Source organism: Microtus oregoni, unplaced genomic scaffold (genome assembly GCF_018167655.1).
Source record: "Microtus oregoni isolate MIOR12 unplaced genomic scaffold, Mior012 000021F_ref0000039, whole genome shotgun sequence".
Taxonomy (NCBI): domain Eukaryota; kingdom Metazoa; phylum Chordata; class Mammalia; order Rodentia; family Cricetidae; genus Microtus; species Microtus oregoni.
In genome coordinates, this window is record NW_024543080.1 from 7551659 (window position 1) to 7840016 (window position 288358).

The window sequence follows — 288358 nt, forward strand, 5'->3', positions numbered from 1 at the left end:
TAGTCTGTTTTTCTTGTAGCCAGTCACACTTCTTCTCCCCGCTGAGTGGTAAAGAACAGGATATAAATTAATTTTTCCAATCTCCTCCTTGGGAGCCTGTTTGAGAACTCAGTCTGTTTCTCTGTGTTTTGTTCTTTTAACTCCCTCCACTGGCCCCTGCTGCAGTAACTCTCCCTATGGAGCAATGTGAAAGGAGGGGACTCATGTGCTCTCGGGGTCTTAGGGGAACTGGGAGGACAACACCAGGGCTTACTTCCAGAAGTTCACTGCTCCTGAGTTTCAGCTGGTGAAGAGCCATGGTTGATAGTTTGTCATCTGTTCCCAGTTCTCCTGGAGAAGGATGATTGGGAGTACAAATGTCTCTGCCCATCCAAATGACGCCACCCATTCTGCTCCATGCTAGAGCAAGACCTCTTCATAGAGTAGTTAACACCCCCACACCTATGAGCTGTGTGCCAACACACCCCTGTACATAAACACACACACCAATGCCCCCTCATCCTCAACTCTTTTCCCTAAATGAACACTCACCAGATGGTATCAAAAGTTCTAGGTCAGCAGATGGATAAGCTTTTTTGATAAACCATTTTGTTTGATTTGAATGATTACCAAATTTGCATGTTTCTGAGGTAACATTAAAATATGTTCTTGTGAGCCATGCTTCCAACTGCCCTGTCACTCACTTCTCCCCTCCAAGACTTCAGCCTAGATGAGGAGGTCAGGACTGAGAGCAACTGCCCTCTTGCTCTCCCCTTCAGCTTCTTGGGGATACACTATGCAGATTCAGTCTTTCTTCTTTCTTCAAGTCCAGCCAACTTATCGTTGAGAACAGCTGGTGCCATGGTCTAGCCACAAAGCTGTAAAATTTCAGAGTTAGGAGGAAACTCATTAGTCTAAGTTTAACAGACTGCTTCTTGATACAATTAAGGGAGGTACATAATTCAGAAAATATTGTTGTTGTTGTTGTTTGTTGCTTATCTATGAAACCTAGATTTCAAGATTTTGATAACAAATTTCTTGGTGGTACCACTATCTTTTTTATTGAAGGATTTTCAAATTTACACATCAGGAGAGCAAGAAATAAAGTGTATGTATCAGCCGGGCAGTGGTGGCGCACGCCTTTAATCCCAGCACTAGGGAGGCAGAGGCAGGTGGATCTCTGTGAGTTCGAGGCCAGCCTGGTCTACAAGAGCTAGTTTCAGGACAGGAACCAAAAGTTACAGAGAAACCCTGTCTCGAAAATTCAAAAAAAAAAGTGTATGTATCAAATTCAAAAATTTTCAACTTTTGCTGTGTTGCTTCATCTATAGACTTTCTCCTTCTGCTTAACTCTCAAAATCACTTTCAGCAATAAGATTGTAGCTCGGTTATTACTAGCCTAGCATGCACAGAGCCCTGAGAAGAGATCCCAGCATCACGTAAACAGAGCCCTGTAATGCAGGTCCGTCCCCCAGCACACGAGAAGTAGAGGCAAGAGCATCAGCATTTGAGGGTCATCTGCAGCTACATGGGGACTCTGGAGTCAGTCTAGGAGATATGCAACCATGTCAAAAATAAATGAATAGATAAATTTTGAATGTTGATTTTCCTCTCTTTATATATTTCTGCCTGAATCCTACATAGAAACCCCTCCCTCTGCCAAAAAAAAAAAAAAAAACAAAAACCTAAATAGTAGTTAGGAGCCTTAAACTAAGTAGAAAAAACCCCAAGGACAAAAATACATTTAAAAAAACTTTCCTGGCAGACTGGTGAAAAGTAAAATTAAAAAATCCACAATAAATTCTATTGCATGTTTGTCACTTTAATTTGACAATTTACACTCTAAAGTGTTTTGTATTTAAAACTTTGCCATTCTTTCTGTGATTAAGATTTATTATTGACTCATAATAAAACAATATTTGAAATTTAGCTGTTCCGTTTGATGTCACTTTAAAGTCTAACGCCCATTTTCTTATTATGGTAAATAAAAGAAAGCCAGAATGGAAATTATATATTCACTGTGAATATAATCATGTTTCTAAAACATGACTTTGGGAGGAGAAACATAAACCATAGGCATACATTTGTAGAAGTTTCCCCCATCAAAATTTCCAGGTATTTTTACTCATTCATTTTTATGGAAGAAAATTATATTTTAAACACAGAAAAACTACAAATTCTTAGGAATTTCTTGATGAAATTTTCTGATCTCTGGGTTTTTCTGGATTTTTTGGTTTTGGCTATTTTTTTTAAATCCAGTGTTCTTGTGAAACTGCAAATTATTTCCACTCTTTATCCAGTTACACAATATATATACTGAGGCTTCCAGATGGCTTCCTATAACAAAGTTAGAGCAATCTTGAGTCTATTAAACACACTCCATGAAAAATTCCCAAAGATAAATGATGCAAATACATTATGGCAGGGAGACCAAACACTTCAGAATGCAGAAAGGTCTTTTTTAACACTGGGATACATAGAGACTCTCTGTGATGCTATTTAAATGCTGAGGACGCTGCTGAGTTTACACAGGCGTTGAACACAGGGGAAAATGAGCTTGAATTCTAATTTCTCTTTTGCTCTAATGTGCTCTACTATTTGATAACTCTAATCATTTGAGCTTGTTGTCATGTGCAAAACATAAAGAGAATATCATTCTCTCTCTCTCTCTCTCTCTCTCTCTCTCTCTCTCTCTCTCTCTGTGTGTGTGTGTGTGTGTGTGTTTATGTATGAGTCATAGACAATGCAGGTAAGCATAGTTAGAGAGATCATTAAGGTTATTTTAACATTACTGGTTTCAAATCTGTATCTAATGATCCAAAGAGAACTAAACAGTGATTATAGAAAGTGTCTTATTAGTGACAATATTAAAAAGCCTAATTGAATTTCATAAGCTTAATGGAAACCAGAGTTCAGAGAAAAGCAGTATGTTCAGAAACAAAGCAATAAAAAGAGGACTGCAGGTTGAAAAAAATACCAAAGACTATGCAAAAAAAATGATGCTGTGTTTCAGAAACCTTCACTTTAATAAATCAAAAAAGTTCATAAATTATATCAGTAAATTGTAATAAAATATTTCCTGGATAAACAACCAATGATTTACAATTTCACTTGCTAAATTCATGTATTCAAGGAGCTTACCTTTTATAAAATTGTAATAATAATGCTTCATTTTTTCTTAGAATATCAGACTATCAGTGAAAATTAAAATGTGTTGCATTTATAAGCAGATGAGCAATAAGGCATGTGCATTATGTCATAATTATTTTAATGATCTGTCAACCCTAACAGCTATTTAAATAGATGTGCTGTGTTATCTTTTGAAGTAATACATGAATGGACAATCTCTTTTGTTTATGAATACCACTCTGTTAGACTCCAGGTGCTCAGATCATGTTTGTGGAACTGAATTGAACTAATTAGACAGATTTTTTGCCTGCCATTGAGCATTACAGGCATCTTCAAAGAAAGCTGTTCAAGTCTGGTAGGGGCCAAGAGCCCCAGAAAACTGCCTGTGCTTCTTGCAGATAGCAATTTAAATATCCAGGGCACTTTCACTGGTCCATAAGGTAGGAGGAAAGAAATGCCCCAGTAAGCATAGTTATATGAAAGGAAAATCAGCTCACTCTGGAAAAGTCTGTTCCTTTCTCTTCCAGAAATCAGCAATATATAGTGAGTAGCATGTACATATATTTTATTATATATATGTATATATATATTATATATAATATATATACATACATATATATAATAAAAGTGTCTAGTTTCTCAATTCAGAGAGGCCTCAGGAGAACTTGGGGATGAAGACCTACGCGTATAATCATCATTACCTTTGTGCACCATTTAGCAATTCAAATTATTCTTGTCAAGCCGCCAGCATTTCAGTTAACTCTGGCTTTTGGGGTGTTCATCCAAACGTTTGTTTTTTCCTGTCATGTTCAATCCACGGCCATGGCCATTTTTAAACTTTAAGTTCTTCTACCTTTGGACTTCAGACCAATGATAGGTGATACATCTTGATGATGTTATAGTTAAATGAGGAAAAATTCGGGGGATGCAGAACATTAGAAGACACTCATTGAACACTTACCAAATGCCAAGCAGAGGGTTTTACAGGGTTTTCTTTCTCCAGGACAACTCTCGCAGGAAATGGGAAATTGATTTTCAGAGAGGTTATGTAATGTATTCAAGTCCAGAGAGCAAGTTAGAAAATAAGCCACAATTTCAACCCAAATCGGACTTAACCACTTAGTATTGATTATGTTGTTAATAGAAAAGCAAATCATTAAACTTTACAGCACATTCAGTCTCCCAGGAACACAAGCCAGGGCACAGTGGCCATGCCTATAATCCCAGCACAATAGAGCCTGAGGCAGGAGAATTGCCATGAGTAAGAGGCCAGCCTTGGCTAAATACTGAAATCCTGTCCCAAAAACAAGGAGAGAGAATGAAATCTTATCAGTTTTTCTATGTGTGCAACCATTAATTTTTTCTGTCCCTGAAGCCTAATTTAAGATGGAAAAGTGTCAAAAGAATCTTTTAAATTATGAGTAAGTTTTGGACTCCTAATGATATTCTCCTTAAATCAAAGATCAGTGTCTTTTTCAGCCATCATCAGAGAAGCTTCCTTCTGCAGCAGCTGGGAGCACATAGAGATTCACAGCCACACATTACACAGAGAGAGACCTTGGAACACTCAGCCCTAAGTAGGATGTCTCTATAAAACTCCTCCAGTATGAGCTCAGGGAACTCTGAGGAAGAGGAGGTAGGAAGAGAGTATGAAGGACATCAAAAACAAAACTCATGAGCAAACTCCACATGAAATCAGAGAGAGCAGCAGGCACAGGACCCGTGCGGTCTGCACCAGGACCTCTGTGCATATATTTCGTCTTCCAGTTTCGGGTTTCTCTGGCACTCCTGAGTGTGTGAATGAGTGGGTCTCTGATTCTTGTATCTTCTCTTGGGCTCGTGTCCTTCTTTTGGTTTGTCTTGTCCAATTTTGATGTGATCGATATTGTTTTATCTTACATTTTATTTTGTTATATTTTATTATTATCTCTTAAAAGCCTGTTCTTTTCTAATGAAAACAGAAGGGGAGTGGATCAAGATGGGAGCAGAGGTGGGAAGGAGTAAATGGTGGAGAAACCGTGGTCAGGATATGTTATGTCAGAAAAGCATATTTTCAATAAAAGGGGAAAACATTTCAGCATTCTAGATAAAGTATGCATTTCACATATACACAAAAATATTAGCACTCTTTAAGCTCTTGGTATAATTGTTCTTGAGAAGGAAAGCACAAGAACATATTGAAAGACTGTGTGATACAATTACAATGGAGTTGGTTGAAACTAGCAGGTGTTTCTGCGCTCAGGGATGGACGGCAGTGTAACCTAACTGCCCAACCAACACCTCTCATGTCCATGGAAAAGGCAAATTACAAAGGAAAGACAGGGGTTTCCAGAGGATATGATTCACAAACTTCTTAAACATACAAAAATAGGATGATGTAACAAATTGGAAAGGGAACCAGGGCTTGCACACTTTTGATTCAAAAGGAGAATTTGGAGACATGTCTCAGAGGGCCATGATGGGCCTCCATTCAGCTGAGCACACTACTGTGTCCTGTGCAGTCTCTGTTTCCTTTCCTCCTGACATGACATAAAGAAGCTGACCCTTACTGTCCCTCGCCCACAGTCAGCCTGATTTGTCTGGAAGAGCTCTTGTCTCTGATCTGGGCTCTTGAACAAAAGCTATCCTATTTATTGAGAGGCACAATGAAGATGTCACCAAAAAGAATGAGGAAATTTTGTCTTAATCTTTTACAGGAATCTTAAAAGGGACAAAATTGGGTTTGGGCTCTACTCAGAAAAGCCACGAAGCCAGAAGCAGATGTTATGAGTCTATACACACAAGATGAGTTCAATATTTTTCTTGTATGGGGACATTGTTTTCAATGCCTTGATATTTTCAGCAACTAGTTTCAGGTCCAGCCAACACATCTTATGCACACATATATTGTTCTGAGACAAGGACACGAATGGGTAATACAGGAAATATAGGGCACGTGGTACTTGCAGGGACTTAAAGCATAGTAAAATTAATAACATTGTTTTTCTTAAACATATTTGAGTACACAGTATGTAAACAGAGAGAGTATATAAATCATCTCAAAGCACATTATTAGTAACTTGGTTATAGGTTGGGTGAAAGTTTGATTTGTAAAATTAAACTTTAAATAGAATTTCTCAGAAAATTCCTTAGCTCACCACCCTGTCCTCTTGAGTACACAAGTAACCATTTCTATACAGAATATCTTTATCCCAGGTCCTAGTTAGTACATTTCTAGCAACCAAAAAAAGTACAATAAGAATTTTAACAATGACGTTGGAAATACGGAAAAGAAAATTCAGAGCCATATAATCTACAATAGATATCTGAAAGGTTAAATACAAGATTAGCAATTTTGAGAATAAAGAAAGAATTTATAAACTTCAACAGGACTATGCTCCAGAAGGCCTGTGCTCAACACCCCTGAAGACGGGCTGGAGAGGTGGCTCAGAGGTTAAGAGCACTGGGTGCTCTTTCAGAAGACATAAATTCAATTCCCAGCAACCACATGGCAGCTCACAAGTACCTCTTATTCCAATTCCAGGGAATCTGTTGCCCCCTTCTGGCCTTCCTTGACACTGCACTTTACATGGTGCACAGATATACAACAAAAGAGGCAAGGTTTTCATACCAAGCAGCATTATTTGTAATAGCCAGAACCTGGAAATAACCTAGATGCCCCTCAACCGAAGAATGGATAAAGAAAATGTGGCACACTTACACATTAAAGTACCACTCTGCTGAAAAAAAATGACATCTTGAATTTTGCATGCAAATGGATGGAATTAGAAAACACTATCCTGAGTGAGATAACCCAGACCCCAAAAGATGAATATTGTATGTACTCACTCATAAGTGGATACTAGCTATAAACAAAGGACATTGAGCCTATAGATCATGATCCTAGAGAAGCTATGTAATAAGGTGAACCCTAAGAAAAACATATATAGATCCACCTGGAAAGTGGAAACAGATAAGATCTCCTGACAAAATTGGGAGCGTTGGGGTCGGGGAGAAGGGAGGGTGGAAGGGGAATAAGCAGGGTGAAGGGGAGGGGTGAGGAGAACTTAAGGGAATGGGATAGTCGAAAAGAAGAAAGGGCAGAGATGAGAGCAAGGAAAGACATATCTTGATAGAAGGAGCCATTATAGGGTTAACAAGAAACCTGGCTCCAGAGAAATTCCCAGCAATCCACAAGGATACCAACTAAGACCCTAAGCAATAGAGGAGAGGGTTTTGATTTTAACTTGCCCTGTAGTCAGACTGATGAATATCTTAAATATAACCATAGAACCTTCATCCAGCAACTAATGGAAACAGAGGCAGAGACTAGCATCGGAGCACTGGACTGAGCTCCTAAAGTCCAGTTGAATAGTGGGAGGAATGAGGATATGAGAAAAAAGGTCAAGACTATGATGTGTTCACCCACTGAAACAGTCTACTTGAGCTAATGGGAGCTCACCAACTCCAACAGACTGGGAAGAAACAAGCATAGGACTAAACTAGTCCCTCTGAATGTGGGTGACAGTTGCAAGGCTGGGACAGACTGGGGGGCCACTGGCAGTGACACCAGGACTTATCCACATTGCATGTACTGGTTTTTTGGGAACCTATTCTCTTTGACTGATACCTTGCTCAGCCTAGATATACTAGGGAGGGCCTTGGATCTTCCCCAAAGTAATGTGCCTTACCCTCTCTGAGAATTGGATGGGGGTAGGGTGGGAGGGTGTGTAGTGGGAATGGGAAGAGGGGAGGGAGTGGGATTTAGATTGTTATGTATAATGAAAAAAGATTGTTTTCATTTTTAAAAAAATTAATAAAAAAGGGGAAAAAGAAAGAAAATAAGGAGTCCTTAAAAAAAAAGAAAAGAAACATACCAATGATCAAAGTCCAGGATCCATAGATCCAATCACAAATACACATTCATGAATAGCCAAGACAATACATCCTTACCAAAATCAGTACTCCCATGTGACTGTCCACCAAGAGAAGTGTTTTAGATGATATACAGAGCAATGATTTCAAATTAGTAATGATGAACAATGACCAAAGAACTCAGTATCTGGGTAAATGTTGGAATAAAATTCAAGAAAACACAAATAACAGTTAAATGAAATAATAAAACAATTCAAGATACTAAAGTGAAATTTAAGAAGGAAAATCTCTAAAGAAAAAATTAAATCTTGAAATGAAAAGTTCAAGAATTTAAACAGGTTCTGGCTATTACAAACAATGCTGCTATGAACATAGTTGAGCATATACAACCTAGATGCCCTTCAATGGAAGAATGGATGAAGAAAGTATGGAATATATACATATTAGAGTACTACTCAGCAGTAAAAAACAATGACTTCATGAATTTTGCATGCAAAAGGACAGAAATAGAAAACACTATCCTGAGTGAGGTAAGCCAGACCCCAAAAGAGGAACATGGGATGTACTCACTCATATTTGGTTTCTAGCCATAAATAAAGGACATTGAGCCTATAATTAGTGATCCTAGAGAAGCTAAATAAGAAGGTGAACCCAAAGAAAAACATATAGGCATCCTCCTGAATATTAACCTTCATCAGGCAATGAAAGGGGACAGAGACAGAGACCCACATTGGAGCACCGGACTGAAATCTCAAGGTCCAAATCAGGAGCAGAAGGAGAGAGAGCACGAGCAAGGAATTCAGGACCAAGAGGGGTGCACCCACACACTGAGACAATGGGGATGTTCTATCGGGAACTCACCAAGGCCAGCTGGCCTGGGTCTGAAAAAGCATGGGATAAAACCGGACTCGCTGAACATAGCAGACAATGAGGACTACTGAGAACTCAAGAACAATGGCAATGGGTTTTTGATCCTATTGCACGTACTGGCTTTGGGGGAGCCTAAGCAGTTTGGATGCTCACCTTACTAGACCTGGATGGAGGTGGGTGGTCCTTGGACTTCCCACAGGGCAGGGAACCCTGATTGCTCTTCAAGCTGATGAGGGAGGGGGACTTGATTGGGGGACGGGGAGGGAAATGGGAGGCGGTGGCAGAGAGGAGGCAGAAATCTTTAATTAATAAATAAATAAATAAATAAATAAATAAATAAATAAATAAATAAAACACAGATAGGCTACCAAATGTCCCAAGTATTTCCAGAAGTCTATTCGCATGTGAAATCTCTCCATGTCAAATGACTATTCAGTCAGCTTTTAAATAAAATATTGTATGCCCCGGTGGGGGAAAAAAAAGAATTTAAACAAAAAATTCAAGGTATTGGCATAAAAACAAACAGGTAGACCAATAGAATCGAAGACCCTGATTGATTCACACACCAATGAACACCTGGCTTTTGACAAAGAAGCTAAAATTATACAATGGAAAAAAGAAAGCATCTTCAACAAATTGTTTCTTTCCTCCTTCAATGGCACTGAGGTAGTTTCTATTGTTATCGTAATCTCAGCTGGCCTTGTGCTCTTCCAAGGTTTACAGAACATTGGTTCAGGGGTTTCTGGCTTTCATCATCTCCACTGAGAAAGTTGCTCTTATTCTCATGGGCCTGCCTTTGAATTCAGCTTCATTGTTCTCTCTTTCAGTGTCTCTTCTTTGTACATTTAGTGTTTTGACTACTATAGGATGCAGGGAGTTTCTTTTCTGGTCCTGTGTATTTTATAACCTATATGACTCTTGAGTTTCATAGGTGCCTCTCTCCTTAGGTTAGAAAAGTTTTCCACGATTTTATTGAAAGTATTTAATATTCCTTTGACCGATGTCTCTTCTCCTATACCTATTAATTTTAGTTATGGTCTTTCTTATAGTGTCCCAGAGTTACTCTATGTTCCGTTATCGGGATTTTTTTTTTCAATTTGGTATGTTTTTGAGTCACTCAGTTCCCCTACATTGTCTTCTTGACCTTACATCCTCCCTCCACTTGATCCAATACCTTGGTGAGTCTTTCCTTTTTCCTCTGTATTCTTTGTTTGAATTCTTGAGTTTTCCTTTTTCTTCTTTTTTACTAAGATTTTTAATACAATCTTTTTTTTATTTTACATAGCTATCCCCATTCCGACTCTCTCCCCTCCTCCCGCTTCACCCTTCCCTGCACGCCCCCATCCTCTCCTCAGAAAAGGTAAGGCTTAACATGGGGAGTCAACAAAGTCTGCTACTTCACTTCACTTCGAGGCAAAACCAAGGCCCTCCCCCCATATCTAGGTAGAGCAAGGTATCCATCCAAAAAGAATGTGCTTCTAGACACCAGTTAAAGCACTAGGGATAAGTCCTGGTCCCACTGCCAGTGCTCCCACAGACTGCTCCAGCCTCACAACTGTCCCCAACATTCAGTTGGCCTAGTTTGGTCCTATGCAGGTTCCATCGCTATCAGTCCAGAGTCAGTGAGCTCTCAGTTCACGTCAGCTGTTTCTGTGGGTATCACCGCCCTGGTCTTGACTCTTTTGCTCATATTATCGCTCCTCACTCTTTTGGGCTGGTCTAGAGTAGCTCAGCCCAGTGCTTTGCTGTAGATCATAAGCTATCATTGGTGTTTTTGATCTTAGCCATTCTGACCTGTATAAGGTGGTATCTCAGTGTTATTTTGATTTGCATTTCCCTAATGGCTAAAGATGTTGAGCAATTCCCTCATGACTGCTTTGGGCTGCAACATCAGTGTCGTCTTACTTTTGGACTCAAGCTGAAATGAAAAAATCCCAAGTGTTAAGCTCATGGCCTTCAGCCTGGAGTGACACACTCAGCTCTTCTGCATGTTCAGCTTGCCAGGTTCAATCATGAGTCTTGTCAGCCTCCATAATGGCATGAACCAATTACTTATGATCTTTTTGTGTCTAAATACATTCTAATGGTTCTGTTTTTCTAGGTGCCCTTGACTTTTACAGGCATCGCCTAGCATTTGGGGTGTGGCTTTTCAGTGTCAGGCATGGGCTCAGCGTCACCACACATCGCTCAGGTCATCTAACAGTTCCTAGAGGTTGGTCCTATTGTTATATCTCATTAGTGGAGGAAATCAAAGCTCAGAGAAGCAGGGATCTTGCCCAAGGCCACATGGCTGAAAAGACATCACTGAGATTTATAGGTTTTCTGTTGAACCAAACAATCAGGTTCACATTGGACAAAGCTGGAAAAGCACCTCTCTCTCTCTCTCTCTCTCTCTCTCTCTCTCTCTCAACTGGAAACCTAAGACACCACCCAGCTTAGGGTAGCCTCACAATTGTTCCTCCCCATTTGAAAAGCTGAGTGATTTACCAAGACATTTCTTTCATTTCTTTGGCAGAGCCAGAGGATATTTTCAGTGTTCCCAGTCACATACAATCAATTAATTTTTAACTTCACATGAGACTCTTCTCTTGTCTCCACAACCTTCTCTCTCTCTCTCTCTCTCTCTCTCTCTGTGTGTGTGTGTGTGTGTGTGTGTGTGTGTGTGTGTGTGTCTGTTTTGGTCTTATACTCCCCCACTTTATTTCCACTCACGAAGACAGTTTTAACTTTGTGAAACTAATTAGCTTTCTGTATCCATGTTCCTTTATTGGGCTGATGATAGATCAGTCCTGTAGACTGAAATGGAACCAGGCCAGGAGGAAAACGAGCTGGGACTTTCTTACAGTTGTGGGGTTAGGTGCATCTGGGAGGTGACTGACAGACTTAGACTATCTAAAGTCTGGTGCCATGAGACTTAACAAGTGCCTCCAGGCTGACTCTATGAGACATACACAAATAAATGCAAGATTGGAATGCTTATAGACTAAGATTACCTGACTTACATGGAAACAATAGATACCATTTGTGAGGTGTCCATAGAGGGTACTTTAATGTGTTCATTTCAAGCCAGACATACCTGTTTCTGGAAGCCGTCAATAGAGGCTTTGAGGTGATATCTTGTTGATCCAGAAAGAATGAGCGGGAATCATCTACGAATATAAAAGGCGAGTTAAGGTACCATGTATCCATCTGCACAATTACAGAGGCAAGAGAAAGGATGCAATTCAAGAACTGTATTCACTTCAGGGCTGAATAGAAGGCTAAAAGGTTTCTGAAGACAAAATCAGTATCTTATTGGGAAGACCAAAGGGCACACCATTTGAACGTAGAATTACCACCATATAATATTGTCTGAGCAGAACCGCCGTGTAAAGGTGACTGTGAGTTACAAAATAAGGGCGACTGATGGTGTACAGCAAATCACAGTTCAGACACTGGTTCTTGCTGCACCTCACTGCTGTGTCGTCCTAAGAAAGGTCCCCTATGTCTCTGTGTCCATCCATCAAGGGAGCCTCAGGCATGTTCGTGGACTATGTCTTTTAAACTTACAGGTCCTGTCTTTAATGCTGTACCAATCTCTACAGTGCTCCCTGTGACAAGACTGCCACCTCGTGTTGTATCACCCGCAGCTCCCAATCCTAGCCTGCTTCCTCTGCACTCCTGTTTAAATCCCTTTAAAGCTCTTTCCCACAAGTGACTTGAAAGAGAACGTTTTTGGCAAGGCTTTTCCCAGCTGTAACAGAAAGGAATCTTGACCTCCTGTCAGTGAAATATTTGTAGTAATTTCTGGGATTAGCAGACTGGCTGTGGTGTGCTAGAACATCTCCTGCTATTGCTGAGAGAGAGAGAGAGAGAGAGAGAGAGAGAGATCATTACAACTGGAATTACAATCTAAGAGCTGACGTGAAGCATAAACTTCCCCTGACTTTGTTGATGAATAGCGAGTTCTTAGAAAGGCTTCCAGCTTTTTTAAAAAGTACATTCTTTGATGTCTGCAAAAACGGCTGCAAGCCTTTGCAGGCAGACCAACTATTTAAACTATTTTTGAAGAATAATAGAGAAAGCTATTTCTGTAAATTCCTAGAGAGGACTATGCTTGGATTCTTCCTACCTCCAGCTTCCCCATAACTCTGCAGCTGTTTTTTTTTTTTCTTTGTTGTTGTTGTTGTTTTTGTTTCTTTTCACCTTCTTCTGCCTTTATTTTCCACAACACATATGTTCGGGGGAGCACAAACTATTTCTACAAACATGACTGTTTTCATCAAAATAGAAGCCAATCTTCTGTCACACTACACATTTAACACTGCCCCTGGCTGCCCACGATGAGTTTATAATGCAAATTGATCTGTGGCCCCCTCCCCAAATAAGGCATGGTTAAACTTGTAAAAAGTTTGTGCTAGGTAAAGCTACCAACCACGAAGACCACGTGCATGATTCCACTTGTAATGTTTAGGAATGGGAGCATGGGGACTTTGGGGGAAGGCTGAAGCGGGGAGGGGAAAGGCAGGGAGGGGAGCAGAGATAAATGTAGAGCTCCATAGAAATCAATAAAAAGAATGGTAACAAGAGAGAAAATAATTTTACTTAGGGCATGATGGCTAAGGGATGGACATGAGGTTTCTTTATGGATAATAAAATGTTCTGAAATTATAGTGACGAAAGTATATGAATATATCAAAAGCTCTTGAGTTGGATGTTTAAATGGTGATTTACGTGTGAACTCTATCTCTATTAGACTATTTGAAATCTTAGTTATATATAACAAGCACTCAGGAATATTTTTGCTTTGTACAGAGCAGCCAACAGTCAGAAAGTGATACATTGCAGGATATTTGATCACACCGTGAACCCCGAGATTGCATTATTTACTGGAAACCCTATTTCTAGTCGTGCTGTGGCTCAGCACACATCTTCAGTTCAACAGCTTTCTGCTTGAATATTACAAACAGGATTAAATAAAGAGCCCCTTGAGATCAGAAATCACTTTCATTCTGTAGAAATCCTATTTTTGAAGTAATCATTGTAAATCAGAAATTGATGAGAAGCTCCTGGGCGATGGTGGCTCACGCCTTTAATCCCAGCACTTGGGAGGCAGAGGCAGGTGAATCTCTGTGAGTTCGAGGCCAGCCTGGTCTAAATAGTGAGTTACAGAACAGGCTCCAAAGCTACACACACACACACACACACACACACACACACACACAGAGAGAGAGAGAGAGAGAGAGAGAGAGAGATACACACACACACACACACCAAAAAAAAAAAAACCCACCTGTCTTAAAAACCAAAATGGGGGGGGGGGGGGAGAGAGAGAGAGAGAGAGAGAGAGAGAGAGGATAAGAAAAGAAAAGAAAAACTGGTGAGAAATGTTGTCACTTAGGATTTACCTGTGGTTTTTTAACAATGAAAACTTGGGATGGTAGACTAGAGCCTGCCTGTGTGATGGTTGACCAAGAGTCAGGATAGGAAAAAAAAATAGACTATTGCCAAGAAAGAAACAGTGAAAGAGCTTCAGAACGAGCTTCAAAACCCTGATAATGAAGTGAACACACACACACACAGAGAGAGAGAGAGAGAGAGCAGAAGAGGGCCATCCAGAGATGCAAACCTAAAGCAGGCCTCAGCTGTGCAGCTCCCTGACTGAGGAAGGAGAGAAAAACTGCTTCCAGAAGGAAAAACAACCACAGGCAGTCCTACCCTTGGGAGAAGCCTCCACCCTCACAGTCTCAAATTCAGCTGCTGATCTTGGTGAGTCTGTGAATCTTACAGGAGGAGGGAAACCCCATTTTGGCAGACTGTGTGATATGATTAGATAGTAATGCCTTAACGCCACCTTGAAGGAGAATTCATTGTTAAAAACTCCGGAGGTCTGAACTAGAAGACACACAGGTTGGGGAACCACAAATTTGCTTTTACTGTTACAGCTGAGGGAAGGCCCGGAGCTGCAGCTGTGGAGAGGACTGCTGGACTTTAGCTGAAGCAGCCTATCTGTCATTTACTGCTCCTGAGGGCATGAAGGTGTGTGTTCCAAGAGCATCCCTGATCGAGTGATTAGGATTTGGGGGGCTGCGATAGGATGAAGGCCTGTACTGGTCTCAGTGCTGTGATTGCTTCTCACATACCCAACAGACTGGGAGACAGGCCAGTTAAAAACATTAGCCACCCCAAGGGGTATGATTTAGAGCAACAGGTTTTCAACTAGTGGGTCCCGACCCCATTCACAGGGTTCACCTAAGACTACTGGAAAACACAATATTTACATTACAATTCCTAATGGTAGCAAACTTACAGTTACAAAGTAGCAAAGAAAATGATTTTATGGCTAGTGGAGGGGAGAGGGAGTCAGCACATGAGGAACTGTATTAAAGGGTTGCGGCATTAGGAAGGTTGAGACCACTGACGTCGAAAGTATTGGGACAGTAAAGAGAAGCTGCCCAGTCCACAGAATGCAAAGGTAAATGCGTCCGCCAGAGGCCCCCTGCTATACAAAGAAAGAAAACTGCTGCTAATGTTTCAGACCTTCCTGGTAAACTCCGATAGGTCTCCTAGCAACAGCAAAGACAGACAAGAGTGCACCAGTCCAGCGGACACCTATCCCAAGCATGTAACTGAAGGTTTTCAGGTTTTGCCGACCCCAGAAGAACGTTAGAGCGTTTATGTGTCCTGGGGATTCCTTTTTCTTTCCTGCACATTGGCAGCACGTTTACTTCACTGTAATGTATTTATTCTTTTGTTATTTCTTCCTCTCCTTCACAGCCTCCTGATTTTTTTCTATGCATTCTTTTCCCATCTGGGGACAATATTTTGTCTTTCTTTTTTAACAGCTGTGTACCCCTCCTCATATTTAGTGACTGTCACTTTGCCTTATTGGTTCTTTTTCTTTAATGTTGCTACTTGTTAAATTATTATTATCCTTCTTACATTCTGAATTTCTGTACTTTGTATTAGCTTTTTCTAATTTTTATTTTTTCTAATCTTTTGTTCTTTTCTCTTCCCCTCCATAACCATAGTTCTTTATTCTCCTTCTTTCCTTTATTTAACCCTATTGCTCCTGTTCCCCTGTACCCTCCATCTCACTCATTTCCTCTTCCTATGCTCGCCTTAAATAATTTCTAGCTCCACAGTACATTCCGCAGTAGCTTTGCCCCTTTCCACATTACCGGCACTAGCAATGTATTAATAGACTGTAATTCAAATGCAGTTCTGTATCTTGGATAATGTGTTTATTGCTGATACAGCAGCCTTTCTTCTTATGGAGCAGTAGTGTGTATTGAGGCTTCAAGAGTAAGCTGCCTGAGGCTGGGCAGTGGCGGAGCACGCCCTCAATCCCAGCACTTAGGAAGCAGAGACAAGCAGATCTCGGAGTTTGAGGTCACCCTGTTCTACAGAATGAATTCCAGGACAGCCAGGTGGTGCGGGAGAATTGTCTGTATTCTGTCAATCATGTTATAAATAAACGCTGATTGGCCAGGCAGGAAATATAGGTGGGAAAACCAGACAGGAAGTAAAAATGATGTAATGAGAACAGGAGAATTCTGGGAAGGAGGAAGTTGATTCCTCCCATTCCTGCCCAGGCCACCGAAGCAGTAGGATGTGGGCTGCCCCACTGAAAAAAAGGTATTGAGCCCACATGGCTAACATAGATCAGAAAAATGGGTTAATCAAGATGTGAGAGTTACACTCGGGAGGCAGAGGCAGGCAGATCTCTGTGAGTTCGAGACCAGCCTGGTCTACAGAGCTAGTTCCAGGACAGGCTCCAAAGCCACAGGGAAACCCTGTCTCGAAAAACAAAAAACAAAAAAACAAAACAAAACAAAAAAGATGTGAGAGTTAGCTAGTGAGAGTCTAGAGCTAATGGGCCAATCAGCTTATAATTTATGGAGACCAATGTGTGATTTTCTTTGGGGCTAAACATTTGCGGGGGACCTGGTGGGAGGACAGAAAACCCCAACAACAAGCAGGCCTGGCCCCCTCCATGTTACAGCCAGGGCTACACAGAGAAACCCAATCTTGAAAAATAAAAAAGGAAGGAAGGAGGGAGGGGGGGAGTGTGTTGTTGTTGCTTTTCTTGCTGTTGTTATTTTTAATCAAAATGTTATAAGAAAAAAACCTCAAGCAACAACAACAAAAACACCACACATTACACTGAAAAACATCACCAATACTTAACCAAGCAGAAGAAATAGCAGTTAAGATTCCACCAGAAAATTCTTAGGTCCAATAAATATTTTCATAAAAGTAAAATGAATTAATGAAATGGAGACTGAAAAGAAATACATATAATCAATTAGAGGTAGTGTCTTGAAAAAAATAACCAAAATTGAAAAACCCTGAGTCAGCACAACCAAAAGAGAGAAGACCTAATGAAATAAAACTAAACATGAAGAAAGAATGGTGTCTGTGTGTATGTGTGTGTATATGTATTCATAGGTCACAAAACTAGAAAGAGAATTGCAATATGAACAGAGAAGATCTTATGTGAGATGGAAAATAGAATAATGAGATACACATAGGAGGAAGGCAGCAGAAAATACAGAGGGCACAGAGGAGAGTCAGCTGAGGGGAAGGATAAGGAAGAATTGGAACAAATGGAAAGTAGGTAGAATGACATTCATCTGAAGAGACCATGCTGAGATCCACTGCTCTGCATTGTAGCCTAAAAATGTAATGAGGTCTAAAAGGATGAAAATATTTTTGAAAAATATTTATCTTTACTTAAAGATAGAAATTGCCAAGTCATATTTTAATGTAAATTCCATACCTATATTTTATTCCTAAGGTTGCTTAAGCCAAATAAACCCTTTATTCTCCAACTTGCTTTCTGATCATGGTGCTTCCTCATGGCAATAGAAACTAAGATACTGTGTAACATATAAGTAATAAAGCAACCTTGAGAAGGAAGTCAGGACAGGAACTCAAAATAGGCCAAGTGGAGACAAGAGCTGATGCAGAGACCATAGAGGATTGCTGCTACCGGCTTGCTCAGCCTGCCTGTGGAGCCCAGGACCACCAGCTCAGGAATGACACCACACGCAATAACTGGGCCCTCCCCCATCAATCACTAATTAAGAAAATGTCCGACATCTAGATCTTATAGAGGTATTTTCTCAATTAAGAAGGCCTTGCAGACACACTTTGTGTGTCAAGTTAACATAAGACTAGCCAAAACATGGGGAAAATAGTTAAGCAGTTAAAAGCAGTGGCTGTTCTTTCAGATGGACCCAGGTTCAATTCCTAGCACCTACACGGCAGTTCACAACTGCCTGTAATTCCAGTCCCAGAGGATCCAACACCCTCACACAGACATACATGCAAGCAAAACACCAATGCATATTAAATAAATAAATAAAATTTAAAAAGACATTAAATATGTTTTCTTTAGAATGCTAGATAGAACCTATAGGTTATTCATACTTATATTTTATACCAAAAAAGGTCTTTTTCCCCCTTTGAGACACAGTCTCTATGTAGTAGGCTTGCTTCAAATTCATCACTCTCCTACACCAAGTTTATGCTGTTTGAACTGTAAGTTGTTGCTTTAAATATAAATTGATATTCAAGTGTTGATTATATATAATATTTCTGATAGCTTATGATACTGTAACAAAAGCCTTTTCTCTCAGGGAATTGTAACAACAAGCATGTTAGTTTTGGGGAGGTTATATCTGCACCCCACTTTCTCTTTCCTTTATGATGCAGAAAGCAGTATCTTTGGGGAACTCTGCCACTGCTGCAGCATGGTAAAGACACAGATTTCAGTGCTTCCAACAGTAATCACACACTTCACTTCTGCTGCTTTGGGCCTATGGCAGCACAGAATAAAGCAAGGTGGGAACTCCAAGCAGAGACAGAGGAGAAAAGAAGGTGAAGTCAGGGAGATGCTATGTAGCTACCAAAGGAGTAACACTCAGGCACCAGTAAGCCACAGCCCAGTGGTGATACATAGATTAAGAGAAATTGGTTGATTCAAGATATAAGAGCTAGCTAGAAATACACTAGAGTTATTAGCCAAGTAGTATTGTAATGAATATAGTTTCTGTGTGATAATTTTGGGTCTGGGCAGCCAGGAAGCGAACAAGCAGCCTCCACCTACAAAACAGAGTAAGCCAAATTTCTTATGCATCTGCACAAAATCAAACATGAACCAAGAGTCATCATTTCCAGTCAGCAAATTCAATTTCATGCTACTAATGGACAAACATGCATATCTGACAAAGTGCTTAAATGGAAAAAGAAGGAAACTGGCTTATATTTATTTAGAGAAACCCTGAAAATCAACATTTGACTTCTTTTAGTGATTGGGTTGGGAGAATTGTGGATGAAATGTCAGTAATTTCAGATCCATCTTAAAAGTGTGCTGTGTAGTATCATGTCACATCACAGGCAGGACAACAAATACAGAAATGTTCTTCTAGATTCTGAAAATTACTGTGTGGTTGAGAAGTCAAACACATGGTTGCAAATGAGTGATGCTCCGATGTTAATCTTTGTACTTGAACTTTCATCTCAGTGGCTAATGTCAAGGAATATGTCAACTAGAATTTAGTATGAACAGACTCCTGTCCTGCTGCTGCAATCACAGGGGATCTACATTTTTAAGAATGAGAAAGAGAGAGAAGAAAGAGAGAAAGAGAATTCTTTAACAAGCAATTGATTATATGGAATTCACAAAAGTTCTGTATTGTTTGTTATTTTAAGTTATTCAGTATGCATCCTTTATTGTATGAGCATTATAATGAACTTATCTCTATATAAGTCCATGATTTGGGGAAGAGCTAGTTGTTAAGCATTTACTAGCAAGTACTAAGACTAGCCAAAGCATCTGATATTCATCAAATACTATATTATGTGTATACAGTTAAATGACTGGAAAGTGTACTGATCTGTTTCCAGTTATGCTAAACACAAAGATGAAGACTTCTTGAAAATTGAAAAATACAACACAGGAAATAATTGGCAAATCAGTATGAGCTGCCAAAAAGAAGAATTAGTATGAAATGTAGTATGAAGCAACATTTGGGTCAGAAGTGTCAAATCTACAATTCAAATGTTTACGTATAGCCCTATATATCAGAAAGATTCCACTACAAACTGAGGATTAGAGTGTTTGTCACAGTGCTTTGTGCATGGTAAATGTTCAGTGTGTATCTCTTGAATTGTATACTGTCTATTGCTATGAAGAGACACCATGACCATGGAGACTCTTATAAAGGGAAACATTTAATTGAGGCTGGCTTACAGTTCAGAGGTTTAGTCTATTATCATCACGGCAGGAAACATGGCAACATTTAGACAGACATGGTGCTGGAGAAGGACCAGAGCTTTCTGCATCTGAATTGGCAAGCAGCAGGAAGAAAGAGTGCCACTGGGCTTGACTTGGACTTCTGAAATGCTAAAGCCCACCCCCAGTGACATATTTCCTCCAACAATGCCACCCCTACTCCAATAAGGCCACATCTCCGAATAGTGCCCCCCCTATGAGCCTATGGGCATTTTCTTTCAAACCATAATATATACTAAAGGTAAATCTGAAAAAAAAAAGGTAAGTAGTCAGGGACAGAAAGTATTCTAATGGTACATTTGGTATAACATTCTCATAATATACCAGAGTTAGGACAGGGAAGGGTCCCCAGTCACATGCAGCGCCCTCAGAAGTACTGGGAACTAGGCTGTAGCTTGAATAGTATCTTTAAAGAAAAAAAGGGAAAAATCAATTTATCACAGTCTCCTACTTTGGGTTACCATTGAAAGTAAAGACTTGGTCTCTTTTCCAGGGCTATCATGATTACATACTTCAGGAGAGTTCACAGGTTTCACCAACTACCCTGTTTCTGTAATTTTATTTCTTGTATGAGCTTAAATATGAATGAGTGGTTGAAATTAAAATTAGCAAAATGTTAATCCAGATACCCTCTATTAGGTGCTCATCAACAAATGGGGGGAAAAGAAAATAAGATATATATTTCACACTTTATATATGTATATTATTCAGCCATAAAAATGAATAAAGTCCCATCAGTCACAACTTATATAAAATATAATAGTAGATCATCATGTTAAACCAAACACAGAAAGACAGGCAGCATATACATTTATTCACTTGCTGAAACTAATAAGATAATCTCATAGAAGCATAGAACGAGATAGTGGTCCCTACAGGCTAGGAAGATAAGGTCAACGGGGCAACCAAAACACAGAGATGACAAAATAACATGGAGTAAACTTCAAAATAACTTCAAGGGCTAAGGATGCAAGTCATTGGGTGAAGATGCTTGCCACTAAGCCTGAGAACCTGAGTTCAATCTCTAAGACCTACATGGTAGAAGGAGAAATCTATCTCCCACAGTTGTTTTCTGACTTCCACACATGTGCATGCATACACACACACACACACACACACACTAATAAACAATTTTTATTTTTCCAATACATACTAATCATCAGTGGTCACAGCTGGATCCACTGAGTGCCCTGATTTGGTTATCCATAGTGTATATGGGTTGAATTGCTATAATATATTCATAATGATGTGCAGATACTGCTGCAATTTACAAATTAAATTCAAACTGGCTTTGTATTAAATTTAATTAAATAGCAACTAATTAGAAATGGATTTTCAGATTTTTCAAGCATGTCTGAATAAAGAGAAGAAAGCAAGAAGAAACGGAAGAGATGGGCCAGAGAGAGGGATCTTGGGCAAAGACAAATCCCACAGCCTTGGCATCTCTGACCCAGAAACCAAGGGGGACTGAGCTACTCTGTGACATAACTGTAGTGATCACTCAGGTTTGTAAAGTCTCTGCTGCTTTGCCTCTTTTTCTAAAGCTGCAGATGTTTTCTAGAAATTTCATCATGATGCCAAACTGACTACATAGATTTTTAACTTTCAATTTCCAAATGAGAATAAGGTGCCTACAACTTTATTTCATAGTGTGGTACACAGAAATAAGGTACCACAATATCTAGAGTTTGTTATCTTAAAAAAATAACTTACATAAATAATAAAAATTTTAACTATAAAAATAAAAGCAATAAAAGTGATCCTGCTTGTTGCAACTATAATAAAAAGTAAAGCATTATATGTGAAAAACCATGTTGGGAACTCAGAAGCAATCAGCAGGGAAATTAAAAGTTATCACTGTGTTTAAGGGGCATTTGAGGAGCAAAGAAAAAATAAAATCTGTCAAGTCTACAAATTAAAAAAAGGGGACCGAAATCCCAGCAAAGGTACTAGGAAGCTGCATCCAGAAAAAGAAGAAATAGCAATAAAATGACAGCAAATCTGAAAACTGATTACTAGAAAGAGTTCATAAATTAATCAGGAAGAGCCAGGCAGTGGTGGTGCACACTTTTAATCCCAGCGTTCAGGACGCAGAGGCAGTCAGATCTGTTGACAGAGGTTTCTGTCCCACCCAGTCCTGCAGCTGTTCAGTCCCAAAGAAACACACAGAGGTCTACATTAATTATAAACTGGTTGGCCTAGTAGCTCAGGCTTTCTTATTAACTACCTCTTACATCTGACATTAACCCATAATTTGTGTCTGTGTTAGCCATGTGGCTTAGTACCTTTTATCAGCGAGGCATTCTCATCTTGCTTCCTCTGTGTCTGGGTGACAACTGCAGACTAAGCCTCTCCTCTTTCCAGAATTCTCCTGTTCTGGTTGCACAACCTATACTTCCTGCCTGGCTATCCACCAATCAGCATTTTATTAAACCAGTACAAGTGACAAATCTTTACAGAGTACAAGACCATTATCCCACAGAACAGATCTCTATGAGTTCGCGGCCAGCCTAGTCTACAGAAGCTAGTTTCCAGGACAGCTAGGGCTGTTACACAGAAAAACCCAGTCTCGAAATACAAACAAACAAATAAAATAATCAAGAAGGAAAAAGAAAACAATATGTCATAAAGATGAGCAATGTTGCTGTGGAATCTAGTTCTAAACGTGTGTGTACAGTGTAATGTGGTGTGTGTGTGTGGTGTGTGTATAGTGTGGTGTGGTGTATGTGTATGTGTGTGGTGTTTAGTGTGTGTGTGTGTATGTGCGGTGTTTGTGGAGTGTGTATGTAGTGTGGTGTGTTTGTGTATAAGTGTGTGAGTGTGTATGTGGTGTTTAATGTGTGTGGTATTTAGCGTGTGTGTGTATGTGTGTGTGTAGATGAATATGCACAGATATATGGATGACATGGACAGAGCAAGAACGTATAGAGAAGGAAGTGTTCTGACAGGAGGGGAGGAAGAAAAAGTGGGGTAGTAAAGGGTAGGTATCATGAAAGTAGGAGGTGGGGACGGTGACCAGAAGAGAACAAGAGAGGAATCAAGGGGATAGTGTGGGGGGTGAATAATATCAAATTATGATGATTTATTTTGAAAATAGCATAATAAAATCTATTTATGTGTATGCTAACTAAAAATTTAATTAAAACTAGTAATAAAGGGGCACATGTTTAATCCCAGAACTAGGAAAGTAGGTGCAGAAAAATTTCTGTGAGTTCAAGGTCAGTCAGGACTACATGGTGAGATTCTGTCTCAAAACAACAACAATAATAAATATGTATATTAAAAATATACTAGCAGTATTAAAACTGAAGAGTGGAAACTAAGTATGAATAAGAAGAAAATTATTTCTTGTTATTGATGTGGTTTTTTGGGTTTTGTTTTGTTTTTTCAGAGAGGAGGTTTCCCTGTGTAGCTCTGGTTGTCCTGAAACTCTCTCTGTAGACCAGGCTGGCCTCAAACTGAAGGATCTGCCTGCCTCTGCCTCCCAACTGCTTGGATTAAAGGGTGTATCACCACATTTAGCAGAAACTCTTAAAATGATAAAATAATAGTTTAAGTTTTGACCACACTCATGTTTTTACCTATTACATTAAAAATTTTTTAATACATAGCACATATTTGTGGTTCTAAATTCAAAATCCTTCAAATGTATACTGGAAAAAGTGTCTGTCCCACCAGGTCCCCCACTGCCCACCGTCTCTCCAGCCTTGTCATTTACCTGTGATTATTTCCACAAACATATTTTCAAGCTAATACAAATATGACTTTTCTTATACCTTTTCTCACACATAAGAGAAAATTAACTGGTACATTTAAAGAACTGTCCTAGAAAATAATGACAAGCATGCTTTGCAAATCCTTTAAGAAGCATAATCCTCTTTTACACATGCTTTGGATACTAGAAAATGAGGAATCATTGTCCTAGCTACCAAAGAGGACTGGGCTGCATGGCATTTGTCCCATTCTGTATCATAGACAGTCATCTGCAGGCAGATCTCTGTGAGCTCGAGACCATCCTGGTCTACAGAGTGAGCTCCAGGACATAACAGTTCCAAAGCTACAGAGAAACTCTCTCTAAAAATAATAATAATAAAAAAACCTTGAATCTCTTGCCCCAACACCAGATGTCACCTGGGCTATGTTGTTCAACTTCACTCCTGAAACTTTGATTTGGAAATGAATCACAGGAAGGGCTGAGCCCCATTCTGCTGCAGTTAACTGTGACAGACTCCTTAAGATCGTGAGCCAGGAGCCCAGAACAGTGTCCTGACTGTGGCAAGCTACCTGCTGAGCAGATTATAGGTTATAAATTCTGACCCTGCCTATCATTCAGGGCTGCTAGGTTTGATTGGCAGATAATGTGTCGGCTGGGTGGCTTCCTGGTTGCGGTAGAACGACCAGTGCCATTATTTTCAGATGTTCTCCTGTAGCCCCCACTGTGTCATCTCTGATGGCCCTGTTTTGAAATAAGGATTTGATCAGAGTTCCTGGAACTCAAGTGGAAATGCTCTTTTTCAGACCTTGAATTCTAAGTAAGCCATTTACCAACTGTCATAGGAGTAGCTTCTTGAGGGGCCCATGCTTAGCATGTGTGAGTCCCTGGGCTCTTGCTCCAACACCATGTGGGCATAAAAGAGATCCTCATGGAAACAGGGCAGGATAGTGCATGCTGTAAACCCAGTCCTTAGAATATGGAGGCAGAAAAAGCAGAAATTTGGGATTATCTAGGCTGTATAGCATGCGTATAAACAATCTGAGCTATATATGCTGACTCCATAAAAAAAAAGTTGACAAATGGTTCAGTGGGCAAGATGGTAAGGTTGACAAGCTGAGTTCAGTTCATGGGAATCACGTGAAGGTGAAAGGAGAGAAAAGAAAAGAAAGATAGCCCTACAGAGTTCTCTGACCTCTTCATGTATGCCATGGCTCAAACTTAGAGACACAACATACTTTTTAAAAAAGGGTAGGCAAGATGGTTCAACAGATAGAGACACTTGCTGCCAAGCTTGAGAACCTGAGTTCAACTTCCAGGACACTAGAAAGCTGACTCCCCTATCAATTGTCCTCCAACCTCTGTAAGTGCCACACAGACATTGTGGCATATGAGCCCCCATCACACTTAAATAAATAAATAGATGAAAAAATAAATGAAATAAAAAATAAAATAGAGACAGGGCTGAGGAGAGGGCTCAGCTAGTAAGGGCACCTCCTTCCTGAGGATCTGGGTTCTATTCCCAGCACCTATACAGCGGTTTACAACTATCTAACTCGAGTTACAGGTGATCTAATGCCCTCTTCTGACCTTCATGGGCACTGTACACAGACACACACACAAGTACACACACACACACACACACACACAATGTTACAGGGAGTGGCCCACTTGTTCATCCCAGCTGCCTGGCTGGCTTAGCCCCGAAATAACCACACAGAAATTGTATTAACTGAATCACTGCTTAGCCCATTAGCTCTAGCTTCTTATTGGCTAACTCTCACATCTTGATTTATCCCATTTCTATTAATCTGTATATTGCCACATGGCAGTGGCTTACCAGGAGAGATTTAGCATGTATGTCTCTGGCGGCTGATGGAGTTCCTCTCCTACTCCACCTTTCTTCCTCCCAGCATTCAGTTCTGTTTTCTCCGCCTACCTAAGTTCTGCCCTATCAACTAGGCCAAAGCAGTTTCTTTATTCGTTAACCAATGAAAGTAACATGCAAAAAGAAGGAACTCCTACACCACACACACATACACATGGGGGCACACGCGCACATGTGTATGTGTATGTTTGTGTGTATATAATACTTGCTGTGAGACAATGGTCTTGAACTCTGTAAAGATTTGTCACTTATACTGGTTTAATAAAATGCTGATTGGCCAGTGTTGCATAAATGTACATAGGCTTGGGAGAGAGAAGAAAAAGAGTATAGAGAGTTGAAAAAGAAGTAAATGGTTTAATATATATATATATATATATATATATATATATATAAACAGAGTACAGACAGTCATAGCTTAAAGGAGGAAAGATAATAAAATAAATATTAAAACAAGTAAGCCATGTAAAGATGGAGAATACAGAGTCTGGATTATGTATATTATTGTGTTTTATTTGAATTTTTTGACTGTAGAGAGACATTTGATTCTAGGGATTGCTAAGCTAAACAAACATATATATTTTAAAAGTATCTTGAATTCAAAATACGGGTCTAAGGATATGTTGCTTTGAAAAAGAGCTCCTTCTTTTGTTTCCTCAGAGAATGAGAACCTGTGGATTCATTCCAGGCTATTGTGGTTTGGTGGAAATGAAACAATAAAATGTTGCTGTGAACACCCCCCCCAAACAAAATACTTTGACCAATAAACAGCAGGAAGCAGTTTGGAGAAGCTACACCCATATTCCCAAATATTGTTTATAAATGTTCTTTTACACTTAAAGGGGGATATGCTATAAAGATTTGCATTGGTATGGATCTGGGTCTTTTTATACAAACTTTTTTTTTTTTTTTTTTGGTTTTTCGAGACAGGGTTTCTCTGTGGTTTTGGAACCTGTCCTGGAACTAGCTCTTGTAGACCAGGCTGATCTCGAACTCACAGAGAACTGCCTGCCTCTGCCTCCCGAGTGCTGGGATTAAAGGCGTGCACCAACACCGCCCGGCCTTTTTATACAAACTTAAGGTCGATTTTGTTTTATGTATATTTCTGCTCTTGATTAAGATATTATGTTTGTGCAGCTCATTTAAAAATGTAATGTATAATTTAAAAATATAGGAAAAGAAAAACAGAGAAACTACAAAGTCAAACTGGTTGATGAGCATCCAGAATGAATGGCAGTTGCCATCCATGTTTAAAATTCACAATTACTATCTTTAAAATCTCTAAAGAAATCATCACATAGGCACAAGACAGATGCAAGGGCCTTTTAAAAGATTGAGTGATGGCAGATTCATGCAAAGAAGTCAAATACCTTTGGTCAAGGGTCAGATAAACAGGTAGATAACATAATTCTCCACCGGGCATTGAGAAGTTGGTTTTCAGACACAATGTTAAAAACTGTAGACTGTGTCTAGAAAGGGCTGAGGAGAAGGTTATATTTCAAAAGACTGCTTTGAAAAGGCCCCAAAAGAGCAAACTTATATTAGATATGTTTGTCACTAGGCGTGTGTAATACAGCAAAGGCTCAAAGGGACTGTGTATGTAGTGTTAAGATGGGGCGTTAAGATTTTCACTGCCTAGATTATCAGGAGAGGTGCCAAAGAGAAAAAAGATGTATATAGAAGTTAGGACTCTCAAGATGCACTGGAGATCACACTAGGATGAAGTGGTGAATTCCAGGCAGTACGAATTTTATTTGTAATTCCTAAAGCTTGTCATGATACAAATATTTCTGAAAAGAGCTGTTAAAGTGTTTGCCAAGCTGGATATTAAATAAACAATGAGCGCTTTGTAGCAGAACTTTGGCATGTGGGAAAATCTCCAGGAAGAAACTGCAGGTTTCATAGAAACTCGTCCTCAACCTCGACCAACAGAAGCAAATCGAAGAAGCACCAACCACACCAGGCTTGGTCCCACTTAAAAAATCTCAGCAGTGCTGAAAAAAATTACCTATAAATAAAGCAATGTTAATTTAGCCATTGAAAGATAAGTAAATCACTCATAGAAAACCAATCAAGAGTAAAATGTGTACCTTAATTTTTAAAATGTTGCCATCTTGTGGCTTCTCATTTAAAAAAAAACTAATTAGTGACTCATTCAAAAATGCCTTAGGAAAACGTTCCTTTGGCAGCTCTCAACTATATAAATATTACATACACATCTGTTTTGAGAGACAGCGTCTAGATTCGGACTACAGGGTATTGAAGGTTTGCTTCATCCTGTATTGGCTGCTTGGCCAACAGAAAGGTGTTACTGTCTTTAATTCACATGCTCACTTCTCAAAGTCAATAGGAAGTACTAAGAACAACCATATGAGGTTGTTTAGAAAAGCCTGGAGTCAATAGTACATATGTGAAGATGACAAGCAGTACATTACTTAACAAGGAAAGAACTGGAGAATAACTTGGGCTCTCAGTGGCATTCAAGTTTGAGCGAGCCGTCCTTTGACAGGATAGCAAGTTTACTGGCAGTTCCAGTTTGAATGCTGTGTTTTTAGGAATTTGTAGAAAGACCACAGAGGTACGTGGGTGCTATTGAGATGATGGTCGGAATGAATAGCACTTTCTATCTTTGAGAGATTCTTGTATCAAACTGACTGTGGTTTACCATGGCAATATTTATAAAGTCCAATTCAGACCTGGTTTGGTCTCTTCTTTTTTTCTGCAAGAACTTATCAATCATCCCATGAGAACTTAAATGCAGTGGGTGGGGGACTGCAATGCAATGCAGTCAGCCCTGAAATACCTGTCATGAAGATAGGGGGCTCTCCCTCTCCATCTGGAACATCATTGAACATGTCATGTGGCCTTGTCACATTTCACTCTTCAAGACTGTCCTTGGGACTTAGTTGAAATTTATTTCACCTACCTGATGAAACAAAGTGAGATGATCTTTAAAAAAATGTTTGACAGGTGTCTCCTACGATCTGTGAGAATACGATGATAAAATGCTATCTGATACTATGATGGGGGACTTACAGCGAGGCAAGTAGCTATGGTCACAGGGTTAGTCAGTAGACTGGAGTCATTGGGGGGAGGGAGCATGCTACAAGATGGTCATAAACACCTTTCTTCTTGAAATTTTGGGATGGAGCAATGTTGTAGGCATCATTTAAGACGGCTCCAGGTACTCCTGGAGTAGTGACTGACTCCTGACCTTCATATCTCTACAGCCTCCTCCCTTGTTTGTGACTTGGAACTGAGAACCCACTCTTAATCACTACAAGGCAGCAGAAGTGAAGGGTCACTTGTGAAACTGGGTTACAAAAAAATAACCCGGTGGCTTCCAGCCTACACATTCCTTCTTGCTAAATTGCTACAAGAGAAGAATGCAATCGCCAAGCTGTGAACTATCCTGTGGGACAAGGGACAGGAGGCTAGTCCAAATCACACAGCCATTGAAAACCTAATGCCCTCAGTGCAACAGTCCATAAAGAATCAAATGCCACCAAGTCCCGCCTGAGACCCTCTGAAGCACATCCTCCACCAAGCGGATCCTCGAAGGCTTCGATCTCAAGGAAGATAAGCCACGGAAAGCAAGCCCTGAATTTTTGACTCAAAGTGACGCCGAGGCGGCCAGTTTCCTGTCGAAGTGACAGAGAGGAGGAATAGCATTGTGCCGCAGTAGCACCGTTGACGAGATGGTGACGCTGCCAGCTGTGGGCCCTGTCTGTTGCAAGGCGTTAAGATTTGCTTCCACCATCACAAGAGTTTCTTTTTTAGATAAACTTTCATCATTCACTCTTTGAGACTTACACATGCATATGTATATTTTAATCGTCTTAACTCCTGCTCTCCCTCCAACTCCCCCTTGCTACCTCCTCTCTCGACTTCATATGCAAGAGGTTTTTTTCTTAAGATTTACTTTATTTATGTATATGAGTGCTCTATGTGCATGTATTCCTGCATGACAGAAGAGGGCATCAGACTCAGTTATAGACGGTTGTGAGCCAGCATGTGGGTTCTGGAAACTGAACTCAGGACCTCTGGAAGGGCAGCCAGTGCTCTTAACTGCTGAGCCATCTTTCCAGCCCAGGAATTTCTTTTAATGAAAGAAACAATGAAAGTATATATTTATTCCTTTATATTGACTTTACATGTATTCTCAAATGGGGATGGAGACAAAAAGGCAACTAGGAATATAAATACGTCTGAGTATGAAGATGTGACGTAGTAGTGTATTTAAACAGTGTGCCCTGTGCAGCTTCTTTCATCTCCTGAAGGTAGGCTCATCTATCTGTGCATGTGATATTATGCACATTTGTATATCTATGCTGTATATATAGGATATATGTCTACAAATGTGTTCCAGATCTTTGAGATAAAAATCATTGCAAAATAAAAATCTAACTGAAAATAAACAAAAAGGACTGGGGAGATGGCTCTGTCAGTTAAGTGCTTGTCACACAAGCATGAAGCCCAGGACTCATGTGGTACATGCCAGTAGTCCCAGTGCTAAGAAGGCTGAGACAGCAGGTAATCTAGGGCTTGCTGCCAAGCTTGGCTGGCCACACCATTGAACTCCAGGCTCATTTTGACCGTGTGTCAAAAAAGTAATGAGGGGAGTGACTGAAGAATATGTATCTGGCATTGACTTTTGGCTTCCATGTGCATACACATACATAATCACCTATGCACACATACACCACTACACACACACACACATGCCTACACACACATATACACACACATGCATGCATACACACACATACACACAGAACAGATACTTATGACTACCTCTAACTTTGCATTTTCTCATGAATGAGGCTTGCAGAGACTACTCAAAGACATTACACTTCATTTGGATTTAATGTGTTTTGAGGCCTGACTTCACAGGACCATGTACCTGCAAAAAAATGAACCCTGTTCATTCCTTAACAATCCAAACCCCTCTCTCCTCATTTTCCCCAGAGATACTTCAACTTGTTAGAACTTTATGACCATGATTCCATATTGTTGCTTCAGTCTCTGAGAAATTGGTTGGGTTTTTTTTGTTTGTTTGTTTTTTTGGATTTTTTCGAGACAGGGTTTCTCCGTGGCTTTTTGGTTCCTGTCCTGGAACTAGACCAGGCTGGCCTCGAACTCACAGAGATCCGCCTGCCTCTGCCTCCCGAGTGCTGGGATTAAAGGTGTGTGCCACCACCGCCCGGCTTGAGAAATTGTTCTAAATGTGGCAACCAGTGACTGATAATTCACGCCAGCCGGGAGGAGGACAAACAAGGCAACTCAAAGTCTTTGGTGACAAACCGACAAATTTCCCTTGTGAAGACTAGTGCTGCTTCAGAATGAGTGGCAAGTGATGATGTCTATGTGCTACAGGGAGATGGAGACTTTCATCGAGCTGATTTAGCGTGGGGAAAGGCAACCGACTTGGAACCCGTGAGGACCCTTCCATTTAATACTTAAAACTCTGAAGAATATTAAATACTTTTCTATTTTTTTGAGATAAAGTCTCACTATATATTCTAGACTGGTTTTGAACTTGCCATGTAGCCTAAGCAGATCTCAAACTGTGATTCTGCCTCAGCCTCCCAAATGCTGGATTTCGTAATGTCACTATACCTTACTGATATTAAATACTTAAGGTTAAAATCTCAGTCATCCTTCATCACGTCACCCTCAGGATACTGAAGTCTATGGACTTCCAGGTTCCCTAAATGAAGTGGTATGGTTCGTGCATGGAGCCTACGGACATCATCCTGTGGACTTTACACCTTCTCCCAGATATTTATAATAGCCACTGCAATATGAGTATTGCATAATTGATTTTTGTTCTACAATTTGTTATGCAAACCGAACAGTAGTGGCTTTCAAAGATGAACTCCACTGTATGTTAGTTATACATCACAATCCTCTCTAAAAGCCTCCAACTGATGAAGACATACATCAAACTCACCATTGTGTTCATTATGAGTGTCTGCATAAAAAGACAGTTTCTAGCAAAGTTGAGTCTCAGACTCTGGTGATTTTAACAACTAAGTGAAGATGAAGAGAAAAGCACCACACCTGTAGATTAATCTGGTTATTAGAAAGGGAAATCCAAAACTACATAGCTAGCTTTTATATGTATGTATTGCAAACTAATTTATCAGATTTTTTTGAGTCAGTGTTTCTCTGCATAGACCTAGCTGTCCTGGAATTTGCACTATAGGCAAGACTGACATCAAACTCAGAGATCCATCTGCCTCTGCCTCCCAAGTGCTTGGATTAAATGCATGAGCCACCACCACTGGCAATTTATCAGATCTTAGTTGAGGCAGCATCATAGTTAGAAGACAACTTTGAGTGCTTGGTTTGTTTCCACTTGTCCAAAAATTGGAAAGCTTCATGTCTGAAAAGCATTCATTGGGGCATGAGGTGTGTAGGTATGTGGCTGTTGCACTTTTTTATTGCTGTTTTGTTTGATTTGGTTTTTAAGACAGGATCTTATAACACTGGCTGACCTGAAACTCACAATATGAACAGAATGGCCTTGAATTTGAGATAATCCTCCGGTCTCAGCCTCCTGAGCACTAGAATTATAGGTGTGCAACACCAAGCCCAGCTTGCATTTTCATTTTGGATGTGAGTTTTTTTTTTTTTTGGTTGCAATGTGTAGATCAGATTGCTGGACCAATTAGAGATAAAAAATTTTCAAACACTATTGTTTATTATATTTTAACATCTAATACCTACACCACCATTTAGCCTCCAGAGGGGAAAGACACAGAGCTGCCTGCTGGAACCTTGCCCATAGGCCACAAGCCTCGTGGTAAAATATAAAATAATGGAAATTGGTTATAAGAACTAGCTAGCAACACACTTAAGTGATTGTCCACACAGGGATTTAAATAATAGAGTTTCTGTGTGATTATTTAGGGAGTGTGAGTGGCCAGAAAATGAACAAGCAGCCCCCTACAACACACACTCTCTCTCTTCCCTACTGATTTCCATAGTGGCTGAACAAGTTGACATTGCCATCAGCAAAAAAACTAAGGATTCTTTGTCACCACATCCTTGCCAGGATTTGCTGTCATTTATTTTCTAAACGATAGACATTCTGATTGGGATGACATAGAATCTTAAAGCTGTTCTAATTTGCATTTTTTTGCTGGTGGCAAAGGATGTTGACTATTTTGTCAAGTATTTATTATCCATTTGTGTTTCTTCTTTTAAAAACTCCAGTTTATTAGCATAATTATTGATTGAATGATACAAGAGGGTAATACTTGATTTCTATAGTTATTTTATATATCCTTGATCTTAATCCCATGTTGACAAAGACTGTTCTCCTGCTCTGTAAACTGTCTCTTCACTTGGCTGTTTTTTTTGTCTGTGCAGAAGCTTCTTTATTTAATGCAATCCCACGTGTCAGGGCTTGAAATTATTCCCGTGCCATCGGATCCCTTTTGAGATGCTCCTTACTTAAATCTCCATCTTCAAACGTTCTACCTTTGCTTTCCTCTAGGTGTGCACACATTGCAGAACTTACATTTGAGTCTTTAATCCACTGAGCTAACTCTGAGCAGAATGAGAGACAGAATTAGTGTCATTTTTCTGCCCGTGGAGACCTGGCTTTCCCAGCACTGTTGTTTGTTCAAGAGGATGTCTTTTCTCCAATGCATGGTGTTTTTCAGTCTCATCAAAAAACAGGTGGCTTTAACTGTGTGGGTTTATTTTGTTTTGTTTGTTATTTTGTTTTTTGAAGAAGGTCATTGAGATTTTTATGGGAATTTTATTTCCCTGTAGACTGCATTTAGTGACATCACTATTTTCATAATATTAATTCTGTCTATCCATGAACATAGGAAGCTTTCTTATTTTCCAGTATCTTCCTTAATTTCTCCTTTCAGCATCTTAAGAAAGAAAATTTTCATGGATACATAGTTATATAAATATATAAATATTTTTATATAAGTAAATATAAAAAAGATATAAATCATGTGGCTTAATTACCAATTGTATAGAGAAGTTAACTGTATTATGACATTTTTCCTTCCTTCCTTCCTTTCTTTCTTTCTTTCTTTCTTTCTTTCTCTTTTCATCTATTTATTTTATATCCAAGCCCCACAGCCTTCCCCCTTTCTTCCCCGTCCAGTTCCTAACCCCCATCACCCCTTCCAACTCCTAATCTACACCTCTCCCATCTCCATCCGGGGAAAGGCAGGTCTCTTGAGTATTAATAACATTTGGCACATCAAGTTGCAGGCTGCAGTAAGACTGAGTTCCTCCCCATGTATTAAGGCTGGGCAAGGTGAACCAATATGAGAAGTAGAGTCCCACAGCCAGTAAAAGAGTCAGAGATAGCTCGTGTTCCCACTGTTAGGAGTCCCATAAGAGGACCAAGCTACGCAACTGTAAGGTGTATGCAGCATGCCTAGTACAGTCTGATGCAGGCTCCCTGGTTGTCAGTTCAGTCTCTGTGAGCCCCTAGGAGCCCAGGTGAGTTGATTGTATGAGACTTTCTGTGGTGTCCTTGACCCCTCTGGCTTTTACACTCCTTTCTCCTACTCCTCCTTGGCAACTTTCCCGAATTCTGCCTAATGTTTGGCTGTGGGTCCCTGCATCTGCCTCCTTGCTAGATGATGCTTCTCTGATGACAATTGGGCCAGGCACCAATCTGGTCACAGAAAATGGTCAGTTCAGGCTGAAAAGTGTCTGCACCACTACCCGATAAGCCTCTGCACCGATGCAATAATCCAAATCAGACCGAATTAGAAAAAGCCCAGGTTTAATAGATACAAACGCTCCGAGATAACTTTCCAACCCCCGAGAGAGAGGAGATAAGAAAGGAAGACTAGAAAACCACTTTTGTTCTCTGGGGTAGGAGGCAGTTTAAATACCCTGTGGGAGCGGTCCTGAGCATCTCTGAAGAGGGGTCATAGTTTGGCAGTCTTTCTTGGGGGCGAAGTCTGGTCTGAGGCACCTCCCAGGGGCGGGGGCTTAGAGTGAAACTTCCACCCAAACATTCCAGACTCTGGATGTATGGATGTCAGGGGCTTGGGTGAAGCATTCATCAGAACACAGGCTACTTATCCACAATTGCTAGGAGTCTAAGCTGGGGTTCTCGCCATAGACCCCTGGGAGATTCCCCTGTGCCAGGCTTCCCTCCCCAGCCGGAAATACCCCCCAGCAGTCCCCCTCAGAACTCTCTCACTCTGTGCTCCCGCAACCTGATCACTCACATTCCCATTTCGACCTGCCCTCAGTTCCCTCACACAATCTCTTCTATTCCCCCTTCCCAGGGAGAATGGGATGGGTGTCCCCCATCCCATGAACTCTCATTATCTTTTTTTTCAGAAAATATAGATGTCATTCCCATTGGTTTCCTCACACACAGCACAACACTATCTTTGCTATAAGTCAAATCCTGGCGGAGAGCCAAAATAACCCAAAGTAGATATGGGCATCTCCCAATGCAAAGCTTCTGCGGTTTTCATAGCTGCCACCATCTGGTACCACACAAGTCTCCGGTCTCTCCATGCAGCAAATGTAAACCTACTATATGAGTAGCTGGTTTTATATCTAGCCACAGGTCTTCTCATCACCTCCCACTAGCTGCTTTCCTAAAAAAATAAAAATAAAAATAAGAATAAATAAAAAAAAATCTGTGCTTTTCACCTATGCTGCCTTTTATGACAAATTGCATGCCTCCCAGCCCTCCTTCCTGCAAGTCAATAGACCTCTCCTCTGTCTTCAAATTTTAGGAAAGAGCTCGGAATGGCAGTCAGGTCTTTTGCAGGCATTTCTTGCACACCTTTAGAATCTTGTCTGGGCTTGTCCTCTACTCGGACTGGAACCACTCTCTCCCTTGAAGACACAACCTCCCTGCAGCCCCTTTTACATGCACGTGAGTCAGCAGGTAAGAAGGAAGTTGTTCTGGGACAACTCATTTTCTTAGAAAAGTTTGAGAGAAGATGATTTTTTTTAAACCAATGGGCTAGTTAGAACATCCATAATTTGAACAGAGGTGTATTTTATTTATAACCCATCTGCAAAGCTTATATACTAAACTTTAACATTTGACTTGAATTCCGCCACTTGTAGTGACCTCTCCTGCTTATACAATGGTCTAAGACAGCATAGTATCCTTCTTGGATCTGGAAAATCAGGTTCTGGCTGATCGTTGCATGTCCTTTGGGCCACTTCCACATAGACAACTAATATGACCTTCCAAAGCACAAATCATAGTACACTCTGTAATAGACTTTGTTACCAATCTATCTTTCTTTGAATTAAGATAGAAATTCTTACAGTAACCCTTTATGACTGTCTTTGTAAAATTTATTTTAGTGTTTGTGTGTATGTATGTATGTATGTGTGTGTTTGTGTGTGTGTGTGCATTGTGCAAGCATGGGAGCCAGACGAGGATATTGGATGCCTTGAGTAGTAGAGGGTTGAAAGCCACATGACATAGGTCCTGGGATCTGAACTGTGGTCCTCTGGCAGAGCAGTAAGTGCCCTTGACAGATGAGCCATTCCTCCAGACCCTACAATTAGCTTTTGTTTGCTGTTTAGACTCATCTGGCAACATCTTTCCTTAACACTTGAGATGGTAACAACTCTTTCATGTCTTTGAAATTCGCATGATTTAAGCTCAGTAATATCAGAGTCTGTGCTTGAGTTAGTCACTGTTGTATTACGTTCTAGTCCCATACTCAGTACATACATGACAGGTTCTCAATAAATATGTTAAATAAACCAAAGTTTAGTGCGCTGATCTTGAACATGAGGGAGATGATGCAGAGTAGACTCCGTGACTCCACTCACAATAGCCACCTACAGAGCACTCAGTACTGGCTCTTAATCCAGACAGTGACAAGCTTCTTGATCCATAAGACAGAAGCCTTTCATATTGAGGCTTATCATCTATATACCCAGTTTCTTTGTAACAGATCTTTGTAACTGTGGCTCCAGGTCTGCACTGAGAACCAAGTGCCTTTGCACTACTCCCATTGCTGGAGAGAAAAAGCCAAAATACACAGCAGATGGGGACCTGGACTTTGCCATTGTAGCTAGCATTTCATCTGCAAGGATGATATGAGGAAAACTATAGAAATAGCCACCGATGTGAATCTGTCATGTAAGGTCCACTGATTTTGAGTGAGTCGGTGGCTCCCGACCAGGAGTGAGGTGCTTTGAAGTGAGAGTGACCATTAGTACATTTTTGAGCAAGCCAAGAGTCAGAAATAGAAAAACAAACACAGCAAAGTCTAGTACAAAGGACAAGAGCATAGCTCCAAATCGGGACTGGAGCCAGAGTCAGGATCCAGATGAACTGTGGGTTCAACGGGTGCAAAGGTGGAGCCAAGGAGGCACATGCCTAGGAATCTTGAGAAGATCCTGACAGGCAGTGCCTGGGGACATGCCAATTTAGGCTAATTTAGGGCACACACATTCCTGTTTCTGATTTCTTTTCTCTTATTTATTTTCTGAATATGAGAAAACTTGTAAAATTTCATTATTTTTATTTTTGGTTCCCCATGATACACTCCTTCTCTCTTTAAACCACTTCCTCCCCCCTTTCTTTTTTTAATATTTAAAACTATGTTATTAATTCTTTATGGATTTCACGTCATGCATCCCAGTCCTTTCATCTCCCTTTATTTCATTTCCTCTGCCCTCAAAGCAACGTCCCCCTCGACTTCCTCTTCTCTTCAGCTTCCCTTACATTCATAGGTCTTCAGGCCTAGACTCTGATTAGTAGGAGAAAAGTAGGATGTGTCTTTCTAGGCGTAGCTTCTTTTGCTTAGCATGATGCTCCCAAGTTCTATTCATTTTCCTAGAAAAGACATGATTTAATCTTTATTTAGAGCTGAATAAATTTTTGTTGCATATATATGCCTCATTTTCTTTATCCATTCATCTGTTGAAAGACATTTAGGCTTATTTCATACCTTAGCTATTGTGACTAGTGCAAAAATAAATGCATGTAGAGCATGAGAGAGCCAAGGATGTGTGTTATATGTATATATATATATACATATATCTATACATGCATGATCATACACATATATGTATATACTATATGTACATATGTATGTGTATGTACACATATGTGCACATATATGCATATATAATTATATAAATATAATGCATATATATTATGATGGAAATTTCTCTAACCAATCCCCATAATTTGACCTCCCTCACAGCCATCACATGATTTGTGTGTAATGATGGAGACCTTCAGGCAGTCTAGCCCCCCTCACTTCTAGAGCACTAAGGGCGCTAGATTGATTGTTGTCTTGCCCCTTGTCATCACTGCAACCTTGTATTGACTCAACACATGACTGCCAATTGTCTACTGGCCTTTTCTCCAACAGTCACTCCTTGCATCTCTTAATTTCAATCACTTAACTTCTGTACTTTTTCTGCAGTCAATCATCTGTACCTAATTTCTGCTTCCTTTCCCTTGTAGCTGTTGTAGATAATCAGTTAACCTACCCTATTAATTACCTCTGGGGCCAGTGTCCTTCGTTGTCTGATACTCACCCTAACTTGTCCCAAACCTTCCCCTAGTAGGAACTATAGAACACACAACTTGAAAGACCCTCAAAAATTATTCAATATATTACAGCAACTCAATATTAGCATTGATTTCAAAGTTTAGGGACAGTCATAAAACCATCATGCTATGCTTTGGATAGTGTTTGTCTGGAAAAAATTCATGCCTTGAGACCCTGACCCTAATATAGCAATATTGGGAGGTTTGATTTGAAGAGATAAGACCAAGGAAGAGATGCTTGGGTGAGTTCAAAGTCTTTGACAAAGGTCATGAAACCCCAGCTCCGCTATGGCTTCCAGTTCTGAGATATGATGTCTTGTTCCCACATATGTTCCTCCTATGATTCAATCAGCTATGATGTGTTATAGCCGAGAGGGATCTCACCAAAGATTAAACTGCCTGGATGATGGGGTGGTCTGGTCTTCCAAAACTATAAGCAATAAGCTCCTTTCCTTTGAAAACTTTGCCTTCATCAAGCATTTCATCATAATGAAATCCAATTCCTATATACAACTTACTGGGGGAAGCTGGGGATAATTTCCCTGAAAAATGATACTCAGGCAAACGCTGAAGAATACAGATAAGTAACTAAGTAAAAGGTAGAGTAGTGGCTGAAGAGGTACCTGTTGAGTCTGAACAAATGAGAGGTGGCTGGTTTGACTGACATAAAGAAAATGTGGCTTGTGATAAGCAAGAACTCATGAGTTTTGATGACTTTCCTAAGAAATATGGGCTTTATCCTAAGAACAGTGAGAAATGTATTATGAGAAACATAGTATGGGCTAGAGAGATGGCTCAGCTGTTAAAGATTAGGCTCACAACTGCAAATATCATAATGTAAGAAGGTGTGTTACGTGTGTCCACTTTAAAAACTCAATTTGGACTTTGCTTCTGGTCAAAATGAGTAAAAGAGAACTAGATTTGTCGTTCTTTGTAAAGCAACTAGAGGAAGACAGACAAAATTACAGAGCAATGACTTCAGGACAGGGATATCAGATGATCAAGGACAGTGATGCCATCAGAAAAAAACAAAACAAACGAGACAAGCCACACCATAATGCTAACAAAGTATCTAGAAATTTTTCTCTAGAATGTAGAGAAAAGAAATTGGGAATCTAATGCCAGGAAGACCAGAGTTGTTGGGGAAGCACTCCAGAAAAGGAAACTGCAGGGAAGGGCCTCCAAGATCTCCAGAGAATGGGGCCCTCAAATGTCCGAGTGAATACCAGTCATGCATGTAAGGACAGTACCCACATGCGTGAGGGACGACTCATGAGAACTAGAGTAAACAGCATTTGTAGGATTCCTGAGGACTGGCTGAACGCCTGCTCTCAGCAGTCAGAGGGGAAAGCCTCAGCTTAGATCCTAAACTTTGGAAGGTGATAGTGGTAAGCTTTACCCCCAGAACAAATATTGGTTTATTCCTGTGTAATATTGGTTAACAGAAAAATCTCGTTGAAATAGTAGTAAAAAGAAAATTATATGCCTCTCAAAGGAAAAGAGGTGTTCGATGTAAAGAACAAAGATGAAAATCAGCTTCTTATCAGAAACAATTCAAGGGCAAGGACAATAATAATATACTAAAGGTACTAAAAATAACACCCCATCAATCTCAAGTACTTTATTCATTAAAATAGCCTTCAAAAGCAAAATATGAAATGAAGATGTTATTTCAGACATTGTTTGAAAGATGAAAGAATTCATCTTTCATGAAATCACCAGCAGGAGCACACTAAAAGAAATGGTGGAGGAAGTCTTTTAGCAAAATTGGCAAAAATTAAAAATGATAATGCTAAATTAAATCCAAACTTGATAAAAAAGAAATAAAGAGTAGCAGAAATGGCCATCACGTGGATAGTATAAAGATGTCTTTATCCAAATTCCTTTAAAAGATAATGAAGATAATTAACTTTTTTTGAGGCAGTCTTTTGAGGAGGAAAGTGAATACCTCTCTCTCTCTCTCTCTCTCTCTCTCTCTCTCTCTCTCTCTCCTGTGTGTGTGTGTGTGTGTATGTGTGTGTGTGTATGTGTGTGTGTGTGTACTTGCCAGTAGGTAAATAAATCACTTGCTGCCAAGCCTGACAACCTGAGCCTAATCCCCAAGACTCACATAGTAGACAGGAGAACTGACTCCTGCAAGTTGTCCTGTGATCTTTACACCCAAGCCATGGCATGCATGAACACAAAATAAATAAACAAATTCAATTTTCAAATGTAATAAGATCATTATTCCAAATTAAAAGAAAAAAGGGTGGAAATAAGTGAAAAAAGAATAATATTGCAGTATTAAGCCAAATTATTAATTGATAATTACATTAAACAGAAATGGTTAATCTCTGTCAAGTGAAATCCTCAAAATAAAACATCCAATATAAAAATCCCAAAATGGGAGAGATGGCTCGCTTGTTAAATATATGTACTGGTCTTCCAGAAGATCTGAGTTCGACTTCTAGCACCCATGTCAAGTGGCTCACAACTGCCTGTAACTCCTGCTTCAGATCTGATGCCTTTGTCCTCTGAGGGCACCCATGCTCATGCATACATACCCACACACAGATGTAAACCGTAGACCCATAATAAAGAGTTAATTAATGTGGTGATTTGAAAGAAAATGGCCCTCAGAGGGGGTGGCACTATTAGTAGGTGTGGCTTTGTTGGAGAAGTGTGTCACTATGGGGATGATTTTTGAGGTCTCATTTATGCTCAAAGCACACCCAATTCTCAGACCACTTCCTGTTGCCCGTTAGTCAAGATGTAAGAACTCTCAGTTGCTTCTCCAGCGCCATGTCTGCCGGCATGCCATCATGTTGGACCACGTCAATAATGGGCTAAATCTCTGAAATTGTAAGCCGTCCAGTTAAATGTTTTTCGGTTCAAAGAGTTGCCATGGTCATGGTGTCTCTTCACAACAATAGAAACCCTAATTAAGACAATAGATATGGGGGGCTGGAGAGATGGCTCAGAGGTTAAGAGCATTGCCTGCTTTTCCAAAGGTCCTGAGTTCAATTCCCAGCAACCACATGGATTCCCAGCAATCCCAACCATCTGTAATGGGGTCTGGTGCCCTCTTCTGGCCTGCAGGCATACACACAGACAGAATACTGTATACATAATAAATAAATAAGTATTTTTTTAAAAAAAGACAATAGATATGGTAAATCTTTTTTTTTTTTTTTTTTGGTTTTTTGAGACAGGGTTTCTCTGTAGCTTTGGTGCCTGTCCTGGAACTAGCTCTTGTAGACCAGGCTGGCCTCGAACTCACAGAGATCCGCCTGCCTCTGCCTCCCGAGTGCTGGGATTAAAGGCGTGCGCCACCACCGCCCGGCGATATGGTAAATCTTAAAGAAAACAGAGTAGTAGTAGTAATGAAAAGAAAGTTGTTATATCATGTTAAAATAAAATCATACATATTTCAAAGCAAATGGTAGCATCAAAGATGAAGGACTCACACTGAACTCCTTGAAAGACAACAATGACTTAAGCTTACTATAAAGAGTAACATAAACAATTCCTTAGTTATTAAAGAATTTGAATTTAAAATAAAAATTTCCCACGAAGAAAGACCTATAAAACACTTAGTAAGAATGACTAGACAGATAAAATAATAGTCAAACGTTTATGATGGGAAATAAAGAAAATGGTCAATGATGCTGGTGGGAAAAGACTTTTGTCTGCTTCCGTTGATGTTGCTCTCAATGAAAGAACCACGATTCATGATTCATTCCTGGTCTTTTTCTACATGTGCGGAGGCAAGTGAGTAGCATAATTACTAAATCTGTGAAGAATGTGTGATTTAAGCTGTTTTCTAATCACATAATAAGGCTGTCCAGGGATCAAATTCTCTTTTAACCCTTCATGGTGTTTTCGTCAAACATTGCTGGGAACTGTAGATATAAATTTTCTTATTCTGGAAGGCAACCTGCTTGATGTATGTATGTGTGTGTGTGTGTGTGTGTGTGTATGCATACATACACACATATATGTGATTTGAATGTTTTATTTTTAATTGTGTGTGTATTAGAAATGTTTGTTAATTGTAAATATAGGTGGCTATGAGCCACTAACATGGGCACTTCAAATCACATGCAAGAGGGGCATGTGCTTGCACTTTTTTTTTTTTTTTTTTTTTTTTTTGCTTTTTGAGACAGGGTTTCTCTGTATCTTTAGAGCCTGCCCTAGAATTAACTCTTGTAGACCAGGCTGGCCTTGAACTCACAGAGATGCGCCTGTCTCTGCCTCCAGAATGCTGGGATTAAAGGCATGTGTTACCAGTATGCACTCTTAATTACCTCTTCAGTTCTGTTTCCTTATTTCTATTAGTGATGAATGAGCAACACCCGGCAACTTGGCAACTATCACTAATAAGGTAATAGTTTGGCTTATGTTTGCATTCCTTTTTTCCCCCTTCCCTAAACCTTTTGGAAATTCTTACCTTGGGACTATCCTTAGAAACTTTAATAATAGATGGCTACTATCCTAAGCATCAGGTAAAGCTGGGGCTCAAAATTACCATCTCAAGCTGTGTGTGGCGGTGCATGACTGTAATCCCCGCACATGGGAAGCTGAAGCTGAAGCAGGAGGATCTGTGTAAGCATTGTAGCTCCAGTGGGAAGGTATCCTGGCAGCTGGGAGCCAAGGAATACCACAAAGGCACTGTAAAAGTAGGGACTTAGAGCCCGGAACCAAGGAAATGTATCCCCCGTGCAAGTGTAACAACTCTGCCCCAGCAGGGGCCAATTTCCCCAGCGGAATTGTATCAGCTCTGCTCAGGTCCCTCAGAATGTAACAACTCTGCTTCACTAGGGGAAAGTTTCCCAGGCCAAAGTGTACTACAGTGCTGCTCCGCTCCACTCTGCTCCAGCAAAAGTTGTTACAACTGGGCTCCATTTCCTGCAAAAAAGGTCACACCACACACCAAAACTCACTCAAGAGATTTACTGGAAAGGAAGAATTCAGAAGGGTGACTGCCTCTGGTGAGAAACAGCAGCAAACTGAGCAGGGTACAGACTTTATATAAGATTTCTTGAGGGAGGGAAGGGTGGAGTTTTACAGGGTGGTTTAAGATTGGTGGATTTTTGTGGTCTGATTCTGGAACAAGTTCAGGGATTGGTGGGATTTTGTGCTCAGGAACCTTGGGGATCCGTGGGCTCCAAGACCCTGTCTCATAAAACACAAACAACCAACCCCACCATTTTCCTTGATAAAGTTCAGTACAGTTTCTCAAAGGAAGATGACTAAGTATTTCATGGTGGGATACTGTAGTTTGGATGTGGGCTGAGTATCTTGAGTATCATGTTTTAGTGACATTTGAATGAGTGGGCCCTAATAGGAGGTATATAAATTAGCCAGGGTTCTACCTTTGAAGGGACTAAGAATGTATTCATATGAGCAAGAGTAAACTGTATCAAATCCTGTTATTGGTTTTTTACTCTTTGGCTCTTTGGGGGCCCACCACCCAGCTTCCAAATAAATACACAGAAACCTACTATTACTTATAAATGCCTGGTATTAGGTTGGCTTATTTCTAGCCAGCTTTTCTTAAATTATCTCAATCTACCTTTTGCCTCTGCGCTTTTTCCTTTATTACATCTGTAATCTGACTTTCACTCTTACTCCATGGCTGGCTGGGTGGCTGGGTGGCTGGGCGCCTGGGTGGCTGGGTGGCTGGCCCCTTTTCTCACTCATTTTTCCCCCTTGTTCCCAGATTTCTCCTTTCATTTATTATCTCTGCTTGCCAGCCCTGCCTATCCTTTCTTGCCAAGCTATTGGCCGTTCATCTATTTATCAGACCCTTCAGGTGTTTTAAACAGGCACAGTAACACAGCTTCACAGAGTTAAACAAATGCAACATAAAAGAACGCAACACATCTTTGTACCATTAAACAAATGTTTCACAACATAAACAAGTGGAATACATCTTAAACTAATGTTCTACAACAAACTCCCTGAAAGTTCTTTTGTTTGAAGAAATAATGTCTTGTTCTTGTGCTTACTCCAAGATGGTGCTGTTATTCCCCAGAGGCCCACCCAGTAAGAATATCCAGTCTTGAACTTCCAGCCTCCAAATTGTAAGCGAAATAAACAACTTCTAAAAAATAAAGGTGGCCCGCCTTCAGCATTTTTTTTTTGTAATGAAAAAATGCACTAAGCTAGAGAAGGGTGATTCTTGTTAACTGTGGTAGTTTGGATTAATTGCCCCCCATAATATCATAGAGAGTGGCACTATTAGAAAGTGTGGCTTTGTTGGAGGAAGTGTGTCACTCTGGGGGTGGCCTTTTAGGTTTCTTATGCTCAAAATACTGCCCAGTGTCCCAGTCAACTCGCTGCTGTCTGCATGATGTAGGTATCTCAGCTACTGTGGACTAAACCTCTGAAACTGTAAGAGCCACTCCAATTAAGTATTTTATTCTGTAAGCGTTGCTGTGGTCATGGTGTCTCTTTACAGCCATAGAAATCCTAAGACATTAACATTCTCTAAAATGAATCTACGCCATTCAGAAAACTCTATGAACCAAGGTTATTACCAATGAAGAATTTATTTAAAGTAGTTTAGGTGAGGATGGCATAACAGTTGGGAAGAGAGGCAGACTTAGTGCTCATTTAACTAAGGGCATATCTAGACTCTGACTCCATTACTCTCACCTGTCCCTAAGATTTTCACTACTGAATCAAAGGAGGCCAGTAGCAAAAGTGACCTTAGCAAACATTTTGTTGTTGACTTCCAAACCACGGTGTGGCTCCTATACCCATGTCTCTGTGGGAGGGAGACAAAAGAATCATGTAATTGACAGCCTTTCATGTAGACAAAAGGCATCTCCTGAAAAGATGGGTTTTAAAAAAACAAATGAAAAGCCAAGACCAACTGTTCACTAAATCCTATTCTTTGGATGCTCTTTTTACATTTCAAAAATTCCACAGTCCAAGACAAGAGAATTATCCCACAGACGACTGACCAAAGTTTCATTCAATTGCTGCATCTTTCTTAAACACTGCGGGTTGCATGGTTTGGGTTTTCTTGGTGAACCCTAAGTTTGGCATGAGGGCACATAGAACCAGCAGGTCAGGTTCACAGTTCTTATGTTAGTGGTCTTGCTTTCTCTCTGAGAAGCAGTTTGTTCACAAAGTATGTTAGAACTAAACAATCACAGGACTTTGGAAGACTTGGTGCTTCAGTTAGCACAATCCTGATGAAATTTTAGTTGGCAGCTGATCATTTGAGTTTTTGTGAATGTGGTTTAGAAGCCAAAAGCAGAGATAATTTATTAATCTGATGTCTTGTGTGTCCTACATGTATTGCATGTAGCCAGTAGCACACCTGGCTAAGTTAATAAGCTATAACCCTGGGTTGGAAATGGACATCATCTCTTGTATCTGGAAATGAAAGGGTGGAGAGTTGGAAACAGGGAAAAAAAAATCACTGAAACCCTGGAAGAGCCTGGCCCTGATCATTTCCTGCCTCTCTCGATGAAGATGCACATGGCGCTGATAACGTGGGACAAGTAAGCTCTAGCATGGAACTCCCCACTGACATATCAGGATGAGGAGACAGCTCCGCTGCACTACCTCTAAGTTTAGCTTGAAAGTTTTGGAGGCAAAGGTCAGAGCAGAAACAGTTCTAAGTTTGGTGGATGAAGAGTGGACACGGCACTGTAACACACTGCTAACTTGTCACCAACCAACCTGATACCTATGTGACATAGTATTTTCTTAGCAGTATTCACCTCCTGATACAGATTTTCTGCATTGTGCTGTTTAGCTCCTATTACATAAAAATTCTCAAACCTCAATTTTCTTTCCCGTAAGAAGTACAAAAAAGGGTGTTTCTTGCTGGGGTGGCCTTCTGTTAACAATAGTGCTTGAGCTACTCAAACTCTCTCTTCAGATTCTAAGCTCAGCAACATATGGTTTCAAGGTTACATGCTCACTGGTATCAAGATAGTGGAACATAAAAGCTCAGTAGGCTCCTTTAAGCCTGGAAAGGAGCATATTGTTGCCGTTCATACTTTTTCTAGAACTCAAGTCACTTGGATAAAAGCACATGAGAAAACATGAGATTTGGTTTATTCTGTGTGCCCAAGGAGAAATTAATAATGGTAGTCAGTATTGCCTACAAAGCCAACAAAGGGAGAAAATATAAAAAAAAAATATTAAGTACAAAAACTATTTAAAAAGATAAGCCATGCGAAGGGATTTGATTGTTCTAATAGTTTGCCTTATCTGACAAGTCCCAACAAGGTCATCATCTCGTTCCTAAACCATAAAGTAATTTTTTTTTTCCAGATAATGAAATCACATTAGAGAGCGTTTTGATAGCAGGACAGATATAGAAGACCATCAGGAGTTGATGAGCAAATTTTGATAGCAAAAGACACCAGAACTAATTATCTTTTTTTTTTTTTAAAAAAAAATGACTGTGAAAGAATGAAACTGAGTAAAAGTTACAAAAACAAGCTAGTTTGTGAAGGACTGAAATCAGAAAAACATAAAACAAACAAACAAAATCCCCAGACCAAAGAGAGAGACTGGAACTAGACTATAGTTGGAGAGTTGATCTCACATAAGGGCGAGGAGTTTTGCTATTCTCTCAATACTGACAAAAGATCATCATGTTTCTAGCATTTGGAAAATTGAAGGAATTCGTAGTCAGTGGCCTTAGTCTCTTGTGAAATGTGAAGTCACTCATACAATGAAACGGGGCTGTGATTTAAAGACTGCAAAGGGTACTCAAGCGGAAAGTGAGACAAAGGTGCTGAAGAGATTATAAAATGCAGAAGATTCCGCTGAAATCTAAGGCTGTAAGATACATAATAGTTTTTTCCTTTTCTTCTCCACCAGAATGCAACAAACACAGGGGAAAGTAACAGGCAAATGGTTAGCATGTTGCCTGTATGGCTACATAGCACACACAATACAAGCGCAGCCCCTGGAGACACAGACTTTGATTTCATAGATTACGCACATAGTAGGCACATGTAGAGTTTTTGCTTGAATGAATTGATTTAGTCATCACCAATTCTTCTGTGGTACTCTGCAGAGTACTGGCAACTGCCCACATTTCATATGGTATGCCAGTGCTAAAAAGAAGAAAATGGAAAAAAAAATCAGGCATTCAGCTAAACTTAGCAATCTTAAAATGGCAACTCTGACAGTTGAGGCAGTTTTTATCTCGTGCCAGTACACGTCTTTGATGTTTGCTTCCTTTCCTTATGCCACTCCTCGTACTAGACCAGAAATGGCTAATTCTGAGTTCAATAAGCTGCATAAACACGACATGGTGGGTGTGCAGACCTATACAATCTCAGCAGCTGGGAGGCGGAGTGAGGAAGATCGCCAGTTCAAGGCTAGCCTGGGGTACACTGGAGGTTTTGTTTCAAGAGGAAAGGTACATTTCAAACGGTCTCCAAGTTTTCCAGGTACTTAAAATGAACTCAGAATTCAGACCGAGATGCATGGAATGACACAGCTCCGAAGCTCCCATATCCACCACTTCCGAACTGCATGGTCTTAGACTCCACTAAATTCATATTACAAACGTGTAAAAGTCAGGTTCAGGAAGTCTATGACCCGAGACTAAACTCTGGCGAGGTATTAAAGTGAGGACATGACCGCTGCAAGGTATGGCTGAGGGGAAGCTGAATTTGTTTAGGGCCCAACAGGAGTCTCTCTCCTCACACGAAGTTATCTCTGCTGATCCAAAGCCCTCTGGATCTGGCGGTGGAGAAAATGGCCAGGCAGGAAAGTCTGTCCAGAAGGTCCGGGGCGAGGCCCCACCTCCCGGATCAGGAAGCCGGGCCTCGCACTAGCACAGCTGCGCCGAGCTTCCGCGCTCGCCTTTCACTACACCCGTGCCCACTGCTCTCCATGCCGCTACCTCGGCTTCCCTGAACCCCGCACGCTCGTCTTGGGGGGGGCGGGGAGGGGGTCCCCGGCTGCACGCCCGTCCTACCCGCACTTTGGACGGACGGGCAGGCGGCGGGCGGGCGCGCGCGGACCGCCGGGACGCGGGCTGATGGCGTCACTCGCGCTTCCGCCTGCGGCTGCGTTCTAATCAAAAGCCAGGAAGGAAGGAGGGAGGGCTGCAAGGCTGTGTGTGGGGGAAGTAGCGAGAAGACGAGCCATCCCGGCGCTCGCTCGTCCGCCTGTGGCCCCCTGCCTGCCGTCCCCGCTCCAGGCCCCGTCTCCCCGGCGGAAGCCACACCAGGCGCCCTTCCCCGGCGGCGGCTCCTCCAAGACGCCCGCTCGGCTTTCCCGGGCACGGCGTTCGCGCTCCGCCTCGCATCGCCCCCCCCCTCGCCCTCCCGCTCGCTACTTCCCTCCCTCCTTCCCTCCCTCCCATCGCCAAGCTCCCCGCCCTTAGTATCGCGAGACGAGGTGAGAGCTGGCGGAGCGGCGGCGGCGGCGGCAGTAGAGGTGACCGAGGCGGTGGCGGCGGCGGCCCGGAACGCTGTGTCGGCCCCGGCGCGGCCGAAGTCGCGGTAGAGCGGAGCCCCCACGCCCCTCCCCCGTCCGCGCCCCCCCCTCTTCCCGCGGGGATGGAGAAGGCGACGGTTCCGGCGGCGGCTGAGGGAGAAGGGAGCCCCCCGGCGGCGGCGGCAGTGGCGGCCCCCCCCGCGGCGGCGGCGGCAGCAGCAGCAGCAGCAGCGGCGGCGGCGGAGGTCGGCGGCGGTGGCGGCGGCGGGGCTCGCTCGGCCTCGTCTCCTCGTGGGATGGTGCGCGTCTGCGACCTGCTCCTGAAGAAGAAGCCACCGCAGCAGCAGCACCACAAGGCCAAGCGGACCCGGACTTGCCGACCCCCCAGCAGCAGCGAGAGCAGCAGCGACAGCGACAACAGCGGCGGCGGCGGCGGAGGAGGCGGCGGCGGCACCAGCAGCAACAACAGCGAGGAAGAGGAGGACGACGACGACGAGGAAGAGGAGGTTTCTGAGGCAAGGGCCTGGTTTCACCTCGAGGAGGGAGGAAGGGGCCCTGGAGGGCCGAGGGTGGGAGGGGACTGGCGGTGGGACCGAGTCCTCCGGGTGGAAGATCTGTCTTGGGGACCGGGCTGTCGACTGCCCCCTTTCTTTGCTCGGCCTGAGTCGTGAGGTGTGGGAATGTGGGGGAGGGTAGCTGACACGTGGGGGTGGGAGGACCACAGAGTGCAACGAGTTGGGGAAGAGCTTGTGATCCTAGGATGCTTCTCACGGTCGAGGGTGGGAGGAGGGATTGGTTCGATTCCCGGGTTGCACGTTGGAGCAGGAGGGTGGTCTCTCCGGGGCCAGTAAGGCCACCTCATTCCCGGGGCGGGGGCGGAGCCAAAGCGGGAGGGGTAAGATAATAGGTAGGAGAGTCTCTTGGGGGAGGCCTGCGAGGTTGGTAGTTTTCTGTCAGCGTAAGGTGGAGGAGTAGTTCTGGAGGGGTGCTGGTAAGGTTGTAATGGACTCGGCCCTAAGTATTTGTGTCTGGGAGAGACACGTGAGAAGCTGTACTTTTCCATACTGTTTTGCTGCAGGGCTTTTTTTTTTTTTAACTGTTGCGGCTGCTGAAGTAATCATACTCGATTTATGAAAGGTTTTGGTTGAACCGATCTTATATCCGTATGCATTTACAAATGGCTTAGTACATAAAAAAATTCTGTCGATGCACTGCGTGCATACGTAATACATCATCAGGTTCTCCCTTAGTAGGAAATAATCAAACAAGTTCCCACTTTTTTTTTTTCTTTTCAAATACACGAGGAAGAAGCGACTGCTTTGCACCTAGGCTTGGTTGTAGTGGTTGGGATAGGAAGGCCCTGGGATTTGTCCTAGTGATCTGGTTTCATAACTGTTTGTAGTTGTTCCTGGGCCTACAGACAGGCGGCGTTGTGGGATCTTGTTCCTCAAAGAAGGCCTTTTAACCCAAAAGCTTAGTGAACCATACTGATAGCCAACTAAGACTTCCCAGTTATTAACTCCGAAAGTAACCCTCTTGTCAGTGCTCTTAAATGGAAGCTTTGAACATCTTAATGTGGAGGAAGGAGGAACTTAAGGCAGCAGAGGAAAGCAGCTGTAAAAGTTGATTAAAATTAAGTACTAAGAGAAGACTAATGTAATTAACCAGAAAGAACTTCAGCCTGCTGCTTGTTTCCTTCCCCAGACATAGAGCCTGGCAAGAGCCTGTCTTGAGGCTATTTTTCCTCCTTTCCCCATCCAGGTTCTATTTAAATAGAAAAACATCTTAGAAAGGGAATGGGATTCACCTGTTAGCAATAAGGCCAAACATATTTTTTCCTTAGCTTAGACTTTTAAGAGTAGGAGTACCTATGTCCAGGCTTCTCCCCTGTGTCATTTCTGTTTGGCCTATTGTGTTTGTTTGTTTAATTGGATGTTTTCCCACAGTATGTTGCCCAGGCTTCATTAGAAGTACTGGAGACAAGCAACAACACAAGAAGAAACAAAACTTTACTATTGAAAGAATGAGGAGACAGATGTGATGGAACCCTTTTCCGTTTTGATGCTTAGAAGTAACCAGTTTTATAAACCTCCTACTTGGGAAGCATTTTCTCATACTTCAGTTCAGCCTTTTTATTTAAAAAACAAGGAGAGCGGGGCTGGAGAGATGGCTCAGAGGTTAAGAGTATTGCCTGCTCTTCCAAAGGTCCTGAGTTCAATTCCCAGCAACCACATGGTGGCTCACAACCATCTGTAATGAGGTCTGGTGCCCTCTCCTGGCCTGCAGACATACACACAGACAGAATATTGTATACATAATAAATAAATAAATATTAAAAAAAAACAAGGAGAGCAAGTCAAAAAGGAAACTGGTTGTGTCTGGTAGTTGCAAAAGTAGGAATCAACATTTTTACAGACGTAGAACAGTACTTTGAAAGTGATTTATTTCCTTGTGTTTCCCTTCTGATCTGTTTCAAAATCTGGTGCTGAATTTCAGGTTTAGCAGCTGTGAGCAAAATACCAGTATGAAGATTTTAAGTTTTCTAACTTAACTGGTTTGGAACAAGGTCATATGCTTAATGTAATACTTTACGGGAATTTTCTGCTGCAAATTCTACATACCTACACGCAGTATTTTGTCTACTGCAACATGACCTAATCACTCCTTGAGTTTTAAATGTAGGTTGGGTTTTTTTTCATCAGAAAATAAGTATTATTTATATTAACTTTGACCAACTAAGATAGTGTTCTTAATGTGTTTTGCAATGCCATCTGCATAAGCAATAGGTTTGTCATTTGTTAAGTGAAGTATGTGTAAGAAAAGTTGAGCCATTAAGAAATGTATACAGCACATGGTGACTAGGCAAGACAGAAAGGAGCAGTTTTTCTCTCTGCACTTTCCTCGTTCTTTGATCAGCATGAGGAGGCAAGCCTTAGGGCGCTGTACACCATAAGTCAGATGGGTGACTTGTGCAATGCTTGCTTTCCACTTTCATTGTCCCGGCATGTCATCAGAAGTTTAATTTGCAGGACTTTGGAAATATATGTTTTTCTTTTTCTTTTCTCCAAATTCATTGTTTTAGCCTACACAGTTTAAAAATGCAGACAACATGGTTCTTGAACTAATTCATCAGTAAAAAAGAAAATCAGAATAGAAGGGACTATGAAAACTTATACTTTTGCATGTTTAACTTGAAAACATGATGAATGTGAGCGATGATTTAACATGACAACAATACATTGGTGGTTTTGAAGAAGTGTTAGCTGGATGTTGTACGCCAGTTGAAAGGAAAAAAATGGAAGAAAAGGAAAATGGATTTAAATAACAGCTTTAAGTACCTGGTTGAGTAGGTCCCACCAAAGTGTTTTAGAACAGGATGGCATAGCCTCAGCTGGACCTGGAAAGAACGTACAAGATTGAGAACTTTCTCTTTTTCTTCCCTTCTGTTTGACACAAGGCCTTAGTTCTAAGTTGAAAAATGTCTTTTCTAAGCTTTCAATGGCCTCCTGACTAGTAAAGAACAAAATACATTTCTTAACATAAAAACCACATTGTGCTTCTTTGGAAATTAGAGGACTAAATTAAATATTACAAGAAAAAGATGAAATTGCAAGACTATGCTTCATTTCAGAAATAACATTGCATTCTATTGAACATACTTTGGGATACGAGTGAAAGAGAGCTTTTTCTAAAGCAGAATTGAAAAGGAGGAAATATTAAAGACAGGACTTTTAAGTGGAAGAGCAGTGTTTTTGTTGAAGAGGTGGTATAAAATAGAAGATAGTAGAAGTTGATCAGAATTTCACCTATATGTGTAGGAAAGGTTTGTTTTTTACATTAAGACATGACTTAATGACAGTGGGGCCAAGTGAATAAGTACTGACAGTATTGAAAGGATTTGCAAGGCTAATAGACTTTCAGCTGGGGGAAAAGGTAGAGTTGAGGAGGAAGAAGGGAAAAATATTCAAGTTAGACTCTTGAAACTATTTTTTTTTTATTTGAAAATGTTAGGGTCCTCTCTTGTAAATGCATGAAGTTTCAGATTAGCTAAAAGAAACTTGCCTGTACTGTTTCCTAGTTCTGTTTCAACTGATGCAGCATTATTTATTATTTGTAAAATAATCTTTGAAATATTATTGTCTTACCTTCTGTTTAAAGAGGACTTGATTAAGAACAGAAAAAAGGAACAACATACGGAAATGTTCAGTTAATTAGTACCAGTTCTAGGGAGAATCCAGAGTTCATTTAAGAAACCATGAGTTCCTTCCTTTCTTGTAACCACAGCCTGTGAATAGCTGATGTTTGGATTTTAACATCTTTCATTTTCTCTCTTTTTCTCCCCCCTCCTCCCCCTCCTCTTTCTTTTTAAAAGACAATGGTCCCACTAAATAACTCTGGCTACCTTAGAACTCACCCTGTGAACCAAGCTGGCCTTGAACTCACCAAGATCCACCTTCCTCTGTCTCTCAAGTGCTGGAATTAAAGGCTTATGCCATTATGCCCAGCAACATCTCTCAATTTCTTTTTTTTTTGTACAGAAACTAAGTTTATTATGTTTTCTTTAAAAAAAAAACCAAACCCACCCCACCTCATTGAAGAAAAGCCCCTCCCCCTTTTCCCTAAGGGTTTGAGGCTGTGAAAGACTTCTTAATTACTCTTTTGACTTATGAAACTTGCCTGGGTGTTACATAGAGAACAACTTAAACTAATTGTCATTGGCTGTTGAATGTCTGATGGATGCTTTAAACCTCCTGCTTACATTTATATTCTAACAGCATAGTAAAAATTAGTTCTCGAGTGCCCACTGTGTGTGAAGACTTAGCTAATGAGTATGAGCATGGACTGTGTGTAGTCAGTTCTTTGATCTGTCACGTACTGGTTCTGTGGTCTTGGTCCAGTTATTTAACCTCTCTAGCTCATTTTCCTATTATGTAAATGGTGATAATAGACCCTACTTTATAGCATTGTTAATAAAGTAAAAGGAGTTAATAAAGTTTTCATGTTTTCTCATTTTTGCATTCACCATGACTATGAAGTAGGTATCACCATATTTATTTCATTATTCAGAAAATGCGTTCTTACTGTATGCTCAATATTGAGCATTGAATAAGCTGTGGTAAACAAAACTGTTTTAAGACGTGTAAATTAAAAATATATCAAGGAGTAAACAGGTAAAATGTAAGTGACATTAAATTTTATATATAATATATGGTTAATTATATATTTTGTTTAAGTAATGCTAGTTTCAGAAGTATGAAAATGTTGTGGTAGGGCCAGTGAGATGGCTCAGAGGGTAAAGATGTTTGCTCTCAAGCCTGACTTGAGTTTGATCCCAGAAGCTCACATGGTGGAAGGAGAAAACTGACTCCCTCAAGTAGTTCTTTGACCTTTTATGATGATATTAGCTTCCCCCAATGTTTTTTGAATGTTGGGACTTTCATTTTGCAGGCAGAGATACTAGTTTAAAATAGATTTAAGTGACTTTTTGAGGGATATATTTCTATTAAGTGTCAGAGCAGGATTTAACCTGGATTTGTCTGATTTAAAATAGGTTCATTTGTTTATCACTCATTTATTCTAAAAGCAGTAGATTTTCTTTAAAATAGGGGTTGTTGACTTAGAGTCTGGATAGAGTAAGTAGCCTGAAATTACAAAGTTTATTTTATTTATTTTAGTTGTTTTTTCTTTAACCCCAGTTTTTCTTTATTTTCTTCCATAGCCCATCATAGCTCTGTCCATCTTTTTTGGATCTGACTTTCACAAACTGTCTCTGAGAAGGAAGCGATGTCAGAGAAGTGGTGGGGTAGTTTAGAGTGTAGGACTGTCAGGTCTGAAGGCAAAAGCCTGGCTTTGTTCTTTATGTCTTGTACTGTAAGGTAGTGTGTATTGTGTAAATTTTAGTCTTACATGTTAGATTTTCAGGTAGCCAAATTTTAAGTATGAATATTACATAAATCCTTTTTGTCTACTTTGGAAAATGTTTGGAACTTCGTATCTTAAAATAATTTATTTGTAGCTTTTTATATTGGACCCATACAAGATATTTTAGTTGGATTATAATTCTTAGTTTAATTGCCCCAAGCCTTATTGTTATCAGAACTGTATGAGAATACACCAGATGTGATTTTCTTTATATGCTTTAATAATTTATTAAAAAATATAAAAATTTATTTTTGTAATTGTCAACATTGACTAAAGTTTTGTTTTTGTTTGGATTGCTTTTGAGAATTTTTTTCATCTCTTACATATTGTACTTCTTTTTTTCTTAATAATTTGTGTGTGCTATTTATATTTGTGGGTATTCTTTATATTGTTTCACATAATTTCTTTATATTTTCACAATATGAGAAAGTATTTTGCTTAGTAAATTGTATTATTATTTTATCACTCATAAGACACTCCACACAAGAGACCTTCCTTGACCCCATACGTAAACAATTCTTAGAATTTTTCTTTTGATACTATGTATTTTGCTTTTTAGAGGGAACTGGATACTCCTTTTGGATGTAGGGTTTAATTAATTGTGTTAATTTCTTTCCTACTCTTTACATAGCAGTTGATCAGTCCTACTTCTTAAAAGAGCGCTAGCCTTTCTTTGTTTCTTTTTGTCCTGTTCCTGTGATAACTAGCTGTCTTTAGTTGATCTTCTTGCTTCTCCCATTCACATCAGTGCACATCCTTTGATTATTTACTATTTTTTTTATTGTTTTGAGTCTGAGCTTTAGGTGATTTTTGTATTATCTATATGCCAGTCACTATAAAGTTTACATCTCCAGGCTAAACTTCTGTTCTTGACAATTGAGCTCAGACTTCTGGCCATCCACTATTTGTACACACCCTTCTTCCCACACCTAGTCTTTCCTTTAAGTAAACCAAGTCAAAATCCCACTCAGCTACTCTATACAGCTCCAAATAGACGTTACTAGTTCAGTACTCTGCAGGCAAAAAGAGAAGTCTCTGTTGCCTAACCAATTGTCCAGTGAGAATAGGAATGGGGTAACTGTGATCAAAGTTCCTTTAGAGAGGAAGAGAAAGGAAGCAAACAGTAGTCATTGGCTAGATTAATAATGAATTCCTTCTGGGGCAGCAGTTGTGAGAGCTGTAAGCTGGCAACTGCAAATTTTTTAGTTTGCCTCATTTTTCCCCTTGGGAGGAATGTTTTTTGACTGTTGTTTATGTCCTCGACTGTAGTGAGGAGGCAAGTGCTCCTCATGGCCTGCTTTTTGTCCCGCCCGGTTCCCACATGGGTATCTTAGCCCCGGATATAACAACACACAAATTGTATTCTTTTAAACACTGCCTGACCCATTAGCTCTAGCCTCTTACTGGCTAACTCTCACATGTTGATTAACCCATTTCTAATAATCTGTGTAGCACCATGAGTTGGTGGCTTACCGGGAAAGATTCAGCATGTCTGACCTGGCGGCTGGCTCCATGGCATCTGACCAACTGTGCTTTCTTTATTCCAGCATTCTGTTCTGTCTACTCCACCTATCTAAATCCTACCCTATCAAAAAGCCAAGGCAGTTTCTTTATTAACCAATGAGAGTAACACATAGACAGATGACCCTCCTCCATCATTTGACTTTGTTTTTTGGGTGGCTTTTTATTGGCCATGTCTGAAATGTAGTAGGCATTGGAGAGTATGACAACCCTAGGGACATCATTGCTATGTAGCCCTGTGTGTCGTGTAGTTCAAGTTTATGATATATAGGGTAGTGTACTTGTGGGGGTCAAAGGACAACTTTCTTTGTACTACATGGGTCCTGGGGATGAAAGTCACATTGTCAGTCTTGGCAGCCAAGCTGAGCTGGGCTCCTGGGCCCTGATCACAACTTTTTATAACTGATATAGTTTGGGGATAAAATTTGTGTCAGAAATGTGAGAGATTTCTATTTTTAAATGAGAGCTATATGACGTACATATTATAGCAAAAGATCTCCTGTAATGCTCATTTTTTTGAACTGTGCTGATTCCTTGCTAGCTTCTGTGCTGTCTGACCTGCTCCCTTATGCTCTGGGCTACTTGAGGAAATTGGAAAGAATTGTCCTGAGTGATTATCAGTTGGGTATTAATAGAGAAGCAGAACAGGTAGATTTGTATATGGTCGATAGCTAGCTAGTTAGCTAGATAGCATTCAGAGATTTCTTAAAGGGAATAAATTGTCTTACAAGATGGTTAGAACTGGCTAAGCAAGCTGATCTGAGAGGCAGTTAGGAGGCGAAGTTTGCTGTCAAGTGGAAACTCATGGCCAAGAGCTGGGGCTGTTCTCTCTAAGCGCTCAGGAAAGGAATATCCCGTGAAGGGAGAACAGCTTTTGTTCAGAGTTCCGTCTTTGATAGCAAGAACAAGATTTCTTTTAAGAGCTCATTTGAGTTGGTCATGCTCACTAAGAAAAATTACCCTCATTTCCAGTTAATTGATTAGGAATTTCTATCTTCCAAATCTTGAGGCATCATAGGTAGGAAAGCCTTTCCTACTGTTTGGCAGCCTTTTCTAGCCTCAGAAGTAGCAGACCATTGGGACTCTTGTAGTCTGGGACTCTTTCCTTCATACTTCTTTAGCATTGCTTTCATAAGGCTGTGTTTGCTTGCCCACTGTTTGTGGCTAAATTTAGGGTTTTGTTGTTGATGTTTAGCCAGCACCTGCCAATATGTTGGGGTTTTCACCTTTTTTTTTCAGAGCTGTGTATTTCATAGATATGTATTGTGCTCTTTCTGAATATTATAGGCCTTTGCTTAGCATCTTGACATATGTTTCCAAGTTTGGAGAGATTTTAGAAGTTTAGGATAATGCCTTCTGATTTCTGTATTGAGGAATCAGATGAGAGATTTGTGTGAAAAGACTCAGACATGTGCTTCCCACAGGGTAGAAGTGGGTTTTTTTGTTTTGTGTTTTTGTGTTCTCCTTTTCTCTGCTGCTCAGGCATAGTCCTTGTAAGCATGCACAGGTCTGAGTTGTAGCTGTCTGACTTCTGCATCACCCCTTAAGTTGTGCTGCCTAGTCCTGTAGACTCTGGCTACTGTGGCATGAAAGTCTGAATTTATAGTCCTGTTTAATTTTTAAACTAACTTTAAGTGGTCATGTATGGCCATTGGCTACTATATCAAACAGTACAGATAGAGAAGATTCCCGTCAGCCCAGAATATTTTGATAGCTCTACCTTGCAGTGTTGACTTGATCTAAAAAAGTCTGTTGTAATGTAGCTTACCAACCCAAATGACTATGTCCCAGATGACCAGGATTGAACTGTATATCTCAGGCTATGTCTGTGTTTAATGATAAAGTCTTTAAAAGCGTAATTAAGGTTAAATCAGGTCCTATGGGTAGGTCCTACTCTAGTCTGACTGGTTTCTCTGTGAAAGGAAGTTTAACTACAGATACCAGATATGCACACAGGAAAAAAAAAGCCAAGTGAAGATGAAAGAAGGTGATCATCTGTAAGCAAGGCAAGGGGTCTAATGAGAACGCAGTTCTGCTGGTCGCTGTTTTTAGATTTCTAACCTTCGTAACTGTGAGAAAAAGTGAATGCTGTTTGAGCCACCCAGTCTATGGTTTTTGTACTAGCTTTGGTGAATTAATACCCTGTGAGAAATAGGGAATCAGACGATGGCCATGGATAGCCTCCTTTAAGGATGGACCAAGGAATTGTAAATATTTCTTCTCGTTTATATCCTATTGGTCAGAACTTGATTTCATAATTGAGTATTTAGTTCTTGCTATGTGGCCATGTGTCCAGATAAAACTTTTGGGAGAACTGGCTTTTTATTACAAGAAGGGCTGTGTGAACTTGGGGGATAATTAATATTGTAGAAAATTCTGGGATCATGTTATCTTTTTAGCTAGCAATACAAGAGAAAATGTCTACTGGTTTCCTGAAATAATTTTGTTGGCCTAGCTTGGGTCTTGGTTTTATCTTTGAAAAGATGCTTTATTCAGGACCTGCAATGTTTGCCATGTAGGAGGTGACGTAGGGGGGTTTATTCTCACCCGACTCTGATGGAATGGTTTCCATTGCTAAAATGACAGGGTGAGAAAATTGTTGTGCGTTTGTTTCTGCCATCCCATTAGGCTGTTACGAGATTTCACAGTACCCTCCTAATTTGTTCTACCTGGCCAGCTTGCTTCCTTCTTTTTCTCTTTTCTATCTTTTCTCCCCCTATATCCCATTCAGTTCTCATGTAACAAGTGGGTTCTCTTTCTGAAATGTAGGCCATTACTTGAATACTGTTCTTGCCATAATATTTTTAGCTCATCCTTTGTCATTCTGAGCTAGAATGTACTGTATTGGGGTCTTTGACTTAGGATGTTCTTCTCTTGGCTCTTGACTTTTCTTTCTTTCTTTCTTTTTTTTTTTTGACTTTTCTTTTTATTTAAAAAATTTTATTTTATTATTTTATGCACATGGATTTTTGCCTGTATGTGTGACTATGCACTGCTTGCATGCTTGTGACTTGTGAAAGTCAGAAGAGGGCATCGGATCCCCTGGAACTGGAGCTGCAGGGATTCATGAGCTGCCATGTGGGTGCTGATAACGGAACCCAGATCCTCTGGATGAGCAACAGTGCTCGTAACCCTGAGCATCTCTCCAGTCCTTCTTGATTTTTCTTGATTCTACCCTCAGGATTCAAAGTAGATTCTTCAGCTCTAGAGATTTTTGAGGGAGACTTGCCCTTCTGTATCTCCTTTTCTAACTTTTCATTTCGGCCTCTAAATTGATGAGGACGAGAAACAGATGTCCTGTATTGGTCCTTCCACTAAGCTTTAGCAGTAAATATGTGAGTGGATTTTGAAACCTGTTTGTCAACACTTTTAAAAGGGATGTGTTTACTTGTTTACTGTGCACAAATATCAAATAGCCTTTTATTCCCGTGTCCACATCAGCATTAATCATTAGTCGAAGCTTGATTTTGTGTGTGTCTGTATGTCTGTGCCAGTGACGTGGACATACGTTTGTGTAGGTTCAGGATATATTTCTTGATTGCTCTCCCCACTGCACTAAAGTAGGATCTCTTCTTACTTTGACCCAGGACTTATTAATTTAGCTAGTATAGCTAGCTAGCTTCTTCCAGGGATCAATCAGCTGCCTGTTTCTGCTTCCCATATGTTGGGATTACCAGATGGGCTGCCATGCCCGCTCAACTTTAACATGGGTGATGGGGACCCAACTCTGTTCCTCCTGCTTGCAGAGCAAGTGTTTTCCCCACTTGAGCCTTTTCCTCATCCTCTAGAAATTACTGAATGTAAGTAAAAAGTCTTAAGTGTCTGTTTTCATGTGACATTAGGCTGCTTTAATGTCTTAGGAGTTAGCTGTCGGTCACTGATCCTGTTTGTCTGGAATTTGGATTCTAACCTGCCTGGTAGACTTTAGAATTATCTTTTGCAAATTGCCACACATTTTTATGTCTGTTTTGATAGGATATGCATTATGCCATGATGTGAAACACTGAATAGTCTAACCCATAAACACCGTGCTTCTATTTTTCAGACTCTTCATCTTTCTTTACTAAAGTTAAGCAGTTTTGTAACATTGTGTGGATTTGTTTTGTTTTTTAAATACAGTTTTGTGTGCATGGGTGTTTTGCCTTCAGGTAAGGGTGTTGAATACTTGGTATTTACTATGAACACATTTTTGGATTTGATTTCAGAAACATTCTAACTTAATGTTTTGTTCATTGTCCATTTCACTTTAGATTTATGACTGCTAGGAAAAACTACTTTCTTCCTTATATCTTTTATAAAAATTTACATATTACAGATTCCTTTTATATTTATGTTTTCTTTAAAAAAACATTTTTTATATGTATGACAGTTTCTTTGTACCCACGGAGGCCAGAAGAGGCCTTGAATTCTCTGGAATTGGGATTATGGATGGTGGTGAGCCACCATGTAGGTTCTGGGAATTGACATTCAGAGTGCTCAAAATGAGTCTGATTACGTTGCCTAGTAATTATTGAATCTAATTCATACCTCTTATAATAACTAACTTTTTCTTAAATTTTAAGCAATAAAATCTTACTGGTTTTACAGTGTCAGTTCAGTTCAGTAGTGTCAGGAAATTTTACATTGTTCTGCAACAAATCTCCAGAACTTTGCTGTCTTTCAAAGTTAAAAGTGTACTGTCCATCCATTGACGAACTCTGCATCGTCTCTGCTAACCTTTTGTGTCTTAGGTGTTTTCTGCTTATGTAGCTCAAATAAGTGCAATCTTATAGTGACTATCTAATTTCAGTTAAAAAAATGTCAGGTTTTTTTTTTTTGTGTGTGTGTGTTTTCTAGAATGTGACAAGGTTTCCTTCTTAAGATAGAATAATATCCTGTTGTATTTATGTATCACATTTTGTTTATCAGCTGTGGGCATTTGTGTTGGTTTTATCTCTTGGATGTTTTGTCTTTTTTACATTTAATTTCACATTTATGTAGGCTCATGGAGGGAGACTCAATTTTATATTTCCAAATAGTTAATGAATTGAGTTAGGTATTACACATGCTAACCCTTTCCATTGTTTGAAGTGTTATCTTTCATGTTTGCACAGTAGAATAAAGCATCAAGTTGTATTTCCTCAGTGTTTTCATCCTTATATATGCCCCATTTGTATATGCCAAAGACCCCACAAACAAAATATTTAGGGATCGTAAAAAACTGAGTGTGATGTGCCTATAATCCCAATGCCGAGGATGTGTAGACTGGAGGGAGGGTCCCAAGGTAGCTGAGCTCCAAGGAACATAAGAGAGCTTGCGTCAAAAAATAAGGAGAAGCAATTGAGAGATACGGGTCAAGTTTACCTCTGTCCTGCATATTAATGCACACACAGGCCAATGTGCACATGTACACATGAACATGCCTATACACAGGAAAGTTAGTTACTTAGACTAATCAGTTTCACATGTTGTTTTTTGATAAGTAGGTAACATCTGTGAACAGCTTATAGTTGACAAACTAATTTTATGTTTTTTTCATGTAATTCAGGTGTTTGTTTGCTAGGTTTGTTGGTTCACTCTAAAGGGAATTGAACTCAGGACCTAGTGCATGTTCAGTACTCTTCCACTGGGTTAAATACTCATGTGTTCGTTGTTGTTGTTTTGGTTTGTTTGTTGGGACAGTGTGATATTAGCCCAGACTGGCTTCATTGTCACAATTCTGCCTCAACTTCCAGGATTGATTACAGGCAAGTACTACCATGTCTGGCTCATGGAGTGATCTTTTGTTGCAATTTTTCTTCTTCCTGTGCAGGCCTGACTTCTTTCCTCCTTCTCGATAGATAGATAGATAGATAGATAGATAGATAAATAGATAGATAGAGCGAGCTTTTATTAAGAAGAGTGGCAGCCACTTGTAGTGTGTTTTTTTTAACATGGTCATTTAGATCAGTAGTTCTCAACCTTCCAAATGCTGCAGTCTTTTAATATAGTTTATCATGTTGTTGTAACCCAACCATAATATTATTTCATTGCTATTTCATAACTGTAATTTTGCTCTCATCATGAATATGCTCACACCCGCAGGTGGAGACCCTGCTGTACTCAACCTTCTCTATTCCATACGCTAGTTCACAATGGACAGGTTGGATATTTTAGTATGTTCAGCTCTCATACTGGTCTCTTCTAGTTTGTTTTGTAGTCTTTATTTTAAAGTATTTCAGATTTTTTTCTACTCAACTTAGATATCGAGTCTAAAGCCAGTGTGCATGTGCAAGCACTCTTAGCACTGAACTATGATATGTTTTGTTCACTTGAGGGAATAAGACAATATCCTTCACAGAAAATCTGTCAGAAGTTTCTACCAATAACTACCATGAAATTGCTGGCACTATTCAGTTTTATGTTGTAACTTTAAAGGGACATTATGTTAAATTTTTGCTAAATTACATAGTAAATGTTGACTAAAAGTTTTAACAGTAGAGCAAGATAATGATCAAATCTTTTTTTTTAAATATTTTATTTATTTATTATGTATACAATATTCTGTCTGTGTATATGCCTGCAGGCCAGAAGAGGGCACCAGACTTCATCATAGATGGTTGTGAGCCACCATGTGGTTGCTGGGAATTGAACTCAGGACCTTTGGAAGAGCAGGCAATGCTCTTAACCACTGAGCCATCTCTCCAGCCCCCAAGATAATGATCAAATCTTATATCTCAAGTGTGTTTTTAAGTTTAATTTTTTGCTTTTTTCTGTATATTTTCATACAGATGTATAAATGCATATTTATGGAGTCAAAGTTTGGTTTGCATAAATGAGAATGTTTTAAAAAAAATTTCTGAAACTTTCTTTTTAATTACTATCATAGAGTCTCCATGTGAAAAACTGTGTGTGTGTATGTATATATGTATATGAGAACTCCTTTTATTAGATGTGAAGTATTCCCGTGTGTGTGTGTGTGTGTGTGTGTGTGAACTCCTTTGCGGAGTATTCCCTTGTTTTCCAGTTTGGAAATTTTGTCCTTTTATGTTTTGCCCTTTGGATCATTTCTGTGATTGTATATGTGTTATAGTGTTATGGTACAATCTAATGTTAGTGGTGAAAATGCTACACCAGGCACATGGGTCTTTTATTAAAACAGTGTGTGTGTGTGTGTGTGTGTGTGTGTAAGTGTAAAGAGGCCAGGACTTTTTGGTGGGATCTGTTTTTTCTATCTTTATGTGGGTTCCCAGTATCAAACTTAGCGCATCAGACTTGCATGGATAGCCCCTTTTCCTCTGCTGAGCATCTGTTGGCCTGTTGGGTCTATTGTTTTTAATTGTTGTTTTATTATTCATGTCAACCCAGAATTTTGAAGCGGTGCTATCTCTTTGTTAGATGTTGATCTGCTAGACTGAAAACCAGAATACAAGCCCTGTTCTAGTCATATATATTAATCTAGCCATCTATATGAATTCGGGGAAAATTCATCAACTGTTTCATCCACAAGTATCATGTCTCTGCATATTTAGTAATTAAAAGTAACCCAAATTATATTTTAGTTAGTGCTTAGTAAGTGCTTGACACAGTTTCAATTGCTTTATGTATATTCCATAATGGTAGGTCTTATCACTCCATTTTATAGTTGAAAAAAGTCAAGACGTGCAAGTCACTTTCTTAAAGTTCAAGTAAAAGGTGGAACCAGACTATTTTTTAAAGTCTGCTTCCCCTTAACTCCTTTGCTCTACCACCTCCTTCCTATCCTTTTATGGCCTTTCTACTAATTGCCCCCAAAAATGGATTTTTGAATAAGTTGTATAGTCTAGCAAATTATTTCGTTTCCCATTTAAGTCTTCTTTCAGATCTATAAGAATGATTTTTTTTTAAGTCTACTTTAGGTGTAAGAGCTACTCCTTACCTTCAAAAGTCTTTGAGTGTCTTGTTAATTTTGTTCTGTTCTATTTCATCCTGTTAGTTCCCTAACCTCCATCTTAAGAATATTCATGTGATTGATCTTGAGGTTGAATTTCTAGATTGTGGAGGTGATCAGTAAATTAGATACTGTCTCTTCACTATTGCTAAATGTCATATAAAAATACATACCCTGTGGCTAACTTGGCATTATAAGTTATCAGATGTGGATTGGGAAAAAAGTCCATGCTGCCTGATAAGTATGGCATGTAAACTGAGGCTTTCAGAGCCTTAAACAAAAGGAGCATTATTAAACTTTATTTTTGTAGGGGCTATGTGTCAGATTGTATATGAAATGTTTGTGAACTATTGTTAGATTCTTAGAGAACTTTGTGAAAATGTAATTATTATTAAGATATTTGATATTTAAAAACTTTTTTATTACATTTATTTGTGTGTTTGTCATGGCATATAGGTGGAGGTTAGGGACAGTTTGGAGGCGCCGCTGCCCTCCTTTCAATTTGTGGGTTCTGGGGATTGAACTCAGGTCATCAGGCTTAGTATTTTAGCCACTGAGCCACATTGATTGCCAGCCTTTGACTTAATTTATTATTATTTTTTTAAGTTAGGAGCAACTCTTATTCCTCTTTCCAATTTTGTTTAGTGTCATTTTACTGAATTTATTGTGTTCTCGATAAAATGTATGTGCATTATTTTAAGTGGAATACCACAGGCTAAGAACTTAAATGGGCTCTATAATAAGGAGTCAACAAAACATTGGTTATTTGGTTTAGACAGGATTATATTCTTGATTTACTAGATCTTTAGAATTTAAGTGGAGTATATTTTTAACTTCTTTTAGAACTTTATAATAATTCATCATACTTTAATTTTCTGTGGTTAATAAATTAACAAACTATAGTCTTAAAAGTTCTTTGCTATAGGCTTAGCAAGAAAGGCTAGGGTTTTGGATAAAATAGCCAAATATCAAAACAAAGATATGAACCTGATACTTTTATTTAAAATTGCATTTATGTATGTATGTATTTTGTATGCCTAGCTGACTCAAGTTGTTAGGGTTGGTATTAAGTAAGCCATCTTGCTGGCCTTGCTCGTGCTGTTTTCTTAACCTCAGACCCTTTAACACATAGTCCTCTCTTATTTGTGGCCTCTTTTACTTTAGTCTGCCTCCACATAACTGCTTTACAGTTCAGGACCTCCTTACCACTCTGCATAGCTTTCTGTCTCTATAGTAATATACCGTAAGTTGTGAGTGTGCCTTGCTGTCTAGAAGTTAACCTTAGACTGGCTCTAAGGTTTTATACCAAGATCTAAATGCAGACTTGGTGTTGCAGTGCTTTTGTCTTACACATGAGAACCCTAGTTTTTATTCCACGGAGCCCAGAAGAACAGTCTTACTTAAGAAAACTAGCAATGTTAAGGTTTGTCTTAATGAAATGAAGGTCTCCCTGACCTCAATATCATAACAGAAGTTTTTTAAAAATATTTTTATTTTATATGTATATGACTGTTTTGTTTGTGTGTATGTATATATATATATATATATATATATATATATATATATATATGGCTATATACCACTTTTGTGCCTGGTACCTGTATAGGCCAGGAAAGAACATCAGATCCTTTAGAACTGGACTTACAGAAGACCATGTGGGTATAGGGAATTGAGCCAAGATCCTCTGGAAGAAGCCAGAGCACTTACCTACTGAGCCCCCCACAGAAATTTTTATGACGACTTTAATCAAAGGACAGTAAGAAAAGCAGTCATATTCTATTATCTTTAAAACCCAGACATGTTAGTAGTTTACAAATGCCATGCTTAACTTGAAGTTTCATTTAATTTTGAAATAACCTGTTTTTGCATTTCTTTTCCTAGCATTATTTCTCCTGGAAAGGATATTATGTGAAATGTTATTTTAGAAGCCTTCTTTAGTATATCCTGACTGGGACAAGTTTCTTAGTCTCAGTTTTTTCATATTTGGTCTAGTGAACTTTTTAGCAAAGTTTCTCTAAATCGGGGTTTTTAACTTTTCAGCTCAAGACCTGTTTTCCCTTGAAGAGTTTTCACATCATGTGTGTGTATAAAATAGGTATACAAATAAAACATTTACTGATTCCTTTGTTATACATAATTTTATCATTTATTAAAGATGAATGCTATTATTCAATAATAAATAAGCATATCCACCTTACTAGTATGTAAGTAATAATATAGTATTATAAGTAATAATAATAACATTAGTAGTAAGTTGGATATTTTTACAAACGAGATTGAATCTTGGCGGAATATTTGATATTGCAGCACATCATTTTATAGAATTCACTGCTGTATTGATTTTTATAGTCATCAGAGCTGGGAAAACTGCTTTGCATAAATGAAGAGCACAGAATGGCAAAAACATGTCTAGGGCCACCTCAGAAATCTTTGAACGTTCTGCTCTAATTCAGAGTCGGAATATTTAATTTTTTAAATGACATCTGTGGGCAAATCATACAACAATTTTAAAGATCAAATATTAAAATGCAATATTACCTAAAAGACACTAATTCAATACATGCTAAAGAATGATGTTAGGAAAGTATTATGTCTTTGTTGTCCATATTTAGGTATGTTTTTATGAGTTCAGAAAACTTTGTAAGTATCGTAAAAACACTTTAATTCAAAACATACAATAGTCCTTAGGCATCATTGTTGGTAGTAGTTTTGTGTTGTATTCAGAACCAAGGGCTGCAGTGAGGTTGTCAGGAAACATGGTTGAAAGCTGCCTTTATAATATAATGAATTCATCTGTATTTGTTTTTAAATCTTTGTTGTTGTGCATTTAGAACTTTGTTCTATTTTTTTTTTTTTTTGGTTTTTCAAGACAGGGTTTCCCTGTAGCTTTGGAGCCTGTCCTGGAACTAGCTCTTGTAGACCAGGCTGGCCTCAGAGATCCGCCTGCCTCTGCCTCCCGAGTGCTGGGATTAAAGGTGTGTGCCACCACCGCCCGGCTTTAGAATTTTGTTCTTTTGAGACAGCTTATCCTATAACACCGGCTGACTTGGAATTGGCTTCTGTACCCCTGGCTGGCCTCAAACTTAACAAAGCTTTACTGAACTTTAACATAACCTCCCAAGAGGTTATGTTAAAGCATTCTAGCATTAGGCCTATTTTTTTCTTTTCTTTTTTTTTTTTTAAGTCAATTCAATTACATGACCTGTAGAATTATGACCCATAGATAAAGCCCATAAAGAAGCTGGGCTTTATGAAGAAAGAAAATATGTAGTTGATTTAGTACGTGGTTTTACATGTTACTCGCTAACTCATTTTCACCTTAATCCATAAATGAATTTCTGGAATGAAGTTGGAATTGTTCTTTTTCAGTTAGAAACAATTTTCTTCAACTTTTAGGTTGTGGTCAACTATCAGGAATTATCAGTTAACTACAGAAATTTCCATTTGGGGGGCTAAACCTTTGAGAATCTATAGTTGATTGGAATGCTTTATTTGTGTGTGTAAATGTGTGTATGATACATGAGTGCACACCGGTCACGGTATGGGTGTTAATGTCAGAGGACAACTTTGAGAAGTTGATTCTCCTCTGTTACATGAGTTTCAGGGATAGAACCCCAGTCATGAGACTTGCCCAGCAAGCCATCTTATCAGAGCCAACGAGTAAATTCTGTTTTACTTTTATTTAATGTTTTAAGACTTATAGTTGTTTGTGTGCATGTATATGTATCTGCAGTTGCCCATGGAGACCAGAAGAAGGATATCAGATCCCCTGGAGCTATAGTTAACAGGCATTTGTCACCTACTCAATGTGGGTGTTGAGATCTGAGTTCGTTATCATCAACATTCCTTTGTTTTTTTCTCATCAGTCAGGAGAAAAAAAAACTTGTAAGAATTAGTTTTTATATATGCTTTTTTGTCTTTTGGAAGAGTTACATGGAAAACGGAGTTATGAATAAAGTGGACAGCTATTACTACTCCATATGCTTAGCCCCCTGTGAAGCTTTAACTCCATTTTATTGATATTGATGGAAATTTTCTTTGAAATGAATGGACTTACATAGATGTTCTGCCATATTCTTTTAACTTTCTTTCTCACAAGGCGGGTGGATCTTGTGAGTTCAAGACCAGCCTGGTCTACAGGAGCTAGTTCCAGGACAGGCTCCAAAGCTACAGAAAAACCCTGTCTCGAAAAAAAACCAAAAAAAAAAAAAATCATTCTCTTAAAAATATAGGCCAGGTGTTCAGTAGTACTGCGAAGTTACACATTAATGGAGATGTAGAACACTAAAGCAATTTTTTCTTTATGTGACAACTCTGTAGTGATCCTCTGTCTAGTGTCACAATTTGACTACTAGAAGAAAAGGGGGATAGTGTTCCATTTTGTAGTTTGTAGCCTAGCCCTAGAGACAATTTAATGTAATATACTTCTTAATACATTAAATTATGAGTATTGAAAGGATACTCTTGGTAATTGAAATAATTACTTGCAGGTCAACCATTCAAAGTTTGTTAGAGTAGATTAAACTAGAATTAGCATAATGGAAACATATCTTGACACCAAACTAATTGAACATTGAGAGAACCCAGGCCATCCAGGAATCAGAAAAAGAGAGCAAGTGACAGCAGTTGGATTCCTTGAACATCTGGGTAGTCTTTACATCCCAGTATATCACACTTCTGGCTATAAGATTTCTTCTTGTGATATAAGTGTCTATTCCCAGGTCACCTCCACCTTATCTATTTGTGTGTGTGTATCTGATTTCTTTTTGTCAGTTCTTGCTTTGTAGCAGGAGATTCTTATTATGATGCTAACCATAATACAATTAATACTATCACTAGATTTAGTTTATTTAAAAATAAAACTAAAGCCTGGAGGGATAGTTCAGCCGTTAAAGGCTAGGCTCACAACCAAATATTTTAAAAAGCTAAATAAGTAATTTTTGTTGTGCTTCTTGTTTTTTTAAGTCTTATACAGTACTCATAAATATGAAAGGTGGGTGTGACTTAAAAATAATACTTTGTCAGTTTTATATACATAGATCCTGTTGCGTAAATACTAGAAAAATAATTCATAGTGTGACCAACTTACCGTGGGGAGAGGTAACAAATAAGTGTCAGCAGTCATAGCTATTACTTCAGATGTGCTGGCAGGCACCAACTGCCTCTTCACTTGGCTTAGATAAGGATGCTTAAATCACATTTTGTATACAGCACACATCTAATTTGAAATATTTTCTTTTTAAATTTAGTGATTTTTTTTTGTGTTCTGAGTTGAATTTTATCTTTTATTTATTAATTGAATTTGAGAAGAATAGAAAGGGACTATAGTGAGAAAAAAATGGTGAAGATTTTAGACAGATGGTAAACTTGGCCAGATATCTTTATAGAGTTCACGTAGACTTTGAATTTGTAAAGTAGACTTTTTTTTTTTTTAAACCATTCTGTATCCAGGGTGTAGTATAGACCCTCCCACCTGGTCAGTCCTCAGTAAATGTATAATGAGTGACAGACTGTTAGTGGTGAGCTTTAAAAAGAAAGTTACAAGGTTTAAAGCCAGCCAGGCTACATTTATCCTTTGAAAATAGATAATTTAACTGGATATGGTATGGATCTTATACTGAAGAATGTTAATTATAGTGTTGCAAACTGTTACGTGCAGTATAAATGCCTATCAGTAGTGGACTGATGAAATATTATAGTACTGTTTTTTATTGGAAATTAGAACAATTGTCAAAAATTAGATTTTGCATGTGCTAGTTGGAGTATATGTTGTAGAGCAGTTCATTTAAACAGTGAGGGTGCTCAGCATTCAGTTTCCACACACAGTCCAGTGCCCTTTCTGTAGGCATTTAACCCCTGAGAAGCTTCCTGTATATATTTTGTAAGGTTACAAACAGCTTCATTAGGAAAATGAAAGTGACTTTATGCTAACCTGAACGTAAAGTTTCAGAACAACTGAAATGTGGATTCTGTTGATGTTCTGCAAGATTTGAACTCCATTATATGTATCTTTTTCTTAACCCAGAACTAGAAAAAAATAAAACAGCTGTGATTCAGCAAGTGATGATTCTTGTCTTTCCCTGTACAAAAGTGATGTTTCTCAGACAGTTCCTTTTGGATCAAACTTTTCTCTTTGTCCCCACCTCCTGCCTACTTATTTACTCTAGATTACTTAGACATAATACAGTGTATGTGTATGTGTATGCTATGTAAGTAGTTGTACAGGTCCCATTTTTGTTTTCACTTTTTGCAGTGGCTAGAATGCATCAGTACAGAGCCCATGGAAACAGGACAACTGCATTGATGCTTCCATATGTGTAAAATAGTGTCTTCTACTAAGGTATGGATGGATGGAAAATGTAGGCTGTTACACTCATTGGTGCTCCTTTTCAGGATGACAAGAGGTTTGCTTTTCTCTGTTTTTAATTACATCTATTTTTTTGTGGTGCTGATGATAAAACTCAGGATATTCCATATGTATGGTCAGTGCTCTATCACTGAGCTGCATCCGCAGTCCTGTGTGTGTATTGTTTCCCATGCATATGTCTTCCTTTTTAGGTAAAGGATGTAGTTAGTAAACAGAGAAAATAAACTTAATGGTAAAGAAAAGAATATTACTGTGATAAACTAGAAATACATTTAGAATCTTCAGTCATTTTATGGCATAACTAGGTTAGGAGAGATTTGAGGTAAAACATAGATATTTGGTGGTGTTTTATAGTGAGCTTTTAAAGTTCTTGCTGTATTTTAGAAAGTCTTTAAGATCTTTCATTTATGCTTGGCTAGGCTATTGTGCAATTGAGGGTCTTTTTTTGGTTTTCGTTTGTTTGCTTTTTTTCTTCTAAACTACCTTATACTATAGGGGAAGACCCATAAATAAATACATTTTGAAAAGTGAGTGTTTTCTTAGTATGTTTTCCTTTGGGTGGCATCTTTACATTGTTCTTTTGTTTGAAAAATGTGATTTTTGAATTTTCACCAGGTTTGATTTCCACCACCAAACAAGATTTAGGGACATGTCAATGCAAAATAGTGTTCTAGCTTGGTTTTATAGTTTTTGTCTTAGATGCCTTTTTCTTGTTTAGGAGAATAGTTCTGGCCCTTGATGCTTAGTAAACTTCTGGCTGTTTTTTCCTTTTTAATGTAAAACTTAACTGGACATCGAGTCTTCCTTCAGTAAATATTTTAATAAATTGTTTGTCCTGTAAATTATTTTTCTGTATTAGTTTATATGTGTATCTTAGCATGTTAATTACTTATACTTTAATATCATTGCCTTCAGAAAAAATGATCTCTTCTCATTTAAATCAGTTTTGGACAGCTGACAAAGGATTTTTTTTCTCTATAAAATAAAGTTGAGTTGATGGTGATTCACTTTTAAAAACGATGAAATCTTAAGACAGATACATACATATATCTATATATATATGTATGTATCTCTTTTCATAGTATTTTGCTTGCTTTAACATCAAGCCATTGTATTAGCAAGATGACTTAGAAAGGAAAGTTAATGGGAAAATCACTATTTTGACGTATAACAAAATATTACAGAACAGCTAAAATGTGTATTCTATTTATACTGACAGTTTTGTGTAGTTGATTCTCTTCTTCCCTCTTTATGTGGGTTCCAGGGTTAGGCTTGTGCCCCAAGCCCTTTACCTACTGAGCTATCTTGCTAGCCCCAAAGTCAGTACTTGGTTTGAGTTTTGGGGACCTATTTTTTTCTGATAAATTTGAGAAGCCTTTTCTTGACTCATGAGAAGAAAGAGTGAATGCCCTAACTTGTGAGTTCTTGAAGTCATACCCGTCTTTGCTTATTTATCTTGAAGTTCTGAGGGAAAGTTTGTTCTCTCAGCCTAGACGCGAAGTATATTTGAAGCTTAAAGCTGGTTGACCTTGAAGGTGGGAGATAAAATTGAGTTTGCTGGTTCACTTTGTGTCAGGTGTCATTGAGGAGATTATTTGGAGATGCTGCCAAGTCGACATTACCATGCCTAAATGCAGACACTAAGTGTGGGCTAAAGGCAGTAGCATTTATGATATTACTTGGTTGCAATTAACTTCATTGAGTCCCACAGTTCGAGATTGAACGTGGCTTTGGCTTTGTTACGTAACTCTGCCCGGTCAGAGACATTATTTCTTTGTTCATGAAATGTAAATAATATTGCCTGGAGAAAGACTGTAATAGATGATTCTGACAATAAAATCCAGAGCAAGCTGTCTAGATTCACCAGTTTTAGTTTCTCAGCAAAATTAATTAGCTGGGAATAACTGGACAAGCAGCTTTATACTACTCTGATTTCTACAACTTTAAAGTAGATATCATATAGCATCCTTTTTAAGATTGAAAATTAAGTAATTAATTAATGATACACAAAATCATTTCAATGACATATAGTAAACTCACTAAACTTATTAGTGCTATTTAAGTTGCTGTCACATAGCTGGGTTATTATGAGGGCTAAAGAACATTTTTTTTTAAAACATAAAACAAAACCATACGTTGCCTGCCACAGTAAAGATATTTCTAACTATTTTTTTTAAAGATTTATTTATTTATTGTGTTCTGTCTGTCTGTATGCTTGCTGGCCAGAAGAGGGCACTAGATGGCTGTGAGCCACCATGTGGTTGCTGGGAATTGAACTCGACCTGGAAGAACAGTCAGTGCTCTTAACCTCTGAGCCATCTCTCCAGCCCCCAGTATATACTTCTTCTCACTTCATCTCATGAGCTTGTTAGGAAGAAACCTTATCTTGGCTACTCGTAAAATATGTTCTGATATGCAAATGTCTTACGACGTTCGTTTTAATGGAAAAACTACACTAATTGTAGTTAATTGATGAAGTTAAAGTTATTACCAGGGAATGAATGTACTGTGGTATATATAATAGATGTTCATTTGGTACTTAGAAGGGGTTTTACAAACAATTGAGTTTATAGGAAAGCAGTTTACCATATTAACAGTCTGCATTAAGATAATTCTTACACTCTTAGGCCGGCTACAGTAGTTAGGTATATTATATAATCCATTTGCTTGGTGTTCCAAATTTCTAACTTGATGTATCATGCCTCCTCCTCTGCATCTCTAACACAGCAATTAATCTCACTGTAAGACTTTACTTACTTAAATTGCTGTGTAACCCATTTGAATCTCTTGTTCAGTCAGAAAACTAACATGTCAAATAGCTTTAAAAAATACATACACAGATAATGTATTCTTTTAGGAAAAATTGGAATTTTGTAGTTTTAAAATTTGTAATGATAAAATAAGATTTTACCTATGGAAATTACTTGGCAGAAGTTTGCTTTGAAATAGAGCCTCTGTGTCTTTAAAGAGTGTGCAGTGAGTCACCCCTGCTCTTTTGGTAGATGCCTGGCTGGTGAGCAGCTAAGCTGCTTTAGGCTTGTAATAGAACATTCCATTTCCTGTTCCCTTGCTGACACAGAGGAGTGTTCCTGCTGGCAATGATCTAATCATAGTGCAGTAAGAAACATGGCAGTTTGATAAAACATGGTGGAGACAGCGGCTGAAATGGAAGCATATGTGCTAGAAGACATTCTTGAGGTAGGGTTAGGTCTGTAAATGAAAGTTGCAATTTGAACAAAGAAATCTTACCTGCTAGAATTATTTTACAGATGAATAGATTAGAGGGGAGAGCAGAGAGGCAGAGCATAAAAGCAAGACACAGACAGACCTTATTTCCTGTGAGAATGTGTTAGTCCGGTTCACATGATTGTTAACTCTAGCATTATTTTGTTTAAACCTTATGTGTTATAAATTGTAGATATATTTGATAGGAAAAAAGGGAGATAGGTTTCGGACCTGATTAAAAGCCTTGAGCTGCTGGTGACTTTTAGATTAACTCATTAGAAGGTGGGGTCTGCAAAGCAGCTTGAAGTAGGTTTAGTATCATCTGTCGGAGAATTCATTTACATATCTAAGCCCAGAGCTGTGCTTGCCATTAATTGTAAAAACTGCTGCTTATTTTAGCGTGAGAATCTAATTGCTTAATTTAGTGGTACACTCTGATCCTGGATTTTTTTCATATGACTTTATTGTAAAATAAATTAGTAATTTAATTAAAAAAACCCCAAAATTTGAGTTCTGATGCTAAAACGCTATTGATAAAAATCTCCCATGATTTAAATCATGAGCATTTTCAATTTCACTTTTTTTCTGATTGTATCAGTTTTAAATGACACTATTTGAATAGAAAGGATTTCAAGAAAATAGGTGTCAAAGTGAAATTGATTAATTATGGCCTTGGTTGTAGCATGATACCAAAAATTTGTATTTACTTAAATCTCATTTCTTTCTCTGTGAGGATGCAGGGCTTTTTATTGTGGTGGTTACTGTTTTGTTTCTCTTTTCGTCTTTAAGAAAAGGACTAAAAAGCCTGGCTATTCAGGTATAGAGGCTTTATGGTAGGGTGAGGATAATTGTTACCATTTCACTGTCTTCAAGAGACATTTTATTGTGGGGAGAGGGCTTGGGAGCTGCTGCAAAGGGAAGCTAGGCGGGGCCAAAGAGGGGGGAAAAGCCTATGCGCATTATAAAGTGCTGCATGATCAATGAGCGTTTTCTGGAGTCTTTCAGCCTGTGCCTGGAGCTGACATTGCAGCAAGTCTCAGGGTTCTGCAGAATGAAAACTGATTCCATCGTATTATCTGCCTCCTTGCAGACACCTGCTCAACATGCCCCCCTTCCTAGACGTTATTGTGTTAAGTTGAATTGTGTGCTTAATTTCCATTCTTTTCTTTTCCCACCCCCCCAGCTTTGACACTTAGTGAGTTTTTTTTTTTAAATGCTGTGGAATTATTTACTTGGAAACAGTGATATATACATTCATTAAGAGACTTCTATAATGACAAGCTGTCACATGACTTTGTTGGCAGTACAGTTTAAATAGACCTAATTAGATTCTAAAGCTGTGGTAGTGCTTTTTAATTTGTTCTTTAAAACATTTGCTTGGATTACATACAAGTGTGAATCATGGAGTTTTAAACCTATTTTACAGTTTTCTTAGGACATTTAAATTTAAGATTATAAAAGGTTTTAGATGTCTTCATTTTCTGATGATAAAACCTCTTTGAGCATGGTTTTATATTCTAAGTGCCGATTCTTTATATCTGTCTTAACAGTTACTTATCCTTATTTTCATTAAAATCACCAGATTTAGATGGTGTATTGTCTGATTTATTCATCATTATCAGGTATTAGTTACTGCAATTTTGTCCTGATTTTCCACTTATTTTGATTTGCCTTTTTATACCTGTTGCACTAAACTTGATTGAGAGCAGTTTTCTGTTTAAAATAATACAGTTAATTAAGTTGGCAGAATAGATGTGAAAAATTTGCAAGTAGAGTATTACTTTCCAAAAGTGAAAGCAATTGGAATGGTCCGGTGCCAGAGTAAAGGTGCAAAGAATCTATTTTCTGACTTTGAAATGCACATTTTCAAAAGTGCCTCGTATTGTAAGTAGACATATCTTATATAACAAACTTTCCAGAAAACTATTCTTTAGTTTGTTAAGTGCTTACTATTAGAAACGCTGATGGCAGATAATGAAGGGCATCTGTTCACAGTGTCCATCCTAAGAAAGGGACTTTATGCTGGCTGAGGCGTGCTGTTAAACATCTACTCCTTTTTGTCTGATTTGTAATTTGACCCTTTGAATCATACACCTTTTAAAGGTTCTCTTATTATTTCTTAATAAAAAAATAATCATTTAAAACAAGGAAATATAGACTTACAGTGATTTATTTTTTATTTTAATTTTTAAAATTTCCTGTGGTTTACTATTAAACCACACTTTAACAGCTTAAGCACTTTAACTAGAATCACAAGTATATGTATTTATACACACATTCATAAAGTATAGTTGAAGCTTTAAGCCTTTAAAATGTCAGATGAAATAAACCTCTCATATTTAAATCAAAACTAGGTCAATTATAATTTTTTATTTTTTTAAAGATTTCTTTATTAATTATGTATACACACACCAGAAGAAGTCACCAGATTCCATTATAGATGGTTGTGAGCCACCGTGTGGTTGCTGGGAATTGAACTCAGGGCCTCTGGAAGAACAGTCTTAGCCTCTTAGCCATCTCTCCAGCCCTAATTATAATTTTTATTATTGTTTTTCAACTGTCCAGTTTATTGAGTGGCAATTTTGTTAACTCATCACTATTTTCCTTACAAACTAAAGTAGCCAAATGCTTCTCTTCCTCTGCTACACTTGTGTAAAAGGAATTAATAATACTCAGAAATTAGAAAATCACACTTGATAGGGCCTTCATCCCATGTATAAATATTTTTTTAATGTAATATTTGTTGTTTCATATAGACATGGTTTTAATTTTAGAATGTTAAGGGTTTTCCTGCCAGTCATAAATAGTAGCCAGTCTCAGTAGTTGTCAGGGGACCCAGAGAAAGAAAAGCCTTCTCAGTTTTGTGGGAGGCATGGAGCAGCCTGAATTTGAGTGATTAAGAGCAGTGTGAGTAGAAAGCTGAGGTATATATAGAGGTTTTGGATACGATAACATGAAATACAGGAAATTATTTATCTTTTAATTTTAATTAAATTTCCAAATCCTTTGTAAATTTTTTCTTTTGAAAACAAATTTATGAAAATAGGAATGCCGTAGTAATGAACATAATTCTTATGCTCATTCTTTTATTTCTTTGTCAACTAAAACTAGGAGTATAGATTTATGCTTGATATTGCAGGTCATAATATCTCTATAAGGTATAAAGGCAAATATCCATGATTGAACATTTGACTGCACTCTAAAGTTGAAATTGAAATAATAAATAATGATATTAAAGGTAAGCAGATTTATAATATAACCCCTTCTTGCTGTGTAATCTTACTTAGACATCCTGTGGTTTTGTTTGTTTTAAAACTAAGATTGAAAAACCCATAGAGCAGTTACTGTGTCTCGTTTGTCAAGAGATGGCAAATGGTAAACCATTCCACTTATGGTTCACATAGAGAAAGCCTGCTTGTTACTCACCATTGTTTTTGATAGTAGTTCTGAATCTCCCACACAAGCAGCCTCTTTTTACAGGTACTGGCTCTTTATCTTTTTATATTATAAAACATACTATCAAATGTAACACATTATTTATGTACTATACCAGTAAATTTCATGGTGTATAGTTAAATTTTGTGTGACCATAGTGGAAGTTTCTACTGGGAAGGACTGGACCAAATAACTCTTAGGCAACAAGTGTAAGTTGTTCTTCTGTAAATAAGTTTAATGAATTATGTAAATTATTTCAGTTGATAACTAAATTCAGTAGAAGGTTTTAGAGTTAAGATGAGACATGTTGCATGAGTAATATCATCTGTTTACTTACTTCTGGTTTTTTTGTTTTAAGTACAAGCAGTGTGAGTGATGGATACTTGAAATTTAGTAGTTAGCCCAGCTTATTTTATTTCAGGAGGTTAAATTTTAAGAGTACAGAGGAAGAAATATTTGCCATTTATACTTTAAACAGTTTAAAATTGAGAACCTATATGGATTCCAATTTGTTTACTAAGATTTTTCTTCATTGTTTCTGCCTAAACAAGTTGAGGTTTATTTTCAGAAGTACTTTTAGATGTTTAATATATTCTTAATTCTTTTTATTAATCTGGGTCTTCTTGGTAGGAGACATGGTTTCCACTTGTAATCATTCTGGATGGCTTTGAACTTGAGTTCTCCTGGGCTACTACTGTATCTGTGCATCCTCAATGTACCACCACCATTCTTGTTTAAATTGTCATTTTTAATTTTTATTGTCTGGATTTTTTTATAATGTTTTTATAGGTTGCCTTTTTATGTTTGTGTGTGCATGTATGTTTTTGAGTGTGGTACTGTCAAAATAGCCTATACTGCTTTTATTTATTCCTTTATTTTAAACCATGTTTTTGCATATATATAATACACACATACATGTTACACATATTACACACACATGCTCTTTTGGCTATTTTTGTAGTGGAGGTCATTGTTTTAATCTAGTTTGTCTTAGAATGGTGGCAGAACTTGTAGCATACTCTACCAACTTTGGGAGAACAATAAATCTCTAAGGGATAAGTTTATAGTAGAAATCTTTTTAATGTTTTAGAGACACTTCAAGTGAGACTCTACAGTGAGTTTCTAATCGCACATTGATCCATTGTAATCCAGTGGTCAGTACATTGTGTGGAGCATGACTTAGAACAGTCTGCATGATGCAGTATCTACGTGCATGCAACAACTTTGAAATCTTCCTCATTCTGAATTGTCAGGAGATTCATTGAGAAGCTCATTCTGATATGAAATAAACTTGATTATTGCTAAGTTGATGAGCATCAGAGTTGTGCTTTATTATTGGTTTCAGTGTGAAAGCCTGTGAGATGATGACTTTTGGTTTTATGAGTGATTGGATTAGTATTGACTATTAATAATTGGCTTTTGGGTGAAGCTAGCCTTTCAGTAATTGTGTGGGGGTTGTAAGTAGTTTATCTACATAAGTTTTATAATGAACCATATTAGCTATTATTTATTGAATGTTTAGATTATCAGTATGCCAAGTACTTCATAAGATGTTTATTCCTTTTATTCCTCTAGTGAATCTAAATGATTCTGTGAGGAAGTAGGGACCTACTTCATAATAGGAATAATGAAGTAGCCTATATAAACATTGATCATAGTAGTTAGTACATAGTTGACTGTTTTGGTTTTTTGAGACATGGTTTCGCTGTAGCTTTGGAGCCTGTCCTGGAACTAGCTCTTGCAGACCAGGCTGGCCTCGAACTCACAGAGATCCACCTGCCTCTGCCTCCAGAGTGCTGAGATTAAAAGTCATGCACCACCATCGCCTGACTATAGTTGACTCTTAATTGCTAGATTTTTTTTTAAAGTGGCGACTATGGACCATGTTTATGCTGTCATCCTTTGTTTGACAGATGGAAAGTTGAATCTGAGAGATTATTCAAGTAATCTTTATAGTCTTAGCATTCAAACTTCATAAAAACTAAGGGCTTGAAAGAGTTTTTGATTATGAGAGTTAGTATCTATCAGTATTTGTATTAAAGATTATCAATGTTTGTATTATTAGAAAATAAAACTTAGAAAACTTTAACATTTTTATACTCATGTAAATACTACCTATTACTTCTTAACATACATATATTTCAAAATCAACTATGTTTTTAAAAAAAGTACAGAGGGGGTTGGAGAGATGGCTCAGTGGTCAAGAACACTGGCTGCTCTTCCAGAGGACCCCAGTTCAAGTCCCAGCACCGACATGGCAGCTCAAAACTGTCTGTAGCTCCAGTTCCAGGGGATTGAATACCCTTACACAAACATATATGCAGGCAAAATACCAACATACATAAGATAAAAATAAATAATTAAAAAAAAGAAGTACAGAGAAAAGTGCTGGAACTTTATATTTCTGTGGAGAACTTTGCAGTCTTTCTTAATAGAAAATAATTAAACTGTTATCTGCTTGTATAGTCACTGTTGAATATATTGTTTAGGTGAAGTCTCAGAAGAAATTCAATTGCACAGTGATACAGTTTGGGAAGCATGCTAATAGCTGATCATTGTGGGTATTCTTTTTTTTTTCTTTTTGTTTGTTTGTTTGTTTGTTTTTTGAGGCAGAGTTTCTCTGTGTAAAAGTCCTAGCTGTCCTGGAACTAGACCAGGCTGGCCTTGAACCCATGGAGAGCTGCTTGCCTCTGCTTCTCCTAGTGCTGGGCTTAAAGGTATGTGCCATCACCTTGTAGCAGTGGGTATTCTTTTTAATAAATTTGTTTTATATTTACTGTGTATGTGACGTGTTTGTGTTTGCATGTATGTGTTTGGTCCCTCGAATCTGTGAGTGGAGACCAATAGGACAACTTACACGAGTCTGTTCTCCCCACTGTTTGGGTTCTAGGGATCAAAGTCAGGATGTTAGGCACCGATAACTGTTGTGCCATCTCACCAGCCCGCAAATAGTAGTTTCTTTGACATGGAATTTGAGAAATTATATTTTGTGAGGTATCTTATACTGGTGTACTTTGAATATGTTTGAAGCACTCATTATTTTATAACATACTAGTTCATGTACTAGGGGGTTTTGTTGGTGGTGTTTGTTTAAATTCTACAATTAAAAACAGTCAGGTCCCAGCCTATAAACGGAAATGGCTACCAAACCTTTCGATCTGAATTTGATCCTTGGAACCTGTGTGATGGACAGAAGGAAAGAATCGACTTCCACCAGTTGTCTTCTGATCTTTTCACATGTATGCTCTGCACATATGTATGTGTGCACATACTTACCGGATATATAAACTAACATATAAATGTAATTTAAATATAAAGAATCATATTGTATAGTTATCACTGTTCTCTAAAAATTGTTATGTTACAGTATCTTTTCAGAATATAAATTTGTCTTAAAGTCTTTCTTGAAATGAATTTTTATTTGATTCATTTTGAGAGCATGTCTAATAACTAATTCTGAATAAAAAAGTTTAAAAAATGTCATTCCATATTTAAAACAATGACTTTTGTTCTGTTCACATCTTCAGGTTTTTCTTTTGATAACTATCATATACATTCAGCAGACATGCTTTCAAATTTGTAATATAAAAATTTTTAAAAGAGTAATATACTCATGATTCTGGGTCCATATTGGGTCTCATGGTCTTGAGTTGATGAGGATGAATGACCAGGTCTCTTCCTCTTCTACTCACGTATCCAGAGGACCTAACTGGTCGTTTCCAGTCTCACATCAAGCAGGCAGCTAGGCAGCAAAAAGGAAGACTGTGTACCTAGGGTATGACAATAACACAAGCATCGAGGGCTGCCCAGAATACGAACAGTTGGAGAGCCGCCATAAACAGGCTTCCCATGCGTGCTGAAGCATTGTCGGGGCATAAATGATGAATATATTCATGGCTTAAAAGTTTAAAAATTGCTGGGTCACAGTGATACCACACCTGCAGTCCTTGCTGAGGTAGGGGTACTGTGAACTCCAGGATTGGATAATATACCGGGAGAGGTCTGCTCAGCCTGGGCTTCCAAGAGAAACCTGGATTAAATAAATAGATGGGGGGAAAAGAAGTAATTGCTTTTGCAAAAGTAACTGTCTTTGTTTCTTTGCCATCTTGCCTGTGTGCTTAGAGTAGAAAATATGCCAATTGCTAGCTGCTATAGATTTGTGGAATAGTTTTCATTTCTAGTATCCAACAAATTTATAGACCATTACTTTTGTATTAGTATATGATCTGCATGATGAAATAGGCAGACAACTACCTTAATATGTCAAAGGTAGTTTCATGTGTATGTCTGTCCGGAATTACATGCCAGGTTTTGTATAGTTCTTGGAATCTGCCACAGTCCTTTGTGTACACTGTGTAAGAAGGCTGCTGAGTCCATCTTCTAACAGCAATTTTGGTCTCATAATACATTTAGAACGTCCAGATCAGAGGTTGCAAACCGGTGCTTTTGTTGTGTGTTTGGCCCTTACCATGGACACAGTATTCCCACTTACTGCATTTTCTTGAGCTTCCCTTGACACTCATGTGCAGTCTTCATTTTTAACACTTGCAAATAGTTTCTTGAAATTGTTAAATAGTTAAATAAATAAAAGAATCTTATGTATATAATGTTGTGGATTCTAATTCTTTAGAACATGTTTACATTTGAATGTTTATTTTATGTGTACATATGTGTTGTGTGTTAGCTCAGATGTAGCACTGTGCACATGTAGTGGCCAAAGAACAATGTGCAGGGGTTGGTTTCGTTCTTCATTGTGTAGTGACTCAGATCTTCAGGTTTGGAGGCAGGTGTCATCTGCTAAGCCATTCCACTAGCTGAATGATGATTATTTTCTCATTGTTTGTTGCTTCTTTGTGTATAAGAACACAGTAGGTATATTTTTTTTTTAACTCGGTCTTTTCTTTTTTTTTTTTAATGTTTTTCTATGTTTCTTTTAGGTAATGACTTGTCTGTTGGGTTGTTTGTTTGAATTCGTTTTATGTAATTACAATAGTTTGTAAAATACCATCTTGTTTCCTGTTTGGTCCATTTGTCATTTTATACCTTTTACTGTATTGCTTTATGTATTAAATTTTAATTGACGCTGAGTTGTGCACACGCCTCTAATCCCCCAGCACTTGGGAAGCAGAGATCTCTTGAATTTGAGGTCAGCCAGGGCTGTTACACAAAGAAACCCTGTCTTGAACCCCACATCCCCCAAAATTAATGGACAAAGTGTATATTTATATTTTAGAGCATAAAGCTTTAAAGTATCAATTTAAAATTAAAGTAATGGATACATGCATTGCTTCACACACCGCTGTGGTTAGAACATTTAACTCTACTCTCAGCACTTTCCAGGCATACAGCATCTGTATTAGCCGTGACCTGTGTTGAAAACTCAATTGCTATCTGACTGAAATGTTGCTTTTTCTCAAATTTTCTGTTATCTTCATACAAGAACTTGACTGTAAATTCTACATATAAGATCATATAGTGATTGTTTTTCTGTGCTTATTTCGCTTAATACTTTCCTGTTCTTTTCTTGTTTTCTCATGATACATGTCTGTGTCGTCCCCCCTCCCCCCTTTTTTTGGATTTTCGAGACAGGGTTTCTCCATAGCTTTTGGTTCCTGTCCTGGAACTAGGTCTTGTAGACCAGGCTGGCCTCAAACTCACAGAGATCCGCCTGCCTCTGCCTCCCTAGTGCTGGGATTAAAGGCATGCACCACCACCGCCCGGCCTTGTGTTTTTAAACACGAGAGAGAGTATATACTACATTTTCTTTATCCATTCTTCCACCTATGGATGCTTAGTTTGCAGAGGAGTACAATCTCTTTCAAATACAGAAAATACAGATTTAGTTCTCTCGAGTGGAATTGGTAAATCATGGTAATTCTGTTTTTAGTATTTTGATGAACTTCAGTCCTATGGGACAATCGTCTCTACCCTGTCAGTTGTATTTTAATAAAATGCTGGTTGGCCTAGTAGCTCAGTCTTCTTATTATTTAATTCTTACATCTTACATTAATCCATTGTTCTTGTCTGTGTGTTAGCCACGTGGCTTGGTACCTTTTTTTGTGAGGCAGTCACATCTTGCTTCCTCTGCTTTTGGGTAATGACTGCAGACTGAGTCTTCTCCTCTTTTCAGAATTCCTCTGTTCTCATTGCCCCACCTCTACTTCCTTCCTGGTTGTCCTGCCTGGCTATTGGCCAATCAGCATTTTATTAAAATACAATTGACAGGGTTCAGACCATTGTCCACAGCACTTCAGTACTGTTGATAATAATGGCTTTAATTAACATTTCTAGTAGCATCACATCAGTACTCCATATCCTATACTTGCTCACAAACTGTTGACATTGATCTTAACTTTTGTTTTGTGTTAGAGGGAGTGCCTGGCTATCTTAGCCCCAAAATAACCACACAGAAACTGTATTAGTTAAATCACTGCTTGGCCTATTAGCTCTAGCTTCTTATTGGCTAAGTCTTACATCTTAACACATTTCTATTAATCTGTGTATCACCACGTCGCAGTGGCTTACTGGGTAAAATTCCCAGCATCTGTCTCCAGCAGATCCATGGAGCCTCTCTGACTCTGCTTTCTTCCTCTTAGAATTCAGTTGTGTCTTCCCCATCTACCTAAGTTCTGCCCTATCAACAGGTCAATGCAGTTTCTTTATTCATTAATGCTAATCACAGCACACAGGGGGGACTCCCACATCAGTTTTGATATACCATTTTACTTATATAGTCCTTACTGGATGTAGATTCACAGTGTTTCTGCCTCCCAGGTTCTCAAATCATTCATTATTTTGCCTTAGTTGTTTGAATAATTGTTATAGTAACAGGTATAAGGCATATCTCATGATGGTTTTAAGTTACACTTCTTACAGGTGGGATATGGGACTTTCTACCTGTGTATCTTGGTGGACATTTGTTTTCTTTAAAAAAAAAAAAGTCCATGACAATGTTTAAATGTTTTTCATTCAGGATACTATTTTAATGTTCATATAATGAACTTCATAGTTTAATATTGCCCTTTATTTGTCCATTGAATTTTAATCTTGACCTTACATCACTATCACTATTCTCCTTGTGTTCAAGTCATGTCCCAGAATGATTAATTTGAATCTCTTGAGTGTATGATGGTCCAGATAGTAGCAATTAAAAAAGAAGAGAAAGAAGAAAGCCAATTCCAGCGTTGCTCACCTTTGGTTTTGTGAGACTTACTGACAAAGATGATTTCAAGCTATTTTTCCCCGAACCCCAGAAAAAGAATTAAAATGCTCCTTTTAAAAATTTTTAGGAATAGAAATTAAAAGTAGAAAAGGGTGTGCCTTGGAAAATAATTTCAGAAATAATATTCTGTGGTCTGTCACAGTAAGCATTTTCAGTATTAAGAGAATTTAGGCAAGGTTTTTCTTATTTTGTTTTGTAATTGGTATACAATTTTTCCCTAACCAGTGCAGATAGAGATTAAACGTCTTTGGTATTTCCTTTTCAAACATCCCTATAAAAACAATTCTCTTGTTTGTTTTCCTAATAATAATACAAACAAGTCACTGCTAACATGAGCAGTTGATATTTACTATTTTCTAGTTTTATTGAAGGAAATATATTTTTCCAACAATAGAACACTATACGAAGAAGCTGTGCATCTGTTCTTAGAAACTTTAATGGGGTTAAAAAAAATATATGGTAGACCAGGAATGTGTTAGAATCTCCAACTAAAGGCTTTGTCAAAGTTGTGTCTTCAGTGAGGTTATGCATATTCAACAAAGTGCTTTTTAGGTTTCCTGTATTGTTTTTTGCTTGAACAGCAAACAGCAAGAAGTCAGACGAAATCCTGTTTTCATGAAATTTCTCTTTTATTTGGCAAGATTGACAATATACAGGTAGATAGTGAATACCAACTAATATATTGATAGTATCAGTATAATTTACTGTTCAGGGAATTACTGCTGTAGACCTACTGCTTGAGCGAACTGAACAAAGGAGAGGAGTTGTTCATAGGGACTTAGCAGCAGATTAAATTGATACTTGAATGTTGAGATGATCATGGTGAATTCCAGGAACAGGAAACTGCAATTATAAAGAGTCTGGGGAAAGTCCCTAAAATTGATATTTTGAAAGGAGGGTACACTGAGTGCTGGGTGATTTCTATAATGTAATCAACAAATTGGACAGTTTTCAGTTATATACAAAACTACAGTGTGGTTTGTGAAGAGATAAGGATTGCCTTTCTGGAATCCTCTGCTCCCCCATTCTGTCTGTCAGTTTCTGTACATGCAGTATATATACACACACACACACACACGGGGGTGGGGCAAGTTAGCCAGTTCGTCTGTGTTGTTTTGGGAACAGCTGGAGTCTCTGACCAATAATGTGCAGGGAGGTATCTCATGCTTGACTCTAAGATTGTTGTTTGATAACCCTTGTCTTCTGGGGGTAGCATTGTTCACCTATGCAAGATAACTGTTCAAACTCCCTTTTTGTTGTTTTTTTAAAATGCATTTTGTAATTAACTTACAAACAGTTGTGTTTCTGTAAGACTTTGTACATCTGTGTTTTATTCAGCTCACGTTTCCTGTCTCTATACCCAAATCTTAGTGTCTTGATTTCTGTAATGTAAACAGTATTCAAGCTTGTGATTAGGAATATAAACTGTGCTCTGATAACATAATAAGTTGCTTTTCTATTTTCTACCACAGGACGTCAAGTAGCTGAGAGCTATGCCCACCTAAGATGTCTAATTTTTTTCAGAGTTAGTTTAGTGTAGTTGGCAGGAAATTGTTTAAAGGGTAGAACTTAGGATGTATTTGTTTTTTGAATAGCTATAGACAAACAGCACATTGGGTAAATGAAAAATGCTGTAAATCTCTTTAAATTGAATGTATTTATGTTTTCATGTATTTTACATGTAAGAAATAAATTGTGGTACTTAAAGTTACTTTGCATTTTATGTGTGATGCTGATATGTGAGTTACTCTGGTAGAAATAGAAATCAGCACGATAATAAGCTGCCCCAACAATCGGAAGTATTTCTTTGTTAATACCCATGTTCATATTAAGCTGAACATTATGTCACCTTAGAGGAGTCTTTTGATAATGCAAGTGATCATTATTAATCTTTGTATTTGCGCTATTCTGATGTTACATTTGCTTAGGACAATTGAAAAAACTAGGCCTCTTTTTAGGATGAAGGCAGAGCTGTGATGTAAACACTCAGGGACTCAGTCTTTGTACCTGCTGCTATTTGTTTGTCAGCGTCCATAGTAAATCAGCTTCACTGAAGAAACTACAGCACCACAACTTGGAGATATGAATTTTTTAAGTATGAATTTTCATGATTTTAATAAGGAAAAATATTTTAAATTAAGAATTACTGTATATAATAAATACTGTAGTAATGAGGTGGGCAGGCCTGCTTTTCGTCCCAACTGGCTCCCACATGGTTAGCTTTACACCCGAAATAACAACACGGAAACTGTATTCTTTTAAACACTGCCTGGCCCATTATATCTAGCCTCTTCTTGGCTAACCCTCATAACTTACTTAACCCATTTCTAATAATCTGTGTAGCACCACGAGGTGGTGGCTTACTGGGAAGGATTCTAGCCTAGGTCCATCTTGGGCTGGAGCTTCATCACGTCTGTCCTTGGAGAGGAGAGCTATGGCATCTGGCTCACCTCCCTTCTTCCCAGCATTCTGTTCTTCTACTCTGCCTGCCTAATTTTCTGTCCTATCAAAAGGGCCAAGGCAGTTTATTAACCAATGAAAGTAACAGATAGATAAAAACCTTCCTGCATCATTTCCCCTTTCTCTGTTCAAACAAAAAGGAAGGCTTTCCCTTTAACATAGCAAAATTACATATAACAAAACAGTTATCAAATAAGAATTACAGTTACAATATTTATATCTATTTTATCTTTTATCATAACTAAGCAAAACTGTAACTGTCTATCTATTCTTTAACTCCATCAAAGACTCCAGAAGGATCTAATATTACCTAAGTAAACAATAAATAAGAAACTTCCAAAACTCTAGAAGTGACAGAGACATCTCGCTGCCTGGATAGTCACCCAAAGTTCTTTTGTATGGCTGGGGCATCCATCTTAGGCCTACAGGCCCATTGTTTCCAGAGATACTTTCATAGAGCAGGAAATTTCAAAGGCAGTTCAGTCACTATCTGCTGTGTCCTGCAGAATGTCTTACAGAATCTTTCATGAATCGGGAACCCCGAAAGATCATCTCACCTTTAGGCAAGTTTAACAGTCCTCTCTCTGCGGGTTCTCTGTGTCCAGTTTATGCAACAGTCCGGGCAAGAGCAGTTTCTTGCCCAAATGGCTATCAAAGTCCATAAGGAACTTCTTTGATGCCCATCTTCCTATTGAAGTTGCTGGTGCTGCCAGGAGCAGACGTGTCTCATTGTCATGAAAAGCCCTAAATTATTAAAACATTAAATGTCATATTCTGTAGTCTTTGAAAGATATGAAGAATATATATCTATGCACATCTAGAAAATCTAACATGACTACAAGCTTGATTATTATTAATGATTATCCATTAACAACCTATATACATTACATTTTTACATGAACTACACAATCACAATACCTTAGTCAAGGTCAGAAATACATATACATATAACAAGATTGACCTTAAATTTATATCAATAAAGTCAAATCCATACCAATGCAAATTATTTATATCTATATCATATCCCCCTTTAAATGTAAAAGAACATTTATAAACAATATTTGGGACTATGGGCGCAGTTATTTCTCTCCAAACTGCTTCATGCTGAATGGGGGCACTGTTATTTAGGTCTCATGGTATAACCTGTGTGCTAAGTTCATCTCAGTCAGCAGTTGAGTGAAGTAGTTTTTTGAGGGTGTTCACAGCAACCTTTCAGGAGGGCGTGGCCTATCATACCATATTGGGATAGAAGCAGTCCACAGGGTCTCATTCTCTATGATAACAAAAGAAGAAACTCTTTTCCAAAGCATAATATCCTTAGATCCAAATTCTGAAGTCAAGGTATTTTCAAAATATCTATCTTGGATTAATTCAGCAGCATTTATAAACAAATACCTTTTAGCAGTTGTTGCTCCTTCCTCAGCATTCAAACAATTCAAAGAGAACATAATAGCATACAGTATCAAGATTCTTTGTGTATTTTCCGTTTTTATGTGGCTTTATTTTAACCTCTATTTTGTTTATTTTTGCTTTTATTTTTTGAGACAGGTTCTCTGTATATCTTTGTCCTGGAATAACTCCGAAGACCAGGCTGTCCTTGAACTCACAGAGATCCTTCTGCCTCTGCCTCCCCAGGGCTGGGATTAAAGATGTATGCTACCACACCTTGAACTCACAGAGATCTGTTGTCTCTGCCTCCCGGTCATTGGGATTAAAGGTGTGTCCTGCCACACCTTGAAGTCACAAAGGTCAATTTACCTCTGCCTCCCAAGTGTTGGATTAAAGGTGTGTACTTCCACGCCTAACTACTCCCTTTTTTTCTTTTTTACTTTTAAGAACTTTAACCTTTAGCCTGCATATATTTTTAACACACTCTAAACCATTTAGAGGTTTTCTTTTCTTTGAATCTCTCTTTACTGTGTATCTCTCTTTTTCTGACCGTATGAGCCTTTAAATTACTGTGCACTTTGGATGGGTAGGATTAAAGCCGTGGCTTTGCTGGCTGAATCGAGCCCATTCCTTAGCTTTCTGCAATTCCAGCCTTGTGGCTGAGGTACTGGCCAGAGCTGTGTTCATTGCCACAACTCTACAGTGTTTCAAGGTCCCTGCCAGCAAGCAAGCTGCAACATTCTGCTCACAGACCAATGCAGTCAGACTGCCTGCCTGAAAGAGTCAGAGTTTGCCCTGGCAGGAAGGCCCAGAAAGCTGGCTTTTTAAAACGGCACAGCTTTTCTTCTGTGACGGCTGAAAACCGAAAAGCATGCGTTCAGGTTTTCCTCAACACCATTTAAGTGTTTCGTGGCAGGACCTCTCAAAAGAGCTGCAGGGTTTTGCAGCTAAAGCTGAGTCAGTAAGTTTCTCTTAGATGAGAGCGCTCGCTTGCCTCTAGCAAGCAGAGCAGACCCAAGAAATTGCTGCTACCAATAAAAATGCTTTATTCTATTCTTTCACTCTATTCTTTCCCAAGCTTTCTCAGGTTTTCTGTGGATTCAGTTACTCACTTTGGGCAGCCATTTGTAGTGATGACGCGAGCAGGCCTGCTTTTCGTCCTGCCCAGCTCCCGCATGGTTAGCTTTACACCCGAAATAACAACACGGAAACTGTATTCTTTTAAACACTGCCTGGCCCATTATATCTAGCCTCTTCTTGGCTAACCCTCATAACTTACGTAACCCATTTCTAATAATCTGTGTAGCACCACGAGGTGGTGGCTTACTGGGAAGGATTCTAGCCTAGGTCCATCTTGGGCTGGAGCTTCATCACGTCTGTCCTGGAGAGGAGAGCTATGGCATCTGGCTCACTTCCCTTTTTCCCAGCATTCTGTTCTGTCTACTCCGCCTACCTAATTTTCTGTCCTATCAAAAGGGCCAAGGCAGTTTCTTTATTAACCCATGAAAGTAACAGATAGATAAAGACCTAGTTGCTTTAGCAGGAAAAGACACTCAGCTTGGAGACATGAGTTTGATATCTGGAACTGAAAAAGGTGGAAGGAAGGAACCAACGCTATAAATGTAGTTTTCATTTAAACTACATATGTGCTATGTATAGCCAGCTTTCATATACACACACTTTTTCAAAGTAAATAAAAACAAACTTGAGTTGCTGATACTTTGCAAAGTATATAGTACACTTCCCAAAGCCAAACATGGTGGCTCATACCTAAAATCTCAGCACTTGGAAGCAGTGAAAGGCAGAAGCTAGTTTGGTATCTACATAGGGAGAGTGTTCCAGGCCAGCCGAAGCTGCATAGGGAGATCTTATGTTATAGCACACTTCAGCCTCTTTTCCCCCAGTTACAATTTTCAGGGTTTATGTTACTAATCTAAAAGCCTTTCATTAAGTTATGCCCCCCAAAAATGGCCAATGAATATCAAAAACCATTTAGTTACAGAAAGCTATTAATAGTTTAGTCATATGAAGTAGTTCTTGAGGAAAGTACTGAACATTAAAGCCCCCATATTCATTATTTAAAATATGCATTTTAGAACCCAAAAGAACTACGTAAATGCCTGTTTTATAAAGATGTTAAGAATTAGTGTCAGGTTTTATGCAACAATCTCATCCAAAATCTCCTTTTGTTACTGCTTTTAATATTTGTTGCTTCTTTTGATTTATTTTTATTTAATGTGTGTGATATTTTGCCTCCTGTGTGTAAGTGTAGTGTTCACAGAGACCAAAAGAGGGCATCGAATCTCCAGGAACTGGGGTTTCAGACTGCTGTGAGGTGCTGTGTGGGTTCTGGAGACTGAACATGTGTTGACTGAGGTTACTCTCCTGTCTGCTTCCCACAGTTGTATCTCAGGCTTTTGATTAAATCTTATAACTTAAATTAGCCAATAATTTCTGTCTGTGTTAGCCACATGGCTTGGTACCTTTTTCAGGGAGGCAGTCACATCTTGCTTCCTCTGAGGCTGGATCTTGACTGCAGACTATTCCCAGAATTCCCCTGTTCTTGTAGCCCTCCCTCTACTTCCTACTTGGCTACTGGGTAATCAGTGTTTTATTAAAACACTATTTTTTTTAAATATTTATTTATTATGTATACAATATTCTGTCTGTGTGTATGTCTGCAGGCCAGGAGAGGGCACCAGACCTCATTACAGATGGTTGTGAGCCACCATGTGGTTGCCGGGAATTGAACTCAGGACCTTTGGAAGAGCAGGCAATGCTCTTAACCATTGAGCCATCTCTCCAGCCCCTTAAAACACTATTGACAGGGTTACAAACCATTGTCACACATCACTTCCCCCTCCGTCCCTTTTTTTACACAAGAACTCTGAATCTAATATCCTTTGCTTAGCTCTTTTCCTGATCATTATCCATAACAACTTTAACCAACATTCTAAACAAAGGAAAATATCCATAGTCCTTTTTTTGGGGGGGGGGGAATGTGGGTGTAGTTTTCCAGGCTGATTGAGGGCACTGATAATCTTTTGGGGACCTAAAGAAAATTTAGAATTATAATCAAGTTGTGATTGGAGTATCCTGTGAGGCTTGATCATCTCACACAGCAGTCTTGAATCTGTTCTGGATGTTAAACTCAGATACCTGGGCTATATGCTGCTATCAGAGATTTCTCAGGGGGTCTTCCTTGGTCAAACCTGATTTTTCTTAACCCAGAATAAATCCATAGCCTCTCATTTCCTGTGGACACAAAAGCAAAACCTCTTCTCCAAAGTAACATATCTTTTTATTTCAATTTTGCAGTCAAGACATTTACAAAATATTTGTTTTATTAATCAACAGCATTTCTATTCTAATGTCTTTTAGCACCTGTTGCTCCTTCCTCAGCTCTCAAGCAATTCAACAACATTATAGAGTATCTAGACTCTCTGTATTTTCCATCTTTACATGCTTTTATTTTAAATTCTATTTCTTTTATTTTTACTTTGAATTTTTGGCCTTTTGAGCCAATTTCCTTGTGTATCTTTAGCTATCCTGGATTTAGCTATGTTGACCAGGTTGTCCTTGAACCCACAGGGATCTGCCTGCTTCTGCTACCCAAGTGCTGGTATTTAAGGTGTGTACCACCACACCTTGAACTCACAGAAATCCTTTTGCCTGTCTCCCAAATGTTGGGATTAAAGATGTGTACAGCCACCACACCCAACTACTCTTTCTTTTTTAAGGACTTTTATATTTTTTTTTTCTCACAAGCGTACATTTTAAGCACACTTTAAACCTTTTAGAGGTTGTCTTTGAATCTGTCTTTACTGTATATCTCTCTTTTTCTGACCATGTGAGTCTTTAGTTTCCTAAGACATATGGCTAGGATTATTAGGATTAGCCATGTTTATTGCTACAGCTCTATGGCATTTCAAGGTCCCTGCCACCACCAAAAAGCTTGCAATCAGCTTTTCATCAGCACCATTTAAGTGTTTTGTGGCAGGACCTCTTTAAAAAGCTGCAAAGTTTTGTAGCTAAAGCATAGTTAGGAAGTCTCTCTTATATGAGAATGCTTGCCTCTAGCAAGCAATGACCACTCAAGAAAGTGCTGCTATTAATAAGCCATTCTTAGCTCTTATTTTATTTCTAGAATTACTTCCCAAGCTCTCTCAGATTTTATGTTGTCCACATGTTAGGCATCATTTCCTGAGTTTTTCTGTCCAGCCTGGTCTCCACAGTCCTTAAGTCCCAAAGAATCACACAGAAGTCTACATTAATTATAAATTGATTGTCCTAGTGTCTCAGGCTTCTTACTAACTCGTGTAACTTATATTAGCCCATAATTTCTGTCAGTGTTAGCTACATGGCTTGGTACCTTTTTTACCAAGGCAGTTACATCTTGCTTCCTCTGAGCCTGGGTCTTGACTGCAGACTGAGCTTTCCTATTACCAGAATTCCCCTGTTCTTGTCGCCCTGCCTCTACTTCCTGCCTGGTTGTCAGGGCCAATCAGGGTTTTATTAAAGTACGAGCACAAACCATTGTCCCACAGCAAACATGAGCTATGGCAGTGCAGCAAGTGCTTGTAATGCTGTGTCTCTCCACCTTTGAATTACTCACCTGACAGTTTCCAAGACTTCTAGCTACAGTGAAATAAGTATAATGCTGCATATCCAGCCACAAATCATATTTTTATAACTGTAAGATATTTGGGGCTTTCCATTTTCCTCTCTTTCTTTGACCGCTATAGTGAAGTCACTGTATAACTTAAAATTTAATATTTAAAAGGTTTACAGTGATAGTAATAGGTTGATGATCACTATATTTTCAGAAATTATTTTTGTTGTTGTTGCTGCTGTTGTTTTTTGAGACAGGGTCTCATTGTATAGCCCTGGCTGACCTGAAACTCCCAGTGTAGTCCAGGCTGACCATGAATTTAACAGATCTTCCCGCCTCTGCAGGCTAGAATTAGTGGCAGGTGATACCATACCTATCTTAGAAATAAATTTTTTACTAAATTTGTTCAATTTAGTTCCTTAATTTTTTTCTGATTTTTTGACCTTTTCATAAACCATGTGTATTATTTTTGGACAAGGGTATCTTCTCTAAACAAAGCAAACATGGTTAGTTGTCACTCTTCTGGTGATGAGGAACACTGCTTCCTGTTTCGGTGCTTTTGATACTTGTATCTGTGTGCACATAGTTTTCAAAACTAATCTGGATAAAAAAGTGCAGCTTATTTTAAATTTAGGATTTCTTGTTTTAATTGTGTTTAATTTCATGCCATTGTAATATTGAAATGTCTTATTATAAAAGTGACTATTTGCTTCTTAGTTTTAATACTTTGGAATTGAATAGAATACTCAAGTACGTATAATGTGGTATATTTTTCAGCGTGGCATTAATTACTATATTTTACATATTTTTAGATTTGTACAGAACAACTTAAAGGGCAAGGCAAAATGCTAGTTATTAATACCTTTGGTTTTGGGGAATAATTACTGAAGTACATTAAATATTTGCTTTCTGGGCATGATGGGGTGTGCATTGTGCACATAAGGAGCTCAGAGGACAACTTGAGGGAATTGACTCTCGTTTCCACCAGGAGGGTCCTGGGGACGGAACTCTTAATTGTTGGTCTTGACAGCAAGTACCATCTTCGATGTACCATCTCATGAGTCAGGAAATTAGTGCTTTGAACAGATTTTGCTTTTGTTTGTTTTGAGAATTTCTTAGGCTGGTTTTAAATTTCCTTTCCAGTCCAGGTGGCCCTAGAAATTGTGAGCCTCCTGAGTGTTGGGTTTGCACAGTGAGAAATCATGTGTGATTCTTTTATTGAATACCTGTAATATTCTTGAGATACAGGATGACAGCAGCTTAGGTTATGTTTGGTTGTTTAGTAGTATATCCAGAAGAAGATAATCTAGTAATTTGTTAGTACAGAGCTGGAGCTCAGCTGAGAAATTAGAGACATACTCGAAAGTTGCTTGTGAACTAGGTCATTGTTAAGACATGTGTTTATTGATGAAGTTTTCCTGTTGTGGAGTTTAACAAACACAAGGAAGAACATGGTATAGAGGACATGTTTACATAAACTGGACAAGGAATGGAAGCTAGTTGAAATTATTTGGAGGGGCTGGCCCACAGGGAAATTTGAGAGGTTGATGGTGTTCTTTGTAAACTGGCCTGGATCCCAAAGAGGACATATCAGTAATCTAAAAGTTCTGCATTTAGAAACCAGGGAAAGATGGACAGACAGACAAGTAGGTAGACATAGACAGAGACCAGAAAAAGAGCACAAATTTTTAAAAAGCCACGAATAAAGGAAATGGTGAAGATAAAAGCAGAATCTATGATTAGTTGGCTCTTAGAAGGAATGATTAAAAATGAAATGAGAGGAGAGAGATTGAAAGGATACATACTGTCTGTTGGTTGTGAAAAAGAGTATGTTATGAGGAAACCTGTACATATCTATTAAAAAGCGAATAACAGGGCCTATGAGATGTCTCAGTAGATTAAAGTGTTTGCTGCCAAGCCTGATGGCTTGAAATTTTGAAGTTTGATCCCCAGGGCCCATATTGTAGAAGGGAAGAACAAACTGAAAGTTTTCCTCTGACCTCCACACATATGTTTTGGCTCATACATGCCTACATGCACAAATAAATAAGTGTGATTATGAAAAGGTATATCTTAGTGATAGAGTATTTTCCTAATGTGTGAGATCCTGAGTTTTATTACCAATAGTGATAAAATAATAAACTAGCAAGGGACTGTTATGCTTTTTGCCCATGAGGTTAATAAATAAATTAGGTGAAATGAGCAAATTCTAGGAGAACCACTAACATCAAATCTCACTCAGGAGTCAATACCCTGAAAAATCTATTAGAGAAATTATGGTTTGTTTTGTTATTGATAAAAGAAGAAACGGGCAGTTTTAATGAATTAGTTTGGAATTCTAGAGGTCAACCTATTGTTGAGTGCTAAGGTGATTCAGTAAGCAGTTTTCTTAATCAGCAGTGCCAAAATGGTCATATATCTTTGTTTTTAGAGAAAGGAAAGATATTCAAATCTCATACATGCAAAAACTCACCCAGTTAATTGTAATTGTAAAAGCCAGGACATTACACATTCTAGAAAAAGTGTCAGAGAAAATCTTTATGACCATGGTTTAGTAAGTATATTTTACATACGACACTGTTCAAATAAAAGAAAATGAGGAATTTGGACTTATAATTAAAAACCTGTTCTGAGGAAATACCTAAAAGAGAACCCACCAGTTAAGAAATACATGATAAACCATATGTCTGATACAGGATTTATTCAGAATACCTACAGTTCAGTAATGAAAAAAAAATTGAGAAAAATATAACAGGCACATTTTTTTTACAAAATTATTGAATAGAGAGGGAGAAATAATATGAATAGAGAATATAATGCTTAATTTTTTTTAACCACCATGAGAATAGCATTGCTTGATCGGAGTCTTAACAGTACTTGATTTGATGCCAGCACTTCATTTAAAATTAATTAGGAGCCGGGCGGTGGATTAGGAGCCGGGCGGTTGTGGTGCAGGCCTTTAATCCCAGCATTCAGGAGGCGGAGGCAGGCGGATCTCTGTGAGTTTGAAGCCAGCCTGGTCTAGAAGAGCTAGTTCCAGGACAGGAACCAAAATGCTACAGAGAAACCCTGTCTCGAAAATTAAAAAAAAAAAAAAATTTAATTAGGAGGCTGGGTGTGGTGGTACATGCTTTTAATCCTAGCCCTTGGAAGGCAGAGGTAGGAGGATCTTTGTGCATGGTGTACTTTGTGTGCTCTGGAGCAACCAGAACTTCATAGAGAGACTCTTTCTCAAAATAATATTATTAATGAGGAAGTTCTGTGTGGAATTGCACATCTGTAATTCCAGCATTTGGAAGGTGGTGGTTGAAGGATCAGGAGTTCAAGGCCATTAGTACTAAATCCAAGACCAGCCTGGACTGAGACACTATCCAAAGCACAAAAGCAAGCAAACAAAAGTCACATGCTTTTAACTGAATGATATGTACCAGGAAGTTAAGAATTAGTGTTACATGTTTGAAATAATTTAAGTTGTCACACTAGCTATCGATTGGTATTTTTGTTAAATAGATAGGAATGGTTAGATAATTCTTCATTGGGAGCCATAAGGTTGGAGTGGTGGTGAGATGTCTCCGAGTAGCCCAACCAGGCCTGAAACTAAAAATTCCTGAGTGCTAGGACTACATACAGGCATATGTGATTCTATTCTATTGTGACTCTCTAGTGCCCAAACTCTAGAGAAGTTGGGTTTTTCTTCCTTACTTGCTGAAACCAAGCAATCGAAAACTACACCGTCACTTTTGTTTGTTTAAATGTTTTATTTATTTGTTTCACGTGCAATAGTGTTATGCCTAAATCTTACACATGCATTGTCCGGGAAGGCCAGAAAAGGGCATTAGATAGATTCCTTGGAATTGGAATTAAACATAAAACTACCTGGGTTCTGGGAACTGCTCTTGGGGGACTCTGGAAGAGCAGTAAGTGCTCTTAACAGTTAAATTTTTAAGGTAAGCTGTACAGAAGAATATGGATAACTAAAAGGCAGAATTTCCTTTATATAATGCTTAACGTTAAGGCTCTAGTCTGATGCAAGGAAATAGGGTTTCTATTATGTTCAAGTGGTAGGAGGACAATAAAATTGGAAGGTGCCATTACTATTTAGTTTATGAAGATAACTATTGCAGGCCAAAGGGATGAAGTGGTAGCTGATACATTGTTGCTTTTGAGGGTTGGAGGGATGAGCCTTGAGTCTGCTGGGTAAGTATCCTACCTCAGAGCTACATCCATAGCACCTCTTATTTCATTTTTAATTTATTTAACCACTATGGTATTGATGTATTTGAAGGTAATTTTTAGCCTTTTGTTTCTGTATGATCAATGTTGCAATGAACAACCATGCACACACATATGTATCCAATATTATTGTAGATAAAGTTACTACGAAGAAAAAAGTTCCAGTTGTTGAATTTTTATGTTCTATCATGTACCCCAACTTTTAGATATTGTTTGCCATTGAATATAAAATATACGTTATTTGTATTTGTATTAAATTGATTCCTAGTAAAGTTCCTGGAATTTTATATTTCTGTTGAAAATTATCCATAAAATTTTGTCCATCTTATCTTCAGTAAAAATTTTAAAATTTCTTTATGATTCTCTTACTAACTTGTTTATTATAATTTGTGGTATTTTTACCTACCCTATCACATTTCTTATTTTGTGGCATTTTTATATTTATTTTTTATGCTGTCAGAATCTTATTGGTCTTCTCATGTGTCTTTCTCAAAGAGTCTTCTTTTTAGCAAGATCAGAGCACTTTTGTTTCTTATATTTTCTTCTACAATGCAGTTTTATTTATGTTTCTAATAGATTTTAATTCATCTGAATTTTCTGTTAATCATTTTAAGGACCTAGTTAATTTTTCAAGCTTCATAATATTTCTCACAGTATAATCACTGAGTGATACGTTCTTTTCTCCCACTAACATCAAAATCACCTTGTTCATATTTTAAGTCCCAAATACATGTGCTCTGAATTCAGTATTATACAGTTTTGATTATTTTAATTTTATATTATATTTGACAGCTGATAGGGCACCCCTCCCCATTGTCTTTTTCCAAAAATTTTTTTGGCAATTTTTGTGTATTTTCTCTTCCAGATGAACTTTAGAGTCAACATGTCAAGTTCCATTAAAAATCCCTTTGGGATTTTGATTGGAAGTGCATTGAATTTACAGATTAATTTGGGGAGAATTGACATCTTTACACTATTGAGTCTTCCCACCCAGGACCATGGTATGCCTCTCCATTTCTTTAGGTGTTCTTTTATGTTCTACAGTACAGTTTTATAGGTTTTTTTAAAAAATTAATTTTCATAGGTCTTACACATTTTTTTTTTGGTTAGGTATTTTCCTGAGTATCTTTAGCTTTTGTTGTTACTGTGAATAGCATTAACAAAAGTATTTTCTAATAAACTATTGCTATTGTGTAGGAAGGCTATTAATTTTTTTTTTAATTTTGGTCTTACCATTTATTTAGTTTTTGCTGATTCTATTAAATTCTGGAAGAATAATTATGTCTTCTGTAAATTATGTTATTTATTTTTTGGTAGTTATGCTTAACAGTATTTTGTTATATTTTCTAGTTTAACTATTGGGTAGGTTTTCAGAGCTCCTCTGTTCTTTCTGATTTGAGTGTCTTATTCTTGATTAAAAGTAAATGTTTTTCATTTTTAAGGTTATGTATATTCTAGAGTTTTATTATAAAAAAAGCAAGTTACTTTTCTGACTCAACGGGTACTTTTTATGGCTGTGCGTATTTCATTTACTTTTTGAGACGATCTCATCATGTAGTCTGGGCACCAGTCTCTGCACCCTTAGCGCTGGGATTAAAGATGTACTGCCCTGCCCAGCAGTAGATATTTAATTTAACCATACATTTAGTTGAGATGATCCATTTTCAATTATAATATTTAATGTGATGCATTATATGTTTATAGCTGTTGATCATACTTTATATTAAATATTCCTTCAAGGAACTATTTAATAGTGCCAGAAACTGTGCAATAAGTTAGCAGTAGTGCAGTCACCACCACAGTGTAGGTTATTTCTGTGGTCTACAGAAGGCTCCTGTCCTCTGGAGAAGAGAGACAGTAAAGCAAATAGGTGAGAAGGTGGTTATTCCCTGCTCGGCAGGAAGCGATAGGTTGGATGGTATGGTAGAGAGCAGAGGAGAGCACCCCTTGTTAGTGTGATTTGAGAAAGTGTAAGCCAAGCTAGGACCTGAAGAATGCAAATATAGGAAAAAGCAGTCCGCATGTGAAGAAAACAAAGTCAGCACTGCTGTGGAATTTAAATTTCCCTTTCTCTTTTACCACTGCCAGTCTGTTTGTTTTATTTAGGGTTAGGTGTGTTATGTTTACTGTTATGTGTGTGCTTCTTGTCTAGGCTTGTTTATAGGAGCGTGGCAGTTTTCTCAAGTATTTTCTCCTTTTGTAAATAAGGTGTCCTGTTTTTTAAATATGATAATGCTCTGCTCTTTTAGTAGTAACTTTTTCTTGAATACCATCCCTTTCTTTGAAGCCTTCCCAATTTCTTCATCCTGTTTTATAGTAATAATATCAATAATACATCTTGATTTGTAATTTAAAATTTTTAAATCTGACATTTAAAGCTCTAATGTTTTCTTTTTTCCTTTTTTAATTTATTTTTTTATTTTTCCATTCAAAAATTTCCACTTCCTCCCCTCTACCCATTTCCCTCCCACTCCCCCACTCATCCTCCTTCCTTCCCCTTCCTGCTTGAGAGAGGACTGGGAACCCTGTTCTGTGGGAAGTCCAAGGCCCTCCCCACTACATCCAGGAGCTCAGTCCATTGCTCTGATGTGGGTCTCTGTCTCTATCTCCAGCCGACGCCGACAAAGATTCTATGATGATATTCGAGATAATCAACAGTGTGATAGTGGGGCAAGGACAGTTCAGGCACCCTCTCCTCTGCTGCCCAAGGACCTAGCTGGGGACATCCCTGTGGACACCTGGGATCACCTCTCTAATATTTTCTTTAAGGAAAAAAATATGGTCAAATCCTGTAGGAAATAATATCCTTTCTTAGATTTTTATTCCCTCTATTGTTAATTAGTGGACTTTTTCTTTTTTAAAATTTCAAGTAGGATATCATACTATGAATATTTAATACCCCATTTTTTTTTCTGCACCAAGAACATTACCTCCTATATATAAATTACAAAATCATCCCTTTGAAATCTGTAGTAGGAGCTGCGGGCCTCTTCCCAGAGCCCAGCTAGCTTAAGCCCCAAAATAACAACACGGAAACTGTATTCTTTTAAACACTGCCTGACCCATTATATCTAGCCTCTTCTAGGCTAATTCTCACATATTAATTTAGCCCATTTCTAATAATCTGTGTAGCTCCACTAGGTGCGCTTACCAGGAAAGATTCAGCATGTCTGACCTGGCGGCTTGCTTCATCGCGTCTGGCTCTGAGAGGGGAACATGGCGTCTGAGCTCACTTCCTCCTCCTCCCAGCATTCTGTTCTGCTTACTCCACCCACCTATGTTCTAACCTATCAGGGCCAAGCAGTTTCTTTATTGATTAACCAATGAAATCAACAGATTGATATATGACACTCCCTCATCAGAAATCTGTTGTTTCTTTTTCTTTTTTCCTAATGTATGGTCAGATTTTTTTTTTTTTAAATTTTAAAAGCTCCATTTTTCTACCACTTATTTTGCTTTATTATAATTTTATTTCTGAATCCTCTTGTCATTGCATATTCATCATTTTCTTAGACAGGTATATGGAAATTTTTTCACGTAGGTTGATTTTTATTTTTAAATGTGTGCATACTTTTGGAGGGTTTGTTGTATGTTTATGACTGAACCACTATGGATGTGCCCTCTCTCACCCAGAATTACAAGATATTCTTTGTATTCATTGTTTTTGGCCTTATTCTATTTTCTTAATAATACTAGTAACCTTTGATTGTGGTTGCTCTATTTTCAGTTCATTTTCTTTAAACATTTTTAATTATTTTAAAGTGTGTATGTGTGTGTGTGCACATGCGCACATGCACACGTCTTTGTATGCATGAGTCCATGGATGCAGGTGCTGGCAGAGGCATTGGATTCCTTAGACCTGCAGTTACAGGTAGTAGTAAACCACCCAGTGTGGTAGCTGGGATCTGAATTCTATTCCTCTGGAAGAGCAATATGTAGTCTTAACTGCTGAACAATTCTCTCCAACTCCTTTGTGACTTTAAGTATTAATTAGCTGTCTATTTCAACAGAAACATATAACTGAGTTTTTACTTTATTATTTCTTTAAAAACTTCCTAATATTGCCCCCAGTTGAGTGGGGGTGGGGGTGAGGAAGGTTGTCTTTAAGGTTATGGTAAAACATTTTATTACTTTTCTTTTTCTTCTTTTCTTCTCTTTTACTGAGTATAATTTTTTTCTTCTCATTTTGATTCTCCTTTTGTTTTCTTTTTCCTTCTCATTATTCCATTTCTTATGTCAGCATTAAATTGAGTCAGCCAGTAGTTGCAAAATACGGTACTTTTTCTCTAGAATATAACCTTATGATACTGTTTTGCTTTGTTCTTGACTTATATTCTTTTAAATCAGAAATTCTAGAGATGTTTGCACGATTGCACTCTTTTAACTTGAAGGATTGTTTGTTTAATAATAAGTCTTGTTTTGTGTTCTGTCAAAAAGGCTGTGTTCTGTCCCTGTTCCATAGTATATTCTTACATAGTATATTTTAGTAAATGTGTAACATATAACATAGTTTTGAATGTAAAAATATAGGACTAATGTAGTAATTTTTACCCTTACTTTTGAAATCTAAATTTATTTCAGACATGTTCACTTTTATTTTGCTAACTTCTGTCTCAATACCATGAGTCATACTAATCATTAACTTCTAATTTTTTTGAAACTTCTTTTAAAATAAATTGTGTGTGTGTGGGGGGGGTATGGGTGTGTGTGTAAGTGTGGGTGCCTATGGAAGCCAAAGGCATTCTAGATTTTCTGGAGTTGGGAACTGCTGATCTGTGGTGTGGGGAGCCACCCTGCGTCCTCTGAAGAGCTGTCTGTGTTTTTAATTTGTCAGCCACATCTGTAGCTAGCTATCTCACTGTTTCTCAGGGCTTGTTTGTTTTTGTTGTTTTTTTTTTCTTTTTAATGAGATACGTTTGGGCTGAGAGTAATGGTGTTAACAAGTTCTCTGAATATCAAGACTCACATTATACTCAGGGACCATGAATCCACAACTGCTTTCAGAAATCCAATCCACATAGGCATACATACATACATATCCCGAAGTGTTTGAGATGTAAGGGTGAGCTATGTCTATGTCGCAGACGAATTTGGTTTTCACAGTGACAGACTGCTGGGTGAGCCTTCCCTTCCCAGAACTTTGTAGTAGCCCTTAATCTTACATCAGTGATGGGAACTGCTCCCGTCTTGTTTTTTACAGCATGTCTGTGTCCACAGTTTGGGAAGGTTGAGATTTGGGCAGAAGTTCTGGCTCGTCAGTGGCCATGCCTCATAGCAACTCTCCCAGAGCAACCAGGATGATACGTTTCGAAATTGATCTTGAGGCGACAGGTACCCCAGGCATTTTCCATATTCTCAGGTGCTTGTGGTGTGTTCCCTTGGCTTCTGCAACCGTAGCTTATGAGACCCTGAGTTTCTGGGTTTTCCTCTGGATCGCATGCTGTCTGTGTCTCTGTTCACTCTCATGGGTGTGATGTGTATGGCACGGTAGTGTTCCGTCAAGTATGTGGAAGACAGAAGACAACTTTATGGAGTAGTTTTCTCTTACCTTTATGTGGATTCTGGGGTTGAATTCAGATTGTCAGGCTTCTGCAGGCTGAGTGATACATTCTTGGCCCATTGAATTTATAAGACTTGAGGTGTTTTGTTGCTAATTTTGTCTTTGTAGAATAAGAAAAAAATCTTTTGTTATATTAGCTTAAAAATATTTAACTTGATTAACAATTGTAATATTTTACTGAAGTCTTACTCATAGTTTGGGGCCATGTATAATTATAAACTTTTATTTGCAGTAAGTCTGCTTCATTGTGTTGAGGGAACGGGGAAGTGCAAATAATCCTTTATTTTTCTGGATTTGAGACAGAAGCAGTTAGTATAAAACATGAATTTATTCAGGGGTTTATGATCTAGCTCAGTGGTCAAACACTTTGTATGTTTCAGGGCATTGTGTGTTGTCCTTAGCAATCGGCCATTGTGATGACATTATGGAATCACATTCCTTCCTTAAATTTTATAACTACCATTTCACACTGATTTTCAGCATCTTTTATTTGCAAGGGACGTTTTCTTAATTATATATTCTGTCAATATTTGGAAACATGTTGTTTTAAATTATGTTTATTTACCCTGTCGTTTGAATATCACTAAATAGGGAGTCTGAACTTAGGGAATACAGTTCATGATCACAGCTTCAAATAAATGGAGCCTTTATGTTTTATAGGTCTTATATAAATAGTTGTTAGAGGTTTTAGTTATAAATTAGCCATTTTTCCATTGAAATCATCAAGCTGATTATAAGAATCAAATACTGATACTAAAAGTGAGATTCATAAAAATACAAAAAATCATCAGGGGGGAATAAGTGTGACTTGAGTTTTCATTGCAGAGATCTTATTGTAGAGGATATATAGAATCATTTGTTGTTCTATAGGACATTTGTAGCTGGGTATGGCAACAATGCAGAGGAGCTAGAGGCAGGATCATCATCCTTAGCCAGATAGAGGTCTAGATCAACCTGGGATATACAAGACCCACAAAACCAAACCAAAGGAAGGAAAGTTTGAAGTGGCCCTTTTAGTCACAACATAAGTTTGGTTTCAGGTCCAGGTGTTTGCCGTGGTAAATAGCAGGATAGTGTACAGAAGAGCAAAACACCAATGATTGGTCGGTGCAATGGCAAGAGGAATGCAAAATATTGAATTCCAGAGAGTCCCATTTTAAAAATGGCTATCCTTATAGTCTGAGCTTCCTGTCTGGCCTAACCGCACATCATTCTGTATTTCCTATATTGAAATAAATTCTCAATAGGTCTCATCTCTGAAGTTACATTTATCCAAAAGAACTCTTTGCAGGGCTCTTAGTTGTGTTTCTAAAACACTTTGCCTAAATGAAGTCTTTGAGTAAGTTTTGTAAATGGTGAAACTTTCAGAGCTGTCCTAAATCACCTTGTTCTTTAAGCATATGCTTATAGAGAATTGTCTTCTTCCTTTGTATGATCACTGTCTTCCTGTTTAGTGTTCTCTTTTTCATATATATTTGATAGCTTCTTTGCTTTTAACATTGTATATTCATAAAAGGCAATGAGCATATTAAATCGTTTCTGTGTTTCGGTTGCAAATAGCTAGCTTGCTACTTTGCACACAAGGTATAAAGATGTTTCTTTAGTGGAGTTGGTATATATGACGGCCAATTAACGTACACCGTCTGCTCTTCCTTTGGCTTTAGCTATGAGGTTAATGAGTATATTTGAGTAAAGTGTTAAATTATATTTCTGATGTTCATAGCTGGTCCAGATCATTTTATAACTTCCATTTACCGCTTAACTTTCTGTTGAGTATAGAACAATTTAACAGTATCAGTTCTGGTATAGACATCTATTTGGATTTTACCATTGTAAGAAAAGTTTGTTTTTTTATTTAACCATCTCTATTATATTTGTTTTACATTGGGGAGGTTGTGATAAAATTATTTTACTTTGTAATATAAGCATTACTGAATGTAGATGATATTTGCTTTAAAAATAAACAAAGCAAAACTGAATTATGCTTCAGCGGAGCCACATGAAAACAAAAGCTTAACAAACACAAAAAGAGTCCAGTCCAAAAACTGCGTTGTATATGTATGTATATGTATGTAGCTTTATTTCAGCATTGCTCAGGATTTTCTAGAGCCGGAGATGTGGTTTATTTGGTGGAGTACTTCCCTTGCATGCATAAACCTCTTGATGTGATCCTTAGTGTTGCATCTAAGTTCAAGATCACCTTTGGCTGCATAGGGAGTTTGAGGCCATGCAAAGATACATGAGACTATCTCAGAAAAGCAAAATGTATTTTTTTACATAGCCAAAGTAATGCCTTTATATTTCCAGATACTCAGTACATAGTCCTATTTCTTCTCGTCTCAAATGCCTGCTTTCCCTAGCTGACTTGCTTAAGCCAGGTTTCAGATAGAATCTGTATTATGATTTATTGTTGCTCAAGCCTTGTTAACTTAGAAAAGTTCTTTGATCTTTGCTCCATTCTGCTTAATGGGAGAATGGTTTTACTTACTGGTTTTGTAAATTGTTATGCCTTTTGTATTTATATGTTTGCTTCTATTTAATTCAGAGGTTCTCAACTTTCTCAGTGGTGAATTTTTGTTTTTTGTTTTTGTTTGTTTGTTTTTAGAGGGCATGTGCATTGAGAAGGGAGCTTTTCTTTACTCTTCCAGGGAGACATTAGACGGTGTCTGGGTATGTTCTTGGTTGTCAAATGAGAAGGGTTACTCCTGGCATCATGTGAGTAAAGGCTTTCATCCAGAATGCCTCTAGTGCCTGGGTTGAGAAAAAAGGTTCATCCTGTTTGCCTTATGACTATTTTCAAAACTGAGTTATTTCTAAATGTTTTATCAGATTATTATTTATTGGGAATGGGGTAGTGTTGAGAACACCTCCTAGGAAGGCTGGTGAGGTGATTAAAGGCCTTTGCTGCCAATCCTGATGATCTGAGTTTGAACCCAGGAACCTACATGATGAAAAGAGACAACTGTCCCCTATAAGTTGTCCTCCAACCTCTACACATGCCCTGTGACATGTGGGTAGCCAAAGACAAGTGAATAAAACAGTACTTCACATGAAATGCCTCACAGTTTATGTTGCATTGGGGAACAGAAGTGTTTGATTGTACTACTTTTAGTCATTAGTAGTGAATTTACTTAGGAATCTTGATTTCTGAAGAAAAAAAAGTTAGAGTTTGTAGAGTTTCTTATTCCTCTAGCATTGAATTTTTTGTACACAGCATGAATGAGTGGGCCTTGGGTTACCTGGTCCTCTCTGTACTGCATATTTAGAAACCTCCCGTTTAATTAAGGATCTTTGTGTGTTTCTTAATTGTAGACCCGAGAATTTTACTTTAAGGTTCTTAAATTTCTTTTCAGTTTTCTCTCTTTAGAATGGTCAAGAATTTAATAAAGGAAAAATCACTCTTCTTATTTTGTCCAATTCCAAGTCATCAGCCTTGGGTATATGTACATATGAGCAAAGCTAAATGGTCTCAGTAGTACATGTTCGCATATCTAAGTGTATATATGGGTGTACATGTAACAGAATAATTAAAGATGAGATCATGAGTTTTGGCAGATGGACACTGGAGGAGTTTAAGACTGGACAGGGAGATGGGAGTAATGCAGATACAGTGCTCATGTATGACATTTTCAAAAAAATTAATAAACAAGAATATGGATACATAATCATTTTTATAGAATACCCACTTCTAATAACACATCCTTTAAGTGTAACTTAGTTATTATACTCAAATATTCATAAACTTTGATACTTTTTAGGGGTAAACTACTAACAGCATTTAGAACATGAAAAGGAGGTATATATGCATAATCTAGTTTGAAATTGTAAAAGAGGCTATTTTGCATATTTATAAAATTAAATTACATCATTCTATCTCCATTTACTGGGAATAGAACACAAAATCTATTTGAAAAAATATTGAATGTTTCTTTCTACCGCTCTCAGGGTTGAAGCCAGGACTTGGTGCATGCTGTGTAAGCAGTACACCATAGGGCTACACATACAGCCTCCAGATGGGGGAAAGGGTAATGGTGTAAAAGGAGAATTTTATTTGCTTTTTCTCTAATTGCATGTAGCCCTTTACATCACCACTACCCTACATTATATCATTTTCTTTTACTTGTATTATTGGCCATTCGTACAATCATTAAAAATAATCAAGTTTCTGAGTACTAAGATTGGTTTTTATACATTGATGTATAAATACAGTAGTAAATAATTTTGAATACAAGTTGTCTATAATGTGTGACTAATCAACAAAAAGAGCATTTTTGTTCCCTTCCCCATAGAAGATTTTATAATTAGCTTCCTTTTCCCCAGATATACCCTAAACCTTTTAGAATCCAAAAAGGAACAATCTTAGGGTCATCTGGTAGTTTTGTGTGTGAGTAAGAGGAGATAGGTACAGGTCCCACAGTGAGCCTATGGAGGCCAGAGGACAACTATGTTGTTCCAAGAGATTGAGCTCAGGGCCTTAAGCTTGGCTTTCACATGATGAGCCATCTCATCAACCCAGATTTCCAAGTCTTTGAAGTTTTCCTCCTCCAAAAGTTTCTTGATTCCTGAGCATAGATTACATATTTGTTGGTTGTATGTGTAAGTTAAACAAAGTTTATTTTCTAAGAGCATAGAAACTATGTGAACACACATACCATACATGCAATAAATTACTGATATAGAGGTGGGGAATGTGTCATGAACATCTGGTGGTCAGAGGACAGCTTGTGGGAGTTTCTTCTCTCCTCCCAACATACAGGGTTTTGGTAATGGAACTCCAGTCTGTAGGCTTGGCTGCAAATGCCTTTACTTAGCATCTCATAGGCCTTGCACTGCTATTTTTTTTCTCAAGTATATTTATTCTAGTAAATTTAGACTAACTAGGCTTAGTAATAATACATTGTAACATAAACCTCCTCCAATCAACTTCCTGCCTCTGGACTTGTCCATCAGACTGGGATTGTATCTTCCAGTGCCACATTGTATTTTCCTCTCTCATCCTAAACAGAGTAGTTATTTTGGCCAAAATTCTTCTTTTCTTCTTTGACTACTTTTTTGAGAGATCTGGCACCTGTCATTTTTGCCATTGAATTGGATCTTTTTACTTTCTAAAGGTAGCTTAACATATTTAGTTATTTATGTATTCATTTCACTTGCTCATATTGATATATTTTAACTTCTTTCATTTAAGTTGTTATAGGTGTTTCAGCAGATACTATTTTGTCATTCTTTGGGCACACCTTTTCTTCAGAAACAATCATCTTTTTGGACGATGTTTCAGAATGCAAAGATGCTTTGAATCATGCCACACCCAAAACTACACTTCATAAAGTAGAAGTTACGCTTTTTACCTGCTAACTTCCTTTAACTCTAGCACTTATTTAGACTGTTGGCCATGCGTTAGCATACTGTTGGTGCTGCCTTTAAGAATGGAATTGTAATCTTAGCCCTCAGTAGGCAGAGGTAGGTGGATCTCTTGTGAATTTGACGCCGGCCTGTCTACAGAGGGAGCTTCAGGACAGCCATGGCTACACAGAGAAACCTTATTTTAAAGACAATCAAAAAAAGAAAAAAAGAAATTGTATAACCGTGGCATCTTAACATTTGTTTGAATTTAAAATCTTTAGAATTTTATTTCAGAGTGTTCTGTCTTCATTGTCTTTGAAATATTAGAAGTGTCATGGGCTGTTGAGATAGATGGTTCTAGCAGATAAAGATGCTTGCTACCAATCCAGTGACCCGAGTTTGATCCTTGGGATCCATAAGCTGGAAGGAGAAATGAACTGAAACTTTTCTGTCGATCACTCATGTGTGGTGTGATAAACTTCTGCATGTGAAAACAAAAATAAAGCATAATTTAATACTGTGTGTTGGTTAAAAATGGCAGTGGTAAACTGGGTGTGGTAGTGCAAACAGGGTAGGTGGATCTCTGAGTTCAAGGACAGCCTAGTCTACACAAGGTAGCCTGGACTATACATACAATGAGACCTTATCTCTGAAAGGAATGGGGGGTGGGAAAATGACTCAGTGGCTAAGTGAGCCCCCATTCCCTTGTTCCTGCAGATGACTTAAGTTCTATTCCAAGCACCCTTTCAGGCTGTTTAAGGCTGCCTGTAATTACAGCACAAAGGGGTCTGATGCCTTTGACCTCCAAGAGTACCAGCACTCAGGCCCATATACCAGAGACAGCCATTTTAAAGTGGTGACTTTTGAAGGTGGAAAAAATGTCACTGTCATTGTTAAAATACTTTTCTAATTCACTGCTTTTCTTATTTTGGTGTTTTTAGATACTAGACTTGAGCATGTTGTGCTTTATATTATCTATTTGTGTGTGTGTTCTTAATTTATATTTTATGGCATGTGTGTTCTTTATGTGTATGAATGTTTTGCCTATGTCTATGGACCACCTTGTATGCCTGATGCCTGCAGAGGCTAGGAGATGTCAGATCCCCCAAGAACTGTGTTTGTAAGCAACTTTGTGGACACTGGGAATCAAACTCAGGTTCTCTGAAGAGCACCTAGTGTACTTAACCTACTAAGCGATCTCTCTAGCTCCCCATTACTTCAGTTTTTTAATGTAGGTTTTGTATTGCCATGTAGAAAGAAGCACCTTAAGATTTTTGCAGGGTGTGGTCTTGTCTGCCTAGGTTCCCATTACTTCTCAGTATGATATCTTGAGTCCAGACTGAGCAACATAACCAAACTCTCAAATCAACAACAAAATGAGGTATAGTGGGTGTATTTCTTTCTCCTTAAATTTGTTTCATTTCACCCTGGTTTAATTATAGTGAGTTTATCTAAACATATATTCTGTAAACTTTTGGGGTCTAGGATATCATTTCAAGTATCAGGAGGTCAAAATTATTGTCCTCATAACACTAAGATGTTATTTGTTGTTTCTAATGTGTTGACATTTTCATTGGTAGTATAAAAATAGTAGTGTTAATGTTTTTGTTCTGAAGATTGTAACACCAAAATAAACAAGTGTTGTTTATTGCTGTATATTTGTAGTTAAAAAAGGAAATACTTCAGATCTCACTTTTCACTAATTTTTTAAAGGTTCATTATCTTTTGAAATTATAGGTTTGTGTCTATATATGTGGATATGTGCACATGAGTATGGTTTTGTAGGTGTTTGTAAATCCTCCAGCTTAGGCACTGGGAGCTAAACTTGGAGTCTCAGCAAGAACAGTATATGGTTTTAACTGCTGAGTTACCTCTCCAACTCTCTTTTCACCAATTTTTGAGATCTAAGAACATTTAGCTGTTTATTTTCATGACATGCTGCTTTTTGCTACAGAGTACAACTGGCAAAATAAAAAAGTGCTTATTAAACTTGGAGTTTTGATGTTTTTCTTTTTTTTTTCTTTTTGGTATTTTTGAGACAGGGTTTCTCTGTAGCTTTGGAGCTTGTCCTGGAACTAGCTCTTGTAGACCAGGCTGGCCTCGAACTCACAGAGATCCGCCTTCCTCTGCCTCCCGAGTGCTGGGATTAAAGGCGTGCGCCACCACCGCCCAGCAGACTTGGAGTTTTGAAAACATCTTTAAGAGTGATTAAAGTGAACCACCCATTTTAATTGACAGTTTTTGTTGTAATGAAAAAGTTAAAATTTAAAGCATAAAGTATAATTTTAAAATTCGAAGTGCAAAGGCTACGGAAAGTCAAGTGTTTAAAATGACTACCTAAAGAGTTGGTACAGGGAAGTATCCAGGATTTATGTTCATAAGCTCATAAAATGACTACCTAAAGAGTTGGTACAGGGAAGTATCCAGGATTTATGTTCATAAGCTCAGGCCTATCTTATGCACACATTAAAGAATGCATATGATTTCAGTAAATAAAATGATTGCATTTGAATAATGAGTTCTTAATACCTTCAACTTCTAATTTTCTTTAGTTTAAACAATGGGCTTTGGGTGTTTGAATTTATTTAGTGTTGCTATCATACTTATCATTGGTAGTTATATTAAATGTAATTTCCCCCCTCTGGATCTTAATTTGTTTTTGTCCTCCTCCCTTCTTTCCTTACTTCTTTTTCTGTATTTGTTTTCCAGGTGGAGTCTTTCATTTTGGACCAGGATGATTTGGAGAATCCAATGCTGGAAACAGCTTCCAAGTTGCTCTTATCAGGCACTGCTGATGGTGCAGACCTCAGGACAGTAGATCCAGAGACCCAGGCTAGACTGGAAGCTTTACTAGAAGCTGCAGGTATGTCTTGTGCTCTTGATAGTCATGTCTTCTTTGTTATCTGTACACATCTATTGCTACTATAAATGTATGCTTCTTTATTTGTTAGAAAAAACACATCAGGTTAAGAGTCTCTGAAAAATAGTTTAATTGCAGTGTTGCTGAGTGAATTTATTGCTAATGAATGAATGTTTGATAGGTTTAATACCTAATACACATGAAACTAGGCTATATATTAATGGACTATTATAGCCCAAGAGGCTTGCAGTAGCCCAGTCCTTTCCTATCCGAGCACCAGTGGTTTAGTACTTAGTTGCAGTTTGCAGCAACTTTTTGATAGGAATTGATTGCATTGAAATCGCCAGTGTATAATACAAGCTATCTTTTCAACTTGAATAAGCATCAGTACATGGATAATCTCATGTCACTTTTATTCTTTTCTACTCTTTTGACATCCCCATGTCTTTGAATGTAGATATAGACTTCATCATAGCCTTTCTGATTTCTTCCATATGTATTCAAGGATTCCCTTAAAAATGCAGCCAAAAAGTCAGTCAAAGGAAAAAAAATTGTAGAAATTTACTTTTAATGACTAAATATCCTGTCTGTGTTCAGAATTGATCAGTTCTTTCATAATGTCTAGGTTTTGCAACTATTGAGCCATCCTTCTGGCCCTAGAATATCATTCTCAACAAAGATGTGTAAAATGTGCAAGGTTTTTGTTTGTTTGTTTGCTTTGTTTTTAAAGTTTTGCTTTGTTTTTCCTCATTTGCTTCTGAAGGGCAAAATCCCCTGAGCTCTCATGTGAAAATGTCTTGCTGTGTTGGTGATTAATAGTTTATGCATTGAAGTTTAGTTTAAAAAATAATTTTCTGCAGATTTTGAGATTACTGACCTGTTTTCTTCTGCCATTGGATGTTTCAGTTGAAGTTTGATACTGCACTGTAATTATTTTCCTTTTCTGCACTACTAGGTCCTAGTCTTTTCCAGAACTTGATGGCATTTGAAAATTATTTTATTCCCTTGGGTTGTCTTTTCATATTATGAAATTGTCTTTAATTTTCGTGATCCCTGAGTTCTGTTTATGGCCAGTAGCAATGACATTAAAAGTTTATTCAAAAAGTGTACACATCTCTTTTGCCAACTGATATATTTCAGTGTGACTTATTTGCTGGTTTCCTATTGCATTGTATCAATTTTTATACAGCAACAAGAAACAATACTCAATACCTAGTAATTTGTGGATCAGACACTAGAACATAGTGTGGCTGAATTCTTTTGCCTTAAGATCTTACAGACTGAAATCAACCTTGTGAAGTTTGTACCTGTCTGCTGTTTCTGAAGTTTTACTTCTAATCTTGTTGCTACTGGGAGAAGAAATCTGTTCCTTGCTGTTGTACCTCTGATGGCTTCATCTTTTTGTGGGCACTCAATTGGGTCTCTTCCTCATTTCACATTCCTTGATGCACAGCTCCTTTCCATCTGTAAGCCAGTAAGGGCACATAGAAACCTTTTATTTCTTCATTTCCCTATCTTTGTTATCTCCAGGCAAAGAATTCTCACTGCTTTTCATGAAATTCTGATCAGTGAGGATCCAGCAGGATAATCTGTTTGATAGATACCATGTCACTTTATGATGGCAGTAAATTTTATCATGTGTGTAGTCTTAAGAGTTTCATAAAATAGGGTCTGTAGAAATGGAGTCACTTGTTGCTCTAGAAAATTACCAGGGTTTAGTTCCTGCACCTAAGTGGTGACTCACAGCCACTGTTGACTTCTGACCCATTTTCTGACTTCTTGTAATCATGCATTCGCTCAATTCACATGCCTTGTAGTCAAACACTTAGACACATGAAAATAAATAAATCAACCAAAGAATAATAGAGGATGATTATTTCAGTAGTTTTCCTACCTGTAATTGCACACAGAACTTTTCATTTCTTTGGAATTACCTACATATTAGGATTTCTTGACAGACATGTCCACAAGTTTTAGTCTTCTGAATAACAAGCCTGGCTGCCGACACTCTGTTGCTTGGGAGTAGAAAGGAGGCTAAGGATTGAGTTTGCAGCATGGGGGCAGTGTGGGGGTGCTCACCTTTTCACCATTCATTGCTCCTCCTCTCTGCCTCCCCCATCCTTGTTGCCTAATTGAGGTCCTGTCCAGTTTGATTTTGGAGAATATATGGAGACTTGTATCTAATTGATTAGGTCTAGTTAGTGTCCCATTTTCATGACCAAAACCTTACACTTGTTTCTGAATCTCTAATTCTTTAGTTTATGATCACCTTGCTTCTCTTTGATGGCTATGTTTCTACTTAGTGTATTCTACTTACCTTCCCTTAGATTTACAGTACCTTAGATTTAAAGATGTATTTTAGTTTTATTAAGGATGGAATTCCTATTGTGTTCTGCTTAGTTTTATTAAGTTCTAAGAGGAAAGGGAGAAAAAATGATTTACCCTTATCTTTAAAAATCATACCTAGATGTTGTAATGTGTTCTTTATGTTAAGTGTTGTGTTCAACTGATTAAATGTGTGAAGTTGGAAAGAATAATCTGGCTACACTATTCTCTTTCTAGTTTTGGTTATTGCTGCTCGACATAAGACCACCATAATCTACCAGTGGTTAATTTTTTTTATTAATATTTTTGTTACATCCTGGTTATCCACTAAAATTACCTTTGTGGGCATGCGTGGTAGTACAGTCCCAGCAGTCTCTAGCATTCGAGTGGCTGAGGCCAAGCTGCAAAGTAAAGATCCAGGTCTGAAAACCAAAAGAACAGAACTTAGGATCTATGAGAAGTTCAATTTTGAGTAATGATCATTTCCTGCTAGTTTGTTTGGTCTTTCCTGCTTGCTCTTGGAGATTCTGGCTAGAATTTGTTATAGAGTTGGTAATAGCTTGAGAAATTAATTGTGGCTAATTCTCATTTGGAAATCCATGAAATTGATTTCAATTGTGCCACAATAGGTTTCCAATCACAGTTTGACTTTTAACATTAATGATACCAGCATATCTTTGGACTTGAGATACTAAATGTGTATGTGTGTGTTTGCACATGAGTTCAAGGATAGAGGTCAGAAGAGGATATCATCCCCGAGAGCTGGAATTACAGGTGTTTGTGAAGTGCCTGATGTGGGTACAAAATCCTGTCCTGGAAAAGCAGCAAGTGCTTAGTCACCGAGCCGTCTTTCCATGCTCACAGCACCTAGGTTTTTAGTAAGCGTCTCGGGTAATGTAGATTGGTAATTTGAAATAAAATAATAATGACTATTAATGGTAAGCTTGCTTTCTTAGGAATATCTGGAAAAGTAACAATTATGTTTATTCAGATGTTGACTATTTTTACTTTTGTATTTCTTTCGTTATCCTAAATAATTTTAGATGATTCTGAGTATATGTGGTAAGTATCTGTAGTAAGTTTTTAAGAGGTAGCTATATGTAGGGTTTTTTTAATGCAGTCTCTATTATTTCTTCCATTTTCTTGAAGTAAAAATAGGCATTTACCAAAAAATAGAGTGATATTGCTGGCACTTGTTGCATCAGTGAGTCAAAAATTCCTTTTCTAGAATTTTTTTTCTGTTTTGCTGTATATTGACTTAAGTTTTGCAAGTTTTTCTGCATGTGGTGGAAAAAGTGACTAATTCATGACTGTTCTTATAGCTCAACAACCTCTGAACATAGGTTCTTTTCTCCGAGACATGACAGTTGTCTCAGAGACTTCTGTCTGTCCCAGCATAGGCTAAAGACCCACATCTGACCCTAGTGTGTCAGATCATGTGTCCAGGAACTAAAGCATGGATAAGCTTTTTAGGTTCAAGGAAAGTTGTTTACCAATGATTATAGCCAGATATGTCCATTATAGTATATGAAGATTATTTTAACGTGCAGGATTTTAGTAACCTGAGTTTTGCTTTGTTTTTCTTTTGTGTATTTCCACATTGGTGTGAAAATAATATAATAGGAATAGGCAAGTTATCCACGGCTGATGGTAAAGCCTTTGCAGACCCTGAAGTGCTCCGGAGGCTGACGTCGTCTGTCAGCTGTGCGTTGGATGAAGCTGCTGCTGCGCTCACGCGAATGAGAGCTGAAAGCACAGCGAGTGCAGGGCAGTCGGACAAGTGAGTGCTCCTGTGCTCTGTTGAGATGGTTTTTCTAAGAAGGAAAGTATTTAATATTTATCCAGCATTTGTGCTTGATGCTATAGCCACAATATCTTTCTCTCATAATAAAAGAACTTTTTAAGTTGTAATTTTCTTAGTGCCAGTTATATAAGCAAACTAGAAGATGAATAGCTTAATCAAACTCAAAGTGAAGTGAACACTACTGTCTTCTGACCAGTCCTGACAGCCGTTGAGTACAGGAGTGGTAGCTCTTTGTCCAGACAGCTCGCTGCTCTTCTCCAAGGCACCATAAGGGGTGCTGACATCTCCACACAAGTGACGTGGAGACACAGAAACATACGCATTAAAAAACTTAAAACTTAGAAAAAAAACCTTTGTTGCTTCTCTTATGTATTTAGAGAAGTAAATGCTATTGTATCAATTGTCTTTTTTTCAGTTCATGTGTATAGTTTAGAAGGTGAGGTTTTTGTTTTCTGAAGTTTTAAAATATAACTCTTGTTTCCAATGAATGTTAGGCCAAGAGACTTTTATTTTTTGTCTGTCTGTTTCTTGTATGCCTGGTTTTAGTATTAGTAAGGATTCAACATATTATAAGTAATATTTTATTGCTTTCTAGTGCTGTGTAATGAACATCATATTTCATACATAAAGCCTGGAGTGGGAACAGAGCATCTGAAGAAGTGTCATTACTATGTTAGAATTTTCAGTTCTTACCGACTTCTTTTTTCTACCTCTTATTGAACATAAGCTATGTGGGGAGGTGGTCCAGTGGGTAAGGTTCTTGCTGAGTAAGGGTGAGGATGTGAGCATGAGACAGGAAGTGGAGATGAGAATTCTCAGATCAAGGGCCCTCTCCCGACTTTTAGCTGTAAACAACACTTTGTCTCTACAAGTAGAAGGGGAAGACTGACACCCGAGGTGAGTGGATGAGTGAATATTTTCCCAGGTACTCAGTTATTAACATTACATGCTCCCATCTTTTGTCTGATATTCTTTTACTTGGTGGAAAAACTCAGTAGGCTTTCATAATTTGTAGATATCTTACCCATTTTATATTTTATTAATGTCATAAAATTTCTAGCAGTTGAACAAAAACTTAGTATATTGTGTTTGTTTAAATTTTTATGCTATATGATTTCACTTTTTACCGTGAATTAGACTGTACATCACTGAACATTTTAGAATACTGATTAATTTTAATTTAGAATGACATAAAAATACTTATATCATGCAGATTTTTTTATATCCCCTGAGATGATGCTGTTCTTCTTGTCATAGCCGCAGTTTGGCAGAGGCCTGTTCAGAAGGAGATGTGAACGCTGTGCGGAAATTACTCATTGAAGGTCGAAGTGTAAATGAACACACTGAGGAAGGGGAGAGCCTCCTTTGTTTAGCTTGTTCTGCTGGATACTATGAGCTTGCACAGGTCTGTATTAGGAAAATAAGCCTTTAAAAGAGGCCTGTCATTTATTAGGAGAAAAGTAAACTGTTTTTCCTGTTAAGCTAATTACAGCACAGTCTTGTTGCATACAGCTTGTAGGTTTTGATTCTTAGGGATCTTATGAGTAGGCAGGCATTATAGAAATATTAAACTTTCAGGATACCTTCTTAATATAACTTGTATAAACTTTTTTCTTTATCAAGGTTTTGTTGGCAATGCATGCAAATGTGGAAGACAGGGGAATCAAAGGAGACATTACACCTTTAATGGCTGCTGCTAATGGAGGACATGTCAAAATCGTGAAGTTGCTGCTAGCTCATAAAGCTGATGTCAATGCCCAGTCTTCAACAGGTCATGAATACTTCTTTTTCAGTTTCATTAGCTAGTAACATCCCTTTTAATAATTGTATCTCATGAAAGTATTTTTAAGTTTAGTTGATTGTTTTTATTCTTTTTTTTTTTCAAGATTTATTTATTTCTTATGTATACAACATTCTGCCTCCATGTATGCCCACACGCCAGAAGAGGGCACCAGATCTCATTACAGATGGTTGTGAGCCACCATGTGGTTGCTGGGAATTGAACTCAGAACCTCTGGAAGTGCTCTTAACCACTGAGCCATCTCTCCAGCCCCCGATTGTTTTTATTCTTGACTTTTTGTTCTTTGCAGGCCTGCCACCCAGCTTCCAAAAAACACATACAGAGGCTTATTATATGAATGCCCGGCCTTAGCTTGGCTTGTTTCTAACCAGGTTTTCTTAAGTTATATCATCTACTTTTGCCTCTGGCCTTTTATGTTTCCCTGTTTCTGTATACCTTTCTTTACTTCTTACAACGTGGCTGGTTGTGTAGCTCCAGGCTCCCCCCACCTTTTCTGGCTCCTCTGGCTCCTTTCCCAGATACCTCCTATTTATTCTTTCTGCCTGCCATCCCTGCCTATCCTTTCTCTGCTCAGCTATGGGCCAAGCAGCTCTTCATTAGACCAATCATGTGTTTTAGATAGGCAAAGTAACACAGCTTCACAGAGTTAAACAAATGCAACATAAGAGAATGCAACACATCTTTTCATCATTAAAATCAGTGTTCCACAGCATGAACAAATGTTGCACATCTTAAAATAATATTTCACAACACTTATATGCTACGTTTTTGCCTAAGTCTCTTTGAGGTTTAAAATAATATTGAAAGAAATGTGTCCTGTTGGGTTTATTAGACACTCTTAGCTTCTTTTAAAGTATATTAAGCACTCAGTTCGAAAGATTGCTCTGTAGGTATGGAGAAGTATGGCCTATCCTTCTCAAACTCTGGCTTCCTTTTTACTATTAATGCAAGATGTGGGGAGAGTAGGATGGGCAGCAAGGATTAGACCATGACCCTCTAGTTTGCTAAATTGCTGCTCAGGAAAAGGAATTATGAAAACATGTGCAATGGGCAATTACTTTAGCCTAAACTAATTTCTTTTTCTAAGGTAGGGTCAAAGCTGGGTCTAGTGTTGAATGAAATTGTATTTTCTGAGTTTTTTTCAGCTTAAAATCAAATTTAGTTGTGTTTTTAAAAGAAGTTTACAATTTTATTTTCATTTACCAAGTTGGGCTTTCTTTCTTTTTCTTTTTGATGGGAAGTTATTAATCACTGAGAAGGGATCCTTATGCCCATCGTCTTGGTTCATACCTGCAATTCTTGCATGGGGGAGGCTGAGTCAGTCTTGCTATATATTGAGGTCAGCTTAACTACATAATATGTTCCAAAACCAAAACAGTGAATCTTTTAAAAATTATTTGACATTGGTCATTTAGTATGTAGGTTATGGATATATATATATATATATATATATATATATATATATATATATGTATGTATATGATAGGTTTTGGGTATGATGTCTGTTGACATTTATTACAAATAATACCTTATGAAACAGTTTTTGTATAAAAGTTAACTTTAACTTTTGTCTCATTTGAGAAATAAAAGGTTTCAGGAAGAAATTGCACAGCTCATTTACAGTTCTCCAAAGGTTTTATTTAATTAAAGTATAAATACTTTACTTCCATGATCCCTGTCTTCCCTCCATTGCCTCTCTTTTCCCTTCCAAACCCCCTGATGTCCCTCGATTTTGTTGTCCCCCCACCTTGTTACTCCCTCTCAAATTGACAGCCCCTTTTACTATTTATTGTTAAATATATTCACATGTCTATATAAATATGAATATATAAATATGGCCTACTGAGTTCTTTTAGTGTGGGTTGTGTGTATGTGATTTTAGGGCTGATCCCTTGTTAGATAATTAAGGGACTCATCTCTGGGAAATGCTGAATCTTCACATATTAGCAGTCAGTAGTTGCTTTGTCTAGGGCTGGGACTCCAAGAGATTTCTTCTTTTTGATATATCTTTGGTGAAACTTCCCTGTCAAATCTTAATTCTCCAGTCTTGATAAGTGTGTCTTGTTTTTCTGACATGTAATCTGACATGTATTTGGTTTTGTTGTTTGTCATTACAAGGGATTGACCCCAGAATCTTTAACATGTTAGGCAAGCGTCTACCAAATGAGCTAAGTTCCTAGATAGACCTTTTACTTTGTATTTGAAGTCAGGCTCTTATGGAGATATCTAGATTCTCCTTAGATTCATTCTGTAGCACAGGCTAGTCTTGAATTTCTCATCCTTTTGCTTTTGCCTTCTAATAGTTGAAATTATAGCCCATACCACTAGGCATATTATAATACTGTTTTTAAGTAGAACGGGAGGACAGGAAGTTTTATTTCAGAAAGAGAAAGTACAATTAAATAATGCAATTATATGTGTCTAAATTTTATGGGTGCAGTTTTTTATTTCAGCTTTGTAAATGTAAATTTGATATTTTCAAACCTTTTACATTTATTTTCATTCATGTGTGTTCATGCACATATGTGCCATGGTGCACGTGGGGAAATCAAAGGATGTCTTGCTTCATCTGGGTCCTGGGGATCAGACTCAGGTTGTCTGGGTTGGTGGTATGTCCATTTATGCATCTCACTGGGCTGAGATGCACAAGCATTTGTGTTTGTGTGTATGTGAGTGATGCTCATGTCTTCATTGTTTTCTTACCTAAACAGGCAACACAGCCCTTACTTACGCTTGTGCCGGAGGCTATGTAGATGTTGTAAAGGTGCTCTTGGAATCCGGTGCTAGTATTGAGGACCATAACGAAAATGGTCATACTCCTCTTATGGAAGCTGGAAGTGCTGGACACGTGGAAGTAGCCAGATTGCTGCTAGAAAATGGAGCTGGCATCAATACGCATTCCAATGAATTTAAAGAGAGTGCCCTTACATTAGCTTGTTATAAAGGTATAGTATAAATCTTTTTAAATAAAATGATGAAATTGAGATCAATTTTTTTATCCTATGTAACTTGTTAAATGTTTTATTTTAGATATGGTTGAAAGAAGAACAAGATCAAAGGTGGATTATTTTATCCCCAAACAATTCAGGCACATAAACTTAGTGCAGGGCACAATGAAGTTTGAAAACTTTTTTTTAAAATTGATAGTTATTGAGCTCTACATTTTTCTCTGCTCCCCTCTCTGCCTCTCTTCTCCCCCCATGAGTTCCACCCCCCTCCCCCAGGTCCTCATGCTCCCAGTTTACTCAGGAGATCTTGTCTTTTTCTACTTTCGACTTCCCATGTAGATTAGATCTATGAAAGTCTTTCTTAGTGTCTGCATTGTTATCTAAGTTCTCTGAAATTGTGGTTTGTAGGCTGGCTGTCTTTGCTTTATGTTTACAAACCACCTATGAGTGAGTACATGTGATAATTGTATTTCTGTGTCTGGGCTACCTCACTCAAATTAATGTTTTCTAGCTTCATCCATTTTCCTGCAATATTCAAGCTGTCATTATTTCTTTCTGTCATGCAGTACTCCATTGTGTAAATGACCACATATCCATTCTTCGACTGAGGGGCATTTAGGTTGTTTCCAGGTTCTGGCTATAACGAACAACACTGCTATGAACATTTAGATCAGTTTTAAGTTAACAATAAAACATAATAGTGTGTGTATATATATATATATATATATAGTGTTGTTAACCGTAAGTATTTTATAAATTAATTAATAAGCCATGTGTGGTGGCACACACCTCTACTCTCAGCACTCGGGAGGCAGAGGTGCATGGATCTTTGCGAATTTGAGGCCAGCCTGGTCTACAATGTGAGTTCCAGGACAGCCAGTGCTGTTTCACAGAGAAATCCTGCTTGAGAAATCAAACAACAACAAAACAAAAAACTTAATACTGTATCATCTCAACATTATAAATGTTGTCAATGAAATTGACAGTCTTATCAGAGGAAGCTGATAATTTTAATATTACACTTCATGATGGTTTTGCATATTGGAAATTGTTTAACTTGTGCAAGAAGATACTTGATAATTAAATGCTTACCAGCCTGAAAATGTTACTTATAGGCTTATCAGATTTTTTTTGTTTTTGTTTCTTGAGACCGGGTTTCTCTATGTAACATCCCTAGTTATCCTTAATCTCATTTTGTAGACTAGGGTGGTCTCGAACTCAGAAAGATCTGCCTCCTAAGTGCTGGTATTAAAGGCATACACCACCATGCCCAGCTCAGAATATGAATTCTTAGGTTGGCCAGATTTGCCCACATACATATAATCAATATTAAAGATTTTTAGGAACTTAAAACTGCATAAACTTGTAAGTGAATGCCTACTTAAAGTTTCCGCCCCGTCTTTTTTTCCTCAGCCTGGTTCTTTCCTTGTCATTGCTTTGTTTCACTGTTTGAGTGGCCAAGATCTTGTATTGGCTTTGGAACTGATTTTCTTTAAAGTATGAGAGAGTAGCTTAGATGTATAAATGCCTAAAATTTAAGTTATTCAATTTTGAGTGTTTGATGTTAGCAGATTTTCACGTAGAGAACACAGTTGAAATCAGTTATTTTCCTACTCCTGTTTGGTAATTAGGCACATGGGCTGGTCTTTGTTAAGGATTAGAGGATTTAAGCTTTGGGTTTTATTGGATGGCCTTATACACTTTTTACAACATCTTTGAACCCAAAATTGGTTCTATTGCATTACTTTTCCCAGCTTGCCAGAGATCCTTGTGATAAGACTACACATGACAACGCTGTTCTGTCTCCCTTTGTGGATAGCCTCTTCTGCTTTCTACAAATGTCTCTAAGTTTGGGTGTGTAAGCTTTAATTAGAAGCTAGTTAGAAAATTATGTTTGTGGAATACATCTTGAATTTTTAGAGGGACCTGTGAACTCTGTTTCTTGTGGGGTTTCCTGGAAGTTTGTTTGACAGCACTGTGGAAAGGGTCTGGAAGTCAGGCAGACTGAGCATTGATGTAGTTACTTGGAATGGAAATAACAGGGAAAAGGGAGATGGATAGTCAGCTAGCCAAGGGTAGTAGATGGTGTACTCACTAAATACTGTTTTACCTCTTCATCTAGGACTATACTATATTTTTCCTTCTGGTCTAATTCCAGTTGATTAGAAATTGATTATAATTATTTTATATTGCTATCTTATGGTATCCAAAGTCCTACTTAAGGTATAATTGCTCTTCTACTTTTTAGTCACTTCTTGAATTGAAACATAAAACTCATTTGAAATTGTGTGTTTCTATTATGTTTTATCTCCAAGTAAAGGATGCATATAAATTAAATGATGTTTTAAGAATATTTTCATGTATATGTATTTACAATTCCTTTTGAAAAGTTTGTGTGTTGATTATTGTCATTTTAAGCATTTGAACTCATAGATTAGATAACCTAAATGATTTTCTTTTTCTTTTTTTTTTTTTTTTTTTTTTTTTTTTTTTGGTTTTTCGAGACAGGGTTTCTCTGTGGCTTTGGAGCCTGTCCTGGAGCTAGCTTTGTAGACCAGGCTGGTCTCGAACTCACAGAGATCCTCCTGCCTCTGTCTCCTGAGTGCTGGGATTAAAGGCATGCGCCACCATCGCCCAGCTCCTAAATGATTTTCATCCCAGGGTACTATGTCTTGAAAAATAAATGGGGGTTGGGGGAGAACGATGAGTTGGCTGCTTTTGCAGAGGACCTGAATTCAGTTTGCAAACTCCAGCTCCAGGGTTATTTGATAGCCTTTTGGGTCTCCATGGGCACTGCCTGCCCTCACATGGAAAGACACATAATTAAAAATAGCAAAAATCTTAAAAAAAAAAAAAAACAAAAAAAAACAAGTATAGTGTGCTGAATAAGGTTCATAAAGAATTACACAATAAGTACTTGTTTACCTGCACCTGTTATTTTTAACAAAATCTCAGTTGTTCCATTTTACCCATAAAGCCTCATTCTTTATTGCAGCCAAATGCTGGGGCAAAAGCCTTCAAGCTCAGAGAGTCAGAGGAAGCACCCAACTGGTTTTTCTCTTACCCTGGTGTCCTAGAAGCCTCTCCCTTTTCTACAGTGTCAAAACTGATCTCTTCCAACTCAGTGTCCATCCCCCCTTCTGCTTTCTGTGTGTCTATCTATCCCCCTGACTTCCTTTTTCTATGTTTTTTTTCTTAATAATTCTATGTTCACTTCCTGTCAACTGGTTGCTTGTTCTAACTCTTGACTTGTGGTTGACTATTTAATTAATCCTGTTTACAGTATTGAAGTAGAAAGCTCTTGGATTAAAGGTATGTGCTAGGGCTGAACCATACCACGAGTTGTAACAGGTTTTTCCAATAAATAATGCAGTTGTGGGGTTCACATTGATCAGATATTCTGCAACATGCACCAAAAATTATATATCACTTTGATTTTAAAAGTAGTTTTTTAAAAAAAGCATCAATAATCCATTATATTTTTGATTTAGGACATCTAGAGATGGTGCGATTTCTGTTGGAAGCAGGCGCTGATCAAGAGCATAAAACAGATGAAATGCACACTGCTCTAATGGAGGCTTGCATGGTAGGATCGCTGAATGCATATACAAAGTCTGTTTTCATACTTTATAATAGTGAACCTTTCCTTTGATTTAAAAGCTGTTTTTCTTTATTGTGGGACAGGATCTCAGCTGAACTATTATTTTTCAGCTGCACTTGGTGATCACATATAATCCCAACATTTAGGAGGCTGAAATAGGAAGATTGCTTTTAGTTTGAGTTGCTGTGCTTGGTCCCGTGTGGATAATTGCATGCACATGGCACACTTAAAACAGAAAAAGCACTCATATGTACACATAACACACAAACATCTTTGAAAGCAAAATATAAAAAAAAGAATTGTATTTTAGTGTTTGTTTTTGAAAATTAATTATATTAATATCCTTGAACTTTTTGTATTTTAATTTATAATTTATAGTCTACTTAAAGGGGGTTATCTGGGAAAAAGCTGTGGGAGATATATGAGAAATGGTAGATTATCATCATTTATACTTGTATTATACATTCTAATATACATTGTATACTTGAATTATACATTGCTTTCTGTATCGTCAGCCCTGTGTTGTTTTAGTAAAATTTCTCTTCTGAGCATGTGTATATTTCTTGGAAATTTTTGAGTTCCTTGTCTATAAAATTAGAGGATTAAATGAAATCCTAGAACACCAATAACATTGACAATTTCAGCAATCTCTCTGATAATGGAAATTCATTCACTGTTGCTATCTTGTCCAATGAAAACACCCTGTATGTAGATAGATAAATTAAGGACAAATATACAATAGATCTAATTCATATGCACTAGAAATGTTATAAATAAATGCAAATTGCTGGGCATGAAGATATAAGCCTGTAATCCCAGTACTTAGTCTCAATAAATAAAAGATAGATTATGATACTCGGTTTCAATAAATAATAAGTAGATCGTTGGATGGATAGTTGGATGGGTGGACAGATAGGCTGGTAAATAATAGATATAAATAAAAGATGTATGATTAGAGGCCAGGCATTTAGGTAGTCTAACTAAAAAGCTGTAGCTCTTAATTGGACTTATGGTTTGGCTTAATGGGGAAGCATTTCAAAACTGCAAAAATAGCAGTGCAACCATGAAAATAAGATATTCAGAGAAAGGTGTAATGTGTGTGAGGAAGTGTGTGAAAGGTTAAAAGAAAAACAGCATGGAGATTCTTCAGTAGTTGCTAGGAATAAGCTAAATTCCCTTCTTCTGGGGCTTACATGACCAATAAAAAAACCATTATCTACTTTTGTTCCTTTCACACATGATTCTTTTTCTCCAATGTTTCCAAACTTTTCCTGCTAAATCAAGTTTGCTCACTCTTAAGACCTTAAGAAAATTTTTCTTTCTCTCTACCTGAGCTTTGCCACTTGCCATTTATATGTCATTGTTCTGCTGATTCTCTGTGCCTTAGGTTTGTCTCTGTTCATTTCCCTCCATTTCTCTTTTGGTGGCTGATAAGCTTCTTGATTAGAGACACCAATTTTCTCTATTTGCTTTAAATCCTCAAGCTTCTGTAGGATGAAGAGTACAGGCATCACATAGCATGTGTTTACCAAACTCACCGGTAGATTTAGTCTTTTGAATAAAGGTCAGCAGATGTCATCATATGGTAATTAGGAAGTCTTTTTTAGTTTTTATTTATTTCAAGTTTCATAAGGTGCTGATTTAATTTTTTTCATTGCTTGTGAATAGGATGGCCATGTTGAAGTAGCTAGGTTGCTCCTGGACAGTGGTGCTCAAGTGAACATGCCAGCTGATTCATTTGAGTCACCGTTGACTTTAGCTGCCTGTGGTGGACATGTGGAACTTGCAGCCTTACTTATTGAAAGAGGAGCTAGCCTGGAAGAGGTCAATGATGAAGGATATACACCTTTGATGGAAGCAGCCCGTGAGGGACATGAAGAAATGGTGGCGTTACTTCTCGGCCAAGGTAAGCACTTGTAGTATATACTAAACCAGAAATCAGTAGGTCACAAGTCTTAATGTTAAGGCTGAATTTCAGCACATTGCTCCTAAGTATATTTACAGTAAGCTGTTGCTCCCAAATTTCTACGTTGTCTACTTAAAAATAGCTAAGTAAAATTTTCTTCAATGTAGAATTTTGAAAGTCATGTGCTGTGAGAAAGTAAAACAGCAAACAAACAAAATCAAGGTTCATGTCGACATTTATCTTAAGGGAATATGAGTACCATGATTCTCCAAACCTAATACAGGAGGAAATTCTTTGTAGTATGAACCACTTACTGTAATGGAACAACATCAGAAGCACTGCTGTGAAATGTTTGATCAAAGTATGCAGCAGGCCAAGTGGGGACTCTACGTTTGTAATCAGTCCTTAGGAAGCTGAGGTCAGCCAGTGCTACATATGGATACTCTGTCTGAGGAAAAACAACAGAACACTCGCTTGAAACTAACAAAGCTAGGTGCCTGTACATCAGAAACTGTGGAGCTTGGCCTATAAGGAATCTCTGGAAAAGTGAAATGATGTACGAGTTTATATATCTTAGATAATAATCTCTGATGGAGGAGGGTCATCTGTCTATCTGTTGCTTTCATTGGTCAATTAATAAAGAAACTGCTTGGCCTGATAGGTCAGAACATAGGTGGGTGGAGTAGGCAGAAAAGAATGCTGGGAAGAAGGGAAGTGAGGAAGCTGATGTGGAGCCAGCTGCCAGGTCAGACATGCTGAATCTTTCTCAGTAAACCACCACCTTTGTGGTGCTACAAAGATTATTAGAAATGCGTTAATCAAGATGTGAGAGTTAGCCAGTAAGAGGCTTGAGCTAATGGATCAAGAAGTGTTTAAATGAATACAATTTGTGTGTTGTAATTTCGGGTGTAAAGCTAGGTGTGCAGGAGCTGGGTGGGACGAAAAGCAGGCCTGCTTGCCTTATCACTACAAATCTCCCATTATACTTTGAATGTGATTTTGTTTTTCTTTCAGTAGTATTTTGTTTTTAACCTTGTGAAATCTGGTCTATTTAGCACAAGTGGCACATTTATTTGTGTTTAAGTAGAGGATCTATTGCCTGGAACTTAAAAAGTACAGGATTTGAAGTATACTTTTTTGTTTGTTCTGATTTTTGGGTCAGGCTCTCTCTTTGTGTAGTCCTGTAGCTAGCTTTGTAGACCAGGCTGGCCTTAAACTCACAGAGATCTACCTGTCTCTGCTTCTCAAGTGCTGGGATTAAAGGTGTGCACTACCACAACCTTGCAGACTTTAAAATGTGAATCATTTACATTGCATGACAATTTTGTTTCTAATGGGTGGGCGGGAGGGGAGCTATTAATGGTGCTTGTTCAGTCAGTCATGTGGTGGTCATGAGATTGATAGTAATGCTGCTAGGGCAAGCTAATTACGTGAGTTAAAATCAGCTTGTTCTTTGGGTGGTGGTGGAGCACGCCTTTAATCCCAGCACTCGGGAGGCAGAGGCAGGTGGATCTCTGTGAGTTCAAGGCCAGCCTGATCTACAGAGCAAGTGCCAGGACAGGTTCCAAAGTTACAGAGAAACCCTGTCTTGGAAAGCCAAAAAAAAAAAAAGCTTCTTTGGCTTTATGTAAAATGGTGCTGAAAATAAAGCATAAAGTCTTAGTAATATACTGTTCAGTGGATATTTATTCAACATTCCCAAGTACTTGGGCTTAATCTCCATCCAACACCACACAGTTGCCATGGGTTCATTCTCTAGCATTGCTCCTCCCCTAAATTAAAATTATTTAAATAAATGTACTTTAACAGTTGTACTTTTAATATTGCCTGGGAAATAATAAAAGCTTATTAAATGTTAGCTAATGCCATTAGTACATTTATTCTCTATTCTGAATCTTTGTAGGAGACAACTAGGTAATTTTATGACTCTCTGTAATCATAACTAATACCTTCTTTTTAAATAAATATCCCAACTATGCATAGAAGATATTGACTTATAAATGTGGGTTTTTCTCCCATTTACTTTTGACTGCCAAGAATGGGGACGAGATACTTCTATTTACTTTAGACATAGTTCATTAGGAAACAGTTGTGTTTTGTTTGTATCTGAGTAAATTCTTGAGCTTTTTTTTAAGTAGAATCTTTTTTTAGGAGCAAATATCAATGCACAGACAGAAGAAACTCAAGAAACTGCCTTGACCCTGGCGTGCTGTGGAGGCTTTCTGGAAGTGGCAGACTTTCTCATTAAGGCTGGAGCTGATATCGAACTTGGGTGTTCTACCCCTCTAATGGAAGCTGCTCAAGAGGGCCATCTGGAGTTAGTTAAATACTTACTAGCTGCAGGTATGCATTTTTGCATTTGGGAATATACTACATGATGTAAATAAAGATCACACTACAAATATTTTTATGTTACGGTATACAGAATTTGTGTTGAGCCGGGCAGTGGTGGCGCACGCCTTTAATCCTATCACTAGGGTGGCAGAGGCAGGCGGATCTTTGTGCGTTCAAGGCCAGCCTGGTCTACTGAGCTAGTTCCAGGGCAGCTTCCAAAGCTAAGGAGAAACCCTGTCTCAAAAAAAAAAAAAAAAAGAATTTGTATTGAAAAGGTGTTCATGTGCGTGTTCTGAATAATTTACCTGTCAGTATGTACAGTTTTAAATTCAAATACTTTTATTCCAGGTTTTTCTTTTTAAAAAAATTATTTGAGTGTGAATGCATTTAGACATGCCACAGTGCATATGTTGAAGGGAAGAGGACAACTTGTGGGCGTCAGCTCTCTTTCAACCATGTGGTCCTTGGGACCAAGCTCAGGTGGTCAGTCTTGATGGCAGTTGCTTTTACCTCCTGAAAACTTTCCCATCTTTTAAAGATGTTGTCAATATACTCACTATAATAATGTATATGTATATTTTGTCTGATTTAGGAGCTGTGAGCTATCTTGAAGAAACAGATTTATGTTCATTTTTAAAAATGGTTTTAAAAATAATTATTATCATTTATAACTTTTACAGGAGCCAATGTTCATGCCACAACAGCAACAGGAGATACAGCTTTAACATACGCCTGTGAAAATGGCCATACAGATGTAGCGGACGTCTTACTACAGGCAGGTGCAGATCTGGTAAGCTGTATCACTTAAATCTTTATTGATAACAATAAGATGAATTAGGCATTGTAGCACATGCCTATATTCCTAGGAGCCTGAAGCAGGAAGATGCCCAAGAGTCCTAAGGCCTTCCTGGAGTTCATGGTGAGACCATGCCTCTGCAAATGAAGCCAAGAAATTAATTCAGAGGCATATCTTCTCACTTTGGTTTTTTTCCCTCACTTTTATTTAAAGTCACAGTTTTTTTTTAACATTATTTAGTTTTTGTTCATTTTTTGTAATATTATTAAGTTCACTTATTTTGTACCCTTAAAAAGAAATGTTTTCTTGCTGGGTACTCGGGAGGCAGAGGCAGCCTGGTCTATAAGAGCTAGCTCCAGGATAGGCTCCAAAGATACAGAGAAACTCTGTCTCAAAAAACAAAAAAATAATTTTCTGCTGGAGATAGTACTCAAATTAAGTTATCCTTAGTTGTTTACTTAAGGTAAATGTGGATTAGAAGCATTTCTTTGTAGGTAGGAAAAATTGCCCACTGTGTTTTGAGCATTATTAATTAAAATGTTAAGTATTGAATAATTTATACCACAAGTAGTACTGTAAGTACTACTAATTTATATTAGTAAGGCGATTAAAATGGATTATAAGTACATTCAGTACAGTATATTAAGAGTTGTCACAAGGAATATATGGAGAGTGATTAAGGTCAAAAGATGTAACTAGTCATTTGAGATACTTCATTGGCTAGATGGGGTTTGGAAAAGGAGGCCTAGGAATATGACAAAAAAACTATATAATTGAAAAAAAAATTATAGGAGTTGTCTGAATGCTTGGAAGGTATGGAGTAGCTCTGTGAAGGGAAGGTGTAGTCTCGTGATAGCACTCAGGAGACTGGGAGTTCAAATGGAGCCTCACTACAGCGTGAGTTTTGAGGCTAGCCTGTGTTACATGAGATTCCTTCAGTAAATGATGTGGGTTTGAGGAGAGGATGTATAAATATTCTAGCATTCGGAATACTGAAGCAGGAGGGTCACTGTTCTTGGAAGCCTGAGATATGTAGCAGGATGATGCATCTCAAATTTGACATGTTCTTAATAATAAAAACCATTAATCGAATATTAGGGGGTGAAACTGAAGAATCAGAGAAGCAAAGCAGCCAGCCACTAGGGTTTTTACCTATACAAAATCCTCAGACCAAAAAGGATTGAGCTCCTGTCTCCTCCAGCCTAATAGTCCTCTCTCCGCCCAGCCATATCAATTCCTGTCTCCACTTCCTTAGATTACAGATGTGAGCCATCCCACCTGTCCTCAATTGTTAACTAGTGACTTGCGCTGCCCTTTAATCTTCAGCCAGGCTTTATTTGTTACAGCACAAGCAAGGTAATCACATTTCTCTCTTTTTTAAAAAAGAAAGTTATTAAGTAATACAAAAAAACCTATGTACAATAAGTACAATAACTATAAGCATTATATATAGGCAATAAATACACAATATATCCAGGCAAGAACAAGGTCTGTTCTGTTTACATTTGACAAATTCAGAAAAAAAAAATCCATTATCTGTCCTATTTTGATGAGTTCAAAAGGTTGTACCTTGATCCACCTAACTTGCATTAATTACCAACTCAAAATTATCTTTGTATGTCTTTCAATCTTGTGCACTTACATTTTTTTAGTAATTTCTTTTCAGAATCTGATAACAAGGAAAACTATAAATATCTAGTCTTCAACTCCCTCGGAGACCCGAGAACGAATTAATATTGACTGAATAAGCAGGAAGTGCAAGCAAACGACTTTCCAAAATTGTGAAAAATGACAGAAACAGCTGACTACCTGGACAGTCACCCAAAGTTCCTCTGCAACGTTGGGGAATCCATCTTCAGCTTAGAGGCCTAGCATATTTGACAGACTTTTCTATGAAACAGGATATTCTGAAGGGCTGTCCTTCCTTGTTTTGGCAACGTTTGGCCGTCCTTATTTTTGTGTCCTGCTTGTCCCATTTGGACAGCATATTGTCAGTAGTAAAGAAAAGGGCATTTTCTTGCCCAGTGGCTAACTTTTACTACAAGATAAACTCCATATGAAGTTTCTTTGATGCCTATCTTCTCTGGAGTAGATTGGTGCTGCCTTGAGCAGACATGTTTCTCTGTCATTAAAATAAAAAGAACTGTATGTTATTAAAACATCTTAAATGCCATATTCTACAGATTACTGAAGTGTTTGAAAACGGCCTGTCTGTCTAAGATATATATGTTTGACCTTAAAAATCTACCTAATGTGACTATATAAGCTTGATTGTAGTAGATAACTAATTATTAAGCTGCATTTCCTTATTATCCTAAATATTTAGTAATAACTTTCAAGGACTGGAAATTTGTATTACCTTGTTAAATGAACTGTATAGGTACAATACTTTGAACAAAATTAGAAATGTATGTACAGTATTTTTTAACAAAAATAATCTTAAATTTGTATCAATATACAAAAATCCATGTCAATGTAAAATATTTAAAACTAATAGTTTATTTTTTGGTTTAAAAGCAGATTCAGTAATTTACCTATTTTTACTATTTCTATAACCTCCCCTTTTCTTTTCCGAGTAGATTCAATAAGCTATCCATATATCCTATCATATCTATATCCCCCTTTTTTTTCTTTTCAAAACCAGAACTCTGAATCTAATCTCCTTTGTTCAACTTTTTTCCTGACCATTAGCAATAATAACGTAACCTACCACCCTAAATGATGACAAATATCCATAACCTATTGATCCATCAAGCCCCCTCCCCCAACTTCTTGGGAATGTGGGCGTCATGTTCTTAAAATTACTTCCTGATGTCTAGGGATTGTGAAAAGAAAAATTTGGGTTGTCAAGTCCTGGGAGAGGTAGCTTTATCATTTGTTGTCCAGTCTCTAAGTCGTGGCAAAATGAAGGGCTTGTGTCACGTCCTGACTAGAATAGTCTGTGAGACGGGATCATCTCAGCAAGCCAACTTGAAATTGTTTTGAGCAGTTTGTAGTTCAAAGTCGATCTTCAGGTGTTGTTTTTCATTTTAGTGGTGTTTTCATGGCCTTGGTATAGTTGTTGTTGTGGGGCCCTATCTTCTTCTTTGAGACTTCAGAGATCACTCTTAGGCATGGTCTTGGTTCAGTGCAGAAAACTTAGACATTTTAAATGTCATATGCAGTATATCTTAAAGATATTTAAAGATCAATATTTGTTATGTACATCCAGAGTACAAAAATTTAAGCCCTAGTTACCTGATACTCAAATCCAGAATCATGTACAGGAAGCTAGATGAAGCCTTTTTCTTGAATTCTTAAGTGTTCTATATGACCATTAATATCATGACAAAACGTTTAAAGAAGATGATAGATATATCGATCGATGGATGGATGGATGGATGGGTGGATCGATCTTATAAGTTTTGAGATAATATGAATACCTTAATAAAAGGTTAGAGAGTCAAAATAAAACCAAAGTAGTATGAGATTAGTGGCAATAAATTACTCCCTACATTTTGGTTTTTCTTGTCCCATAACAAGTGGATCTTTATAGTGCTATATTATTTGTATTTTAATATATAAAGTTTGCCTGAAGATCAGTGCAAAACAGCCACACTAGTCAGGCATACAGGCCAGCCAGTTGTTGTACACACCATTAATCTTAGCACTAGAGACGAATATAAAACAGGAGGAGATAGCTCTCCCTCTCAATCTGATGATTGGGTTCAGAATTGTCCATTTTCAATCTGTGGTAGAGGTAAGAGCCTGTGGCTGGCTGCTTTACTTTTCTGATCTCAGGTTAAACCTCAGTATCTATCTCTGTGTTTTTATAATTCATGGTACAGCCCTCTGGCATAAGACAGATTTTGGAATTTTCCTTTTAACAAAAAAAAAAGCTTGAGTTTAGAGAAGGAGAGAGCCACTCTCCAATTTCAAAGCCCACTTTAATTTTTTAAATGTACTGCAACGATAAAAAGTCTTTTTGCATTATATGACTGGAGAGAAAAACAGAAACAAACATTTGGGATGATTCATGACATTTTATCCTGTTAGAAATATGATATGCTAATGGGCCAATTTAATCCTTTTCTTGGAGCATTTTTTTTTCTGAATTTTTTTCTCCTTCATTTCTTATTTGTCCATTCGCCTTCCGATTCTTTAGCTGGATCCGTTCATTCTCCTGAAAAGACACAAAAACCATTCCCCAACTCTAATTTTGGGGAGGTTCCTTTTGGCAAGTTATATCTGATCAAATGAAAAGAATTTGTTAGTTTTTTTAGGTTAGTTTAGATGGAACGGCCACATAGTTTGATGACCTATCATCTCTTTTAATTAAGAGGTTTCTTTTGTTCAAATTGAACCTTTATCAATTTTGATGGTATCCATATCTTTTCTTCTCTTATGGAAACCAAGCAAAACCCCTTCCCCAGTGTAACACATGTCCCAGTTTGTAGTCTAAGTTCAGCACATTTTTAAAGTATAAAGGCTGATTTAATTCCATAGATTTTTTTCCCCATTATTCAGTGTCTCTCCTCAGCTGTTGTTCCTTACTTATTAGTATCTAGAAAATTCAAATAAAGCATTATGTAATCTATTTCTGGGGGTCTTTATTACTCCTTTCTGTTTATTTAGCGTATATTTTAGAGTTCAGTTTGATGTTTCTATGACTGCTTGTACTGTAGGATTGTGTGGTATACCTGTAATATACTTTATATTGTAATAAGCAAAAAGGTTTTATTTTATTAGAGACACATATGCTCGAGTATTATCAGTCTTAATTTGTACAGGTATTGCCATGATAGAGACGACATTAAAACAAAGAGTGAGATATGAGAGGTGATGACTCAATGAGCCAACTCCCAGTTTTCTTTCTTTTCTTTTCTTTTCTTTTCTTTTCTTTTCTTTGTTTTTGGTTTTTCAAGACAGGGTTTCTCTGTAGCTTTGGAGCCTGTCTGAAACTAGCTCTTGTAGACCAGGTTGGCCTCAAACTCACAGAGATCTGCCTGCTTCTGTCTCCCCAGTGCTGGGATTAAAGGCATGCTGGGCTTCTAGCCTCATTGCTGTCTACTGACCTCCCTGTAATGGATTAAGTAAGAATGCTGCGGATCCCAGGTGCCTAAGCAGCGGCAGTGGGTCCCAATAGCAGCCAGTTCCAGTTAATTCCCAAGTGGCTGCCCTGGGCCATAAGGGGCAGCAAGTCCCACAAGGAGGGAAAGACAGATGGGCATGCCAAGAGACCAAGCCGCAGATCTCCGAAGGTGGCTGGTCCTGGGCAGGGAGAGAAAGAGACTGCAGAGTGAGGTTCAATATTTATTTAGTGGGTTATGGAAGGGAAGGGAAGAAGGGGAAAGAGCAGAGAGAAACAGACTGACAGAGACAGAGGGGCGAAGGGAATAATGGGGAGAATGGAGCAAGGCAGAATCTGCCTCTTGGGAGAGGCTGAAAAGAAGAGGCTCGGGCTGGAAGGTGAAGATCAGCTTGCCTTGGTGGACAGGGGAGGGGGAGTGAGCATGGCTTGTCTCTTAAAGGAACAGAGCAGACCATTATACTCCCTACTTTAGGTTTTAAATTATTACAATAAAGTGCATATATAATTTTTAATTGAAAGTATATTTTCTTAATTTGTACATTATATGATAATAATACTTGGGTTGAGAATTTAGTCTATTTTTTATTTTTATGGTAAGAGTAATTAAGTATCCCCTCACAATTAAGTATGAGTTTTACAACTAGGTTTTTTTTGCTTTGTTTTTGTCTTTGTGTTTTATAACAGGAGCATGAATCTGAAGGTGGGAGAACTCCTTTAATGAAAGCTGCACGTGCCGGTCATGTTTGCACAGTGCAGTTCTTAATCAGTAAAGGTAAGTTTATGTAGAAGAAATTTTTTCTTTCTTTTTCTCAACTGTCTCGGTGGTACTATGATAAGGCATTTTGACCTTTGAAGGCCCTTTCTGGTTGTTCTATGACATTTAGAAGGGATGCTCCCAAGAGTAATAAACGTCTCATAAAACATAATAATTGTGAACTACAAGAGGCTATTACACCAAGTAGCAGTCTTGTGAAGAAACATTTATTAAAAAATTTCTTTTCTGTAAAATATTGTATGTTTAATTCCTATTCTGTTTGTTTAATATAACATTGTTTTCAAACATGAGTTTTTGCTTTTTGCCTCTGTAGAACTTGGGGACAACACCTTTTTTACTTTATGTTGTCTTTATTTCTTTAGTTTTTTGAGACAGGGTTTCTCTGTAGCCTTGAAGCCTGTCCTGGAAACTAGCTCTTGTAGACCAGGCTGACCTTGAACTCACAGAGATCTGCAGGCCTCTGCCTCCCAAGTGCTGGGATTAAAGGCGTGCGCCACCACCGCCCGGCAACAGTGAGATGATTTTTTTCTTTCTTTTTTTTTTGTAATTTAATATTTTCCGTGAGATAATTTTTTAACTGAAATAAAAAATATTTAGAATTTAATTGTGATACGTGTCAGTGTACATGAGGATTTTCATTCATACTCAGCAATTATTCTTTTGAATCTGTTAGTGACCAAATAAACACATTGTTTTAAATAATTTCTTCAGTATTTACCCAAACTCTATTAAAATTGTTTTTCAAGCTGGGCGGTGGTGGCGCACACCTTTAATCCCAGCACTCGGGAGGCAGAGGCAGGCGGATCTCTGTGAGTTCGAGGCCAGCCTGGTCTACAAGAGCTAGTTCCAGGACAGGAACCAAAAAGCTACGGAGAAACCCTGTAGAAAAATCCAAAAAAATAAAAAAAATAAAATTGTTTTTCATGAATTTGTTTTACTCTTATGGCAGATTAAAAACACTACTTCTGAAGCAAAGACACGAAGAAAAATGATTGATAGTGAAGGGCCTTGTGTACTTTGGAAATGTCTACTCTGCAAGACAAAAATTACTAAAGAAGTCACAGACTTAAAACTTGATTTTTTTCTGAGATGGGGTTTCTCTGTGTAGCTTTAGCTCTCCTGGAACTAGCCCTTGTACACCAAGCTGGCCTTGAACTCACAAAGATCCACCTGCCTCTTCCTCCCTTGTGCTGTAATTAAAGACATAAACCACTAATTCCCCCCCCTCCCCCGCCTTGGGTTGATTTTTAATGAGTTTGATTCCACTTCCTTTCTCAAATTTTCAGTTGGCACTTTACCCAGCACAGTCAGGGATGTAACTGAGGACGAAAGTATGATACTCTCTCCTCTGATAGCTTTCTAATGAGAAATAGGGAAAATAATGTTAGATATTTCTCTGTTCATTGTGGGTGTTTTTTTTTTAATGTATTTAGAATATTGAAGAAAATATTTGTCTTAAAACAAAGATTTTATTTTTAGTATGTTTTAAAATTGTCTGTGTAGCCCCGTGTGGTGGTGCACGTCTTTAATCCCAGCACTCGGGAGGTAGAAGCATGTGGATCTCTGAGTGTGTGTGTGAATTTTTTTTTTTTTTTTTTTTTGGCTGTGGATTTGCACACATGGTTACAGTGCCCATCAATGCCAGAAGAGGGCATCAGATCTCCTGAAACTAGAGATTCAAGTGATTGTGAGCTCTGTGTGGGTGTTGGAACCAAACTTGAATTCCTCCGATGAATTTCAAGTATTATTAGCCATTGAGTGAGCCATCTTTCTTGCCCCCGTGTTTTCCCTTTTCAGTGTAGTAATTGCTATCGGTATACTACAACCTTGTATTATCTTTACTGATACAAACTAAAATGTCTACCAGAGAAATGTAGCATTTGCCTATGGCATTTGCGTTTGAATGGTTCTGTATAGGAAAGAGTTGTCCTGAAAATGAAGGCTTTGTGAAACATGAGAGACTGTTGACAGTCAGAGGAGCTGGGGGATGAGCATGTGAGGGTTCATTTCACCATCTTCTCTACTCTTTATGATTTTTAACTTTTCCATATTCTTGAGCAAATCAGATGAGTTAGTGGGTATCACTGTGTAAAAATACTTTCTGCTTTCCCTGATGACCTGAACATAAAGCTTGGAGCCCACATGGTAGAAAGAGAAAATCAACCAACTTCCACAACTTGTCCTTTGACCTCCACATGCATACCATGTCCTAAATGCACCGTATGTATGTATGTGTATATATGTATGTTTGTGTGCATGAACATTAAGTGATTTATAAAAATTTTGCCACAGCTGGGCATAGGAAAATAGATCAGTGGTTATGACCAATTGCCATTCTTTAGGCAGACCCGGGTGCAGTTCACAGCACCTGTATCTGGTAGCCCACAGTCTTCTGTAACTCTGGTTCCAGGGTATCCAATGTCCTCTGGCCTCCCGGGGTATCTGCAAGCACATGGGGCACATAAACTCACACAGATACACACATAAACATATAAATTAAAATGAATAAATATTAATTTTTTTCTTTTTTTTTTAACCACTCTACCAATGTATTTTTTCCATGTTTTTTTTTTTTTAGGAGCAAATGTGAATCGAACCACAGCTAATAATGACCATACTGTACTGTCCCTGGCTTGTGCAGGGGGTCATTTGGCAGTGGTGGAACTGCTTTTGGCTCATGGGGCAGACCCTACTCACCGTTTAAAAGTAGGTAACTCAAGTGGTGAAGCGGCTTTATGAATTCCACATCTTGAACTTCGTAAAATTACCATATGTAACTTGTATTTGTAATGGCATTCTGAGTATTAGATCTCTGACTTAAATGGAAGAACACTGTTTGCTGTTAAATATTTAATATGCTTGTACCTGAAACCTGATAGCTTTCTTAATGTGCTTATGTGTTTCCTTTATTTATTCCTTTAGGATGGCTCAACCATGTTGATAGAAGCAGCAAAAGGTGGCCATACCAGTGTTGTTTGCTATCTTTTAGACTATCCTAATAATCTACTTTCGGCCCCTCCACCAGATGTCACTCAGCTAACGCCCCCATCCCACGATTTAAATAGGGTAAGATTCAAGGTTAAAGCATTTTATATTTTTAGCTATAATTTTCATTAAATAAGATTATCTTTGTTAAGATGAAATTTGTATAATTATGCCAAGGCCATTATATATTTAGCCTAACATTTATCTAGATTGATGGGTTATAATTTACTTTTTTAAAATTATACTTAGAATAACTGGAATTCATAGCTACTTTTTAAAAAAATCAGAGAAAAGGAGAATAATTTAATGTAAAAATATGTCATTGTCCGAAATGGTCTTATTCGTTTAACAACTCTGCAAGTTATTAGTGTGATAATGAATTGTGTACTAAAGAAACAACTCATCCTTTCTCTTAGGCACCTCGTGTACCAGTTCAAGCACTGCCCATGGTTGTCCCACCTCAGGAGCCCGACAAACCACCTGCCAATGTTGCTACTACTCTTCCCGTTAGGAATAAAGGTCAGTTATACTTCTGAGACTTTTTCTTACATGTCCAGGTGAAATTAAGAATACAAAAACTAGCCCCACAAAAATTATTTTTCACCAACAATGAATTTACTAAGTTGGTACCGTTAACGTTTTGTTTGTTTGTTTGTTGTTTTAAACCAATGAAAAAACAACTTTCTGAGAGAGAAGATAGGTATTGAGAGACTCAGGAGATCCAGGTGCTCCTTTTTGATGGAATTCTGATTATCCACTATTTCTTCCAATAAGTAGTCATTTTTATTCATGTTAAGTTGGATACAGTTGGATGACAATTCTGATCATTTTTATTTAACATACCTAAGTCTTTGTAGTGACATGAGGCATAAAGATTAAGAAGTTTGATCAAATATTCAAATTCAATTTTAAGAATTTGTTTTAACCAGGTCACTTTTTCCACAACTAATAATTTAAAGATACGTAAGATACACTTATTATTTCTTAGAATTCCTAGGTCCATTTTTTTACTTGTTTATATTATACCATGCCTGTTCTTAAGTATGTCCCCAAACATGACACCTACCAATTGGAATCAGTTTTTATTTTGAAAAGTTTTACTTGAAGAAACTGTGACTTTTGCATCTTGGTTTTGGCTACCTGTATTCTTATACCAACAAGTATGCTAAATATTCCCAGCAACTCTTTTCAGTCACAACCACTAGCCTGTCTTGGCATCCTTTTCAGTTGGTTGCTAACCCTGTTAGCCAGAGCAGCCTGTCTCCCTGGCTGTCAGAAGGTATGGTGGATGGCGTAGTCCAGCAACTTTTCTATCAGGGGCTAAATCCCAGTTCTCTGTTGGCAAGGTAGCTGTGTGACTGTGTGAATTCTCCTTCCTTTGTCAGTCTTGAAGGTGGTAGGTCCCAACAAAGACATATTTTAGTTGGATTTTAGTTTCTTGGTTACATCTCAGTGGTTTGGGCATTCTTTGTGTGTATGTGTGTGTGTTTATCAAAGGCACAGACATTTATTAAGTGTGGAAAATCTTGATGTAGACATCTAAATTTTCTCTACACCTTAATTTATTTTTCTGCTCTTATGATTTTTACATTGTGACATATGAAATACCTACTCATAGTGGTAGACTTGACTCTAACTGCACCATTTAGGTGTCGCAAACTTTCATCCCTCTGTTATCTTACTTTAGCCTTGTGGTGTTTATAAATTCTGAATTCTACTTCCAGAGATTACTCTATGCACATAAAATACATACATTATATATTTATGATAGAGAAGGTGGACTTGTGTTTAACTCCTTAAAAGTATATTTCACCTTCGTGGATATGATACCTTGGTGCATAACTGTTGGCACTAAACCTCCCAACAGTAACTCTGTAATGAGGATGCCATTCATGTGCACTTCTGAGGGGGTTTCTTTTTCACACAGCTGCTTCTAAACAAAAGTCCAACAGCCATTTGCCAGCAAACAGCCAGGATGTACAGGGTTACATCACCAATCAGTCTCCAGAGAGCATTGTAGAAGAGGCTCAGGGAAAGTTAACAGAACTGGAACAGAGGATAAAAGAAGCCATAGAGAAAAATGCCCAGCTGCAGTCCTTGGAGCTGGCCCATGCTGACCAACTTACCAAGGAGAAGATTGAGGAGCTGAACAAAACGAGGGAGGAGCAAATTCAGAAGAAACAAAAGATTCTGGAGGAACTGCAGAAAGTAGAACGAGAGTTACAACTGAAAACTCAGCAGCAGCTGAAAAAACAATATCTAGAAGTTAAAGCTCAAAGAATTCAACTTCAGCAGCAACAGCAACAGTCTTGTCAACACCTGGGACTACTTACTCCTGTTGGGGTTGGAGAACAGCTTTCTGAGGGAGACTATGCACGGTTACAACAAGTGGATCCTGTTTTGCTTAAAGATGAACCTCAGCAGACTGCTGCTCAGATGGGTTTTGCACCAATCCAGCCTCTGGCGATGCCTCAAGCTTTGCCTCTGGCCGCGGGTCCCTTGCCTCCAGGGTCCATCGCAAATCTTACAGAACTTCAAGGAGTGATAGTTGGACAGCCAGTACTGGGCCAAGCACAGTTGGCAGGGCTGGGGCAAGGAATTCTCACTGAAACACAACAAGGGTTAATGGTAGCCAGCCCTGCTCAGACCCTCAATGACACGCTGGATGACATCATGGCAGGTGGGTTTATATTGTTATGAGCAGGTATCAAATATGATTTGCTTAAGGAGAGTAAGAGTGTGCCAGAATATTTTTTTTTAACCATTGCTCAACTTTTGAGAACTATTTTTGGACTCTTGACACATTATGTTTTTAGAAATATTAGTGTTAAGATCATCTCAGATGGCTATAGGTCAAATTAAAGATTAGTTCATACAATAAAAATGACCAGTCTGTCTGTCTGAGCTTAGAATCCAGGTTTTTCAGCAGTGAGTTGAACCTTGGCTTTTACTTTTGGTTTTTGTTTTCACTTTAAGTTCAGAACACTGGGGTTGGGTTTTGGCATTTTTGCTTCTGTATTCACACCAATAAAAGAAAAATTGATAAAAGTTGAAGAAAAAAGATATTAGGGTATATTAGGAAGTCTATTTGTGATAAAAAGAAATAACTGTGATAAAAAGAAGTACCAAACTTCATGATGGCTATTTAAGAATAAGCAAACAACAAAACAAACATGTTTACAGCATTAATAAAGTACCGAGTAGAGTCTGATTCTACTGTATGTCAGTGATTTTTTTCCCCTGTGAATATTAATATATAGTCTGTTTCTGACTGTATTATGGGAAGGCATGTTCCCCTAAGAGTATGGTAAATGACATGTTTTCAATGTGTAGCCAGAGAGAGTGTCTTCTATTCTAGTAAGGGTTGCAGCTTGAGAAGAATTTTAATGCTTCTTCTTTGGGTCTTTTTTTTTTTTTTTTTTTTTTTTTTTTTTTTCGAGACGGGTTTCTCCATAGCTTTTGGTTCCTGTCCTGGAACTAGCTCTTGTAGACCAGACTGGCCTCGAACTCACAGAGATCCGCCTGCCTCTGCCTCCCGAGTGCTGGGATTAAAGGCGTGTGCCATCACTGCCTGGCTCTTTGGGTCTGATTTTTATGAATTGTATAATAGTAGGGTGAGATTTCATAGGGTTGTCAATCATAAAGAATGATCTGTTACCTAAAATAATTTTCCTTCTTCAGGAAGGAAGATTGATAAGGAAGGGAAAGGGGAGAATAAAGGGAGTAAATAGTTGTTGAATTTTGGTAATTTTCTTTTGATTTCTTCCCATTTTTTTTTATTCATTTGTCTTTACCTGGATGATTTACTTTTTCTAATTTTAAACTATTTGAGAAACATTTATTATGAGGAAGTCATACATTACTATAAGTTTTTTTTTATAGAAAATATTCTTTCTAGCGTTTAGATTTTTAGGTTGAGATAATTCAGAAACTGAGATAAACAGGGAATGAGGTAGATTTTGCATTTCAAAAATTGGTATAGTTTCCCAGCCCCTCTTTTTCTATCTTCTCAGTAATGTGTGATAAGAAAATCTCTGCTAATCCTACGAGAAACATAATTTACACCAGAATAATTGTTAGTAATGACTAATAATAAGAATTGTAACAATCTTAATACAAGTATAGATTTTTTTAAGATTTAAATCCCAATTAATCATCACTAACTGGTTATGATATCTAATAAACTTTAAAGACTTTAACATTGTATGACAATTAGCTCATAGTAGTTATAAATCCGAAATTGATACCATGGCCCTGGCCAGTAACTTAAATCGTAATTCTCTGTTGTATCAGATTTACAAAGGATTATGGAGTTAAGTATTTATTGATGAAATGAAGGTTTGGAGCGTTCTATATAATGACTGTTGGAAAGTTTGTTTGATGTGCTCTCAGTATACCTGATGTATTTGAGCATAGTTGTCAACAATTTGCTGATTGTAAAATTTTTGAATTCTGATGAGAATAATCAGATGTTTGTAAATCAGCTTTTTTAAATTGATTCATTTATTTCCAGAATTTCTGTCTTATGTGTTGAAGGTGTTTCTTCATAAAATTTTTTTAGTTTAATGAGCGTAAGATTCTAGGGATTATGATAAATTTGCTACTTTCTAAAAACACTGCTATATCATGCTCTTCTTTGTGGGTAGAGAAACATACTCAGCAGAAAAAGAACATAATTAAAAGAAATCTTACTGTCTTCTTGCAGATGAACCCTGTCTAGTACCTCATTCCTATTCACATGCTCTACATATGTATGTGCACGTTCAAGCACACAACTTTCTTCTGGATTCTCATTGTTTGAATAACTTCTGATCTTCCTTGTCCTTTCAGTTGACTGAGGGTCATTTCCACTTCCTATTTTTGGACTTCTTGTGTAACACAACCTCATTTGGCCTTCTTTCCCCAAGCACCTTTGTTCCTTAGTTCTCATTTGTTAGGTTTCCTGTACCAAGCTCTCCTTCCTTCTGATACTTAACTGGCCAATTCTTCAACCTTCCTTAATCACCAAATAAAAACTAGGCACTTGTTTAACCTGTCCTAACACGAACCTTTGTTTTATGTTGATGAAATTTTCCATTTCTGCTGTTAAAGCTTTTCAAACCCTCCCTAAATTGAATTTCAAAATGTTAAGAAAAATAAAAAAAAATTTTTAGAACTATAATTTTTTTCTGGACTTAGATTTTTTAAGCTTTCCCTCTTATCTCTTTAGTAAACGGTTGAATGATGAGCAGTCACTTACTCTTGATAAAACAGTTTCAAAGGAAATAAGGTTTTACTCATCAACTTTAGATGAGTCTCGTCGAAACACCCCATCTGAACCACTCAGAGCAAGAGAGCTAATCTCAGTAGGTTCTTTAAAATATACTATTCCAGTTGGATTGTGGATTAAAATGTAGACATCTACCAATCTTTTAAACCATTTTAAATTAATAGAATAAAACTCATCAAGGGCCAAAGAAATATAGCTCAGTTGGTATAGAGTTTGTGTTGAAAACGTGAAGCAATGAATTTATCCCTGGCATTCCCTGAAACCCCTGCAGCCCCAGCACTTGGTAGGTTGAAGGCAGTAATAGCAGAAGTTCAAGGTCTTTTTAAACTTGGAATCTATCTTAAGAGCAGTGAATTTTACATGATTTTTATTTTAAATTTGTGTATAGGATAAGAATATTCAAAGAAATTATTTAATCTTAAAATCTATATATGCTCATGTGGGGCTGTAATCCTTGCAATCTGAGTTAGACTTGGGACATTTACAAGATTGAAACCTTGTAATCAGTATTATCAAATAGTATTGGAGTCTTTAGATAATTAGTAGCACCTGCTCCTTCCTCATGATCTGGTTCCTTAATTATTCAGATGTTTTGTTTGGTTTTTTTGTTGTTGTCGTTGTTCTTTGTTTCTTTTGACTTTTAAGTGAACTAAAAATGTACTATTATAGAATGTGTGTGGCTATAATGTACAGTGTATGTTTGTGCCTGACCTTAAGATTTTATGTAAAGTAGATTTTTTAATTGATAGTCATGTTTATAACTGTTACAAGATCAATTTCACTAATATTCTTGGCAAGATAAATTATTTTGCCTGGTTTCAGATTCAGCTGTGAATCTATAATTGTTTTCTGTCTGCTGTAGTTGACAGTACTTGGAAAACACGCATCTGCACTCTATTCAGAGATGATTGTCCAAAAGTTACTGTGGGTGACAAGGAAGATATGTTCACACATTAGCTACAGAGCTGAGTTACTGGGAGAACAAAGTCCCATAACATAATCTTGTCTATTGTATGCCTCTGTCTTTAGCAATATTTCCCACCCCAAGTACAGACCTAACTAGCCATTATTTAAATCATATATGTTGGTGAAATGAGATTACAGCAGATTCCTACATAGAAGTAAACGAATCCATATTGGGAGGATGACTGTGTAAATATATTTATTTTTAGCCTAATGTTAATTTTGTTCTAAGTCAGTGTGATTGCCAGGTTGATTGTGGGACGTTTTATTCCTCTCATAATGTAAGAAAAAATATATTATCTGTGAGGATTGATTTTTTTTTTTTAATTCCTGAAAAAAAAGTCACACCAGGGCCTTCAAAGTTACTTTTGCTCTGTTGTGTTTAGTAAATATGTGGTGTTTGAAGTAATTTGACTTGAATCTTCCATTCTAACAATGAAGTAACTTTTATTTGCTCTACAGTACAAGGAGGTGTAAAGTTGGCAAAAAAAATTTACTTTCCCCCCTTTTATTCTTATTCTTGAGTATTTTATCATTTATTTCTTTTCTATGTAATATTAGTACATGAAATATTTTTGTTTTCAGGTATTATGGATTAAGATTTTATGATTACTTATTAAAAGAGAATTTGTCTTTCAGGTGGATTATTGTATAGGAAGTGGATTATTCAATATACATTCTAAGTTGGGGCTGTCCACCAATTAAAAACATTCAGAAAATTAGTTATTAATGTTATAATAGTGTCTTACAACCATTTTGATTAAAAATTTTTTAAAGAAATATTTCTTAACTCTTTGCTAACAATGTTTGGTCCTTATTAAGTGCAGTTATTTTGTTCAACAGCAGTCAGTGGAAGAACATCTGCAATGTCAAACACTCCTACCCACAGTATCGCTGCTTCTATTTCCCAACCTCAGACTCCAACTCCAAGTCCTATCATCTCTCCTTCAGCCATGCTACCTATCTACCCTGCCATTGATATTGATGCACAGGTAAGCTCCACGTTAGGAGAGATGGTCACTGGAACTCCACCACCTTTCCAGGTTAACCTTCAGTGGTCCTAACTTATTAGACTGCATTGTCACAGACCCCCGATACAATTAAAGCTCATCATCCATTTTTTAAAAAACTGCCAAGGCAGATATGGTGGCTCACACTTAATCCTATCATTTGGAAGTTTAAGGCAGAATTACGTGAGTTCAAGCCAGCTTGGGCCTTCATAGTTAATGCCAGGCCTGGCTGAGCTTTAAAGATTACTTTTAGTTTAGAAAGTACTAGATGTAAAAGAAGTAGTTTATGTAAGATTAAAAGGAAACCACAGCTCTGATCCCAGCCTTTGAGTTATGGGGACCATGAGTTCAAGGTCAACCTCAGCTATGTAACAATTTTAAGCTAGTCTAGGCTACATGACACCCTGTCTCAGTAGAACAAAAATTAGGGTTGGTGAGTATTTTCTTTTTTGTTTGTTTTCGAGACAGAGTTTCTCTGTAGCTTTGATGCCTGTCCTGGAACTTGCTCTGTAGACTAGATTGGCCTTGAACTCAGGGATTAAAGGCATGTGCCACCACTGCCTGGCTGTGTATTTTCTTAAATAGTTCATGAGTTGTTCATGAAAGAAACTGCTGAGACTTGAATTCTAGATCAATCAGGTAGTAAAGTCCTGGACTAACGGAACTTTATGAACTGTATGTTTGTATATACTGTATGTTCTTAGTTGCATTATGTAACGTTTCCCCTTGAGACCCAGCGGTCTGCCTGTAATCCTTGGAATCCTCCTGTTTAATCCTCCTGAATGCTGGAGTTACAGGCATGAATCATCATACCTGACTTTATATCACTTTTAAAGATTGTGATGGAATTACATATGGTTTGAGGAAATATGTTGTGAGTTTATGCAATTTTAGCTGGTAACAGATTCTATGGAAGGAATAGAAACACTTTATTTCTTTGGATTATCTGAAGGAATATGTATATGCACGGAGAAAGATATTGTTATGGTTTACAAAGCTTGAGATCTGTTAAGAAGGGAGTTCTATTAAAAATATTTTGATTCCAAACATTGAAGAGCCAGAGACAGGTAGATGTGAATGTGAGGCCAGTGGGGCCTGCATAATGTCTTAATGTCTCAATAAATAAATAAAATTTAGTTGATTCTGAGTGGCAAGATTCCTCAGTGGTTAAATGTGCTTGCCACCAAGACTAATTAGCCTCACTCAGTTTGATTCCTGTAACCCATGAAATGGAAGAAGAAAACCACCTCCTACCAGTTGTCCCCTTACCTTTTATGTGTACTGTATTGTGTCCTCCCTCCCTCCCTCCCTCCCTCCCTCCCTCTCTCTCTCTCTCTCTCTCTCTCTCTCTCTCTCTCTCTCTCTAACTTGAGCATGAAGTCCCAGGGCTTGATGTTTTAAGTCTCTAATCCTAGTGCTTCCAGGGTAGAAGGCAGGCAGTTTCTTTTCGGCTACATAGATAGTAAGACTAAGGCCATCCTGAACTACAGAAGAACTTGAATCTAAAAGAAGGAAGGAAAGGCTAAGAAGTATGAGGTAGGAGAGACTATTTAAAAGGTAAAGTAAGAGAAAGAAAAAGTGTGCATGTTATAGTTATATTTTGTTTAATAGGAAGTATATGCTGTTAAGACGTAAACCAGATTTTTATAAATTTTTATTTCAAGAAGCATATGTATATACCATTAAAACTATATACGTCCAAGTTTGAGAGTTTGTTATTTTATTAAAGTGTTTCTTAGTTTATTGTTTTATATTTTGGTTTTTAATTATCTTTAGATAGGGTCTCACTCTTTAGACTAAGCTGCACTTAGTCCCAGAGATCCACCTGCCTCCTTTTCCTAAATGCTGGGATTAAAGGCGTGTACTAACATGCTCAAGTTTATTTTGTTTTAATTTCTTTATGTGTTTGTTTTATGTGTTGGTGTTTGAACTGCGTGGGTTTTTTTTTTGTTGTTGTTGTTTTTTTTTTTTTTTTTTCTGTGTACCTCAAGCATGCCTGGTCTCTGTGGAGGCTAGAATTCCCTGGAACAGCCAGCCTTTAGCTGCCATGTGGGTGCTGGGAATTGGGAATTGAACAGTGGTGTTCCGCAAGAGCAGCAAGCTCACGTAATCACTGAACCCTCTTTTGTGTCCTAAAGTATTGCCGGGTAATATCATAAAGAAATTACCTAATCTCCTAACCATTCCTGTCATTTCATTTATTTGTCACCTTGCTTGGCTAAGAAGGAGGAAGGCTAGGAGTCAGACACACAGTTGGAATTTCTCTATTTTATTTTTTGTTTCATGTGTGCTTGTTAACTATGAGTTCTGCCCAAGTTTGCTTGAATTCATGATCTTTTCCAGCTTTGTCTTCTGGTAGGTAGAATTACAAGTGTGAGATATTGCATTCACTATGATACCATTCATGCTGCATAGCCTTTTTAAAACTATGAAAACCATTTATTTCCATTTATTTTTGATCAAATTGTGGAACTCAATAAAACCTGGCTTGAGATATTTCTCATGAGATTTTGATTTTGAGACTGTTGGACTTGACTAGAAGTATGGTCTAATTTTTAAGGGACCAAGAATGAGCCCTTACAGGCACAGCAAACACACGTAATATACATGAATCTAAAAAAAAATCATTTAAAAAACCCTGTCTATCTGGTTTCTGTATTGAAGCTATTTTAAACTTCCGTTGCATTTTTGCTTAACACGAGTTAGATTTGAGTGCTTATCTAGGTACAGAAAAATTCCTGTATGGGGGGGGGCAGTCAAAATGATAATTAATGGTTGCACTTCTACCTGACTTAAATTTGGAAGTTAATTTAAGGAATTTGCTTCTGTGCCAAGCAGGTATCTCAATAAAAATTTTAAGAATGCTTTTCTCTCACTTTTTTTTTTGTAAAATCCCTCTAAAAATATTTGATACTTGTAGAAGGAGCTGCTGGCTGCATTCCTGCCACCCAGCTCCCAGCCGCCTGGTTAGCTTATGCCCTGAAATAACAACACACAAATTGTATTCATTTAAACACTGCCTGGCCCATTAGTTTCAGCCTCTTATTGGCTAACTCTCACATCTTGACTAACCCATATCTAATAATCTGTATGCCACCACGAGGTCATGGCTTACCAGCATGAGTCTAGCCAGCATCCATTTTGGGAAGGGGAATCATGGCGTCTGCCTCACTTCCCTTCTTCCCAGCATTCTGTTCTGTCTACTCTACCCACCTATGTTCTGACCTATCAGGCCAAGCAGTTTCTTTATTAATTGACCAATGAAAGCAACACATAGAAAGAAGACACTCCAATAACAGATACTAAAGTAAAAATCCCATGAACCCTGATGTCATGAATAGTTTTGTGTATAGGACGAAACTGTGATGGAAGACACAAATGGAAAACTGAAAAATATCTCACTGATGAGCATCTGTAAGAGATTAAACACTCTTCCATGAGATAGAGAATCTTTCATTCTAATGATGCTCTTCAGATGTGCAGAAGGTATATTTGAGCCCTAGCACAAACTGGGCAAAAGGTTTCATGGCAGTAGATAAGATGGAGATTAACTTGTACTCCTGATTTAATTTTTTTTGATTGTATGAAATTTTATTGACTCACTAGGCGATGGTGGTGCACGCCTTTAATCCCAGCACTTGGGAGGCAGAGGCAGGCGGATCTCTGTGAGTTCGAGGTCAGCCTGGTCTACAGAGCTAGTTCCAGGACAGGCTCCAAAACCACAGAGAAACCCTGTCTCGAAAAAAAAAAAAAAACAAAAAAAGAAATTTTATTGACTCTCACAGACACTAAGTATAAGAAAGGACTAGTTGTTTTGTTCGTGGTCTTTTAACATATTTAAGCCTCTTTGCTATCATAGGTACATCATATATATGTGACCTGCTTGTCTCTGTTATTCTCAAACTTTTATAAACTTTTCTCAAATTAGAAGTAATGTTAGAAAAGTGAATAAAAAATAGTATACATTATTTCCATCCCTTATTATATATTCAGAGGTGTAGGTGGGCTGGGAATGTGGCTCAGTTGGGAGAGTACTACCTAGTATATCCAGATTCCTGGGTTTGATTTCCCCAGCACCATATAAAAACTATATGATTGTTTATACCTCTAATTCCAGCACACGGGTTGCGTAAGGAAAATCTAAATTCAATGCCGTCTATTGGTACATAGTATATTGATGACTGCCTGGGTTACATGAGCTATTAAGCTTAACTTGTTATGCATCAAGACTTGAATTATAGCTGAATGTAAATTATAGTTGGACATAGCTCATTTCTGTGAGCCTAAAATTTAAGGTTTGAAATAGGAGGATAATCTGAAGTGGTGGAGTATAGAATGAGACTTTTGAATACTACCTCTTCCAACTCCTAAAAGAGTAAAACAGAATTAATGAAGTTGCATTTTATCTTCAATTGTCTAAAGTTACTTAAATGTTTTTCTATATTCTTACCGATTTTGGAATCCAGATAATAAGTAATGAGGAAATGAGGACGAAATTAACTATATGAAATATCACATGCTTAGAATCCCAGCATTTGGACATCGGAGGCTGGAGGCTGAGTTGGATGGCTACCTAGCCTGGCATGTATAATCAGACCCTATCTCAAAATATAGCTGTTGGAGAGATGGTTTCTAGCACCCACATGGCACTCTAACTCAGGTTCTAACAAACTGCCTCTAACTCAGATTCCAGGAGAATTCATTCCTTTTTCTGGCCTCTTCAGCACTCAAGGGAAGTCCCGATGGCAGCCTACATTCATAAAGATACTATCTCATAAAAAAGTGCTAACACATTCATCTACTACTTTATATGAACTACTTTCAGAAACGTTATTAAGTTTAATTTTACTAATTACTCTCATTTATTTGATTTCCTGAAGCGTGTTACTCTATTCCTTAAACTCTTACATATAACCTGGCTATATAAGTTGAAATATTTGAAATTATGAAGATTTTCCTTTTGCGGGTATGTATCAGTCCTTCCCGATTTTAAACGTAACTAATTTAGGAATAAGAGGTGTACTTCCTCCATGAGAGTTTTCAACCTGCATAATAATTAGCTCATCAAAGGTTTTCTTTTTTCTACGGCACTCATATTTTGTGATCCTTTGAACTAAGTCGTGTGTGTGGCCATATCACCTGCACGTTTCTTCTCTCACTTAGTCATGTAAATAATTTATTAGGTGTTTGTTTTTGAGACAGTTTCTCACTGTGAAATCTTGCCTGTCCTGGGATTCACTATGTAGCCAGGCTGGCCTCAAACACAGAGATCCTCCACTCCACCCTCAATCTGAGTGCTGCTGCCACGCCCAGTTGTTTTGTTTTGTTTTGTTTTGTTATTTACACACCTCCCTTTTCCCCATTTCTTTCTATGTTTGAGACTTTGCCCTGGGTACTTGATAAAGGAGTAAAATAATTGCTTGGCCTGTGTCTGATGTTAAGTCTTCTAAGGATCCTTCTGTGCTCTCCCTTTCAGACACTCTTTTCTTTCTTTCTGTTCGCTGTCAGTCATTGTTTATATTATACTATTTTTACCCATGGGCTATAACACAGAACTCTTAACAGTTTGGAATTGTCTTAATGCCTTGGGACAGAGCAATCTTTCTGAACTTTTTTAAGTTCTCGTGTTATCTTAAAAATATTTGTTACTTACTTTGAGTTCTTACTGTAAAAATGGAGTGGGCCTTCTCATTTTTGTAACTAACTTTGCTTACTTAAGGAATTTGACAACTCTCGTTGCTCAGCTTAAAAATATTTTTTTTATTTCTTAAAATGTATAGTTTAATAAGCTTTATAAAAATAGCTTGAACTTAAATTCAAATCGACTCTGTACTGTAATTAACAAGATCCTGTAGAATGACAGATACTCACTTTGTAAACCTGAGATTATGGAATAGAGCACTTGTGGAAAGTGATGCTTTTATTTTTTAATTTTTTTTTGGGGGGGGGAGGTTTCGAGACAGGGTTTCTCTGTGGTTTTGGGGGCCTGTCCTGGAACTAGCTCTTGTAGACCAGGCTGGTCTCGAACTCCAGAGATCCGCCTGCCTCTGCCTCCTGGAGTGCTGGGATTAAAGGCGTGCGCCACCACCGCCCAGCTGAAAGTGATGCTTTTAATTAATATTAAATTTATGCTTTATAATGAGGGACATTATATATTGATCACCTGAAATTTTTTTGTGGTTATCTTTTTTAAATTTTTTATATTTTTGTGTATTTAAGTTAGACTAGTCCCTGAAGGAAGTTTTCAAAGCTTTGTAACCTAAATCTATTGTTGAGTTGCTTACACTTAAAAGAGAGGACACAGGCCATGTGTATTTAACAGTTGCACTCAGAGTTTTGTGATGCGTTTCGAGGAGTTTGCTGTCTAGAAAGCCTATCTCTGGTTACCAGTTAAGTTTGGCCATCAGAAAGTTGTGTTTCTGAGCTTTTGTTGCCTTTTCTCTGAAATCAGACATGGTTCCTTTTCTTTCTTTTTTTTAAAAATATAAAACTTGGAATGAAGATCATGGTACTGACGTCCAGAGCTTCACTCACTGCAGTTTCATGTCCTTCTCCACTGTTGTAGTTGGTGCACCTCCCTTGTGGCCATCCCTGATCTCTGCAGTCAGTGGCTCTTCTGCAGAGCAGCTATTGCGGCTCCCTCTCCATCACTGACTAGTAGGCTTTTCTCATTTCTTGACTCTTGATCAATTTCACTTTTTGTCTTTTAATTTTTTTGTAATGGAGTTTGGCTTTCACAGTTATTGGGAGGGTATGACTTCTTGTATTATGTAAATATTATTGTATAAGAGCACTATAAACCTTTAAGTCTGTTATTAGTAATAGTCTTTGAATATTAGAAGTTATAGCTGTTGTCATTTCTGCAATGTTCAGTTAGTGTAATGTATTCTGGACAAAATGTTACATGTAGGTTGAGAATGAAAATATAGCATAAATTCATAAAGTTTTCAAGAATTTAGTGGACTGGCTGGTGTGCGAAATCTTAAATCTCAGTGCTTGAGAGGAAGAGGTGGGTGAACCTCTGAGTTCAAGGCCCACTTGGTCTATATAGTGAGAGCCTGTCTCAAAAACAAACCAAAGATGGTTTTTCTTTTTTAGTGTGGTAATAGAGATATAAACATATTATCAAGGATAAAAATGGAGTTTGCTAGATGCAGTGGCATATGCCTTGTGCTCTCAGTAGGTTCAGGTGGAATTGAGTTTCCAGGCCAACCTCAGCTATATAGTGCGACTAATTTAAAAACCACAAAGGAAAAATAGAGACATATTTTTAGGTCATTTTTAGTTGTCTCATTAAAAAGTAAAAAGAACAAAATTTGTTGGCACACTCCTTTAATCTCAGTGCTCAGGAAACAGGTGGATCTCTGTGGTCTACATAGGAAGTTCAAAGTAAGACACTCCCTCCTGAACCCCCAAAAGAAGAAAACCTACTCCAGTTCCTTTTTCAAGGCCGGCCTGGTCTACATATAGATCTCCAAGAGACAGGAGTACAGAGATCCAGTCTCATGTTCCAATTTAAAAAAAAAAAAAAAGACAAGTCCATTATAAAAAGGAATGAGTTATACAGCTGTTTTTTTCTAGAGTTTTATTTCATCAGTTAAGTCTTGCAAATTGGTATATGTTGAGTTTATAGTTAAATGATCACATCATTTGCTTTACCTGAGAATGATTTCGGTGTTGAAAAGTCTTCATGACAGAGTCTTCTCCCCCAGAGTTTTGTCATCCTGTTATAATACTTTTCAATTTTATATATGGATTATATTGGAAATACCTTTATTTATATTTAAGTGTTATTGCATAACTGAAAAAGTACATTCACATGTTCATTTTTCCAGACGACCTAAAGCACTTTCTAATAGTTAGGTTGGTTAATTAAATTAAAGATTATCTTAAAAGCCAGGCATGGTGCTATTCACATGCATTTCCCTCATTCATGAGTAATTAATGCGGATGATTGGAGACCCTCTTGAGATACATAGTGAGATCCTGTCTCAAAGAAACAAAGGGGTATGAATCCCTAGCCATGTTCATTCACACATTTGTCCAGAAGTTAAATTATGTAATATCCTAGCACAGTTACAGTCTTTATTTTTCAATTTATAGTGTATTACACATTTTATTCCTTAAAGAATTTAGGATCTTTATTTTTAAACACATCTAAGTTACTTAAAAACAGTTGTTTATTTATTAATTTTTTTGTTTGTATTGTTTTTTGTTTTTCTTTGTTTGTTGAGGCCAGTCTTTCTGTAGCAACCCTGACTGTCCTGGAACTAGCTTTTTGAGCCAGTTGTCCTAGAACTCAGAGGTCCTACTCCCTCTATCTCCTGAGTGCTGGATTTAAGCGTGTTTGAAACCACGCTTGGCTAAATTTTTATCTATGAAAAGGCTTGCTTTTCAGCTTGATTTTTTTTTTTTTTTTTTTTTTTTTTTTTTTTTTTACGGGTCCAACACAACTCATTTGGTCTCTGCATAGGATTCTCCTCCATGTTCTGCATAGGATTTCCTCCATGTTCTGGAAGTTTCCTGCTCGAGCTGGTAGGGCCTGTGTTCCTGCTCTTGGTGTTGTACCTGATCTTCTTCTGCCCTCTGATAATTTCCTTTTGTACATGGGCTGTTGAGCATCAGCTGAAGACACCAGAGGAATTCTCTTCTGATTTCCAGAGCAATCTGGATAGTCCTTTCCTTTTCACACTCTTCTCAGCTAGGCCCTGGACCCCTGCCATTCCTACATTCTGTGATTTTGTCTTTAAGAATCACTCTTCTGTCTGCCTGTCTATATGCATTTCAAAGTGTGTGTATGTGTGTGTTACACACGTTAGGTCAGGCATGCTAACACGCTTATAATAGCAATAGAGAGGCAGTGGCTGAAGGAACAAAGTAAGATCAAGGCCATCCTGGTGTACAGTGAGGTTCTATCCCAAAAATGTAAGCAAATTCATTTGAAATAGAAACAGATGTTACTCTATTAATATGTGACAACAAAATTGAATTCACACTGTTTTTTCCCTCAATTTTATACTTGAAATTAGCATATGATAGAAAACAATCCTTTTTCTTCCTTTGGTGTCATTAATAATTGTTTATAAAGTTTGAATATTATTTGTATACCTAAAAAGGTCACTAAAGTTAGGCATATGGAGCAAATTTGTAATTTCAGTATTACAGTGGTAGTAGCAATGAGGGACAAACCGTTCAAGGTCATCCTCAGCTGAGGCAGACCCAAGCTGGAAAGTTTCATAACCATTACCACCAAAAAAGGAAAAAGGAAAAAAACAAACCATGAATTGACTTCTTATTGGTGAGGTTGGCAATAAACCATATACCATCCAAATGATTTGTGTAAGCCTGGCTTGGTAGCATGCATTTATAATTCGAGAAATCAGTAAGAAGCCTGAGGCAAAAAGATGACTCATTTTAGCTAAGCTTGGGCCACATGGTTTGAGGTCTTGATGTAACATAGGGAGGCACATATGTATCTGTGTTTTTGACAGTAACACTGGAAGGTTATTTAAATGAACTAGTTAAACTAATGGCTTTTCTTTTCTCTTTATAGACTGAGAGTAATCATGATACTGCACTAACGCTTGCCTGTGCTGGTGGCCATGAAGAACTGGTACAAACACTACTAGAAAGAGGAGCTAGTATTGAACATCGAGACAAGAAAGGTAGCCCTTATTTTTGTTAGTTTCATTTTATAGAAGTTTTGTGGGAAATAGGAATTTAGAAACAATTAGTTTTTAGCCACATATTGGTGCTTAATTATATTGGAAAACAGTTGTTACTGTTTCTTTGCTTAGCATGTTGTAAGCAGGTTCTTTTTTTGTTTGTTTTCTTAGGTTTTACTCCACTCATTTTGGCTGCTACAGCTGGTCATGTTGGCGTTGTAGAAATATTGCTGGATAATGGTGCAGACATTGAAGCCCAATCAGAAAGAACCAAGGACACACCACTGTCTTTGGCTTGTTCTGGGGGCAGACAGGAGGTAGCATTTGATCTTAGTGCAATTTCTTTTCTGTTTAGCACATATGTATATACTCATGTATTTGTTTTTCATATAGAAACATTTTGCCTGTTATATTTATCACAGTAACTTAAATTACTACGTATGAGCAAGAGTAGGCTAGTATAATATTCCCCATAAAATCACATAATGTAAACATACAGTCTTGTTTGTCTAAGAGTAGTACCTGCCATAAGAATCCTTTGTATTGCATTTGTCTTTAAGAGAAAGATTAAGCCATTCTAGATGAGATGTACAGTTCTTATATATACTAATCCTTCATGTTCTAGAACTTCAGACAGACCAAATGACAGGAATTGATCATATAGGGTCAAGAAAATCGAACTGTGAAGTTATCAGTTTTATGTCTAATAGCATTTAATAATTAGCTGGTTAACCTAGTTTTTCCCCCTCCCCCTCAAACATCTCTACAGGGAATATAGGCTAAATAAGTCAATTGTGGTTTCTTTATGGATTCAGAATTTACCAGTCTTAGATCTAGAAATCACCCTTTCATCCATGTTAATTTCCCATTCACCTTTAAAACGGGTTATTGAACAGGACGGATAACTGCAGATCTCTATATGGAAGGAAGGAAATGACTTTCTAAAGTAGTTCTTTAGTACTTTGATCCCTACATTTTTACTGTGGTACATGTACCTGTATTTGATCCCATATAACACACAATAATAAAAATCAAAGCATTTTTTAAAATCCATCCTTTTCTCGATCCCTAAGTAACTAGGTTTTCAGAACAAACTAGTAAAATATATTTTTGTAGTTCCTATCCAAGAGTGAGAAATGTTTAAAAAAAAATGGCACAAATATATATAAAAGGTTAGAGCTTCTTTGTATTATAGGTTAAAAACAAAGGCATGATACACACATGGACTGTTTCTTGGTAACTTTTTATTTAGCCTAATCCTATGTTCCTTTCCCCTTGTATGTATATATAACGTTTCATGCTTGTGTTGATAACATAGCACCTGTTCTGTTGTATTGCTCCTTTCTGATTGTTTCATCTGTAATTCACAGTGGAGGTGGAGAAAGTCTTAAAAATTATCAGGATGTGGTAGCCCATGCTTTTAATCTCTGCATTCTGTATGCAGAGGTAGGCAGATTTCTTAGTTGGAGACCAGCTTGTTCTTCATAGAGAGCTCTAGTCCAGTCAGGGAGCCAATGCCCTTAATAAACAAAACAACAACAATAAAATTAAAACCTTTCCTCATCACTATTCTATTGCTGTGAAGAGATGTCCTGACCACAGCAGCTCTTATAAAAGATCATTTCATTGTAGGCTTGCTTACAGTTTTAGAGATTTCGTTCATTATGGTCACAGCAGGGATCATAGTGGCGTGTAGGCAGACATTGTGTTGGAGAAATAGTTAGAATTGTATATCAGGATCCATGGGTAGCAAGAAGAAAGAGAGATTTTGGACTTCTGAAACCTGAAAGGTCACCCTCACGGATACACTTCCTCCAGCAAGACCACACCTCCTAATCTTTTTCAAATAACATCATTCCCTTATGACAAGTATTCAAATATATGAGCTTATGGGGACCATTTTATTCAAGCACCACACTAGATTCCTCTCCATTTCCCATTAAAATATGAGAACGGATAGAAATTTTTGAGGCTAAGTACTACTTTAAATTTTTCATTATGATTTAGCTTGAAATAGTATTTATTCACACACTGACAAATAGTTTAATTTTAAATCAAATAAAGTCACTTCATTTAAAAGCAGTAAGCCACACTTGTGAGCTTTTTATATCTAAAATCAACCATGTGGGATGGAGATATAATCATCAGTAAATATGATTGACTAGCATGTTCTAAGGGGTTCATCATCCTTGGCACCACAAGGAACTAACCAAGCCAAGATAACTTAATATTCTACTTTGCCTAGAAACACATTGCTTCCATTTGGTGTCATTATAACAGGTATTGTGAAATAGTTGGTATGATTAGGAAAGTCAGTTCAATGTAAAATTACAGAATAATGTTTAGAAAAAATGAAATTTGCGAGCATTTATTTTTTACATGGCAAATGCTATGAAACTCTCAAGCCGTTTAGAATAGACATGCTAACTGATGCCTACTGGCTAGTGCCTGGACCCTCTGGGCATTGAACTCAGTCGGGGCTCTATAGAAAGACACTGACATTAAACAAAACAATACATAACAGGCTAACATATGGCCCAACATGTAGAGATATTTGCCACCCAGCCTGACAATCTGATTTTTCGACACATGCTAATTAGTAAATGTAGCAATAAAAAGAAAAACACAAGCATGGTGGCTCATGTAAGAATGAGCGAGATCCCTTTTTGAGGTGGATGGTGAGAGCCAACTTCTGAAAGTTGTCCTCTGCCTTCCCACCCGCATTCCATATGCCCTCAGTGTATAGACATTTACAGTAAATAAAAAGTAAGACCACGTGGGCTTGCTAGCTTTAATCGAAGTAATGTTTAGCTTTATCTAAACACGATTTTAACTGATATATCTCTGAATAGCCAAAAAGCACTTAATGCTTTAATGCTCAATAATTTGGCTCTCAGAGAAAAGCTCTTGAGATCCGGAAGATTAACAGCCAGAACTCCTGTATTGTTGCTAGGGTATAAATAGTACAGCTGCTCTTGGGATCAGTTTGCCAGCATCTTAAAAAGTAATGCACCCAATATTCTGTTACCAAGTCAAATTTGATGCTGTGCCCACAGGCACAGAGTAATACTAAGGTTGTTAAGGTAAAACATGGGAACATTTTTCAACTCTTCTGTAACAAAAAGCAAATATTGATTGCCAGCTGTCATGGCGCACACCATTAATCTCAGCGCTTGGGAGTGGGAGGCAGTCAAATCTCTGAATTTGCTTCCAGCCTGATTTAAATAGTGAGGCACTGTCTCAAATTCTAGTGCATTCATGTGTACATATAAGATGAATCACATCTCATGTTTTCCTTTATAACTTAACTATATGATAAAAGTAACAAAAGTATTCGTTTTTAAATTACGTCCTACAACATTTGAGGTCTAAATCTTCTGTGAGTATTCATTAGATTTCTTAAGCTTGTTTGTTTTTTAACTTGAGAGCTTTCTGTTGTCTGTTGACTTCTAAGAACCTTGTTGCCTAAAACTATAAAAAAGAGTTTTCTCATTTCGTTATATACCAGGCAAAAAACCCAGAAATAAACTTCTGAAATTGTCGTGGCTTTAGAAAGTATACTTCCCGCCTTTTTTATTTTTTATTATTATTTTTTTTCCCTACTAGGTGGTGGAGCTGTTGTTAGCTCGGGGTGCAAATAAAGAACACCGGAATGTTTCTGATTACACACCTCTAAGCCTGGCTGCTTCTGGTGGCTACGTGAACATCATCAAAATACTGCTAAATGCAGGAGCTGAGATCAATTCTAGGCAAGCTTTTTTTTTTTTTTTTTTGTCTGTAGACACTTTATTAAGAATATTGTGGTGTAAATTTTTGGAACTGCTATTTTATTGGTATAAAATTTTTATAAAGTTATAAAATTTAAAATATTCAAGAATTCAGAATGTTGCTATAACTGAAAATTACAAACTACTGTTTCTTAGGGAGCTAAAGGAAATACCTTTGTTGGTGTTTATTAAAGAGGTAGATATTTGCTTCATCATCATCGGATGAGTCTCCACTCCCTAGCCGGTTATTTGGCATCTGCTAAAAGGAAGTTTTAGTAGTATCTCAAAAGATGCAAGGGCTGAGAAAAGTAGATGTTAAATAATCCTACAGAAACAAAGAGTTTTAGCCAGACTTGGTAGGTGGGTCCACTGCTGTAATTGAAGAGCTTGGGAGGTTGAGGCTGAAGAATCAGGAATTCAGGGTCATTCTCAGCTAGAAGCTAGCTAACCTGGACTACAGGATACTCTGTTTCAAAAGAACAGGAGAGATTTTTATATTCAATTTTTTTTATCATTGCTGTTTCTCTGCTGTGACACATTGTTTCCCCGTTATTTTTCACCCCCAGAACTGGTAGCAAATTGGGCATTTCTCCACTGATGTTAGCAGCTATGAACGGGCATACAGCTGCAGTTAAGCTCCTCTTAGACATGGGCTCTGACATAAATGCTCAAATAGAAACCAATCGGAACACTGCCCTTACCTTAGCCTGCTTCCAAGGAAGAACTGAAGTGGTTAGTCTTCTGCTTGATAGAAAAGCAAACGTTGAACACAGAGCTAAGGTAAGAAAGATGCTGAAACTTGCCATTTGTCAGAGCTTTGTCATGGAGACAAAATACGTATCTGAGAGAAATGGTTTTAGACATGAAAGAATGGGTGTATTGTAGAAGTTAAGATTTTATGACTTTCTATCACATTAATCTACTATATGGTTGAAGTCATTTATGAACATACTTGGGCATATGCTTTTTAAATTATTATTGATAGGTTAATTAGCTGAAAACAATGCGATTATTTTGAAAGGACAGGAAACATGTACTGTCATTCACATCATTGGACTTGGATCTTATTCAAATTCTTTTCACCATACCTCTGATTTTAGGTAAATAAATGTTTTAATTAAATATAACTCACAACAACTGTCAGTACAAATTTATCTGTAGAAACTATACCATGTTGCTCCCGAGATTGTTAACATTTTGGCTATTTCTGGTCTCTTCCATAGTTTTTTTTTTTATTGTTTTTTTTTTTTATTTATTTATTTTCCATTAAACCTAGACTGGCCTTACACCACTAATGGAAGCGGCCTCTGGTGGGTATGCAGAGGTGGGCCGAGTTCTTTTGGACAAAGGTGCTGATGTTAATGCCCCTCCAGTGCCCTCCTCAAGAGATACAGCTTTAACCATAGCCGCAGATAAAGGGCATTATAAATTTTGTGAACTTCTTATTGGCAGGTATGTTATGAGCATATCCTTTGTTTGTGAATGTAAGTGCTGATCATTTCCTGGGCACTCTCACTGTGTACAAAATAAAATGTAATTTTGTAACCTACGCTTCTGTTCTTACACTGCTTTAGTCTCTAAGTTGATAGTAACTATTCAGTATCAGGATGAAGGGCAACTGTTACTTTTAGTTATTTAGTAGCTGCCTGCTAGGTTTTAAGAAAAATGCTTGTCAGTGACTAATTAGCTAGTGGCTCATGCCTTTAATCGCAGCTCTTAGGGGACAGAGGCAGGTAGATCTCTGATTTAGAGGCTGGGCTGGTCCACATAGTGAATTCCAGGACAGCCAGTGTTGACTATATCTTAAAATAAAATAAAATCTTAGCTGGGCAGTGGTGACATATACCTTTAATCCCAGCAGTCAGAAGGCAGAGGCAGGTGGATCTCTGTGAGTTGGAGGCAGGTGGATCTCTGTGAGTTGGAGGCCAGCCTGGTCTACAAGAGCTAGTTTCAGGATAGGCTCCAAAGCTACAGAGAAACCCAGTCTTGAAAAACCAATAAAATAAAATCTTAAATTTTTTGTAGACATCCCACATACCTAATACTTGATTCTGAGTCTAAACTGGACACTAAAGCTTTTTTCCCCTGTGTACTGTAAATATGTGGATACAAAATATCTGAGTTGGAATTCAAAGTTACACAGTCACTTGTAAATAAGGGAAACATATATTGAATATATATATTTAATTTGATAGTAATAGATAGAAATTCTCTAATACAATTCTTAAAAAAATGCATTCATACTTGAGTATTGATTTTTTTTTTTTTCCTGCTGCTGTCCCTATCATTTCATCTCATGTAAGAAAGTGCTGTCTGTCATTCGTTTCCAGGGGAGCTCATATCGATGTGCGTAACAAGAAGGGGAATACTCCGCTGTGGCTAGCAGCAAATGGTGGACACCTAGATGTGGTTCAGCTACTGGTGCAAGCAGGTGCAGATGTAGATGCAGCAGATAACCGCAAGATAACACCTCTCATGGCCGCATTCAGAAAGGTAGCACACCGTGCTGATCTGTGCTAGGGAGAGCTTGGCTTAGTGTTTATTTTAGTAATACTGTGTGCAAACGAAATACTCCACTGGCAAACCAAATAGATCTAGTATTTCTGAAATTCTGTGAATGTACTTCATATTGGACATCAAAATTAAGGAATTTAGGATGGCCAGCCAGACGGCTCAGTGGGTAAAACTACATGATATACAAGCCTGGCAACTTGTGATCCCCGGAACTTACATAATGGTAAAAAGAGAATCAACTCCACAAAGTTATCCTATAACCTCTACAAAATGCATTCCTGGCATAGGTACCCATATTCATACATTACGGACATACGCATACTCAATAAGTAAAATAAAACTTGGGATTTTTAGTGCTGTGAAGAGACACCATGACCATAGCATCTCTTAAAGGAAAATATTTAACTGGGTGGCTTACGTTTCTGAGATTTAGTCCTTTATCATCATGGTTGAATGTCATGGCAGGCAGACATGGAGCTAGAGAAAGAACTTAGCATTCTGCATCTTTATCTGCAGGCAGCAGGAAGTCAACTTTTGACCCTGGGTAGCATTGGAGCGTATATGAGACCTCAGAGCCCATCTCCACAGTGACACACATCCTCCAAGGCCACACCTCTTAATAGTGCCACTCCTTATGGGTTTATGGAGGCCACTTACAAATTACCACGGACACCTAAGGTTCACATTCAAAACCTAGTTACACTTTTAATGTTTAGATGTTTTCTTAAATTACCATTATAAAATAAACTAGGTTTCATTTTATCATTGATTTTATTTATTTATTGGGGCTTTTGCATGTTGTTGCTTGGTTTGGGTCTTTTGTCTTGACTTGGAGACAGAATCTCACTATGCAGTTTTGACTGGCTTGGAACTTGATGTTAATCTTGCCTCTAGAGCAGTAGGACTAAAGGTGTGCAACAATAAGCATGACCTTATTTTTGATTTTAAATATTAGGGAATAATAAATCAAAGAAAATCTCACTATTAATAGTTTATTGAAAAATTAGTGTTAGAACCAGAAATAAGAATTTTAAATGAAGCAAAAGCAGCCTTTTATCCTCTGCAGTGCTGTTGCACAGATCTGTGTGTGCTGATTAAATATTTGCTTTAGCACACACTGATAACTTAATTCGGTTTTAGCCTAATTTGATACTTATTTCAAGAACTATATTTGTTTACTTTTGTAGAGACACAATTTCTTGGTCTAGGCTGTTTTGAAAGTCACTATATAAGATGGAGCTTGAACCCTAGACATTCTTCCTCTGTCCTTCTAGTGGAGATAGATCTATATAATTTTTTTAAATTGTATTAAAACATTTTAGATTGCATTACTTTAAAAAAAAATCCCTCATTAGGGATATAGCTTAACAAGAGAGTGCTTGTCTGGTGTGCTTGAGACAGTGAACTTAATCCTGACAACACAGAAAGCTAGTATTCAGGAAATACCTTGTACGTGGTAAATCCTGGGCTGTTTTTAGTATATAAGTTACAAGACATGCTATTTCTCTCATCCTTTCTGATTCTTGTTCTTATTTTGTTGCTGATGATTTTTGGGCTTTAGCCTGGTTTTTCTCATCTGGAAACAGGGTCTTTCTGTAGTGTTGGCTAGCCTACAGCTAGCTATATATACCAGTCTGGCCTCAAACTCATAAAGTTCTGCCTGCCTCTACTTCCTGTGCTGGAACTAAAGGTGTGTACCACACTCCAGTTACTGACTCTTGTTCTTTGATCCACTTTTCTTCTGGTTATCATGGACTACATAGCCACTTGCTTTTTCCCTTAAGCATTCAAATCTACTCTTTCTCAGTGGTTCATTCTCTAAGCATATTGGCTGAGTCATCAAACAAGTTAGCCTTTCCTTGCTGCTCCACTGTGTTAGTATTCTCTTGACTGGTCTGCTTTTCAGTATAGCATGTTTAGAGCTCACCTTCCACTGTGAATCCCTAATGGAAGAATCGTGTTGTTGCTTGATCTTTGTCTTACATCCTGTCTGCTAACCTCTGTCAGCAACAGAGTGCTCATGTTTGTTCCCACTGCTTTGTTCTTTGTGTAGTTTAAATCTCCTCTTAAACTGTTCCCATTTTATTGGATGTCATCCAGAGGTTGTTTTAAGTTCTATAATCCTTCTGAAGTCCTATGTTATTGTTATCAATTTTTAGCAAGTACTGGTATTACAGGAATAGGCTATCAAGTCCAGCAGCTTCCTGTGTTCCTACATTCCTTCTCCCTTCCTCTCTTTCTTTTTAATGAATGTTATTGGAGAGGGTGCTGTATGAGTTGTGGCCTAGAGGTATTTTAAAGACTGTAAGTATTCATTTAACGACTTTAAAAAATAAAACAAATTAATACAAATTAAAGGAAAGAGAGAACTCCATTTTTTTACATCTGCATTTCATTATTTTGGAGGCTGGGGTAGTCCCTCATAGAACAGGTTCAAGACTGGCCTCAGCATAATGAGTACTTTAATTCCAGTGGAGAAAGAAGCTTGCAGAGATGAGCTGGAAAACCACCTGGTCTGTCTGTAGTAACTTCCAAGACAGTCAGGACTACAAAAAAGAGGGGAGATAAGGAAATACCTCAAACAGATTGGGCAAAATGGCTTAGCAGATAAAGGTACTTGTCATGCATGACTGGCAACTTGCATTTGGTGGTATCTATTTTTAGGGTCATGTGAAGGTGGTACGCTACTTGGTCAAAGAAGTCAATCAGTTCCCATCAGATTCTGAATGCATGCGCTATATAGCAACCATCACCGATAAGGTAATGTATTGCTCAAATTCACCTTAAGTATAAGCTAGGATTTCTTTTGGTTAATACAACTTTTGTGCCAATAAACTCGGCATGAGTCATAAAGTATACTGTATAACAGTTTTGTTTAATATTTATGAACTTTTAAAAAGATTTACCTAGATTTGTAATGTATTGTTTTTTTTTGTTTTTGTTTTGTTTTGTTTTTTGAGACAGGGTTTCTCTGTGTAACAGCCCTAGCTGTCCTGAAACTCAGAGAGATCCCCATCTCTGCCTCCCAAGTGCTGGGATTAAAGGCGAGCGCCACCGCTGCCTGGTCTATGTCATGTATTCTTGGCTTGCCCCAGGATCTATATTCTTTTCCAGATCCCTATCCAACATTTTTTTACTTGAATTATGGCAGATGTAGCGAAGAAAAAAAATAAGTCTGATTAGAGATCTAATAGCTATCTTCCACTATCATTTTGTGCTTGTGACGTGTGTGTGTGTGTGTGTGTGTGTGTACCCATATTCCTTTGGAAATGTAAATAATGTTGCATGATAATTAATCAGCTTCCCTTTCTAACTCATTGCCTTGCCTTACTTTGGATGTTTGTGGCAGGTTTTTTTGTTGAGAGTTGAGGCTGATTAAAATTTATTTTATTTTAGATTTTCAAGACATGGTTTCTCTGTATAAGACTTGATGTCCTTAACTCAGTTTGTAGACTGTATTAATCTTGAATTAAAAAATCTGCCTACATCTACCACTAATCGCACCTGGAGAAAATACTGTTTGCTTTTTGGTTTTTCGAGACAGGCTCTGGAGCCTGTCCTGTAGCTCTTACAGACCCAGGCTGGCCTCGAACTCACAGAGATTCACCTGCCTCTGCCTTCAGAGTGCTGGGATTAAAGGCGTGTGCCACCACCGCCGGGCGCTTTTTGGTTTTTCAAGACAGAGTGTATCTGCGGCTATTCTCATACTTAGAGATCTGCCTGCCTCTGCTTCCCGAGTGCTGGAGGTAAGGTGTGTGCCACCACCTAATGCTTTTTACTGATATTTATAATTAAAGGAATATTCCTATGCTATTTATTTTGAGATTGAAATCACTAAGTTTAAACACCCCCTGTATATGCTTTACATATATCTGTTGACATTGACCTCATTTGTAGGAAAAAATTTATTGTAGTTATATTGAATGCTTTTTTGATTTATTTATATTATTCATGATTGTTTTGCTTATGTTTTTATGTACACTGTGCGTATGGAATATGCTTGATTTCTGTATTTTAAGTGTGTATTTGAAAATGGGAAGCTCTTATGGTTTTTTTTTTTTTTTTTTTGAAATGTACAGTTCGTTATCTACATATCACTTCTTCCCAAATAAACCCTCCCCGAATCCCTGGCCTATTGTTCATTTTTAAGTACTTTAATGAAGATTATGTTTTTCAGAGTCTGAGTAAATGTGGTGGAAATGTCTCTAACTTGTCATTGCAGGAGATGTTAAAGAAGTGTCATCTTTGTATGGAGTCCATAGTACAAGCCAAAGACAGGCAGGCTGCTGAAGCAAATAAGAATGCCAGCATACTGCTGGAGGAGCTAGACCTGGAAAAGGTAATGGAAGTTTTTTACATGGAGCCCATTCTTTATCATTTTGCTGTTTCTCTCCTACATGTATCGTCTCCGTGGTATTTGGTTTCCTTCTCTATTAACATGCATTACTTATCATAGTGATCATGCACTTAACCATATTTGATTTCTAGTACCGCAGGGGGAAAGTAAAAAAAAAAATTTGTAATCTTAATAAAATTTTATTACAGGGATCACATTGATCTGAAAGAAGGCATACATTCTATCTAGATTTTACTTTTATTTCAGTTAAAAGTTCTCTTAATTCTCAACCACAACCCTAGACTTGATTACGAATAAAGTTTTCAGAGATAACCATATCTACTGCAAGGCACAGGTGGGTAGTATAACACAGTCACTCAGAGCATTTAATGTATGTATTGGGTTGGAGTAGTTGGGCATTTGGTGGTTTTTTTGTTTTTTATGACAGTGTATAGATCCTAGGCCAGCCTTGAATGTGGCATGTATGTAGCCTAGGCTGATTTAAAACTCTAAGATTATCCTGATTCAGGCTCAGGTAAGTTTTCCACTTGAGCAGCTTGAAGGAAAACTCATCTTGCATGCTTCTTTTTCAAACAGTAAAATTCCTGGGAATCCTGGCTTTTTCTTTACTCCCCGTTTTGCCTATTAATTCTCACTACCTGTATGACCCAGGTTGTCTCAGAAGTAGTCATTGTAACAGGAAAATAATTAGATCTAAATTCTTCTATCAACCTTTTTGTTTCTTAAGATTTGTTTTCCTTGTGTGTATATCCTCATGTATCAGGTGCCTGCACAAGCCAGAAGGCATCAGAGGCCCTGGAGCTGTAGTTACAAGCATTTTCGAACTACCTGCTGTGGGTGCTTGTCAGGGACCAGTTTTGACAAGTATACCACTTACCATGGTAGAGATATGGGGATTAGAAATATAAGAGAATGAAGATGTGAGTGAAATTAACAAACATAAGCTAGGGATAGCATCAAGAGGGAGTTCCTGTGGATACTGAAATTGCCCATGTTTACTTTTTATATGCTTAAAATAACCCCGACCCCAAAAGGTAAGGTAAAAATTGCATTAATATGACAAAAGGAATTGAACAGAGCACTTGAAGATTGTGGACTACATTCATAGTTAAAAACATTCTCTTGCTAGAATAAAGACAAGTAATACTTATAGACTAGACCAAAACATTCTGGAGTCAAACTGCTCCCTGGGGGAATCCATTGTTACCTCCCTAAGGAAGTAGGAACTTTGTTGGCTCTTATGACTTTTGTTTGGTAGAAACAGATCAACTTCTTTATTCTTGAAATATAAGGTCTGGACATAAGCCACATCGGTTGACAGTAACTTTGAGAGACTAGAACTCTCTGGTTTAAATCTAGGTGGGACCTTTGTTTGAGGTAGAAACAGATAATGACCTTGAAGGAATAGAAGTAAGTTCCAACTCTGACCTTTCATCAGGGTGAAATGGCAACAACTTTGAGCAAGTTGAAACTCTGACCTTCAGACGAGGTGGAAATAGGCTCACATTTTTGGGCCTCTGTAGGTGTCTTTAAAAAGCCAAAATGAGGTGCTGGAAACCTCATTGACTTGGTGGTTAAGAGCACTGGCTGCTCTTCCAGAGGACCTGGGTTGAGTTGTCCGTAACCACCTGGTGGCTCCTAACCATCCCTAATGAGATCTGGTGTCCATGTCCAACCTGCAGGCATACATGCAGATAGAACACTGCATACATAATTTAAGGAAAAAGTCAAAATGAAGGTAGGAACCGGTAAGTGGTAGACGGCTTATCTAGCTTGCAAAAGGTGCCTGATTCACTGCTGTGCTCCAGTTTTCTGCGAGAACCAATTTTCTTCTCAGAAGTGTATTAATGTTTAATGTTTCTTTCTTCCCCCAAGGCAGTCCAAGGTTGTTATCATTTTGCATGTATCTTCAGTCATCTTTACGTGCTTTCAAAGTTTGCTGTCATCTAATATGTTAATGCCCCGCATAACACTAGTGTGTGGTGTTGTTCTTAGTCTTGGTAAAAATAATTACACTCAGATAATCCTTTCCTCCTTTTTGGTGCTGGGTATTGAACTTGCCCTTCCGCATGCACAGCAAGTTCTGAACTACTGACCACATCTACCCTCTTAATTGAGCATAACATCCTTCCTTTATTAATTTTTTATGCATGATCATGCACGCTAAATATTTATTTGTTTATTTATTTTGAGGCAGGCTTTCTCTATGTAACTCTGACTATCCTGGAACTGGCTTTTGTAGACCAGGCTGACCTCAGACTCAAGAGATCCTCCTGCTTCTTCTTCCTCTCCAATTGCTGGTATTAAAGGCGTGCACTATCAATGCCTGGCTACTTAAATTTTATTTTAAAGTATCAGGAGGTATAAATAACTGTTTTACAGATCCAACAATAATCTATTCTGTAGCCAAGATACAAATTTGTTTATCTTAAGTACTTTTTTATACCTATGATATCTGTAAACTGTTCAGCTAAGAAACAGCTTAAGACAGATTGTCATGGTAGCTCACACCTTTAGTCCATATCCCCACCAAACAGCAATAAAAGGACAAAAAGGAAAAAATTATTCATCATTTATTAGCTATTACAATAATATGTTCAGTTTAAACTAAAATGAGTAAAAACTAAGTATAGCAAAGATTAAAAACCTAATGTATATAAGTATTTTATAGTAAGGAATTGTAAAATCTGCCTATCCCCACTATTCCTTACCCCTCTTTACATGTTTTAAAATTTGTTTTTTTTTTTTTTGAGTTTGTTTGTTTGTTTGTTTTGGTCAGGGTCTAACTACACAACCTTGGTTGTCCTCAAACTCACTATGTAGACATACACTATGTAGGCTGGTTTGAATTCATGGAGTGCTCCCTGCTTCTGTCTCCTAAGTGCAGAAATTGAAGGGATGCCAGCATTCCCGTCTTCTGTAAAATAGTTTACAAAGTTCAGTGTACACTCGTTTTTAATCCAGGTACTTGGAAAGCAGGGCAGGTGGATTTGAGGTAGGTTTTCTATGGGATTATGGCAGCCTGGTCTGCATAACCAAGGGTTACCTACTAACATGGACATGTCTCTAAAAATAAATTACAGTTAAAATTTCATTATAGATCTGTTCTACTCATCCTGCATCTTCTTGAATGCTCTTAGATGCCCTAGTGTTTCCTTCCGTTCTACCTTCCTCTCTTCCCTCTTCAGTGTTTTTGAGGGGGTGGGGAAGAGGGACTTGAGACATGGTTTCTCTATGTAGTTCAGGCTGTCCTGGGACTCATGCTAGAGACCAGGCAGGCTTGCCTTGAACTCAGAGATGGATCCTCTGCCTCCGAGTGCTGGGATTTAAGACATGTGCCACCACTGTCCTGCTTCCCTTTTCAGTTTTGAACATCCATTTTGTTTATTAGACAAGGTCTCATGTAGCCCAGGCTGTCCTCTGCACTGTTCTGTAGCCAAAACTCTCCTTGATTTCCTGGTTTCTAGCACTTATGCTTTATAAGTGCTATGAGTACAGGTGTGTGCCTCTGTGTCTGACTGCTCCATTCCTAACCTTATATTTTACTTAGCTCTCTCCACTAGGAGAATGGATGTGCTATAGAATGGTAACGCTCAGTAAATTATTTCTTGTTGGCTTTCATCCAACAAATAAGTATTTATGCATATGTGCATGATTGTGCATTTACTTTTTAGTAAATGGAATCATACAGATACATTTCTAATACTTGTGTTCCCTCTCGGTGATTGGTAAATGCTGCTTTTAAGTCATGTGGTTGAGTAGTCTACAGATGACTAATACTTACAGTCCTAGCATGTGGAAGTCTAAGACAAGAGGATTTAAGGTTAGACTAAATTGCTTGTTTTTGTAGGACTGTGTACATATATATAGTTTATTGAATTGGGTCTCACCACCTGCATTCTTCTTTCTCTGTAAATTTCCCGAATTTTTTTAAACTATGTATTGGTGTATGTATGTACAGCCCCTTTCATAAACTTTTATTTGTAAACAAATCAGTGTCATAATCTCAACACATGTACCATGTGACTGATTATTCCTTTTTGTTTCACTCCCTTTTCAATTGTACCTTCAACTCTTTGGCCAGCATCCTGCCTATCAATATTTACTTTAGACTGTCATTTTGCTATTTTTTACTGCATTCTAATTCACATCGTGCGTACCAAGAAATAATTGTATCTAGAAAAAGAAAATTCCACCCTGACAGGTTTCACTTTAAATACTTTAAAGTATTATTATTGCTGAAACCTTCCATCCTTGATAATCACTCAACTTTTTTTGTTTCTGTGAGTTCCACACCTTTACCTTTTATAGTCAGCTATTGTAATTTTAGATTGAAAGCCACCTTCCCAAACTGCAACTGGACTGGACTTACACAGAAGTTTTTCTTTTTTCCCCAAACGACTCAATAAAATAACTGTTTGCCTGTCATTTGCATTGTCTGAGGTTGTGTGCCAGTATCATTCAATTTTATAGAAGGGATTTATGCGTCTTAGCGTTTTAGTGGTGTTGAGGTGCTTGGAGACTCCATCCCTTTTAGATAACAAGAATGATTTTTTAGCCCTTTAATACAGATCAGTAGTTATAACACTATATTTTTAGTTTAATCTCACCTGGATAATTTTCTTTCTACCTTCTTTTTTTCTTTCAACACTTTTCTTTTAACATTTCATAAAACTTTTAATAAATTTCTTACATCAGTAAGGACATTGACGTAGCCAGAGAACAGTTCCAAAGATCATCCCCACTTTCTCCATCCAGCCAGGGAATAAACGTTTAGTAGCCAGGACCATAACAACCCCCCCCCCCATTTGTATGCTAAATCATCTGTTCTTTCCTATTGGATGCTATTGGAGCAATCTTCCTGTATTCCTGTATTTTTCTGAGTTCCTGGATCAGCATGCAGGCTTTTTGTTTTGTTTTATTTTTGAGACGGGATCATGTATATCCCTGATCTACCTGACTTAACCTTTCATTTAACTAGGATCACAGATGCCTTGTTCTCTTATAAGTTTCTTGTAGCTAAAGTCAACATACTCATTCATATTTAAAAACTAAAACAAGGCTGACTATAGTGGCACAGGCCTTTATACGAGGCCAGCCTGGTCTACAGAGGGAGAGACTCCAAAGCTACAGAGAAACCCTGTCTGGAAAACATGAAAAAGCAAAAACAACAAAAATGATGGGCAGAGTGGTGCGTGCCTTTCTTTAATCCCAGCAGAAGCAGTGAGTTAGAGGCCAGCAGAGTTTTTAAGGCAGGCTGTCTCGGGAGGAAATTTTTTTAATGTGCATATGTATGTGACTATGCCAGACCTGCATAGGTGCTCACAGAATGAAGAGGGTTTGGATCTCCTGGAGTTAGGAGTTAGTCTGTGAACTGACTGACATGGATGCCGAGACCCAAACTTAGGTGCTTTGGAAGGTCAGCAAGTATGCAGCTGCACAGAGCCACCTCTCTTCCTCTCTCTCAGTAATGCTCAGCTCCCTTTGATAGATTGCCTAATTGACTTTTCATCTACGTGATATAGGGCATTCATACTGTCCTGTGCTGTCTCCCTTGCTGGTTCTTCACCCTTTCTATTATCTTTGGTTTTATAACATGGCTAAGTCTAGTACTTACTGTGTAGCCATAGTTGTCCGTTAACTCATGGCATTCCTCCTGCCTTAGCTTTTGGAGTTCTAGAATTACAGGTATGTAAAATAATGCCTGGCTAAGGCCCTTCCTAAGTCTAGGATATGAAGATCTGTTACTATTCCTAAAATTCATTTTCTACTCTTGTCAGCCATGCTGGTTTACTTGAATATACAAGTCCAAGACTTATGGCTTGCACATTGGTATTAGGCTTTGCTTGAAATATTGCACCTTCATAAAACTTACTCTGAATCACCTTATTTAAAATCCATGTGAGGCTAGTGAGAAGGCTCAGCAGAAAAAGATACATGAAGCCAAGGCTGGCAAGCAGGGTTCCAGAACCAATGTCCACATGGTGGGGAGAGAGAACCAAATGACAGCTTGTCCTCTGGCCTTCATCACGCATGTTGACACAAACACAGATTAACTAACTGTCTAAGGAATCAAAATCCTCACCTGCCCCCATGCAGATAATTTTTTTGTTGAAGGATTCAACCAGCTATAGATGAGAAGTATCCAGAGGATGGGCTCTTCTAGAGACCTGGATTCATTTCCCAGCCTGTGCATGGGAGCTCACAGCTGTCCAGTTCAGGGGATCTAGTGTGGTTTTTTTTCTGGCCTTCTCAGGCACCAAGCATACATGCAGTGCACAGACATTTACAGGGATAAAAGAGAATAACACAAAATAAACTTCCAGAAGAGCATGGAGATTTTCATTATATTTTAAATAACACAATGCATATAGCCCATTCAGTTAGGTATATAAGCGGTAGTTTTAAATCTATGGCATTGAGCACCCGTGGATTTTGTTTTTGGTGCTGGAACCAATTTCCTGAGGATATTAAAGGATAACTATGTTTTCTATATTTATCACCTATTTATAGTCCTCAATTCTTCACTAAGTATAAACTAGTCAGGACAGATTCTTATCCATGCCTAGCACATATCAAATTATCAGTAAATTTTTGTTGCAGATAGATGCTGTGATCCAACATAATTCCTGCCTGGAGAGGTAGAGGCAAGAGAATTGGGAGTTTGGGCCCTTTGGCAACATAGAGAGTTGGAAGCCACCATCAGCTGTGAAATCCTATTTCAAGGAAACAAGCAAAAAGAAATTCTAAGTAAAAAAGACTTCTAAATTTTTCTTTTACTTCTCTTCACTTTTTATGTTTGTGGAAAGGCTTATGGGGGTGATAGTGGTGATCAAAGCCTCTTGCCTCCATATCTGGAGTGCTAAGAGTATACAGATAATATTTACTGTAGCATAGGGAATATTCAATGCATTTTAAGAATTTTGGGGGGTGGGGTTAGCGGGTGGTGACCCATGCCTTTAATCCCAGCATTTGGGAGGCAGAGGCAGGCAGATTTCTGTATATTTGAGGCCAACATGGTCTACAAAGTTCCAAGACAGCCAGGATTATACAGAGAAACTCTTTTAAATTTTAAACACCCTTCACTCTTAAATTCAGTCCTTCTCTTCCTTCAACACTTACCTTCCTCATGTTGGAACCAGACAGGAAACACAGTCCTCCTTCCTAGGACTTGAGATTGGAACATTGTTTTTTAGGACTACTAGTGACTGCTTAGGCTGGAATGTGGCAAGTCCCCTACTCAGTTCATCCTTTCTTCTAGACTCACTAATTTGTTGCAGTTTCTCCACTCTCTTGTCATCTAGTAGTGGCCTTACATTGCTTATATTGAGGCTGCTGAACTCTGGAACCCCTCTCTGGTTGGAGCCTTAGGACTCTACTGAAGTCTTGCACCAACAGAGAGTAGCAGTTAGAGCTGTGTACTTGCAGGAGACCAAAAGCTTTGAAAGGGTACTGTACCTTTTTTACCGTGCAGTTTCTACCATGCGTATGTTCCATACCTGCTTCTCTTTTCAAAGCAAAGTTTATGTCAGGCAGTGGTGACATAAGCCTCCAGCACTGTGGAGGTGGAGAGAGGTGGAGGCAGGTGAATCTCTTGAGTTCCAGGGTAGCCAGAGCTGTTACACAGAAAACCTTTCACAAGAAAACAAAAAAACAAAACAAAACAAAACAAAAACACAAAACAACAACAAAACAAAATTTGGGATTTCCCAAACAAAAGTAATGATAGTCCCTAACCCCAGACAGTAAAGCGTTGTGTTGAGCTGGGCATTCCAGGCAGTTAAGAGATGTATGAAAAGGTAGGACAGTTTCTGACAAAAGTAAAAGACCATGGGGCTGGAACAGTGCAGAGTGCTCCCAGAAGCACAAGGCCTTGGTACGCAGAACTAAAGGGGGAAAAGGATTTCAGTACAACCAAATGAGGAGACAGAAGATTGCTGAGAGTTTAAGACCAAAGTGGGGGTGCTTTGATTTTGTGTATGTTTGGAGAACTGACTTTGTCTGCATCAATGGGCACAGAAGCAGCCCTAGAGGTTAGTTACATTATTCTTTTAGAGGTTTCTACCAAAGTGAAATATTTTTAGATACACTACAGAAGAGAATTTCAGGACCAACCAGTATGCATTGTGTTTGGGTTAAGGCCAAACCACAGCCCCTGGCATTCATATATCTAAGGAGTCTGGAATGTTCAGGTAGAAGTTTCCTCCCAAGACCCTTCCTCTGGGAGTTGCCCTCAGTCCAGACTCCATGCCTGAGAGAGCCCTCCGAATGAAGACCCCTCCACAGAGATGCCTAAGACCACTCCCACAGTATATTTAAGCTGCCCTCCCCTCCCCCCCCCCCGCCCTCGAGAACAAACACATGGTTTTCTGGTCTTCCTCTTCTGTCTCCTCTCTTGGAAACTGGAAAGTCATCTGGGAGTATTTGTATCCATGGGCTTTTTCTAATTCGGTTTGATTTGGTCTGATTCAGATTATTGCATCGGTGGAGAGCCTTATGGGATGCAGAAACTTCACAGTGTAGTTAGTTGTGGAATACCAGGACATAGCTAAGACTTTAGGTGTGGACTTCTCAAGAATCACACTTGTTTCTGCACCTTGAAGATACTATGTTCAAAGGTTTGTTAAGGAACCTAAATAAGATGATAAAGTGGTTCATGAAGAGATTGAAGTCAGACCTTCTTTCTAGAAAAAGTTAAGAGTCTTACTTCTAGGATTTCTTGAAAAAAAATACTTAGGAGGAATGAAGTTCTACTCCATGTCATATATTTCAAGCCTCGAAATTTATTGGTCTTTTTTTAAAAAAAAGCCAGAAGTAGTGGCATATGTTTTTAATTTCAGCACTCAGGAGGCAGAGGAAGGTGGATCTCTGTGAGTTCGAGGCCAGCCTGGTCTACACAGTGAGTTCCAGGACAGCCAAAGATACACAGAGAAACATTGTCTTGAAAAACAAACAAAAACAAATAATATTTTACATTGTTAGGAGTCTTGGTTCATTCAGAAATTGACTAGTGTGACTATGAATGCATTTTACCAAAGAAGAGGCATTATTCACATACTGGTGCCAGTCACCAGAACTGCTCCAGAGTGTACTCTCAGTATGCAGATCTGACTGGGTGGTGGTGGTTCATGCTTTTAATCCCAGTACTTCAGAGGCAGAGGCAGGTGAATCTTTGTGAGTTCGATGCCAGCCTGGTTTGTAGAGCAAGGTCCAGGACTGACTCCACAGCTCAGCTACTGGGAAACCCTGTCTCAAAAAACAAAAGCAGCAACAACATAAGACTTAGACGGCTGAGGCAGGCGGACGTGTGAGTTTGAGGCCAGCCTAGTCTACAGAGCTAGTTCCAAGACAGCTAGGACTATTACATAGAGAAACCCTGTCTAGAAAAATGAAAAGGGTGTGTGTGTGTGTGTGTGCAGTTCTGAATTATAATAGGGGTTTATAAAGGCAAAATTAACAAGGCTATATACTTCCTGCCTTCATGCAATCAGGGACAAAAACACACACTGACATGCATTCTGCCTACTAATGTGTAATTAGGCACACTTCCTGCCTGTGTTCCATCTGGGGCAAGCAAGCTTGTTTACAGAAGTGAAAACGTGGTTTGTACAAGATTAAGCAATTACAAGAATAACCCTCAGCATTCCAGGAACTTATCTTTCTTTGGGCAAGTGGGACTTACAGCATAGAGGCATTTGTTTTATGATTCTCTTAAGCGCAATAATTTTAAATTTTTAAACATAATGTTCACCATAACAATATTATGCCTTGCTAGGCACAGGCCTTTATTCCCTGCACTTGGGAAGCAGAGACAGGTGGTTCAGTGAATTCAAGGCCAATCTGGTCTACAAAGTGAGTTCCAGGACATTCATGGCTGTTACGCAGAGACACTCTGTTTCAACCCTTCTCCTAGCCAAAGAAAACCCAACAATATTTTTCTATATAAGTAGTATTCATAGAAAATGTTAGTCATGATGAAAGTCTCAATTCTCAGCTGTGAGGAGACTTTAACCCCTGCCATTGATGGGCTCACCTTCTCCCTGGTGCCTTTATAACCCCCGTGTCTTTCTATTTCACCTCAGTCTCAGTAGGGTGCTGTGACCTTTTTCTTCTATATACTAATTGCCATTGTTCTCATGGGCATTTATTTGAAGTACATATAAAATACACAGATTCAGAATACTTATGGGCCTGAAACAAGGTTGTGTGTGTGTGTGTGTGTGTGTGTGTGCGCGCGCGCGCGCGCGCGCGCGGGCGCGCATGCGCGCTATGTGTTGCTTTTTTGAGAGGCTGAAGGTATTAGGTTGAACCATCAAATAAGGGTTCCTGGAACCCATTTCAGATCTTTGCCAGAGCAGTAAAAGCTCTCAGCCCCTGAACTCTCTCTAACCCTAACTTAAAAATTTTAAGTGACTGTAGAAATCATGTGCCTTTATTATTTACTCATTAAAATCAGATAAGCTTTTGTTTAGTTTTTATGGTAATGGGGACTAGTTCTGGGGCCTTGTGCATGTTAGGCGAGTACTCCATCACTGAACTATATTCTAGGCTTTTCTTTTGAGACAGAGCTTGCAGTGTAGCCTATACCAGCACCAGACTCACTGTTAGCAATCCTTGAGTTCAAGATCTTCTTGCTTCAGCATGATGTTGAGATTAGGAGTGTACATAATCATATACAGCTTAAAAATATGTCAGGTATGGTGGCACATACCTTAATTCTGACAATCAGGAAGCCGAGGCAGGTGGATTTCTCTGAGCTTGAGGGCTTTATGGTCTACATAGTGAGTTAGAGCCAAGCCACGGCTACTTAGTGAGACTCTTGACTCCAAAATAAATAAATAAGTAAGTTTTGTTTACACATAGAATAAAATAGTCATTCTGCAGTTTACTGCATGTACTTGAATTGTGGTGCCCCAATCTCTATTAATTACCTGCTGCCTCTTCTACTTCTGTTCTCCAAAACTTTCTATTTTTACATTCAAGAAAAAAAACCTTGAAGCTTGATGTTTTAAAAATGGCATAGAGCTCACAGATACTGTCCTACTGTGTCTACCACTGTGCACACATTACTGTATGTTAAGTATGGTTGACTCCATTGACTTTGAATTTTAAGGTTTCCTATTTGCCTTGTAATAAATCAAGTTATATGCCTACTTTTAGTCGAAGTAAGCTCTAGTGTTGTGTTTCTCTTATTTTACAGTTAAGGGAAGAAAGCCGAAGGCTGGCCTTGGCTGCCAAAAGAGAAAAGCGAAAAGAGAAGAGAAGGAAGAAAAAGGAAGAACAAAGAAGAAAATTAGAAGAAATTGAAGCCAAAAATAAGGAGAACTTTGAACTCCAAGCTGCCCAAGAAAAAGAAAAACTTAAAGTTGAAGGTATTTTTTTCCAGACAAGCATCCAGTTTGATACTGCAGTTGAAGTCATATACTCAGCTGCACCTAGCAGATGTAATCCATCACTTAGTAGTCTGAGATGAAAGGGTCACAAGATAAGGACATGTGGGCTACACAGTGAGTTTGAGACCAGCACACACAATTTGGTGAGGTTGTCTCAAGAATTTTTTGTTTGTTTGTTTTCGTTTTGTTTTGATAGGATTTCTCTGTGAAACAATCCTGGCTGTCCTGGAACTTGCTTTGTAGACCAGGTTGGCTTTGAACACACAGCTCTACCTGCCTCTGCCTCCCGAGTGCTGGGATTAAAGGCCTTTGCCACCACTGCCCGACTCAGTAATTTTTTTTAAAGAATTCCAGGAAATTAACAGTTGCCTGCCATGTGCTGGGTCCTGAAAACAATTCTTTGTACTAAAAAAGCAATTATTAGCTTAAGGTAAGCATGGCAGTGTATTGTGGTAATGCCAGCATTTGGGAAGTAGAGAGCAGGAGGGTCAGCAGTTTGGGGATATCCTTGGCTACAAAGTCAGTCAATGGCTGACTTAAGAGACATAAAATCCTATTTCAGAAAACAAAATACAACTACTCCTGCTCATTGTAATCATGATTATATTTACATTTTAGTTGAATGTAGTGGTACATATTTATAATCCTAGCATTCAGAGACTGAGGTAGGTCAATTACTGAAAAGTCAAGGCTAGCCTTGAATATATAGTAAAACCCTGTTTTGTTTTTATTTAAATTCCTGTCAATGAACTTAGAAATATTTACTATTTAGATTTTGGTTTTGGATTTGTATTTTGTATTGTTTTGTAGTTTTGAGATACTTTGGCTGTATTTGGCTCGTGCTAGCCTTATACTCTACATTTTTCTATCCCAACCTTTCAGGTAGCTTAGATTGTGGACATTTTCTTCCATTCTTGATTTGTAACACTTTTGGGTACCTGCAGTTAGTATAGTCTTTCTCCTCTTTTTTTGAAATGTTTACATGTAAATGTATACATGATATGTAATAAAATGTAAATACTTGACTCTTTCCTTATAAAATGTCTTCATTTTATATATAGTAACATTGTTATATTTATGTTAGTAATTTTATAAAATTTAATATATGATTCATGTTTATATTTCCCAAGCGGTTTCCAAATATTCTTTATAGTTTTCTGCTGTATCAATCTCATCAGTGAATGACTAACTTAATATTACTGCTTTTACAGAAGAACCTGAAGTCTTGACAGAGCCTCCAAGTGCCACCACCACCACTACCATAGGAATATCTGCTACCTGGAATACTTTGGCAGGTTCCCATGGGAAAAGAAATAACACCATAACTACCACCAGTTCAAAAAGGAAAAACCGGAAAAATAAAATTAATCCAGAAAATGTTCAAATTATATTTGATGATCCACTACCAATTTCATACAGTCAGCCAGAGAAGGTGAATGGAGAGTCCAAGAGCAGCAGTACCAGCGAGAGTGGGGACAGTGACAATATGAGGATTTCCAGCTGCAGTGATGAAAGTAGTAACAGCAACAGCAGCAGGAAGAGTGACAATCATTCTCCAGCTGTGGTCACTACCACTGTGACCAGCAAGAAGCAGCCCTCTGTTCTTGTTTCATTTCCAAAGGAGGAGAGAAAATCCGTTTCTGGCAAGGCATCTATAAAGTTAGTTCCAAGTTCCTTTTAGTGGTGTCATGTTAAATACCTTGTCACTAATTTTCTTTCTTTCTTTCTTTCTTTTTGAAACAATTATTAAATATTTTTGTATGCTAAAAAGACTAAGCTGTTGTTTAGATTTTATGCTGAGAAAATAAATTATTTTTACTATGTAATTTTTTGTGATTGTTGTTAAACTTAGCTTATGAAAAGTTTTGATAAGTGAGGCTGGGTGTGGTGGTATATGCCTGTCATTTCAGCCTTTGGGAGGCGGAAGCAAGAGAATCACAGGTTCAAAACCAGGTTGGGCTAAATGTTGACTTGAGTATAGCCAGACTCTGTCTCAAAAATGAAAAAGATATTGGTGTCTAGTTTCAGTGTTAAGATTCTACTCTGCTAAGTTTACCCCTGTGTGGTACACTCTTGAAACTGACTCTTTGTTATTAAATGTTGACTAGCAGAGACGTTAGGAGCAGATTCCACATTCGTTTCTTTTAATTGGTCTTAAACAATAAACTGTGTAACTTTATCATTTAAGTTTTTCTGCGTCTGTTCATTATTAATGTGCTTTCCCTCCTTTGTTAAAGATTGTCAGAGACTGTCAATGAAGGGACCAGTAATTCTCTGTCAACTTGCACAAAGTCTGGTCCATCTCCTCTTTCTTCTCCAAATGGGAAGTTAACAGTAGCAAGTCCTAAGCGTGGGCAAAAGAGGGAAGAAGGATGGAAGGAAGTTGTAAGGAGGTGAGTGATTCTTGGCTTACAGTTCTAGTCCTCCCACCATTCCTGAAGTTGTAGACAAACTCGTGTTTCAAAACTAAATCTGGTCAAGAGACAGTCTTGTTGTGTATCACATGCTAAAAATGCCAGTGTTTTAAAGTGAGAAGTAAGTAAGGTGGTGGTAGATGCCTTTAATCCCATTGTAATTCTTTGTGTAGCTCTCACTGTCCTAGAACTTAATATGGTTGACCAGGCTTGCTCAAACTCAAGAATTCCACCTGCCTCTGCCTCCCAAATACTGGGAACCTTTCACTAATGTGAAGATTTAAAATTGAAATGTGCCAGACCTGGTGGACCATGCCTGTAATCTTAGCTCTTGGGAAGTGTAAGCAGGAGAACCGGAGTTTAATGTTACCCTCAGTTTGAGGCCAGCCTGGGCTTTTTAAGGTCCTCATTTGTTCATAAAAAACAAACAAAATTAAAACTGCTTACTATTCTTCCAAAGTACCTGAATTCAGTTTCCAGCACCCATACAGGACAGCTCACGGTTTCCTGGAAACCCTACCTTGAGGGGATTGGACACCCTTTTCTGGCCTCCTCAGGCACCTGCACACACATGCAATACAATCCTATAGATACACCTAAATTAAACCAGCTTTTCCAGGTTGTCCTGTGACCTCCACATGTATTCCTGATGCATGCATACCCCGCCCCCCGGAATAAAATGTAAAATATCCTTGTAATTTTGCAAAGTGAGGCATGATTGTTTTTGCCTGTGATCCAAGTACATGAGAGTTGGTGGCAGGAAGATTGGTTGATTTGGAAGCCAATCTAGGTTATGGAATGAGACAGTCTAAACAGCCCAAACAGGTCTTGATTTCAACATAGAGATGAGGGTGACCTTGAATAAGTACTGATCCTCTTGCCACCAACTCCCAGCACTTGGCAGGCTAACCTAGGTAATTTTTTTTTCCTTTTAATTTCTAGTAGGCTTTTCTTTTTTCCACACATGACTTCATGAATGTTTATGTCTAGATAATCAATTAGATGCTTCTAAATAATTCAGGGAAACAGAATTTTCATATTTTTTGAGATAATACATTAGATATAAATAAGTTAAGCAGGAAAAGTGCCTAAAAGAAGCCTTTCTTGAGACTTTGGACTAAATTAGCTCCATTGAAGCTCCCTGTTAATTTGCACCACCAGAATTTGCAGTGGCAGCGTGCACATCTATCTAGTTAGTATATGTTGCAGGAATATAATAGGATGATAGTCAAGAAAGCAAACCACAAGATGAAAAGTTAGGCTAAGACAGCATTTCCCTGAGTAGATCAGGCTACCCTGTAGCTCAGAGAGATCCACCTACTTCTGCTTCCAGAGTGCTGTCACTAATAGGGCCTTTTGTTTGTTTTTCAGAATTAAGAATAAATAAAAAGCTGGGTGTGGTGGTACACCCTTTATTTCCAGCACTTTTTTTTTTTATTGAAAAAATTTCCGCCTCCCCCCCTCCCATTTCCCTCCCCCTCTGCCCCACTCTTCTCTCCCTTCCCTTCCTCTCCCCCTCCCTCCACTCCCTCCCCCCCCCCCCCCCCCCCCCCCCCCGCCCCGTCCCAAGAAGTCAGGGTTTCCTGCCCTGTGGGAAGTCCAAGGTCCTCCCCCCTCCATCCAGGTCTAGGAAGGTGAGCATCCAAACAGACTAGGCTCCCACAAAGTCAATACATGCAGTAGGATCAAAACCCAGTGCCATTGTCCTCGGCTTGTCATTTTGAGGCAGGCCAAGATTGCCTTTTCAAGCTAGCCCACAGCTACATAATGAAATTCTATATTTATTGAATTTTTTTAAAAAAAGGATGAATATAAGCTTATTTTGCAATAGTCTGTTCTTCATTTATAGTAAAATACCTTAATTTTTAATTTCTTATTTTCATTATAACCACTGATAGTAATTTGTCTTTATTAATTTATCCTTGTAATTTTTAAACAGGTCAAAGAAAGTATCTGTTCCATCAACTGTGATATCTAGAGTGATTGGAAGAGGTGGCTGTAATATCAATGCTATTCGGGAATTTACTGGTGCACACATAGATATTGATAAGCAGAAGGACAAAACTGGAGATCGGATAATAACTATAAGGCAACGCTTTATTTCTACATTTTCTTTCTGTTTTATTGTATTGTAACTCAGTGGAATGAAACCATTTTAGTAGTATTTTGTGTTTGATTTGTGTGTGTGTGTGTGTGTGTGTGTGTGTCTGTCCGTCTATTTTCATGTTGTGAAGAGATAATACCATGATCTTCGCAACTTCTTGTGAAGGAAAACATCTAATTGGGGTGGTTCAGAGGTTCAGTCCATTATCATTATGGTGAGAAGTACCTGAGAGTCTGACTTCTGCTGTGGGCAATAGGAAGTCAACTGAGACTGGACGGTATCTTGAGCATGGGAAACCTCAAAGCCCTTCCCAACACTGACACACTAACAAGTTCGTATCCGCTCCAACAAAGCCATACCTCCTAATAGTGCCACTCCCTGTGAGATGATGGGTGCCAGTTAGAGAGAGAGAGAGAGAGAGAGAGAGAGAGAGAGACTGGGAGGGGAGGGGAGGGGAGGGGAGGGGAGGGGAGAGAGAGAGAGAGAGAGAGAGAGAGAGAGAGAGTGTTTGTGAATGGCAGACTGATTTCTAATATACTTTACCGTGTTTTGTTGGTTTTAATTTCTAAATTGTGTTTGTATGTCCTTGGAGGTTAAACACTTCAGATATTCTGGAACTGGAGTAATAGGCTACCGGACATGTGTTTGGGAAACTGAATTTGAGTCCTCTGCAAGAGCAGTATATGCTCTTAACCATAATACCATCTCTCCAGGACCCCAGCCCCTTCCGTTCTCTGTTTTGGGTGGGGGGAACCTCAGAATGGCCTCGAACTTGCTATGTAGGTATACATAGCAGGCTCTTGAGCCCAAATGATCTACATATCTCCACCTTCCCACTATTCAAATCACAAGAATGCAGACACCATGCCCAGCTTTTTATTCTAATGTGTTTTAATGTCATACAGTTTCTATGCATGCAAGACAAGTACTTTACCAATGGAAAGATCTCCACGGGGCTGGGCGAAGTCGGGGGATGGGACAGGGTCTGGATACCTGGAGTTTTTATGTATGCTCACACTGCAGAGACCAGAGAAGAATTTCTCCTCTCATGCTCTGTCACTGTGTCTTATCCCTTGAGATAGTACCCCTCAGTAAATCTGAAGCTTGGAAGCTTGATGTTTAGGCTATTCTGACTAGATAGAGAGTTGCCAGGATCCTTCCGTAAGTAATTTTGAGGTTATTGACATGCTGGCTATACCTAGCTTTTATGTGTCAGATATTCAAACTCATGTTTATTATTATTATTATTATTATTATTATTATTATTTATTAAAGATTTCTGTCTCTTCCCCGCCACCGCCTCCCATATCCCTCCCCCAATCAAACTCATGTTTTAATCCTTTGTTCATCAAGCACTCTTACTCATTGAGACATCTCCCCTGACTTTGTTTTTAACGATAATAACTATGAGAATTGTACCACATATCTTTAATCTCAGCAGAAGCAGGCAGATCTCTTAAGTTTTGAGACTAGCCTGGTCTTCATAGTGAGTTCCAGGACAGCCAGGGTTATGTAGTGAGACTTTATCTCAAAGAGGGGTGGGGAGTTGGAAATAGAAATATAATTATTCCTAGTCCGTTTTCTAATTAATGCATTCTTGTGACATGTTTTAGGTGTTATTAGGGAATTTTGAAATAATCTTAAAAATTTGTTCTGAACCTGGATTAGTAAATGTCTAAGACTTTTTGTTCTAGTTTTTCGAGACAGGGTTTCTCTCTCCAGAGAAACTGTTCCTGGCTGTCATGGAACTTGCTCTGTAGACTAGGCTGAACTCACAGAGATCCAAGTGCTTGTATTAAAGTCATGAGCCACCACACCCAACTAATGTCTAGCACAATTTAAGCAGGGAGTTATTTTCTTTCAATTGTACATTTGAAATTTTGTTCTTCTGAGTTGGTATTCTTAGAATTTGAACTTATTAATATAGTTTAAATCTAACATAAATATTTAACTTGAAAAACTCATCAAATGTGTCTGCTGTAATATTCTTAGAATAAAGATGAGAGCTTAAGTCATAGGCTGTAAGAAGCTATTCCTATAGCCATTTTAAGTGTGTTTTGAAAAGAAGGTACTTTGGCAAGAAAGATGGCTCGAGGAGCTGGAGAGATGGCTCAGTGGTTAAGAGCATTGCCTGCTCTTCCAAAGGTCCGAAGTTCAATTCCCGGCAACCACATGGTGACTCACAACTATCTGTAATGGGGTCTGGTGCCCTCTTCTGGCCTGCAGACATACACACAGATAGAATATTGTATATATAACAAATAAATAAATATTTTTTAAGAAGTAAAAAAAAAAAAAACAATGGCTCGGAGGCTAAGAGCACTGACTGTTCTTCCAAATAGTCCAAAGGTCCTGAATTCAATTCCCAGCACCCACATGGTAGCTCACAAACGTATGTAATGAGATCTAGTGCCTTCTGACCTGCAGGCATTTATGCGTGCAGAACATTGGATACATAATAAATAAATAAATAAATCTTTAAAAGGAGAAGCAGGTACTTTTTTGCATTATGTACTTAATCCATTTCCTATTCATCTTTTCTTCTTTTCTGGCTTTTCCCTCTGCTAAAGTGGCTAGGTTGTCACAACCTGCCATATCCAGAGAAAAGACAAACAGGTGCTTTTTCTGGATCATTTGTTTCTGAGGTTTCCATACATGACCTCATCAAATGTTTTCCTGAAGACCCAGCATGACAGTTTGCTGTCACTGTCATTGTTGACATTACTGGGATTCCTAGCTCATTTTGAGAGATCTTCCCTAAGGGATTATAATACTATTAATAGGGAAGATATTTGGGAATATGTAGTAAGCTTTTCTCTGCTAGTTGTAGAGTTTTCCATGTTTACTTACATTGGTGTTTTGTTCTTTGATTTTGTTATGCTAAAGATTGAACATAAATTCCCACTTCCAACTTCTTACTTAAATTGTTTTAGTATTGATTTTATTTTTATTTATTTAAACTTTTCGGGCAGGATGTCTATGTAGCCCCGTCTATCCTGGAACTCACTATACCAGATTGTTTTTGAACTTAGAGACTGCCTCCTCTAAGTGTTCACATTAAAGGCTTACATCACCATTCTAGGCTTAACTTTCTCTCCCCTTTTTCTTTAAGACCAGATCTCAGGATGTAGTTTAGACTGGCCTTAAACTCACAGAGGTCACCTCTCTACTGGTACTAAAGGTGTTAACTACCACTCCTAGTTGTTGACCAGCTATATAACTTTGTAGTAGTGTATGCTCCACAAGCTTTTGTGTATAATTGACTTCCTAACAATAAAATGTCTTAAGATGGGATTTATTTATTTATTTATGTATTTATGTATTTATTTTTTGTTTTTTGAGATGGGGTTTCCCAGTAGCTATGGAGTCAGTCCTAGAACTCGTTCTGTGGACCAGACTGGCCTCGAACTCACAGAGATCTGCCTGCCTCTGCCTCCAAGCACTGTAAAGGTGTGTGCTACCACCATCCAGCAGGGAAAATATCTTAGTCTAAGGAAACAACAGGAAAATGAATTTTTTCATTTAATAAATATAGGGCGTGGTGCAGTGACTCAGTCATTTCAGGATACCTGGATCCAGTTCCCAGCACCTACATAGTGCTTTACAGCCATCCGAGCGCTTCTATGTGTGAACATAAAGAAGTCTTTTTAAAAGAAAGTCAGTTAAGATAGTTGTATAGGTTAGTGACAGGGAACTTAGCTAGCTTGGGAAAGCTTGCCAATGGCATACCAAAAAGGAAGATAAAAATTGCTGACCTTCTGAAGCTTAGCATTAATTCAAAATAATTTATTGTTTCCAGAAGACCTAAAAATTGGTAAGACTATGTCCCTTGCACGCTTCAGCTTATCTGGTGTGTGTGTGTTTGTGTGTGTGTGTGAGACTATCTGCACACAAATGACTTTATATTACTAGAAAACACTGAAATTGGGGCTTACTCTTGGCATTTGTTTTTGTCTGTTGATCAACATACAGGGGTGGCACTGAATCAACAAGACAAGCAACTCAGTTGATCAATGCTTTGATCAAGGATCCAGACAAAGAAATTGATGAACTTATTCCAAAGAATCGTTTGAAAAGCTCCTCTGCAAATTCCAAAATAGGGTCATCAGCACCTACCACCACTGCTGCTAATAGTTCCTTAATGGGAATTAAAATGACGACTGTAGCTCTGTCCTCGACATCTCAGACTGCCACAGCACTCACTGTGCCTGCTATCTCTTCTGCATCCACTCACAAAACCATTAAGAACCCAGTGAATAATGTGAGGCCTGGTTTTCCGGTTTCTCTACCATTAGCATACCCTCCTCCCCAGTTTGCACATGCTTTGCTTGCTGCTCAGACTTTCCAGCAGATCCGTCCACCAAGGTTGCCCATGACCCACTTTGGAGGTACTTTTCCACCAGCTCAGTCCACTTGGGGTCCTTTTCCTGTCAGGCCGTTGAGCCCTGCCAGAGCTACTAACTCGCCTAAGCCTCACATGGTGCCTCGCCATAGCAATCAGAATAGCAGTGGTTCTCAGGTGAATTCAGCAGGTTCTTTAACTTCAAGTCCAACAACTACAGCCAGTTCATCAGCTTCAGCGGTGCCTGGTACATCTTCAAATGGCAGTCCAAGTTCTCCTTCCGTCAGAAGGCAGCTTTTTGTCACAGTTGTGAAGACATCCAATGCCACAACCACAACAGTCACAACTACAGCAAGCAACAATAGCACTGCACCCACAAACGCCACATATCCTATGCCTACTGCCAAAGAACACTACCCAGTATCCTCCCCATCTTCCCCATCACCACCAGCCCAGCCAGGAGGGGTTTCTAGAAATAGCCCTTTGGATTGTGGAGCAGCATCCCCAAATAAAGGGGCATCTTCTTCCGAACAGGAAGCAAGTAGTCCACCAGTAGTTGAACCCTCAAACAGGCCTCCACATAGCAGCAGTTCTGGGAGCTCATCAGGTCATTCCACTCAGCAGCAGCCTCCGGGGCCTGCTTCTCAGGAGCCAAGACCCCCTCTTCAGCAGTCTCAGGTTCCTTCCCCGGATGTGAGAATGACTGTTCCTCCCACAGCAACAAGTTCTGCTCCAGTGGTGGTGCCTTCTACTGCGCCTGTGCCATACCCTATGCCTCAAACACAGATGGGATGTTCCCAGCCTCCTAAAATGGAAACCCCTGCTGTCCGACCACCTTCTCATGGCACAACTGCCCCTCACAAGAATCCAGCTCCAGTGCAGAATTCATCTGTTGCAGTCCTCAATGTCAATCACATTAAAAGACCTCATAGTGTCCCCTCCTCTGTCCAGCTACCTTCGACCTTAAGTACACAAAGTGCTTGTCAGAATTCAGTACATCCAGCAAATAAGCCTGTTGTTCCCAACTTCAGTGCCCCTTTACCATTTGGGCCCTTTAGCACATTGTTTGAAAATAACCCTACGAATGCTCATGCCTTCTGGGGAGGCTCTGTTGTTTCATCTCAGTCAACACCAGAATCCATGCTGTCTGGAAAGTCCTCTTATTTGCCAAATTCGGATTCTTTACATCAGTCTGATACTTCCAAAGCACCAGGTTTTAGGCCACCATTACAGAGACCTGCTCCAAGTCCCTCAGGTGAGTATGTTTATTTTATTTTTACATTCTCTACTTATTACCACTTCACATGGACACTAGGAAAAATTTGGCTATATTCTGATGTATTTTCTTTATAAGTAAGTTACATGGACAGAGGGGGTGGTTTGTTGCTCTGCTGTTGTTTTTGAAACAGGGTCTAGCTGCGTAGCCCTGGCTAGACGACTGGACTGGAATCCAAACACCTGCTTCCTGAGTGTGGGATTAAAGGTGTGGGTTGTGGGGCCTGGTGTTTGGGTTTTTTGTTGTGTTTTTTTTTTTTTTTTGTATTTGTGGCACGAGGAGTTTGACCCATTCATTTATGCCTGCTAGACAAGTGTTTTCTTTACAACGAGCTACACCCCAAGCCCAAGACAGTTGCAGTCCTTTATACATTTGTGTAGCATGAGCATTTAGTGTGGTGTTTTTATTTTAAAATCTTTTAAAGGCTATAGTAAATTTTATCTTAAATACGTTAGTAGGTCTCATCTTCCCCTCCCTCTCACCCCCCTTGAAACAAAGAAGCAAAAGGATTTAGGGATTTTTTTTTTTTTTGAGATTGGAAGCAACTCGGGAAGCTGAAGAATAGCCTTTAGTTTGAGACCAGTCATCATACCCTATCTTGAAAAAGACAACAGAAGGGCATGGTGATGCATGCATATAATCCCTGCACATGGAAAGTCATTTCAGCTACAGTCTGATCTTGACTGTTTTAGCCACAGGAGATCCTGTCTCAAAAGAAAGAGGAAAAAAAAAAAACCATAGGTTTTATATTAATAAGGAAATGCCAGCTAACACCAAAATACTACCAGTTTTATTAAATTCAAATTCATTTCTGTTTTTTGGACATCTTTCTCATTTTAAAATGATATGCCATCTAATGTGGTAACCATTAGGTGTCCCTTTTATTTCTATTTAACTCAGTGAAAATTCACCAGACGTGAATACCTTTATTCTCAGCCTTAGGAGGCAGAGGCAGGCTGATCTCAGTGAGATCCAGGCCAGCCAGGGCTACATATTGTGACCCTGTTTCAAAATAACACTTTATCCTCTTAGTCCAGCTGTAAGCACTGTGGACTAAGTGGCTGCCATGTTGTACAGCAAAATTGTAGAATATTTCTGTTTCAAGGGAAGTTCTTTTGGACAGCATACGGGATCTAAACATTTTCTAATTGTTACTGCTTTTTAACTTTTCACTTATTTTTAGATTTATAAAACAAGAATTTCAGTTTCTTGTGTAAATACTTTAGTTGATTATGATAATATACCAAAAAGAAGAAATTAGTATTAGGTAGTTGACAATAGATTTTATAGTATTCAAATAACTACTTTTCCTGTTTTTAGGATTTGTTGCAGGATGCCAGATTGCATTTAGAACTAATGCACTTTCGAATCAGCATGGTAGTGCTTTTGTATCTCTAGCACTTTGGGTTCACTGTGATCTTTGGCTATGTGTTGAGTTCATTTCTATCCCAGAATATCAAGAGAGTCTGGCTTTTTTGGTTTCTCTTGTATAGCCATGGTGTCTGGTAACTTACTCTGTAATCCAGGCTGTCCCTGAACTAAGAGATCTGCCTGCTTCTGCTTTCCAAGTGCTGGGATTAAAGGCATACACTACCATAGCTCAGCAGAGATCCTTTAGAAGAGATCTATTGGAAGAAACTATTGTGGGTTAGCCTGAGCATGTCAAGTAATTGAGAAAATCCATGTGAGAGGTGGACACTATGGGCTAGAATGGTGTGGAGCTCACCATATAGGGCATGCTTGTCTCAGACTTCACAACAACCTTTGAACTTAGTAGCTAAGAAGTGGTGAGATTCTCCTCCTTAGCCTCAGTGCTGTAGTGAGCATCTGAAGCTGGCTTTATTTGTTTAATTGTTGTTGGCTTTTGTTTTTTAAGAACATCTTACTGTATAGACCTCGCTGGCCTAAACTCAGTAAATGTGGACTAGGCTGACCTGAAACTCAGAAGAATTATACCTGTTTCTATATCCGTGTATTCATTCCTTGCATCAATTTATGTGCACAAATGTGTGCCAGGAGCCCAGGGAAGTCAGAAGAGGTGTTGGTTCCCGCGGAGCTGGAGTTGTCGTTGATTAATCGTGTGAATCCAATTCTAGTGTTGTGCCACCTACAACTTCCCAGCCTTAACACTTCCTTAAAAAAAATTTTTTTTTAGACTGGTGGTGGTGGTGGCACAGGTCATTAATCCTATCGTGGAATCAGAGGGGAGGGAGGTGGATCTCTTGAATTAAGGCCAGCCGGTCTACATAGTAAGTTCCAGGACAGCTAGAAGTACATAGAGACCCTGTCAGAAAAATAAAAACATAGATAAATGAAAATTTTTTAAAAAATTAAGAATAAAATGCAGAGTAAAATATTACTCCCTCATTCATTATTCATTTGTTCATATCTTTTAATGAGGGAATGGTTTTGAGAATGGGTCTTGCTGTAGCCTAGGTTGCCCTTAAACTTGTCATGTGCCATTCTCAACCTCATGAAGTGTATGACCTTGTGAGATTTTGTTGGGGGGTGGGGAGGAAGAGAAAGAAACTGGCCTTGAATTTATTAAGGAGCCGAAAATGAATTTTTTTTAAGTGACTAAAATACTTGTGTGCTCTTCCCAGTGATCTCTTCTTGGGAGAGTTAGTCAGTAATGGTGATCTTTTACATTACAGGTATTGTCAACATAGACTCACCATATGGTTCTGTGACGCCTTCTTCTACACATTTGGGAAACTTTGCTTCAAGTCTTTCAGGAGGTCAAATGTATGGGCCTGGAGCACCTCTTGGAGGAGCATCTGCAGCTGCTAACTTTAACAGACAGCATTTTTCCCCACTTAGTTTATTGACTCCATGTTCATCAGCATCAAATGGTGAGTGATCTGTATCCCGAAAGAAAAAGCTATTTTTTATAAACAAAGGTGCTCGAGCTCTTCAAGTATAGGATATTGAGACAGACTGTCCTAGAGACTAGGCTAGCCTCAAACTCACCATTTAGTCAAGGTTGACCTTGAATCTGATCTTTCTGCTTCCAGTTCCCACAGGCTGGAAGTAGAGGCACATGCTACTGCTGCTCATTTCAAGTTTGGGACTTTTAACTTCACCAACATTATATGTTGTAAAAAAATAAAAAAATAAAATTTCTAAATCTTGGGTATATGTAATATCAATAAAATTTGTAGATTCAAAAACTATCTATTGGGACTGGAGAGATGGCTTAGTAGCGCTTACTGCTGTTGGAGACCCTGCTTTGATTCCCGGTACCTATATGCAACTCCAATTCCAGAGCATCACCCCTTCTGACCTTCATGGGCGCCAGGCACACATGTGGTGCACACATATATATGAAGTCAAAACATTCATACACGCCTTTAATCCCAGCACTTGGGAGGCAGAGGCAGGCAGATCTCTGTGAGTTCGAGACCAGCCTGGTCTACAAGAGCTAGTTCCAGGACAGGCTCCAAAGCTACAGAGAAACCCTGTCTCGAAAAACCAAAAAAAAAAAAAAAAAACATTCATACACATAAAAGAAAATCTAAAACTGCTTTTAAAACCTACTTATTTAATGGTACATGGTGATAAAACCAGGGTATCTTGTAGAAGAGGTATGTGTTCTACTATTTGAGCACATCCCTACCTCACTCCCATTTACTGTTAATTTACATGTACTTTTTAAATACAACTAGTGAGCAGAAAGATTTCTAGCTTTACAAAAAGAGTGACTATTGAGCCTAGCATGATGATGGGACTTAGTTGTAATTCTAACTACTTTAAAGACTGAAGTACTAGAGTTTGTGTTATGACCAGCCTCAACTGGTCAACACTAGTGAATTCCAAAGTAGCCTGGACAGAACTGTGAAAATGGTCTCCCATACAATACAAACACTTGCTGTGTAAATACCACATTTACATCTTCTTTACCTAAGCTGCATAGCAAAACAAACTGACCTTGTACAGTATTAGAGTATTATATTCTTACTATATCAGCAGTCATGATGCAGAAACTCCAAATACATTAAGCTAAATAAAAACTGAACATTTGAAGAGCTGTGTTCTCATTTTTGTTTTCTTCATTTTCCTTTTAGAAGTACTGCAGCCTGAGCAGTAGTGGCACACACCTTTAATCCCAGTATTTGGGAGGCAGAGGCCTCGAGCTCATGCATGAGCATAAGACCTGGGGAGGGTGAGCACTGCTAAATGGGAATGGCTTAGACTTTAGAAACTTCTGCCTACCTCCAGTGTCACACCTCTTCCAAGACCAGGCCTCCCAGACCTTCTCAGACAGCTCTATCAACTAGGTACATATGATCAAACATGAATTTGTGAGGGGCATTCTCATTCATACAACCACATTTCTGTCCCTGGCATCTATGGGGTTGTGGCTATATCATAATACAAAGTGCACTTAGAACAGCTTTAAATGTGTTATGTCCCTGTAGTATTTCAGTCTAAAGAAATACTAAAGTCTAAGGTTTCTTCTGGACACAAAGCAATTTCTTAATTATACCCCCCCCGTAAAAATAAAAAAAAAACAAATTGCATACGTACAACATTAAATGACAGAGAATATACATTACCATTCCAGAAGGGAGGAAGGGAACCATAGCAAGGAAATACTGTACCAAACTGAGACCGAAACCCAGCAGGGCAAATTCCAAATCCTGTTAATCTTAGCTGTTGTCAAAGAGCTTAGATGGTTCTGCCCTCCCAGCTTTGCTGACTGCTACACTCTTCTCTTTTTCAAGTTGGTTCTACTTGTGTCCACACTGCTGTCTTCAGTGGCTTCCCTTAACCATGGAGAAAGATTCCATAACCCCCTTACTCCTTTAAAGCCAGAACTGCATGCTTATGCTGTCAAAGTCCTCTGTTTGCTTGGGGTAGAAGCTGGCCCCTCCTTGAGTTACATTTGCCCAAGAGTTGTTTGTTGCCTTCCTGTGTGGTGTGTGCTTTCCTGTAATTTCTTATCATTGTCTTGTTAAATTGGAAGCTTATCTGGTGGGGTCTTGCCCTGAGGGCACCACTTTTTTCATTGCATTCTGTGCAGAGCTTCTCCTAATCTCTTTCAGCATAAGCCTTGTGTCCAATATTAAGTTTCCTGGTTCCCCCTTTCTCCTCCAACTGTACAGTTTGCATCTCTTTTTGCCCAGCTTGCTCTTTTTCATTGTAGAACTGAATAAGAATGATTCCTAGCCACCAAGTGACAAAGTCAAGTATTAGACCCTGTGGAAATCTCTTCTGCAGATGAAATTAGTCCAAAACTTTTTGGTCTCAGGCAGATTCTTAGGACAAGTGCAATTTTTGTCAGAATGTCACATGAATGGTGTCTGCTCACATTGCTACTATTGTTCCCCTTTGAAACATTGAACTGAGTCTCCATAGTAAGCATAGCTCTCAGCTCTACTGTCTTGTTCATCCATACTAGGATGGCCCATTAAGTGCCTTCTGGAGTGTTCACTTTCCGAGTCTAAAGTTCCAAAGTCTTCCACAATCTTCCAAAAAAAAGGAGCATGTTTGGGTATGTTGCAGCCATAGGCATCCCCTGGAACCATCTTTTTTCTGTCTTAGTTATGTTTTTGTTTCTCTGAAGAGACATCATGGTCAAGACAACTTACAGAAGAAAGTTCATAGGGGCCTTATTATTCCAGAGGGTGAGAGTCCATATGCATCATGCATGACAGGGAGCATGGCATCAGGGAGGAGGTATGATGCAGGAGAGTAGCTAAGAGTGTAGAACTCTCCCGTAGATGTGAGGCAAAGAGACAGAGACGAATTACTGGGAATTGCTTGAGTTTTGGGGTTTGGTTTTTGTTTTTTAAGACAGTTTCTGTGCAAAGCCCTAGCTGCCCTGAAACATACTATATGTAGATCAGGCTGCCTTGGAACTCATATCCGCCTCTGCCTCCAGAGTGCTGGGATTAAAGGTATGTGCTTGGGTCTTTGAAACCTCAAAGCCCTTTTCCAGTGACACATCTTCTCCAACAAGACCATACCTCCCAATCATTTTCAAGCAGTTGAACCAACTGGGGGTTAAGTATTCTAACATAATAGCATACAGGGAGTCATTCTCATTTAGACCATCTCTTTTTTTTTTTTTTTTTTTTTTCGAGACAGGGTTTCTGTGTGGCTTTTGGAGCCTGTCCTGGAACTAGCTCTGTAGACCAGGCTGGTCTCGAACTCACAGAGATCCTCCTGCCTCTGCCTCCCGAGTGCTGGGATTAAAGGCGTGCGCCACCATCGCCCGGCTCATTTAGACCATCTCAACACCAAAAGCAGGTGCTTGCAAAGATTACAGTTTGAGGAAACTTTGGATGTAGCTCATTTGGTAAAGTGCTTGCCTAGCATAAACAAGATCTCGGATTTGCTCTCCAGCACTGCATAAACCAGGCATGGCAGCAGGTTCCTAGAATTTTAGCACCTAGCACTCAGGAGGTAGAAATAGAAGGACCTGAAGTTTAGGGTCAAGGACTGAAGAATTAATTGTATTGCTGGGTAAGAATACTTGGCTGTGTAAAGAGAAGGACCTGATTTCAGATCCCAGCACCCAAGTAGAAAACAAGGCAGGGAGGCCTGTACTCTTGCCTGAAACCCCAGAATTGTGAGGGGTAGATCCAGGAAAGAAATCCTTTAGAGCATGCTGCCTATCAGCCTAGCTCCAGCTCCACTGGGGAACCCTGTCTCAAAGGCAGAGTGACAGAGCAGGATACCTAACATCCTTCTGTGACTGTGGCACGCACACCTGCACAGGAACAAGTGCATATACCACATTCAGACTCATTATCCTTAGCTGTATAGGGTGCCCAATGCCAGCCTGGACTAAGTGGGCACACTTAATTTAAACATTGTTCTTTTAATTGCTTTGGTTTTATATTTTAGCAGCAAGTATTAACTTAATTAAATATTAATTAAGCTGATGATTTATTAAATGAACAATTGACCACTTTTATAGCATTGAGATTGTTATAGTTTACCATAAAGTATGTGGTTTTTTATAAAACATGAGCACATGTGCACGGTATTGAGGGTTGAGCCCAGGGTCTCATGGTTGCCAGGCAAGCATTGTGTCATTGAACTAAATTACTATACATTAATTACTATACATGCATGCATGTATAGTGTATGTATATATATACACACACACACACAGTAGTGTATACACACACACAAACATTAAAACCTGGCTACAAATAGTGTGTGTGTGTGTGTGTGTGTGTGTGTGTATGCTGTTTATATATATATACACACACAGAGATTACTTTTTAAAGACAGTCTTATTATATAGCGTAGGCTAGCCTTGAACTTGTAGTCATCCTCTATTTTTTTTATTTGAGACAGGGTCTCACTATATTGTCTTGGCTATCCTGGAACTTGCTATGTAGACCAGTCTTCCCTTGATTGAACTCACTTGTCTCTGCCTCTAGAGTGCTAGGATTAAAGGTGTTTGTGCTATCACGCCCCGCTGCAGTTACCTTGACTGATTGAACCTCTGGAGCTCTGTAGTGACAGATGTGCACCATCATGCTCAGCTTAAACACTGTTCTTAAAGCAGAAAGAAAGTTATTTCAAAGAAGAAAGGGGAGATAAGAAGGGGGAGAGGGGAGGAGGGGTCAGAAAGTAATGGGAGTAAATGAAGTATAATGGTGTATATATTTAAAAATGATTCAGAGAACTTCATTTCTTTGGATGCAAATCAAAAATTAATTAAAAGTATTATTCTTATATCTCAGCTTTCCTTGGGAAAATGTATATTTTAAAACGTCTTCAGAATTTGAGATTTGGTTTTACAAAATTAAATATTCTACAGAGTACCTGTATTCTATTTCAAAATATCATTTTCCAGAGTCTCCCGCACAGTCGGTATCCTCTGGCGTTCGTGCACCGTCTCCTGCCCCATCATCAGTACCTTTAGGGTCCGAAAAGCCCAGCAATGTCTCTCAGGACAGGAAAGTTCCGGTCCCTATTGGGACTGAACGTTCTGCACGTATCAGGCAAACTGGAACTTCAGCTCCATCTGTTATTGGGAGTAATTTGTCTACATCAGTAGGACATAGTGGCATCTGGTCCTTTGAAGGGATTGGTGGCAATCAAGGTATGATATACTGTCATATTACTGGAAGGTAAATTTATTTGTTTAGCTATCTTTTAATAAATTTCACATTATTTTGATTTTTTTGTTTACGTGCGTGTGTTTTTTTCTGCATGTATGTCTGTGCAATATTTGTGTACCTGGTGCCTAAGGAAGCCAGATGCAAGGATTGGATCCCCTGAAACTGGAGTTATATCCAGTTGTTAGCTGCCATCTGGGTGCTGGGAATCGAACTCAGTTCCTCTGAAAGTGCAGCCAATGCCCTTAACCACTGAGCCATCTCTCCTTTTCTCATAGTTCCTTTCAAGGAATTAGCCTGTTTCTTCAGTTAGACTAATCAGCTTCTTTTCTGGTTTCATGTGGTCTTTCCTACTGCACTTACTCATCTCTGAAAATAATACAATACACATAAAGAACTGTGACTTTTTAAGTCTCTCTTGTTTACTAGACTGACCTTGAGCTTACTGTGTAGCTGAGACTATCCTTGAACTCGTGATTCTTTGCCTTCACCTCACAATGATTGAATTACAGCTGTCTGCCATCTTGCCCCATGCAAGCCTACTTTGCCATATTAAGATATTGGTATTTCCTTTTTGATCTTTTGGCTTTCTTTCCGCTTTATTTTTTAATTTTGTAATGTTGTGATCGTTGTTGTTTCTGTTAAGTGAATAAATTTTTATATAAAGGATTTCTCATGTGACTCTTTCACTATACTTTAAGGTTACTGAAGGTCAAGATTTCTCAAGATAGCCCGTTTTCAAATAACTGATATATCCAATTGCACTATCAGCCTACTTACCAGAATTCTTTTGTGTGTTATGTTATCTTTGCATGAATTCATGAAATTTGTGACTTCAGAGTTCTCATTCTGAAATCTTCGGCATCTAATTTCTTCAAATATTTTACTTTAGGAACTATTTAAGGGTAATCTTTTTCTCATTTGTGTCTCTCTCCCCTCCACCCCCTGCAAGAATGAGCTTCTATCATGTTCATTCCCAAGGTAGCATGTTGAGGAATACTATGGATCTTAGGGTATGTTAGTGCCTAAAATCAAAAGATAGGCATAGATTGTTAATTGTCTTATAGTTCCTTCCCACGAACTTACAGTGAGAAAAGCAAATCCACACATTTACTATATCAGGCATTTGCTACTACTGTGTGTAGTCCATTTTTTTTTATTTTTTATGACACTGTTCACTAAGCAATGTGGAAATAACTGCTGTAAAAATATAGATTATTTTGAAAGAATTCTCTGTTTGCAATAAAATGGAAATTATAAAGTATTTCTTTTAAACTGTACATTGATTTTGAATGTTATCAACTCGTTTGTTTTCTTTCTCCTCAGACAAAGTTGATTGGTGTAACCCTGGCATGGGAAATCCCATGATTCACCGTCCAATGTCTGACCCAGGAGTGTTTTCACAGCATCAAGCAATGGAGCGAGACAGTACAGGAATTGTAACTCCTTCTGGTACATTCCATCAGCATGTTCCTGCAGGATACATGGACTTCCCAAAAGTTGGGGTAATTCAAATAAGCATTTTCATCATTACAAAACGTTTTTCTTTTTTAAAATTTTTTTTCATTTTTATTTTTTGGTTTTCCAAGACAGGGTTTCTCTGTAACAGCACTAGCTGTCCTGGACCTTGCTCTTGTAGACCAGGCTGGCCTCAAACTCACAGAGATCTGCCTGCCTCTGCCTCCTGATTGCTGGGATTAAAGGTGTGCGCTACCACCCAGCAAAATGTTTTTCTTATTCCTAATTATCTCTCATTTCCAAACATAAGCATCTGTGATTTCCTGTTGGCTTTTTACAAGTCAAACTGGCTAAAACAGAAATCGTTTTCCTAGTCATTTAGGGGACTTTTGTTTTAGTAGTCTTTTGTTTGTTTTGGTTAGGATATGTATTTTTTTTCAAATTTTATTTTTAATTGTGTGTATATGTGGGTATGTATGTACTCACTGGATCATGGGACTAGAATTACACAAACTCTTGAGCCATCAAAATTGAGACCTAAGAACTAAATTCAGGTATTCTGCAAGAGCAGCAAACTGAACTTTAGAGCTGTCTTTCTAGCCCATTTAGTACTCTGTATAGCTGGGGGTGACTTTAACTTCTTGTCTTCTGTGTCATCTCTCCTGGGACTACAGACGTGAGTTACCGTTATACCTTTAATGGATTGCTTTTTTAGAACTACTTTGAATATGGTATTCGCCTTTATACTATGTGCTCATTTTGTGTTTTGTTCATAAGACAGGTTCTCTCCATGTAGCTCTGGTTGGAGTGCAACTCACTTTACAGATCAGACTAGCCTCCAACTCAGAGATCCACCTGCTTCTGGCTCCCGGCCGTGGTGTCCAGCTTTATTCTGTTAGATGAGCTCTTGTCAGAATAATTTATCCTGCCGGGCGGTGTTGATGCACACCTTTAATCCCAGCACTCGGGAGGCAGAGACAGGCCGATCTCTGTGAGTTTGAGACCAGCCTGGTCTACTAGTTCCAGGACAGGCTCCAAAGCTACAGAGAAACCCTGTCTCGAAAAAACAAAAACCAAAAACAAAAAAACAACTTATCCGTTCATAAAGTCAGTTGGGGTGTTAAAATCAGTTTTAGGGCTTTTTATTCTCTGGTTTATTTTTGTTTTGTGAGAGGAAATGTATCCTTGACTGGCCTGAAGCTCACTCTGTACACTGGGCTCCCTTTGCCACCTGAGTGCCTGTTTTTGTTTTATGTTTTCCTCTTAGTCCTTGCAAAATTGTTTTTCAGAGGTGGGAGAAAGGCAAAGAACAAAGAAAATAATGAGTTGGATGTTAATGTCTCTTTTTCTTTACCTCTTTGATTAAGGGTATGCCTTTTTCTGTGTATGGGAATGCAATGATTCCTCCAGTAGCAACCATCCCTGATGCCACTGGAGGACCCATATTTAATGGCCCTCATGCTGCAGACCCTTCTTGGAATTCACTGATAAAGATGGTTTCAAGTTCCACAGAAAATAATGGTCCTCAGACGGTAAGACTGATTATTTAGTAAGCAGTCACTTAAATATTTACAAAATACCAATCAAATAGACTTTATAGGTAAAAATAATAGAGCACAATGAATATAGCCTGTAGAGGAAAATGAAATGTTTGAGAAATGATACTCAAAATTTTTTAGTTAATTATAGAAAGGTATTTTATAGAATATATTCTGTAGCAGACAGTATGTAGAAAAATTTAAGTTACAGAGCTGGACATGGTAGTACACACCTTTAATTCCAGCACTAAGCAGGTGGATCTCTGAGTTAGGGGTTAGCCTGGTTTACATAGAGTTCCAGGCCATGTAGGGCTACATAATAAGACCCTGTTTCAAAAACACACAACAAAAAAAGTTGCCAAGTGATCTTCATGTAGTATAACTTTATACTCATAGTAAAATTCATTAATGTGTAAATAGCTATATAGGCTTATGTTTTTAACAGTGTCATACCAAAACTGTATATAACTGAAAACTTAGGAAAATGGCTGTACACTTGGGGTGGGGGAGTCTTGCTCTGTGTGGTCTGATGCTCACTAGGTAGCCCAGACTGATCCTGCTTCAGCTTCCCATGTGCTGGTATAATGGGTATAAGCAACCATACTTGACTCATGCGTAAGTTACTTGGATATATATATGTTCAGTATCTCTGAATGATTGTCCTTCCACAGCAATATTTATGTTGTCAAGTAGCTAGTTTTAAAATTGCTTGAGTGTTTAAGTGCTTGTTAAGAGTTTCAAAAGGAGAAGTAGGAAAAAGAGGTTTGAGGTATAGTTTGGTGACGGAGCGCATGTTTAGCATTCTCAAGACCTCAATCAGGTACGGGGGCATTGCTGTTTATTTTCTGTTGTTTCCTAATATGTTGCAAATTTTTAAGTGATTTTTTTTTCTTTTGTGTGTATGGGTGTTTTGCCTGCATGTGTGTCTACATCACATGCATGTCTTGTGCCCTTGGATCCTGGAGGCTCCTGGACCTAGAATTACAGACACTTGAAAGCTACCATGTAGGCCCTGGTAATCAAACTCAGAGCATCTTTGCTCTTAACTATTAAACCATCTATCCAGTCCCCTGTGCTCCTCCTCTAGCTTTTTTTCCCCTCCCTCTTTCAGGTGGTTTTTTTTTTTGTTTTGAGACAGGGTTTCTCTGTGTAATTGCCCTAGCTGTCCTGGAACTCGCTCTGTGGACTCAGGCTGGCCTTGAACTCACAAAGTTCCTCCTGCCTCTGCCTCCCAAGTGCTAGGATTAAAGGCGTGCGCCACCACCAACCCCATCCCAGACACCCCCCCCCCCCCCCCGTTTTGACAGAAGTCTCAAGTAACCCAGACTATCCTTGAGACTCACTCTGCAGATGAGGATGGCCTTGAACTTTCAAGTATTTTCTTCCACAAACCTTTTGAAGATTGAATAAGATTAGTTCATAGATATTTGATTGTTTTATTTGTTTAATTTGTATTTGGTGAAATACATGCTCTGTATTTTTAGGTGTGGACCGGACCCTGGGCACCTCACATGAACAGTGTGCACATGAACCAGCTTGGCTGATGAGGATAAGCCTGTTAGCCTGCAGATTCCTTTCATTCAGAGGAAATCACAAGTGGCCGAGAAACTTTTTTTTATGCTCCCAAATCATTCTACTGATGTGCTTGACTGAAGTGTGTAGGCTTTTTGCAGAAGAACTTACTAACTGACCTATTTTCTGTGAACATTTGTGACTGCCCATTCTCCATCGTCATCCGTTTTTACCTTAGTTAGCATTTTTCTTATCATTTTCTTCTTTCTTCCCCTCTTCTCCTTTGGACTTAACTTTCTGTTGAAGCTGTTCCTTGGCTGGTTGGTTTTAGTACTGTAAACTGCTTCTGAGCAAACACGGAAATTTAGCAAAATTATGTAAACTTGATCCTGAAGTTTTAGAATGGCAAATAAATGTACAATTGTTTACATAACAGAAAAGGCTAAGCAGAAAGTAAATTTCAATATGTCAGTATAGAGGCTCTACTTTATGTAGACTTAAATTAATGTGAGATATGTACCTTCATATTCAGAAATCTGGATGTTTCCTTCATACATTAAACTATTAATAAGCATAACTTTTCTACTTGTGTAATTTAAGCATAAAGTAAAATGATGGGCATTATCGGTGGATGTTTCCCTGTGTTAGCTCTGAAAACATCCAGCTTGCTCCCTTTTGGGTTTGTTTGTAGCAAGGCGTATAGAAGAAATTTCTGATTTTCCATGTCTTTATTACATTTGTCACACTTTCAAACTAATACACACATCTCTCTTCAGTTTGGGACTTTGTCTTTGCCACTATTACTAATAAGATTCTCTTGCTCAGTAGTGAAAAACATCCTGTAAAGCTTTTTACCATAGCGGCTGCTGCACAGCGGTGCGGCATCTTCAGTGGCATCAGTGGTTTCTTCTTACGAGGAAACTTAAGACTTTGGAGAAACTTAAAAGCCACCACAGTTCTCAGTCAGCATATACTGTTTATTTTTGAACAATCTGGCATATTTTATATTGGATAATATTGATTCTTAATATTGGCTTCTTGGTCATAAAGAGACAGCATAAAATTTTCCTTTTTCAAGCATCTTATGTCTTAGGTCGAAAAGCTCCTAGCTTTCTGCACTTATTGGTAGCAATGAAAAGGATGAACAGCTAACTTGGGCCAAGTCAAACATGAGTGTTTGGGTTTGTTATTAAGATGATTTTTATGGTCGATACTCGAATACAAGGATTATAAAGACTACATTTAACCTGTTTATATGTGATTCAGGGCCACACTAAACTACTCAGTGGGAATTATATATTCCATCCACTTGAAACAATAAACAATAATGTATACAAGAAGAATATGTGTCCTACCCTGTCTCCTATGGAAAAATAGCTTAATGTGGTTGAAATATAAAACAGTGCATACATGAGAAATACTGTATATATCAATTTGGTTTTTAATTAGATACAACCTTCACACTGTAAAACACGATCTAAGGGTTAGATATACCACCTAGAGTTGATATTAATATCCCTTGGTTGTCAGAGGACATGAAAGGATCTCTTGCCACTGCTGACCTGAGTAGAGCATGTAAGGTTGGTTTCTCAAACCTACCCAGCCGTTTGTAAATGGTGCACTTTTCTCTTCAATTAGGAGTTGTTAAGTATAGACATTTGCTTTTGCACCTATGATAAAGACACACAAATTAGGAGAACACCCTACAAATATAGCCATGAGATTAAAAAAATCAGCACTTTACAAAAACAAAACAGAAAAGCCTGTTTGATGTTATTTAACATTTTGTATTGAATTTTGCCACAGGTCTGTCTACTCCACTCCCACGATTGTTTTATGTGATAAATGAGGGTTATTTTCTACCTAAAATAATCTCGTTGCAGAGCAGACACTACTCAGCATGTACTACGCATGTGAGTGGTTGTATTGTAAAGAAGAAGAGTGATAAACTGACCATTTTCTTGAATTTAAAATGTGGAGCATGAAAATAGATTGGAACCCTCTATCTCTACACTTAAGGTCAGGCTTGTGAAAGGACAGTGCCATAGTACTAGAAGTTTTGTACTAGGAACATTTTTCAAATACATTTTTATACGTCAGATGTAATATAGAACATTTTTATTTAAACAATAAAAAAACAATTTTTGAGACCATGTAGGTCTTTTTTTTTCCTTTTGAAGTATGTGATTATCTCTGCAGACTACAGTGTGCTTCTCTTTCAGCAGTAAGCTCCTACTTTTCCATTTCCAGTGCTAATATCCCAAATTACTGTGTGATCTGTGTACACCAACTATTCCACTTTAGAAATGGCTTACCTCAAGCCTCTAATCCTAGCATTGGGGAGACAGAGGCAGGTTAGATAACCTGTGAGTTGGAGGCCAGCCTGGTCTACATAGTTATAGGACTGCATAGAACACCCTCCCCCCCCCCCAAAAAAAAGATCTTGTTAACCGTTTCAAACAAAGTCCTTCATTCTTGCCTTTCAGCATATAGTATTGAGAAATGATTAAAACATTCCTCTGAAGAAAATTTCTCCTGTGGCCTATCATTAGTAAATATTTGTTCTCTGGGAAAACAGCAAAAGTAGTATATTAAATAACCCTGTCTCATCTGTTCACAAAAATAGTATGTGGTCTTTTGCTCGTTACCTAAATATGTACATAAAGTTTGTATACTGTGTTATTCACTGGGATTCTCCGAATCACAAACCTTTTTAGGTCCTCTGATTTAGTTCACTGATAATTCGTAAGAACACTCATGCCCACAGATCTGATATTATAGAACATTTAGAGTATTTCCAAATTTTCTGAGTAACAAAATTCAGGAGTCAGCATGATTTTCAAATGATTAAGATAATCAGTATTTTCCTTTGTGTAAACCGATCTGTCCAGTTGTCTTACACTTGAATGCGTGTGTGCTTCTGGATTGATTGGGAAGTACACATCTTCACAGTTGCAGCCCTTGGCTCACCCGCTGCCTTCAGATGACTGCACCTTACAACTTGTATTATTCTACATTGTGACTACAGAATACCATCCCTTAGGTTTGGGATAAGTATGTAGATAGCAGCATTTTGCTGGCCTAGACAGAAGTTCTTCCCAGTGAGACCCAGTCTTATACAAGGTTTTAATAGCTGTTTGTCACAGCCTCATGGTACACTGCTGCCTTAAAGGAGTTTAAAAATAAAAGCCAACCTATGATGAGAAATAAGAAGCAGATTCCAGGCCACCCCTGACAGGAAAATATAACAAATTGTTTGATACAGAGATACAAGATACTAATTTCCATTAGGGCTGTTAAAGATTAAGCCAGTGTGGTGGCATCTGCGAGGCAGAGGCAGGTGGATCTCCTAGTTTAAGGGCAGTTTCAGACCAGTCAGAGCTACATAGTGAAACCCTATCTTAACCTCCCCTTCCCCACAAAAGTAAAAATATGCCTATATCTGATTCCAAGGGGTTACTTTTAACGATTTCTCAGAAGAATAATTTAGCTCTTAATTAAAAAATTTCCCCAAAGCATTTTAGAAATCATATTTGCACAGGGCGGCTGTAATCCCAGCAATTGGGAGGCAGAGTCAGGCAGATCTCTCAATTTGAGACCAGCCTGGTCTACAGCGCGAGTTCCAGGACAGGCTCCAAAGAAACCCTGTCTCGAATAACCAAAAAAAGAAAGAAAAATCTTATTTGGAAAGTGAGCACTCTAAATGGCAGCATAATCTATATTACATTTTGAGTAGTATCTTAATCTTCTATACTAAAAATTCCAAGGTTGAGGATTGGAGTAAGGGTAAAGGGCTTGCCCAATATATGTCAGGTGATGAACCCTAGTACTGAATAAGCTGGAGTGGCACTTGCCTGTCACTGAGCTGAGGTTGGCCTTGAACACTGGGTCCTCCTGCTCTTTCTACTAAAGTCTGGCATCCTGTCAATACCCCCAGTACACTTGACTTGAAAGATGCATCCTATATATCCACCAAACAGTTATTATGAGGGTGTAAGGGCAGCAAAATTGAGTCAGCGCTGCTTCTAAGATCAGTTTTTCATAATTATGCTGATTGGAAGTCACAGCAAATGTGTTAAATGCTGTATCAGTCTAAAAATTATGGAATAAAAACATCCATATATTCAATATATACACACACATAGATGTGAAAATTTTTGGAACAACTTACAGGCTATAGTCCAACAATGGCTACTTGTGATAGGGAAGTGAAAGAACCTAGTAGTTTCTCAGTCCCACAAGCCTGTCTTCAGCATGTGCTGGAATCCCTAAGTAGGGTCTAAGGCTAGTGAAGGATGTGTGTGCTAGCAAGTAGAGGATTGGGGGGGGGGGCAGTGTTACCGGTAGCAGTAGCCCCTCACTTCTATTTTTAGGTCTTTTGAAAAGGATCTCTGGTGAGATCTGATACTATTGCAGATTGCCTAGAGTACAGAGTCAGCCTGGGCTATACAGTGAGTTCCAGGATAGCCTGGGCTATAGCGAGGAACTGCATCTTAAGAAAAAGCCCAAATCCATCTCTGATTACCTGAGACCAGTCATCACCACTCACATTATAAAGAGAGAACCAGCTTCTTCAAGTTGTCCCTCCAATTCCACAGGAGTTAGGTCCTCCCACATTGTACATGAACGTGTGATAAACATGGGAGTTTTAAAGGCTTTAAAAATAAATATGGCTAGCCGGGCTATGGTGGCATACGCCTTTAATCCCAGTACTCGGGAGGCAGAGGCTGGCGGATCTCTGAGTTCAAGACCAGCCTGGTCTACAGAGCTAGTTCCAGGACAGGCTCCAAAGCCACAGAGAAACCCTGTCTCGAAAAACCAAAAATAAATAAATAAATGAATAAATATGGTTTGACACATGGCTCAAGGTAAAAGGTCTTACACCACAAATGTGGTGGTGATCTGGGTAAAAGTGGACGGAGAGGACTGGCTACAAAGTTCTCTTGACTTCTACAAGCCATATGCAGAACTATCACAAATTAAGTATTAATAAATGTTAATTCACATTAGAATATTTGGGGCTTTTTAATTGTTTTGTTGTTGTTTTTCAAAACAGGGTTTCTCAGGTATGGAGCCAATCCTGGAACTCGCTCTGTAGACCAGGCTGGCCTCGAACTCACAGAGATCCATCCATCTCTGCCTCCCGAGTTTTGATATTAAAGGTGTACGCCACCACCACTCAGCATATTTCTGTTATTTTTACTTACATGCATGCGGGTGCTCACAGGTCAGAAGAGGGTGTCAGATCCCTTGAGCTGGAGTTACAGACAGTTGTAATAAAAATATTAAAGATTTTAATAACTGCTTGAATTTTTTTGGTTTATTTGTAAACAAATTGTTAAATAGGCTTATTTATAAACAAAGAAAAGTTATTTATGCTTACCCATAAATATGAATTTACTTATTTCCCAGTGTTAAAATTGGTTCTAGGTCCTCACATGGTAAACCTGGGGTTTGGCAGTTATGTTGTTTTATGTAACTTCCCTTTATGCCATAGGGCCACTTTGGAAGGGCCAACTCAGTTTTACCTGTTGTCTGCAAGAAAGATGGGGAAACTTCATTTCACACATAGGCTACTTGATCTTCACTTTAAATCAGTAGACGATAACAACTGATTTCTTAAGTAAGAGATAGGTAAGTTGTTTCAGAAAGGATTATGGTAAGGGAGCATATACATTTAAATTTTTTATGTGGATTCATGGTTAGTTTTGAACGCAGGTATCCAGATTCCAGAAAATGTTACCCAATACCTTTGGTAGGTGTGCAGTGAAGTAGGGAACAATAGCTACCGTTTGGCACTGGCAAACCGGAGAGGTTTCTAGAAATAGGCTTTGGCCTATTGTATGGCTGGGTGCTTTTGTAAGAAAACTTCACGTCATCCCAATTATGCTGTAGTGAGGAACTCAAAACTGAAAATCTCACGGAGTTCGTGTATGCTTTGTGCGTTTCATTTTACTCTTTCCCCCCCCCCCCTGCTTTTTATGATGATGATGGTGTGGTGTGGCCTTTTTTCTTTTCTTTTTTTTTTTTTTGAGACAGTGCCATTGGGTAGCTTTGGCTGGCTTAGAGCTCCCTTACCTAGACCAGACTGACCTCAAATACACAAGAGATCCTCCTACTTGTGCCTCCAGAGTGACAGGATTAAGGACGTGGGCCACCACCACCTGGCTGCCAAATCTATCCGGTAGAATTTTGTCTAGAGGATAAAGGACACAGACTAACTCCTCGCAAACCGGAAACACTCGTTCCTCTCTGAAGTAGGCGTTTCAGCAGTGGGTGGAAACAGAACTTGTACAGGCTACGCACGTCTCCAGCGGAAGCCGCCGGGTCACAAAAAGTACACAAGCGACAATCCTCTTGGGTGGAAACCGAAACTCAACAGCAAGGCAGTTTGCTTGCCCCGCCTACCCCTGCAGTTCCGGTTCCGACTGCCCAGAGCTCCACCCTAGCAAGGAAAGTTGTCCAGTGCGCGCCGCTTGCTGCCCAGTGCCGCGTGGGAAAGGCGGGGCCTTACGTCATCTCTGGTGCGACGCAGACGTCACCGCCGTGGCTAGGAAGCCAGGCGTAACCGCGGGCCGACGCATGCGCACATCTTCCGTGGGGGGGCCCCTGGCCACCTGCTGTTCCTGGTCTGCAGCCCTGTGCCATGCTGTGCCGCCGGGGTGCCGGGTGTCTCCGGTCACTGCCCACCTTGCGGCTGCGGGCGCGGGGACTGCAGCCCGGCTGGAGTAGCTCGCGGCTCCCGGCCCTCCCGGTGTGTGCTGCCGCGTCGGTGTCGGCGGCCGCTCCGGGCGGATGGTACGAGGCCCTGGCAGCGTCGGCGCCCGTGCGCGCCGCGGAGGAAGTGCTGCTGGGCGGGCAGGCAGCCACGGGGCTCCCCTGGTGGGGCAGCATCATGCTCACCACCGTGGCCCTGCGCGGCGCCGTCACGTTGCCCCTGGCGGCCTATCAGCACTACATCCTGGCCAAGGTGAGGACTATCGGTCCCCGTGCTGCCTTCCTGCTAGTGTTAACGGTCGAGGCTGGTACTTTGCTAAAATGGTATTGCATATGTTAAATAATGGTTGGTGACTCGAGTGCCTTCCAGTTCTTCCCACCTACCGGGTCTTTATTTGAAATATAAGTGTTTCCTAAACTTCACATTGAGACCAGTCTGCAGAAGAAATGACACGGAGAAGCCTGTAACGTTAGGGACGTAAACGTTTTAACAGAGCGTCTGCAGCATTATTTCCCCTTAACTATTCTTACTGCTCTTTATTACTAGAAAGGATTCCCTAAATTAAAAGTTTGCAAACTTGGATTGTCACTCTCTACGACCCTGTGTCTGATGGGTTGTGACCTTGAGTCGGCCTTAAGACTTGTTTCTGTGGAATCGGTATAGCATTTTCTTTTCTTGGCTATTCGTGGTGTGAGAGGAAATCAGCAGTTTCTCTGAAGTTTCACCTTCTCAGTTAATTTGAGAAGGTGAAGTTTCGCAGAAGATCGCCAGGAAGGAAGCAGCCACACTAAAGCAGAAAGTGGTCACTGTGGGAATCCTTGGGATTTGAACTGAACAAGTGGGGTGCTGTTTCCTCTACTGCTGGTGTGTCTAAGGCTGGAACAGGAAAATCCGGGATGTAGTTTTCATTTAATTCTCAAAATTCTAGGAAGTAGGTGCCATTTCAGAGGCTATGCACAGCCAGAAATAGAAAGCATCACCAAGCATCCCTTAACCAAGAAGTTTGTGCAGAGCATTTTGTTTGCCCAGATAGGTGTACAAACTGGAATTTAAGTTTGACTCAAGATCTTTTTTTTTTTCTTGTATTTTTGAGACAACAGGGTTTCTCTGTAACTTTGGAGGCTGTCTTGGAACTAGCGTTTGTAGACCTGGCTGGCCTCGAACTCAGAGAGGTCCACCTGTCTCTGTCTCTGCCTCCAGAGTGCTGGAATTGAAGGCATGCGCCACCACCGCTCAGCTTGACTCAAGATATTTTAAGCAGGCTAAATATCTAATAGTATCTTCTGTTTAAATGTTTCTGATTGCAAATATGATCAGCAAACACTTGTAAGTAGTTGAGGGTACAGAGAATACATGAATGTCGTTTATTGGGACACTGACCTAATGCGGAATCGGGGAGGAAAAAGGGTTACTTGGCTCTCAGGTTCTAGTCTATCATGGAGGGACAGCAGGACAGGAACTAAAGCAGAAACCTTAGTGGAAAATGGCTCACATGCCTAGGGATGGCAGCCCGCAGTGGGCTGGGTCCTTCTGTGTCAAGTAGCAATCAAAAACATTCCGTGGCTAATCTGACAGATGAAAATTCTTAACTGAGTTCCTCTCTCCTGGGTGCACCAAGTTGACTGCCAATGCTGACTACAGCCGTGATTTTCAGCAAAGATCCTTTATGTGCTCATAAAAACAACTTTTTCTTTAGTTAGGTGGAAAACTTGCAACCAGAGATAAAAAGCATCGCCAAGCGCCTTAACCAAGAAGTTGCAGTTTGTGCCCATCGGTTTGGTTGGTCCAAAAGAGTTGCCAGGTATGCAGTCTTATGCCTGTAATCATGAAATGTATAAATGCAGGTTTGGGTATTCTCTTGATTGGTTCATATTAATAAATCACTGTGGAGCATGGTTGTTTTATATACTGAAATGGAAGCATATAAACGAAGAAACAGACTTTATCCTAACTCCATCTCAGCCTCCCACTACCTGAGTTCCTCATCCTCGTACCCCCTTCCCCCGAATGCTTGGATTGCAGATGTGCTACCACATCTGGGTTCTATTTGGAGGGCCTACTGAAAAGAGCCGTGTTCAGATAAAGATGGCCGTGAAGTAAGTACTGCACAAGATTTGGTGTGAGTCATAGGAAAGCCTGGAGCTGTGCGTGTAAGTAGGTGTAATTTGCTGTGCGGTCCTGTCTCGTCTCATGTTGCCCATCTGTGTCCCCATAGCCCTCCCACCCCCCACCCCCGCACATTTTGGTTCTTGTGAAATGGTGTATAGTTCAGGCAGTCTTCTTGCCTTCCAGATGGTATCACTATAGTAATGTGCCACCATGCCTGGAAAACTATATTATACACACACATATATATATTATATCATCTTTATTTGGTGCTAATAAAACAACAACAACAAAAAACAGAAAAACTTGACATTAGAAGAGTTGGCTCAGCAGTCAAGAGCACTTGTTTTTGTTTTGTTTTAAATCCTCAATTTCTGTGTAGCCCTGGCTGTCCTGGAACTCACTATATAGACCAGGCTGGCCTCAAACTCAGAGATCCACCTGCCTCTGCCTGCTAAGTGCTGGGATTAAAGGTATGTGCCACCGTGCCTGGCCTAAAGAACACTTGTCCCTCACAGAGGACCCAGGCTCAATTCCCTGCACTCTCATGATGGCTCTCCTGTCTGTAGCTCCGGCTCCAGGAGTGCTCAACACCTTTTCTAACCTCGGGGCACCAGGCCTGCATGTGGTGCGCTTAAACACATGCAAGCAAAGCACTCATACACATAAAACAATAAAACAACAAAGAAAACTTGAAATGTGGGGAACTGGTGAGGCAAGGCAAGCCTTTAATCTCAGCACCATGGAGGTTGAGGCAGGGATAGCTCTTGAATTCAAGGCCAGTCTGTTTACATAATGAGTTCCAGGCCTTCCAGGCTACAGTCTGAGACCCTGTCTCAGAAAGAGAAGAAGGAAAAAAGGAGAAAGTATATGTATTGACACATACAACATAAAGTTGTATTTGTTAAATGTAGATAAACCAAAGCCTGTAGTTTAGATATTTTATTAAGAGGAATCTGAGAGCACAGCCATGGGCCAGCAGAACAGGTGAATAGCTAGCTGTTCATCTGGGCTGTAACTGGCTTGGTGAGGTGAGATTTATGACAGATAACTTACCTGTGCTTAACTGATGCTGTGGCTGTCTAGATGTTTCTTGTGCAGTTGGCTAGTTCACATCCTCAAGCGCTGATGTGAGGGTCCATTTTGTTGTGTGACCTAAGTTTCCAGGACCATAGTGTGCAAGTGTATGTAGAGAAGAAAGTACTAATAAGAAGAACTGAGGGCCTGGAATGCATGCGTGTACTGTCTCAGTTTGGCACACTGCAAATTGATTCAATACAACAGTTATAGAAAGCCTATCTTGTACTAAATGTGTGTGGTATAAGACATTAAGAGATGAGGAAGAAACCAGAGCACGGTTAGTGATGCATGCATAAGAGGCTTGTGACTCAGAGGCCAGCCTGAGCTAGTGATACCCTTCTTACCACAAAAACCAATAATTGTCCCTCAAGACCGTGGTCTAGAAAGTAAGTGGCAGTTGGGTTTGGTGGCACAGGCCTGTAATCCTGGTTCCTTGGAGGTGGAGATAGGGGAACCAGAGGCTCAAAGTTATCCTTGGCTGCACATCAAGTCAAGGTCAGCTTAGACCATTGAGGCCTTGTCTCAACACAATGGAAGTACCAGAGCTGGTTATGGTGGTGAGTGCTATCAGTACCCACACTTGGTCAGCAGAGACCAGCCGATCTGTGACTTTGAGGCCAGCCTGGTATGTAGTGTGTGTCAGGCCAGTCAGGGCTACACCGTGAGCCTTTTCAAAAAGAGAAACTGATACGGTGAACAGATTAACATAACCTTTGTTGGAAAATTGCAAAATGGAGGCCACTTTGACAGTCTAAGAATATAAACTGCACAGACCCACAGAATAGACAGGATACTTTGGGAGGTCAAGTGACTCTTTGCCTGGACTAGAGTTAAGTAAAATATGCTCTCAGCTGTGATATTTGCAGTTAAAATTGTGTTAGGCTTTGTTGGGCTTGAAATCCCACTCTCCATTTTGTTTAATTTTGAGTCAGGAGTTCACGAGGTAGCCTCCATTTGTCTTCCTTATTTAGCTATGTAACTTGAGCCTGGCTTCAAGCTTCAATCCTCCAACCTCCATCCATATCCATATCCCAAAAAAATACTGGAATTGTGGGTATGTGCTAAATCAGCTGGTAGTATTTCACCCTTCAGATCTTATTGTCAGGGGTTGGAGAGTTGGCTCAGTGGTTAACATGTATTGATGTGTTGTTTATACATGCATATCACAGAATATGATAAATAAAATATTTTTAAAAAAAGCTTATTGGCCAGAGATCACTAGAGACTAAAGTTATAGTCTGACAATGTCTTTAATAAAAGGTAATGTGGAAATTATTTTTATGTTTGAAATTATTGCTAAATGTTTTAGTGTCACACATTTATTAGATGAGTTGAAAATGTATTTGGTAGATTCGTTCAGTACATTTAATATGGAACATTAAAACATACACTGTAATTAAATGGTATTGCAGAATTGAAAAAAATTAAGTAAAAGGCTTTGTGCCTTCTGTTTAGTTGACCCCTTAACTGCTTATGATAGCTGAAAGCCCTGCTCACCTTGTAGGGTAAAGTTCTTGCTAGTGGTCAGAAGATGTCTTGGCTCCCTTCCCTCACCTTAGGCTCACCTATCTAAAGAACATGCGGAGGCTTGTTTCAGAGCTGTATGTGCGTGACAACTGCCATCCCTTCAAAGCCACCGTGTTGGTCTGGGTCCAGCTTCCAATGTGGGTCTTCATATCCATTGCCCTCCGGAACTTCAGCACAGGGGCAGCACATTCAGAAGGTAACTGTTTCAGAAATCCTCATCTCTCAAATTCTTGAAAGTTGCATCCCAATAAAAAAAAAATTCTAGTCTTCATAACTGTGATTTACTGTCTTCCTTACATTACAGAATTTAGAATCTTAAGCATAAACAGTCTATGTTGAGAGCAATAACTGGAAAATGAAGCAAAACAAAACAAAAAAATTGCAAATGTAAATAGCTTAACTAACCAGTGTAGCTCTGGGGGAGAGACGCCCTATGGGAGTTGTTGGGGTCTGTGTTTGTGTGCTGCTCCCTCCGCTGTCCTCAGGAATCTTGTTGTTTTGTGTTTAAACTGTTTCAGCTGCTGTTTCTGTTCAGGAGCAGTTAGCGGCTGGCGGGGTGCTGTGGTTTCTTGACCTCACTGCAGTGGATTCCACTTGGATTCTGCCCATCTCCGTTGGTGTTGTCAATTTACTAATAGTGGAGGTCAGTGGTTTACGTTGGGGTTTGCTGGCTGTTTATGTCATTGGGATTGCTGCTGCTGCTGCTATTCTGGCGTCACATACACTCTGAATTGTGACATCAGATCAGCTCTTGGTGTGAGCCAGTTCCTTTATGTCTCTAGTGTCAGAGTCCTTTTTGTTAAAGTAAGAGCGCTATACCTGGCACAATTGCTTGTGTCCAGTCTTTGTACTCAGGAAGCAGAGGCAGGAGAATCACAAATTTCACAGCCATCCTAGGCTACATAATAAGACCATCTCAAAAACCAGGCAAAAGAAGAAGAATAGTAATTAAAGCTGTGTATGTTGGTACTTCTTTAATCTCAGTGCTCAGGAGGCAGAGGCTGGCAGATCTCCGCAAGCTCAAGTCCAGTCTGGTCTACACAGTGAGTTCCAGGACAGCCAGTGCTATGTAGAGACATGAAAAGAACCAGTCTCTCTATAAACGTTTAAGAATTTAAGATGCATGGCCAGTGTGATTTTAATCCACAATTGAATGGCGTTTTTGTGTATCTATTATATGAATTTATTGGTAGGGAACCGTAAGTAACCCACTGACGTTCTCTTAATAAGTGACTTAGTATCATCATTTGAATTTCTTGATGTGCTAATGTAAAGGAACACATACATGAAAAGTGGGATTTTTTTTTTTTTTAGTTGTCTTCTGTTACCCATAGCACTTCACTCAGCAGTACACAGAAAGCATGCTTGTCATTTTATAAAGAGCTCAGACTTTGAGGTAAAAGTCTTAGAAACCTCATGTCAGTGAGCACTATCTGGGAATTACAATCTACATCTTGTTTGTAGCAGACATTATTTTTTTAATTCCTTGGAGCTGGGAATATAGCTTAGTTGGTAGAATGCTTGCCTAGCATTGCAGAAAGCCCAGGATCTCTACCCCAGTGCTGGATGCATGGACATAGTGGGGCATGGCTGATAGAGTGGTCAGAAGTTTAAGGTCATTTTCAACTACACAGCAAGCTCCATGCTACCCTAGAGTATGTGCACCTGTTTAAACAGAGAAGATGGAGTTGGAGAGATAGCTTGGAGGTTAAGAGCATTTACACAGTCCTAGCTCAGTCCATAGCATCCACATGGCTGCTCACCACAAGCTTTAACCAATTCCAACTCTAGATTCCAACTTCTGTATGCCTCTTCTGAACCCACCGGGCACCAGGAACATGTGTGGTACACAGACGTGTACACTTTTTTTATAAAGATTTATTTATTTATTATATGTAGTGTTCTGCCTGCATGTATGCCTGCAAACCAGAAGAGGATGCTAGATTTTATTACAGATGGTTGGAACCCACCATGTGGTTGCTGGGAATTGAACTCAAACCTTTGGAAGAGCAGGTATTGCTCTTAACTGCTGAGTCATCTCTCCAGTACTCTCCCCTTTAAAAGGTGGGGGGGATCTAAAGCCATTAGTGAGATGTTGAGGAAACATGTCACGTGCAGTTTGAATGTTCTTAAGAACACAGTGCAGCTCCTCAGTTTGTGTCAGTAACTGTTTGGCAGAGAGAAAGGAGTGATGGAGGCTGGAATGAATTCCTGGCAGTGCTGTAGTCTTGTTCCAGTGTCATCCGATGACTGAGAAAAAGCTGTAATATAACAGTATTGTGTGGGAGGCTTCTCTGAACAGTTTACGTGAGTTATCGACTTCTCAGATTAACCCTGTGAGGATTATATTATTTTAATGAAGGGAAAGTGGCACAGAGTTAAAATTTGTGTAAGGTTGTGGATCTCTGGGAGTGCAGGGCTACCAGGGATGGAGACGCCTGTCTATAATCTCATCACCTGGAAGTTTGAGGCTGGAGGATCTCCACACAGTGAGAGCCTGTCTCGTAAATGAACAGCAGCATCAGGGTTGCCTTCTGAGTCATAGCCCCTGCATCTCACACACACAAAGCCTGATTGTTCTGGCCCTAAGTTCATTGGTGTTGAAATTGTTGTGTTTAAGTGCTGGATATGGAGGCCATGGCCTTGTGCACACCAGGTCAAGTGCTCTGCCATTGAACCACAATGTCAGCCCTTAAAGGTATTGGTAGAGGCTGGTCACAAACCAGCTTTTAGCCAGGTGTTGTGGTACCCATCTGCCATCCCAGCAGAGGCAGTGTTTGAGACCACCCTAATGTACTGAGTATGCTCCAGGCTAGTCAGGGCTACATGCTGAAACCCTATCTTGAAAAAAAAAATTTTTTTGAGACACTGTCTCATGTAAGCTATCTCACAAATAAATGTAAAAGCCAAAGATGACCTCAAATTGCTGCCCCAGTGCAAATGGTAGGATTTAAAGAGTGTCCCACAAAGCCGGGGCTTCAGTTGCATTTTCAAGTTTGTCTGACTTAATGTGCATTTTAGTAATTATGGTTTGTGTGTTCTACTTCAGATTTTCGCTCTACAAAAACTCGGAATGTCTCGTTTTCAAATGTATGTCACACACTTTGTGCGCGCTGTGTCCGTGCTGATGATCCCGATTGCCGCCACAGTACCTTCTGTGAGTACCTGTAGCATTGCATGTGGCCCGTGCTTAGCTCCCACAGCCTGGCAGCCTGCAGCTTTGAGCCTGTCTTTTACCAGCTTGACCCTTGCTGTTGAGAATGCTTGTGTGGACTGATTGACTCATCTTTCTCATGCATGTGTCCAGCTCTGCTGTCAAACTCCTTGCTCCCCTTCCTGTTAATATGACAGAGCACCTTGCTCAGTTTAGCACTTGCCTATTTGACTAGCTGATAAATTGAACAACTTCCATATAGACTGGACCAAGGACTACAGCTCTTAAAAAAGAAAGCACCGCCGAGTCCACGTGGATTCATGAGTACTGCAAGGTTAACTGTGCTGTGGGTTTGGTTCATTTGTCCCTGTTGATACCTAAGGAAACTTTGTAAGAAATAAACGAATAAACAGTTATTGTTAAGTTCCTTCAGTCCTTTTGTATGTTTCCCACAGATAACTTTAGAAGTTGTGTTCTACCAAATGAATGTGCTTGTGTCTTATTTGGTCACATCTAGCAGTTTTAATTGTCTAGGAAGTATGTGCAGTGGTTTTTAGACACAGTATATGTAGGTGGATTTTTCTTTTTAACTTTATTTCATGCGCATTGGTATAACGATGTCAGATTCTCTGGAACTGGAGTTACAGACAACTGTGAGCTGCCATGTGGATGCTGGGAATTGAACCCAGGTCCTCTGAGGAGCAGTCAGTGCTCTTAACCACTGAGCCATCTCGCCAGCCCCCGTAGGTAGATTTTTCTGTCCCACCAAATAGTTCCCAGATCATGACACAGAGACTTATTATTATTCATAAAAGCTTAGGCTTGTTTCTCATTAGCTCTTAGAACTTAAATTAACCCAGTTCTTTAGTCTGCGTTCTTTCACATGGCTTGGTTACCTTTACTTTGTAATGCCCATGCTGCCCCTCTGCATCTGACGGGCCATCTCTCCTTCCCAGCATTCTCTCTGCCTCAAATTCCTGTCTAGCTATTGGCTATTTAATTTTTTTATTAAACCAGTGACAGTGGAATATCTTCACACACTGTAAAGGAATATTCCACAGCAAGTATACCCAGCTAAAAATTAGAATTTTTTTCTTAGCAAGAAAAGGAATTTGTTATGTAGATGGAAACCTATAGTTCTGTCTGGATGCACTTTTTAAAGTGTGTTGAGAAAAAAGGCTTAGAAATCCTTGTGTCGGTGTAGGGGGCTGCATGTTCTTCATCCCAGCTCCCCAGGGAGCTAAACAGAAAGATCCCGTGACTCTGAATGCACCAGCCTGATTCTCGGGCACTCCAATTTTATGCCAAGCACTTGCGTGTGTCAGGGTGCGTGAGTGGAAGTCTCCTAGAGTCGGTTTTCCTCTTGCGTGTTGGGGTGCGTGAGTGGAAGTCTCCTAGACTCAGTCCTCTCCTCTGGTGTGGGTTCCAGGCTTAAGCTCCTATCATCTAGTTTGCTGGCTCTGCTTGCCAGCCCTAGGCACTCTTAATGCTTTTTGTATATTGCCTTATAATTCTCCTGGCAGTGCAGAGAGGCAGTCACTGTTACAATCTCCCACTTTGATAGGTCAGACAGTGGTGGTGCACACTTTTAATTCCAGCACTTGGAGAGGTAGAGGCAGGTAGATATCTGAGTTTGAGGCCAGCCTGGTCTACAGAGGGAGTTCCTCTACAGAGGGGCTACTCAGAGAAACTATCTAGAAAACAAACAAAACAACAGAAACAATCTCCCTCTTTAGTGATGAGGAACCTGAAACATGGAAAGTTAAATAACTTCGGTTCTGTGAACTACTCATGCAGTCTCTGCAGACAGAAGTTTCTGTCCTGCCTGGTCCTGCAGCTGTTCAGTCCCAGAGAAACACACAGAGGCTTATATTAATTATAAACGGTTTGGCTTATAAGCTCAGACTTATTATTAACTAACTGTTATAACCTAAATTAACCCATAACTTTTGTCTGTGTTTAGCCACGTGGCTTGGTACCTTTTCTCAGTATTGGATTTCATCTTGCTTCCTTTGTATCTGGCTGGCAACTGCATCTCTACCTTACCTTTACCCAGAATTCTCTTTGTCTGGTCGCCCCCACCTATACTTCCTGCTTGGCTACTGTCCAATCAGTGTTTTATTAAACTAATACAAGTGACAAATCTTTACAGTGTACAAGACCATTGTCCCACAGCAAGTCTCACGTTTGCGGGTCGCTCAGCTGTGCTCATCTGCCTTTGGTGTATTACTTCTGCCCTTGGGGTCTCACTTTAAACAAGTACAGATACTTCCGTACTTACCCATTCTGTACAGTTGCCTCAGGAGCCCTCAGAGGGAGTGCATTTACTCCCATTTTACAGATGCGAGAGTGAAGCAAGAGAAATGACCAGTGCAAAGCCAGATAGTAGTGACAGGGTTCAGACCTGGAGAGCTTCATCCCAGGCAGGGTTCACCAGCCACATGGTTTGCCCTCTGAGACCTGACTGCTTTCTGATACACACAGAGCTTGAGACATGTATGTGTAGGAAACATGTATGTACAGAAAGGCCAGCCTGGGTTCTATCACAAAAGAAGGTTAATAAGTTGTCTCTTTAAGAAATGAAACGCGGGCTGGAGAGATGGCTCAGTGGTTAAGAGCATTGCCTGCTCTTCCAAAGGTCCTGAGTTCAATTCCCAGTAACCACATGGTGGCTCACAACCATCTGTAAAGAGGTCTGGCGCCCTCTTCTGGCCTTCAGGGATACAGGCAGAATATTGTATACATAATAAATAAATTTTAAAAAAAAAAAAAAAAAGAAATGAAACGCATCCTTGACGATACAGAGAAAGTGGTTACTAGGGGCTTGTGATGGATAAAAGGGGGAAGCGAGGTCTGGTAAGATTGCCATGGGAAGAGGTCACCACCCAGGCTCCCACCGTCCATCTGTAGACTCAGTTGTCAGCACCTGTGGTGGGAACAAACTCTAATAGTCAAGGAGAGTGCTTTCCTGCCCCTGCCTGGTATCTGCTGTAAACACCTCGCTCTTCTGTCGCCCGTTGTCAACCTTTCTTGCCTGGTGGACCTCATTCGCTTTCTTCATAGCTTGCTCAGAATGCGGGTGTGTGTGTGTGTGTTCACTGCTTGTGTGAACTGGCCCATACAGGAGCAGATACTAACTGTCTGTGCTCTCTCTAGTCTCTTGTTCTCTACTGGCTGTGCTCCAGCCTCTTGGGCCTCTCCCAGAATCTGCTGCTGCGCTCCCCTGGATTCCGCCAGCTCTGCCGGATACCACCAACCAAGTCGGATTCAGAGACCCCTTACAAAGACCTCTCTGCTGCCTTTTGTGCGAAGTTCCTTTCAAGAAAATGACAGAAATTCACTTCCAGTAACTTTGAAATTATCAGAAATGTCATTGTCGGCTTCATGTATTGAATGTAGGAGATTGGGTAGCATTTAAATTACTTTTATTTAACTATCATGAAGCCCTGTGGCAAAGATGCAATTCAGATGTATTTTACATGTTAGAAATAAATATTCAGTTGTAAAGTGTAAAGATAAACCAGGATGCCTGGCCTTGTTCATGAAATCATAGCTTTGCTGAGAACAGCATTAGATCCTGCATGATCTGTGCCCAACTGTCCACACAATAAAGGTTTGTAAATTAAAGTCTCTCGTGAGATAATTCCTTTAAAAAAAGATTTTATATAAATTATGTATGTGTGTCTGTGTGGGGGTTCTGTACACCTGTGTGCAAGTGTCCACAGAGGTCAGCAGCGCCAGATCCATCCCTCTGTAGTTGAAGGAAGTTGACATGGCGCTGGGAACCACTCAGGATGTCAGAAGAGCAGTGTTTGCTCCCCACTGAGGCGTCTCCCCAGCCCTCCAGAGAGATTACTGTTGGCCACTGAGCCAGTTAGCCCTGTCTCCAGCCCAAGGGAGGTAATTGCTAGCACTTTGGATTGGAGGGTGGTTGGAGGTCTGTTTGCATATTTGGAAAGTCTGCAAGGCCGTGCGGTGGTGGCGCATGAGGCAGAGGCAGGCGGATCTCTGTGAGTTCGAGGTCAGCCTGGTCTACAAGAGCGAGTTCCAGGACAAGCACTAAAGCTACAGAGAAACCCTGTCTCAAAAAACCAAAAAAAGAAAAAAGAAAAAAAAAAGTGTGCATGGTTTTGCCACAAAAGGCATTGGACTCAGTGTCCTTTGGCAAATTCTAGTTAAGTCATCTAGTGGGGCACTGGAGGGGGCTCGGTTAAGGCTAAGAGCAGCAGGACCCACACACCAGGTGTCGCCTGAAGTGTATATGCAACAGAAAGGCCACTATGTAGTAAGATAATTTTTCACTTGCTTATTTGGAAGGATTGAATGCTCTCTTGGGATTAATACAGGAAAAGTTCGTAGCTGATATAAATTGTGACTTCAGCTCTTCTTGTTTCATTCAGAAAGGTGGCAGTTGTGGTCGATGTATCCAGGAATAAATTTGATAGGCATTTGAGAAAATTACAGTTTTTCTTTTGTTAGAATTAGGGACCTGATTCTAAGATCCCAGAGACCTCAGAGGTGGTGGGGTGGTTGCAGATTGGTCCCGTCCCTGGTGTCCCAGTACCACTCTGCAGCTGTCTAAAATACAGTGTGTGTGTGTGGGGGGGGGGGGGGGGGGTTGATGGGTGCAGTCAGCCTGGCTTTGGAGATTAATGTCTTTAGAAATCTGGCTGCATCGAAAGTGTATCCATGTCCCCAGGTCAATATTCATAGGACTTTCAGAGTCATTGGTGAAAGAAAATGGAGTCACTTGGTGAATTAGTGGGATTGTTTTGTTTTGTTTGGTTTTGTGAGACAGGGTTTGTATGGCCCAGGCTGTGCTGGAACTCACTCTGTAAACCAGACGGACCTCAAACTCACAGAAGTCCACATGCATCTCCCTCCTGAGTGCTGGGACTAAAGGCATGTGTCACCACCGACCCTGCAAAATAATGGAATTCAAACTATGTGGTACTCAGCATATTCTGACCATGCTTCCTTCACAGTTGATAGTACTATGCCTTTCTTACTTCTTTACCCCCACTCCTATTTTTAAAATTACTTTGTGTGTGTGTGTGTGTGTGTGTGTGTGTGTGTGTGTGTGGAGCAGGTGTTATTCTCCTTCCCTCCTGCGTGTTCCCTGGAATCAAGCTCCAGCCATGAGGCTTGGCCGTCAGTGCCTTTGCCCACTGAGCCATTTCACTGGCCTTCCCATTTTAAATGGCCACTAAGTGTCCTGTGGACTTGTTCATCCAAAGAGTTGAAGCATAAGGAGAAGGGTTTGTGTACAGATTACAGTGTTGCCAGAAGGCTCTGTTACTACACCAGCACTGTGTTTATCTGTGGACAGAGATGCCAGCAGCTTGCAGGATCCTCACCCTATGTGGTCCCTAGGAACAGTGGAGCAGTGTTTACCAATCCATTTTGTTGACTAAAGAGAAGTGACTGCTTGGCAACTCGGATGCGTTTTCCTTTGCGGTGTCACAGGTTTTCTTTTGTGATATTCCATCTTGATAAGCCCGTTGTAAATGGGAAGTATTCTAAGTCCATCAGACATAGTGGGACGTGCCAGTAATCCCCGCACCCAGAAGGCCAAAACACGATTGTAGGCAGAGATTTTCATCCCACCAGCCCGCTCCCAAATAACCCCACAAAGACTTAGCATTAATTATAAATGCCCATCCAATACCTTAGGCTTGTTACTAACTAGCTCTTACAACTTAACCCATATTTCTTACCTGTGCTCTACCATGTGGCAGCACCTTTTTTTAGCACGGCCTGTTCATCTTGTTTTCCTCAGTGTCTCCTGACCGTTCCGCTATTCCGCCCTTCTTCCCAGTGTCCTCTCAGGTTGGCTCTCCCACCTACCCTCTTTCTGCCTAGCTACTGGCCAGTCAGCTCTTTATTAAGAACGAAGGCAACACCGCTTCACAGTGTGCAGAAGGGTTATTCCGCAGCACAGAGTTGCCACAAATCCAAGGCCAACCTGACCTAGATAGTATATAGAAAAACTGTTTTTAAAAAAATGTGGCTCCCTGTCCTCGGAAAACTGTTAAAAGTCCCAAATACAGCTTTTATTTAACACATTTTAAAAAATCAGATGCTTTGCTGGAGAGGTTGTGGAGAAAGGGGTACACTCACCCATTGCTGGTGGGAATGCAAACTTGTGCAACCACTCTGGAAAGCAGTGTTTCGGTTTCTCAGGAAATTCGGGATCAACCTACCCCTTGATCCAGCAATACCACTCTTGGGAATATACCCAAGAGATGCCCTATCATACAACAAAAGTATATGCTCAACTATGTTCATGGCAGCATTGTTTGTAATAGCCAGAACCTGGAAACAACCTAGATGCCCTTCAACGGAAGAATGGATGAAGAAAGTATGGAATATATACATATTAGAGTATTACTCAGCAGTAAAAAACAAGGACTTCTTGAATTTTGCATACAAATGGATGGAAATAGAAAACACTATCCTGAGTGAGGTAAGCCAGACCCAAAAAGAGGAACATGGGATGTACTCACTCATATTTGGTTTCTAGCCATAAATAAAGGACATTGAGCTTATAATTCATGTTCCCAGAGAAGCTAAATAAGAAGGTGAATCCAAAGATAAACACATAGGCATCCTCATGAATATTAACCTTCATCAGGCGATGGAAGGAGACAGAGACAGAGACCCACATGGGAGCACCGGACAGAAATCTCAAGGTCCAAATCAGGAGCAGAAGGAGACGGAGCACGAGCAAGGAACTCAGGACCACGAGGGGTGCACCCACACACTGAGACAATGGGGATGTTCTATTGGGAACTCACCAAGGCCAGCTGGCCTAGGTCTGAAAAAGCCTGGGATAAATCCGGACTAGCTGAACATAGCGGACAATGAGGACTACTGAGAACTCAAGAACAATGGCAGTGGGTTTTTGATCCTACTGCACGTACTGGCTTTGTGGGAGCCTAGGCAGTTTGGATGCTCACCTAACTAGACCTGGAAGGAGGTGGGTGGTCCTTGGGCTTCCCACAGGTCAGGGAACCCTGATTGCTCTTCCAGCAGATGAGGGAGGGGGACTTGATGGGGGAGGGGGAGGGAAATGGGAAGCGGTTGCGGGGAGGAGGCAGAAATCCTTAATAAATAAATAAATTAAAAAAAATCAGATGCTGAACCATTATAAACCAGCAACTCTGTGTTTGCATGCAATCAAGGAAACAAATATGCGCAGTGTGTAGTAAAGAGCCAAGGGAATTCAGGGCGCTCTTGGCTGGTGCAAGAGTCTCAGCAACAATCTGGCCCTCGCTGTGATGTCGCTAGGAACTGGCGCCGTCATTTCTCTCAGGATGAGGGAAATCTGCCTGCCCTTGTACTACTTGTAACTTTCCAAAGTGTGAAAACTGAAGGAGTTGTGTAGCTAGGCACTGCCAAAAATGTGCTGGGTCTTCCCTTTCCTGACACAGAACCTGATAAACCTCTGGAATTTATGGAGGGTTAGTAATAAAACTTTTTAAAAACTTTATTTTATTTATTTATTTATTTACTTTTGGTTTTTCAAGACAAGTTTTCTCTGAGTAACAGCCCTAGCTGTCCTGGAACTATCTATTTAGACCAGACTAGTCTTGAACTCACAGAGATTCACCTGCCTCTGCCTCTGCCTCCTGAGTGCTGGGATTAAAGGCGAGTGCTAGCACCACCCAACATTTTTTTAGTTGGTTTTAAGTGTGTATGTATACATGAGTGTATACCTACAGGGGCTAGAGGCATTGGATCACTTGGAACCGGAGTTACAAAGTTGCCAGCCACAGGGTGGGTGCTGGCAGCTGGAATTCAGGTGGGCAGTACGCAAGAACAGGAAGCACTCTTAAGTACGGATCCATCTCTCTTGACCCTAAGAAAGGCTTCTTAAATTTTTAAATGCTTAGGATTTGTAGACTTTAAAAACAGCTACAGAGTATAAGTTAATTTTTGTAAAGTTGACATGGTTTTATTTTGGGGTATGTGCCAGGTCTCAGAAAGCAGACCATCTTCATGGCTCTGTCGACTTATAAAAGGCTGAAGAGTGTGTTGGCATTTTTTGTTATGACTTGGCTAGTGTTGAATTCAGTTTTACCTCTGCTTCCGGAGTGAGGGGGTTATAGGAATGCCCCACCATGCCTGGCTCCCAAACTCCATCGTTTGTATGACGGAATTTTCAATTAATAGTCGTCTCATTTATTCATTCATTCATTCATAGACAGGGTCTAACTTTGTAGCCCTGACTGGCCTGAACTCACAGAGATTCACCTGCTTCTGCTTCTAAAGTACTGGAATGTGTTACATACCCACCTCTGGATTTTTTTTATTATATTTATTTATTATGTTCCCCTATATGTATGCCTGCAGGCCAGAAGAGAGCACTGGATCTCATTGTATATAATTGTGAGCCACCATGTGGTTTCTGGGAATTGAACTCAGGACCTCTGAAAGAGCAGCCAGTGCTCTTAACCTCTGAGCCATCGCTCCAGCCCTGGATTTTTAAGAGCAAAACAAAACTGTAGCAAACATTGAATTACAGATCCCTTGCTTCTTCCTTCTGAGCGCTAGGATGCAGTGCTAGATGCCAGGGCTCGATGCCACTGCCCCGTATTATACGATGTTCCGCATGCACAGCCTGGGTTCCATCACCAATACAGCAGAACAGAAACCTAGAGCCAAGGCCTGCGGTTGTTATTATCTATGAGTAAGAGTTCCTCATAACGTGTGCAGCAGGCCTATAGTTGGAATTCTTGGGAGGCTCTTGCGGTGGGATCACTGCCTGGGCTATTGAGCAAGCTTGTGTCTCAAGAAGTATCATGAAAACCTAGAAGACATTTTAGTAATCTTAAATGTGTATCTAGAAGCCCAGAGAGAAAAATCAATGGCAGAAAGAAGGTAAAAACCAACATGCGGTTATGCTATTTCTGCCTTTGTAATGTTTAACATGAAAATTCGGTGGGTGGGGGGCTCAGAAACAATGTTATGTATGTTCCACGTTTGATACATAGAGACCTTGATTATATTTCAAAGCTAAAGAATGGATAAAGAACTTTGAATTTGTTGTTTTTATTTCTAAATTCAATGTGTATGTGGGAGGAGGCGCCCTCAGAGGCCACGGGGGGGGGGGGGGGGTCCTCTGCATTTAGAATAACAAAGGTTGTGAGCTGCTCCACGTGGTTGCAGTCCACTGCCAGAGGATTATATGCTCTCAAGCACTGTGCCCACCTTTCCAGCGCCCAAGTTAGTTTTCTCAGAGAGAGAAAAGGTAAATACATGTCTTGTATTCATAGTCACATGACATATTCCGCCTCTCTGCACGGATCGTAGATCACTTGAATGCCAAGTAGAAGGGCGTTTGAGAGACTGAGCCTGCGGTGTTTCCTATCAGAGGAGAGCCTTTCTTCGCTCCGTGAACACCCGAAAACTTCCTGGGGCGCAGTGACCTCAGCTGAAGGTCACCAGAGGAATTCATTCCAAAGGTAAAGGAATTAGAGAAAATTGGAACTCTAATAATTAAATTGCACTTATTGCATTATTTTTGGGCATCTTGTGGTTGGGTTAATGGTTCTGCGTGTTGTGTGGCCTTCACAGGGTCCTTTAGATGACCACCAAGATGATCACATCGGAGATTGTTCTCTTTCACAGCTCTTCTGACGTCCTAGGCTTTAGGCCGAGGAAGTCTAGGTTTCTTGCCAGACCTGGTTTCCAGGGATGGCGTCTGAGGGCAAAGGATTACTCCCACCAGAGCACCCTCCTTCACAGTCTGTAACTCCCAGCTCGCAAAGCCTGCTCTTGACATTTCTTGCTCATGGCTTCCTGCCATCCCAATTAAGAACTACATAGAGCCGGGCGGTGGTGGCACACGCCTTTAATCCCAGCACTTGGGAGGCAGAGACAGGCGGATCTCTGTGAGTTCGAGACCAGCCTGGTCTACAAGAGCTAGTTCCAGAACAGGCTCCAAAACCACAGAGAAACCCTGTCTCGAAAAACCAAAATAAATAAATAAATAAATAAAAAATAAGAACTACATAGAAAGGCCCTTTGATCTTGACTGATAGCCCAAAAAAACTATAAAATCTGGATATACATTTTCTTTCAGGCAGAGAATAGCCATGTAAACTCAAGTGTTAGCAATCACCTACAGACCAGGCTGGCCTCAAACTCACAGAGATCCACCTGTCTCTGCCTCCCAAGGGCTCCGATTAAATGCATGCGCTTCCACCACCTGGCTCACCTATGTTAAACTAAAGAAGCTGTTTCCTCTGCCTTCCCCGCCTACTGCTCAGAACACTAACTTTGTGCTCTGCTGAGACTGGAACATGGGGCAGCGTTGACATACTGTCCTAAGAGGACAGCAACAGCCTGCATTCCTATGCAGTCTCTGCGTTCTTGACGGTCCAGCTGAGGTGAGGTCTTCAAGCTCACTCTACCATTGATGACTTAGTCCTGTGCTGTTGGTCTTGTCTCAGATAAAGCAGGACTTCTGGGCGTTTGGGAACAAAAACATTGGTGGAAAACCTGAAATAAAATTGAAGGTGAATATTCTTAGAAGGTAACCAAATCTATTGTTTTATTGAAGGAAAAAACAAAGAGGTTTGTGCCATTTCTGTGCAAAAAAAAAAATCCTTTAAAACAAATTACTATGGGAAAATGCCTATTTTTGGTATTTTCCCATTTAGAGATGATACAGGCATGCTTTTGTTCTGTGTCCCTGAGAAGGCAGTTATGAGTGGTTTTGCCTTCGACAGAAATTGGGAAGCATATCACATTTAGTTTGGCTTTCGTTTTTTTCTTCTATACTTATTATATAATTTAAAAAAATTTACATGCAGTATACATATGTTCATATTCCTGCATGTTCTGACTTTTATTAAGGGCTGGAGAGATGGCTCAGAGTTTACGAGCATTGACTGCTTTTCCAAAGGTCCTGAGTTCAATTCCCAGCAACCACATGGTGGCTCACAACCATCTGTAATGGGGTCTGGTGCCCTCTTCTGACCTTCCTGCATACACACAGACAGAATATTGTATGCATAATAAATAAATAAATATTTAAAAAAAACTTTAACACATTTATTCTTATAACAGGCTTCCTTGAGTGTCTGTGAATAATGGATGCTTCTGAGGATGAGAATATTAAAAATGGAATCTGTGAATATGGGGGAATTGATAGCTCGTTTCACAATGTTTAAAATCACCAACGGGCTGGTGAGATGACTCATCAGGTAAAGTTTTGTCACCAAGTCTGAGCCCCAGAACCTGGCCAGCAGGAGAAAGCTCCTAGGGCTTTTTTTTCCCCAGGCAGGCTCTCCTCCTGCTTATACACTACACTCGCACGGAAACTAAGTACATGCAACAAAATAGCAAAATGGAGTACATCAGGAAGCACAAGAGAAACCCTCTTCTGTCCATGGCTTCAGAAACGTCATTCTTGTTCAGGGAGCTTTCTTTCCACGCCTCCCTCGTGGCAACCACTTTGTACTCTGGCAAATTCCTTCAGCCTCTCTGTTTACAGACACCCAATCTAGGCAGTCGTGCTGGTTCAGATGCAACCACTGTGTATTAACTACTGCCCAGTCCGTTTCTGCCTCATCAGCTGGGGATATTTAAAAAAACAAACAAATGAATATTTTATCAGATAATAGAATTTTGTATATTCTTAATCCCCAAACTTCTTGCTCCTGAAGCTATGGTTATTGGAGCTATTTTGTTACCACGTCCCTTGGCAGCGTCTCACTGTGCAGCCTTGGCCTGCCTTGAACTCATAGCGATCCTCCTGCCTTTGCCTCTCTGTGCTGGGATTAAAGGTGTATACCACCACAGCCAGTTTAATTTATTTTTAACAACTGCAGGTTTTAAAGATTACATATGATAATTAAATAATGAATTGAAGATTGATCTAAAAATGGTATCACTGAGACTAGGACCTCATGATATCGGTAAAAACAGAACAAGATTGGGTCTTGGGCCTTTTATTTTTTTCAGCCATGGTGAATCCCACTGGTGAGAGATTTTTGCAGTACACAGATCAATGGGCAAATGATTCTAGGAGTTCTCAGCCTTCACGCTTTTACACAAATAGCCCAACACTGCCCTCTAGTGGTTGATAGAAACATGCCATCAAATATTCAGTTTTCAGTTAACAAAGAACAGGGTTTTTTTTTTTGTTGTTGTTGTTGTTGTTGTTTTGTTTTTCCCTTATCCATACAGATGTTTCTTAGATCCCCTGTTAGATAGTTAAATAAGGCACAGGAAGCTGGGAATGAAGTATCTCTAGCCAGTATGATTTACACCAAGCTGAGCTGCCTTCCAAATTCAGCTGCTCGCAGCCCAGAAGCCTAAGGCCATAGTCCTGAGTTGTGGAGGAAGCTCACAGCTACTTTGTGTTTTTGATGCACTCTTGACTTTCCCATGGCCATTATCTTGAGTCAACACAGGGCTTTGAACCTTAGGACTCCTTTTACTCCAGCTAATGCTCCAAGAACAAGATGTGCGAGCAATTAAAACATCATCCAGATATTTTGTCCCTGTTGTTGATATAAAACTTGGCACGCGAAGGAAGGACTTTCTGGAAACGCACTCTTTGTCCCTACCTGGCAGCAACTGTAGCCAGCAGCGTCTGACGTCAGGTGTGGCAGGTAGGTGTGCAGTGTTCAAAGGGCATGGCCTCGTTTTCATCAAGGCTTGCTGGAGTTGCTGAACTTCTGCTCCTGTCATTGCTCACAGCCCGACGGTAAAACCGTGCCCTTTGTGTTTACATGGTTCTTATGCACGAAGCAGAACACGTCAACCCGTGAGATGGAGAGACAGGTTAGCTCGGTGGCTGACAAGCCGTTTGTACATCTCCTTTTCTTTTATTTTACTATGTCACCTTCAAAGTCTTAGCAGGGCTGGAGAGATGGATAAGTGGTCAAGAGCACTTGCTGTTCTTAGAGAGGACTCAGGTGTGGTTCCCAGTGCCCTTATGGTGGCTCCTAACCATCCACAAATATGGGTGCATATGCATAAAGGTAGACAAAAGGTTCATACACATACAATAAAATAGAAAGAGGGAAAGGAGGGAATTGTGTGTGTGTGTGTGTGTGTGTGAGAGAGAGAGAGAGAGAGAGAGAGAGAGAGAGAGATTCAGCAGTAAGTGATCTCACTTGACTAGCCAGTTTTCTAGTCTGCATTGAGGAAACAGTGGGATTTTGAACTGCCCCTCATCAGTTCACTGAAATGAAACCGGGGATTATGGTTCAAAGTCACCAGGGGCACCAGTGACTAGGAACTGTTATTGTCACTGTGAATATTATTTTCAGGTGTGTGACTTTTGTTTACGCTGCATTTGCTTAACTCTAGAAAGCTGTTACTGTGCCTGTCTAAAACCCCTGATGGTCCTAATAAAGAGATGAACAGCCAGCTGGGTGGTGGTGGTGCACGCCTTTAATCTCAGCATTTGGGAGGCAGGCAGATCTTTGTGAGTTTGAGGCCAGCTTGGTCTACAAGAGCTAGTTCCAGGACAGGCTCTAAAGCTACAGAGAAACCTTGTCTTTAAAAGAAAGAAAGAAAGAAAGAAAGAAAGAAAGAAAGAAAGAAAGAGAAAAGAAAGCTGAATGGCCAATAGCAAAGCAGGAGCTAGGATAGGCGGAGCCAGCAAGCCACAGAGAAAGAAGAAAGGCGTAAAGAAATAAAGAAAGATAAAAGCCCAGAGGAAAAAGGTAGACAGGTTCACATAAGATAAGAAAAGCTGGCAAGAAACAAGCCAAGCTAAGGCCAGGCATTCATAACTAAGAATAAGCCTCCGTGTGTGGTTTATTTGAGACCCGGATGGTCCTCAAAAAGAAACATCACAACAATGAATGGTTTTGGCAGCTTTGTAGGATGCAGAGGTAGGATGTAGAGAACAGCTCAGTTTTCCACTTGCCAGCAACTGTGGGAGACGCAATGTTAAGAGCAAACGTGAGCGTGGGGACTTACTTCATTATTCCTCGTCTCTTTTGTTTCCTTTTCCTTGGGTGTAGATTCCATAAAGCTGATGTTAATAAGAAGCTGAAACTACCGAGGGAATATTGGGATTTTAACAACTCACAACTGGGCTGGAGAGAAACTTCAGTGGTCAGGAGCATTTGCTGTTCCTTCGGAGGGCCAGAGTTTGGCTCCCAGCGTGCATGTTTGGTGGTTCACCAATGCCTGTAACTCCAACCTCAAGGGCACCTTTTCCTGGCATCTAGTGGTGGCACTCACACACACTAAAAATAAATCTTTAACAACAGCAAAAACCTCTTTTCTAAGTCAAGTGTGGAGGGACACATTTGAAATCTCGGTGCTGGAGAATTAGTCCTAGAGACCTGTAGCTTTCAACCCTCATCAGAGAAGCTCATTTTTGCAGCAGGAGACCTTTACAGCAAGCCACAGTTGGTGAGAATTTGGGAACATCTGTGCCCATACCCAACTGATACATCTGTAACATCTCGGAAGAGTGAGGAGAAAGATTGTAAGCATCAGAGGACCGAGCTTCATTCTACAGTCCGTTGCTTGGACTTGCCTTATTCTGAAGTGGGAGGAGCATTTGCTATGGAAATGGATGGTGTCAACGCGAACGCCTGGTGGAGATGTCCTGAAAACTGTGATGCCCCGCTTGTACTGTTCATAGATTGGGACCTGGAGAGGTGCATATGTGGCCACAGAGACTGATACCTCAGGCGCATCGAGGCACCTTATTCAGCTGGAGCTGTGGTTTACAGCCTCGGGCCAGACTTGAGTCACTGTGCTTGGACCATTCAGAGTCAAGCGATGTTTGAAGGATATGTTTCGGGGTGTGAGTAGCCAGAACCCTTACCTCCATATGCTAGGCCTTAGGATGTTGCGGCATGTCCAGGTACGGCCCCTGACCAGTGCTGACTTGGAGGACTATTTCAGGATGCAGTCATGACTGGAGTCTGTGGCAACCTAACAGCATGAGGGGAACACCTCAGACTGATCTCGCCTGGGAAAGCAGGATGTGAAATTTTTCACCAGCGTTTGAGAATAGCATGGAGGATACAAAAGGGACTTAAACTGAGGTACTAGCCTGTCACTCTCGTGGATGTGAGTGAGGGACGTTTCCTAAGCGCACAGTAGTGCTGGCAAACAGCCAATAAGTTCCCTACTGTGGGGGAAAAAAAAGAACCAGAGGATTGGGGCATCTGCTTAGGGGTAGTGCTGAGTGTATGATGAAGACGCTGCCGCCATGAAATCGCAACAAAGTTACTGCCGAAGCAAGATGCGAACAGTGATATGGTCAGTTTACTCGTCAATACGGGGAGGAGACTTCTCACTAGACTCCACCCCTAGATGGAGAGCTGTAGACCATGACCGCCGAGAGTAGAGTCAATCTTCTCCACGAACGAGGTTCCTGGTAGGTTGTCTAATCCAAGTGGCTAGCTCTAAACAATGTACATACAAGCGACACTAGAGCTTCTGCATGTTTGTGCATGTATAGATTTAACAATAATAGTTAAAGAATAAGATGTCATGCATTTTCTTCTTTCTTTCTTTCTTTCTTTCTTTCTTTCTTTGTGATTTTTCGAGACAGGGTTTCTCTGTGGCTTTGGAGCCTGTCCTGGAATTAGCTCTTGTAGACCAGGCTGGCCTCAAACTCACAGAGATCGGCCTGCCTCTGCCTCCCAAGTGCTGGGATTAAAGGCGTGCGCCACCACGGCCCAGTGAGATCATGCATTTTCAAGGGAATTCATGGGACCTGGGAGGATCTGGAGAGAGAAGAGGAAGGGGGAAATGGTGCAAACACAGTATGGATTTTCAAAAAAGCAAATAATTAAAAAGTACATTAAAAAAAGAATTCACCACAAGCCTAGACTGCATTTGAGACATTCTCTCATAAACACAACAAACCCAGTTCAAACTAAACCAAGCAGGGCTATCAACTAGCAGTGTTTGTTTGTGGAATGGGCGCATACAGAACAGAAGTAGTCTCTTTGACACCCGTTACATACACGCTGCAGCCTTCTGCTTTCTATCTCTAGAATACATCTCTAGAATTACATCTCTAGAATACAGAGAAACAATGGTTTTATTGGGTTTATCTTACCATGTGAGTATTTTTTTCCTGTTTAGTGGCACAGTGAAATGAAGGCACACATTTTTAGTTTAGACTCGAAAGGCAAGGACCGTTAAATATTTAAATCAGTATCAGATGGGCACAACAGTGCATGCTGGGAGTCCCAGCATCTGAACTGGAGGAAGGAAGATGAAGAGCTCAAGTTTGTTCTTAGTTACACTGGGAATTTGGGCTCTATGAGAATCTATTTCTAAAAAAACCCAACAAAGAAACAGCAAACAAATAAGTGTATATTGAGCTGGGTGTGATGGTTCATGCCTGTAATCGCAGGACGCAGAATGGAGAAGCAGGAAGATTGTGAATTTGAGTACAACCTAGGCCAGTCAAATCTTGTGCCAAAAGAAGCAAGAAGGGACCACAGTGTTTATTAGTTCTACAAAGTAACAAAGTTAGAAGATAAAGTTCAACAAAGTAACAAAGTTAGAAGATAAAGTTCTACAAAGTAACAAAGTTAGAAGATAAAGTTCTACAAAGTAACAAAGTTAGAAGATAAAGTTCAACAAAGTAACAAAGTTAGACAGATAAAGTTAAACAAAGTAACAAAGTTAGAGAGATAAAGTTCTACAAAGTAACAAAGTTAGACAAAGTTACACAAAGTTACAAAGTTATACAGATAAAGTTAAACAAAGTAACGCATATCATTGTGACTGTCACATGTGCATAATGTAGTTTGATCACATTCACACCCTTGTCCCCTCCCCTGTCTCAGGAATTCAGTCCATTTCCCCCAGTCATTTCCTTTCCCTCACACCTCACTCTGCCTTCTGAATGTGACAGAAAATGTGCTCTTTGTCCTTCTGACTGGTTCATTTCCCATCACATGGCCATCCCCAGTTCCATCTGCATGTCCACACACGATACGAGTTTGTTCTTTGCGATTGTGCACATAGACACCACATTTCCTCTATCTGTTCATCCAGTGATGGACACCTGGGCCGTTTCCATAATTGGACTGTCGTGAGCATAGCCGGGAGGAGCATGCAAATTCAGGCGTCCCCATCACAAGATGATGTTGGTTCTTTGGAGTCCAGATCCGGATGGGGTATAGTTAGATCATGTGGAGGTTCCCCCGAACTAGTTTCCATAATGTTTGTGCCTATCTCCGTTCTAAGAACTCTGCTGTGGCCGGTACCCCTGCCCTGCTCTCATCAGCTTTGCCTCTTTGTGATGCTGCCCATTCTGGCTGGGGTAAGGTGGAATCTTGTAGTTTTGATTTGCATGCACCCAATGCAGCACTCCCCCCATAGTTACATTCACTAGGACTTTTCCCTGTTCTATTGGATTGTTTGCTCTATGGATATTTAATTTCTTTGCATATTCTGAGTCCTAACCCCCTGACTGATGAGCAAACATTCCTTCCCGTTTTGCCCTTTCTCTCTGCATCGTCACTCTGCTAATTGTTTCCGTCATTGAACAGAGCGTTTTTTTCTATTTATTTATTTATTTATTTATTTATTTATTTATTTAGGATTTCTGTCTCCTCCCTGCACCCGCTTCCCATTTCCCTCCCCCTCCCCTGATCAAGTCCCCCTCCCTCATCTGCTCGAAGAGCAATCAGGGTTCCCTGACCTGTGGGAAGCCCAAGGACTGCCCACCTCTATCCAGGTCTCGTAAGGTGTACAGAGCGTTTTAATTTTAGTGAAAATCCATCTGTCAGTTCGTCCTGGCACTTTTAGTTTTTATTTATTTTTGCAAAGATTCATGTATTTTTATGTGCATGAATATTTTGCATGTATGTGTGCCTCGGGAGGTCAGACAAGGACATCAAATCCCCTAGAACTGGAGTCACCGACAGCTGTGAGCTGCCATGTGAGTGCTGGGGCCAGCTTGCGAGCTCACATGGAGCCCCAAGTGAGGCCCGATCCACACACTTCCAGATTCCAACTTGCTACGACTATCGACTTTTTTTCAGCTGTTTTATCTGTAAATAAAAGAATTCTAATATTAGATTAACTTGGCAACTCAATTTAGCATCTTAATTCTAAGTACAGCTCTTCATTGCCCATTCTACACGGTGCGCCGGTAACCTCCTTTAGGTTGCTTCTTGGCAAATGGATGAGAATTCCCGAGTATCAGGTCTTTACCAAAATGACCAGCAGAGGGCAGTCTACACCGTTAGATCGCAGTCGCTCGGCAGCCTCCAGAATTACAGCTTCTCAGGGCTTTTGCGATTAGTTACGGCTTTTCTCGGTCCTGCTTCAGAAAGGAAACAAAAAAGATTTGGGGTTTTTAATGTGTCTGTATTAACACTTAAATACGATTCTAAGATGGGTGTGGTAGTGCCTGCCTTTAATACCAGCACTCAGTAGGCAAAACAGGTGGATCTCTGTGAGTTTAGGGCACCCTGATCTACAAGGACTTCTAGGGCAACAGAGAGAAATGTTGTCAAAACAAAACAAAACCCAAATAAAGCAAATAAACAAAAAACAAAACCCAAAACTCCAAAACATCAAATTACACAGTTCTATAGCATATAGAGGCTGTCAATGCTATACATAGAGCCTTGAGCTTGTTGGTAGCTTGGCTATGGCTTTTAAGACAATTTTTTAGATTCTTCCATGGAGATTACTTAGGGCTTCCATTGCTGTGATTAAAACACCAAAAGCAACTTGGGGAGAAAGGCTTATGCTTCTAGCCCTTAGTCCATCACTGAGGGAAGTCAGGGCAGGGACTCAAGGCAGGAACCTGGAAGCAGGAACTGAAGCAAAGCCATGGAGGTGTGCTGCCTACCGCCTTGTTTCTCATAGCTAGCCTAGTTTACTAGCTGAGATCCTCAGCCCAGGGGTGGCACTGCTCACAATGAGTTGGGTCCTCCCACATCAATCATCAATCAAGAAAATGTCCCAGAGGTTTGTCAGAGGCCAGCTTGATAGAGGCATTCCCTCCTTCTCAGCTATCTCTAACTGGTGTCAATTTGACAATAACCAGCCAGAACAGAGATGATGCTGTCAGATGGGCGGGCGCTGGATCCGCCCTGGTCCCTGTCTCCAGTTCTCTTATTTTATTCAGTCCCGGTCCAGCTTTCGTAGCCAAACTGAAATTCCTTTCCCCATAATAAGGTAATTTCTTCCTTCTTGGTTGTCAGGGAACGTTCTATACTCTCACATTCTTGGGTGCAATTCCTAAGTCTCAGTTAGTTAGTTCTGTGCTAACTAACACGGTCACTTACATAACGCCTGCTGTTTCCTCTGGCCTACAAAAAGAGCTAGCTTTTTATTTCCTTTCCTACCCTTTTCTTTTCTATTTTTGACATACAAAACGAACCCAAGAGATTTTGTAATGTAGAAATGCCTTCTGCGTGCATGCCCAGATGAGTATATGTGTGTAGGTGGATGTCTGTGTAATGTGTTGGCTGAAAATGATTTTATCAAATGATCTATTACTGTGCAGTTATAAAAGCGTTCTCTGTAACAGCCTGTGTCTACAGACTACAAACCTGCCTATTAAACATTCGCATAGTGACAGGGCTGTAAGCTGCCAGAGGACAGACAGTCAAGATTTTGCTTGGGTCCTCCTCACAGTCACCTACATACACACCTAAATTCTTCTGTTGTCTACCAATGACTTTCTTTTTTTTAAAAAAGTTGTTTATTATGTATATAGTGTTCTGTGCACCAGACCTCATTATAGATGGATGTGAGCCATCATGTGGTTGCTGGAAATTGAACTCAGGATCTCCAGAACAGCAGTCAGTTTTTCTCTTAACCGCTGAGCCCTCTCTCCACCCCCCCCCCCATGACTTCCTTCTTGTAGGTACCACAGACCCTAGAGTTCTAGACTGTGTCTTTTGCCCCCTGGGAGAGTTCTGCCTCCATTACCTTGGATACTCTCATTAGCGTATTCTCATTACAGATCCTCTGGAACTGGAGTTTCAGGTGGTTGTGAGCTGCCTGATGTGGGTGCTAGGAATGGAACTTGGGTCTGCTGCAAGAGCAGCACAAATTCTTAATTACGGAAACCATCTCTGTAGCACCTTTAAAAATTTTATGTTGAGGGGCTGGAGAGATGGCTCAGTGGTTAAAAGCTTTGCCTGCTCTTCCAAAGGTCCTGAGTTCAATTCCAGCAACCACATGGTGGCTCACAACCATCTGTAATGAGATCTGGTGCTCTCTTCTGGCCTGCATGCATACATGTAGGCAGAACACTAGATACATAATAAATAAATAAATCTTTAAAAAAACTATGTTGAGAACTTTACACCTGTGTAGAATGTGTTTTGATCAAATCCACCACCTTCCCTGCAATTTCTCCTTTAATCCTCTCCCCTTCTCCTCTCCAAAGTTGACTTTATTTTATCTTTGAATTCACTGAGCACACTTAGTACTGTGTGTGCGTGCTGGAATGTTGGGCCACCTGCTGGAGCATGGGTAGATTATCAGGGGCCACTTTCCTGAATAAAACTGGACTCTCACTTTCCCAGCGGCTATTAACTGCCATTTATTTCTTGGCTAAGGGTGGGATTGATGAGCCCTTCCGTCATCCTTGCTGGGATTCTGCACAGGTCTTATGCATGCAGTCACAGTTTCTGTGGGTTCATGTGTGTAATTTGTCATGTGCAGCAACTAACGCTTCTCTGCAGACATCACTGGTTCAGTCTCTAACAGTCTTTCCACTCCCTTCCTCTCATGATCTCTGTGTCTTACGTTGTCTCATTCTCTGCACACTGACCATTCTTGAGTCTCTGTGTTAGTCACCACCTACTACAGAAAGGAGCTTCTCTGATGACAGATGAAAGATGAGCCAATCTATGGGTGTAACGATAAGAACACAGGGGTGGTTTATTACTATGTCCACTTACCAGAACAATAGCAGTAACTTTTCTCCTAGGGCGAATGACCTATACAGTCAGAGGTTTTTGTGCCAGCCAGCTCCAGAGGCATGGGTTCCTCTTTTGTAGCAGGCTTTAACATAAGTGATCAGTCACTCAGGAAGTAGTTAGTTATTCCCTTAACGTTTGTGCCACTATTGGACTAGTAAGCATATCATTTGCCTGACTAAATTATTTTAGCCCTCTGGACTCACAGCTGGGCCAAATTGTTTGCTACTTTTCTCTCTCAATAGCATAACTAGCACCTTCCAGCACCATGAAAACTACCCAATAGGGATGAAGCTTCTAGGACAGCTCGGGTTTAGATCCTACACATCCTATGACTCAATCAAGTGGCATGTTGATCAGGAGGGTCTCACCATCAAGTTCTAGAGGGCTACAAGAGCAACGGAATAGTCTGTAGTGTTTTGAGGGGTCTCGGTGACCTTGCTGACCAGAAACTCAAAAAGAGGTAGCTTCTACCTGGCACTGGGCTTTTTATTTGATGGTTTGTAGTGTCTGAGAGAGATGCTGTCCCCAAGCCCTGCTTTTTCTGTCTCTGCTTTTGGTGCAATCCCTGTGGACCTGCACTTTGGGGTGTGCAGGAGAAAGATCCCCATAACATGTTATTTGGAGCCTCCTCTTCTCACCTCTCATCCCTCTTCCTGTACTGATGGAGGCTCTCTTCTTGGCAAGTCCCCTCCCTAATTTCATGTATTCTGTTTGTGTGTGGTCCATTGAAGTTAGAGTTTCCTACGTGAGCGTAGGTAGGAGGTGTTCAGTGGAGCAAGGACAAATTACTAGTAACTACATCACTGAAGAAAATGGCACATCCCTCAACAACTATATATACAGTGTTCTGCTTGCAGGCCTGAAGAAGGCACCAGATCTCATTATAGATGGTTGTGAGCCACTATGTGGTTGCTGGAAATTGAACTCAGGACCTCTGGAAGAGCAGCCAGTTTTCTTCACCTTGGAGTCATCTCTCCAGTGCCCCCACTTAACAACTTTTAACTTCCACCACCAGTGTATGAGAGGCTATCTCATTCTCTTTATTAGCAAGGACTTTAACTATATACAATATTTTAATAACTTATTTAATTTTGTTTTATGTAAATTGATGTGCGGGTGTCAGACCCCCTGGAACTGGAGTTGCAGATGGTTGCTAGTTTCCATGTGGGTGCTGGGAGTTGAACCTGGGTCCTCTGGAAGAGCAACCAGTGCTCTTAACCACTGAGCCTTCTCACGTACACACACATGTTTTTCTGTATCTTGTGAATATATGTAATATATAATTTCTCTCTTTAAAAAAGATTTATTTATTTATTTTATGTATTAGTGCTCTAACTTCATGTAAGTCTTTTTGCCAGAAGAGGGGATCAGATTCCACTAGAGATGGTTGGGAGCCACCATGTGATTCCACTAGAGATGGCTGGGAACTGAACTCAGGACTTCTAAAAGAGCAGCCAGTGCTCTTAACCACTGAGCCATCTCTCCAGCCTCCTAATTTTTCTTTATTCTTGAAAATTTCACACACGTATACAATGAATCATAATGTAACTTACCCCAATTCCCCCCTACAGATTCCCCATAGTATCCTCAACACGTCCCCTTCCCAGCTTCATGTATTTTTTTTAAAATAACCCTCTACATCCTGTTAGAGGGGCCCGTGTGTGCAGGGTGTGCAGTGATCACTGGAGCATAGGAATTCTAGTGGTCACATCCAATGAAATTTAATACATTCATTTATGAAATAGTTTCTTTGCTTGCTTCAAGGTTTTGTATCCTCCTACACCCTTTGTTGATTAATAATCTATTTCCTCCTTTATCTTATTTCACTGAAATTTTAATATATTAAGTTTTTTTTTTTAAAAAAAAATAAATTCGGATGACCTTGGGTGCTTTTGTTTAGTTTTTATCAATATGTCTGCCTTTCCCTTAAAAAGTAGGCTTAATTACTCATTTCAATGAAATATCAATATTTATTAAAGTATTCCTAATTATTGCATTAATAATAATGCACAATAACTATATTTAGAATTATAGATTAAATTCAGAATAGTTTTTGCCAATTTGGATTTTTAAAATTGTACCATTTGATCAATATTGTGGAGTTCTTCTCTGTGCTGAATGTTCATGGTTGTAGGTACTGGGGGAAGGGCTCTAGTTGTATGTATGAAAAATGTTCATTGTCATAATGAGGTTCAGACAGGAGAGTTTCTGGGAGGGGACACTCACTACAATGCCATTTAGTAGTAGGTGTGACAAGGAAAAGAGCATGGGATGGTGGGTACAGCATTACTGATGTCCACACTTTTTCCTCTGAGAGGCAGCTAGAGAGGGAAGGATGTTTCATTTTCTGCATTTTTATAGCTACACCAGCTCAAGAGTGATATTAGACATCTTTATGTGTTTATTGCTTATTGAAACAACCAATAAATACTTACACTTAATACATTGTCATTGTTTTAGAATATTTCCTTATTTACACATTAAACATTTCTTTGGGTATTATGTCACTTTTCCCTCCCATCCTCCCTCCATCCATCACTCTTTCCCTCTGTCCCCCCCCCCTCTCTCTCTCTCTCTCTCTCTCTCTTTCTTATACGATACAGGGTCTCATGATAACACAGGGTGACCTCAAACTCACTGTATAGCCAAGGCTAGCCTTGAACTCCCGCCTCTACTTCTCAAATTCTGGGATTACTGGCATGTACTCACATTTAGTTACTTATATAAAGTTATTCAGTGTCTGAGTGTTAGAGACTGAACCGAGGGCCTGGGCTTGCCACAGAATTCTCTACCCCTGGCCTGCAGCCCAGTCTCTGAATCTGATACCAAGCCTTTTTCTTTGTTTTCATAGCATCCACTGAAATGATCGTATGGCTTTTATTCCTTAACTTAATTCTTTTTGTACTAAAGAAATGTTGGATACTTCAAATTGAGGTTAGTTAATGTGGTAGATATCTATTCCAAGCTTCTGCTTATTTCACTTTCATCACTTTATGCCTTCATATCTACATAAATAAGATTAATTTCGAACTAAAAATATTTTGTATTTATTTTATGGGTGTTTTGCCTGCATGTATTTTATGGATCCCTGGTCCAGAAGAGGGCGCTGAATCCCACCAAGATGGAGTTATGGGTGTTAGGAGCTACCGTGCGAACCCTAGTCCTCTGCAAGGACAGCAAGTGCTCCAGACTGCCAAATTCTCCAGATCTGATTTTGATGTAATTCTTGTGTTTCTGATGGTGTTTAAAGAGGGACATATTTACTGATGCTTGAGAAGGTACTATACTTTTGATATCATGGGCATTTATATATATCCAGCTGCCAAGCCAGTGTTAGTCTTTCTTGATATGTGGAGGCAGGAGTGAGAAGGTGCACAGCATGTGGGGGTGTCTGGATAGAGACAGGAATGAAATTCTGCGTTTGATGTAGGACCACTTCTCCTCTCACGCTGAGTCTTTTCTGCAGCTCACTGAAGCCCATAATAAACACAGCTCTATGAATCATGGGGCCTATGCTAGGTGTGTGGGGATGATTTATGAACTATTTGGAGAAGGTTCGTGGCCTTTATTCTTGCAGAGGGAGATTGTGGAAGAAGTAAACACTGTGACTGCGGGATGATGGAGTGGTCCTGTGTACAGTTTGGGAAGAAAAATTCAGGATAGCAGGTCACAGAGAAAGGGCATATCCAAGGAAGAATGAGGAAGTGGGGGAGGTGGTCATGGCTGTACTGTGGGCAGGGCTGGACATCCTTAAGCTCTTGACCTTTACTCTGAAGAAACAGACGAGCTGTTTATTTTGCTCACAGGAGACATTGTCTACCTTAACTTTTAAGTTCTTATGGAGTTACATATTTTATACATCTTACAACCACTTCTAAGCATGAGTATCAATTTCTATCTGGTATTTGTTAACTGTAGGACCAACACTCAGAGACTGGTATAGCTTAATTATACCATTGTCATTGTGATGAAAACAGCAAGTAATACAGTATATTCTGGGCCTGAAGAGGTTGGTGCTCACTTTCCCCCTTTACCTGAGAGTGGAGCAGGGGCTGAACTCTGCAGAGGGCTGGGTGTGTCTGAGAGAGACCGGTTTACGTGAAAAGAGCTGAATGGTCAGAGTAGTGGGCTAGTTGGTAGTTTCTTCTGGCTATGGAAACATCTTTATTTAAGAAGGTGGCAAGCTCAGGTTGGCGGCCACAGGTCATTATAAACCCGAGCAAAGGGAAAGCGACCTCCCAAGTAACTTATCATGCTTCCCTTATACAGAGGCACCTGTGTAGTCCTGGGGTTCTCCATGTAGTTCAAGTTCCTTATCTGTCCTGGGCCTCACCAAGACAACAAGAGGACTCATCCTTCATAGCTTATCCTCTGTGCATGGATCATTCCAGGTTCGTCTTAGGACTGGATTTCACTTTTGTCAGCCTCAGGTACTACTCATCAGTTTATTTATTTATTTATTTATTTATTTATTTATTTATTTATTATGTATACAATATTCTGTCTGTGTGTATGGCTGCAGACCAGAAGAGGTCACCAGACCCCATTACAGATGGTTGTGAGCCACCATGTGGTTGCTGGGAATTGAACTCAGGACCTTTGGAAGAGCAGGCAATGCTCTTAACCTCTGAGCCATCTCTCCAGCCCATCAGTTCTTTCTTACATTAAAAAGCATTAATTTGGGGGCTGGAGAGACATGACATACTTTGCTGACATGGCCACACCTCTGAAACCTTCCCAAATAGTATTGCCACCTGGAACCACGTGATCAAATGCCCAAGACTTTAGAGGGCATTTCTCATTCAAACCACCACCAAAAATACATTATGTAAATGTATAAAAATGTCATAATTAAATCCATAATTATTTATAATTAACATATACTAACAAAACATTAAAAAACAGCAAACACAAAATGCATATTTTAGAAACCTTACAGACGCATAACAAGACCCATCCTTTTCTTGAAGAAAGACTTGGCCTGCCAGCCTCACGATAGAGCTGGCTTTCTGTAGGAGGCTTGGACCAGCTGCCTCTGGCAACATCTTGCTTTGGCTCTTGGATGATTACCCCAGAGAAGAATGTGCTATAGTTTATTTGGGCATCACCTGATTTTTTTCAATGAGCCAAGGAATGCAACAGCCTCAACAGACTGCAGAGAAAAGCAGGTTGTTAGTGACTGGTAACCCCTAAACCCCTATAGCTGCCAAATTCACTTCATGTCTGGACCAGAGGTGAGTCCATCTCAGGTTAATTTTAGAAAAGCAAAAGATACAAAAGCTCGAGGTGTGAGTCCCACGGAATGCTATGCTTCTCCTCTCTCTCTCTCTCTCTCTCTCTCTCTCTCTCTCCCTCCCTCCCTCCCTCTTTCCCTCCCTCCCTCCCACCCTTCCTCTCTCTCTCTCTCTCTCTCTCTCTCTCTCTCTCTTTCTCTCTCATTAGCATGCACTCTCCAGATGCTCATTGTGAAGTCACAAAAGCCACAGATGTTGGTTTGGCGAGTGTGAACAAGGCGGTAAGAAAAACAGAGCAGCAGAGCGTGGCAGGGGCTGCGGATGAAGTTTCAAGGAAGCATTTTCCCCTCTGCGTTTCTCCTGTTTGCCTTATGGTGTCAGGAAAGGCTTGGGTGAGAATATTTTCTCAGGTTGGGCCTGGCTGGAAGCAAAGGCAGAAGAGACTCAGTGGTGCTGGTTTTCAGGCCAGGCGTCTCTCTCTGCGTCTTGTGTTTGGTTGGATTTATTGGTTCGTAGTTGGAATACATACAAGCTAGGAGCCAGGAGGACTGAGAAGTCATCTGGAATAAAGCTAGGTGACTGAGACCTCATGGGAAGGATGTTGCTCACTGAGTCAAGTGGGAATGTTCCATAGGGGTGGGTGGCTGACATGTCATACTTCCAGGGGAAGTGGGGAACTTGGGGGTTAGGGGAAGCACACCAAATACTGGTAAAAAAAAAAAATTCCAAAGGAGAAGCCTCATGAGACCTGAGCATTTGGAATCTTTCATGGCTCTCTTTCTATGGCCATGTTTTCCAACTCTTTGGGTATAAAAAGACCCTCTCTGTTCCATACAGGTTTTTGATTCTCCAGTGGGAAGACCTTTGTCTTGTTGACTTAATTCAACACAGCGTTTAGAAAACCTGAAACATACTGAGCCACTGCTCTATGGAAACTGGGTTTTTTGTTTTTTTATTTCTTTTGCAGTCCTGGGGATAGAACCAAGGGTCTCATGTGTGCTAGACAGGTTCTCTATCATTAAGCCAGTTCCCTGCCCCCATCACTTTCCTTTTTTTCTTCCTTTCTTCCTACCTCTCTTCCTCCCTTCATTTTTCCCTCCTCCCCTACCTCCCTTCTCCTTCTCCTTCTCCTTCTCCTTCTCCTTCTCCTTCTCCTTCTTCTTCTTCTTCTTCTTCTTCTTCTTCTTCTTCTTCTTCTTGTCTGAGAGAGAGAGAGAGAGAGAGAGAGAGAGAGAGAGAGAGAGAGAGAGAGAGAAAGTTTCTCTGTAGCCCTGGCTGTCCTGGAACTCACTTTGTAGAACAGGTTGGTCTTGAACTCAGAGATTCACCTGCCTCTGCCTCACAAGTGCTGAGATTAAAGGCGTGTGCAACCACTGCTTGGTCATTCGTTATTTTTATAAAGATTTGTTTTTTTCTTTAAAATTATGTTTCTATGCGTCTGTGTGTTTGTCTGTGTATGTGAGTGCAGGGAGCCCGGGAGGCCAAAGGAAGACACTGGATTCCCCTGGAGCTTGCGTTGTCGATGGTTACAGGCTGCTCATCATGAATGCTGGGAGCAGACTCAGGCTGAGCTCTTCTAGCCAGCCTAGTGTGACGGAGGGGAGCCCGTCCGTCTCCCTCAGACGGTCCGCGGCATTCGCCTTGCATGACAGCACCGTGAACCTCTGTGGTCCTTACCTTTTAGGTCTGTGTGGTGCAGTAGTTAGTGCCCTCTGCATATAGTCACTGCATTTGAGCTTTAAGTTTCAGAAGTTAAAATCGCAAGACGCTTTTCAGATCCCGTCCACTCTGTTTTATAAGTTATTATCTCTCTGTTTCATATCCTTCAGGGTTTCCAGGACTCCTTCATAATTAAATAAAAAAATCTTCCCCGAGGCTCAGAAAAGTACTTGAGTTTCTCTTTCTCACCCTCTTGTGTTTTGCCTGTCCCTTTGTAGACCGTCTCAGTTAAACAACTCCTGTTTCCTCGTTCCCCTGGACTTTCTCCTGTTTGTGATCTGATGTGTCTGCCTCCTCAGCATTTCCCAGCTCTCCCCTCGGCTCTGACAGGTTCAACGTGCTCACATTTCCTGGAGCTCTTCTTTTGGGCATTTCTCGTGACACTTTCTTTACTTTATCGCAATCATCAGTTTGATTAGAGACTTATCAAAAGGCCATGCAGAGGATTTTCTTTGTTATACCTTTTTTTTTTAAAAAAATTGGTTCTATTAATTAATTAATTAGTTGGAGACAGAGTGTCCCTATGCAGCCCCAGCTGGCCTGAAACTCGGGATGTAGATCAGGCTAGCTTGGCTGAGAGCTGGTATTAAGGATATGAGCTACCATGCATAGCTGATTTTATTACTTGTGGTTGTGTGTATTGTGTAGGAGTGTGGTTGTGTTCATGTGAGCGCAGGTGCTCACCAAGGTCAGAGGCATTAGGTCCTCCTGGAGTCAGAGTCAAGCAGTTGTGAGTCACCTGGCACGGGTACCAGAAACCTAATTCTGGATCCCTAGAGGAGCAGAACCTGCTGTTAACTGTTTAGCCCCCCACACCTTTATTTCTCTAGTTTCTACTTGGTCTCTGGAATGCTTTTCAGAGAAGGGAACATACTACTTCAGCAAGTTCTTCCCATGTGCCATGTGTCTTTTGTGTGAGAGGGATATGGTGTCACTATAGCGTAAGAAGATACTTGCCTTCAGGGAACTATCCCTGGGTGTTGCTGACAGACATTAACCAAACACACAGATATTGACAAGTCCTGCTAGTGTTCACACACCTATCTCTAGAAGTCTTTTGTTCCTTAGTGTCTGAGCAGAATACATTCATGATTCAATACTCGAAATTCTCTAATTTCAGGACATCCACAATTATCAAATCCCACGAACAATCCATGTGTACTGAGCTGCTACAGTTGAAACATATTAACAAGATGATCACATTTAGACCTTGTCAAATTCTCACGGAAAGCCCATCAGGTACAGATACTGTTCCAGATTAAGTTGGTGGTTGCTGTGGTCTTCCAGGCAAACTCAGCATCAGAACAAGTCCCATGGAAGTGTGGGCAGATCTGGATCGGGAATTTATCTCGAAGGATGCCTCAGACTTGGTTAATTCTGATAAGACCCAGTTGTGTCTGCGAACTAACCTACTAGTTACCCCCTCCCAAGAAAGAATAGCAAAATCTGAGTGTATGCTATGTGGTGCCCCTCAGATCAGTGAGACTTGGCTGCAAGTTGGCAATGTGCCTGGCATATGCATATCACTGTGAGCACTTGGGGAGGGCTAGGCAAAGCATCCTGTCTGTGGGCTGCTTCCTTCCTCTCTTCCTCAGTCTTCTGTTCCTCCTCCCACCCACAGTCCCACACGGTCATCATCCCCATTTCCCACGTGGATAAGTAGGGACCCAGAGGACTTCTGTTACAAGGATCATAAATGATAGAGATTTACTTAAAAACAGTTATAGAAAACCCCTCTGTATTTTCCTCCAGATGTCAGTGGCTCACAAACAACAGAAAAAAAAATTAGATTTATATTTTCATCCACCTTTAAAAAGAGAGATACAAGCGTTTTAGGGGATATATTTTTGGTTCTTTAAGAATAAGTTATTTGGGAATTTTGTACAATGTGTTGTGATAATACTCTCTCCCTCTCCCAGCCTCTTTTAGTTCTACCTCCCTTTCTTTATTGACAAACTGTGGAGGCCCCCCCCCTTTTTTCCTGTATCTACAAAGTCTACTTGACCTTCTATGAAGCATGATCTACTTACCAGGGAGTACATTAAAAAATTTCCTCTCCCTCCCTCTCTTTTCCTCCCCCTCCTTTCCTCCCTCTCTCCCCTCCTTTCCTTCCTCTCTACCCTTCTTTCCTCCCTCTCTCTCCTCCTTTTCTCCCCCTCTCTCTCCCTCTCTTTCTTTCTCCCTTTCTCACTTTGTCCCCCTCTCCCTCTCTCTTTCCCTCTCTCCCTCCCTTCCATCATTTCTCTCTCTCTCTCTCTCCCCCTTTCCCTCTCTCTCTTTCCCATAAGCTATCAGTTGCCAACAGCTCCTCAGTAGGGTTGGGACTCTTTGCTCACCTCCCTTCTCTGTGCTTGGGATTGCTCTGGCTTAAGCTTTCTAGAATCCATATACTCCCTCACAACTGTGAACTCATATGTGCAGCCACCCTGCCGTGTCCAGAGGACCCTTTCCTTGTGGCCATCCACCACCTCTGGCTCTGCCCCCTATTCCAGAATGATCTGTGAGATTTGGGAGGAGAGGGTGTGATACACACGCATCCTGTTTAGGCCTAAATACTCTGCAGTGCCCTATTCTCCACACGCTGACCAGTTCTGAGTCTCTGCATTAGTTGTCGCATCCCTGCAGCTGACCAGTTCTGAGTCTCTGCATTAGTTGTCACATCCCTGCAGCTGGCCAGTTCTGAGTCTCTGCGTTAGTTGCCACATCCCTGCAAATGGAAGCTTCTCTAGTGATGGTTGAGAGATGCATTAATATATGAAGTCACAATAAATCATTGGGAGGTAATTTAATCCTCTGTCCAGTTAGCAGACTAACAGGAGTAGGTTCCCCCTCCCAACCCAAGGGCCTATGGCTTGTCCAGTCATAGATTCTTGGCTTAATAATGGTTTCATCTTGTGCAGTGGGACTTAAAGCCAATCAGAAAATGGTTGGTTGCTCCCATGTCTGAGCTACTATCGTACCAGTGGTCATGTCTTGCCAGGCCAGTTGTTATTACAGCTCACAGAGTTCACAGCTGGGTAAGAGTATGATTGCTGTTCTTTTCCAGTCAGAGTTGAGTTGAGCCTCAGGGTGAGATTGAACTGCACAGGTAACACACAAGACCGTGGGAGCCCATGGAGGCAAAGAACATAACTAGGTTTGTAATTCTGGGACTGTGAAAGCTAGCCAGTGAGAACGAAGCTTCCAGACCTGTCAACACCAGTTTGACAGCTCTCTGTTCTATGTCTCAAGCATGTGGTATCATCAGCAACTCGGTCAGGGATTGTTTGGAATGTGTGCTCATTCGTTAATGCACACGGATGTAAATGCTTCCTGCTCCCTCTGGCAGAGTGTGAGACAGCAGACAAATCAAGGCTGGCCGCAGTCTGAGTGCTATGGTGGAGTAGCCTTTCCATGCTTTGAAAAGTGTGTGAGTCCTGGCTGTCCTGGAACTCACTCTGTAGACCAGGCTGGCCTCAAACTCACAGAGATCTGCTTGCCTCTGCCTCCTGAGAGCTGGGATTAAAGGCGTGCGCCACCACTGCTTGACTCTCCTGGTCTTTTTAATATGAGTAGAAATCCAGGGGACACAAAGAGAAGCAGCAGTATTGGGGACAAGAGTTTGCAAGAGCTTGGAGGTGCTGCTGGGCTCACATTTAGTAGTGTTCCACCAGATGGCAGACAGCATTTTCCTTATCACAGAACACTCTTGTGGACAGTATTGGAGTAGAAATTCATTCTGCTTTAACTCTGGACAGTGGGTGCCAATGGCATTTTCTAAAATGTGGAATAAGAAAGGAAAATTTAAAAGGAAAAAGGAATTGTTTGGATACACTGAGTTTGGGATATTTGGGGGCCATCCATGTAAATCTGTGAGCTTAACTAGTTAAAAACTGACCTGGAGCTCAAAGGGATACAGAAGTTAAAGAGAGGCATATGAGAGCCTCCAGTCCCTAAGTACTAGCTGAGGTCATGGAAGTAGAGGTGAGTGGAGCGGATACGCCACTGACTCCCCCCTCCACTTAAAGTGGGGGAAGAGGTGCTGGAATACAGAGGGAAAAGCCATCGAATGAAGAGCGAGCCGAGAAAACAGAATGCTGAGTGGTAGTCCTGAAGTTAAGGATGAATTAGGCAAACAGGTCCAGAGCCCAAGAACACCAAAACAGGATTTGTCCTGAAAAGACTCTGCTGTTTTTGGAGGTCAGGAAGTCATTAGCAGCCCTGCCTGGAGATGGTCCAGTAAATGGAGGAGAAGTAGCCAGGGGACAGTTGGGCTCTGAGGGATGGAAGAGGTACGTGGGGGTGGATGAAGAGACACAAGCCTCCCTCCTTCAGGAAGTTTGGGCAAGAGGATGAGAAAGCCACAGTGAACACGAGGGACAGGAGAGGACAAGGGAAAGTTTTTAGTTTTTAGAAAGTGTGAATCTTGGAACCAGTTTTTAAATTGTGGGGAAGGAGTGGGTGGGATGGAGAAGTTTGCATAACCGTAGGGGAAAGGTGTCCTGACTGAGCCAAACACTGGGGATGGCAAAAGGGAAGGTGCTGGGCTTTGGAGGAGGAAAGACACATTCTCCCTCTGACGTCCAGGCTGGAAGGACAGAGTGACTGATTCCCAGGGGTGGAGATAGGGAATTTGAGGGCCACACTCCTCTTAGTGTCGGAACATTGACATTTTGACCTGTGGCTTGAAGGCCATAGAGAAACCGCACATATGTTACTTTTATTGAACCTTGCTAAGAGCCAAAAAGTGACAAGCATTCAGGTCAAGTCGTATGAGTTTTCAGTGTGGGAGGTAAAGCTAAACACTCAACTTTCCAGACTAGGACGGTGGCTCCTTGGTTCAGCTGAACTCCTCGGAGGCGGCTAATCACATCCATCTAAAGTCTGACTTTGTGGTGAGCACCAAGGACAACATAGCAAACAAATAAAACCACACCTGGACTCGGCCTCCCACAACCAGCCAAGCACCAAATGAAAATGTTAACAAGAAAGCCTTGAAAATGGGCAGAGAAGGAGACGATTAACTCTGAGCACAGGTGAATAAATCAAGCTGGCAATGGGTGTTTAAGTGGCAGCGTCAGAGACTAGGAGAGGAAATTCTTTTCAAGGACAATAGGACAATCTAGTTAGCAGTTAGGCCTGGTAATTTATCCCGGGAAACCCAGAACTTCCCAGATGGAGGCAGGCAGATCTTAGCTAAGGCCAACCTTGGCTACAAAGTGAGTGTCACAGCCTTGAACTCCCGAACCTCTCATCTTGCCCTCCTGAATCCTGGGAGTGTAGGTATGAACACCACGCCTAGCTTAGAGGTTGTGTATAGTATCACCCCAAATGAATAAATTCTGAAGACATTCTCAGGAAGAAGGCTTCTATCTCCCTGGAGGAATATTTAAAACTCCCTTCAAAACCTAGAAGATGTGAAGCCGAGGGGCTGGCTCAGGCCTGAGTTAGGATCTCCAGCAAAAGCTGGGAGCAATGGTGATATCAGGTGTGTACCTGTTAATCCAGGGCCGGGGAAGAGAGGCAGAGTATCTGTGGCCTCACTGGCCAGTCAGCCTGGCCCACACAGCAAGCTCCAGGTTCAGTGAGAGACTCTGTCTCAAAGAAAGTAATAGGGGGGAGTCAGAAAAGACGCCCAGTGGCAGCTTCCGGCCGTTTTGCAGATACACATGCCATGGTGTGCCAACCCCCTCCTGCAAAAGCACATGGGTTTGGAAGAAGTAAGATAAAGCTGTTAGTTTTCCTCAAACTGAACAAATTCAATACATTTCCAGTTAAAATTTTACGGAAAGCTTTTCTGAAGATCAAAAAACAAAGCAAAACAACAACAAAAAAGACCTCTACAATTTTTCTGGAAAAGGTAGAAATCTACCAATTACTAATTCATATTTGAAGAACAAAGAAAGAGAATTTATCAGGACATATTTTAATGTACTGGGCAGTGCCATAATTAAAAGGGATAATTTGAAGAGCAAATGTATCAGCGGAGATGAAAAGGACTCAGAATGCCCCTGTGTATGGCTGGTACTTAGTAGATACCCAGAAGATAAAGCTACATCTTACAGAGGATGACAGACTGCTTACTTCGGCGACATTGGAGAAATTGTTGCCTGATGAAGCCAAATAACCCCGGCATATTAGGACATCACTGAATGTTAACAACCATGAAGCTAATAGAAGGAAATATTTCTGTGACCAAGGGATAGCACAAGACTTTTCACAAAAGAATAAATAAAAAGTCATCAGGAGAGATGTTATTGACTTTAACTATATTAAAACCAAAAATTTCTGCTCAGTGAAGAACCTCACAGACAGGGTTAAGAGACAAACGGGACAGAAGGAAGGTGCCTTCGTTAGGGTTACTATTGCTGTGATGAAACACCATTACTGAAAGCAGCTTGGAGAAAAAAGGGTTTATTTGGCTTATACTTCCACATCACAGTTCATCCTCAAAGGAAGTCAGGGCAGGAACCTGGTGGCAGTAGCTGATGCAGAGACCATGGAGAAATGCTGTTCACTGGCTTTCTTATAGAACCCAGGAACACCAGCTCAGGGAAGGTGCCACCCACAATGGGCCCTCCCCTTCAATCACTAAGAAAATGACCTATAGTCAGATCCTATGGCGGCCTTTTCTTGAGGTTCCCTCCCTTTAGGTAACTGTAGCTTAAATCAAAATGACATAAAATTAGCCAGCACAGAAGGTAACTGATAAAAGAAAGAAAGGCTAATAAAAGAAAGGCATGAACACCAAGTGTAGAAAGTAAGACAGTGAATGCAAACAATGGGTTCATGATCTGAAGAAGCAATTTAAAGAAGGCAGTCTGATTGGCTACATTCATAGAAAGAGGTAGGCATTCTGTAATAGAAACATTAAAGGCAGTGTGGCTGCTACAGCTATCAGCAAACCTTATAAACACGCATGGGCAGATCCAGGGAGGATAAGCAGTGGTAGATGCTGTGTCATAGCTATGGCTATGAGAAGTGGTGTCTCGTGAATGCTGTGCCTAACTAGCTAGGATACAAAGAAAAAATTTTTGCTAGTTTGTTTTTTGAGACGGGGTTTCTCTGTGTAACGGCTCTGGCTGTCCTGGTACTCAGGCTGTAGACCAGGCTGGCCTCGAACTCACAGAGATCGCCTGCCTTTGCTTCCCGAGTGCTGGGATTAAAGGCATGTATCACTCCGCCCGACACAAGAGGAAATCTTTTTTTTTAAATATTTATTTATTTATTATGTATGCAATGTTCTGTCTGTGTGTATGCCTGCAGGCCAGAAGAGGGCACCAGACCCCATTACAGATGGTTGTGAGCCACCCTGTGGTTGCTGGGAATTGAACTCAGGACCTTTGGAAGAGCAGGCAATGCTTTTAACCGCTGAGCCATCTCTCCAGCCCCACAAGAGGAAATCTTACAGATGTCTGCGTATGGTGAACGCCTCCCATGATGAGCTGTAGAACTGATGAGAGCGAGCTCTGAAGAGACGGGGGACACGACTGTTAGCCTTGCTGTTATTCTACTCAGTCGTGAGGGAGCCCTTAAAGCAATCTGCAGAGATCTGGGCCTGTATTCAGGTCTTTCTTAAACACACCGCTTTAGGCTTGAGCCACATCTGACATGTGAGGGAGAAAAAGAAACACAGGTGGAGGGTGGTTCCTGGAGAAGAGAACCTGAGGTGGTTTTCAGGAGATGAGAGGGTAGCAGAGTTAGTTTTCGTCAACTTGACCCAAACCGTTCTACACCTGGGAAGGCAGGTGAGGAATTTCTTCCATCAGAAGGGCTTGTGGACATGTGTGGGCCATTGTCTTGTTTGCTAACCGATGAGGGAGGACCCAGCCCACTGTGCATGGCATCATGACTGGGCAGGCGGGCTTGGGTGGTACAAAAAGATGGCTATCTTAGTCAGTGTTCTATTGCTGTAAAGAGATGTCATGGCCATGGCAACTCTTATAAAGGAAAACTTTTAATTGACTTGGTGGCTTATAGTTCAGATATTCAGTCCATTATCATCATGGTACGGAATATGGGGGCTGGGAGTATGGCTGCATTCTGGAGAACTTTACATCTTGATCCGAAGGCAACAGAAAGTGAACTGTCTCACTAGGTGTGGCTTGAGCATGTAGGAGACCTCAAAGTCCACCTCCACAGTGACACACTTCCTCTAACAAGACCATACTTAGTCCAACAAGGCCATGCCTCCTAATAGTGCCACTCCCCATGAGCTTTTGGGGGTCATTTTCAGTCATTCATTCATAATGGCCAAGCAAGGAAGGAGGTGCAAGCCAGTAAGGAGTGTTTTTCTACTGTTTCTGCTCTAGTTCCCGCCCTGGATTCCCTGTAATCTACAAGGCAAATAAACTCTTTTCTTTCTACAAGTTGGTGTGGGTTGTTGTATTTGCTACAGAAGGTCTTAAGAAGTCTGGAGAAGCTGGGTGATGGCAGTGCATGCCACTAGTTCTCGGTGAGTTCAAGGCTAGCCTGGCCTACAGAGTGAGTTCCAGGACTGCCAGGGCTGCACAGAGAAACCCTGTCTTGAAAAACCAAGGGAAAAAAAGCAGGCATGCCAAGAGGGAGCAACATGCAGCGTCCTAGAGACAATCAATGGTTAGGTTCGCTGACTTCACAGTTGTTTTCTATATGATGCCCCCTCCCACAAGGCTCGATATGATCAGTCCCTTTCCAATAGACATTGCTGGAAAATGACCAAGGGACAAACTGATCTAACTGCTCCCAAAGTATCAAGGGAAAACATCAAGGTCTACATGCGAGGCACTGACGTACTCTCCTCTCCAATGAAATCATATTTTCCTTCATTCAGTAGACAATAGATTGCAGAGGAGACTGGCAGGGCCTGTAGTCTAAAAATGACAGAGCAAGATTTTAAGTAGGAAGAGGTGGAGCCATCCGTCCTTGGCACAAGAGATTAGATCAATGTTAAATTAGAAGCAGCGTCTTCCCCTCTAGATCTGAGTGTGAAGTTTAGGGCATGACCTTCTATTACTGTAGGCATTTTCTTTACATCCTATTAAAGATATGATCTAGGCAGTTCTTCGTCACTCTTGATCTAAACAGGTGGAAGTCACATGGAGCCAAATTAAACATGACTCAGTGCAGGAAACCCATGATCACCAGGAAGCCAGAATCAAGAATCCCATGCAATGGGCTCGTGCATCAACCCATTCAGTGTGGGCCCTTGAGGGGAAGAAGCAGTTTCTGTGACTCCTAAAAGAATAGTGTGGTGTATGTTTCTCTCTCTCTCTCTGTGTTCCTGTGTGTGTGTATGTGTTCCTGTGTGTGCATGTTCCCATGTGTGTTGTGGGAGGCTGCTTGTTTGTTCCTGGCTGCCCAGACATGAAATAATTACACAGAAACTATATTATTTGCAATACTGTTTGGCCAATATCTTAAGCATATTGCTAGCTAGCTCTTACATCTAGAATTAACCCATTTCCTTTATTCTTTATTTTACCATGAGGCTCGTGGCCTACCAGCAAGGTTACAGCTAGCAGCTTGCGTCTTTCTCCTCTGGCAGCTATATGGCTTCTCCCTGACTTCACCTTTTTCTTCCCAGCATTCAATTTAGTTTTCCCCACCTAGCTCTATTCTGCCCTATCACAGGCCAAAGCAGCCTCTTTATTCATTAACCAATAAAAGCAACACATATACAGAAGGACTTCCCATATCATCTCCCCTTTTCCTGTATAAATAAAAAGAAGATTTTAACTTTAACATAGTAAAATTACATATAACAAAACAGGTATCAAGCAAGAATTACAGTAACAATATTTATGTCTACTTTATCTTTTATCATAAATAAGGAAAACCATAACTATCTATTCTTCAACTCCATCAAAGACCCCAGAAGAATATTATATTAAGTTAACAGGAAGTGCATTGTAAGCAACTTTCAAAACTCTAGAATTGACATAGACATCTCGCTGTTTAGACAGTCATTTAAAGTTCTTCTGTATTGTTGGAGCATCCATCTTTAGCACACAGGCCCAAAGTATCCAAAGACTTTCCCACAAAGCAGGAAATCTCAATGACAGTTCCACCTATATTGGTAGTTTGTCAGTCACCTTATTCTGTGTCCTGCAGAATATCTGGCAGACTCCTTCATGAAATAGGAACCCCAAAGGACCATCTCACCTTCAGGCAAGTTCAACAGTTATTCTTCTGTGGGTCCTACATGTTCAGTTCATTTATCATAATATCAAGCAGTCCAGGCAAGAGCAGCATCTTGCCCAAATGGCTAACAAACTCCATAAGGAGCCTCCTTGATTCCCATCTTCCTCTTGAAGAAATTGGTGCTGCCAGGAGCAGATGTGTCTCATGTCATGAAAAGTCTTAAGTTCTTAAAACATCTTAAATGCCATATTCTGAAGGTCTCTGAAAGATTTGAAGAATACCTATCTAACTGAAATAAATCTCTATATATCTAGAAAACCTAACTAACATGACTACAAGCTTGACTATTATAGATAATTATATTAATATATATTTCTTAGTTATACATTACATTTTTAAATGAACTGCACAAACACAATACCTTAATCAAGAGCAGAAATATTCATATGTTGTAATAAGAGCAGTGGGCTACGTTCCTGGCACCCAGCCACCCACACGGCTAGCTTTACCCAAAATAATTACACAGAAACTGTATTCTTTTAAACACTGCCTGGCCCATTAGTTCCAGCCTCTTATTGGCTAGCTCTTACATATTGATCTAACCCATTTCTAATATTTTGGGTAGCACCACGAGCTGGCTTACCAGGAAAGATCTTAACCTGCGTCTGTCTGGAGTGGGAGAATCATGGAGACTGCCTGACTTGGCTTCTTTCTCCCAGCATTCTGTTCTGTCTACTCCACCTACCTAATTTTCTGTCCTATTAGAGGCCAAGTAGTTTCTTTATTTAACCAATGAAATTAACACAAAACAGAAGACTCTTCCCCATCATTCATATAATAAAATTGACCCCAAATTTGTATCAGCAAACCAAGATCTATACCAATGCAAATCTCTATAGCATATCCCCCTTTTAAATGTAAACAAGCATTTATAAACAATCATTTAGGGAATTTGGGCATAGTTCTTCCCAAACTTCTTCCTGCTTTTTGTTGGGTGATGTAATTTTGTTGTTGTTGTTGTTTTTTCGAGACAAGGTTTCTCTGTAGCTTAGGAGCCTGTCCTGGAACTAGCTTTTGTAGACCAAGCTGGTCTTGAACTTGTAGGGATTCACCTGCCTCTGCCTCCCAAGTGCTGGGATTAAAGGTGTGAGCCACCACTGCAAGTCTGGGAGATGTAATTTTTAGGGGTATTTATGGCAATATTTTGGGGGGTCTTGGTCCATCAAATTACATTAGTCTGGAAGGAATCCACAGGTTCTCATTTTCTGTGGAAATAAAAGAAGAACCTCTTTTCTGAAGAAATAAATCCTTAGACGCAATTTCTGAAGTCATGACACCTTTAAAATATATATGTTGTTTTAGTTTAGCAGCCCATATGATGAAATGTCTCTCTGTACTTAGCCCCTTCACAGTCAAAACATTCAAAGAAAACATAATGATTTATATAATCCAGACTCTGTGTATATATTCCACCTTTACGTGCCTTATTTTTCTTTTTTAAAAATTTATTTTATTTATTTTATATAGTGTTCTGTCTATATGTTTGCCTGAATGTCAGAAGAGGGTGTCAGATCTCATTACAGATGGTTGTGAGCCACTATGTGTTTTCTGGGAGTTGAACTCATGACCTCTGGAAGAGCAGTCAATGCTTTTAACCTCTGAGCCATCTCTCCAGCCCCCTATTTTTCTTACTCTATTACTTTTTCTAGAACTTTGTTCTGTCTCTTTAAAAATGTTGTTTTATTTTTTTTAAAAAAAATTTACTTCTTTTTCTAACTCTCTATATTCCTTTTCTTCTCTCTCCCAAATCTATGTAAATTTATCTAACACTGTGACCCATTTAGAGGTCCTTTTTATCTGAATCTGTCTTTTTTGTGTATCTGTAATTATTTTTTGACCAGAAGTTCCTTTTTAAGAAAAAAAAAAAATGCTAAATGGGCATTGCTAGGGCCAACTCCATGGTGCTGCCTTTGGCTCCACCCAGTCCAACATGGCAGAGGCATGTTCACTGCCTCTGAGAGCCATTCGCTCTGCCCCAGATCCAGGGTTGCAGTGGGTCTGTGTTGCCATTAAGCAAGTTGTAGCACTCTGCTCACAAACCCCATTTAAATGTTGGCCTCCTGAAAGAGTTCATGCTGGCAGCGTGAACCAGGAAGCTACCATTTTCAAAACCACACTTAAAGGAGCTGTAGCCAGCAAACAGCCCATCTGAAAAAAAAATGTGGCTAAACTTTGTTTTTTTGTGTGTCTAGAATTCCTTTTAAAGCTCTCTCAGATTTTATGTGGATTTAGTTGGCACATATTGGTGCACCAATCTGTTGTGGGAGGCTGCTTGTTCGTTCCTAGCTTCCCAGAAACAAAAGCCATGATTCCTTCTGAGATATTCTCATAGAAGCTTCATTTGGTATTCATAAATTGCCTTGAATTTGTATTTGAACTCTCTTTTGATATACTTATTTTTATATAATACTGCTTCCTCATTAAGCAGTTATTTGGAAAACCTTATTGAATTATTTGTTGAAATTTATCTAAACTATTAAAGGTAACAAGTTCATTTTCAAATGAAGTAATTACCAATCTGCCATCCACTTCCATTTGTTTCAACAAGTATGTCTACTGACGGATCATTAAACTAATTTTAGCAATAGGTCACCAGGTCAGATTCCTAGGGCTGTTTTTAGTTACTCTTCCTGGGGAAGACGACTAATGACCTCACATAGGGCACCAATGGCACACTAAAATAGTGATTTCATCAAAGCCTAGCTTGATGGACAAATAGGTTTATTCGGTTTATTTACAGAAGCCCAGGTGAGGAATTCTCAGAAGAGTGTTGGTGTCATGAAGCATCTGCATGGTAGATGATTATTTCATAGATGCTGTATCATGGAATCCTGCCTTAAGGCAGTCTCTTATCTAAGATTAAGTACAATTGGGAAATAAGATGGGTGCAGGGGAATGTTCCCAGCCCCATTAACATCGCCTTAGATCTAGCTATCACTGTGAATACTTATTTTATTGCTATGATTATAGGGCCAAAGTGATAGCTCTCCCATGTGGTTGACAGTTGGTCAAATCTACAGTTGGACTGCTGCAAAAAAGTACCACAGATGAAATGACAAAAACCTAACAGAAATTTATTTTATTACAGTTGTAGAAATGTAAAATCAGGATGTATTCTGCTCTAAGTCACTACACTGTAAAGATTATTTATTTATTATTTTATTTATTACTTTTTAAATTTATTTTTTGTTTGTTTTTGCTGTGCCATGCCTTGAGAGGTTCCATTTTACAAGGAACTTTTGAGTCTATTTTGATGACTCTTTCTTTGTGGGCACATAAACAGCACCATCTGTCTGGCTGCGCTCATTTACATTCAGACGGAAAGCCAACTCACTCCTCAAGGGAAAATGGTAACCTATACATTTATTGAAGAACACTGGAATCATACGAGCATGCAGGTGTGTTAAAGTTATACCAAGAGGAGTTGGCCTGAGAACTCATGACTCATACCTGACCAAGGGAAGTGGGGCAGCTCTCTCATCTGGACCCCTTAATGAGGAGGGCACTTAACACTGCTGTGTCAAGCTGACGCCTCCTCTGATCCAGCAGTGTAGTGTGTGTCAGGCACTGATGAGCAGAGAACGCCCTGCTTGTTCTAGGGGTTCCACTCAGTTCTGGCCCCGCTGTTGGTGCAGCCTATTTAAACGTCACCTGTCCACTTGCCCATTTCTCCCTCCTTCTCCCTCTGGACCTGTCATCCCTTAGTCTGCTCAGGTTTCCTTCTGGATCCAATCATGTCCTCAGCCTCTGCGGTCTTGTGTATTATGTCTGCATCTCAACTTGACCGCCAGGTTCAGCTCAGCTCTGACCTGTGTTCTTCACTTTACAGCAGATTTGTAGCAGACCTTGCTATCTTATTCCCACAGAGACTTAGTTTCAATCTCTATCAGCTGCTCAGTACCTTTTAGAAACCCTTTTGAACTCTGGTTTAGCATCTTTAGCCATTTGTAGTCTTTCTGATCCTTATACACATGTATACATACATGCATACTTGCATGTATATAGATAGTAGATAAGTAGATTTCAGTGTGTGCAATCTGAGAAATGATATTAATAGGTAGTATTTGGAGGGCTGGAGAGATAGCTCAGCAAGTAAAAGAGCTTGCCACCAATCCTGACGACACGTGGCAGAAGGAGGGAGCCAACTCTCACAAGCTGTTCCCTGACCTCTCCATATGCTCTGTGACACACGTGTTCAACACATACTCACAAATAAATAAATGTAATGATTTAGAAATTGAAATCAGATAACGTATATTTCTCTTTCTCAGCTTTCAAGGAAACCAGAACTATGTGACCAATTGCTGCCCAAAATACCCCTCATATATCTTATTTATTTAACTCTGATAGTTTATAAAGACACAGATGTGTTTTAAGCCTGACACATTCGTAACAAGACTAAGAATTTGAGATCAGGATGCCAGCAGGTCAGGCTTTCTCTTGTAGGAGGGAATCTCCTCTGGCTTCTGATATTTTCTCCCAACTCTTGCTATTGAGGATGCTTCACCCCAGTCTCTGTTTTGGTTATCAGAAGCCTCTGTTCTCACCATGTCCAAAATTGTTGTTTGTATAAAAGCCCAAGGTACTATAATAGACATCATCTTTATATTATTGTATAGTTCTAGTATGACTTCATCTTTACTAGCTATACCTGTAACAACCCTGTATTTAAGCAAAGTGTTAGTGGTTAGAACACCAACCCACAGATTTGAGAGGGAGATATGTAATCAACAAGGGAAAAGTCAAAGTTCTTGAGGAGAGAAATTGATAACTCATGGCCAGAGAGTTGACTAGGAACCTTGAACTTTCCATGTTTGTCTGCTTACTTTAAGGCTCTGAGTCATGTACACTGGGGTTCCTGGCCAGCCAGCTGTTTGGAGGAGGTCTATCAGGTGCATGGTTCTGTGCATAGGTGGTGTGGAGGAGGTCTATAAGACCTGTGGTTCTGTGCAGAGGTGTGCAGTAGGTCTATCAGGCCCATGGTTCTCTGCAGAGATGGTGTGGTCATGGTGATTCTGGGTTACTCTAAAGCTGAGGTGGGTGAGTCCAGATGCAAGTCAAAAAGGACCTTTCTCCCTGAATTTACTTTCCAGAACATCACAGAAAGCAATTTCTTGCTAGACCTGGGAAAATGCCTTCTTTCCCACTAGAATGTGACCTTGTCCTTCCAGAGTCCCAGATTTATGAGTTTTCCTGTTAGGTCTTTATTTTTATCTTCCCAGCTGCTTAGAGGAAAATGAGGATAATTCTGAAAGTAAAACTTTCAATCCAGATTTTTTGTTTTTTTAAATTGGGGCAAGGTTTGTGGTTTTGGGTATTACTCATGTATTTTCACCCACAAAATAAGCTTGAACTGTTGAAATGTTGTCATTAATTGATTAATCTCATTTAAACCTTCCCTGGTAGGCAATTCTTGTCTCATCTTTTCAGTGAGCTTGAAACCAGGGTGCAATATTTTCTGATCATGAAGGTTGCTCCAGCTGAAGAATCCTGGTCAGGAGGTTCATGGAAAGCCTGGGTGTCAGCTTCTTTCCTGGCTGGATTCCAGGTGATGTTAAAGCCCTGCTGCTGCTTGATTTGGCTTCTGCACATTACCTCTTTGTGTGGGTGTGACAGGAACCTTCCTCTCAATGTCCAATAAAACCCACCTCTGCCCCTTTCAACCTTGCTACAAAAGGTTGGAAAAAACTCTCACTGTTATTTTAATTTAGACAAAGGTAACTAGGAGGACAAAGAGAGAAGTGGTTGGCACCGTTCACACCGAGGGCAACTGGGATACAGTTCATCAGACAGATGCCCCTTTCAGTCGTAAGAGACCCATGGGAACTTAAGGTTCCACCTCACAGTTTTGGAAATGATTATCAATTCACATGTGCCAAGAACCAATGGTAAAAAGAAACTTTTCTTGCGTTATGGGTGGCAAAGTATAAGCGTGTGAGGTCACTGGAAGGGCATAGGTAGCAGTGGGGAAGAAGGAAGAAAGTCTGTCTTCTGAGCAGACAGTTGTGTGCACAGAACCTAGGCACAGTTTAACTCTTGAGCTGTGCAGTGTGGCACACTCAGATCTGGAGGGGGGAGTGTGCCACACTCAGCGCTGGGGGGGGGACTCCTGTTTCTGGTCTGCCATTTTTGTCTAATTAGGGTACAATGATGTTTCTGGTTTGCAAAGAGAACAAAAGCAAATGGAAAGTACAGACAGGGGAGTTGCTAAAGCAAGACTTTCCCTGTTAAAAATTGTATTTGCTGTTCTGCTTTAATTGCCCAAATAGTATGATTATATTAAAGAATAGTCAGACAATACAGAATATTTAAAGAATTAAAACAATGGTGGTATATAGCTTTAATCCTACTTGGGAGGCAGAGGCAGTTTCTCTGAGATCCAGGCCAGCCTGGTCTACAGTGGATTTCAAGCCAGGGGCTACATAGTGAGACTCTGTCATACAAACAAACAAACACATGAACTAAAAAACACAGACCTTCCACAGTTATTTTTTATAAATCACTACCCACCAGTTTTGTCTGTTAGTGACTTCATATTTTCCAAGTTGTCATCTTATTTTTTTTAAATTTATTCTTTTATCATATAATACATCCCAACCACAACCTCCCCTCAATTTCTTCCTCCCAGTGCCCCCACCACCTCCTTTCCTCTTCCTCAGATCCACTCCTCCTTTGTTTCCCCTTAGAAAGGAACAGGCATCCCAGGGATATAGACCGAACATGGTATCACAAGATGCAATGAGGCTAGGCGTAAATTCTCACCTCAAGGTTGGATGAGGTAACCCAGTAGGAGGATAAAGGCCCCATGTGCAGGCAAAAGAGTCAGAAGTACTTTCTTAATAAATTATAAATATGTCCCCATTTTGTTAAAGTATTCTCAATATTGTTTTACGTGGCATATTTTGTACAATAAGTCATTTCTCTGTGGTTGGATATTGAGGGGAACGCACCTTTTGTTTTTAGTACTTGTTCACGTATGTTGATTGCAGGTGCTAAGGGGTTGTTATGATATTATATCCTCGTGAATAATGTGTTTTGCTCACGTTCACTCCCAAAACGCTTTCTGGTCTTCCTCATTTCTGCTGATGCATTTCCTCTTCCCAGCTACAACCTCTTCTGTTGTTCTGTTTTTTCTTCCTCCTTTCCCTTCCCTCTGCCTTCCTCCCCTGTCCTGTCTGCCTACTCTGTCTTCCTCTCCACCCCCTCCTTTTTAGTGATCCACTGAATCTAATTAGGGTCGTTTACAGAAACATGGGCAAAGTGTTATCTCTAGAGATGTTGACACTTGGCCACTGGCTACAGTACTGGAGGGAACATCTCGCTCTTTCCCACACTCATGGCCTGCATTTCTGCTTTCAGGGAGGGACAGGGCCCTCCCCTTTGGTTGACAGGCCTAATCTTGTGCCAATCTTGTGCTGGTAATCCCAACTGTTGAAAATTCCAGAGTGCAACAACCTTGTCATGTCTAGAAGAGTGTCCTTCTACATTCCAGCCCTTCCTCTGGCCCTACAATCTTTCTGGCTCCTCTTCCAGGTTGCTTCCAGAGCATTTGGGAAGTGATATAAATATCCCACTTGGGGATGAACATTTATTCTTTTCCTGATCCCTTGTAAGTCTTTGTAGCAACTGGCGCCCATTGTGAAATCCCCTCTGTCCAAAACTGACAGAAGCGCTTATTTATGAGTGTCGACAAAATCTTTACAAGGAGGTTCATTAGGCAAGCACTTTTATAGGTAATTTAAGTTGAATTTTTTTTTTATTGATGGTACTTTGAACTATTCTTCATGAATAATTCCTAATAACATTGTCTTAGGCGGGGATATGCTTTCTAGAAGCAATCCTCATGAGCTCTGTAAACATGAGGATCTGATAAAAATGAGTTATGCAGTCCAATGGCTGGTTATATGGGATTACCAGTGCTAGATATGGCAGTAAAGGTAATCCCATTACTTGGGAGCAGAGGTGGGAGGATCTCCAGGTCTAAGCTAGAATGGGATTCAAACAGAGTTCCAGGCTAAACTAGGGTACACAGTAAGACCCTATATCAAGAAACAAAAACAAAAACAATTGACAAGCAGAAAGGAAGAGAGAGAGACAGAGACAGAGAGAGAGAGAGAGAGAGAGAGAGAGAGAGAGAGAGAGAAAGAGAGAGAGGCCAGATAAGGAGGTGTATGTCTATAATCCAGTCATCAGGAAAAAGAAGAGGCGAGATAGTTGCTACTAATTGAAGGTTAACCTGTGCTACATAGTGAGTTCCAGCAAGCCTGAACTAAATAACAATACCATATATGGGTGGAGGTGAAGAAGGAGAAGGAGGAGGGAGAGGTACCACATTGATAACCAAAAATATATTTCTCAAAATATAAGACAGCAAGGGGCTAGAGAGATGGCTCAGTGATTAAAAGCACTAGCCGCTCTTCCAGAGGACGTGGGTTCAATTCCCAGCACCCACATGGCAGCTCATAACCACCTGTGACTCCAGTTTCAGGGGATCCAACACCTTCACACAGACAAAACATGAGTGAACATAAAATAAAAATAAATAAAACAATAGGACCACAAAAATAAGGAGTGGAGGGTGTGGGTATGAAGAATCAAGGAGAAACTGTAGGCTTTGCCGAGGAGACTGCGTTTCTGCAGCATAAGGTGCAATGGCCATGTTCTGCACCAGGGAGTGTGCAGTGGCTGTAGGAAAACCCTGCTTGGCACTGTAAGCTCATACATGTATTTTTATATGCTATGGAAAAAGTTGATGGTGTGAAGTATTGAGGACACAGCTTAAAAAAAAGTCAAGGTTTTAAGTCAAATCTGTGAGAATAAGAAAATAGGTGTTGTGGCGTGCTAAATGCTGTTCTAGGCAGCCCTTTCTCAGGCCGGCAAACATCCGGCTTCTGCCAGTGCGAACAATTGCTTTTGCTGGCAACAACAGTTCAGGCAAAACAGAAAGAAGCAAGCCGCCGTCTTTTAACACAGAGAAGACGAAAACTTCGAACCTTTCATGGAAATAGTTTGCACATTTCTTTTACTGCTGTTTGTTACCTTAAATAATAACTGTTAAGTTATAGAATGATTTTAGTGCATAAATTGGTAATTACCTAATAAGTAGCTCTTAAAGAAATAGAACTCATTTGCAGTGAAGGCCCTGGGGAAAAGGAATCTATTCTAAATGCATAGGCCAGATTTAATTATCATTCAGGTAAAACAGGGGAGCCTTACATGAGGCCAAAGGTGAACCTCAAAAAGTCAGGGGGACATTCCGTAAGATGTCAGGCTTTTCAGTTATGTTTTGATTTTTGTCTGATTTTTCTGGGTTCCTATAGGCATGGATAGAACAGCAGTTCTATTTCCCCTTTCTGAATTTCATTGGCTGGAACTGGGCAGTTAAATATTGAGTATTTTATAAAGAATAAGAAGGCAGTCCAGTATAACTATTCAAATAAGAGTAGCAGTATAGTTTAAAGATATCTTACTTCTTTTTTTTAATTTTTAAATTTTTATTTATTATTTATTAGTTTATTATGTATTCAGTGTTCTGCCTGCAAGTATCCCTGAAGGCCAGAAGAGGGCACCAGATCAGATGGTTGTGAGCCACCATGTGGTTGCTGGGAATTGAACTCAGGACCTTTGGAAGAACAGCCAGTGCTCTTAATCTCTGAGCCATCTCTCCAGCCCCGGATATCTTTCTTCTTTTTCTCACCTCTCACATACTTCACTACTTTAAACCAGAAGAGACCCATGGTCTTGGTTTTTGGGTTAGCAATTCACTTTCTTAGTGCTTGTGTCCTCTGACAGCGGGATGGTTAATCTTTGGCCCCTGGGTAAAGCTTTATATTCAGTAGTTTGGCATCAGTCACACCCCTAGGCATAGTCAGCTTGATGAGACTTTAGCTTTGCATTTCACTGGATTTTCACCTTAGTAAAATGATCTGACCTGTGCCAGTCTCAGTGTGATATATGCTGTGTGTGTGTGTGCATGTGTGTGCGTACGTGTGTGCACCCACGGATGCGCATAGGTTAGGTTACTGTGCAACCTGAATGAAATGATGCTAGTCAAGCCCTTGACCCAGTACCAGGCAATACTAATGGCTCAATAAATGTTGGCTGTTATGATGGCTGTTACTAGGTGAAGTTATGGTTCTTCTTCATGTCATTGACATTTTTATTATATAAACATAAATGCTAACATATCAGTTTGGAATGGAACATAGCTCAGAATGCTTATTAAACCCCCCAATAGTGTTTAGTTTATTTGTTTAATTAATCTTTAAAGCTGAGACATAATATTTCCACATCATCATCAGGTCTTTTATGGAGATTTAATGATTTACATAATGAATAATTATCAAATTAGAGCATTAGGCATTTTCATATCTTCAAACACTAGCAGCTTTCATGTGTTAGGGATCCACATTCTTCTAGACACTTTGAAACGCAGCAGATTGTTTTAACTAATAGGTCCTGTACTATCGTATTAAGAGCACACCGGTTCCTCCAGTCTGTTTTGTGCCCTTTATACAGCTTCTTTCCATCCTTCCTCTCCTCTGTCCTTCCCAGTCTCTTGTGGCCACAATTCCACTGCACTCTCATATGAAGCTGACCCATTATTTTCCACAAATGAGTGAGAACACAGGGATATTTGTCTTTCTGTGCTGAATTTCTTCACTTGACACAAGGAACTCAAAGTCCATGTTGCTGCAAGTGCTGGAGTTTACTCCCTTTTATGGATAAGTAATATTCCAGTGTGTGCATAAACTTCATTTCTTTCCACTTGCCTGTTGTTGGATATCTAGTTGACCACAAAGTTTGGATATTGTGAATAGCAGTAAATACAGGACTGCAAGTATTTTGACATACTAATTTCATATCTTCTGTGAGGTCAAGAATTAGAATTGCTGGGCCATGGGGTAGCTCTCTTTTTAGTCTTTGGAGGAATTTCCATAAATGGTGTAATAACTTACATACCCATCAACACTGTGTACGATTTCCTCCTTTCTTTCAATTTTCACCAGCAGGGTGTGTGTGTGTGTGTGTGTGTGCGCGCGCGCGCACGCACGTGCATGCGGGTTGGATGGTAACCATTTTAACTGGGATGAAATGTATTATTGTGGTTTTATTTGTAACTGTCTAATATTTAGTAAGATGAAGCATTGTTCAGATTCCCACTGGCTATTTGTATGTATTATTTTCAGAAATGGCTATTTAGTTCTTTAGCTTTTTATTTTTATTTATGTGCAGTGTGTGTGTGTGTGTGTGTGTGTGTGTGTCTGTGTGTGTGTGTCTGTGTGTGTGTGTCCATGAGTGCATGTGCCTGTGGAGGCCAGAAAAGGTTATCCAATCCCCTGGTGCTGAAGTTACACAGCTGTGAGCTGCCAGATATGTGTGCAGGGAACTGAATTCAGATTCTCTGCAAGAGCAGCAAGTGTTCTTAACCAGGGAGCCATTTCTCTAGTCAGTACCATAATTTACAAGTTGACTATGTTTGGTGTTCAAGTTTTGGAATTTATTAATATATTCTGGATAATAGTCTCTTATTGAATTAATAGCTAGAAAAGGTGCCCTCCACATCCTCTAGATAGTGATTGCTGTTGTCTCTTGTGTCTCTATGTCACTCAAATATAAAATATAAAATCTACTCAGTCTGTATAATGTTGCTTGTATGCACATGTTTTCAGGGTTGACCATTTGGTGTTGGATAATTAGTTGTGCTGGTGTGCTCTTCCCTGAGGAATACCCTTCCCTCGCTGTCAGCATTCCTTATGTTCTTGCCTTGTTCTTATAGGACTGAGGTGTCATGGGCTTTCCCCTTTCATGTGAGCATGTTAGTTGGTGTTGTATTCCTGGTGCAGCATACATAGTTTTCCTTCAGCAAGTCTCCTGGGAAAGACTAGTGGTGCTGGTATCCCTGCCTTTGGTAGCTGTTGTCCGGAGGGGAAGGTATTTAATATGAATGTATTTGTGAGAACACAGCACAGCTGTACAGGAATAAAGACTTGTGTTATCCCAAGCCCTGGTTCTGGAGCTACAAACAGGAACATTGCATTTTCTTGGTCCCTGGAGAAAAACTAGGGTGATGTCTAGGATTTTTAGACCTGCAGCTATACTCTCAAGGTTGAGAGCCAGGGTGGGTGGTAGGGAACACTTCATTAATTCTTGCTGGTTTGGTGTGGTTGGTACCTTCTGGTGCCACTGGTAGTCCTGTAGAGCTGTAGCTCCCAATAGACAGGCTTAAGTGAAGCCGAGACATGGTAACAGTGAGTGGGTACATTTCCAAGACTGTAGGCTTGGGAGGAGGTCCTCCTTGGTTTCTAAGTGTGGGGTAGTGTGGGTGGATCTTCTGCTTGTGGCTATGATAGCCATTGATTCTGAAAATGCAGGATACTGGGGGTGTGGGGGGTGAAAGACTGTATTCTAAGTCAGTAAGGGAAACGATGGTTCAACAGTCATCACTGTGTTAACCCATTGATTGCCAGCCTCTAAAGCGGCACAAATGTCGAGTAGTGGCGGTCTAGTAGCTTAGGCTCTGGTGGTTGAGGAAGACCCCATGTGAGTTTCTTTTGGGGGCAGAACTCAGACAAGTTGATTCTCCAACTGGACCAAGAGCCTGTGAGAACTGTGGAACCCTCCTGCAGCTGCTGGGATTCTGTTTTATTCCCAGCTGTACTAACCCAGCCCACCTTGTTTGGCAGCTGGGGTGGAAGATGTGCTTTACTTTCCCCTGGTGCTTTCTGAGTCTCCAGGTCTTTAGAGTTCCCATTCCCTCACTGATTTTCAGAATTCTCTCCTAATTTCACTCCTTTGTTGAATAGTTTCTTTGTTGTTTCCCTGTTCCATCCCCTATAGCAGAGTCACTTTCAGGGCCCCTCTCTCCAGTCATCTTGGCTACACCCCTTCTGCTTCTTCTCCACCTCTTCCTCCTCCTCCTCCTTTTCCTCCTTATCCTTCTTCAGTCTTCCTCCACCTCATTTCTCCCTTTCTTTTACCCCTCCTCGTTTGTTTTTTTGTAGATGTTTTCATCATAGATACAATTGTTTTCCCCACCATACAAACCTAATTAAATGTCAGACGGCAACCCACAGAGTTCATACAACCCAGCCTCCGAGGCTGCAGAGCAGATGCGTGTGTGTGTGTGTGTGTGTGTGTGTGTGTGTGTGTGTGCATTTAGAGGGGTGCATTCAAAAGGTCAACATGTGCACAGAGGGTCCCTTGGGCCACTGAGAAGTGAGTAGCCATCTCTCTTCTCATTCAGGCCAGAAAAGAATGAGTTAGGCCCCATGTTTCCTCCCTTTTCTTCCAGACCTCTTAGATTCTGTTTATAACTCAGAGAGCTGGAAAAAGAGTCCATCAACAATAATGAATAGTTTACAGTTACATTCTTGGGAACTGGTGGAACTCAGATCCATAGACCGACAGCAATGCTTGACTTCAAGAGAAAAGAAGAACCACACCCCGGCTCCTCCGTATCGAGTATGCCATGGCTTTAATGGCGCAGATGCAGAGTGAAGTTGGGAGAGACACTGGCAGTTTCAGCAGTCTGGGGAAATGTTCTGTGTTGAAAGAACTCACCACAAGTTTGCAAACATAAATCAGGTTTGAGACATCATTTTCTTTGGATGTGGTCATTGAAGAATTTTCTTACTAGCCATTTTATGAGCACAATCATAATATTTTCAATGCCCAAGTTCTCTTTGGTAATTCTGAAGGTTTCAAGGACTTTACCCTGCTCTAGAGTTACCTAATGTCTCATAGGCGGTAAGTTTTTAAAATGGGGAACAAATTTTATTATAGTTTGATTTGTGTAACTGAATTCGGAATTCAAAAGCAAGAGCTTACGCTTACCGGTTTTCAGCAACTGGTTTGTGGCCTGTGGACTTGCCAGAAATAGATACGATCTGCCCACATCATACTTTGTCATGCTTTATTGAGGAATATAGAAAATAAAAGGGCTTAGAAGGAAACATATATGTGTGTAAAGAGGAAAATAAAAAAGATACAAGTGGTTAAAAATTGATATAGTTTATCTTAAGGTGATATTTGAAGGAAAATATATGAAAAACACTGGACAGTGAGGTCTTCATGTTATTTAGGACACAATGATGACCTTATTGGGTATAATAAGTGTTGTGTGAATTCTAATTGTTCTTAATAATAAAAGCCTGGAGTCAGATATTGGGGTAAATGCTGAAAGGTCAGAGAAGTAAAGGAGTCAGCCATTAGAGAGAACTTTTACCTCTACCGAATCCTGAGAACAGTGTGGGCAAGATCCTGTCTCCACGAATCCTCAGCTGGAATGCTGTGAGCTCCTGTCTCCTTCTGCCTTAAATTCTTCTCTCTGTCCAGCTATAGCCCTTCCTGGGATTAAAGGTGTGTGCCACCATGCCCAGCTCCAGTCTCCACTCCTGCACAAAAACCCTCTTCCTAGAGAACAGTGCCACCCGCAGTGTCTGGGTCTTTCCACACTAATTAATCAGGACAATGTCCTACACACATGGCCACAGGCCAAGCTAATCTAGGTAATCTTTCAGTGAAATTTTATTCCTAGGTAATTTTAGATTGTATAAAATTGGCAATTAAAACTCAACACCCAAGAGTTTAAGTTCCGAATACTTGCTAAAGTACATGACCTTGGCTCAGTTCCTTAACTCATTTGACTGTTAGTTTTCCCATATGAAGAATATATAATAGAAGTAATAACTTCATGACGTAGATGGGAGGATTAAACGTGTTGACTGTGCACCCTGGTGCAGAGCAAATGTCTAATACATGAAAACTCTTCGAATTACTCAAAGACAAGGGGATTGGAATTTCAAATAAATCCCTAAAAGAGTCTGTCTCTCCCTTGTGACCACTGAGAACGTGACAACATTCTCTTCCAGATAACGCAATTAAGTGTTTGATTGGTCCACAGTAGGCATTAGCTATCTGTAAAAGCCCCTTTACTCTGTTAGTGTTGGCTTGCCATCTCTGAGAGGTGCTTTGCCTTTTAGATTCTATTTTCTCCTGCTTTGGGTTAAAATCAGAGCTGTACCACAACATACGAGTCTGTGCCTGAAATGTCGGCTGCTAAAGCCACCTTTAGTGTTTAGAGTCCATCTTGTGTTTTCATGGACAGGACTGATTTGCTTGTCTTCGCCTGTCTTTTTTTTTAACTGAGGCTGCAGGTAGCTACTACCTGGGCACCCTGCAGTTAGAAGGACCAGGGAACAACATTCACTGTGAGTGGCTGTTGCCACTACAGGTCTAGAGTTAGTAGAGAATTTTCTTGGCTATGTCGAAACTGCCAATGAGAAAACTTTTTTTTTTTTGGACTATTTTCCCTTAGGAATCAGTTCCACCCAGTTGTGGGACAACTCTCCCTTTATTGCTGTCTGCCCTTCCTTGTCTCACTTCCTCAGTTTGAGGATCACTTCTCAAACTGCTTTTGTTAATAATTACTGCTAGGAAGAATCTAAAATGGCTGAAAGACATTTAAGGAAATGCTTAACATACTTAGCCATCAGAGAAATGCAAATCAAAACAACTCTGAGATTCCATCCTACACCTGTAAGAATGGCCAAGATCAAAAACACTAATGACAGCTTATGTTGGAGAGGATGTTGGGTAAAAGAAATACTCCCCCATTGCTGGTGGGAGTGAAAACTGGTACAGCCACTTTGGATATTAGTATGACGATTTCTCAGAAAATTAGGAAACAACCTTCCTCATGACCCAGCAATATCACTTTTGGGTATATATCCAAAGGATGCTCAATCATACCACAAGGACATGTGCTCAACTATGTTTATAGCAGCATTGTTTGTCATAGCCAGAACCTGGAAACAACCTAAATGCCCCTCGACTGAAGAATGGATAAAGAAAATGTGGTACATTTACACAATGGAGTACTACTCAGCAGAAAAAAATAATGACATCTTGAAATTTGTAGGCAAATGGATGGATCTAGAAAACTTATTGAGTGAGGTAACCCAGACCCAGAAAGACAAACATAATATGTACTCACTCATAAGTGGCTTTTAGATATAAAACAAAGAAAAATTAGGCTATAATTCACATTCCCAAAGAACCTAGACAACAAAGAGGACCCTAAGAGAGACATACATGGATCTAAACTACATGGGAAGTAGAAAAAGACAAGATCTCCTGAGTAAATTGGGATCATGGGGATCATGGGAGAGGGTAGAAGGGGAAGGGAGCAGAGAAAAATATATAGCTCAATATAAACAATAAAAAAACAATAAAAATAAAAGAATTACTGCTAGGTATGCTGGTGCATGCATTCAAGCCTAGCACAGGAGGCAGACAGGAGAATCACTGTGAGTTTGCAGCTAGCCTGCTCTACAGAGAGATTGTCAGGCCAGCCAGGGCCACACAGTGGGACCCTGTAGGGTTTTTTTTAATCCTTGTTTATGCTGTCTCCTGAACCAGACATGACCACTCTGCTCAGGAACTCCCAGAAGCAATGGTGACCGCAAAAGGCCTGCATAAGATGGAGCCGTCAACATTCCATCACTAAGGGGAAAGGGGGCTCATGAGGCTTCAGCCCTCCCTGAGGTGGCTGCTACAGGTTGTTGGGGGAAGGGGAGGTCATTTTTGTTCCCTAGAGTGACCACTGATAACATGCCCATGTTCCACTAAATAACCCCACCCGTGTTCATGGAAACCACTCTAGTTAGTGTCCAGCACACAAATAAACAAAACAAAAATTCAAACAAAACTCACAGGAAAACAGGAAGGGGATTCAGGAAACAGAAGGGGCTCAGCGGGTGGGCGATGCAGAGGGTAATGGAGTATGCATGAAAATGATCAAAGGCATTGTATATGCATGTATGTATGCACGGAATTGTCAAAGAACAACAAAGCATTTAAATGTAAAAAAAGAATCTTTGTATCAGTGAGCTTCTTGAGGCAGCCGGATGCAGTCAGGTTGTCAGCGACCATCATGTGTTAAAAGCAACAAAGAGGTGACGAGAGGAGATGCGTGCAGGGGTGAGAATGGACTGGGAAGGTGACTGCCTATTCATCTTGATTATTAACATTTTATCTAAGTGCCAGGCACCAGTGTACCCTGGTGGCATGAGAGATGGGTTCTCCCTGAATCTCCAAGTGCTCCGTGGCTCGAGAAAACCAAATGAGAAATACAGAGGGCTGGTAGAGGTGTTCTGCATATTCATAAAATAAGAGATATTTGTGCTGAGGATGTCGGTGAGTGGGTGATTGCAGACGTGGCGCATCATGGGAAAAGCATGGCTGAGGGAACATGAGGCTAGTCATCATACTGCACCAGTAGTTACCAGCAAAGTATGAACAGGAAGTGGGACCAGGCTATGAAACCTCAAAACCCATCTCTCAGTGATGTACTTCCTGATGAAGCCTTGTCTTCAGAGCCTAATTACTGTATTAAATGATATGACATTAACTTATCAAAGCTAACAATCGAAAATACAGTTGGCCTGACTTTTTAAAAACCATTTAAACTATATTTTAGTAAAAATGCTTTCTTTTACATCGAGGTAGGTGTGCATCTGTCATCTTGGCTGTGTGGCATCAGGACCTTGCTTCCTGTTCCACAGGCCCAGCTACTGCTGCACTATGGATTCCCCAGTGTCCCCCCAGGCGTGTGGCAGATGTGTTCTTGTGTGCTGGAATTCATCCTGGCAGCTTCAGGGGCTAGATTCTATTTTTTTTTAAGATTTATTTATTTATTATGTACACAGTGTTCAGCATCCATATATTCCTGCAGGCCAGAAGAGGGTACCAGAACTCATTGCAGATGGTTGTGAGCCACCATGTGGTGGCTGGGAATTGAACTCAGGACCTCCAGAAGAGCAGTCAGTGCTCTTAACCTCTGAGCCATCTCTCCAGCCCAGGGACTGGATTCTTTTTTTTTTTTTTTTTTTTATTGAGAAAAGGAAAAAAACAAGTTTCCGCCTCCTCCCAGCCTCCCATTTCCCTCCCCCTCCTCCCACCCTTCTCCCACTCCTCCCTCTCTTCTCCCCCTCCCTCTACTCCTCTCCCCCTCCCTCTCCAGTCCAAAGAGCAGTCAGGGTTCCCTGCCCTGTGGAAAGTCCAAGGTCCTCCCCCCTCCGTCCATATCTAGGAAGGTGAACATCCAAACTGGCTAGGCTCCCACAAAGCCAGCACATTAAGTGGGCTGGATTCTTATCAACTATTTGACATCTTTCCTTTTTGTTTCCACAGAAGCGATGTTTTTGTGAACTTGAGGGTACTGCTTTTTCTAGCCCAGGCATCTTTTTGTATCATTTCCCCAGTATGAAGGCCTTATACTCCAAGGTAACAATATGTAGTTCATAGCATGCTGGAGGACCTCACCGTGGTTTTCATATCTTCAGGTGTCACAGAAACACATTACCTAGAACTCTTGACTTGATAAACTTGTGACAACTCCAATACGATGTGCTAGCTAGGAACACCACAACTTTTATCACAGACTGTAGTCTTCCTAAGGCCTATGAACTGTCACATACAGAGCCCCTGTCGTCGGCTGAACACTCTCTTTAGCAACAATGTCCTCTAAGTGTCTACTTTGAATTTCTTGTGTGGCATTGTAGGTTATTCTGAAAACACCATCCTTAAATTTAGGTAAGGGAAAATAAAGTTGTTCTTAATCTTTGATAAAACTCCCGACACATGGTGCCTTTGAGGATATTCATTGGGAAAGAACTAGGGTGCTTGTGGAATAGGCGGTTGGAGACGAGATGGTGACCACCTTAATCTATTTGTGTGACTGTGAGTCGGTAATCTATAATGAACATAATTTGTTCTACCACAGTTCTGGATGCTGGGAAATCCGAGATCATGCTGTTGATCTGCAATGAGGACGTTCAGGCTGTGTCTGCAGTGTTTAAACATACGGCCACAGCAGCAATGACATGTCCTTACAGCCAGGTGTGATTGTGCTCATCAGCAGTCCCTGTACCTAGGAAGCTGAGGAAGGAGGATGGGAGGCCATTGGCAGCTCATGTATGTAGGCATACCTTTTCTGAAATAAGTCATAAATAAATAAGAAATAAAAGCCAGGGCCAGGTGGTGGTCGTGCACACTTTTAATCCCAGGACTCAGGGAGGTAGAGGCAGATCTCTGAGTTTACGGCCAGCCTAGTCTATACAGGGAGTTTTAGGACAGCCAGAGCTGTGACAGAGAGAAACCCTGTCTCAAAAGAAAAAAAAAAAAGTCAGTTGTGGAATTCCCCTCTGTATGCTGTGAATATCATTGGTTAATAAAGAAACTGTGTTGGACCTGTGCAGGGAATAGAGATAGGTGGGAAAAACCAAGCTGAAAGTAGGGAGAAAGAAGGAGGAGTCAGAGAGAAGCCATGTAGCCCCACTGGAGGCAGACGTCATATGGAGCTTTACCCTGTAAGCCACAGCCACGTGGCAATACACAGATTCATGGAGATGGGTTAGTTTAGGATATGAGTTAACCAGAAATATGTTAGAGTCATTGGTCAAGCAGTGGTTTCATTAATACAGTTTTTGTGTGATTATTTTGGGGCTGAGCAGCTGGGAACGAACAAGTGGCCATCCCCACAACAAGATAGAATATGCCCTTAATCTTAGCATTCAAGAAGTTGAGGCAAGAGGACCAGGAAATTAAGGTCAACCTGGGCTGCCTGACACATGGTCTGGAAATACCAAAAACGTCCCACCCAAATTCAAAACAATAACAAGACCCCAAATTCCCATACCACCCCCCAAAGCACCTCTCTCAGTTCTAGAACATTCAATGATGACGCTTTCAGACTGCTACTCTTTTGTTTCTGTTTGGAGTTTTTGAGGCAGGGTTTCTCTGTGTTGTCCCCGGTCCTGGCCCTTGCTCTGGAGAATAGGCTGCTAATCTTATTTCTATCAGAAATCTAAAACAGTGCAAAAGAAAATCTACCAAATTAGGGCTGTGAGGACCGAAAGCATTTCGAGTCGAGCTTGCTTCTGGTTTCAGTGTTGGAACAAGCACTTATGCCGTTGGCTTCACGGCTTACTGACTCCTGTCTCCCTCCTAGATCTGGGGCAGTACAGTCTCACTTGCCGATGGTTAGCCGTCTGTGGAACGACCTGGACACTCACTCCTCCTGCTGATTGTTAAGATAGCTGCTGGTAACTCCTCTTTAGGCCGCAGAAGGGAAAAATCTGATGCATTCATCTAAAAACTTTATTTGCTACGGGAATTTGCTTTGGCTAATGCAACTTTTAAGACCTGTTAGTTCACTCCAAGGCCAGGGAACATTTATGTAAGGAATCTTCAATAACATTCTTTCATTTTGGCGAGCGGGGAACTCCCTGATGCCAGTTTTTCCCTCTTTTGAGTGTTCAGTTTGCGTATGGCTTCGTTTGACTTCCCAAATGTTTAAAAAATGCAGATAAGATCATGTAAACTTGAGACGATTATTCTGTTTTTATTTCCTTCTCAGTGGTTTTGGTCTTGATAGTTCTGAAACACAGAGCACAATCTAAGCCTCACTATGACTTTTCCTTTCACCGGACGAGTCAGGTTGCGTTAAGGGTGCTTCCTGCTCGGTGCTGATCTGTGCTTTTTAGAGCATAGCCTGCATGTCCAAAGCTCTGGTCCTCAGAGTGGTGATTGCGTCATCCCAGGGAAGCATTCTGTGTTAAGTGCGTGTTGGCGACTCTGTAACACTGATGATTGGAGGACTGGAGGACAGCTCCTGTTCTTCCACTCCAACTTGGAGAGACTTTAACTCTTCAGAGCCAGGATTCTGCTGGATCCACCGCACTGAGTTATAGGTAAAGCTTGGGTACTTCGTGGCTCTGAAATATTGGTGAAGCTTAAGTGCTGGGAGGTCCTGGGGTGTGGGTAAGGCCTAGGAATTAGGAGGTCTTGGGGTGCGGGTAAGGCCCACTGCTGGGCTTAGCCTGTTTGGAATCTGAATATCTGAAACACTCACAGGGTTGCTGAGTCAGAAGGAAGTCATTCAGTCAATGTTTGTTGGTAAAGTTTATGAGTGATAGTGGATAAAGAAAAACTCTTTGGTACTTCAAGAAAGAAAGATTAAAGCAGCGACTGACCAAAATAAATCAAAACACATCACAACATGCCAGTAGACCAGCTATCTGTGAATGCACTCAGCTGTTCCACTCTTGGGTACGTACATGAAGGGATCAAAGTCAGCACATAGCAGAGACACACGTACATTCACGTGTATTGCGGAACTGCTCACAATAGCCAAGATACGGCGTTAGTCTGTGTCCACCAGATGAGTGGATGAAGGAAATATGGCATCATACACAATAGAGTATTATTCAGTCATAGGTAATGAAATCCTATTATATTTATATAGTTACATATAAATTATGTAAATTACAGGAATATGGATGCTCTTGGAGGACAGCAAACAAAATTAACAGACAAAAGACAAGTATTTCATACTTCCTCACACTTATAGAAAAAACAGAGACCTAAAGATAGAAGGCAGTGTAAGGGAAGGGTAAACGTGGTGGAGAGAGGGAAAGCAAAGGTGGGTAAAAGAGTGGCTGGAGGATCAGTACACGATAAGAGAATGTTTCACTGGAAACCATTCACCAGAGATGGGTATGAGGCTACGCACCATGTAGTAGTGAGAGTCCATATTAATAAACCAAGAAGAAGAACAACAACAAAAAAACCCAAGCATTATCCTGCAACTTAATGCATATTAGTAATTAAAATAAACCCTTGGGGTATGAATTAGTTTCTTTTACTGTTTCTGAACAAAGCAACTTAACACACCGACATGGCAGCTCTCGAATGTCTGTAACTCCAGTTCCAAGGATCTAATGCTCTCTTCTTGCCCCTCAGGCAGTGGCATGCTTGCGGCGAACAGATGTACCTACAGCAAAATGCTCATACACATAAGATCATTTTGCCAGGAATGGTGGCACACACCTTTGATCCTGGCATTTGGGAGGTAGAGGCAGGTGTATCTCTGTGAGTTCCTGGCCAGCCAAGGTTACATGGTATGACCTTGTCTCAAAAAAGGGGCAACTACTAAGGGAGAAAGCTTTTAATTTGGTTCCCAGTTTGAGGGTTTGGTCTCTCATACCGGAGAAGACTCAGTGGTAGGAGGTTGAGGCAGCTGGTCACAGTGCATCCACAGTCAAGATGCAAGGAACTAAAACTTGTGCTCTTCAGGTCAATTTCCCCTTTCTATATAGTTCAAGACCTACCCCAGGCAATTGTGCTCCCCAGTGAGGGTGGAGGCCATTCTACTTCAATTAAGAACATTAGAATATTCCCCCTCAAACACACTCTGAGGTCAACTTAATCAAGACAGTCCCTTAAGGCTTATTCAGAGTCTTACCTCTTTGGTGACTCTAGATCCCATCAAGTTGACAATTAATCACATAGTCTAATTAATCAGAAAGCACACCACACACCAGTGGTACCTATAAAGCATGCTTTAATTTGTTGCCTCCGCTTCCACAGTGTGACCCTCGCTTGTGTTGAGTTTTAACACAAATGGAAGGTGACCTTGAACTGTCAAGGGGACTCTGCAGGGAGTCAAGAGAATTCAGGAAAGGCACCAAGTACAACTAGAAAATAGACAGAATTCCTGAGCAGTGGTGGTGCTTGCCTTTAAGCAACTGGGAGGCAGAGGCAGGCAGACCTCTCTCTGTGAGTTCAAGGCCAGCCTGGTCTACAGAGCAAGTTCTAGGACAGGCTCCAAAGCTACACAGAGAAACCCTGCCTCAAAGAGAAGAAAAAAAAAAAGAACACTGACAAAGTGTATTGCAGTGTTTGCTTTTGAGGGGTGAGAGTAGACCGTGGCCGTGGGTACCATTTATGCCCATCTACATTTTGGGCAGGATTTATACTACTCATAAATCATCTGAAACAGGCAGTGTTCCAGATTGATGGGTATTTTCCAGTCCAAAAATTGACAGGCCCATTTGAATTAACTCTTTTAGGAAGAGACAATGGTATGTAAAGCCTTCTGCTATAGAGTTGCAACAGTTGGAGCTCTTGGAACCAGATATAGATAACTAAAAATCAATGGCTTTCTGAGTAGTTCAGGATGTTATGATTGTTGACTCAGGTCCCTGGTTTTATAGGTGCTTGATTATGAGGGAGATGTCTTCTACTCTTACTAGTAGCTACTTAACACTAATTTTGCATGGAGCTTTTTCACTGAAAACACAGAAAAATGTTGCATTCCTTTTATAGAGATTTCTCTGGTTACTGCATGTTCTTGTGCTTTTGATTTAAATTATTTTTATTATTTACACTTGTATTATTGCAGTCTTATCATCTTAAGCTTGCTCTCAGTCTTTTGTTTATTGTTACATCTTATTTCCATCCATAGAAACACATAATGAAAAAGATCTTCTAAGAAATATTGCCACAGTTTCTGGATTTCCATAATTGTAGCAGGCTTTCATTTGGGCCACGAACCATCTCCCAAATCATGACACGGAGACTTATTAGTTATTGTTCCACCAGCTCTTATATAAATTAACCTGTTTCTCTTCATCTACATTTTGACTCAGGGCTTTTTACCTTTTTTTCATTCTGTATGTCCTATTTTGTGTCTGATTGTCTGTCTGGTGGCTGCCTTGCTGGCTAACTCTGGGCATCCTCTCTTTTCTCCTTATTCTCTCATCTCCCATTCTTCTCTCAGGCCTAGACTCCTACTTATTCTCTCTGCTTGCCAGACCCACCTCCTATCCCTCTACTGCCTAGCTAGTGGCCATTTAGCTTTTTATTAGACCAATAAGGTGTCTTAGACAGGCAAAACAACACATCTTTACATCAATAAACAAATGCAGCATAAACAAATGTAACACAGCTTTGCCTAGGTAAAGTCGTATTCTACAACATAAGCAAATGCAACACATCTTTACATAGTTAAAGTAATATTCCACAACACATAATCTTATGATGTATTGATAAAAAAGATATTTCTAAGTTGGCAAAGCTTGAGAAACCAAGCAGAATGATGGGGATGGTGTTTTACTGTGTCCAAAGTTGGAGAATGAGCTCAACCTTCAAATGTATATTAGGTAGTATCAGCTGATGGTCTTCCCCTTCTTTGTTAGGAGCTGACCTTAACCCTGGCAGTTTAAGGAGGGTGTTTTTCATCATGTCCAACCCTATGTCTTCCTTAGAAGTTCCTATGTTTGCTCTTATGATAAGAAGACAAGAGAAGGGCTGGCAGGATGGTTTAACAGTTAAGAGCATTTGTTGGCACCTCACAACTATTTTTAACTCCAACTCCAGGGCACCTCTGTGGGCACTGAGCATGCATGCGATACACATACATACATACATGAATGCAAAAACATTCATATGAATAAATTAAGAAATACATAAATCTTAAAATAATAAATGAAGTATTTTTAAAAAGAAGTCAAGAGGAAAAGAATGGGACTGTTATGTTTTTAGTGGGAAATGACTCACAGAATCATAAGCATTTGAATACCAGTGACACTGTTTGAGAAGGTGGAATCTTTGTGGGCGGGAGGCCTCGCTGACAGAAGTGGGTCACAGAGGGTGGGCCTTTGAGAGTTATAGCCTGACCTCTGTCTCGCTCAACCTCCCTGCTTCCTGGTTGTGCCAGGTGATAAATGGCACACTTTGCTGCCAGGCAGAGACCTTGCCCATGTGTTCCCTACCATGGTGGACTGATATTCTCAGGAGCTGTGAACCAAAGGAAATCCTCTGTCCTTTAAGTTTTCCCACTGATGACAAGGAGTGCTGTGTACACTGTAAAGATGTGTCACTTGGAATGGTTTAATAAAAAGTTGATTGGCCGGTAGCCAGACAGGAAGTATAGGTGGGGCAACCAAACTAAGGACACTGGAAGAAGGAGGGTGGAGTCAGAGGAGTCACCAGGAGACGCAGAAGGAGCAAGACATGTTGGGAGACAGGTAAAGCCGTGGGCCATGGAACAATACAGAGATTAATAGAAATGGGTTAATTTAAATGTAAGAGTTAGCTAGTGATAAGCCTGAGCTATCGGCTGAGCATTTATAATTGATATTGAGTCTCCATGTTGGTTATTTGGGAATTGGCAGGTGGGAAAGTAAAGTTTGCCTACAGAGGAGATCAATGGCTGCTGGGAGTAGATTTGGGATACTGACCCTATTTAATTACTTTGGATCCTTTGGAACAAAAACTGACACGATATAGCCACACAGCAGATTAGATGATTTCTAATGTTTCTCCTATTTCAAATCTAGAATTATTTCCTCCATCTTTTCTTCTGCACACACTCAGTAACTGAGTATTTTCAGATAATGGGGCATACACTATATTCACATTAGTCTGGGTTTTCTAGAGAAAATAGAACTAAGAGGTTATGGTTAAGGAACTGACTTAAGCAGCTGGAAGTGCTAGCAATCTTCAATCTGCAGGGCAAGCCCACAGGCTGGAGAGGGAAGAAAGTACAAAGTACATTACAGTCCAAGTATAAGCAGACCAATTTCCTGGCCAAATTCCTGCTGCCTGAGGGCAGCCAGTCTCTACTCTATAGGGCTTTCTGATGGGGAGATTAGTCACATTTTGGAGGATCATCTGATTTACCCCAAACCTTCTGGTTTCATTGCTGATCTCATCCCTTCCCCCAAATATGTCATCAAAGCAACCAGAATAACGTTCGAATAAATAGATTGATACTATGTTCCAGCCAAATCAATGAATATTAGCCTCTCAAATATCACATAGAGGAAAGCACATGGTGCCAATCTTACCTGTTAGCAATGAATGTGTCCTAGGATGTGAACTATTCGGTGGGTCTTATTTTACAGAAGACAACAGAATTAGAAAATCAATGTTTCATTTGGAAAAGAAGAAAATCATATTTTTAAAGTTAAATTGGTTTCTGAGTTTAAAAAGAGGCTCTTACCTTTGCACAAATATTGGTCATAGTGGCCACAGGGAGACATCTTTCACTCTAAGTGATACTTCCCAATGAGCTCCATAAGCAATGTCCTAACTCAGCCCTTTGCCATTCTCCTCTCTGCTCCTGTCTGCTTAGTATTCATATGTCTCAACCTTTCCTCATTTGTTGCTATTGACCCCAGTAACTTTTCAGTATCATATGGAAGTTTATAGTAAATATGCAAACATACTTTTAATAGATAGTTCACTGTAAGAAAATAGACACATTTGCTCGATGGGCAATTGTCTTTAATACGAAAGCAAGTCTCAGAGCAAACTCCCTTCATAGAACGAGAGAAAAATGAAACAGATGTTCACATTCACTAATAAACACAGAGACTATTGAAGTTCCTTTTACTCTGAGAATGGAATATAATCTACATAGCTTAGCAATGTAAATCATGGAACAAAACGGTCTGTGTAATGTAGCTTCTCTGAGATAGGTTTGCTCCCTCGGGACGGCACGTTACTGCTTACTTCATTATTCCATTTTCTGTATCCTCAAAGTTTCAAAGCTGTCCAGGTGTCAATGTCTTATAAAAGAAATGTTTTGTTATGAAATGACACACGTGACATGTTTACTTATAATGGCAGCAGCCTCCTAAATTCCCAAGCAGCAACAACGTGACTTTTAGAGCTAATTTGTATCCATCCAAGAGTCTTCTGTATTGCGCCAAGGCCATAACTGAAATACCCGCATCAAGAGCAGAAAAGGGGACACCGTGGTCCTTTCTGTTTTTTAACAACTTTATTTTTTTGGAAAAGACAAGATGGGTGAGAATTTCAGCAAGATTGACTTTGCAAAGGCATATAACTAAAGAAGCTGCAAAGTAAAAAATCTGTCCCCAAATCCAGTCAATATAGTGGCCAGTTTTATCTGACATTTTTACAGTTAGTGTTTGTACTGGGGGATCCCTGGAGTGACCTGTAGACTTACCAGTCAGATGGAAAGACACAATAGACAAAAGCATTCATCCTCTATATTCATAATTGTTGTGATATATATAAAACAAAGAAATTGTATATATACATATACATATATATGAAATTAGAATCTGCAGTGGGAAATGTTACATGATTTTTTTTTTAAAAAATTTCTTCCAAGTATTGATTTCACATGATTCAGACACTAAGAGACTGGCTGAGGATTTAGATTCAAATACAGGGAATGTAATCCTTTTTATGGTTGATTTGTCATCTAACTCTTTGATTTTCTTTTCTATGCTATTTCCATTTCTTTGATCAACCCATTGGATAATAAATGGTCTGAGAATATTGTCTCAAGGGGGTAGAACCACTAAGTTCTCCTAGAACAGCAGTTTTCAGTGATTTTTCAAAGTGTAGGACTACAATGTATTTTTTTAATAGCCCCCTCTCTCTAGTTCTCCTAAGCTTCCCTCACCAGACCAGAAGGAATGGTTAGAAACTCTTCATTGCATAAGAGTTTACTCAATGCCATATAGGAATTTTAGGATGAAAGCAGGGTAACCAGTGTTAGGTCGCTGCTAACACCTTTTGTAAGGACTTATACTACATATTCCCCCTACAGTCTGGCTACCAAGTTACAGTGAAAGTATCGCTCAGAACAGAAGTGCTATCATCTTGGGTGTGTTGTGAATAGATGTGCTTTTGACAAGAGATGCGCAACAGTCCACACTTGTCAAGTAAAGTTGATGCGATCCCAACTCCTTTTTTTAGGAAGCTATGGCTACCACATTCTAAGAATGACGTGTATGGTAATATGCCTGCTGCCAAGCCTAATGACCTAAGTTAGTCACACATGGCTTTAACAATTATTTTATTATTTTATGTGTATGAGTGTTTCGCTTGCATGTATGTATGTGCACCACAGACTGGTGCCTGCTGAGGTCAGAAACGGGGCTTTGGATCTCTTAGGGCTAGAGTTACCGACATGCATGAGCCACCATGTAGGGGCTGGGAACTGAAGCCAGGCCCTGTGCAAGAGCAATAAGTGCTCGTAACTGTCTAGCCATCTCTCCAGTCCCCATATATTTTGATATATTTGTATATTTCTAACATTTGTCTTGATGAATGAAAGTATTTCACACATAAATCAAATCTTGATACTATGGTATTTAGCAAAACCTGAAACATTGAATAATGTATGGCTCACCAGTCATATACAATGACCTGCTTAAAATGTGCTCTTTCTGAAATAGCACCCACTAGCTATCCTTGGAATCTGAATTTCACAGACCGTTGTCTACAGAGTAAGTTTAAATTAATGGGCAAGTTCATAGTACTACACTGTCTCCAGTGGATTGTAGTTTGGGGCCTTAATGACATTCCTTGGAGAGTCATCTTTTTACCTCATAGACTATCATTCGCGTCCAGGGCAGCACACGTCCTGTGTTGCCCCATTCATATCCATCCGTATTGTCACTGTTAGACACAATTTCCTTGGTTGTCTCTTCAGTGTAAAATGTGACTGTGGGGCCGCTGACCTCGCTGTTTTCTTCCTTGATGCCAACTACTTAACTTTCCCTATGGGCCTCAGCTTAGATCTGAGCTGAGTCAGTGGAGTTGAAATCTGGGTGTCATGGGTTCAGCAACAGGCTAAGAAAAGTGACAGTTACAGAGTTGATTGCCTCAGTGATGTACCCAGAGCAGGACAACGTGGTACTCGTGGAATGATCCCAGGGCTTAGAATTGACACATGTTCACCTTCAAGTGTATTTGAACAAGACTGTATGTTATCCTATTTTATTCCATAATATCTTAACACAGGCGTTAATGAGATGCTCTAGAATAATGTGTGTACGTTTGTCATAGAATTGGTGTTAAGGACTTTTCTAGGAAGAGTGGTTACTTTGATGCTTGATGCTTAACAGAGAGCAAAGTGTTTTTCTGAATATCGATAAGGCGTATGTTTAGGGGTTAACACTAATTTGTGAGGAGAACTGTTATTATGTACTAAGGAAGTGTTTTTCAAGAACAAAACTTGTGGCTGTACTTTCCCTTTCTGTGACCAGTTTAGCAAAATTAAGTGTTTTCCATGCTATCCTTTCTGCTACGCCTCCGTTGTTCCTTTTTCTCTTCACTGGGACACCTCAAAGAACGGCATAAGGCAGCCTGTGAATGGGGCACAGCCATAGCTCTCCTTTGCTGTATCTTTCCAAGCTTTATCTTTTTTGTGGGGGATGTCAGTTAGCCATCCTCGGTTTCCTTGTGTATAAAATGGGTAAATAGTATTTTACCTCAGTTGAGTCTTGGAAGGATTACAGGAGATACTGTGTGAACGTGTCACACAGTGTCACCCAGCTTTCTGGATATAAGTGAGAAGCCCAGTACTGTCCTGGCACTCATGATCCAAAAAGAAAAAATTAGCCCCCAAAGCTACCTGCACACCCATGATTTTTTTTTTTTGCATTGCTACTTAGTATGGTTAAGACAGAAAATTAGTTTAGGTGCCCCCAACAGATGAATGGATAAAGAAATAATTCATGACTAACTTGAAATATTTTTCATCTGTAAAGAAGAAGCCCTGTAAGGATGGTTGAAACTGGTGGGCAACATGGTAAGTGAAATGAGGCAGAACAGGGATCACATGCTCCCTCTCATATTAGGATATAGTAAACAACAACAATAACAATTAAGCAAAAAATGCCACTGATTTGAAAGCAATGGTATAATAACAAGAGATGCAGGTGGGTGCTGGGAGAGTGAGGGCAAACGAAAGGTGGGTGATATGGTCAGTGTGTGCTGTGCTGTGTGCATTCATCAAAGTGAATCCCACTAATTTGCCCTGTTAATGCATTAACAATAAAAAAATATTTTAAAAGTTACTGGAGAAGGATGCAGTCATATTAATCACCAATTTAGATACAAGTCATTGTATCAGGCACTGATGGCATGGTGGAATCATTGACTTGGAGATATGTTAAAGAATAAACATTATCTCTGCCTTGTAAAAATAAAGATGCCCAAAGGTTGAATGCTTGTGTGACGTCACCTAGCTTCTCAGATACCTGCAAAGACGGGACTCACAGATGTTGTGCCTTCCTGTGTGAAAGAGAGGGGGACATCTGGCGAATGTTTGTTAGAGAGTACACAAGGTCACATCCTGGAAGTCACGACGGTACCATTATCGGCTTCTCGGATGCCAGTTAGGTATGGCTAGCCATAAGATAGTTTGCTTTTAAGAAAGGCAGAAGCTCAGTAGAACTGATAGATTCTGGGCCACAGTGAAACTGTCTTTTCAGGGTCAGAGAGGTGGCTCAGTGGTTAAGAGCACTGACTGTTCTTGCAACTCATGGCCAGGGTTTGGTTCCTAGCACCCCCATAGTGGCTCAGAACTGTTCTAGGGGATCCAGTACCTTCTTCTGACCTCCGCAGGCAACAGTCACACACATGTGCACATAAACACATGCAGGCAAAATATGCACATACATAAAATGAAATAAATAAATCTAAAGAATACTGAAGTGTTTTTCCTTTAGATTATCACTGGGAAAGCATCCAGGGCTGTTCTGTGGTCCCCCTCCCTCCATCCTCACTCTAAGCTGTCGAAGAACCAGCATTTGCATCTCAGAGAGGAAAAACATCCAGCAGGGGTCTTCTCACTTGCCATGCCTACTAGAAATAACCATTCTAGTATTCTAATATCCAATCTATTCTAACAGTAGTAGATTATAGAAAAATGACCCCAATTCTGCCATGAACAGGACACATGAGCTGAGCTCTTTGTGGAGATCTGGGAAGAAACCAAGCTAAACTAAACTAAACGAGATATGAATCAAATACAAAAGCCTTCTAAAAATGACCCATTCTGGTGCTAGTAGTAATATACTTTCCTTGGTATTTAAATCAATGTATGGTTGCTAAAATCGTGTTGAAAATATATTGATAATAGAGAAAAATAATGCATGGGAAATTTAAGTGAACTCTCTGTGCATGTAAAAAAGTAAATATGTGTTTGACAGTCTATCTTCAGAATCTCGTATTATTTTATTTTTTGTTGAAGTTGACAGTCTACCTTCAGAATCTCATATTATTTTATTATTTTATTGTTGAAGCAGGGTCTCATGTACCTCAGGGTGTCCTCAAGCTTGCCATGTAGCCAAAGAGAAACTTCTGGTTTTCCTGCCTTCGCTTGCACGTGAGATTAAAGGCATGTACCAAGCACATCTTGATCTATGCAGTATGGAGGGGTTTGTTGATGTCCGGCCAATCTTTTTTCAATTGAGGTACATCTCCATTTTATCTTTGATTTTTAAAGACAGAGCTGAATCTCAGGGTATTATTGTTAGGGACTTTATATCGCCCATCTTTGAACGATTAGCAGATGCAGACCTTACTGTTCCTCTAACAATATAGCCCTGTGGTTTGGCAGCGCAGGAAAGAAATACTTGTAGCAGGGCCTTTATTACCCTCTCAGCAGCTTGGAAGGGGTATAAAGTAAGAGGTGAGAGCCACAGTCTACAATTTCGCCTCTTTTCCTGTGTGCAGGATTGTCTGGATTTAGCGAGAAAGGTTTCCTTATGCAATCTTGGACTAAATGCGAGGCCTATTAGAATTAAAGGGGGGAAGGAGGAGGTGCATTTTAGTCGCTGGAGAGGCAGCATGGGGTAAGTAGAGTCTAAAGTGAGGCACACTGTGTTCACAGCGAACTTCGGGGTCACTGACTTGGATGACTTCGGTAGGTGTTTTGATAAGCAGGAAGACAATGGCAGCAGTGTCTTTGCGGGCAGTAAAGCCCGTGCTGGATCTGCCTGTCTGTACATGCCGGGGCTCTTCCACCCAGCTCAGGTATGCTTGTAATTGCTGGGGATTCTGGGATCGATTTCCTATATTCTGCACAGCCAAAAGCCAGAGTATTCCTGTTTCGTTCCCAGTTTCACCACAAATGTAAGTTTTTGCCAAATACCGCTTACGAGGACCCAGCATATTTCCCTTTCAGGCTTTCTTATAAGGTGTTATTTATGTGAAAGTCTTGGGATTAGATAGCAGAACTTTATTGAATCAACTGATGGTAATAATGCCCTAGACTTACGTGTGAGACACTGTCTGCATGAGAGCTGTGGACTTCTCAGGACGAACTAGAAGTGTCTGCATTCTTAGCAATAAAATGAGATGCCTCACAACACAAGTTCATGCAGCTCCCAATGCGCTTTGACTTACAGGCTGGTGGGCTCCCAATGATACACCGATACGCTACCTTTCTCTGGAAGGACAAGGAAAGGAGATCTAGGAATGTGGGAGATGATTACTCCCCCCGCCCCCAAGTTGACAGTTATAAGGTGCCTGCTGCCAGTGGGGACACTCAGTCTGAGAGCTTTTTCAGTGGCTGCTGAGAGAAAGGTCAGGTGGACTTATTTTCTGCTGAAGATTGTAGTGTAATGAAGTGACATTAAACTTATAGGCAGGAGAAGGCTTGCTGAATTGCTCATTTGTAGAACTAGTGCCTTGCTTTTAAATAGTACCCCCTTCTCCATTTCTTCTTTTTGTTTGACTTCCTTCCTTCCTTTCTTCCTTTCTTCTTTTCTTCCTTTTTTTTTGCTTGCTTGCTTATCTTTTGAGACAGGGGCCCACTATGTAGCCTGGCTGTCATGGAACTCACTATGTATACCAGGCTGGCATTAAACTCACAGAGATCTGCCTGCCCCTGCCTCCGGATTACTGGGATTAAAGGTGGGCACCATCATATCGCCTTGCTTTTAGACATACTGAGAATTTTGTGGCTCGAGAAATAGTAAAGCCAATGGTTGGGATGAACCAGAATTGTAAAGCCAATGGTTGGGATGAACCAGAATTGGCATCATCTTTCGTTACTTTCCCTGTGTCCTTTTCTCGGAAATTGACTCTATTGATAAATTGAAACTCATATTTTAGGATCAGTGGTAGTTTTATTCTTCTGTTTGTTACCCTTCCTAGGTGATGTTTGAAATTTAAACATTTTTCTGCACCGCTACTCAAAGAAAGGTTCTTAGTAACAGTGTCTGGAGCCTTTCTGGTGTTATTCTGAATATTGTGTCTTGACTGAAATAGGAAAGATAGGTTAAAAGATCCTTCAAGATCTTAGAATGAACGCATTAATACTCAATAAAAATCAGAATTACTCTCTAGGGACTTTCTTAGTTCTGGGGACAGTAGGTGCAATCAACACAAGGTCCTGGTAGTCCCGAGTCTAGGCACTGTCCACAGTTGGGAGATTGGCATCTGCTGAGAGTCTGAGGCAGGCATGTTAGAGATAGGAATGTTAGGTCTCGTGGATTCCTGGGAATTTCTCTACTGCCTGCTTTCTTCCTAACTCCATAATGGCTTCCTTTTTCAAGGTATTTCTTTCCTTGCTCTCCCTCCCTCTTCTGCACCCAACTCCATCTTCCTGATCCCTCATGTTCTCCTCCCTGCTTCCCTTCTCCCCTCCCCACTCCCCTACCAGCCTTCCCCCTTCCCACACATGCCAATTTACTAAGGAGATCTTGTCTACTTTTCCTTTCCGGAGTTGGGGGAATCCATGTATGTCTTTCTTAAATTCTTTTTGTTTTCTCTCTTCTCTGGGGTTGTGAACTGTAGGCTGGTTATTCTTTGTTTTATGTCTAATATCCACTTATGAGTGAGTACATACCATGTTTGTCTTTCTGTGTCTGGGTTACATCACCAGGAATATAAGAAGTAGTGGAGAGGGCACATTAACTGTCCTTCCCCTGTAAGCAGATTGATATTCCCTTAATTGTCATCATAGACCTTTCATCAAGTAACGGATGGAAGCAGATGCAGAGATCCATAGCTAAGCACTGGGCCAAGCTCCTGGAGTCTAGTCATAGAGAGGGAGGAGCAATATTATGAGCAAAGAAGCCAAGACCATGATGGTGAACCCCACAGAAACAGCTGACACAAGCTAATGGGGGGCTCACTGACTCAGGACTGACAGCTGGGGAACCTGCATAGGACAGAATTAGGCACTCTGAATGTGGGTGACAGTTTTGTGGCTTGTGCTGTTTGTGGGGCCACTATTTATATTTATCAATATTTATCCCTAGTTCATGAACTAGCTATTTGGAGCCATTTTCTTATGGAAGAATACCTTGCTCAGCCTAGATATGGAGGAGGACCTTGGTCCTGCTTCAAGTGATGTGACTGACTTTGCTGACTCCCCATGGAAGGCCTCATCCTCTCTGAGGGGTGGGCAGGGGGTGGGATGGGGAGAAGGTGGGGGGAGTAGGAGGACAGGAGGGAGAGGGAACTGGGATTGGGATGTAAAACAAGATTTTTTTTTTGTCTTTATTTTTTAAATTTTTTTCCAAGACAGTGTTTTTCTGTGTAGCGTTGGAGCCTGTCCTGGAACTAGCTCTTGTAGACCAGGCTGGCCTCCATGGAGATCCACCTGCCTCTTCCTCCTGAGTGCTGGGGTATTGGAGGAGTCCACTTGTTTCGTTCCCAGCTGCTTAGCGACGAAATAATCACACAGAAACTGTATTAATTAAATCACTGCTTGGCCTATTAGCTCTAGCTTCTCATTGGCTAACTCTTACATATTAATTTAACCCATTTCTATTAATCTGTGTATTGCCACATGGCTGTGATTTACCAGATAAAGTTCCCAGTGTCTGTTTCTGGCAGGTGGCTCCATGGCTTCTCTCCGACTCCATCTTCTTTCATTCAGTTTGGTTTTCCCCACATAGCTAAGTTCTGCCCTGCTATAGGTCCAAAGCAGTTTCTTTATTCATTAATGGTAATCACAGCATACAGAGGGAAATCCCGCATCATTGGGGTTAAAGGCATATGCCACTGCTACTTGGTCAAATAAGAATGTTTTAAAGATTAAAAACAACAATAATAATGAAATGTTAGGTCTCAGGCTAATCACTCTGTTTTCCTCTGTATTCTCTACCTTTATCTCCTTCCTACACTATGAAACCTTTATTCAGGGAGCAAGTCTTATCTCACACCCACTTTTGGGATTTGAAGCCCTATAATTCAAACACTGGCTCTACCTCCTCCCGATTGTGATGCCCGATACAGAGGTCATAAACCATTGTAAGTACTGCAATGACATTTTGGCTTTTCTAATAGAGCTTTAAGATGTGTTAAAAGCAAACTGGTGACTCATTCACTGGACACACAGAAACACTCTCGTTGAGCATTAACTGTAGAGAATCAGGGTAAAGGAGAGGAATAGGGAGAGATACAGAAAAAGAAACTAATGGTTCAAAATTAGATGATGTTCTAGAGACATCTGGAAGACAAATATAGTATTTGCTAATGGGTGGCATGTGGGGTGAGGGTAGCTCAGAATCTGGGAGTGAGATGCCCAATACTTAACTGTAGATATGAAACGGTTGCTGGGCTGCATGACCGTGACAGATGGCCAACTAGTTTTATTAAAGATTAGGCATTGTAGTTCTGTTAATTGAGGGTAGGGTCAGGGCAGCAAGTAGTTTCCTCACACTCTGTTTGATAGAGAAACTGTAATGTGGCCCAGTTCACCCACAGCATGCCTTCCAGGATGCTAAAGCAATGAAGGAATGGAGGTGAACTCAAGGGCTGATAGCAATGCCTCTTGCACTGTGCATTCCCAATCAAGCCGTAGTGGTGAGAAGTCTCTCCAGCAGGGGGTGATGGTTGCATGTCTAATGAAAAGGGAGTACGTTAAAGACTTGGTTCCAAAATTAAAGTTAGCAATATGAGAAACAAAAGCTAAGTTACATTTCAAAACTCACTAATATACGGTCTTAAGAAATATTAACTCAAATCATTAATTTAAGATGAATAAGATTATAATATCCTGATGTTTTTACCTACCTTAAAATCACAGCCAAACCAAAGGGCAACAACTATTTTCTCAATAACAAAAGGCATTTTGACTTTTAGAGCCATCAAATATTAAAAATGCGTATCTTTAAGTCAGCAATAAATATACGCCATGCTATGCCCCCAATAAACCCTCTCAACAACAATAGAAGTAGAAACTAAGTACAAATAACCACCACGTTTTGATGTTCTTTGGAGACTCTTGTATTTATATGAATGTTCAAAATAGTGAGTATAACTGATAAAACACATGGTGACTATAATTTAATGGACAGTTTGTTGAAATATATTAGTAATTTTATTTAACTTATCAGAACTTAAGAAGAGAACATGGCACTATCACAAAAAAGACAAAGATGGCAAGTGAACAGGAATCTAGGAAAGAAGAGAAAACAAACCCGCAGCTGGTAGAATGAAAGAAACGAGTTTCAGAGGAGAAGTAAACAAAACAGAGTCAAAGAAATGAAAGTAGTTGTTTTTGATAAAATACAAAGTGGACCAACTGGCTGAGAAAATGTAGAAAATGCCTAAATAGACGCAATTGGAAATGGAAAAGAGGTGCTAGGGAGATGGCTCAGTGGATCAAGTGCTTGCCACAATCATGAGGAGCTGAGTTCAGATCCTAGCACTATGTGAAAGGCCAGGTATGGTTTCATGACCCTGTAATCCCAGTGCCGGAGAGGAAGACACAGGAGGATCTGGGAGATTGTTGGCCAGTCAGTTTGCCAACTGTTGAGCTTTGTTACAGCTAGTGAGAGACCCTGTCTCAAACAACAAGGTAGAAAGTCATCAAGGAGGACACACACATACTCTCTCTCTCTCTCTTTCTTTCTTTCTTTCTTTCCTTCCTTCCTTCCTTCCTTCCCTCCCTCCCTCCCTCTTTCCCTCCCTCCCTCCTTCCCCCCTCCCTTTCTCCCCCCCCCCACATATCCACTCACACAAGAAAATGTAAAATATGATCCAGTTATTTTACTTCATTGGGAACCCATCCATGGTTTCGCAACTTCTTCTGCAAGGTCTTAGATGGTCTTAGTGCCAACTTTCTCCTTTGTATCCACCTTTGGTCTCTCATCCACGGACTAGCCCTGTTTCATCAATGACTTCTCTGTGTTTCTAATACAGAGTTTCCATGCTGGGTGCCACCGGCATGTACCTTATCTCGGAGGGCTGACCCTGTGCTTTGTCAGATGTTCAGTGGCATACCCAGTCTCCTTTTGGTGGCTTCCTGAGATGTGACAATCACTAAGGCCTCTAAATATCCCCTGCCCCCATTTAGAGCAGTGGCTCCATCACACCAAGCATCCTTTCGCTCAGGACCTGTGATGCTGCTAGTCTTCCTGCTTGTACCACCCTTTTCTCACACAGATCCCACCAGGCTTGCT

General features: G+C 39.7%; 2 protein-coding genes across 6 annotated transcripts; both read left to right on the forward strand.

The window, feature by feature from the left end:
- Positions 1-48301: 48301 nt before the first annotated feature.
- Positions 48302-199287, forward strand: Ankrd17 (ankyrin repeat domain 17). Of its 4 annotated transcripts, none has more exons than XM_041671452.1 (34): positions 48302-49179; positions 110551-110704; positions 114650-114806; positions 116088-116235; positions 116454-116601; positions 119343-119576; positions 123071-123165; positions 124849-125086; positions 127238-127429; positions 128101-128210; positions 133972-134059; positions 136641-136768; positions 136985-137128; positions 137464-137566; positions 138975-139727; positions 144123-144271; positions 153843-153954; positions 154126-154271; positions 157561-157703; positions 158288-158501; positions 158998-159173; positions 160052-160214; positions 162900-162995; positions 164458-164574; positions 175793-175964; positions 177197-177644; positions 178223-178378; positions 180339-180488; positions 184476-186100; positions 188776-188973; positions 193938-194186; positions 195529-195707; positions 197028-197192; positions 198683-199287. In XM_041671452.1, exons 1-34 carry the CDS (start codon positions 48787-48789, stop codon positions 198740-198742), a joined length of 7803 nt encoding a protein of 2600 aa, XP_041527386.1. In that variant the 5' UTR covers positions 48302-48786; the 3' UTR covers positions 198743-199287. The 4 variants fall into 4 exon arrangements, with proteins under 4 accessions (XP_041527386.1, XP_041527387.1, XP_041527388.1 ...); XM_041671453.1 differs by having other exon boundaries at positions 144126-144271; XM_041671454.1 differs by lacking the exon at positions 138975-139727 and having other exon boundaries at positions 48304-49179.
- A 5986-nt stretch (positions 199288-205273) lies between these two features.
- LOC121460808 (cytochrome c oxidase assembly protein COX18, mitochondrial) lies at positions 205274-216922 on the forward strand. Of its 2 annotated transcripts, none has more exons than XM_041671441.1 (6): positions 205274-205680; positions 207129-207229; positions 210174-210337; positions 210660-210784; positions 213191-213298; positions 216452-216922. In XM_041671441.1, exons 1-6 carry the CDS (start codon positions 205357-205359, stop codon positions 216623-216625), a joined length of 996 nt encoding a protein of 331 aa, XP_041527375.1. In that variant the 5' UTR covers positions 205274-205356; the 3' UTR covers positions 216626-216922. The 2 variants fall into 2 exon arrangements, with proteins under 2 accessions (XP_041527375.1, XP_041527376.1); XM_041671442.1 differs by having other exon boundaries at positions 205543-205680; positions 207125-207229.
- The last annotated feature ends 71436 nt before the right edge of the window (positions 216923-288358 follow it).

Bases quoted from the DNA above. Each gene is read 5' to 3' on its own strand.
- Ankrd17 (XM_041671452.1), top strand. From the start codon at position 48,787: ATGGAGAAGGCGACGGTTCCGGCGGCGGCTGAGGGAGAAGGGAGCCCC. The intron at 144,272-153,842 runs GTAAGCTCCACG...TTCTCTTTATAG, and splicing joins CCATTGATATTGATGCACAG to ACTGAGAGTAATCATGATAC. The intron at 160,215-162,899 runs GTAGCACACCGT...ATCTATTTTTAG, and splicing joins TCATGGCCGCATTCAGAAAG to GGTCATGTGAAGGTGGTACG.
- LOC121460808 (XM_041671441.1), top strand. From the start codon at position 205,357: ATGCTGTGCCGCCGGGGTGCCGGGTGTCTCCGGTCACTGCCCACCTTG. The intron at 205,681-207,128 runs GTGAGGACTATC...TTCTTTAGTTAG, and splicing joins AGCACTACATCCTGGCCAAG to GTGGAAAACTTGCAACCAGA. The intron at 210,785-213,190 runs GTCAGTGGTTTA...GTTCTACTTCAG, and splicing joins TCAATTTACTAATAGTGGAG to ATTTTCGCTCTACAAAAACT.